Raw genomic sequence first — 243,793 nt, forward strand, 5'->3', positions numbered from 1 at the left:
TCCTCCACAGTTCCTGCCTCTCCGTATTTCCTCCATGTTTGAACAACATCGCTTTGGTTCACTCAGAGACACCTGGACACTTCCCTTGTTGAGAGCCCTTCCTGGCACAAAGTAACAATGTGGACGCGATTGAACCGCAGTATTGACCATCCATCTAGGCATGGTTGAAATACAGATGACACGAGCCATGTACCTCCTTCCTGGTGGAATGACTGTAACTGATCAGCTCTCAGACACCCCCCCCCCCCCCCCCCCCCATCTAATAGGTGCTGCTCATGGTTGTTTACATCTTTGGGCGGGTTTAGTGACATCTCTGAATGGTCAAAGGGACTGTATCTGTGATACAATACCCACAGTCAACGTCTATCTTCAGAAGTTCTGGGACCCGGGGTGATACAAAACTTTTTTTTTGATGTGTGTATATTGTCAGTCATAGTCTCAGATGTGATCCTAGTGGGAATATCAACCACTGATATAAGATTTTATAAATTCATTGGGTGTTGAAGCTCTACTTTTTTGTTGCTTTCAGTTGAAAAGTTAACATTAAAATCCCCAAGTATTATAATTTCACTCTCTCTACAAAATAAAGGAAATAAAAATAATTCAGTTTGTACCAGAAAGAAGTTAGTTTGTACCAGAAAGAAGTTAGTTTGTACCAGAAAGAAGTTAGTTTGTACCAGAAAGAAGTTAGTTTGTACCAGAAAGAAGTTAGTTTGTACCAGAAAGAAGTTAGTTTGTACCAGAAAGAAGTTAGCCCTAGGTGCCCTGTACATCGTCAGTATTGTTACTGTGGTGCAGTCTGCTCCTACTTCTACCGCATATCCTTCAAACTGTTGTTCTAAGCAATATTTCCTTACATCTATAGATTCTATTAAAAGGAGACCCACCTGTGACTATAACATCACAAACGCCAGCTGTTTTGTAAACACTCTTCAGCCTTCTACACTAGTTATCAGTTAGGATGAATGGATGTAAACAGAGGTTATACTGGGAGCCCACAGTGTCCTTTTTTGCACTCTATAATGACACTCCTGATATCAGTGACTGTTTCACCAGATGTGCCATCTAGATTCTCCCTCCTGGCACCTGTTTCTCAGAGCTCCACCAGTGGGAACTGGCTTTGCAACATATGTGTGGTTCTCATCTTTTACCTGGTCTAAATTTATATTAGTTTTTGTGGTCTTGGCATTTCTTTTCAGTAAGAAGTCCTTTTTTCACTCCCTTTTATGTTACTATTTTCTTAATAGTTGACCTGGACATTTTCCCTGCCCCCCTTGCCCAATCTATCTACCATGTATAATGCACTCACCTTTCTGCTCATATTAACTCACTCATAATCTTCTTTCAGTAATCTCTTTCTTGCTTATTACTGTATCTTCCATCTTTAAGTTCTTAGGTTTCCATGTCTTGTGTGTGCAGGCACCAACAGTCTCTCTTCTGTATTGGCAGAAGTAAAACTGTGAAGACAGGGCGTGAGTCGTGCTTGGGTAGCTCAGATGGTAGAGCACTTGCCTGTGAAAGGCAAAGGTCCCGAGTTCGAGTCTCAGTCCGGCATACAATTTTAATCTGCCAGGAAGTTTCTCAGTCTCCGTTCCGTCCTGTAAGTCTCCCTGACTTGGAGTTCTTGGTCATTTTTCTATGACTCTTCCCATTTCCTATACTTTATTCCTCTTCCTTCCCCTTCAACCCTTCTACCAGAAGAAGGAGCTTTTGGCTCTGAAAGCTCACGTATTTCCTCATCTTTTAATGTGTCTTCTCTTACCACTGTTGGAGTGTAGACTTTTGTTTATCAGTATTATATTATACATTGAACAGATTCATTAGGGCAATAAAAGCTAAACAGCTGTGATCACATTAGTTTGTTTCCACTTAGGTTCCACACCACCATAGATCAGTTTTTAAAGTAGTGTCTTCTAGTGTTTGGTACATGGATGATGTCAGTCATTTCACATTATTTATACTAGATCGCGCAGTCACGATAAGGGGCAGAGTTGGGCAATTGATTAGTAATTTTACTTAGGAAATGTAAACTTTGTAATATAAAAGCTTTTTTTAAATCTACAATAAATATATAGGCAGGTACAACGTTTATCATTTAGTAGGATTAGTTGTCTTCATTATTCATTTATGTTTAGATTGTAATTTATAGAATTAGAGATCCTAAAATCTGCTTCAGGGGGTAGTCAGACAGGGCCAAATCTTCATTTTAGCATTTATTATTTCCGTTGCGCACATTCATTTTACACACACCTGGAGTAGCATCTTGGAGGGCGTCCTGAATGGAATTGGTCTTCAATTGTTATTTCCTCATTTTTAAAGTGTGAAAACCACTTGTAGATTCTGGTTTTACTTAAGGCAGCATCCACATAAGCAGTCTTAAGTATTTAAATAGTTTCTGCAGCCAATTTTGCCAACAAGAAACAAAATTTCATAGCCGTGCATTGCTCTTGACAATCTACCATCACGTTTTCACCAAAATGGAAAACAGTTGTTTTATTAAAAAAACTGTCGTGGGCGAACCAATGCACTCAGTGACACAACTTCGCACACTGATGCAGGTTGTGTGACTTTAATGGACATCTGGTTGGACAATGGCTTCCCCCACTCTCCCTCCCCACTGCAGTCCAATTCCCATTACTCTTGGGTCCCCTCTCATACAGGTGCAGCATCTGTGTGGCCTCATTTGCCAGAAACACATGAAGATGAGCCCATCAAGACAGTCAGGTACACTGATCCACTCACCTACATCTAAACCTATACCCTGCAAAGCACTGAAAGTGCATGGTAGAGGGTACTTCGCATTGAACCATGTATTAGGTTTTCTTTTCATCCCATTCGTGTATGAACCCTGAGACAGTTAGTATATGTCAAGTAGGTAATTATGCCTAACACCACACTGCACATTGAATACATATCAATGGCATTGATGATGAACACCCAGATCATAGGGAATAGCATCATCTCATGTAGGATATACTTCCACAGAAACATTTTTTACCCCTTCCTCTTTTCATGACATTAGTCAGCAGCTGCAACTTGATTCCGTGTATGCACAGCTTCTTTCTGCATAGAACGAGCATTTCAACTCAACTGGTGACTGAACTGACCAATGCCAGCATAATACATGCATCCATGCAAATAACACTGAATGGTTGGAGGAGGGTGCACTGTCTTCAGCATACTGTAGTTCTGTCACAGCGGTATCCCTTTGAAAATGAAATCTTGCCAGATTGAAGAGATTTCCATCAAAACTTGATTCCATGCCTTGGTTGTTCGCAGATGATTTATACAGCATCGCAGCCACATACTGTGAAAAGAGTATTGAAGCAAGTGCACAGCCTTGTTTCGAACTCTTGAGTGATTGGAAATTAATCCAATGCAGAGTTACCGTGAAGAACCTGCCCAGACATGTCATTATGAAGATCTTGAACCAGTTCCACTGTGTTAGTATCTTCCACATGACAGAGCTAGGCATTGAGTCAAATGCTTTTTTCCAGGTCATAGAAAACGAAATGTAGAGGCTTCTATTGCTATTTTCTTTGTCTAGCACAAAATATCATATCTGCTTTGCTTCTGGAAGTTTGGAAAACGAATTTAGATTCAGCAAAATTTTGTTTGAAATAATTTGGAGCCAATTTAACAGAATTTTTACAAGAATCGTAATTGCAATAGACAATGGTGATATACCATGGTGGTCCCCACATGCACTATGGTTGCATTTCTTGAAGATAGTGATGATGGTAGCATTCTTCAAGTGATCAGGTACTTCTCAGGTTTCCCAAATTAAGAGGATCAATGTAAAAAGTTTAGTCTTCAAGGGTATACCTCCATTGTGTATCAATTCCAGAGGAATGTTATCAGGACCAGGAGTCTTTCTTGGTCTTCATTGATTCAGTGATTTGATAAAGTCTCTGTATGTGGGTGGAAGTTCAATCCGTGATTGTTGGGATTGTTGAGGACATTACAAGGAAAGTTGCCAGCAACATTGGAGGCACAATTTATAAGTGCAGAGAAATGTTCCTTTCAACACTCTCAAGATTTTTTTCATTCTCAGTTGAAGTGATGGAATTGTCAGCAGTCTTCACTACCCCTGGCGACAATCCAATTAGACCATATATGAGGTTCACTCCAAAAGAAATGTGCACTATTTTTGTAAAAATACAGTTTTCATTCTGCATGTGTGAAAATTTTACAGTGTGTAGATACATCCTCCCTGCTTGTTTTCGAACTTAGTTCAACCTGTTCCCGTGAGTGGCACCATCACAGTATGTCTTCAAGATGGCTGCTACACTTGATGTTCATCAGAAGCAACATTCTGTCATAGAATTCCTGTGCTGTGAAAACGAGACAGTGGAAAACATCCACAAGAGGTTGAAAAAGGTGTATGGAGATGCTGCTGTCGATCACAGTACAGTTAGTCGGTGAGCAAGGAAGTTGTGTGACGAAAGCGGGCACGGCAATATTGAGGATTGTCCTCGCAGCAGCAGGCCTCGTACTGCACACACTCCAGACAATGTGCAGAGAGTTAATGAATTGGTGACTGCTGACAGACGCATCACAGTGAATGAATTGTCATGCTACGTTGGGATAGAGGAAGCAAGTGTTTGCAGAATACTGAAAGTGTTGGCGTTAAAAAAGGTTTGTGCCAGGTGGGTTCCCAGGATATTGACAGTGGCTCACAAAGAAACAAGAAAAATGGTATGCAGCAAACTTTTGGAACAGTACAAGAATGGTGGAGATGAATTTCTTGGAAGAATTGTGACAGGTGATGAAACATGGCTCCATCATTTTTCACCAGAGATGAAGAGGCAATCAATGGAGTGGCATCATGCAAATTCACCCAAGAAAAAAAAAATTCAAAACCACAACTTCTGCTGGAAAAGTTATGGCTACTGTGTTTTTCGATTCTGAAGGACTCTTGCTTTTGGACATCATGCCAAGTGGAACCACCATAAATTCTGGTGCATATGCGACAACACTCAAGGAGCTTCAAGCTCAACTGAGTCATGTTCAACCATATCGGCAAAAGCAGGATGTTTTGCTGTTGCATGATAATGCACTGTCACATGGCAATCAAAAACCCATGGAAGTGATTACAAAACTCAGATGGACAACACTGAAACACCTGCCTTACAGTCCTGACTTGGCTCTATGTGACTATCATCTCTTTGGGAAACTGAAAGACTCTCTTCGTGGAACAAGGTTTGAAGATGATGATTACCTTGTGCATGCTGCCAAACAGTGGCTCCAACAGGTTGGTCCTGAATTTTACCATGCGGGGATACAACCGCTGGTTCCAAGATGGCGTAAGGCAGTTTAGAGGGATGGAAATTATGTGGAGAAATGAAAATAATGTTTCTTAAGGATGTATCTACACACTGTAAAACTTTCAAACATGTAGAATAAAAGATGGATTTTAAAAAAAATAGTGTGCATTTCTTTTGGAGTGACCCTTGTATCTCCTTTGTGCATGCACAGAAGTTTTGCTAGTCACAGTTATCAGATAATCTTTGCAGCTCTTCAGCTTTTTGCTGTCACTAGTTATTCTTGATTTCCTTAATTTGTGCCTGAAATTTCCCTTCAAGTCTCAAGAAATGTGTTTTTTTCACACTGGAAGATGGATCTTTAAAAAAGGATTGATGGGCTTCCCATCTGGCATTGATCAGATCCATAATTTCTTCATTATTTTCATTAAATCAGACTTATCTTTTTTTTCTTAGCAAAACCAATTGTTTCTTCAGCTGATTCATTAATGACCTTCTGAAGTGTGACCCAATCCTGATTCTCACTATTAGTGTGAATTGTGTATCAGCTGACTGAATGACGAGACAGCTTACTTGAGGCTGCATTTCTGTAATCTATAGGCATTGATTTAATTTGAAGTTTAGAAGTGCTGAATTTCTATCAGGACAGATTGTGGATGGATCTTTTTGGTTTGCAACAGATTGAGATCTTCAATCACCAGAAAAGGAGCTTGTGATCTGTCCAGAAGTCACTGACATTTCTTGTGGTCCTGGTGACAAGGACAGCCTTTTTATCATATTGCCTGATGCAGTCAGGGATGTGAGGATGCATCCATATAGTCTTGTAGTGATTAAGCAGGTGGAGTTGGGTGTTGGTAATGAAGAGTTAATGTTCAGCACATGGACCAAGGAGCAGTAGACCATTAGCACTGCAGCTGCCATGTTCTTGTTTCCCTATCACATTGCTCCATAGTTAATGATCTTCACTAATTCCAATGTTAAAATCGTTAAGTAGTAAGAGCATGTCTCGAGGTAGTACTGTGTTGATGGTTGTGCTCAGCAGGTTATAGAACTGATCTTTAGTGTCTACACCAGGATACAAGGTGTGAGCACATGCAGAGATGAGATTCATAAATTTACTTCCAGACAAGGGATTTGGAGAGACATAGTTCTTTTGCTGACAGCAGATGGAGTTAGTTGATGATCATTCACTAATGTGGTCTGCACAGTGAATACAACACCATGCCTTATCTGCTCCCATCCAGAAGCTCATGTAACCTGTACTGAACTCTATAATTTTACCCTCACTGGACGATCTGCTTTCACTTAAGGCACCAATATCAATGTTAATTCGACCAAACTTATGGGTTACAAACACTGTTCTTTTCTCAGGCCTGTTATTGTCTTTCAAACCAAATAAGGTTCAAACATTCCATGTTCCTATCATTAGAGTTTTTGTAATCTTGGTTTTTTAACTGCATAAGAGGTGACGCACTGGGCACGGTGTCCCAGCCAACTGAGAGTGAGAGTACCAATGTTTAGCCCACAATTTCTAGGACCTTCTGTATTCTGGTTGGGCCGTGGTGATCCTAAATAGGCCTTCCCAAACACAGACGCAGGACTGAACGTCTGAGTAGTCAAGGTCTCAGGGAGACAACCATCACACATCTGCTGCCAACATGCAGGTCTCAACTACAGGCTTCCAGTTTCACCAAAAAACCTCTCTCCATCATTGTTATCCCATCACCAATGGTCTTGGATTGAAGGTGTGATAGCAGGAAAAAGTGCCACAAATGGTACTAGAACTTGCACGTTGTATTCTCCTCCTCCCTTTTTTGTTGTTGACACTGCTATTGTTGATGGTAATGTCTTTTCAAAAAATATTAGAGGTATAAGGTTTACAATAAACTTGTTATTTATCTTCTTTTCTTGTAATTGGCTTCAGTTCTTGATGTATAGGGGGCTGATTCTTCAATCTGACATTTTCATATTTTAGGTTCTCATGTTCCAATTCACATAAATAAATTTGATAAATGCCTGTGCAGATTTTTTTGTTTCTTGGTGTCTATTTGCTTCACATTTTGCCATATCACACTGTCTTTTGAATGTTCACATCAACAAAGCCAAAATTACATTGTTCTTCCAAAATACAAAAACACATCCGATCACGTCAGAGGCATGCCCACAACTACTTCCTCACTCTATGGTAATAACAATATTCCAAATGGTTTACAAATTTTCTTGACAAATTAATTTCTACTAATTTATAAATGAATCCAGAAATAAACATAATAAACAATGCCAGATTGTGTAATTAATAATAAAAATTTTAAGTGTGCCAAATATTTCATAATTTCAAATGTTTCTTACAAAAATAATTTTAATGGTACATACAATGAGAATAAAGTAATTCAGTTTCATAGTTTTTAGCTTGAAATATAAGATATTGTGTATAAAATTGTATGAATTTTTTCAGATATACAATTGAGATAATATTGACCTGTCCAAAATTTGAAAATTAATTCTGGTATCGAACACTGCTGTTGAAGAAAAAGAATGCTACAGGAGGGTGTCCCTTTACAATATCCTCCCCTCACAAAATTTGTAACCAACTATAAGGTTTGCCAAATGGTGTACAAAATGATGTCAAAAAATAGACTACAGATGTATAGAAGCATCTGATACATACCATATTTCTGAAAATATAAGAAAAATATCTACTATACAAGTCATAATTTATACATATATCAGGACATGGCATTCAGATTTTCAGATCTGTGGAATATTCCGTCACAAGGCAAATGATACAAAGTCAAAACTACAACATTACAACACTAAACTATAGAAATAAGTACAGAGACAATGTAAATTACTAGAATTACAAATTGCAAGTATACATCTATAAAGTCACACCTTCAAAATTTTCAAAAGAGCCTAAGTGTACGACAAATGAGCCAACTCAAACAACCCACAATGACGAGTACAGACCAGAAGAATATACTCACTCAATCATGAGCAGGAATATAGCACAAAATCAATAAGTCATATGCAAGAATATGTTGACTCATGAAAGAACAAAATAATGAAAAAATATTAGAGCCTAAGCTTACAATGTGGAGACCGACCCATGAATCCAAAACACACCGGGTACACAACAGCAAAAAATGTTTAGAACCAACATAATTAATAAAATGCACAATCATATATCAATAAGTTTAATCATATGTAAAGAGTTATAATAGCAAGCATCTAGCCTCAATCAATAGTTGTACACTCTCCTTGAGTACAAACACACAGTCGCGATGACCAGGAGTACCCAAAACACAGTTAAGCATGAGTTTGCCCACAACTCAAGTTTCAATGAGATACAATATTGCAGGATTCAGGATAAATACAGGTAATCAGAATCATAAATAGCTTTGAATGATGACACAATCGAGTAGCTTGAGGATGAAAATCAATGTGTGAAACCATAAATGTATATATAAAAACAAAGACGAGGTGACTTACCGAACAAAAGCGCTGGCAGGTCGATAGACACACAAACATACACACAAAATTCAAGCTTTCGCAACAAACTGTTGCCTCATCAGGAAAGAGGGAAGGAGAGGGGAAGACGAAAGGAAGTGGGTTTTAAAGGAGAGGGTAAGGAGTCATTCCAATCCCGGGAGCGGAAAGACTTACCTTAGGGGGAAAAAAGGACAGGTATACACTCGCATACACGCACATATCCATCCACACATACAGACACAAGCAGACATATTTAAAGACAAAGAGTTGTCTTTAAATATGTCTGCTTGTGTCTGTATGTGTGGATGGATATGTGCGTGTATGCGAGTGTATACCTGTCCTTTTTTCCCCCTAAGGTAAGTCTTTCCGCTCCCGGGATTGGAATGACTCCTTACCCTCTCCTTTAAAACCCACTTCCTTTCGTCTTCCCCTCTCCTTCCCTCTTTCCTGATGAGGCAACAGTTTGTTGCGAAAGCTTGAATTTTGTGTGTATGTTTGTGTTTGTTTGTGTGTCTATCGACCTGCCAGCGCTTTTGTTCGGTAAGTCACCTCGTCTTTGTTTTTATATATAATTTTTCCCACGTGGAATGTTTCCTTCCATTATATTGATATCATAAATGTATATATCTTGTCATAATGTCTATACTCGTAAATCTCTTCCACACTATTTGCTAATTGTTCACACAGACTAATCTACATACATAGAGGTCTAGAAAATTAATTTACAATTGACAAAAAATACATACTGATTTAAAGTTACATAATGTATTGGGAAGTTAATCCCCCTACTTGAAAAAACATACATTTATGTGGAATAACACTGTCCATGCCAGTGAATTTTTTTTCAAACAAGTAGTTCTTCATATGGGATAATTTCTTGGCTAACAATTTACAAATCTCATTCACAACACTGATGTAGTTGACAGATGCTTGAGTACATTACCCAGCACCTATGAACTCTCGTAAGTTGTCTTGTACTCTTACTCTCTCTCACATCATTTGTTGCTTTTCACTCATTTGATAATAGATTCTTTTAATAAGCTTCAAGGGGAGTAAGATGTACAAATAACTTTTTAACTTATCTTCTTTTCTTGTAGTTTGCTGCACTTCATCATATCTAGGGGTTGATCCTTTAGGCTGAAATTTTTGATATTGTAGATTCCAAATGACGTGAGAACTACTGAAGAATTGCTTTTTTATCTTGATTTTAATTTTTTCACATTTTTCTATATCACACTGTCTTTACAATCTCCACTTTTAAAACAAAAATTACTTTGCTACTACCAAAATTAAAAACACATCTGATCACATCAGAGGCATGCCCACTACTAACTCATTCTGAGGTACTAACAATATTCCAAAGAGTTTACAAACTTACTTGACAAAAGCAGAATCTTCACCACATTATATCATTATTTTATAAATGAGTCCGCCAGCCAGAGTGGCCGTGCGGTTCTGGGCGCTACAGTCTGGAGCTGAGCGACCGCTACGGTCGCAGGTTCGAATCCTGCCTTGGGCTTCCAGGCAGGTGGCGGTGTCTTCAAACCGCGACATACTCGTCATCTTCTGGCAAAGTGCCGAGACTTTGCGGATGCCGGTCCCTTTATACCTGCAGCGTGCCCCCCACCACCTGGCCACAGGAGGCTGGATCCAGAGGAGCCAGCGGGCAGGGTGGAGGGGGAAGCGGGTGCACCATTCGTGTCTCCGTCAGAGCATTCTGGTCATGTCTTGTGAGCTGGACGGTTCTTGGTGCGTTCCTGGTGTATTGCAGCTAATGCTGGATTCCAGCCCACGCTCAGTTGATAACCTTCGTCCCTGTTCACGAGATTCTCGTGGACCCGTATTTCCATTGATTCTTTAATCAATAGAATGAATAGCTCCCATCTCGGCACAGCACCCTGGTGTTCTCGAAATCAAAGGTGTGGTTTTCTTTGATGCTATGTTCCGCTATAGCAGATTTTTCTATCTGTCCAAGTTGGACGTGCCTGGTGTGTTCCTCACACCTTTTTGAGATGCAGCGCTGCATTTTTCCAAAGTACTGTACACCACATTCACAGGCAATGCTGTATATACCAGGTGTGCTGAATTTGAGTGGGTCTTTAGCTGAGCCCAGCAGCTCTTTCATCTTTGGCGGTGGTCAGAAGACGGTATTTATGTTTGATTTTCTCAGTAGCCTCCCAATTTTGGCTGATATGGGCCCCAAATATGGAAGAAAGGTGAGTCTCTTGTTAACTTCCTCTTCCCCTTCTTCCTCTTCCTGAAATTTGTCAGCCTGTCTCCTCTTGAGGGCCCTACCAATCTGTGTTTCACTGTGCCCTTTTTTCTGAAATACCTCTCTTAGGTGGTGTAATTCATCTGAGAGGCTTTCTATGTCACACATGATGCACGCCCTATGTACCAAGGTGTTCAGTACCGACTGGCGTTGTGCCAGATGGTAGCAGCTGGTTGCATGGAGGTACAGGTCTGTGTGCATCTTCTTTCTATATACTGAATGGCCCAGCGTGCCATCCGCTTTCTTCCTGATCGGTATGACCAGGAATGGAATACAGCCATTCTCTTCTACTTCCATTGTGAAGGTGATATTCTCATGTATGCTGTTTAGGTGGTCCATAAACTCCTCCAGTGCCTGCCTGCCATGCTGCCAAATCACGAAAGTGTCGTCCACATAGCGGAAGAAGTGCCTGGGTTTACGGTGAGCAGTTTGTAGTGCCACCTCCTCAAAGTGTTCCACATAAAGATTTGTGATTCCTGGAGCGAGGGGAGATCCCATGGCCACTCCATCCACTTGTTCATAATGCTCTCCATTGCACTTGAAGTAGGTAGTCATAAGTGCATATTCAAAGAGCTTCATTGTTTCAGGCTCGAAGTGCTGATTAAGGAGTGCCAAGGCATCTTGTAGAGGTACTTTCGTGAACAAGGAGGTGACGCTGATGCTCACAAGTAGGTCATCTCTCTGTATTCGGATGTCCTTCAGTATTTTTATGAAATCTGCGGAGTTTTTCACGTGATGATTGCAGTGTCCCACCAGTGGTTTTAATAGTGTCGCCATGTATTTGGCTAGTCCATAACTGTGCAAGTTGATAGTGTCCAGAATCGGCTGTAGAGGCACCCCATCTTTGTGAATCTTGGGCAATCCATACAGGTGCGGTGTTGTTGGTGCTCTGGGATACAGCCGTTTCTGCACTGCCTCTGGTAGATCTGAGTCCTTCAGTAGTGCCACGGTTTTCCTGGTCATCATCGATGTAGGGTCCTTGTTGAGTTTCCTGTAGGCTGGGCCTTGCAGCAGAGAGCAGATTTTCTGTTGGTAGTCGACTGTGCGAATCAGCGCCGTCACATTTCCCTTGTCTGCTGGGAGGACCATGATGTCAGCATCATCCCTCAGTGCACGGATAGCCTCTCGCTCCGGGCAGTAATGTTGGCTTTCGGGAGTCGTGACTTGTCGATGATCCTGCAGGTCTCCCTTCAGATCCGCTCAGCTCCCTCCTTGGGTAGGCCCCAGATTGCTTCCTCTACGCTGCTGATGATGTCCCATTTCAGTATGGTCCTTGGTACAGGTGCAAAGTTCAACCCTTTCGTGAGGACAGAAGTTGTGGCTGCATCTAGCACCTTATCTGTCAAATTTACAATAGCTCTGGTGCTATTTGTCATCTTCTGGGTCAACTGAGCTCCAGAGAGTCTGTCAAATTTGTCGATCTGTTTTGTGGCAACATGCCGTTTCTGCACCTCACTGTCGGCGTGAGAGCTGCAGTCAACCCACTCCCAAGTGTGTGCCGGTAATGCTTCTCCCATTTTCAGGTGACATGCTATCAGGATGCATGCATTCTTGTCCAGTTCTTGCCGTGTGTAGTGAATGCGTTCCCTGACAATGGCCATTCCTGCTCGTCGTAAAATCAACTGAGCGCGGCCTAGAATCCAGCATTAGCCGCAATATGCCAGGAACGCACCAAGAACCGTCCAGCTCACAAGACGCAACTGGAATGCTCTGACAGACACACGAACGGCACACCCGCTTCCCCCTCCACCCCACCCGCCAGCTCCTCTGGATCCAGCCTCCTGCGGCCAGGTGGTGGGGGGCATGCTGCCGGTATAAAGGGACCGGCATCCGCAAAGTCTCGGCACTTCGCCAGAAGATGAGGAATATGTCACTCGCAGAAACATCGCAGTTTGAAGACACAGCCACCCGCCTGGAAGCCCGATAACTCTTCACCAGCTGTATACGCTGGGAAAGCATACATTCACATTCCTGCAACATTGTTTTGTGTACTAAGTATGCTGTCTAACACCTCCCTCACATCACACAGCATATGCTCTGCTTATATATATTGGGGGGTGGGGGGGAGAACAAGTATACAGGTTTTACGTCAGACTGGATTAAAGAATGTTCACATGAGAAACTTTAATAAACAGAGCTAAATGCAATGAAAAAATGAACTAGTAAGGTGATACACACATATATACTAAGTACTATTCCTAATTTTTACATACAAAATATGAAAATTTATTACTAGATATTTAATGGCATTGTCCCATTTCAAAATTTTAAAAGGGTCTACTCATTTAGTATCATGGCATATATGTATCAAATTCTAAATCAAAAATCTATCACAAAACATAGTTATAGTTATATGAGTCTGCAAATATAGTGTGCCATAGATTTAAACTCAATCAATAGATAAGATAGAACTTTTGAAGTTACATCATCTCACATACTAAATTCCTGCCAAACAAAACAGAATTATATAGTTGTATGAATCTGCAAATATAGTGTGTCGTAGATTTAAATTCAGTCAACTGATAATACAGAACTTTAGAAATCACATGATTTTACATACTACATTCCTGACAAACAAAACAGAATTATATAGTCCTGTGAATCTGCAAAAATAGTGTACATTTTCTTCTAGACTATGGATCATTATGCATCCATGTCCAAAGGTTTTGTCTTCTATGCTAAAATTTAAAAGTTCCTGAAATTTTACCAATTTGCTTTGCTCGCTTACCTATAGCTCCTCTTATCTTAACACCTACACTGGGCATTTCCACAAAATTTTTACTATACTTGACCTTGTCTCTAAAGTATTCAGATATATCACAAATCAGGCTACTTGTATCAATAAAAAAGTTACCTTCACGCTGATCAATCTTAATTTTAATGTAAGGACCCTAAAATCTGAATCATCTTCTCTGTAGTCAGACACTTCATGCAAAAGATCACTTTCAATTTCATCAAATGCTACATCCACACTGTCTTTACAGGGTGTTATCAACTTCACTGGTATCATAGTATTACTTCGGTTGCTCATCTTGTCAGGTAAAGATTGAACACAATGAATGGATTCTATGGCACAACCAACATGACTAATTACAGAAGGAACACAAAACACATTACTGTCAAAATTACACTTTGTGCTTAGATCTTCTTTCACTTCATTCCACCAATAGGGGTACAGATTCTGACTAACTGTAGCAAACTAACTCCAGCATGCACATTTATCTATGTTGTCATCAATTTGGCCCCTAACAAACTGCAAAAAGTTTTCATCTTTATTCTCTAGACTCACAGATAACTTACCTTTACTGTTTGGATCATAACTCTGCATGACATTAATGAAAAACTGTTTTGACTTGACTGATATTCCATGACTCTCACTTACATCATCACATACATCACTTACCTTACCTGTACTATCAACATCATTCACAAATAACTCTCAAAATTCATTATTCTTAAACTCCACAAATACCTGATATCATCATCATCATCATCATCATCATCATATTCCTCCAAAATTACTTCATCAACATCACTAACAAGACAAGTCTCATCTACATCAAAGTCACTTACCTCACCTACATCCGTTTGCAGTAAGCCACTAGTTGCAGCTTTACCACCCTCAGTTATTTCACAGCTCTCATTCACATCTACACCAAAAATGTGACCTAGTTCAGATCCAATACTGTCTTCACCTGACTTACATACATCAATAACACTGTTTTCTGATGATGAGAAGAAATCATTAGAACACACTACATCAAAATTCCAACTACTCTCACATTCTGGTTTGTGATTAGTGCCTGCATCACTGTAATTAAACATAGTAGCCCAAAACATAAATGAGAAATCTGATATTCCTTCTGTTTAATTTCAGATACATGTGCCATACCATTAACAATGATATTATTGTCAAATGGCAAGTGTAACGTGGGGGTCCTGTGCTTGTTGTGTTTCCTCGCGCCCAAAACTGTGGACCTTCACTGAGACGAACTGCCATTTCTCGAGTAGTTACTTCTATAATTGTTTCTTCTATTAAAATGCTCATGATTACGCCCATTATCCCTATCTTGCTGATGTTCAAAATTTCTCTCTCTATTGACACTTTGATCCTGACAGAAGTTACCACTACCTCTGTTTCTGTAATTACTCCCACTGTGATTTCCATCATTCCAATTATTATGATACATACTTCTTTCTACTGCATATCCAGCCTGTCAACATATCGTAAAAATTGTTCACGACAATCATCAGGTCCGTGTACTAAATCCCACTGCAACCTTTCTGGTAATATCCTTTAAAATGCACCAATCAAGGTCGTTTTGTCGAACGGTTTGTCAAGATGTGTTAATTTTTTAAGTTGGTTCTTACAAAAAAGTACCATCCCTATTCCCAAAATTAAGACCATCAAAAATTCACTTTTCATTCTCCCCTGTTCAGCTTCCTACTAAAATTTATTTAAACAACTTTTCTCGAAATTTTGATATGTTTCCCACTGACATAAATTAAATTTACCCATGATATGGCTTCACCTTCAATAGATCTTTTAACAAATTTAGTTTTTTGATTGTCATTCCTGTCTGACACAAAACTCTCTCTATAGTGGTGCAGAAAATCCACTGGATGTAAATTGTCTGATGGAAAAATTTTGATAGGAGTGTTGGGCCACACAATACCATAGTTCGCAGACAGATTTTTGTGAATGCAATTTTCCTGAACTGTTGAAATTTTTTGATCTAAAACAGTTTCATTAGTTTGCACATTGTTTTGAACATTTAAAATTTTTTGGTTTAAACTAGCAATGTTTTGTTCCATTTTTTCCGCTACAGTCTTCTGTTCAACTCTGATGTCATCAACATTCTTCAATTGTCTCACTGACTCAATGATCAACTCATTTTCCAGGATAATAAATTTATTTCCTAAAACATCAGCCTTTACATTCACACTTTTTAGCCCCCCTGACAACCATTTTTAGCTATGAAACTTCATTACTAAGTTGGTCCATTTGAGCTTGTACTTTGTCTAATTTACTATTTTTATCTGTCTCTATTTCATCTATTATTGCCAAAATTAATTGCAAAATATCAGTTTTTACAGTTTCTTAGCTGACTACAATTTCATTCAGCTCAGGCATGGCCTGACTCGATCCTACAGGTTTCACTTCTACCTCACTCCTACCCTCATCTCTATTCATTTTGTTAAAAAGTACACGAGTTCAAAACAAATTAACTTCACAAATAGTTTGTACTTATCTTTCCTTTTTAATGTCCCTAGTTGTAGTTGTAAAGTCCTCTTTCATTCGATCCTGTCTGTCATTGTTGATCATCACTGTTCATATGATTTACTTTGATGGGCAGCCCGTAGTCTTCTTTCTTTGTGTCATTGGAAATTCATTCATAGATAAATTGTAAATGCAATAAAGTAATTTCTTTCCTGCAAGAAACAAAACTTCACATCAGTCAATTGATCCCAGATGACACCGCCACACGTAACCTCCCCTTCCCTCCTTTGTTGTTGTCACTACTATTGTCGCTGGTAAAGTCTTTTCAAAAATATGAGAAGAGTAAGATTTACAATAAACTTTTTACTTACCTTCTTTTCTTGTAGTTGCCTCCAGTTCTCCATGTCTAGGGGTCTCATTCTTGAAGCTGAAATTTTCACATTTTAGGTTCTCATGTTCCAATTGACGTAAATAAATTTGATAAATGCTAAATAAATTTGATAAATGCCTATGCAGATTTTTTGATGTTTATTTACTTCACATTTTACTATAACACACTGTCTTCTGAATTTTCACATTCACAAAGCCAAAATTACATTGTTCTTCCAAAATTCAAAAACACATCCGATCTCATCAGAGGCATGCCCACTACTACTTCCTCACTCTGCAGTATTAACAATATTCCAAAGTATTTACAAACTTTCTTGACAAATGAATTTCTATTAAGGTGTAAATGAATTTAGAAATAAACAAAATAAACAGTTCTAGACTGTATATTTAATGATAGAAATTTTAAGTGTGCCAAATATTTTGTATTTTCAAATGTTTCTAAAACAAATAATTTTAACTGTACATACAGAGCTAGTGCACATCAGTTGTAACAACGAAAATAAAGTAATTCAATTCCATAGTTTATTTTGAAATATAACATACTGTGTATGAAATTATATGAAATTTTCAGATAAACAGTTGAGACAAAATTTGAAAATTAGTTCTGGTATCGACTACTTCTGTTGAGGAAAAATAATGCTAGGGGAGGCTGTCCCTTTACAATGTCTCATTTCATTTGAGCTGTAGAGTATAGTCCTTAGATCATAGTGTGTGGGTCATTTCCTTGTAGGCTATGATCCATCTGAACCAAAATTAGTAGCAAATGCTTAAAAGCATTCTGCACAGCAATTCATTACCTTATCATTCTATAGTGTCACATAAATAAAATACAAAATGAAATGTGCTTATGTCCAAGTTTGCAGGCTCTTCTCTGCTGGGTGTATGGGGTACTATTCATATAACAGTATATAAAAGCTAAAGATATTTTTTCAGTAAAATGCTTGTTAATATGAGTACGAATATTTTCAGGAAAAACTAGCATCATGATGATCAAAAACATGCAGCAAGACACACACATCATGAGGATTAGCTTCTACGTGTATATGAGAGTATTGTGTACATTTCTGGTGCCACGAAATATGGTCTCACCAGTGATAGCAAGCAACAATAAAGCGATTTAAATGTTTCATCAATGTTGCGGTTGGTTGCAGTTCTGTGGAGCGAATGCAGTAATATGGAGCAGTTGGCCTCCCAGAGCAACAACAGTCAACACAGTGTAATGTTCACGATGATTCTTGTCTTCCTCTTCAGTTGGTGGCCACTGCATCACTGATGCCTTGTGCAAAGTCATTACTACAAATGACTCATTTAGTACTCTGAATGCTAGTTGGACAGTTGAGGACTGGAAAATTGTATTATGAGTCACGGTTCATAATCCTGACAAGGATGGGAGTGCACACACTATGGTGACTACCTGGAAGTTGAGAACCCACTATTCACACTGCCAGTGGCAGCTTTTACAGGTTGGAGCATTTTTAGAGGGACAAAAACTTGGATTTCTTTCACCAGTAAAGAATCAAACTACTGGATTCCAGCATCATCATTTCATAGCATCATTGGTGCATCTGGAAATGTTACATTGTTTACCAAACAGATAAAGCACGAATAAAAATTATGATAATGCGCCTAGCCACAATACTCCTCCGGTATAGAAACTGAGTGCAGAACACGGCATAGTCTTTTTATAATTTTGGATGACCTCCAAAGTTAATTCCTACTGAGTATTTCTGAGACACTGCAGAACAGTACAATCTGCATCCAAATAACATCACCACTCCACAACCACTACATATTGTGGTTAGGGGACAAGGTGCAATCGTATTATTCTACCCCCCCCTGTTCCATTTGTGCTGCTTGGGAAAAATGACTGTTGGTATCCTTCTGTGTAAGATTTCCATGATTTGGTATTCATTATATTACATTAGATCTATTTAGTTAGATGTAATAGATTTCTTTATTTGTCTGAGAATATACACTCCTGGAAATTGAAATAAGAACACCGTGAATTCATTGTCCCAGGAAGGGGAAACTTTATTGACACATTCCTGGGGTCAGATACATCACATGATCACACTGACAGAACCACAGGCACATAGACACGGGCAACAGAGCATGCACAATGTCAGCACTAGTACAGTGTATATCCACCTTTCGCAGCAATGCAGGCTGCTATTCTCCCATGGAGACGATCGTAGAGATGCTGGATGTAGTCCTGTGGAACGGCTTGCCATGCCATTTCCACCTGGCGCCTCAGTTGGACCAGCGTTCATGCTGGACGTGCAGACCGCGTGAGACGACGCTTCATCCAGTCCCAAACATGCTCAATGGGGGACAGATCCGGAGATCTTGCTGGCCAGGGTAGTTGACTTACACCTTCTAGAGCACGTTGGGTGGCACGGGATACATGCGGACGTGCATTGTCCTGTTGGAACACCAAGTTCCCTTGCCGGTCTAGGAATGGTAGAACGATGGGTTCGATGACGGTTTGGATGTACCGTGCACTATTCAGTGTCCCCTCGACGATCACCAGTGGTGTACGGCCAGTGTAGGAGATCGCTCCCCACACCATGATGCCGGGTGTTGGCCCTGTGTGCCTCGGTCGTATGCAGTCCTGATTGTGGCGCTCACCTGCACGGCGCCAAACACGCATACGACCATCATTGGCACCAAGGCAGAAGCGACTCTCATCGCTGAAGACGACATGTCTCCATTCGTCCCTCCATTCATGCCTGTCGCGACACCACTGGAGGCGGGCTGCACGATGTTGGGGCGTGAGCGGAAGATGGCCTAACGGTGTGCGGGACCGTAGCCCAGCTTCATGGAGACGGTTGCGAATGGTCCTCGCCGACACCCCAGGAGCAACAGTGTCCCTAATTTGCTGGGAAGTGGCGGTGCGGTCCCCTACGGCACTGCGTAGGATCCTACGGTCTTGGCGTGCATCCGTGCGTCGCTGCGGTCCGGTCCCAGGTCGACGGGCACGTGCACCTTCCGCCGACCACTGGCGACAACATCGATGTACTGTGGAGACCTCACGCCCCACGTGTTGAGTAATTCGGCGGTACGTCCACCCGGCCTCCCGCATGCCCAATATACGCCCTCGCTCAAAGTCCGTCAACTGCACATACGGTTCACGTCCACGCTGTCGCGGCATGCTACCAGTGTTAAAGACTGCGATGGAGCTCCGTATGCCACAGCAAACTGGCTGACACTGACGGCGGCGGTGCACAAATGCTGCGCAGCTAGCGCCATTCGACGGCCAACACCGCGGTTCCTGGTGTGTCCGCTGTGCCGTGCATGTGATCATTGCTTGTACAGCCCTCTCGCAGTGTCCGGAGCAAGTATGGTGGGTCTGACACACCGGTGTCAATGTGTTCTTTTTTCCATTTCCAGGAGTGTATTATGCTCTCAGAATTTTCATGGCAAGTCTTTTGTTGATTCACAATATCTTTTCTGTATCATGTATCACTTGTAATGGCATTGCCCCGTTTTATCTACTGTCATTGTGACATTAGGCATTGAGTATGCATCAGTGACTGTTCCCTGATTTAGAAAACTGTAATTGCAGCAGAACCTATAAGCATATTTCCCATCTGATGACTTTTTGGGAAAGATTACTATTAGGTTAGGGTTGTTTGGGGGGAGGAGACCAGACAGCAAGGTCATCGATCTCATTGGATTAGGGTAGGATGTCGGCCGTGCCCTTTCAAAGGAACCATCCCGGGATTTGCCTGGAGCGGTTTAGGGAAATCACGGAAAACCTAAATCAGGATGGCCGGACGTGGGATTGAACCGTCGTCCTCCCGAATGCGAGTCCAGTGTGTACTATTAGGTCTGCCCAGGGGCTAGTACTTTCTTCTATGATTCTATCCCTAAGCTGTTGGACCATGAGCTCCTCCAGTAGCAGGTGCAAATAGTGGGTTTCTTGTATACTGACAGCTCGTTCCCAGTGGGGATTCTGTGTTGTACTGGAGGTGGAGATGGTAGTGGTCCAGGGGGTTAAACAATCCTGCATAGTCTTCTAACAGCTTCTTTGTATGTACTCTCCCACATCCTTTCATCAGATGCGACACTTTTCCCCTTAGTGCAGTTAAATCAACAGATTGGCCCAGCTTTTGGTTTTCTGCATTGAAATGCCTTTGTAATTCATCCTATAAAACCACTCAGTTAATCGTCAAGATTCCTTTTGATACCCTTGCCTCCTCTGAACCAAAATTATCTTTACTGACAGGTGCTACTCGGCTACTGTGTAGCTCTTGCATATATGACAAACTTTGTCATACAAAGCATTGTACCTGATCCAGTACCTCATTCTCTGGCAAGGGCTCTATCATAGTCACCTGTTAACTGGCAGATCAGCACCTATGTTCATCCAGACCAGCATTCCTGTCACTTTCAGCATCGTTTCCACGAGTTCAGTCTAAGAGACCATGTACACAGTTTAACTGGCTAACTCAATGTCTCACATGTTCCTTTTAACCTTAAAATTGAAATGGAACAATGTCCCATTCAGCTCTACGATGCGTTGCTGCAAGTGAACATTAATGTGATGTGTACTCGAGACGTCTAGATCCAGAATGAGGTCATAGCTAAGGTCCATGGGAGGCAGAACTTCCATACCCATTCAGAAGTTTCTTCCTCCCACTCAGAAAGCCAACAACATGAAATCGAGACAATTCATACTTTTACCACCCACAACTTTCGCGAAACAGTCCCTCAAATACTCCTCAATAGTACCCGACTACCATACCAAAAAACAGTGAAAGACCTTGGAATAATCTTGGATGAACACCTAAACTGGGAAGAACAAACAATCACAGCTTGCCGGAAATCGCTCTCCTCCCTACATGCAATTCAAAAATTTAGAAAAAATTTTCCAACCCATGTTAAACAAAAATTAGTCCAAACACTAGTCTTGCCTAATCTTTACTACTGTGATGTAGTTCAGCACGGCACAAATAGTGAAAATTCAAGATGCCTCGAGCTAGTGATGAATGCTTGCGTTAGATACGTATGCAATATACGGTTGTATGATCATATCAGTCCTTCATACTCCCAGCTAGGTTGGATACGCCCACATAACGCACGCGATCTCCACACGATGTGCTTACTTCATCGATTTCTTAGCCACTGGTGCCCCCAATACTTATCTTCTCACATTAAACACCTATCATCATTCCACAACCGCAATACCAGATCGGATACGTCTAGCATCTTGCTGTACCTTTACATAACACAAAATCTTTCTCCGTGTCATTCTCCATCTCAGCCATACGACTATGGAACGCGCTCCCCTGTGATCTGCGTCTTATGCAAAACCACTCAACATTCAAGAGGGAACTCAAGACTTACATATTAGGGACGGTACAGCCACCATTGTTGTGCCCCTCTCATCTTTTTCTTTCTCCTCTCCATCATAGCTTCGAATTTTACCATTCTATTTATCTTCCTCTAACCTATCTACCTCTTCTATATCTCTTTCACCCCATTCCATCGTCTTATGTCTCTGTTTGATGAGAATAACTCACAAGCTGGCGCCGAATGAAACTTTGTTCTGTAACGGTGTCTCAGTTTCCTTAAAAAGTGATAGTGGCGTGTGTAAAATCTGCGTAAAAAAGGTAAAGAGAGGTATACTATGCATTCGGTGCAGGTCGTGGTATCACGACAAATGTGTTAAAGTGAATCTAAAATATATAAAAGACGAACATGACTGGACATGCCGTCAGTGCGTTGTGAGTGTCACGAAAAACGAGGCAATGGACACGATAAAATCAAAAGAAAAAATAATAAGTGTGCTTACAGAGGATTTAATGACTATAAATACGAAATATGAAGAACTTCGGCAGAAATATCAAGAACTGGAAACGAAATACAAAGAGATAGAGCGAGATCATCGTCTAGCACAAGACAGTGTTGTTAACCGTCGTTCTGCGCAAAAAACGTGGCGTTTGCCGAAAAAAACAAACAAACAAACAGACAGTGAGTACAGTTCCGGCGATACCGCTAGCAAATAAATTCGCAACACTAGACGAAGACTGTGATAAGACAAAGAACAATGACGAACAAAAACCAGTGACGAAACTTCCAATCGAGTGCGCAGCCAAGAAAACATCTAATACGAAAAATAAACCAGTAAACATCAAACGACGAGTTGTTGTACTTGGTGATAGCCACGCCAAGAAAATTGCCGAAAAAATAAATGAGTACAGTACGTTATTCACGGCAACAGGTATGACGAAACCCAGTGCACCTTTGACTGAGATAATTAAGAGCAGCAACTCACTTAATGAGCTATCTAAGAATGATGCCGTCATAATCATGGGTGGAAGTAATGATGTATACAGAAATGAGAGTAAACATGCGACCCAGTGTTTAAAAACTACATTACTTGATCTGAAAGTTCCGAACATCATAGTTACTAGTTTGCCTCACAGATACGACCTGCAAGACAATTCCATCGTAAATCTGGAGCTTGCAAAAGTAAACAGACAATTCTACAAAATATGCAAGTCCCAACAAAATGTAACATTTCTTGATCTTCCAGATGCAAGAGATTTGTTTACGAAACATGGACTACATTACATTATAATAACGCTGGCAAGTCATACGTTGGCAAAATGCTAGCGAAATTAATACAAAAAGACGACGACGTTGCAAGAAAACCAATTGCTGTGCAACCAGTTTTGACCAAGGAAATGGATAAACGAGAAAACAATTTCAAAATCGCAGCCACAGCGCCAGCTCAAACAGGAACATCACGTCCAGAAGATGAGAAGGTGCCAGAACCAGCCTCAGAACATACAGCAAAGACTGAAATTCTCGTCAAGAAAACTGTACCTACTCATCATCCAGATGCTCACACACAGGGAAACTGATGAAGGGGGCCAGTTCTATCCGAATTTGGCCCAATACAACGAATCCAGAACAAGTAGTCAACACTCAGGTGGACGTTCCATTACTTTATAGTCAAATTAGTTTTAAAGACCCTCTACCTAATAATATATGCAGTAGTAATTTCGTTATGCACTTGAACATAAGAGGTCTGTCTGAAGGAATGATCAGGAAGCTTTATGATATAGAAATTTTGCTAGAAAGTGTGAAACAATGTGTGAAAGTAATATGCCTTAATGAACATTGGCTAAAATCTGAAAATATCAGTCTCCTAAATAAACTTACAGGTTATAAACTGGCTACCAGCTTTTGTAGGACCAATGGGTATGGAGGCTCTTGCATATTAGTTCATTCCACGGTAGACTATGATATCAGACAGAATTTTAGCCATCTGAATGAAGAAGGCACATTTGAAAGTTGTTGTATAGAACTTAAAGAGTATAACACACTAATTATCAGCATATATCGCACCCCTGGGTACCATATAAGCTCTGTATTTTTAGATAAGTTTGATACATTGCTACATAAATTAAAATGTGAGAAACTGTACAAGAAAGTGGTTATATGTGCTGACTTCAACATAGATGTAAGGACTGATGACAAATTTTCTTCACACTTAAAGAACCTGGTAGCCACAAATGGGCTAAATCTCAATTTCGATCAGTATACAAGAATTACAGCAAGCTCTGCAACATGTATTGACAATATTGTAAGTAGTTATAATTATTACGTAAAAGAAAAATTTCTTCTAGATTTAGGAGTATCAGACCATAAAGCACTATTTGTATCACTACCGAAGCAAAATTCAGTCTGCACAACAAAAAGATGTAGGAATTTCAGTCAAGAAAATGTGGAAGTATTTTGCAAAAAACTAAGCCAAACCAAGTGGACAGTCAGCAAACACACTTCCACAAGTGACAATTGCAATAACTTTTTAACTGAATTCTTGGGTGTATTCTATGAATGCTTCCCTTTTGTAACAGTGAGGACCAGGTCCCAAAAAAGTAGATCCTGGGTAACAAAAGGAATTAGAGTGTCTAGTGCTGCTAAGAGGAAACTGCATATGGAGGCAAAAGTAAATCGAAGCCCTCAATTTCTTAAGTATGTAAGCACATACAAAAAAACATTTGACAAAATAGTTAAACTAGCAAAACGTACTGCAAATAACGACTTCATTTCAAATGCAAAAAACAAATCAAAAGCTGTTTGGTCTGTTATAAGAAGTGAAGTTGGCAGTGAGGCAGAGAGAAAATGCCCTTCTAAAATAGTGATAAATGGTAGAGCTGTTACAGAACCCAGTGCCATTTGTGAATCATTCAATGACTTTTTCATAAATTGTAACAAATTTGGTGACTGTTCACCACCAAATACAAAGCCCAATATGACAGATAGCAATTGCACATGTTTTAAATTTTCTCATGTTTCCATCTCAGATGTCATCAAAATCATAATGTCCCTAAAAAATTCAAAATCTGCGAGGTGGGATGAGGTCCCCACTGAAATAATAAAAATAGTCCGTCACAGTATTGCATATCCACTCTCTTTCATAATCAACCAATCATTTGATGAGGGATGTTTCCCAGATCGATTAAAATATGCAGAAGTTCGGCCCATACACAAAAAAGGCAAACAAGATGAATTGGGCAACTATAGGCCAATCTCACTGTTACCAATTTTCTCAAAAATATTTGAAAGAGCTGCATGTGATCAGATTGAAAATCACAATTCATCTAACAGCATTATCTTAGGCAATCAATATGGTTTCAGAAAAGGCCGCAGCACAATCCATGCAATAAATGAATTAGTCACAAAAGTCAGTAGATGTCTTGATGATAGAATGTGTGTGTCAGGCATCTTTTGTGACCTGTCCAAAGCCTTCGACACAGTAAATCATGACCTGCTTCTCCAAAAATTGGCACGCTATGGTTTTCAAGGCAAATCTCTTAGCTGGATGTCATCATACTTGGCAAACAGAAAACAACGAGTACTTATTAACATCAACGGCAAGAAATTTCTCTCTGGCTGGAAAAACACTCAATTAGGTGTTCCACAAGGCTCAATATTAGGGCCACTGCTTTTTCTATATTATATTAATGATATGCCATGTCAGGTCCAGTCTGATACTATCCTCTATGCAGATGACTCAACAGCTGTAGTCTGTTGTAAAAATGAGGTAGACCTAATTCGTCATATTGAACAAACACTTGGGGAAGTGGAGGCATGGGTCAAAAACAATAACTTGACATTAAATTTTACGAAAACAGAAATTGTTCATTTTACCACAAAACAATCTGCACAGTCTATAAGTGAAATAAGGTATATGGACAAAAAATTAGAGACTACAGATTGTGTCAAATTCTTTGGCGTGTTAGTCAATAAAAACCTGTTATGGAGTCGCCATGTGGATAACATACTGGGTCGACTGAATAGCCTTGTATATATTATGAATATCTTGTATAGTATTACTGATTTAGCTGTAAGAAAAACTGTATATAATGCATATTTTGTTTCAGTCATTAGGTATAGTATAATTTTCTGGGGGTCTGAAAAAACAAATTTACTTAGAGCTTTTAGACTACAAAAAAGAATCATCCGAGCAATGGTGGGAGCAAAACCAAAGCAACACTGCAAACCTTTATTTGTAAAACTGGATCTAATGAGCATTCCAAGCATATACACCTATGAAACTCTCACTTTCAAGAAAAGAAACCCACAACTTTTTGAGAGCAACTTCTTCTTGCATCAATATGATACAAGACATAGAACGAGCTACATGTTACCTACCCACCGTTTAAAATCATATGAAAAAACCCCATACTATATGGGCATGAAATTTGTAAATAAAATATGGAAAGATATGGATGACCCAAATATAAAAGGCACCAAAAGAGACCTGGAAAAATATCTGAAAGATAAATGTTACTATAATGTAGAAGATTTCATGAATGGTAACAATGCATTAGAATTGTAATTAAAATACCTCTTTGAAGATGTTACACCATGTATATTATTAGTTTATTGCCTATTTTTAGTATTGTTATATATAGTGTAAAAATTGACAAGTCACCTATGTCACAATCTTTGATTGTATAAGGCATGTTATGTGATAATAAAAATTGAATTGAATTGAATTGAATTGAATATAACGAGAAAATTCCCAACTAGCAATAGGACTGACATTCATAAAAGAAAAATATGTTTACTTTCATATACATAGTCATTATTGTTATTATTATTATTATTATTCTTCTTGACTGTTATCATTATTTTTGATTGTTATAATTATCATTGTACTACTTTTATAATCTCTATTTTTTTTCTTTAACATTAATACTGTATAACATGTTATATGTCCTTAATGTTCTGTAGAAACTGAAATTTGTTGAATTTGAGTATGCCTGGTTAGGTGTAAGAGAGGGCCTGAAGGCCCTAATCTTGCCAGGTAAAATAAATGCATAAATAAATAAATAAACACATAACCTACAGCATGGTGGGTATAAATTCACTGCACTCAATATAATCTGGCTAGCCATGGATACCTGTGATTTAGTATCCAACAACAACTTACACAATCTTCCCATGATATAACCAAGTAAACTAATATCTGCCACTGATTTTGCACCCGGGCATCCCATAGTCAAACTTTCTGGGAACATCGCACAGCGGTCACACTGCCCCCGTTCCATTTAACGCAGGGGCATGAATGTTATATTGATTCCACCATCTATGCACCTGTGGGCATTTTCGAACAGAGTGCCCCATTTGCTTGCACCTGTGACGTGTTTTCGTACAGAGATGTGGTCTGGAGCACCAGACCTATAACACACAATCTCTGCATTAAACCCTGCCCACTTTTCCCTTGGTCTAGTTACACAATCAATTTCAGTCAAAGCTAATGCAGTTGCCACAGCCTTGTCCATGGTTCTTGGAAATTCCATGAGCACTTTCCATCATATTTTGGATTGCAGACCTGACAAAAACACATCAAGTGCCCTTTGTTTTGTCTCCTGCAAAATGGCTTTATTGGTACAATCATCATTTATTAATTCATACACATTAACATTGATTTGCCTGATGCGGTCCATAAAACCTTCTATCGAATCTCCCTGTTTCTACGTTACACCATTAAGTTGTTCACTATCAAACTGCTTTTTCTTCTTGTAACAATCCACTAGTCCATTCTGAAAGTTGTCAAAGGCCTGAGCTTTTTGCAATTTCTCATTGCACATCACATAAGTCATGGTATCTCCTACAAATTTTAAATGAGCTACATTTAACAGCTGTTCATCGCCACAGTTCCCTAATTTTGAGACGATTTCCAAACTACCCATAAATACAAAATTATCTTTCCCAGGTTTACTGGAAAATGGTGTCACAAATGAAGCCATACCACATCAAGGATAGGCAAAGACACACCCGAAGATGACCATTCCCTTCTTTCACCCTTCAAACAATTCACTTTTCTGCACAAAACTACATTGTCATCTCTAAGTTTAGCTAACTGATTCACATGATTCTGAATTGCCTCCTGGGTTGTTGTTTACTCAGGGACAGCCATTGTGCTCAGAAGTACCACCACAATCATATAGTATAGCCAAAATAGAAGGGAAAAGACAAGCACAGCGAGACAGGTCCAAACTAAGACACTTGTTGCCAGCATTTACTTGAAAACTTGTGGCAATGACCACCACTGCTGTTGCACCTCTTTCTCTTCAGGGCTTCATTGGATGGCAGCAGGTATCCTGACAGAAATACTGTTTCAAGCAACCATTCCTCAACTGTGTCTTGAGCCAAGAGGTTGGTGGGGAGGTATGTCTCATACCTATGCTAACTGGCAACTGAATAAAGCAGAAAAAACTATTCACCTATGGAAAAGGAAATTCTGGCATTAATTGGTATCACATATTTTTGTGGGAGGCATTTTAAGATCATAGCAGATCATGCTGCATTAAAATGGCTTCTATAATTGGTGTCACGAACAATGGTGGTCAAGTTTATGCTTGTTTTGTGCACCTAGGTCACATATTCTCAGACAGCCAATGAGCATTCAGTAGTGTTTTGAGCACTCTACTTTGAATGCCATAGCTAACATGAGCATTAAATGTAATCGTAGCAAGTTGTTTAGTGAATTTTGATTGCATTTGTTGCAAATTGTCATCGCTGATTGTGGGGGTAAATGATTCATTCTGCATAAGCAAGTGAGAGACGCTTTCTTCAAGCAGAAAACACACACATGCATGTCCACAACTGTCGCTTACAATCATAAACAATGCAACCCGTCCATGACTCGACATGAGCGAACTGCCTTCGTTCGTGAATTGGACTATAGTATTAAAGAATCCAACCAACAGGCTAACCTGCTGGGCCTTAAGGCTTAGCGAATTTTATTTTGAGGTAGTGCATCGTCGAGGGAAGTCCCATGGTAACACTGATGGATTAAGCCCAAAGAACATGCTGTAGAATCCACCAGAAGAGTGGTGCAGACCTCAGGCCATTGACCCTGATTGTCAGTGCTATGCAAAACAAATGCATTTCAGCCTTAATGACAGAGTACTTTACATGCAAATATGATGTGGATGCCATATTACTGTGTCAGCCTGCTTACGGGATGAAGCGTTGAAGTAAGCCTATGATTCCAGCTGGGCACAGAGGATGACAAGCCATGCACTGCTGCAGTGCAGAAAATTTCTGGTGGCTATGGAGGAAACAATATGTTGAGCACTACTTTAAGAACTACATCTCTTGCACTCAAAGAGCCAAGATGAGTCATCAGCGAATACCACTGCAAAGACTGCTTGAGGCAGAGAAACCTTTGCAATTAGCCTAATGTCCTTGACTCTTCTGCATAAACACCAGCGAGAGTGGTATGTACTAACGCACTAACAATAATTGATCATTGTTTTGTGTTACTTGGCCATGTACACAGTACCAAACCAACAAGGAGACAAAGTGGCTCATGCTTTCGTTAAGCATTGGCTATTGAAATTCGACACACCAGAAGCAATAATAACAGACCCTCTGTCATGATTCATGTCAATGATTCATGTCTGAATTGTTTAAGCAGCTATGTTGGCTATAGCATGTTATGAAGTTACGAACTAGCACCCTTCGTCTACAAGTGAATGGTAGGATACAGAGATTGCATATGACACTGAGCAAAATGCTACGTTATTATGTGAACAGTAGCCATGACAACTGGGGCACCCTATTACAATATGTCATTAATGCTCATAATTCAAAAACCCATGAAAAAAAGGGTCTTTCACCCCACAAGGTTCTTTTTGCTAGAAAAGTGCGCTCACCTTTTGAATTACATCAACCTTCCCTCAAGAGAGGATGTATCCTCTGCTCAGGACTTAACTAAAAGCTAAAAAGGATATGATGTAAGGTGAAAGAAATTAACACAAAGGCTCTAGGAAGATGGAAAAACACAAAGCAAAATTACCCAAGTATCATATCTGTCTGTAGGTTACGTTATCTAATCCTCATGTTCCAAAGGAGAACACAAGGAAGTTCATTCTGTGGTACCAAGGACTCTATCAGATAGTCGATATGACATTCCTAGTTAATGATAAACTACAACACCCCATCTGAACCATGGTTGTCCATATGAGTATAATCCACCTATTTCTAGGTGAACCAGAAGCACTCCTTCCAAAGGGAGAAAGGAATTGGGTAAAGAAAGCAGAAGAAAGAAATGTGGAAATAAGACTGTGATGTGGGACAGTACCTGAGATTGTTCCAAAATATCCACACATTAAGACCACAAGGTGGTCTCATGAGTTGAATGTTTGTAATTACTTATTAGTTATCAGACTTGCTACAAGTTTCCCTAAGTGAAAGTCCCTGAGTTCCAGACAAGTTTAGCATTTTTTCCTGACAAATTTTGAGATCTCAAGGGTAAGAAAAGATGTAAGATGGCGAAAAAAACCTAAGGACTTGCATATTTCTAATTGTGCATAGGTTTGAATGAACAGCAAGTTGTCTCCTTTACAGGATTTATGATCTGAAGGGTAAGTAAACAGGCCAGTTTTGTAAATTAAAGCCATTTTTAGATGAAGAATTTCTGTTTTCATTGATGAGTTAACTCTGACTTCAAATTAACAGCAATCTCATAATTGCTGACACTAAATAAAAAAAAATTGAGACAAAAACATTTTTATTCACGAACTTTTCTTCTGTTAGCTTACTTTTGTAGTTGCTTTACCAATTTCTGAATACGCAGATGGTGAACATTACATTGTAAAACATTCAGGTAAAATATCAGTCCTCTTCAAATACAGAACAAATATTGACACACATCTGTATGTCAATGATGTATCCTTAAAAACGCAAAATTAATCAAACCAAAGAAGTAAAGTGTGTACAGAAAATTTTACTTCGCTAAAACTGTTTTTCATCTAATAGCTATGACAGAGACATATTATGAATAGTTTTTGATGTCATCTCTGCTGCAATATTTATCCTCACCCCATCGTTTGACTTATATGGTTTGGGACAAGACTTAAAAATATGACAGCAGTAAATTTATCACTCCAAAATTTCATACATCATGTCAAATACTTTGATTTTAAGATGTTTATATTAAGACCATGTGATAACTTCCATCAGTGCTTTTAAGGATAAAATCTATTTTCCATGGACTCGAACCTTTTAAAGATATGTGATGACATCAAATCATCATACAAATTGTTTGAATCACTTGCAAGAATTTAATATGAACAGAAAAATTTTCATCAAATTAAAATTGATGAACAAATCTGAAGTCTGTCAAAACTGCTCTTATAACTAAAACACTCACAATATTACGATTAAATGATCACTAAACAGAAGTTTTGCCTTTTCATTAGGGGTTACAATATGTGAAAATTCCATAATTTTCAACAAACTGGATGACACTTTTAGCCCTTTCAAGTAAAACTCAAACAAGTTTTAAGCTGTGAGAAAATACACTACATGTATAAAATGAGCAATCAAAGGATTCAGGCATTATGTTCAGTATTAAATGATAGTGTATGTATTTTTACATTGCTGCAGTCCCAATAATTACCAGCAGTCCCAATAATTACTATCTGGGAATGGAACAACTATATGCAAGAGCTAAAGTAATATAAAAAGACCAACGTCCTTTGTAAACAAGGGTTATCACATATTTTATTAGGTGCAGGCATAAGAAATTAAAAATTTGAACCTGAGTTAACTTTCAGCAAGTACTGAATGTTTACCTGCCCAACATCTGAAAAGTTGTTAAGGAAGAAAACAAGAATTTTTAACAACTGTTCAAATCTAACTATAGTACACATCATTGTAACACATTGCTGTAAATGGCTATTCAGCTGTGCATTAACAATATTGATTTACTGCTGTCATATTTTTAAGTCTTGTCCCAAACCATATAAGTCAAACGATGGGGTGAGGATAAATATTGCAGCAGAGATGACATCAAAAACTATTCTTTAGAATACACCTTTCCATCCACAGAGGATTATCAGTTGTCACGCACCCTCCTGCCAAATTAGTAGTGTGTGTTGGGTTAGGACGCAAACCTACGCTCTTACACAGACTGCAATTGAATTTGGAAAGTTAAGATAGGTACTGACAGACTGAAGCATGATATGGGTAACAATGCATGCCTGAAAAGGCTGTGAAGTAAGAGGTTCATCCACAAAATGGTTGTGAGGCTTCTTCAAAACAGATGGAAATGGAGTAACAAATGTTTTCAGATACATGTCTTGGAATACTTTTTGGCATCTGTTTATGTCACACATGTTGTAACTAATTTCTTAATGAATTTTCTTTTCTTTGTGTGCAAATTACATCTGGCACATACGTTACCTGGTGATTATTTCCCTAAATTAGCATGGATTGTTATGGGCTGTCTGTTACGGTCAAGATTCTGGCACTAAATATTACGAGGGGTTTGGAAAAAATTGACACAAACCAGAGTGTATAAAATACGTATTCATATTCTGACAAGCCTGGCAAACTGAACATCAAAATCTAGACAGAGGTCTTTTCAGTCACCTTTTGTGTGAGGTTTCATGCTTTGGTAACACCATCATACCATATAGTATTCATGAACTTTGCAGGCAAGTTAATGCAACGGACCAGACAAACATAAAAGAAATATGTTGTATAATACAACATTAAAGTTTAAAAAACACTGGGGTATGTTTGGTGACTATTTTCTGCCAAATAATAATACTCTGTACTTCCTGATGTGAGCAAAAATAACATCAACTTCTTTTGTAACGACCTGTTTCTAGATAGAGAATACAAGCCAAATGGAATGTGTGTTAAGACCACTGATGTTATTTTATTTCAGTAAAACAAAACACATTTGGTGGCAAAAATATGGATTTCCTTGGAGTTGCAAGACAGTTTTGAAAAAAACCTTCACTGGCTTCAACAATAGCCTCAGAAAAAGTAAGCCTCTTGAAAGAAGTGTATAATGCAGAGTAGAGTTGTGTAAACCAACACTGTAGGTGACCACCAATACAATATTGGTTCTACTATGTTCATTATTGTCAGTTATTACTCTCTGTGCTACATCTTTTATTTTACAGGTACTGTGTGATTTTTCTTTTGAGAAATATATGAGTACATGGCGTACAAAAGTGCCAGTGACTGCCCCAGTTTTCTTCTTCTTCTCATCCATACTTTCTACTATACAAACTACTTTCAAAGTGCCAAAATGTACTAGAATAAATAAAATGCAAAATGCCTATAAAAACACCATAATGTACAACATACTTGCAGTGAGACAGTCATAATTCCTGGAATCTGTCGCTCATGACCTCTGGCCTGCTGAGGAGTACAGCAATCCTGGATCCATGGATATACCATGCACATCCACTGCGTTACACCACACACAAAGAGATCCGGTCTGCAGGCAGTTCAATGCGACTAGATTCAATGGGCAGGGCTTACATGTTAGTGGGAAATGATGGTCTTCTGATCAGCACGCCCAATCCATTAGAGATACCCACAGAAATGGCCTGTGGCTTTGGCCCATCACAGAAATCCACTCATATGACCAGCTATTCACTAGTAACAGCCAGCATGTCGTTGAAATGAGACCACAGTGATCAATTCATGTAACAGGTAACTTGTGCAAATACTCTGAGAATCGAGAATAATGAGGATATGCAGCAACTCACCATGAAGATGATCACAGAGCTACTGATGGACTTGTACAAAAGACAATCATACTCTCACAACTAAATTTTCGGCCATAGTCTGTCAAAAAACGAGTGCACTCGCACATTCACACAATCACTCAGACACAGCTCATGCACACATTACTGCCATCTCTGGCCAGTGTGTCTACAGTCTCTGAGAATCAGATCCAAACAAACCACTCCTCATGCTTCCCTGCCTCTCGTTGGTAGCTGCTAGGCTAGTGGCATGAAGCGGCGGCAGCACTGACTGCAAGTTAAGAGGAGTTGTAAGGAGGGGAGAAGCAGTAGAAATGAAGGAGCAAGCAGTGCACATACTCAGCTGCTCCCAGCCAGTGACAATGCATGACATCTCAGTAAACAAACCATTTCATCTACTGAGACAAAAAATGAGATTTTTCCAGTTTTTTTTTAATTCCCTAAACTTGTGGTAGCCCTGGTTATGTATTATGGTTATATGTATGTTGCGTTATTTCTATGAGAAAGGTTTATGGGGAACATCTATGTATAGGTAGTAGGATATAGAACTAAAACTAAAACATTAGCATGTCTCATTTAAATCATATGTTTTGTTTTAAATGTAGTTTGTATAGAAGTAGATAAGCAGACAGGAAGTAAGTTGGTAGTAAGTGAGAACGAGAACAGATGTATGAGACACACTTTAGCTTGTAACTTTTAGATTGAATATTCTTTATAATGAATGTCTCCTAGATCAATTCCATCATTTAAGATGAGGAGAAATTTGAGAAAGGACTACTCTCCACTGTGGAGTCAGTACAATGCTGAGCCAGACAAGTCACTGTTCGTCCCTCAAAGTGAAAACACATCATACCGGTATTAGGGGAATACACTCTGTTTCAATCCAAGAAGCTTGCAACTAAATGCCCCAGAGGTCATTACAAGTGAAACGGAATTTTTCCACAAGATAGGGTCTGTCACTCATCGCCACATCTATGACACTGCCTCTGCCAGGCAGCGAACCAATGACTGCAGCGTGAGTGTCCATTCTAGGCACAGGGACACCGCCTCCCTGCCACACTGCAGCCATCCGCCAGCACGCTGTGGTAGCCACGCCACAGCTACCACGCACAGGAAACACGTCAGAACAGCCATACTGGTGTGCTGAACCATGTCTGTTAGCGTTCATCAATAGTGTTCTGTCAACTGATTGACCACCACCTCCACCACCCACTCCATTGCCAACCTTCACCCTGAACCACTCGCCCACTCCTACTGTGCAGTAAATGCCTGTTGTATGCTGGAGACTTCCAAGCATTTTTGTGACACTCTCCCTCTGACTACACCAACCTGTGATGAAAGATGCTGCTCTTGCCTGAATTTCACAGTTTATTTCATTAATCCAACTTGGTAATAGGTCTTATCAGGTAAATAACCATAATATGGTGAACAGAAGCTACAAAATGTAGTAACTTTGAGACGTTGTAATTCTTTTGTCAGTGGTTCATACCCCTCTGAACAGTTACTCTGCATAATTCTTAGTCAGTGACATGTGTAAACTGTGCATTATACAGGATTTCTATGGTAACAAACTTCTGACTATTTAGATAGTATTTAAGATGACCTTAGTTTACAACACACTGAGTGATAATTGCTCCTCATATATTGTAACATACCAGTTATTTAACTTGTAAAAAGCTTTTGCATGCAAAACATATCCATGAAAATAGAATTTATATTTCATTTTAACTCCCCCCTGTTCCAAAGCTGGTATCAAATAACTATCTCTTATGTGCACCTTCTCTCTAAATCCTCTTCTTGTTGACTTCTATTAAGCCATTTTTCACAACCATACATGTTTCTTTCAATTTGCAACTCAAATGCCATAGAATGACTCCCTTCTTAGTACATGGCTTGTAGTGAATCATGAAAAAAAAAAAGACACACAATTCCAAATTTTTGTGAACAATGATTGGTACTTTAGCAGCCAGCAGAAAAGAAAAATGGGAAATTTGAAGAAAGTTAGAAAATGTCCAGAATGAACAGAAAGGTGGGGAACTCAATTTCACTCACTTTCACAGTAGTTTCTCAGATCTAACTGATCACTAGTGTAGACTGTATAATATTTTCAAAGTTTACATTAAATATGAAATTTTGGTATCTGAGAATTAAACTGATGTCACAGAGGTAGCTGTGTGAGAACTTTGTTGTTAACATTTTTTGCTAATTTTATGTCAATACTATCACTGCAATCTTAACTTTATATTATTTCTGTAACTTATCAAGTTTCCGTTCTGTGCGAAAATAATTGTCCAAAGACACCTGCTGGCTTAAGGCACCCCCATGAGTGACTGCTTCTGACGGAAAATGGGTGACATGTAAAAATAAAAATACAAGGAAGACATAAAACTAACATGAATTCTTTTCCTGTAGGAAGAGTGGAGGTAATAAATGTTCTCCTACTAGGTGTGTTTACCACACACAGTTCTGAATCAACTGAACAACCACTATAGATGGTGAAGTGTCCGGCTGAAGTACTTGTTTTTGTAAGTGCTACTTCTACTTCTGGAAGTCTTTGCAACTGCAGACATTACACAACAAAACACTAACATAAGTCATCTATTTCCTGTTAGCAGAACCAGTAACTCAAGCCATATGGATACAACATAAAAATGAAGCAACAACTGACCCAGAGAGTGGCTGCATTGTCACAACCTCACGATCACATACAATTTGGTGATCTGGGACAGTATTCGTAATGTGGAAAATAACAGCCTACTACATACTGCAAGTTTTTGAAAGAAACTGCCAAATACCTACAATAATTCATTTTTCTAACCATACATTTTCAACTTTTTTTATTATTCTTCCTGATTTTAAGAAACGCAGAAAAGCCACAAGTGTATGCCGGAAAAAAGGGGGAAAAAGACAACAAAAACAATCTCTAAAGATGCCAACTGAACTAAGTTTGTGTTTCTCGAACTACCACAGCATACAAATAGCTCTCTAAAGGTTAAATATCAAACATTAATACAGAGCACAGCGGATGTTTCACTAAAAACTTGAATTCCTAAATTACTCTAATAGATAATATTCTGAAAAAGGTGCTACCTTCCAGCCTCTAAACTCGATTCCCTTGCTGTTGATGGAGACCTACAGTTTAAAAAGACATCCAAACGGTGGTTGGCAATGGTTTTCTGGTTTATTCCAAATATGGAAGTCGCCTCTTTCTTTAGAGACAGGCAGACAGACTGACGGAGAGAAGGAGGGGGGGGGGGGAGGGAGGGAGGAGGGGGGAAGAGGGAAAGAAAGAGAAAGAAAGAGAGAGAGAGAGAGAGAGAGAGAGAGAGAGAGAGAGAGAGAGAGAGAGAGAGAGAGAGAGAGACTACTATATGTAACAGTTTAAATGTGACACCCTTTGTTTGTTGTTCTTACACAAAACAGTTCAACAATGATGAATTTTTCATCGCACCATTACGTAAAATAATTTATCCAGTTCAGATATTGAACTAATAAAAATAAAATTGATTACCAGCATATGTAACACCACATTCGTACCAAATAAAATGACAAAATACTAAAAATATTTATGAAAAAAAAAAAAAATAAACAACCAAATCATGAAAGTCAATACAGTTCTGTTGAATGATTCAGGTATGGTCTTTATTGAAATGGTCTTTATATGAAGCGCATCAAAGAATATGAATATAGCCAGAAACTTTTCATTAGATGTGTTCAGTCACTGATATCCAGTGGGTGTACCATAAATAGATCCACTGAAATTGGAATTTAACTTCCTCATTAGCCAAATAAACTTCGCTATGTTTGGTGTTAGAAACCAGTGGCAGTTTCCACAAAGTATATATTTGCTTCCAAGATCATAATCAATCAAATTTTAATCATTTTTAATGGAAAATGTAAGACACTCTTCACCATACTTTGCTCCTATTTACTCAAGTTCCAAAATGGCAATCTTTACGTGTAGCATGTACAAATTTATCTTGTTACAAGTTCTCATGCAAAAGTAAATCATGTGAAATGTTTACATATCTGTCTCTGCACCCAGTATTATTTAATGGTTATCCTTTATTAAGATAATAGCTATTGTAACCATGATCTTGCACGTGCCCCTTTGTGAAGCATAAAATACTGCCCTGATGAAGCTGTTAGAAACAATTCAATGTAGTTTAATGTACAAGACTGAACTGGTACAAACAGATGGAAAAAGACCCAAGAGAATTAGGGTCTCCAAATCTACATGACAGAAATGAAATCAGAAAAATCATAAAAACACGGGATTTTGAGGAAGAAGAGAAAAAAACTAACCGACATTAGTGGTTTGCACAACAAAAACTAGCCTGTTCGTTGCGTATGAAGGAATACTGAATGAAAAGGAATTCCAAAAAATGTTGATTACGCGTGGTCCTAAGTGATCCATCCATGAAGAAGAAGAAGAAGAAGAAGAACATGTGTTTGCTACAGCATACTGCATACTTCTCTGCAAAATTTCTGTGGATCAAACAAAAGTTTCAAGGCACATGAAAATTTCATTACAGTCCTGCTAACCTCCATAGGACCTATTTTTTAACCTATCAACTTGGCAAAAGAATCATCAGTGTCATCAAAACAGATTCCCTTATGCAAATTCAAATCCTGAAGACTGTGCTGTATCATATTATCTGAATGTTTCATGTTCTTTCCTGCAAAATTTGTGCTGTGTATGTTTTTCATCATTGTTGGAGATGCTCTCAATTAGGTATTATAATAGGAAAAACATTTATCATCAATTATCAGTTATTTATTACAATATTTTTATCATACAAAAATAATATAAAATTTTGACAGACTTAAAACAGCTGTATTAGTATTTACATATCTTTCAATTTATGTCATCATCAACTGGCAGGTTGCTAAGGTGACAAAAACATAACATTAGTACCCTGTTTGATGACATTAAACAGAGTAGGGTTGAGTCTGTATATTCATGCGCATACACACACACACAATAAGAAATAAATATGTCAGAAACTAAATATAAGTCATCTAAAAATCACTGATTTACTATTCAGTAAAATATTTATTTAGCTTATGAACAAAATGTGTTTCTTCAGGATAATTCAGTTACTCAACAAACAATTAAAGAGTTTTAGTGAAGTAATCTGAAATAAAATAATGTCTATGGTTTTGCTACAAGCACGTTTCTTTTTTTCCACAAATGTTATATTACATCAATGTAGATAGACCATTGAAAATTTTAACATATTCTCTGTCAAAAGTTAAGGTACGAAAAATGTGTATTTATGTCTCCTCCTATATTTCCATTGGTAACACAAAACAATGAAACAAGATGACAAGTACAATATGTTGATTTTGTAATTTGTACTATACATGTTTCTTAGAAATACAAGTAAGTTCTCTACTAACGTACAAATGGTCCATCTTACTTCTATGGTTACATGACAAGTTGTAAAAGAACATGAACAACAATGTAACACTAATTGCTTATGCTCATTTAGAATTTTAAACCAAATAGTCATGATTTATATATATGTACAAAATTTGTTAAAAATAATATCCCAAATATTTATATTGCTATAGAACTTTAAAATGTCTACTTTTGCTTTAAATATTGGGTGATGTACTTTACAATTGCATATGACACTGTTACATTCCAACACTAGTATGGATTTCTTAATGATTGTAGTTTATCTTATGAACAAGCAAAGAGCAATGGTAACGGCCCATTTTAATACAGTGAAAACTCCAAGCTTTTGGTTACTTGAAAATATAATCTCTCAAGTGAACCAAAACAAATTGGCTGCCTGAACAGCAAGTGATCATGCTTGTGCCACCTAACTGTAATCTATTGTCCAGTTCAATTCAATACTACTTAATACTTCACATTTACCATTCACGAGGATAGTCACAGGAACCGGAAAGATCCCATAGCTTCCACTGACCAATGGCATTCTGCAATGACACCACGAAGTGTAGTCACAGCAGAAAGCCATGTTCATCTCGTCAGGTGGGTGTTTTCATCTTGCTGAGTCGTAAAATGAAGTCAAGTAGATGCATTTGCACTTTCACTTCAAGTGGATTGTTTGTAACATAAAAACCTGGAACTCCAGCCTTTTCCAGAACCACTTGTTGGTCTGAAACCTGACAAATTCAACATAAATGAGGAAGCATTCAACAATGGAAAATCAAGGGTGGAATGTAACAATATTATGAAAAGGATAGTTGCTACCCACCATATAAGGGAGATGCTGAGTCCAGAAAATGAGGTTTCTGCCAACAAGACCTTTCTCGGAGATAGAAACACACACACAATGACACACACACACACACACACACACACACACACACACACACACACAGTCTCTAGCTGCTGAGGCCTGTCTGGATCCCTCCCACCAACACAAGCTTTTATGAATTGTGCATGAGGGAACTCTTACTTCAATATATCCTACATTCTCTTAATTCTCCTGGCCTCAATCTTCATTAGTTTTTGTCCTTACCCTCTAGCCCCTTACCTGTTGCCATTCCAGCACTACATAGTTCTCTATTCCACCAATGCACCCACAGTCTTTTGCCTCTCTCCTTTTCTGCTAACCCTCTCCGGCCCTCCACCTATACTCCTGACTGCACCTAGCTGTCCAAAACACTCTCCACCTCGTCCTTGTATGCTCCTGCTAAGTAGCACTTTACTGTCCTCCACCTCTATCCTGCTATCCCCACCCTCCATGCCCCAGCCTCCTCCTTGCTCCCATCATGCGCTGATGCTCGCAGTGTGGCCTCAGCAGCCAGTGACTGCAGTTGTGTGTGTGCGTGGGCGGGCTGGCACGTTTTCTATCTTCGATGAAGGCCTTGTTACCCGATAGCTTACTTTCTGAGTCTTTTTGTTGTGCCTATCTGTGACTTAGCATCTCCACAACAGGGTGAGTAGCAACTACTCTTTTCATAATATTGTAACAACATTAAGTTAAATATTCTATAACTACAATTATATAATCTCCATGTAGATTCTCATACAGATCCCCATTACCATTTATTTATTTATCTCTATTTCCTCTGCTCCATAAACTTGAAAAATAGTGAGGCTCTATTGTTTTCTTTCTTTCTTTCTTTCTTTCTTTCTTCCTTCCTTCTCTGTCTGCCACTGTTTAATGGGCCGCATATAGAACTTAATGCCGGTATGGTTATTTTATTTTTTGCTTAGTTAACAAGTAAACTTGGGTGGAAAATCATCCAATATTATAATCTCATAATTTTTATGGAATATTTTATCAGTACTTGGGAAATAACACAGTAACAACTGAAATACGCAATACTGATGTTACACAATAATACATATTTTACAGTTTCTTGTGAACCAGTTTTTCGCTTTCAAAGCCACCCTCAAACAACTTAAGAATAAACAGGTAGTCAATACATTGTCAGTGAGTGTTTATAGCTGTACAGAAATTGTTTTTCCATTGACAGTTCACCTCTCAATATTTTTCTATGCGAAAATCACAAGTATAATGAAATACACATAGAAGCTATGAACAAATTAACAAGTGAGTACTACTATGTTATATGGGCAAAATTAGTGAATGTGATGAATAGACAAACAAGGGGACAGAGGGTAGAGAGAAGTCAATGAAATGTCGGTGGGGGAATTACACTAATTAGATCAACCACATTACCTAATGGCGAGAAAAGACTGCTGCTAGTTTAGCAAGGGTAAATAACTGGATGACATGTGATCATTAAGGATTCAGACAGTATTTTGTGATTGGTGTTTACTGACAGCCACAATTTCAAGTGACGTTAGTTTTCTGGTTTTATTTGCCATAAGAATGACAATCTCTCACAACATGTACAGCAAAGGTGTACTCTTTCTTTTTCATTCTCCAACTACTATAACTAGTAGTTATAGCCTAACCTGACCGATCTGCATATAACATGCCATACAAATTTCAGGAAAAATCTAGGAATTCCACTCGGTTCTAAACATGGAATCTTGTCCTTGCTTTTGAAGTGACTGTGGACAACAGTGTTCCTAACACAGAATGATAGTGTATATTGCCTAGATTTTAGTTTCAGGAAGGTACCTGTGAAGTACTATCTACATGTAACATGGGGATCCATTTGTTGTCAGTGTTATTTAGCAGAACCAGGTGCTGTTTGGCAAGAAGCACTGATAATATACTGTAGATGAGTTAGTACAAGTTACCCGTGACGCCCCATTTTGACTGTTTGCAAATGTACTGCCTGTATTATGTGTCAATACTTATGATGAAGACGATTGTTTGATAACAGACATCGTGTCTGAAACTCATCCCTGCAAATAAAGGGTTTTTCTCATTGCTACTCTTGTAGAAGTACAAGTAACAATTTTAATAAAAGTAAATTGCTAACCCATTTTTCCTGTACCATGCTGGAGGTTCATCAGTATTTATTTGACTTCAATGGTTCCATCAAACGGGGTTATTTCGGACGGTTTTGTCGTTATTTTGATTGTAACTTTCGTATATATTGTTAGATTAAATTGCTTGATATGGAAGTGGTAGGGTATATGTGTAACGAATAAAATATCCCAGAACCAGAAAGTGTATGTGTAGGTATATTTATCTGAGGCAGTTAAATACAGTGTCCAAAGTCACCCCATGGATTGAGGTGATTTCGGACACGTCTATTTTTTTTTTTTTTTTTTTTTTTTTTTTTAAAAATCTCTGTCCGAAGTTACAGTATATAGAGGGCAAATTCGGACAGTTACTGCCTCCCCCCCCCCTTTTTTAATTCTACATTGATTTTAACAGGAGAGCTAAAACAGCTTACGTCTACCCCGCCACTGCCTGCACCGAAACTAGGTTTATTGTGCGGTAATTCTACATGGTTTTTATTTGATTTTGGTGATATTTTACACATTTTAAGGTAGCCCTTTGTTACGAATAAGTGATATGGAATGATATAATGAATTTTATATATTACAGATAAGTTTTTATTTTGCAAGAATTTAAATAAAAAATTTTTACAGTTCTTAACTGAAATATTAGAAACATACAGAAACAAACAAAGTAATTTAACTAAACGGTCAAAATAATTTTTCTCACTCATCATTCTAAATTAAGTTGCAAACACTTTAAATAAATGATTGTCTTCGAGTCTAAAGCACATATTCTCGAAAAATGAACATTCCTCTCTTCTCAACTGGTGTGGGAAGTATTCTCGAAATTTGCAATTTTTGTATTGTATTGTGTCTTCATCGGGGACATTAGGAAACACAAATACGTTTTTACTGTTCTCGTGTGGGTGCAAGAATTTCACACTTACTTCCGTAGCACCAACATTTGTGGTCACTCCAACATACTGGCTTGTTTTCTCCTTATTTCCATGTTTATATTTGTACTCTGCAACAAGAAAAGCCTCTTCTTTCAGCAGTAAAACTTCACTGGCTGATGTGTCGTTTTCACTTTCACTACTGCTAGAAGCACTGTCACTTGTTTCAGCACTGTTTTCGTTTCCTTGAAAATCTCGGCCAGTGATTCATTTTCCAGGTTGAACGTCTAGTTTGCGGCAGCAGCGGGAGCTACCAAGCTTATTTGGAGGATAACAAATTTCTTTGAGCATTTCTTCAAAAGTGGAAGACTATGCGTATGCGTTGCTTTGCTGGCTCTCCTCATTAACAGGCAATTTTAGTAAGACATGATCTGGATCAAAAGGGATCAGGCCCATGGCGCGAAATCCGCCCTTTACGTTTTTCTTGGAGTTTGCTGAAATTGTAGTCAGTGTCTGCTTCAGAAGAGATGGGAAGGCATTCTTGGAAATGGTCCCACAAGTGTGTTTCTTCCAATCAGTTAACACAGCTCACCATGCTGCTTTCATTGGCCTGAAGAAGCTTACATCGAACGGTTGGAAGAGATGCGTGCTATTGGGGGGAAGGAGAATGAATGCAATATTGTTCCGCTCACATTCTTCAATAACATGTAAAGACACGTGACTCAATAAGTTGTCTCCAAATCATGACTGTTGGCCCGTTTTGCCTCTTCAAATAGGGCAAAGTGATTGTAACGAACCAGTCTTCAAATACCAGCAGGTCAAACCATCCACTTTTGTACCTATTGAAACGTGTTCCACATGGTCCACCTTCTTGCCACGTGTCCCACAAATGCTCTGATTTGAAAAGGACATATGGAAGAAGCAGTTTACCATCAGCACTAGCTGCCATCATTATTGTGACACTAGATTTTCATGAGCCCATCACTTTTTCACCACGCTTACTTCCTCGTTTCGTAATTATCTGCTGCTTGCCTGGATCATCTGAAATGTTGGTTTTATCATAGTTGATCATGTCGTTAGATGGAAGATTTACCAGCTTTGCCTTGATATTGGAGAAAAACATCTTAACAGTCACTCTGTTCACTTCTGCACGAGCTCCTTTAATATTTTCGCTTAAGCGAACGGGAAGATCTTCTGACTGTCGTTTGAGGAATAAATGCACCCATTCTTCTCCTGGCAAATTATTACGAAATTTCTTCTCTTTTCAGCCAGATTTATCAAGGTAGGCTTTAATTAAATATCTAATATCCAATTTAGTGAAGGGAAATCCCCAATGTGCAGCCCTCAACATACCTTGCTTCAACATTTCTTCTTCTTCTTCATTTAGCACTGGCTGTCCTCCCATTTTTTTTTTTCGGATGTGCTTCCTGCACTTTAGTTTGTAGGGTTGATTTAGGTATACCATACAAATCACATGCTTCTCTGAGTATCATGAGCAGCTTTATCTAAAAGTTCCTGGTCATAATTACACCATACTGTAGCACCTCTCCTGCTCTTATACATTCTTGGCATTGTCCGAATTCACCCCACACAATACACAGTTTTACAAAAACCGTCATTATTTTATAACCTTGCACGAGAAACTCGACAAACTTGTACAGAAATTGTCCCAATGCTGTTAGCTAGTGAGTGCGTCAACAATTACAGTTACAATAACTTCCCACTCGGTGCAACAATAGAAAGGTTCCACTTTACGATAATGGATGGATTTTTAACACTGAGACTGTTCGACAATGATTCATCTAGGGAAACAATTGATGCAAAATAAAAGTTTTGGAAAGCGATAAATGCAATCTTGCGATAAAATAACTGGTGCATGGACGTTAAAATAAGTGACTGTTTCTAAGCTGTGGCAAAAATCAAATAAGCCATACTGTCCGATTTTGCCCTGGTGTCCGAAATCACCCCGTTTGACAGTACTCTTTAAAGAAAATAATCACCTACAACTTTAAATACTGAGTTTTATTTACAGTACATTACTACCTGTCATGCAGCTTTACAAGGAGCATGATTAATATGTAGCTAACTTAAATTTTCAGTTTTTCTGGACATTCAGATAATTTGTGGCTCACAAGGTACGTTCTTAATTTTCTTTTAAAATGGTCAAGATTTCCAATTGCCTGCTTTATAGAATGAAATTTTCACTTGAGTAGAGTGTGCACTGATATCAATCTACTAGAAAGTGCCAGCTTCATGTTAGATCACTGTTTCCCAACCTGTGGTTCGCGAACCCCCAGGGGGCTCTCAAAATATTTCAATGGTTTCGCCAAAACTCTTTTCATAATGGTGGGTTTTTATGTTAAGCCTTTTATTGATTCCTTAGGTTCTGCATTATTATTATTTTAAATTAACCCTATAATGCCCCTTTTTACATACATGTAAAATTGGGAATTTATCATGATTTGCAAAATTGATATATATTTACTGTGAGTGCCTGATTTACAGTTATGTAACAACGTTAGGAAAGCATTTGATTTTGCTACTAGGGAAATTTAGTTTGCAAGCAGCTTTGTGTTCAAACAATACCAACAACAGTACTGTGACCCAATTAAGGAATGGTTACATGGTGGTCAGCCTTTGATTTTCAACAACAGCCTACTTACTCTTCCCTTGTGACAAATACAGTATGTTGTTAGTTGTGTATCAGAATCCTTCCCGTTCATATTAAAACAGATAACTGGCTGGAAACTGGAGGTTTGAAAGGTAAACAGGGTTTAACAAAATTGCAAGTTAGTTTTGTGTCAATAGGTCATTCAGCTTCTAGTGATGTGTGTAAATCCGACAAAACTGAACTGTGTGTAAGGAAAAGAAAGTACAATGATAATTACATTAGGTTTGGATTTTCCTATATAAGGGACAAGAACTGTCCAAGACCATGGTGTGTTGTTTATGGTGCTATTCATGCTAGCAGTAGGTTGACACATTTTCTACTTTAACACCATTTAGAAACTAAACACCATTCCCACGTAAACAAATCTGCTGACTTTTTTTTTTTTTTTTACACAAACTGCTAATGAGTGGAAAAATGATTAAACTACTTTTGTATCCATCGCAAACACTGACAACAAGAGTGTTCTTGCTGCATCTTATTGCATTAACTACAGAATTGCTAATATAAGCCCCACAAATCTTTCACAAAAAAGGAAATATGGTACCACTGTCTAACAATATGATCAACTGCCAGATTAAAAACATGTCACATTATGCTGAAAACGAAATTTTGGGAGGAGTCCATGCCAGTTTTTCTTTTGCAATTCAAATTGATGAATTGACTGATGCCACTTTAACCATTGTGTTATTTTTCACCCATTACATTAATGGTGAATGTGTAGAAAAGGAGCTACTATTCTGCAGGCCCTCAAAAGAGAGAACTGCGGGAGGAGATATATTTAAGTGAATCCATGAATACTTTTGTGAAAATTCAATAGTCTGGACTCGCTGTGTAGGCATTTGTTCAGGTGCAAAATCTATCAAAGGGTTTTACGACGGTTTGTTGACAAAGTGAGACCGGTTGCGCCGAATGCTTCTTGGACACATTGTTGCATTCATAGACAGGCTTCTGTTTCTAAACACATGCTCGATGGATTGAAATCTGTGCTGGACAAGGCAATGAAAATGATTAATTTTATTTAGGCTTGGCCTACAAATTCCCGCATCTTTGCAGTGCTTTATGAGGAAAAGAAAAGCATTTGAAAGTGTTTATTGTGTCATAATGAAGTTAGGTAGCTATCTTGACATAGAACTATTTCCAGACCGTATGAGCTTAAAGACAAAGTTTACATTTTCTCACCATCCATACCTTTCATACTGCAGAGTGCATGTGAGATGAAATCTGGCTTCAGACTATAACTTATTTGGCACATTTTCTCAAAAATTGACAGTTTAAACTTATCTCTCCAGGGGTCATGTATAAACGCTTATTTTGTGCAAGACTGTATTGAGTTATTCATAAGAAACTTAATTTTTGGGAAACATGTTTCAATAGGAATCAGAGTGCTTTGATACCCGTCATGACTTCCTGGTGGAAAATCATATTTCTTTGGACGAAAATGTCAAGAACACAGTTAAAGACTATTTTAAGGGACTTGGAAAAACCTTCAGAGAAGATTTCCCTGCTCTGTCCAATAATAAGAACTGCATTTGCAATCCCTTTGAAGAGTCAACAATATTACAATCTGTGTTAAGTGTAAATGAAAAAGAATAGCTTCTTCAAATTTCCATTGCTTTTCAGTCACAGAAAAGTTATAAATCATTGTCATTAGTTGGTTTTTGGTCAAGCTTAAAGGAGTTCCCATTGTCAGCGAATAAAACTGTAACAGCTTTATTACCTTCTTCATCCACATATTTGTGTGAAAAGTCACTTTCCTCCTATGCCTATTTAAAAAATAAATATATAAACAGTCTTTATGCTGAAAGTGATTTGAAACTTTATTTAACTTCCGTGGTTACTGAATTCAAAGCTCTGTGCCATGGAATGCAGTGCAACCATGTCACTGAATTCCAAGGAAGAAGTGAGTAATTACAATGAAAGCTTGTATTTATTATTGCAACTAAGCCCACACACTGCGTGACTGCCATAACTAGAGTAGGTTTTAATCATTAAGGGTCAAGTTAATTTAGGGTTATTTATTACAACTTTCACTTGGAATTAAATTTTACACATGTTTACAGTATGTATATTTAAAAGTCAGTTGTTCACCCAACTCAGATCATTGTAGAAGGGATAAATTTTTAGCCAACATAGTTGTGTGGAGATGACAGCGATTAATTTACTTATTCAAAATGACAGTCACAATCACATTACTTATTTTGCCACCAACCGTTTTCAACCCGCGATGGGATCATGACCCCATCGCAGGTTGAAACCGGTTGGCGGCAAAATAAATAACGCGATTGTGACTATCGTTTTGAATAATTGATTATTAAAGAAGGGGTTCGCGGGTCGAAAAAGATTGGGAGCTGCTGTGTTAGATGGGAACTTGTTGAATATCTTTTTACCAGAGTAGAAGATAGCTGGGTAAAACAGGGTATGCTAGTCAAACTAAGTGACTATGCTGCTGACAGTGATCTAGTAATGCTCGTAACTACTAGCAGCCACTGTTTCAGGAAGTTGTAGATAACTGGCGATAGCAGATGCCTATGCCTATTCCTTTTTCCTTCTATACATCCCTAATGTTCTGACTTAAAGTTTCTCCAAAGTTAATGCTTCTTGGTGCAATGTTTTGAAAAGAAACATTACACGATAAGAAATATGTAAGTAATTAATTCATTTCAGTATGTTTTTCAGGATATTTCAATACCTGTACAATGAACATAAAGTGAATACTGACTTTCCATTGTCATCTTTGTACAATTTTGCACTGTGGGGCAAAATCGGGCACAAGAGTTAGGGAAAAATCAGGCTGAACCTATTTTGCCGCATACCGTCAAACAGGGTGATTTTGGACACAGGGGCGAATTCGGACAGTATGGCTTATTTGCTCTTTGCCACTGCATAGAAACAAAGAGTCACTTATTTTTACGTCCATGCGGCAGTTATTTTAAGCGCAAGATTGCATTTATCGCTTTCCACAACTTTTATTTTGCGTCCATTGTTTCCCTAGGTGAATAACTGACGAACAGTCTCAGTGTTAAAAATCCATGCACTATCATAAAGTGGAAACTTTCTATTGTTGCGTCAAGTGGGAAGTTATTGTAACCATAATTGTCGACGTGCTCCATAGCTAACAGCATTGAGACAATTTCTGTACAAGTTTGTCGAGTTTCTCGTGCAAGGTTATAAAATAATGACGGTTTTTGTAAAACTGTGTACTGTGTGGGGTGATTTCGGACAATGCCAAAAACGTATAAGAACAGGAGAGGTGCTACAGTATGGTGTAATTATGACCCGGAACTTATAGATAAAGCTGTTCATGATACTCAGAGTGGTAAATTATCATACAGAAAACCGTATGATTTGTATAGTATACCTAAATCAACCTTACAAAATAAAGTGCAGGAAGCACACCCGAAAAAAAAATGGGAGGACAGACAGTGCTAAATAAAGAAGAAGAAGAAGAAGAAGAAGAAGAAATGTTGAAGCAAGGTATGGCGAGGGCTGCACATTGGGGATTTCCCTTCACTAAATTGGGTATTAGATATTTAGTTAAAGGCTACCTTGATAAATCTGGCTGAAAAGAGAAGAAATTTCGTAATAATTTGCCAAGAGAAGAATGGGTGCATTTATTCCTCAAACGACAGTCAGAAGATCTTTCCATTCAATTACGCGAAAATATTAAATGAGCTCATGCAAAAGTGAACAAAGAAACTGTTAAGATGTTTTTCTCCAATATCAAGGCAAAGCTGGTAAATCTCCCACCTAGCAACATGATCAACTATGATAAAACCATCATTCCGTATCATTTACTCATAACAAAGGGCTACCTTAAAATGTGTAAAATGTCACCAAAATCAAATAAAAAAGCATGTAGAATTTAAAAAAAAATGGAGGGGGGGGGGGCAGTAACTGTCCGAATTCACCCTCTATATACTGTACCTTTGGACAGAGATTTAAAAAACACGTGTTCGAAATCACCCCAATTCATGGGGTGACTTCGGACACTTTATTTAACTGCCTCAGACAAATATACCTACACATACTCTTTCTGGTTCTGGGATATTTTATTCGTTACACATAGACCTTACCACTTCCATAACAATCACTTTAATCTAACAATACATACGAAAGTCACAATTGAAATAACGACAAAACCGTCCGAAATCACCCCGTTTGACGGTACTTTAAAATGGGGTGAGGGTGGAGGAAGAAAGGAAGGAAGAAAGAAAGAACCCCAAGGCAAAGCACCAAAGGAATATCAGTAACTGAGACATTTCAAAATGGTGTCCCTAAAGCCAATGTGCTCCAAGCTAAAGTCTCCAAATCTCCTACAACTGAAAAATTTGCAGAACCACAAGATGAAAGGGTTCCATAGGACTTCAAAAATGACAGGAACTGCAAGGCCTCTAGATGCTATGTCATCAATTATCATGCTGACAGTATAGCATGCATGTGCACTGTCATGAATGAGATCATCACTGACAATACCAAAACAGTGTGATGTCCCAAGGAAGTGAGTAAAACATGTGAATATTGATACCTGTGATGTGTGCCAGAACTAACTTTGAATTTCATTCTGCAAAGCAACAGACAAGTTCTCATCTAAGTCGAAATGATGAACTAATGTGTCAGTATTCTGGAATGTGGCTGATTTTACTTTTGCTATAGCTTGTCTCTGAATACTGTGAATATGATGGTGAGCTGTCCCCTTCGTGACCAATGCTTAACCTCTGTAACAAATGTCTCTGGCTCTGCTGTATTCTTCACCAACTCTCCTCCCTCCCACGATGCCTAGGTTATATCATTGTCAGTATCCTGAAGGTGTAAAGTTTCAACAGTCATCACTTCAGCACCAGGACACATTGCACCCTTCTACAACCAATATTTATCTTGCAGCTCTTGACATATACACAAAAGCATCAGGGCTATTTCTGTGTATGTCTTTCCTCTGACACAGCTTATGGCGAAACAAACAAGTTTCAAATTCGTGAAGTAAATACATGAGCATACTTCCAGAATGAGATTTTCACTCTGCAGCGGAGTGTGCGCTGATATGAAACTTCCTGGCAGATTAAAACTGTGTGCCCAACCGAGACTCGAACTCGGGACCTTTGCCTTTCGCGGGCAAGTGCTCCACCACTGAGCTACCGAAGCACGACTCACGCCCGGTACTCACAGCTTTACTTCTGCCAGTACCTCATCTCCTACCTTCCAAACTTTACAGAAGCTCTCCTGCGAACCTAGCAGAACTAGCACTCCTGAAAGAAAGGATATTGCGGAGACATGGCTTAGCCACAGCCTGGGGGAAGTTTCCAGAATGAGATTTTCACTCTGCAGCGGAGTGTGCGCTGACATGAAACTTCCTGGCAGATTAAAACTGTGTGCCGACCGAGACTCGAACTCGGGACCTTTGCCTTTCGCGGGCAAGTGCTCTACCACTGAGCTACCGAAGCATGACTCACGCCTGGTACTCACAGCTTTACTTCTGCCAGTACCTCGTCTCCTACCTTCCAAACTGCTAGGTTCGCAGGAGAGCTTCTGTAAAGTTTGGAAGGTAGGAGACAAGGTACTGGCAGAAGCAAAGCTGTGAGTACCGGGCGTGAGTCGTGCTTCGGTAGCTCAGTGGTAGAGCACTTGCCCGCAAAAGGCAAAGGTCCCGAGTGCGAGTCTCGGTCGGGCACACAGTTTTAATCTGCCAGGAAGTTTCATGAACATACTTCCTTCACTAGCTGGCATATTGCCCACATTTGGTCATAAGGAGTGGAATTTTGTGAGACCAGTTCTTAAATTCAGGTTCTCTTTTTTCATATGTTCCTCTTCTTGATCTTGTTGTGTATCTTTTTACATTTTTAACTTTTTCACCATTTTTACTAACAAAGATAACATCAGCCTGGTTAGGACTTTGCCTACTGCAATCTTTGTCATCACTTAGGTAATATTCCAGAGCAACCCACCTGATTGATCACCACCTCAGTATGCATATCATCTTGCAACTGGTGTCCACAGTAAGAATTTTGGCATGCCCAAATACCTCTCTCATTCTTTATTTTACGAGCTTTTGAAATCAAATAATGTGAGGAAGCGAATATGTATTTCCGTATCTGATGATCAGATTAGCTATCTGGTATCAGTGTCAGTAAGTGTAACTTCTCAGTATAGGTGGCTGCAGTGACAGCAGTATTTAGGTTCTGAAAGCACACATCATATTTCGTGCACTGTCTTCAGCTTCTGTACCAATTGCATCTACATTACACACTTCATAAAGTTTTGAAGATGTTGCTTGCGTAAAATTCTTTCAATTTCTTCCGCTTTTCTTTGTGCTTCCTACCTTTCCTGGAGGTTTGTGGGAGGATATAGTAAGGGCCACAGCAGAAATGCTAACATTTAATGCATAAACAACTTCACACCCAGGAATATAAACATTTGCACACTCTTCCTCAGTTTCACATTTGGGTGATTATGATCGTTCAGGTGGGCTGTCGCTAAATTCCTTCTTGTAGTGAGTGTAGCAATTCCTGCACTGTGGATGCGATGCTACTACCTTTACTTTAGGACCAAGCTATTTCTGAAATATCTCTAAAAGGTTTCCAACAACTGTGCATCAAACAAAAAGTTCAAACCAAATACAAGACTTGATGTAGAATGGTTTATGTACAAGTCTTCACTCATCTGTTATAAACAGAAGAGCACTGGAAACGGTGTTGCCAACATGCATATTTTGCATTAGAAATTCAGTGATGCGAAATATGCAGACTTTTGAAAATTTTTTAACACTTTACACAGAAAAATGTTGTGTGTTTGCACTGACTACTAACATATTAACCAAACAATATTTTGTGTAATTCTCAAAAGTTTTCAGATGGGGGTTTCAGAGTTAATAATTCATAAAAATTCATAAGAATGCAATTTTTTACATCTTTATTAATAAATATTTACATAATACAGATATCTGGAGCAGAGAAGATACTTTTTATAATTACATCAGTAGTATATGGTAATGTAACAGAAAAGGCAGTGTTCTGTGACACTCCTAACTTAAAAAAAAAAAACTTATATTTCATATTTTCATCTTAAATTTGTAGGTTATAGAAGGTCCACAAATGTGTGGATGTCAACTAAATTTCGACACACTAAGAGGCAGGTCTACAGTACTTTTGATTTAATAGTTTTTTTTGTTCTCTACTGTTTTAAGAGTAATTTATAAAAAATAAATTTTTCACGGAACTATACCATTTACAAAAATTAAGATAAAATGTAAATACTTTATTTTTTAACACTTATGATATGGAGGTCTAATACATATTTTTTCCACAGAAATTCTTGCCTTATGATTTGAGACGAAATCACCCAGACACATTATCGAAGGACGCTTGGATCCAGTGTTTAGCTTGTAGTGGCCTTTATCGAGCAAGGCACAATGACACAAGGGACTCACATTTGGGAGGACAATGATTCAAATCCGTGACCAACCATCCAGGTCTAGGTTTCCGTGATCTCTCTAAATCACTCCACACTGGGATGGTTCCACTGAAAGGACACAGCCGATTTCCTTCCCCATCCTTGAAGAAATCTAAGCTTGTCTGCATCTTTAACAACCTCGATGTTGACAGGAAATTAAATCTTGATCTTCCTTTTGTCACATATGGGGTCATGAACAATAGTCCAATGCTGAGGGAGAAGACAACTGCTTTGTGAAAAATTTATGTTCTCATTTACATGCATTTTTGTTTCTTATTACAATCAATTACTGATAACTTTGCTACACTGCTGTAATGTTTCACAAATTTTAAGTTCTTTCACCAAAAAACAGTTTTGGTACTTAAAATAGGTTTATCGTGTCCTTTCATTGCATTTTCTTAACAATCTGTATATGTTTTCATATATTTTTTGCAATAGACTAAAACTGTTTTCTTGTTTTCAATTTCTTCCTTCCATTTAGATATGTTCCCCGTTTTACCCCATAGGTGAGACAAAACTGGATATTTTGCACTAGTGGCATTGTTATTTTTATGCTGAAATGGTTTATTTTATACTGAAACCAAAGTAGTACCATGTTGTTGATTATAGAAGCAATCCGAATTTAAATTAAAAATTTGTAAATGTACTGATCATTTATAAGAGCTGACCCCCCCCCCCCATGAACCATGGACCTTGGTGTTGGTGGGGGGTTTGCGTGCCTCAGCGATACAGATAGTCGTAGTCGTACCTTAGGTGAAACCACAACGAAGGGGTATCTGTTGAGAGGCCAGACAAACACGTGGTTCCTGAAGAGGGGCAGCAGCCTTTTCAGTAGTTGCAGGGGCAACAGTCTGGATGATTGACTGATCTGGCCTGGTAACACTAACCAAAACGGACTAGCTGTGCTGTTACTGCAAACAGCTGAAAGCAAGGGGAAACTATGGCCGTAATTTTACCTGAGGGCATGCAGCTTTACTGTATGGATAAATAATGATGGCGTCCTCTTGGGTAAAATATTCCAGAGGTAAAATAGTCCCCCATTCAGATCTCCGGGCGGGGACTACTCAGGAGTACGTATTTATCAGGAGAAAGAAAACTGGCGTTCTACGGATCGGAGCGTGGAATGTCAGATCCCTTACTCGGGTAGGTAGGTTAGAAAATTTAAAAAGGGAAATGGACAGGTTAAAGTTAGATATAGTGGGAATTAGTGAAGTTCAGTGGCAAGAGGAACAAGACTTTTGGTCAGATGAATACAGGGTTATAAGTACAAAATCAAATAGGGGTAATGCTCCTCAAATAGGGGTAATGCAGGAGTAGGTTTATTAATGAATAGGAAAATAGGAATGCAGGTAAGCTACTACAAACAGCATAGTGAATGCATTATTGTGGCCAAGACAGATACAAAGCCCATGCCTAACACAGTAGTACAAGTTTATATGCCAACAAGCTCTGAAGATGACGAAGAGATTGATGAAATGTATGATGAGATAAAAGAAATTATTCAGATAGTGAAGGGAGATGAAAATTTAATAGTCATGGGTGACTGGAAATCAATAGTAGGAAAAGGAAGAGAAGGGAATGTAGTAGGTGAATATGGAATGAGATTAAGGAATGAAAGAGGAAGCCGCCTGGTAGAATTTTGCGCAGAGCATAACTTAATCATAGCTAACACCTGGTTCAAAAATCATAAAAGAAGGTTGCATACATGGAAGAAGCCTGGAGATACTTAAAGGTTTCAGATAGATTATCTAATGGTAAGACAGAGATTTAGGAACCAGGCTTTAAATTGTAAGACATTTCTAGGGGCAGATGTGGACTCTGACCACAATCTATTGGTTATGAACTGTAGATTAAAACTGAAGAAACTGCAAAAAGGTGGGAATTTAAGGAGATGGGGCCTGGATACAAACGTCTCAAAAATGAGATTGACAGGAAGTGCAAAATGGCTAAGCAGAGATGGCAAATGTAAGGATGTTGAGGCGCATATCACTAGGGGTAAGATAGATATTGCCTACAGGAAAATTAAAGAAACCTTGGGAGAAAAGAGAACCACTTGCGTGAATATCAAGAGCTCAGATGGAAACACAGTTCTAAGCAAAGAAGGGAAAGCAGAAAGGTGGAGGGACTATACAAGGGCGATATTCTTGAGGACAATATTATAGAAATGGAAGGGAATGTAGATGAAGACGAAATAGGAGATATGATACTGCGTGAAGAGTTTGACAGAGCACTGAAAAACCTAAGTCGAAACAAGACCCAGGGAGTAGACAACATTCCATTAGAACTACTGACAGCCTTGGGAGAGCCAGGCCTAACAAAACCCTACCATCTAGTGAGCAAGATGTATGAGACAGGTGAAATACCCTCACACTTCAAGAAGAATATAATAATTCCAATCCCAAAGAAAGCAGGTGTTGACAGATGTGAAAATTACCGAACTATGAGTTTAATAAGACACGGCAGCAAAATACTAACACGAATTCTTTACAGACGAATGGAAAAACTGGTAGAAGCCGACCTCAGGGAAGATCAGTTTGGATTCCGTTGAAATGTTGGAACACGTGAGGCAATACTTACCCTACAACTTATCTTAGAAAATAGATGAAGGACAGGCAAACCTACGTTTCTAGCATTTGTAGACTTAGAGAAAGCTTTTGACAATGTTGACTGGAATACTCTCTTTCAAATTCTTAAGGTGGCAGGGGTAAAATACAGAGAGCGAAAGGCTATTTATAATTTGTACAGAAACCAGATGGCAGTTACAAGAGTCGAGGGACATGAAAGGGAAGCAGTGGCTGGGAAGGGAGTGCGACAGGATTGTAGCCTATTCCCGATGGTATTCAATCTGTATATTGAGCAAGCAGTACAGGAAACAAAAGAAAAATTCGGAGTTGGAATTAAAAGACATGGAGAAGAAATAAAAACATTGAGGTTCGCCGATGACACTGTAATTCTGTTAGAGACAGCAAAGAATCTGGAAGAGCAGCTGAACGGAATGGACAGTGTCTTCAAAGGAGGACATAAGATGAACATCAACAAAAGCAAAACGAGGATAATGGGATGTAGTCGAATTAAATTGTGTGATGTTGCGGGAATTAGGTTAGGAAATGAGACGATAAAAGTAGTAAACGAATTTTGCTATTTGGGGAGCAAAATAACTGATGATGGTCGAAGTAGAGAGGATATAAAATATAGACTGGCAACTGGCAAGGAAAGTGTTTCTGAAGAAGAGAAGTTTTTTTAACATCGAGTATAGATTTAATTGTGAGGAAGTCGTTTCTGAAAGTATTTGTATGGAGTGTGGCCATGAATGGAAGTGAAATGTGGATGATAAATAGTTTAGACAAGAAGTGAACAGAAGCTTTCGAAATGTGGTGCTACAGAAGAGTATTGAAGATTAGGTGGGTAGATCACATAACTAATGAGGAGGTATTGAATAGAAGAGGAGAGAAGAGAAATTTGTGGCACAACTTGACTAGAAGAAGGGATCGGTTGGTAGGGCATATTCTGAGGCATCAAGGGATCACCAGTTTAGTATTGGAGGGCAGCGTGTAGGGTAAAAATCATAGAGGGAGACCAAGAGATGAATACACTAAACAGATTCAGAAAGATGTAGGTTGCAGTAGGTACTGGGAGAGGAAGAACCTTGAAAAGGATAGAGTAGCACGGAGAGCTGCATCAAACTGTCTCTGGACTGAAGACCACAACAACAACAACAACAAGAGCTGAAATTTAAGGCACCCAAGTTCTATCCTACATCACAGTTAAGCTGAGACTGAGTTTCATTGTCAGCAACAAAAACTATCAAGGAGTAATAATATTGTGAAATGTGCATAAAGCCCATCTCGAACGGAGTAAGGTTTGCCGCAAGTTTGCTAGATGGCATGCATGACTGCCAGCTAGCAGGTGGGAGTGATGGCTATCTCACATACTGAACCTCACACAAGGTGTATGATTCAGCACTAAACCTATCTGGCTGGCTTTACTCTCTCAATGGCAAGGCGAGCTAGCCGACTGAACTACAACCTTCCTCAAACAACTGTAAAGAAACTATTCAGAAAAAAATTTGATTCTCACCCAATTTACAGATTCATTCATCAGCTTCATGGTGAACTGCCCATCATTTCGTTGATGGTCATACTTATTTTAGGATTCAATAAACTACTGCTATGAATTCGCATTTGGTGCACATTAGGTCATATGTTGCTCCATATGAAATGTAGCTGACATATGGAATTTTTCTTTAAACTTTGAAGTATATTGCTGCATATTGCTATATATCTCTAGAAAATGGATCATATATAAAGCACTTCATCTCGAACCTGCGTGCCGGAAAGAAATCCAGAATGAAATATTCACACAATTCCTCGTAGCTCTTAAGCGGTTTCAGATATATAAGTAAGATTTTGACAAAAAGTAGCACGCAAAGAGGAGAGTATTTTGCCATATGATTAACATGCAAAACTCCCATATATGCTGCAATATTCAAGCGACTACAGATTTTTCTTCAATGAAAAGATGTAATATTTAAGTGCCATCAATAGCTAGTGAAACAAGAATTACTGTGGGTTTGGAACAACATATGTTAACACATTCTAATGCAACTGAAATTGCGACAGAATCATAAAACAGCAATTGATGGAAAGACAAGTCAATTGTTCATGACGATGCTGATTCTCAGTATAAAAATAAACTGTAATTTCTTCAGATACAGAGTGAAGAAAATTTCAAGCACTCGGGCTTTGCAGCGGACAAAAAAAAAAAGTCTTTCATAAAATTTCATCTGTGAATATTTTTGGCAATAAATGGATGCTAAAGATTGGGAATCGGGCAACTCGTGCAACACTGTTATCACATGTATGGTAAACTACCCCTGTCAGCATGTAGGACTAGTGCCGCACAGTTGGTGGTCCAGTGGATAACGTTTTGGGTTAGCATGCACAAGGTCAAGGGTTCAATTCTGGGTCCAGGTGTATTTGCTTTTATTCACCAATTTCATTCTATCATATACCAATGTTGACACACCGTGTTGTAAGTCACACATATCCAACATTTACAAAACACAATGTTTTGTAACACTGAACATAAAAACACAATATTTCGTAACACTGAACATAACAATAACATGGTCAGACAAGTCAGAAATAGACCACTGAAACAAATGACCTGTCATAGGGCAGAATAACTATAAAAACAGCATTAATTTCGAGTTGTTTAAGATGATTGTGCAGTTAAATAACTCATCATCTACTTGTCATTCATATTACATGTGGTATAGATGCTTAGATGTAACACATCAGCAACCGGTAACAATAATAATTTCCATATTAATGACTGCATGACGTTTACAAAAGAATATGTTGTCCTCAGAACAGGTGCTCTAAGCAACCCCCTGCATGTTCGAATAATACGCGACCCGCTGGATCATACAGATCTTGACTCTTCGCAAAGTAGATGCAGCCACAGGTACAAGAGCAGGATGAACACGCATTATCAGTTCTTCCGCATCTGTTGGCAGATTTCAATATACGTGCTCCTTTAAGTGTCCCCACAGAAAGAAATCCAGGGTACTTAGGTTAGGTAAACATGGAGGCCATACAACTAGACCTCTCCATCCAAGCTATTTTCCTGAAAATATTCTGTATAAATATCGTTGCACATTAATTCCAAAGTGTGGGTGTGGACCATCATACTGGAACCATAACCTCTGTCAAACATGAAGTGGAACATCTTCCAGTGTGTCAGGCAAATACATGATAGCTTTGTGCAGCCAACCAGTCATGCAACAAGAAGGGATCCAAACTCTTGTCTACCAATATTCAAACCGGGACGTTGATGCCAAAGCAAATTTGATATCCATGGTCACGAGTGACATGCCTGTTAACATTACAACAATGGTGGGCGTTGTTCCTATTGAAGATAGCCTCACAAATGAATGCTGTTTCATTCGACCATATTAGAGTGTTTATGAAGTCATTGTTAGTTTCCTGTCAGTCTGCAAGAAGCAGGTGTTGTGTTAAAGAATAAGGATAGGGATGCAGCCCACGTTGTGAGGCACGCAGCTACTTCGCTACGCCATGTGTACTTCACTGGGGACCTAGGCGTATGATCTCCAGAATAGCTTAATCAGTAGCTGGAGTACGGTGAGTCCGTGGATGAGCTCTGTCACATGATGGTGGAAAGAGAGAACCTGTCTCCCAAAAGTGAATCTCCATATAACAAAATATAGTTTTACCTAAATGACAAACCAGGATATTCTGTGTTCATAAGTATGTAAGTGCAAATGTTTTGTAGGAGACCTACTCTAATCACTGTATGATGATTAAGATGCCAGATATCTAACCACGCAAAGTACATTTAGCTAATAAAACCAACTATGCCTCGACCCAGAATTGAACTCCTGCATGCTAACCCAAAACGCTGTCCACTGCAGTAACTGCACAGCACTACTATATGCTGACAGAGGTAGTTAACATGCATGTGATTACAGTGATTACCAATGTTTGACATACATTTACTGCTGGAAATATGCACAGGATGAAATTTTGTGAGAGACATTTATGTATTGCTAATATATGAGGAATCGCAGTGCGAAGCCTGAGTGCACAAATTTTTCTTCACCCTTTATAATGTTCCAAACTCACAGTAACTCTTTGTTTCAGCAGCTATTGATGGTGTTTAAATATTACATTAGTTCATTGAAAAAAATCTGTAGGCACTTGAATATTGTTGTAGATATGAAAATTTTGCATTTTAATCATATAGTGAAATACCCTCCTCTTCGTGTACTACCATTAGACAAAATCTTATTTCAATATCCGAAACCATTTATAAGATATGAGGAATTTTATAAATATTTCACTCTGGCTTTTTCGTCAGCATGCGAGTTCAGGACGAAGTGCTTTACATACAATCCATTTTCTTGAAATTGGTAATAGATAACAATATCTTTCATAGTTTAAAGAAAAATTAAATATGTTAGCTACATTTCGTAAGCACCAACTTATGACCTAACGCACACTAAATGCAAATTAATAGTGATTTCTATTTTTCACTGCAAACTTTCTGAAATTTCTGCAGTGATTTGCTTAATCCTCAAACAACACAGTAAAAATATTACCATTAACAGAATGATGGCTGGACGGCGTGTTACGTTCTGTTTGGTTTTGATGGTAGGCATTGTCTGAGAGTTCTCACCCGGTATGCTGTCATTTCAGTCGCCAAGCACGACTCCCGATTGGCCACTGTACGTAGTATTCAGGAAATACTACTAGGCCTCACAAAAATAAAAACCAGCAATAGACCTGTCACAGAAAATATGCACACCTCACTGTGGGGCAGCCAGCTAGCAGACGACAGAGCCCCAAAGGGAGCTATCATGTGAGCCGGCAAGTACACTTGCAGCTAATCTTACACCACGTGAGACAGGCTTAAGGATTCCAATACCCCTAAAAGGCTTCTGAAAGAAGATTATGGCATTCTTACACCACATGAGACAGGCTTAAGGATTCCAATACTCCTAAAAGGCTTCTGAAAGAAGATTATGGCATTCGAAACTGATTCTTCTTATTGGCTGCTTTGCAGGTGGTACAGCAATGGGTAGCGGTCAGAACAAATTAGATGAAACAAAACATGAGAAGAAGCATGTATCACTAAAGGAGAAAATCATTTTTTATTAACTCAGTGCACCTGCTCACTATGCTTTGGAAAAAGGAAAAGTTAATGGATCTCATATACATTCATCCTATTCCCACATACAAAGAAAAATCATCTGCTAAACATTTTGGAGCCACATTAAAAAGCATCACATTAAGCTGGAAACAAAAAATTAAAAAAAAAAATAAAATTAAAAAACACAATCTTTCACTGTCCTACTGACTACTTTCCTGTTTCCCTAGTATTATGTACGAATGTCACTCAGCAACAAAAGGCAGGGGAAATAATGTTTGGACAAGAGAAGATAAATCAATCATCGTATGAGCAACAGACATGTTTAGAAACATGAAAATGTAAGAGTGAAAAAGACAGCAATCGATAAGTTAGAGAGATATGGGATGGGCTGACTGAAAACATATATTAGAAAAGAAAACTTAGCAGCTTCAAAACAAATTGGAAAGGAAAATGGAACTGTAGAGCAACAGCAGTCAGGGAACTGAAAGGTGAGAAATTGTAAAATATAAAGGCAGAATCACATAAAGCAGACCTGAGCAACACCATCTATGTTATGTATATAAGAAAAGATTAAATTATGAGTTTATCATTCACAAATTGCATTTGAATGTTGACTGTTTTCGAGAAGATTTTGTTGTCTTGCATAGAAAGGAGAAATGTCCAACAACACGTCTCGAGGTGTGGCAGGGGGCAAAAGACATTCCGGAGGGCTGAACGGAAGGCCTCTCCAGTTTGTCTGACGGACCAGTTTCAGGCTCTGTTTCAGGCTGATACTGATCTTCGGCCAGGCATGGCTGCTTGTCCTGTTCCAGAGGTTGCCCCTCAGTCTGCAAGATCCGGGCGGTCGCAGAGGGTGGGCTTACTGGTAGTTGGGAGCTTCAACGTCAGGCGCGTAATGGGGCCCTTAGGGATATGGCAGCAAGAGAGGGGAAGAAAACCAATGTGCACTCCGTGTGCATACCGGGGGGAGTCATTCCAGATGTGGAAAGGGTCCTTCCGGATGCCATGAAGGGTACAGGGTGCACCCATCTGCAGGTGGTCGCTCATGTCGGCACCAATGATGTGTGTCGCTATGGATCGGAGGAAATCCTCTCTGGCTTCCGGTGGCTATCTGATTTGGTGAAGACTGCCAGTCTCGCTAGCAGGATGAAAGCAGAGCTCACCATCTGCAGCATCGTCGACAGGACTGACTGTGGACCTTTGGTACAGAGCCGAGTGGAGGGTCTGAATCAGAGGCTGAGACGGTTCTGCGACCGTGTGGGCTGCAGATTCCTCGACTTGCACCATAAGGTGGTGGGGTTTCGGGTTCCGCTGGATAGGTCTGGAGTCCACTACACGCAGCAAGCGGCTACACAGGTAGCAGGGGTTGTGTGGCGTGGACTGGGCGGTTTTTTAGGTTAGATGGCCTCGGGCAAGTACAGAAAGGGCAGCAGCCTCAAAGGGTGCGGGGCAAAGTCAGGACATGCGGGGGCCAAGCAGCAATCGGTATTGTAATTGTAAACTGTCGAAGCTGCATTGGTAAAGTACCGGAACTTCAAATGCTGATAGAAAGCACCGAAGCTGAAATCGTTATCGGCACAGAAAGCTGGCTGAAGCCAGAGATAAATTCTGCTGAAATTTTTACAAAGGCACAGACGGTATTTATAAAGGATAGATTGCATACAACTGGTGGTGGCGTGTTTGTCGCTGTTAGTAGTAGTTTATCCTGTAGTGAAGTAGAAGTGGATAGTTCCTGTGAAGTATTATGGGTGGAGGTTACACTCAACAACCGAGCTAGGTTAATAGTTGGCTCCTTTTACCGACCTCCCGACTCAGCAGCATTAGTGGCAGAACAACTGAGAGAAAATTTTCTCAGCATGTTATAGTTTTAGGTGGAGATTTCAATTTACCAGATATAGACTGGGACACTCAAATGTTTAGGACGGGTGGTAGGGACAGAGCATCGAGTGACATTATACTGAGTGCACTATCCGAAAATTACCTCGAGCAATTAAACAGAGAACCGACTCATGGAGATAACATCTTGGACCTACTGATAACAAACAGACCCGAACTTTTCGACTCTGTAAGTGCAGAACAGGGAATCAGTGATCACATGGCCGTTGCAGCATCCCTGAATATGGAAGTTAATAGGAATATAAAAAAAGGGAGGAAGGTTTATCTGTTTAACAAGAGTAATAGAAGGCAGATTTCAGACTAAAATGCGTTTTAGACAGGTACGTGCCGAGTAAATCTGTGAGGGACGGGAAAAACCCACCGTGGTTCAACAACAAAGTTAGGAAACTACTGTGAAAGCAAAGAGAGCTTCACTCCAAGTGTAAACGCAGCCAAAACCTCTCAGACAAACAGAAGCTAAACGATGTCAAAGTTAGCGTAAGGAGGGCTATGCGTGAAGCGTTCAGTGAATTCGAAAGTAAAATTCTATGTACCGACTTGACAGAAAATCCTAGGAAGTTCTGGTCTTATGTTAAATCAGTAAGTAGCTCGAAACAGCATATCCAGACACTCCGGGATGATGATGGCATTGAAACAGGGGATGACACGCGTAAAGCTGAAATACTAAACACCTCTTTCCAAAGCTATTTCACAGAGGAAGACCGCACTGCAGTTCCTTCTCTAAATCCTCGCACAAACGAAAAAATGGGTGACATCGAAGTAAGTGTCCAAGGAATAGAAAAGCAAGTGGAATCACTCAACAGAGGAAAGTCCAATGGACCTGACGGGATACCAATTCGATTCTACACAGAGTACGCGAAAGAACTTGCCCCCCTTCTAACAGCCGTGTACCGCAAGTCTCTAGAGGAACGGAAGGTTCCAAATGATTGGAAAAGAGCACAGGTAGTCCCAGTCTTCAAGAAGGGTCGTTGAGCTGATGCGCAAAACTATAGACCTATATCTCTGACGTTGATCTGTTGTAGAATTTTAGAACATGTTTTTTGCTCGAGTATCATGTCGTTTTTGGAAACCCAGAATCTACTCTGTAGGAATCAACATGGATTCCGGAAACAGCGATCGTGTGAGACCCAACTCACTTTATTTGTTCATGAGACCCAGAAAATATTAGATACAGGCTCCCAGGTAGATGCTATTTTCCTTGACTTCCGGAAGGTGTTCGATACAGTTCCGCACTGTCGCCTGATAAACAAAGTAAGAGCCTACGGAATATCAGACCAGCTGTGTGGCTGGATTGAAGAGTTTTTAGCAAACAGAACACAGCATGTTGTTATCAATGGGGAGACGTCTACAGACGTTAAAGTACCCTCTGGCGTACCACAAGGGAGTGTTATGGGACCATTGCTTTTCACAAAATATATAAATGACCTAGTAGATAGTGTCGGAAGTTCCATGCGGCTTTTCGGGGATGATGCTGTAGTATACAGAGAAGTTGCAGCATTAGAAAATTGTAGCGAAATGCAGGAAGATCTGCAGCGGATAGGCACTTGGTGCAACTGTCCCTTAACATAGACAAATGTAATGTATTGCGAATACATAGAAAGAAGGATCCTTTATTGTATGATTATATGATAGCGGAACAAACACTGGTAGCAGTTACTCCTGTAAAATATCTGGGACTATGCGTGCGGAGCGATTTGAAGTGGAATGATCATATAAAATTAATTGTTGGTAAGGCGGGTGCTAGGTTGAGATTCATTGGGAGAGTCCTTAGAAAATGTAGTCCATTAACAAAGGAGGTGGCTTACAAAACACTCGTTCAACCTATACTTGAGTATTGCTCATCAGTGTGGGATCCGTACCAGATCGGGTTGACGGAGGAGATAGAGAAGATCCAAAGAAGAGCGGCGCGTTTCGTCACAGGGTTATTTGGTAACCATGATAGCGTTAAGGAGATGTTTAGCAAACTCAAGTGGCACACTCTGCAAGAGAGGCGCTCTGCATCGCGGTGTAGCTTGCTTGCCAGGTTTCAAGAGGGTGCGTTTCTGGATGAGGTATCGAATATATTGCTTCCCCCTACTTATACCTCCCGAGGAGATCACGAATGTAAAATTAGAGAGATTCGAGCACGTGCAGAGGCTTTCAGACAGTCGTTCTTCCCGCGAACCATACGCGACTGGAACAGAAAATGGAGGTAATGACCGTGGCACATAAAGTGCCCTCCGCCACACACCGTTGGGTGGCTTGCGGAGTATAAATGCAGGTGTAAGTAGATGTAGAAATTTGACACAGCAGGATCATGACCAGTCCAGAATGCAATTTATTGTTCCACAATACTAGTGCTTGCGTTGGTAGTAATTCCAATACTGGCATGCAAATGTGGACAATGAATGGGTTCAGGAATACCACAGTGAACACCATACAAGATCTCAGAAGCCCCACCCAAGTAGTCCTCATCAGACATATTGTTCACTCAGCTATGCAGTATCATACCTAGAGTCAGGAGACAGGCTTGTTTGCAGCAAGACAAGTGTCAGCACTGGCAGTGTAATGACATCTGGAGCCCTACTGACTGTCAGCATGATGACCATTGTTGTGGTTTTCCTGATGCGATAGCAAGAAGATGTGCTGACGACAGTGTGCCCAATGACAACAATGAACACAGGAGTGGCATCCCACAGCCCTCTGAGAAGAGAACGGATTCTGTGGTATCACACTGGGCATATCCATGTGTGGAGGCTCAGAAGGTGAACGAACACTGCAAGATCACATTCGTCATTGTCATCAACAGATTGTCCCAGCATCTTCCACGACAGTATGGGATGCCACTGAATACACGTGTTCATCTCTAATTCACAAGATAATAATTTGAATAGAAGCAATCACATTTCCGAAATATGGCATATTTCCCCAAATTTGGCCATGTTAACCCAGCCTATGGTCAGTCTTCTCCCCACTTTTAACCTCTACACATTACAATAAAAGGATGGCTCTAAATAACTGTAGAATTCGTTTGCTTGAAAGTAATTTGTTCAAGCACAAAAGACAACAAACATACATAAAGTAGAAAAAGTTACACAACTGAGTTAACAAAAATGTTGGCCTATAAACTACTTAAATCAACCTTCAGACAAATTTATTTTTTATGTGGGTCAATGTAACAAAGAAACTTTGTTTTTAGTGTCCGTCTTTCTTGCATCAAGACTGGATATTGCAATTTCCCTAAAATATCTTCAGCTGTTATAGACAAAACCTCATTTTGAATGTATTCAAAACAAGTTTTTGAGCACTAGAACTTCTTAGGCAATGAATTTCACATTCTGAATAGGAAAGCATTTTGAAAATAACAGACACATGCATAAAAACTGCCGCTCCAGTTGTTTTTTTTTTCCTGTTAAACTAAATTTTTATCAGAACAAAAGTCCTTTACTTTCAAATTTTTACTGGAAGATGCTTTCAAATTTTCATGCATTTCTATCTCATCATTACTAAACTGCTTCCTTTGTCTGTCCATCTTCCATCCTCAGAGTAAAGTGCTGCTTATGGCAAAAATGTTTGGATAATTTCAAGATTTTGGATGGATGAAGGATTAAGTCTGTCTGTGTTTGATGAAATTTTATCTGCTGGATTGTTAACAGGGATAAGGACTCTGTTATCTGGTAGAACTTGATGAGTGTTACCACTCACTGCATGCATTTCAACCTCATCAGTTATTTTGCTCCAGAACTTGAAAAGTAATAATGCCTCTGGATTTCCTTCCCACTCATGATTCATTTCCTTGCTTACTCTGAATTCAATAAAGGATGGCATTAATTTGATTTTCTATACACGAAAGAGACTCTTTTGCTCCTCATATGACTCAGTTGCTAGTTATGCTGTTATACTATGAACAACTATCTTCCTATGATCGATGCCGTTTGCATTAAATGGAAACAGACCAACTGCCCTGAAACCAGTACAAATATTTGACACCATTTTGGGTTCTGAAGTAATTTGTGACATAATACAAGGTACATTAGATTTTGAAATTTCATTACCATTATTGTCAGCACGCTATTTCTAAACAGTATGCTTCCACATTTTCTTCATTGATCCAAAGATTGCTACATCTTGTAGTTGCAAGATATGTGTAGAATTGGGATGGAGAGCAACAAGTGTTGAATAAGAGCAATGCCCGACTAAAAATGTTACAAGAGGCCAACACAATTTTAACTTCTTTTAAATTTGGACCAAATACATTTGTTCTGTACTCAAAAAAACTTTAACCTGTCATCCATCCATTTCTCTATTTCCAATGCCCCAGTCTGGAGCAGCTGCTTTCACTAATGTTGCTGGAATGCTTGTACAGTGTTAATGGTGGTGTAACTTTTACAGCAGCATTCTCCACAAACAAAGTAGTTCCATTACCTTTGTCAGTGTTAGATGACCCATCATAAATATGACAACCATGGGGACCTATTATTAATTCACCTTTAAAAAAATAAATAAAAAGGTAGTTTTCATCCACATTTAAAATTCTCTTAAGAGTTATTTAACACACATACTCATCCTTTAAAGTTTCAGATACTTCCCAGAACAAATTTCTTAGTTTTTCATTTGTAGCAGACCTCTAAGCCTATTAACATATTCAGCATGTATTCAAGGGAAAACTTCATGTCTTTTTCATAATACAACTTTTTCCCAGGTCGACTGGTTGCAAATGCAGCATTAGAACATCCCAAGTCTACTCTATCAATGTACAGAAAGTTTCCTTAATAATTGAAAATCCCATGTTGGAACAGTCAATAACCAAGTCCACTCACATTTTTATTTTTATTTTTGAGACAGAATGTGTGCCACATTGCCCTGTAGACTCTCATGAGTATACACCAGAAATTCTTTTATTGACTAATTTTTCCGACAAATAAAGCACAAAGACCTTGAGTTAAAAAAAAAAAGTTAGTTTTGCATAGTCCCTACTGCATATTTTACTATGTTACAAGCACAGATAAATTAATATGAAATGCCCAGGCAATACTACTAATTAGGTCCAAGTTAATACAAAAGTACCAAAAATATTCGAAATAAGCCTACTTGAATGACCAGAGGTGGAAAATAGCGATACAGCTGTAAGGTTCTTTTATTTAGAACATGACCCGTTCTGGGCTCTTCAGGTGTTATACTGAAAATAGCAAGAGAAATTCTCTCATCTCTTGCTATTTTCAGTATACCACCTGAAGGTGGGTGTATAAGAGCCCAAAACCGGTCTTTTCTAAATAAAAGAACCTTACAACTGTAGCAGTATTTTCAGACTCTGGTATAAAGCTCAGGTGCGAATGCTCCTCTAGAATGCAAAAAAACAGTACTCACATGGTCCAATATGGATGGCCACGACTGAGAAACAAGACTAAATATGGATGTTCATGTCCATACAAGTTTGATGAAATGTTTTTCGGTTGCATAATATTTAACGTATATGAAATGAAAATATAATCCTTAACCTGACCTCTTAAGAAATTCAGTTTCTTCTGATGTTTCATATAACATGTACAATATCTAAAGCAGATTTAAAAACAACCCTCAATTTTTTCAAAACATATCTTTTCACAAAATAGTGACACCAAATGAGAAGAAACAATTGCTCATATAGACAATTGAATAGCACCTTTCATGTTTATGGTAAATTGTGGTAGGATCGTCTGGTATTCCGAAGAAGCTTAAAAATTAACCCATTACATCAAAGCAGCCATTAGTGGGATAATAGCCAAAACTAGAGCGCTGACCTTACCTGTCATTAATACGATCAGTGCATCAGATCTATGACACCTATGAATCTACATTCTACAGAGAAAATTCTGAGTGTTGCAGGAATATTAAAAAAAAAACTAAATTTCATGAACAGCAAACTAAATTTCATGAACAGATAATCAAGCAAGTACTCAAAACTAATGCACTTACAAACATACTACAGAAAATATACAGACAATATCGTATACTAACAATCTGTTCACTGAGCCATCAACTGAGGCATTGTCAATAAACTCGTATGTAAAGGTGTCCTATGATTAACATATCAGAAAAACAATCAAGCATGCCAATGCCACTAAGGAGCTGATCATTAAATTTTCAGACAGGAAGTCAACAATTTAATGCACAGTATGTCAGGAGAAATTGAACTAGGACAATGTTTCACAGTGCGTAAAGATCGCATTATTTACTCTTCCACAGGCACATTGGTGCAAAAATTAACACTTGATTATAACAATGTGGCTTGTCTCTGACAGTATTTTGCCTATGTGAAAAATGATGAGAGTTTTTGGTTCCACATCAAATTTATGTGCCAAAATAATCAGCTGAATAATCTGGTTGAACAGAATGCTTTCTTGGCAGTCTACCTCTCCCTTCATTCTGTCCTTTCACACTTTCTATTCGACTATGTTCAACACAGTACTGCTCCTGCCAGCCTCTGCCCAGGGAAGCTCTCGTTTGTACTGTATTATTAGCTAGCTGTCACTCCCACTATAATGTCTCATCTTTCTCTCTTCCTTATTAACATCACCTGCTTCAGCTGACACTACCATCAACCCAGTTAGGCTACAGTGCCAAAGAGAGAGAGGGCGAGGGAGGGAGGGAGGGAGGGAGGGAGGGAGGGGGTGGGGGTGGGGGGGGGGGGGGTGGGGAGAGAGAGAGAGAGAGAGAGAGAGAGAGAGAGAGAGAGAGAGAGAGAGAGAGAGATTCTGAAAAGAACAAACATTTTAGGAAATTTAAAAATCTCTATAATATCACTCAGTATTTCTGTAATTGTCACTGTGTGTGAAAATGTTGTGAATAATCTATTCTGCTTGGTAAATTTAAGTCCTGGTGTTAGCAAAAGTACTTATACTCTGAATAGAAGTGCCTGTTTGTTGTTGAAGAACAATCTAACCAGTCATTTGATGTGCTTAATGAAAAGTCCCTTCTTCAACAATTATCCCAATAGATAACTACCACACAATAGTGGTTGTAATATTAATATAAAATATACTTAATGCCAATTTCCCACCAATAATATTTATTGTATTTGAGTATCTTTATTCAAAATGAAAAGAACTGTTCCTACTTCAGTCTCAAAATTCCGTAACATTTAGTTTCAGATAATAATTCAATTTTCTGCATACAGAACACAGCTTCTCGTGCTTACGGTAGGAAAATCAGAGAGAAGATTGCTGAGTATCTTTACTATGTAAAACATAACAATGGTTACATTGAAATTAAGAATAAAAGATGAATATCTTACCTTCTGATCTAGCTGAAGCACTAATTTCATATCTGTTTGCTTCATTTCTTCGCGATGTTTTCTGATCAACAGTAGCCGTTGAGCATTTCTGATTGTCTCATCAGTAGTCTGGGTTGTGATCTCCTGTAATTCCACTGAAAAACATAATTTGTATTTCATTAAATAATTCAAACTTATAGATTATGAAAATGCGTTTTTCTTTTTATAACTTCCGCAAAGTATGATTAATATGTCAAATGAAGGTGGCAATATCTCCTCTAAATTGAAACAAATTTCACTCACAAGATTTTTATACAATGCAGAGTCTGTGAGCCTAGGAGTGCAATAGATTTTATAACATTTTAATTCAATTTAATTTCTACTGAATTCAATGCAAAATGTTGTCAACTTTGTGTAAATTTCAGTTCAGACAACAACACAATTAGCAGGTACAATTTCTACAATCATGCAAAGAAGTAAGAGATATGCTCTGTTTCTATGTGAAATGTGTCTGCTACAAAAATAAGAAAAAAGTGGCTCAAAATCTGGGTTGATAGGAACCTACACTACTGGCCATTGAAAATCCAAAACTAGGAATGATAGCAAATAACAAAGTTTTGCTTTCCATGAGCATACAGTATAGTCAGACAAAAACAGGATTATTATTTAAAAATACCTAAGAAATGGCTGGAAAAATATCAAAAGGTAAGGACTAACATTTGTAATTGAATGGGTGTGGGTCCTCATTTTAAATTACTCATGAAACATGATTATTCTTTGACTGGCTGCACAATGTATTGTGATGTCTTCAGTTTCACAAAAGAGACAAATTGGCATGTTCATCATTAAGACTCTGCTGTTCTTTCTTTAGATCAAGAACAGATACACTATTTGACATTTAATTCACACATTAATATACACACCAATATTGCTGGCAGTTGATTATAATATGTGCACATGATAAAAATGCTTATTATATGCCTCTTAATCTATTTAATTTTCACTATTCCCCTCACCAAACAGTGGCAGAATACAAAACAAGGTTTTACGTATGTAAGCTTTCGGAGCCAGTGGCTCCTTCTTCTGACAAAAGGGTTGAAGGGGAAGGAAGAGGGATGAAGGAAAAATGGATTGGAGTAGTTTAGGAAAAGCAGTAGAGTTTGGAAAACTCACCAAGAACTCCAGATCAGAAGAGACTTACTGGACAGGATGAGAAGAAAAGAGTGATTTCATAAGGCCATCCTTCTCATCCTGTCCAGTAAGTCTCCTTTGACCCGGAGTTCTGGCACACTACCTCAATTCACCTCTGTAGGGCCTTACTTAGTATCCTGTCTTGTCAACTGCAGATATCTGATGATGATGATGATACTGGTTTGTGGGGCACTCAACATTGAGGTCATCAGCGCCCATACAAGTTCCAAATCTTTCCAGTTCCAATCTCACCACTTCCTGCATGGTGATATTATGAGGGCAACAGAAACACCCGGTCGCTGGCAGGGGAGAAAAAAAAAAAAAAAAAAAGAGAGACTGCGGATATCTCTCATATATCCATTTCTACTGTTCTAATACTCTCCCTAACTTTGTTCCTGCACCTATATGATTACTCTGCAATACACACTTAAATGCTTGGCAGAAGGTTCACTGAACTATTTTTCACACACGGACAAAATGAACTCTTCATTCACTCCATCAAGCTCCGATTTCTCGTATTTCATTACAATGATAATTTCTCCGTATGTAGCTGGACATCAACAAAATATTTTCACATTCAAAGGAGAAAACTGGAGATTGGAATTTAGTAAAAAGATCTTGCCAAAACATAAACTACCTTTGTTTTAATAATTGTTACTCCCAACTCATGTACCATATCAGTGACACTCCCTCCTCTATTTCGCAACAGTACAAAATGAGCTGCCCTCCTTGGACTTCTTCATTGTCCTCCATCAACTCTATTTGATAATGATCCCATACCGCACACCAATACTCTAACAGAGAATGGATAAGCTTATTTTAGGCAGTATCTCTAGAGAAGTTGTGGCATCTTCTTAGTGTTCTGCCAATAAAACACTGCCTTTGGTTTGGTCTCACCACAACATTACCTGTGTGATAATTCCAATTTAAATTGTCTGTAATTGTTATCCCTAGATGTTTAGTTGAAATGAGAGCCTATAGGGCCAACGGCCTTGCTGCAGTGGTAACACTGGTTCCTGTCAGATCACCAAAGTTGAGCACTGTCGGGCTGGGCTATCACTTGGATGGGCACCCATTCAGTCTGGCAAGCAATGTTGGCAAGCGGGGTGCACACAGCCCTTGTGAGGCAAACTGAGGCTTTACTTGATTGAGAAGTAGCGGCTCCGGTTTCATAAACTGACATACGGCTGGGAGAGCAGTGTGCTGACCACATGCCCCTCGATCTCCGCATCCATTGATGCTTGTGAGTTGAGGATGACACGGCGGATGGTCGGAACCATTGGGCCTTTCAAAGCCTGTTCGGATGGAGTTTAGTTTTAGAGAGCCCATAGGGATAACCTCAAATTTTTCATTGTTTAGAGTCAACTGCCACATTTTGTATATTGTCTAAATCATTTTGCCACTGGTTATGATATTCTGATGATATTACTGGATGTTAAATGACAGCATCATCCGCAAATAATCTGAGAGGGCTGCTCAGACTGTCTCCTAAGTCATTTATGTAGGTTAGGAACAGCAGAGGGACTATAACATTTTCTTAGTGAACACTGAATGCCAGATATTACTTCCATTTTACTTGATGACTTTCCATCACTTTCTAAAAGCTGTGCGCTTTCTGACAGGAAATCCCAAATCTAATCTTACTGCCGTATCTCGAGTGATCACAACAGTAACTTGTAGACTGGGAAGCGGGAGACAGACCAGGGTAACTGGGCACACTACAGAATGTCAATAGACAGTGCTATAATTGAATAATCATACACATTTATATATCTTTTGAGAACTAAACACGTAGAACATGACAAGCATTTCCAGTCTCTGAATAACGTCTTTTGTCAACTCAACAGTGAACTATCTTCCTTGGTGTGTCCGTTCTTCCAGGCCTAACTAACTATGATGGCAGCAGCCACTATTGTGCGGGGCTGAACTGTCGAACAGAGAAGGCAATCTGTGTTGTTCAGTCTTCCCGGAGAGTGAAAGTGCGGCATCTCACTTGTGTATACTGCCATCCTGGTGCCGCCCTTCAGGGTCCACAGATAGTGACATTTGCATGCTTCTGACAGCCAGCACCCGAATGGTGTCTTACAGTGACACCCCACCCCACAAGTAAGGTGATATCCAACAGCATGCAAGCTGTGTAGAAGATACTTGCAAGGAATGGCACTGAAAGCCTTCGAGAGGGCTAGGCAGTCAATGTCAGTGATATGGGTCTGTAATTCAGTGGACTAATCCTGTTTCCTTTTTTGAGTATTGGTGAGACCTGTGCAGATTTCCAGTCAATTGGCACGTATCTCTTGTCATGATAGGATCTATCTGTGATTGATAGGCATGCAGCTCTTATATTAACACATTCTAAAAGGAATCCTAATTGGTATATAATCGTCCAGACTTGTCTTCATTAAGTGGTTCGAGCTGCTTTTCTACAATGAGGATACCTATTTCTGACTTACTCATGGTTGGTTGGTTGGTTTAAAACTGGGGGAGGGGTGAGGTGCAGGCATGGGGGAGGGGGGGGGGGGAGGAAGGGACCAAGCTGCTAGGTCATTAGTCCCTTGCTCTGAATAAAACAATGCCACATGGGTGAGAATAAAACAAGTGAGACTGACAACACAAAATGGAGAGACAGGAAAAACCACAACAACTACAGAAGGGCAACAAACACTTAAATGGACAAAAGGGGAGAAGAAAACCACAGAAACACAAGAAACAGGTAGAAGAGATTAAAACAACAAAACAGATTACCATGGCTGGCTGACCATGAGAATAAAAAGGAGAAGCCAGCCACTCTTCAATACAATAAAACCTCCACCCTAAAAGCACTAGGGTGGAGGACACAGGGGGACAAAGGACATGCACTAAAACTTAGATCAAATGAAAAAACCCACCCTCATGTTGTCAGATAAAATTAGCGGCAATGAGTCCGGTAACCGAAGATTTCATCGCAGGGCAGTCAAAGTAGGAAAGTGCACCAGAATGTGGGCTACTGTCAACTGGGCGCCGCATCGACACTGAGGTGGGTCTTCACGGCACAGAAGGCAGCCATGGATCGCCCAAGCACGGTCAATGCGGAGCCGGCATAGAACCACAGAGTCCTTGTGAGAGGCCCGCACTGAGGACTGCCACACATTCATAGTCTCCTTCATGGCACACAGTTAGTTGTGCGTACTGTCTCCCAAAGCCGAAAAACCTGGCAGCGTAAAAACGAACACAGGTCAGTTCTTGGAACGCCAATCTCCATAAGTGGTTTCGGTGTAGCCTGTTTGGTCAGCCTGTCAGCAAGTTTGTTGCCTGGGATTCCATGTCGTGTGGTCCACACAAACACCAGTGAATGACCGGACCATTCCAGGGTACAAATGGACTCCTGGATGGTTGCTACCAAAGGATGACGTGGGTAGCACAGGTCAATAGCTTATAGGCCGCTCAAGGAGTCAGTACACAGAAGAAACGACTCCCCAGGGCATGAACGGATGTGCTCAAGAGCATGAGATATAGCCACCAGCTATACAGTGAAAACACTGCACCCATTGGGCAAGGAATGCTGTTCAATATGTCCTCCATGGAGATACGTGAAGCCGATGCGACCATCAGCCATCGAGCCGTCTATGTAAACCACTTTATGGCGTAGGCACATGTCAAGAATCGAGAGGAAGTGACAACGGAGAGCCGCGGGGTGAACTGAGCCCTTTGGGCCATGTGAAAGGTCCAGGTGTAGCTGCAGCTTAGGTGTAGATCATGGAGGTGTATACGAGTGGACCTCGAGTATAGGTGGTAAAGGCAAGGACTCCAGTTCAGATAGAAGGGATTGGACATGAACTGCAATTGTAAGCCCTAACCTGGGCCACCGATGTGGGAGATGAACTGCCATGGGTAGGAAAAGGAGACGATAATTTGGATGCGCAGGAGAACTATGGACGTGTGCAACGTAACTGGCGAGCAGTTGCGCACGTCTGACCTGCAATGGATGGACTCCAGCCTTCGCCAGGACGCTGCTCACTGGAATCACCCTAAAAGCTCCTGTCACTTGTCAAACACCACAGTGGTGGACTGGGACAAGTAAACCCAATGCCGAGGGCACCACCAAATCATAAACCAGACTCCCATAGTCAAGGAGGGATTGAACAAGCACTCTGTAGACTCGCAGCAGCATAGAGCGATCTACACCCAGTCAGTGTTGCTCAGGTGGTGGAGGGCACTGAGGTGCTGCCAGCACTTCCGCTTAAACTGAAGAAGGTGAGGAAGCCAAGTCAATCGAGCATCAAAAACCAGTCCTAAAAATTGATGTCTCCACTACAGTGAGGCGATCATCAATAAGGTAAAGTTCTAGTTCCAGATGAACGGTACGACACCGACAGAAGTGCATAACACACGACTTTGTGGCCGAAAACTGGAAGCCATGGGCTGGAGCCCATGACCGCGCCCTGTGGATAGCTCTCTGTAGGTGCTGCTCAGCAACACCAGTACTGGGGGAGCAGTACGAATGCAGAATTCATCTGCATGCAGAGAGGGTGAGACGGAAGGCCCTACAGCTGCTGCTAGACTGTTAATGGCCACTAGAAATAGAGATACACTCAATACAGACCCCATTCTCCTGGATATGGGGGGAACTATGGGAGGCACCAACTTGGACATGGAAAGTACGAAGTGACAGGAAATTCTGGATAAAAATCAGGAGCGGGCCTCGGAGACCCCACTCGTGTAATATGGCAACGATATGACGTCATCAGGTGGTGTCATACACTTTTTGTAATTCAAAACAGATGGCAACAAAGTGTTGGCATCTGGAAAAGGCTGTTTGGATGGCAGACTTGAGGGACACAAGTTTATCAGCGGTAGAGCGACCCAGGCGGAAACCGCCCTGCCACAAAGCCAGTAGGCCACGTGACTCCAGGACCCAAACAAAACGCCAACACACCGTAAGTTCCAGCAGCTTACAAAGAACATTGGTGAGGCTGATAGCTATCCACATCAAGTGGGTTTCTGCCGGGTTTGAGCACTGGTATGGTGGTGCTCTACCGCCAGTGCGATGGAAAGAGACCGTCACACCAGATCTGGTTGAAGATCACAAGAAGATGTCGCTTGTAGTCATGCGAGAGATGTTTCATCATCTGACTGTGGACCCACTCTGGCCCAGGAGCTGTGTCGGGGCAATGTGCAAGGGCTCTGAGGAGCTCCCCCTCTGTAAATGGGGTGTGTAGTGAATGAGAGGACTTCCCCTCCCATCCGTCATTTGAAAGTGCGAAAGGCTGAGGGACAATTCTCCGACGCAGAGGCACGAGCATAGTGCTCAGCAAAATACTCTGCAATCACATTTGCTTCAGTAGATAACATCCCATTTATGTTAACACCGGGAACACCTGATGGGGTCTGGTACCCAAAAACTCATTTGATCTTTGCCCAGACTTGGGAAGGCGACTTATGGCACCCAATGGTCGAGATGTATCTCTCCCAACACTCCTGTTTCCGTTGTTTGATAAGCTGGCGAACACGGGTACAGTGTCGATTAAAGGCTATGAGGTGCTCCAGGGAAAGGGTGCTGCTTATGCCATTGTAGAGATTGCTCCCAAAGAAGGTGCTCTGGGAGCAACGGAGGAAGATTTTCCCCTACCACCAAGGCGGCAGATGCATTCTGGTGGCCTGGAGGACCCACTGTTTGTGGCATAGAGTGAGGAACCACTGGCACTTGGGACTGCGATGGTGACGTAGCTGCTGCATATGTCAACGTCAACTGAATGTGATGTAATCTTTCATATTTGATGGGCTAAATTGGCCCGGAGCTCGTTGACAGATGTAAGAGGAGATTGTGATGGAAAATGATCCTCTGGACCATGTTGATGCTTTTATGGGGAGTGATGGAAACAGGAATATCACCCAGCCTGTCACAGGCGAGTAACACTAGTGATTGGGCTTGGGATGCCGTCTGAACCAAGACTGTGCCATTTTGCATCTTGGACAGTGTTGTCACTTCTCCACACTTATCATCAAGGCGTTCAACAAAAAATTGAGGCTTCATAGATAAAAAGGTCTGTTACAGACTAAAAACCGAGGCGAATATGGTTCTCTCCATTCTGCAACCCTATGTTCCTCCCATGGCATAGCAAGGGAGGGAAACGATTTAGGGTCATACCTGTCGGCATTGGATTTTATCTTGCCCTTCTTAGAGACTGCTGGTGTTGTATGGTCATCAGCAGGAGACTGTCTGCTTCTTTGCAGGTCATTCGCCCTGATGCCACCCACTCCGATCAGGGGCACTCAGCATGGGCGCCACCCGGCCACAGCAAAGGCCAACTGGCATCATGGCTGTTACCAGGAGTTCTGATGCCCCAGGAAGATAGGCATCTACTCCTTGGGATATGTGGGGAGTTTGCAGCTCAGGCATCAGCAGTGCGATCCCTGTGTTGTCAGGGGTGCTACCACCAAATGGGTACATGAGGGCCCCACCACAAACGGACTGGCTACCATGCTGGATATTGGGCGCAGAGAAATCCAATATTGTCATGGGGGCAAAAGAGGACAGGATACAACGAAAGAAGATGACACAGCCCAAAAAGTGTCTTCGCCCAAATAGTTGAATCGAAGGTGGAGATGAAAAGCCATGACAAGAGATTCAGGAGATCGAATCTAAGGGCACTATGACTAACTCGTGCACCATGTAAGGCATCCCTTCTCATATGGCCCGCACTTCTGTAGAATTTTGAAAGTGGCAGGTCAAACCATAGAATGGGACCTGAACTCAGGGTCTAAAAGTGTGAGACTCATTTTAGTTGCCATTTATGACAGGCAGGAATACCTCAGGCCTATTATAACCTCCAGACCCATAGGTAATATATACTACTACTTCGTTGGTGAAGGAATTTAAGGAAACAGTATTTAGTAACTGTGCTTTAGTGGCACTGTCATCAGTAACATTACCATTGCTATTGTGCAGTGAATGTAGTGATTGTGTCTTGCCACATCTCAGCTCCATGTAGAGCTATGTTCTCCAGCGCATTGCAGAATATTCTTTTCTTAGTGTCCCGCTGAGTGTTATTATTCCATACCATCACATGCAAAGCTTCAGTTGTTCTCTTCAGCATTGCTAGACTAGATCTAATCTCCTTGTCATGTGTACTGGAGTTATGTATTATTGTTCCCAAATATTTGTGGCTTCTGTTGGATGTTATTTCTCCTTCACTTGTGTCAATTTCCATCAAACCCTGCCCCATACACATACATCCCACCTTGTCCACATTTATTCCTAAGCCCCACTTGCTATACTCTTTACACTTTCTTGGGATGTATTCCGTGTCTGTATCATTAGTGATGTAAATGTTTATTCACTTGTCTGTAGTATATATGACTTGCGTTTTTCCTTTTATTAAACTGAAAAATCCTACAACATTGTAAAATGATTTTAGATGAATATAAATTACTAAAATTAATAGTAACCAGATACAGGCGCAAACAGAGATAGACCGGCCAGTGTCAAGTTATATTTTGGACCTATAATGATTTCTGCAATATAATTTATTGTGACTGATTGATCAGGTGGGTAACCTGAAATCTTAATTAGATTGGAAAATGAAAGGTTGTAAGTAGTGATGCCAATGAATATGATGTCATGAGAATAACTATAATTCTTGTCATCATATATCTTACGAATAATGGATTTAAATGAATAGTTTATGAGCACCATTTTGATGATGTTCAAGGTCAAAGCTGTAATAATAAATTCTTATTTGGATAGCAGGTTTTGATATGCAGCTCTTAAAAGTGTACTGCTTAATATAATGCTAACGATAAATAAATTAGTGACGAGCTTCCCACATGTAGTTGGGCACCTGGCCAACCACTGGATTTACTCACAGTAACCCATTCCTCTGTAGCACGAACTGAGAAATGTCCCACCAACCTCCTCACAGAAAAGAAAATGAGCCTTCAGCTTATATCTAACACTTGCTTCCAGACAAGAGTAATCTGATCAGTTTCTGAAACAATGCTGCATATTAACAGCTATCCTTAGATTTGAAGAACACTTCATAGGTGCCTACGAAGGACATTATTGATCTTCTACTTGCATTCTGATTGTTTGGCACAACATTTTTAAGAATTAGTTTGTAGCTCTTTTGCATCATTTCAACAAGAATTGATGACACACAAATATTGGACTCACAGAGACTGTACTGTACATACAAAAGCAAATATCTCTTCTTCACGAGGTTACAGTACTACATTTTTCCTCTCTTGGTATGAGAGAGGGACTTAACTGTAACTCTAGCTTTTGCAAGGCAACACTGTATTGGTCAATTAATTGTTCACACTAAGAAGAGTTACAATGTGCCTGGCTAACACGAGTAGCTGTTCTGATGAAAGTCAAATGGATTCAGCCAGTGCTGATGAGTTCCTGGTGTAGCCAACCTACAACTATAACTAGCAGGTGACTACATATTTGTGAACAAAAGTAGCAAATACATGGAGTTACATATCACAAAATGTTTTATCTAAACTTGAATTTATTTGAATTTTGTTTAATGAAGATGTCCATCACACAAAGTATTGAAAGCCATGACTGATAGCGACTGGAAACAAGTGTAGGCCTATATTGGTCTGAAATCATACACCTCTCAAAGCAGCTACTTCCAGCAGCCATTATACTGTAGCTCTTAACAGACTGCAAAATTAGTAATCATTAGTCTGGCAACATTATATTAAGAGTAATTTATCTCTGTTAGTGACGCGAAGTTTCAGTTTCATTTTAATGCCTGTAAATCATAGTTAACTTTCGAAATGTTCCGTTTTAAGAAAGTCACGATACAAAAAGAAAATACAACATTACGACTAAATATAGGATGAATTAAAGACATGTAGTTAAAGTGGACAAGAAAACTGACCCAACACGAAAGATCTTCAGTTATTAACGTTAGAGCTTGAGGGAAACACAAGTGTATCATACACAACACAATACGTATAGCCATGTCATTTTCTATGTCTACATTCATATATTCGTGTCTACATCTTCAGTTCAGTCACAACTGAACTGACGTTCTTATCTCATCAAAAGTTTGCAACTTTCGAGTTGTGTCAGCTTTCCAATCAAGGGCACGTATTCCAGCCTCACTTTTATGTCGATGGAGCACTTGCAGTCGTTGTTGGTACAAATGTTTTTCTGTAACGTGTTGGATCTCCATTAAACCTTTAACTATTTCAAAAATTGTATCATTCAAGAGACAATTTGCTAGTCCCGACAGTAGTTCGCAAGGCAAACGCTGCTGGTACTTCCTGAAATCAAATGTAGAAAGGAGTCTTTATCTTATACTTACTTGGTAATACGTACAGCACTATGCTATTTATCACACAATACACAATTCTCAAACATGACACTTGTCAAGCTTGAAACAGTCATTTACAAAAGGAAAAATAATATTGGGTACCATCGTGTAGTTTCATCTTATAGTACTTACAGTGGCAAACTGCTTGCCATTTCTTGAAGTTGTTCAAGCAAAAAATAAACTTTCTTTTGTAAGTCTACTGGCGTGAGTTCTTGTTGTTGTTCGTCTCCTTCCGCCATAATTTACAAATACACTTCGTGAGTCAAAGATAACTCTGTTGCACAAGAGCCTAATTTCTATGACACTTCAAATTTTCTTGAGAAAAAAATAGTAGAATCAGCAGAAATTAAGAACTAATAAAATATTTGTGTTTGTTTGTCTCTTTATTATCTCCAATATTAGAAGGTAGCGTTGATTGCACAGAACTCGAAAACAAAAATAGGTTTTGAGATAATCAATAACAATTACCCACTCATCAAAATATAATTTAATTTTGTATACTAAATGCAATAATAATATTTATCCTGCGGTATACAAATAGACGTGCTTACAAATACTGTGATCTCTTTCTGGGACGAGCTTTGTATGTCGTCTGCCGGGCAGCAGGTAGTCAGTTGTCAGGCGTCCTACTGAGCGCTCGAAAATCTAAACACTAGTTCAGTGCAAGCGCAAGAGCGCTGTGGATGTCCAGGGAATTTAACTCGTTTTTAAGACCTCGAATGAAAACAGTGAATTTAGACTTTATTATCGTCACCTCGTGATGTATCGCGGTGATTGAAGTGTCCCCTTTTAATATTTATTTTCATACGAGCGGAACTGCATTTTCAACAATGAACATTGAACTATTGCTGAAGGTGAGTAGAAACGTTTTTATAATCCCGTTTGCAATAAATGCGATAATTTATCCAAATACACAATTTTTCGTAGTAAAATTGTCTGTATTAATATTTATAACGGGCGTTTCATGCGTAAAAATTACGCAATGACAGAAAATTTACTAAATGTCTTAGCACTTTTGCTTCTTTCAGTGAGAATTATGTAAGGTACGACGCTGGATACTTCCAAAGCGAATAAAACAATTTGAATACTTTGAGAAATGAAATGTCGTTAAGGTTCGGTTCCGTCGCCTTCCTGTAGGTTTCGAGTTACGTACTGGAAAAACAACCAATGCGTCTGTCTCCCACTACGCGGCGGTCATAGTAAACCATTATTCTAACCAGAGTTTCCCTTTGCATAGTCCTGTGCCCTACAATGCTCAAGAAAGAAAGGAGTGTGTTATTTAAATAAAATACGAGCAATATCTGTTATCTAATTATGTAAGGATGCGCACAAAATTTATGTTAAGAAATCTTATTCATTCACTAATTATATCTCGTACGGTAGTGTTCTTTTCAGCAGTATGGTATCAGGAGTCTTCATTGCCGAAAAATCAGCGCGTTCGTGAATACTTGTTTCTGTTTTGCATTTCTTACGTTCATACAGCCTTCAACCTACAGAAGACTTTGAACCCGTGGGCATCGTAACCGTCATTGGATTTTTGTGAATAGCATATATTTTTCATAAGTTAATACATTTATTACTCTGCTCTTTCGCTGCAATCAGATAAAAAATGTAGACGGCTTGGTCTCATGTAGCACTGTGCAAGCGAAACGAAAAACATGTTGTAGTTATCTGAGGGAGGAGCTATAATATTTTTTTCAACATGACGCTGGTCACACGTACTCATGTATTTTGAACTATGTTAAATCCAGTTTCTGCTGTGCTGGGCATTGGTGATTGCCGCGAAAGAGTGCGCTGAAACGTTGAATTACTATTTCTATTGTTGCATTTTAGCTACGGTGATTTTCATTTTCTTTTTGGTAAAGTGTTTTCACTATAAAAGTACATTAGCTTCTTGGGCTGAAATGTTTGTGTCATTTCAACAACGCTACTCTTACTGCCGAAGTTGCGTCTAGCTTATTTAGAATAGCAGGATATGCTTTGCCTGTAATTATTTTCTCATTCATACTATATCACTTTAGCGACAAGATGCCTGATCTTTACTATGCAACAATTACATTGGCTATTGTTTGAGATATTCTTTTCAGGCGCTCTTTGAGCGCCTACTTCTATGAAGTATTGCTAGGTAAGGTACGCGAAGAGTATACGAGCCTCGTTTTCAGGAAATTGCAGAACCTTCAGCGTTTTTCCTTCAAATGAGTTATGTTTCCAGCTTGATATAGATGACTAGCCTACCTTATGCCATTTTGAAATCGTTTCGTACGTACTTACAAGATTGGGTAGTTAGCGTTGGCAAGAAAATACGTCTTGGACATATTCAGTCCGCAATACTGGCTGGCATCCGCACTAATGGATTTGGGGAAAATATGTAAAATCCAAATCAGGATTGGGCTTTGACCCCACATCTTCAGTTTCTTAATAATTGCCTCGTCGTTTAGCAGAAACATTTCATTTCCGAAGAATCAAGATAGTCGTTGCATTTGGAGTCTTCTTACCATCAATGTATTACGTATCACTGTCGTTGAGATACACAGTATGTTCTCCGAGGAAACAAAATGTTGAGCTGTGTTGTATAAAGAAGCCATTCTTGGCAGAATGTGCCACTTACCGATTCGCCAGTGATGCGCAGTATGTAAAAATTCTTGTCCAACTAGTGCTCTACTGGCGTAAAGCAGGATCCAAGTGTGTCACAGCATATACTCGGTAGAGTAAATCAACATAAGAGTTATTCACCTGATCTTTGTCTTACTCGACCAATCATCTTTCGTTCGTGTAGCTGCACCTGGTATAACGGTATTCGTGGTGATGATTTTCGTGTCCATAGATTCCATAGAAATGCATCTGTGATGAACTGCTTCTACAATATAAATTGTAAATTACGTTTAAGATAGGCGGGGCTACATTGTAATTACATGAAAAATCACTACTACTTTTATAATTATTCGTTAGCAATTAATCTACTACCACATAATTAACATTGAGCGTATTTGATGATGAAGTCTTCTCGGGTTATTAGCCGAGTTAGGCGTCATTCTCCGGCAACGTTTCAACAAGTTTCTTACTTGTTATCTTCAGACTTCGCCTTTAGATGACAGATAGGAAACTAGTTGACACGTTGCCGCAGAATGACGTCTTAACTCGGCCGATTATCCGAGAAAACTTCAATACGGAGATTCGCTGAGAAAGTCTACATTCGCATAATGAGCATACCGGTACTTATTAATGTTGAAGAATAAGCAAATGTCTTTATTGTATAAAGCCAATTGTCGCTAGCAGTTCTACCAACAACTGATTAACCTAGAATCACAATATTGGGGTAATTTATAGGAGATGTAGTTAATATGGTAAGATATTTCTTAATTACACAGCTAGTCTTACACGTTCCAGCCGAGTAACATCCAAAAATGTTTTAAGTCTGGTAATTTGCACGCGTAACTGTTTAATATACCTCATCTTTGTTTTCGTGGCTTAACGCCCACGGCAACAGTTTAACGAATAATATCATAGTAAGGTCTCTCGCATGTACAGTAACTCAAGGAAACACATCAATACAATCTTTTGCGCATTGCAAAGAGCTTCCTTCAGTAGCCGTGCACATATGTGATCAGTGTTGCCACGTCTCATATTTGTAATGCTACAAAGCGTATAATTATTTTTAAAGTATTTTATATGGCCTTTGTATGTTTACAGCTTAGTTAGTATCAAAAAGCTTGTTTTTCAGATTGATGTACTCATTTAACTCAAATATGCACTAAGATTCGGGAAATGTGTACTTCATTGTAGGAAGTATGTACTAAAAATACCAAGACTACGCTACATCGTGACAAACCGAAATAAGACACACTTTATTAGCAATTTCCAACATTATAGCTATTAGTTTCGCGTTACTAACAGCAGTTATTCATGTATGTGAATCACGTGCCTCCGTGACAAATTTTTACACACAGTATAACAGTGAACATGTTTCGGATTAATCAGTTTTCATCCGCCGTCATAAAATAAAGGTATGAGAGCGTACATTGGCTTGGTGCTATCGGCTCGAAAATGCAAGCATGCGACAGTCCATTAGAAAGGGGAGACATCGTGTTTGCAATACGGACAACTATAAAGATAATATGGAGTCCAAAATGTGTAAAAACAAGAAATACGTTGCATTAACAGCTTACTTGAAGTGTAGCCTTGGTGATATATTCTCATTTTCTCGATTCAGTATCTTGGTCTTGTCAGACAAAACCGGTTTCAAAATTCAAAAGTTGGTTGTTATTTCCATCTCACATGGCAGAGGAAAAACGTCTATATAACAACGTCGCTATTAGAATGGCCAATCTTCTCTAAATTTCCCTGTCGCTCAAAGGTGACATGACATCAGCAAGAAAGCTAACACCATATTCCTGGACTCATTTTAACAAAAACTGAGCCCCGTTTGTGGTAACGGAATCACATTTTCCAGGGTAGACAAAAATACTTACTGGCACAGCCGTTCAATCAACCACATTTCCTGAAGTTAGCTGACAAATAGAACAATTTTCCAAATTCGTTTGAACATACAAGAATACGTAATCTGGAATCACTTCTTGCAAGCTATTAGGTTGGTGCATAAGCTCGTAGCGTTTTTCCGTAAGTTTAATACACACATCAGAGATCTTGGTCATCAGTAATACACTACTGGCCATTAAAATTGCAATACCAAGAAGAAATGCAGATGATAAACGGGTATTCATTGGGCAAATATATTATACTAGAACTGACATGTGATTACATTTTCACGCAATTTGGGTGCATAGATACTGAGAAATCAGTACCCAGAACAACCACCTCTGGCCGTAAAAACGGCCTTGATACGCCTGGGCATTGAGTCAAATAGAGCTTGGATGGCGTGTACAGGTACAGCTGCCCATGCAGCTTCAACACGGTACTACAGTTCATCAAGAGTAGTGACTGGCGTATTGTGACGAGCCAGTTGCTCCACTGTTCAAAGTGCCGTCAATGCCAACAAGAGGTGACAGAGACGTGCAACCAATGCCACCCAATACCATCACGCCGGTTGATTCGCCAGTATGGCGATGACGAATACACGCTTCCAATGTGCGTTCACCGCGATGTCGCCAAAGACGGATGCGACCATCATGATGCCGTAAACAGAACCTGGATTCATCCGAAAAAATTACGTTTTGCCATTCGTGCACCCAGGTTCGTCGTTGAGTACACCATCGCAGGCGCTCCTGTCTGTGATGCAGCGTCAAGGGTAACCGCAGCCACGGTCTCCGAGCTGATAGTCCATGCTGCTGCAAACGTCGTGGAACTGTTCGTGCAGATGGTTGTTGTCTTGCAAACGTCCCCATCTGTTGACTCGGGGATCGAGACGTGGCTGCACGATCCGTTACATCCATGTGGATAAGATGCCTGTCATCTCGACTGCTAGTGATACGGGGCCGTTGGGATCCAGCACGGCGTTCCGTATTACCCCCTTGAACCCACCGATTCCATATTCTGCTAACAGTCATTGGATCTCGACCAACGCAAACAGCAATGTCGCGATACGATAAACCGCAATCGCGATAGGCTACAATCCGACCTTTCTCCTCCTTACACGAGGCATCACAACAACGGTTCACCAGGCAACGCCGGTCAACTGCTGTTTGTGTATGAGAAATCGGTTGGAGACTTTCGTCATGTCAGCACGTTGTGTCGCCGCCGGCGCCAACCTTGTGTGAATGCTCTGAAAAGCTAATCATTTGCACATCACAGCATCTTCTTCCTGTCGGTTAAATTTCGCGTCTGTAGCAGGTCATCTTCCTGGTGTAGTAATTTTAATGGCCAGTAGTGTATATTCTCCTTCCCTATTTACAAAAGTCTACCTACACAGGCCGGCCGAAGTGGCCGTGCGGTTAAAGGCGCTGCAGTCTGGAACCGCAAGACCGCTACGGTCGCAGGTTCGAATCCTGCCTCGGGCATGGATGTTTGTGATGTCCTTAGGTTAGTTAGGTTTAACTAGTTCTAAGTTCTAGGGGACTGATGACCATAGATGTTAAGTCCCATAGTGCTCAGAGCCATTTGAACCATTTTTTCTACCTACACAGGGGTAACTTGTCGATATTGCGACTGTAGAGATCACATGGTCTCAGGCGAAGAACTCGTGGAGGAATGTTCGGAGCGCATTTTCATATGTAAAGGAAGTTCCTCAAAGGTTGTTAGCTAGAGAGCAGAAAAGGTGAAAATCAGAGGACGTAAGACCACGTGAATAACGTAGGTGCGGAATGATTTCATAACCCAACTCCTGTATAGTGTTTTTATTTTTATTTTACTTTATTTATTTATTTTTCAATGTAGCAGAATGTAGTTTACCTGGTCCTCGTTCTTGAATTGCGTCTGTGAGACGTCTTAGTTACTGACAATACATATCAGCAGTGATGGTTACAATTCATAGTATACCACACCGTCGCGGTTCCACCCAACGGGGAGTTGCTGCATTGTTTGGGCTCAGGCATTTCTTTCTTTTCCTTGTTAGCATAAAGAGACCATTTCCCGTCACCAGTAACGATACAAGGTAGGAACGGTCGGCGCTGTCCATGAGCCAGTTTATGACGAGCAAGCAGTGATGCACATAGGATGACCCGCTGATTTTTGTGATTTTGGCTTTGAGCATGCGGTACCCATACGCCCTGTTTTTAAACCTTTCCCACTGCACGCTAATGACGCACAGTGCTGGTATGATCACAGTTCGTTACATTTTCCAGCTCTAGAGTACAATGACGAGGGTTATTGTGGATTAATCCGTTTAAACGAGCTTCCTCGAAGTCCGAAGGTGTTCCTAAACGTGGAGATTCATTAATGTTAGAACCATCCTCCTTAAAACGAGATAACCATTTTATTCCTGTGCTCTGTTCAATGGCTTTATCCTCACATACGACGCAAATTTTTCTGGCTGCCTCCACTGCTGTCATTCCTCTATTGAACTCGGACAGAAGAATATGTCGGAATTGTCCCTATTCCTCCATTTGGCACGCTCTTGTCTACGTCCATAGCTCAACTCACAATCTCCGTATGATAAAATGACAATATGTAAACGCAAACAGCAACAGTGAACTACAAATAAAAAGTGATAATCGATAAATAAACCCGTAACAACCGGAATGCCAACATGCAAAACAAAAACGCTGTGAACTTACGCACCAGCCTCATATTTGCATTTCGGGCCGAATCGTTCATTAACGCTTAGCTAGAATGAAAACTCCTTGGCTCACACATTTGTAGACTCGAGTGAATTTAATTGCTGACACATTCAACACTGTAGTGTTTATTTTCTTTGATTGCGTTCGTTAATTACAGTCGTAACATTTGTGCATTTTAATCGCAAAACGCTGAACATCAGAAACACAGATATGTCAATGTTAGGTGTCGTAGTTACTCCATCTCATTGCCGTGAAGCCACCACAGTTTTGGCTTCACACCCTTTTTAGGGTTAGACCAGCTAGAAAGTTCGTTTGTTGTGGCTCACATTACCGCTGACAACAGTAAATCGAACTACAGCGTAGCAAGTCTAAATAGCTATAAAAGCGTTGTACCGCCGGCACAGTTACTCACGCTCTTATTGCAGGCGATCGCAATCCGAGATTAAACACCTTGAGAATACTCGCATCTTTCTGCACCGAGGAACTTTTCTTATCGCCATCGCAACCATAATGAGGCGGCCTTTGTGAAGTCATCACACGCAGCGAATAGACATTCTACATCGATATGTACGATACGTCTACCACGGTCTCCGCCGGTAGTTAAAAACCAAACTTTACTGCAGTGGAATTGCAAGTAAGCGAGACTAAAGACGGACAAAACACATCACATTTGCCTGACCATGTGAAGATGTCAATACTACACACCTCTTAACTAGCAGAACAGCAGAAGTCCGGAAACGCTCTGTTGTTGACATATTATGAGCGACACGTTTGTTTTCACTCGTAAAATACTGTTGACGCTTGACTGGGGGTGGTGGCTGGGGAGCGCAGTGTGATGAGGCTGATACGAAGACAATCTAATTGTCGAATTTCATCCGTAAGAATTGAAAAATTCGCAACTCCAAGAAAGAGTTGTGCGACGTGACAACAAGTTCGTAGGCGTGTTTCTAAATCTGAAAGATGACGCCTATTCAAATTTCGCGGCAATCGCATAAGATTCGCGCTACCAGCGCCACTATGAGGATGCAGATCAGGTTTGCTTTAAGCTCATGACTTAATGGTCGTGAGCCTGAGACTGGACGTGGCGAATTGATATTAGTCAAGAATGCCTTGAAGGCACTAACAGTAAGTTTGAATGAGTTCGTATAATAGGGTTACACGAAGCTGTATGTTCCTTCTGCGATCTTCTAGAAAGACTTTGCAGGAATGTAGCCATGTAGCTCTACCGGGAAGGAAGACCATCTGAATCTTACTGCATCTGCAGCTGCAATTCGAGCAGCAGTTGTCATCACAGTAACACAACTGTTACAAATCTGTTGCTTCAAGAATAGCTCCGAGCCAGAAGCCCTGTAACATGCATTCCACTGACCCCAAACCATTGCCATTTGCGACTTCAGTGGTGTCAAGCGAGAGCTCATTGGAGGGCAGGTTGTAAGTACGAGGCATGTTTTCTAAGTAAGCACCATTTTGAAATGGAAACAAAGACGTACTAAGATATCTCAATAATTTTATTTTTTACGTGAAATCATGTACCTTAATCTACTTTTCTACATAATTTCCGTGAACACTGATGAGATCTTTGGTCTGACTTGCCACATGCAGACGGCATTGTCTTGCAGCAAAACGATGCCCTTGCTCAACTTGCCACGTCTTTTGTTCTGAATTGAACGGCGCAGTTGTGCAATGTCTTACAGTAAGCTACTGCATTGATTGTCTCATTACGAGACAGAAATTCCACAATCAATACTCCTTTTCTGTCCCAAAAAACTGTGCACATGATTTTCTGGGCAGAAATTGTTTGCGTAAACTTCACTTTTCTGGGTGAATCTGTATGCCGCCATTCCATGGACTGTTGCTTTGATTCTGGTGTAACGTACACCACTCATGTTTCATCACGTGTAACAATTTGGCTTAAGAAATCATCACCGTCGTGGTACCGCTCAAGAAAAGTCGATGCACTGTTTAAACATTTGGTTTTGTGCACATCTGTCAACATCTTCGGTACCCAACGTGTGCACAATTTTCGATAATTCAAGTGCTCGGTCACAATGCCACACAAAACACTACGAGAAACATTAGGAAAGTCACCTCACAAGGAGGAAATCGTAAAGCGTCTGTTTTCTCTCACCTTATTGTCTACTGCTTGCACCAAACTTTCATTAACGACCGAAGGACGCCTACTCCGTTGTTCACCATGCACATTTGTGCTGCCATCTTTAAATACTCTCACCTACTTTCTTACCATTCCATCACTCATAATGTTTTCTCCGCAAAATGCACAGATCTCACGATGAATATCGATCGCCTTTAGCACTAAGAAATCTCATAACAGCCCGTACTTCACAGTCGGCGGGACTCAAGATTATCGGAAGCATCTTAAACACTCAGTACACAACATAAATAAGGAAGAATCAGACTGTAATGGCGTCAGTGCGTAGACAACAGATGTAGGTACCCAGTGCGCATGTGCAGAATGCCGACCGCAGCGCTGCGGCCACCGTGCGGCAAAACGGTACTTACTTAAAAAACACGCCTCGTATGTTGCGTTTTCTGATGAATACTGGTTCTACATCGGTGCCAGTGATGGCCTTGCGTTGGTTAGGAGACCAGTTGAGGGCCTGGAACCAACCTGTCTGCGTGCTAGACACACTGGACCTACACCTGGAGTAATTGTTTGGGGGTGAGATTCGTATGACATCAGGAGCAGTCTCGTGGTTATCCCACGCATGCTGACTGCAAATTTGTTCATCAGTCCGTTGATACGACCTGTTTCTGCCATTCGCCTACAACTGCTGTTGTAACCCAACATGTTCTACAGAGTGTCGACATGTTATTTCGATCACCGGATCTGTCGCCAGTCGATTACATATGCGACATCATCGAACTTTTTCAGTGTCATCCACGAAAAGCATTAATAGTCCCTGTATCGACTGACCAAGGATAAGAGGCATGGAACTCCATCCCACTAAGTGACATCTGCCACACGTACAACACAACGCAAGGACGTCTGCATGGTTGCATTCAACATTCTTGCGGCAACTTGTTATTAATGTACCATAATTTCAAGTTTGCAATGGTTTATATCGCGCTTACATTAACCTGTGATCTTGCAATGTTAATCATTTAAATCCGAGACAAATGTATTCCCGAAATTTCAGTACTCTACAGTATTTTTAGATGTTGGAATTTTTTTCCGCCAGTGTATAATAGTGCTTTTTCTTCTTCGATTGTGAACATTAATTGTAATTTCAGCTATAAAATAATGTTTGTAAATTCAACAAACATAGCTATAAACGTTGTGTATTTCATTACCAAATGTCAAAAAAGGTTATTAAACTACTAGATGGACAATGCCTTTAAATTTGAGAATTTAATGTTGCAATGTACATTTTGAATCAGATTTATTATCAAAGCTTCATGTGGCTATCAACACGCTAGCAAATCGAAAAAATTCACAAATAACGCTATTTCGGTTTGTTCATACCAAAATAAAAGCTACACGCAACAAGCGGCTACACGGGTAGCAGGGGTTGTGTGGCGTGGGCTGGGCGGTTTTTTAGGTTAGATGGCCTTGGGCAAGTACAGAAAGGGCAACAGCCTCAACGGGTGTGGGGCAAAGTCAGGATATGCGGGGACCAAGCAGCAATCGGTATTGTAATTGTCAACTGTCGAAGCTGCGTTGGTAAAGTACCGGAACTTCAAGCGCTGATAGAAAGCACCGAAGCTGAAATCGTTATAGGTACAGAAAGCTGGCTTAAGCCAGAGATAAATTCTGCCGAAATTTTTACAAAGGTACAGACGGTGTTTAGAAAGGATAGATTGCATGCAACCGGTGGTGGAGTGTTCGTCGCTGTTAGTAGTAGTTTATCCTGTAGTGAAGTAGAAGTGGATAGTTCCTGTGAATTATTATGGGTGGAGGTAACACTAAACAACCGAACTAGGTTAATAATTGGCTCCTTTTACCGACCTCCCGACTCAGCAGCATTAGTGGCAGAACAACTGAGAGAAAATTTGGAATACATTTCACATAAATTTTCTCAGCATGTTATAGTCTTAGGTGGAGATTTCAATTTACCAGATATAGACTGGGACACTCAGATGTTTAGGACGGGTGGTAGGGACAGAGCATCGAGTGACATTATACTGAGTGCACTATCCGAAAATTACCTCGAGCAATTAAACAGAGAACCGACTCGTGGAGATAACATCTTGGACCTACTGATAACAAACAGACCCGAACTTTTCGACTCTGTGTGTACAGAACAGGGAATCAGTGATCATAAGGCCGTTGCAGCATCCCTGAATATGGAAGTTAATAGGAATATAAAAAAAGGGAGGAAGGTTTATCTGTTTAGCAAGAGTAATAGAAGGCAGATTTCAGACTACCTAACAGATCAAAACGAAAATTTCTGTTCCGACACTGACAATGTTGAGTGTTTATGGAAAAAGTTCAAGGCAATCGTAAAATGCGTTTTAGACAGGTACGTGCCGAGTAAAACTGTGAGGGACGGGAAAAACCCACCGTGGTACAACAACAAAGTTAGGAAACTACTGCGAAAGCAAAGAGAGCTCCACTCCAAGTTTAAACGCAGCCAAAACCTCTCAGACAAACAGAAGCTAAACGATGTCAAAGTTAGCGTAAGGAGGGCTATGCGTGAAGCGTTCATTGAATTCGAAAGTAAAATTCTATGTACCGACTTGACAGAAAATCCTAGGAAGTTCTGGTCTTACGTTAAATCAGTAAGTGGCTCGAAGCAGCATATCCAGACACTACGGGATGATGATGGCATTGAAACAGAGGATGACACGCGTAAAGCTGAAATACTAAACACCTTTTTCCAAAGCTGTTTCACAGAGGAAGACCGCACTGCAGTTCCTTCTCTAAATCCTCGCACAAACGAAAAAATGGCTGACATCGAAATAAGTGTCCAAGGAATAGAAAAGCAACTGGAATCACTCAATAGAGGAAAGTCCACTGGACCTGACGGGATACCAATTCGATTTTACACAGAGTACGCGAAAGAACTTGCCCCCCGTCTAACAGCCGTGTACCGCAAGTCTCTAGAGGAACGGAGGGTTCCAAATGATTGGAAAAGAGCCCAGATAGTCCCAGTCTTCAAGAAGGGTCGTCGAGCAGATGCGCAAAACTATAGACCTATATCTCTTACGTCGATCTCTTGTAGAATTTTAGAACATGTTTTTTGCTCGCGTATCATGTCATTTCTGGAAACCCAGAATCTACTAGGTAGGAATCAACATGGATTCCGGAAACAGCGATCGTGTGAGACCCAACTCGCCTTGTTTGTTCATGAGACCCAGAAAATATTAGATACAGGCTCCCAGGTAGATGCTATGTTTCTTGACTTCCGGAAGGCGTTCGATACAGTTCCGCACTGTCGCCTGATAAACAAAGTAAGAGCCTACGGAATATCAGACCAGCTGTGTGGCTGGATTGAAGAGTTTTTAGCAAACAGAACACAGCATGTTGTTATCAATGGAGAGACGTCTACAGACGTTAAAGTAACCTCTGGTGTGCCACAGGGGAGTGTTATGGGACCATTGCTTTTCACAATATATATAAATGACTTAGTAGATAGTGTCGGAAGTTCCATGCGGCTTTTCGCGGATGATGCTGTAGTATACAGAGAAGTTGCTGCATTAGAAAATTGTAGCGAAATACAGGAAGATCTGCAGCGGATAGGCACTTGGTGCAGGGAGTGGCAACTGACCCTTAACATAGACAAATGTAATGTATTGCGAATACATAGAAAGAAGGATCCTTTATTGTATGATTATATGATAGCGGAACAAACACTGGTAGCAGTTACTTCTGTAAAATATCTGGGAGTATGCGTACGGAACGATTTGAAGTGGAATGATCATATAAAATTAATTGTTGGTAAGGCGGGTACCAGGTTGAGATTCATTGGGAGAGTGCTTAGAAAATGTAGTCCATCAACAAAGGAGGTGGCTTACAAAACACTCGTTCGACCTATACTTGAGTATTGCTCATCAGTGTGGGATCCGTTCCAGGTCGGGTTGACGGAGGAGATAGAAAAGATCCAAAGAAGAGCGGCGCGTTTCGTCACCGGGTTATTTGGTAACCGTGATAGCGTTACGGAGATGTTTAATAAACTCAAGTGGCAGACTCTGCAAGAGAGGCGCTCTGCATCGCGGTGTAGCTTGCTGTCCAGGTTTCGAGAGGGTGCGTTTCTGGATGAGGTATCGAATATATTGCTTCCCCCTACTTATACCTCCCGAGGAGATCACGAATGTAAAATTAGAGAGATTAGAGCGCGCACGGAGGCTTTCAGACAGTCGTTCTTCCCGCGAACCATACGCGACTGGAACAGGAAAGGGAGGTACTGACAGTGGCACGTAAAGTGCCCTCCGCCACACACCGTTGGGTGGCTTGCGGAGTATCAATGTAGATGTAGATGTAGAAACTATCTGAAGTCCTGATGAGGCCAGGTTTGCCGTGTGTTCCTTCTTTTTACCGGAGCGTTCGGTATTTCAGCAGTGTGTTCATTGCCGAAGTACGAGTAGTTCGGCATTATTAGAATTCCACTCATATCACTAATTTACTATTGTTTTGCAAAATTATCAAAAGGATAATGGCTCAGCTGAATGTAGCAATGTCTATGTGGAAAGAGCCTTTCAGTCACATGAATCGTTAATGCTCTGATGCTAGAAATAGACAAGGTTGTAGCCTATTTCCTATGTTATTCAATCTGTATATTGAGCAAGCAGTAAAGGGAACAAAAGAAAAATTCAGAGTAGGAATTAAAATTCATGGAGAAGAAATAAAAACTTTGAGGTTCGCCGATGACATTGTAATTCTGTCAGAGACAGCAAAGGACCTGGAAGAGCAGCTGAACGGAATGGACAGTGTCTTGAAAAGAGGATATAAGATGAACATCAACCAAAGCAAAACGAGGATAATGGAAGGTAGTCGAATTAAATCGGGTGATGCTGAGTGTATTAGATTAGGAAATGAGACGCTTAAAGTAGTAAATGAGTTTTCTATTTGGAGAGCAAAATAACTGATGATGGTCGAGGTAGAGAGCATATAAAATGTAGACGGGCAATGGTAAGGAAAGCGTTTCTGAAGAAGAGAAATTTGTTAACATCCAGTATAGATTTAAGTGTCAGGAAGTCTTTTCTGAAAGTATTTGAATGAAGTGTAGCCATGTATGGAAGTGAAACGTGGATGATAAATAGTTTGGACAAGAAGAGAATAGAAGCTTTCGGAATGTGGTGCTACAGAAGAATGCTGAAGATTAGATGGGTAGATCACATAACTAATGAGAAGGTATTGAATAGAACTGGGGAGAAGAGGAGTTTGTGGCATAACTTGACTAGAAGAAGCGATCGGTTGGTAGGGCATATTCTGAGGCATCAAGGGATCACCAATTTAGTATTGGAGGGCAGCGTGAAGAGTAACAATCGTAGAGGGAGACCAAGAGAGGAATACACTAAGCAGATTCAAAAGGATGTAGGTTGCAGTAGGTACTGGGAAATGAAGAAGAGCTGCATCAAACCAGTCTCTGGACTGAAGACCACAAGAAAGCTAGAAGTAAACTATGTCGATATGTTAAGAGTACGATTATGCATTCTTTGTAATTTAAAGACTGCAGCGTGCAATGACATCTACTAAAAATTTAAAGGAACAAACATTTGTTGAAATCTGTAACTAGTAGTAACAAACGTAATTTTTAATGTTTACTGTTTTATTGTGTGCACCTTCATCTCAGCGCCGCGAGGTCCAAGGCGGCATGCTGCGGTTCGCGCGGCTCCCCTCGTCTGAGGTTCGAGACCTCCCTCGGGCGTGTGTGTGTGTGTGTGTGTGTGTGTGTGTGTGTGTGTGTGTGTGTGTGTGTGTGTGTGTGTGTGTGTGTGTGTGTTGTGCTTAGCGTAAGTCGTAAGTTAGATTAAGTAGTGTGTAAGCTTAGGGACCGATGACCTCAGCAGTTTGGTCCCATAATTCCAAAAAATCCTTTCGCCAGGCTATGTTCGGTAATTTTGTCTATTTAATCTGGCAACTATAGATGAAGCTTTGCTTGGAAATGTACGTTGGCGAAATAAAAACTATATCAAAACCGGCAGGCGCGCTTTATTTCGAAGTTTTCCTTTCACTTGCCTATCTCGATGTCAAAATAGCCACTACCATGAAAATTAATTTTATTAGCCCAGTTTTTATGCTTAGCGCTTTTTTTGCATGTCTAACAGCGACCAGTTGAAGATGTCGCTCCGTCAACTCATCGAGGAAATTTATACACATTGCCTTCCTTTAGCCATACATTGACCAGCCATCAATAAAGAGGAATGAAGCTTTAAATGCTAGTAACTGTATACACTGTAATAGTGAATAGTCTACTGAATAAGAGTATCACCGAGTGGCGATGTGGTTAGCACACTGTCCGCTGGTTTGGGAGGACGACGGTTCAGATCCACGGCCGTCCATCCAGATTTAGGTTTTCCCTGATTTTCCTAAATTGCTCCCGGAAAATACCAGGCTTTTACCTTTAAAAGGGCATGGCTGATATCCTTCCACACCCTTCAAACAATCAGAGCTCGTGTTCAGTCTCTAATGACGTCGTTATCGACGGGACGTTATACCCGAATCTTGCTTACTTTTGCTAAACACACATACACTCAAAAAGACGCACCACGAAGAAATTGTCCGAACGGAACGGAAATCGGTGGATGTGATGGGCGTGTACAGACAAATGATTACAATTTCAGAAAAATTGGATGATTTATTCAAGAGAAAGAGCCTGTCCTCCTGCTTGCTGAACCCTACCCTGGTCAGCAAGTTCGCCGGATTTCTCCCCAATCGGGAACGTTTGGGGCATTATAGGCAGGCCCCACCAACCATATCGGGATTCTGATGATCTAACGCGCCATTTGGACGAAATCTGGCACTGTATTTCTCAGGAGGACATCCAACAACTCTATCAATAAATGCCAAGTTGAATAACTGCTTGCATCAGGCTCAGAGGTGGAACAATTCATTATTGACTTGCTCAGTTTGTGAAGCTCTTTCTCTTGAATAAATCCAATTTTTTCTGAAACTGTAATCACTTGTTTGTCTGTACATGTGCATCGCACTGCCGATTTCCGCCCCGTTCGGATAATTCCTTCGTGGTGCGTCGTTTCTTTATGTTACTGTGTGTGTTTTCTAAAAGTTTTTAAAATACCCATTCTACGAGGCTCATCTAGAAAGTAAGTTTCCCGATGTTTCCTTTAAAGTAGACGCATTTCTACATCTACATAGATACTCTGCAAGCCACAGTGTTGTGCGTGGCGGAGGGTACCATTAACCACTATTAGTCATTTTCTTCCCTGTTTCACTCCCAAACAGAGCTAGGGAAAAGCGGCTATCTAAGGTCCTTACGCGCAGTGTATGTCAGCGACAGTAGAATTGTTCGGTAGTCAGCTTCAAATGCAATTTTCTCAACAGTGTTCCTCGAAAAGAACGTCGCCGTCCCTCCAGGTATTCCCATTTTAGTTCCCGAAGCATCTAAGTAGCTCTTACTTGTTCGAACCTACCGGTAACAAATCTAGCATCCCGCCTCTGAAGTTATTAGATTTCTTCCTGCACTCCGACTTGGTACAGATCCCAAACACTCGAGCAGTACTTAAGAATAGGTCGCACCAGTGTCCTGTATGCGGTCTCCTTTACAGACGAACCACACTCCCCTAAAGTTCTCACAATAAACCGAAGTCAACCAATCGCCTTCCCTACCACAGTTCTCACAGGTTCATTTCATTTCGTATCTCTTTGCAACGTTACTCCCAGATATTTAAACGATTCACTGTATCCAGCAAGACACTACTAATACTGTGTCCGAACGTTACAGGTTTGTTCTTGCTATCCATCCTCATTAACATACATTTTTTCCACATTTAGAGGTAGCTACTATTCATCACACCACCTATAAATTCTGTCTAATGCGTCTTGTATCTTCGTGCAATCACTTCGATACCTTACCGCACACCACAGCATCATCAGCCAACAGCCGCACATTGATGCTCACCCTGTGAACCAAATCATTTATGTATATATAGAGAGCAGCAGCGGTTCGATCACACTTGCCTGGCCGGCCGGGGTGGCCGAGCGTTTCGAGGCGCTACAGTCTGGAACCGCGCGACCGCTACGGTCGCAGGTTCGAATCCTGCCTCGGGCATGGGTGTGTGTGATGTCCTTAGGTTAGTTAGGTTTAAGTAGTTCTAAGTTCTAGGGGACTGATGACCTCAGGTGTTAAGTCCCATAGTGCTCAGAGCCATTTTGAACACTTGTCTGGGGCACTCCTGGCGATACCCTCCCTGTCTCTGATGAATACTCGCCGTCGAGGACAATATACTAAGTTCTATTACTTAAGAAGTCTTCGAGCCACCTTATCTGTGAACTTAGTATGTTCGTATCTTCGTTAACAGTCCGCAATGCTTTCTGGAAATCTAGAAATATGGAATCAGCTTGTTGCCCTTCATCCTTAGTTCGCAGTATATCGTGATAAAAGGGCAAGCTTTAAAACTTCGACTTTACTTTTGCTGCCTTGAGCTGCCACCGTAGACTGGTCAACAAGGGACTGAATGGAAGCCTTAGGCCCGCTTAGCGATTTCACGGCCATAACTTTCTCGGGTTCTGTGCCAGATCTTTTGCTAAGGTATGATGGTGGTAATTTTATGCTTCGCGCATATTTTCACAGATCACGAAGCTTTGTTAACCTTTGCTTTTCGTTATTTATGAGTTATCTTTTGAACCGTGAATGCAACAGCCTCTGCTTCCTCAGCATGTTACGAATTTAATTATTAAACCATAGTAGGTCTTTTCCATTCCTTATCCACTTACCAGGGACATAACTCTGCTTCAACTTTGCCCATAATTCGTTTACGTCCATCTTACTGGAGCGAAGTGATGCCAGTTTACTGTCTAAGATGCTATCTGCTCTACCTAGCACAAACACTATCATACCCTTCTTGACTTATTTATTAACTTTCGTAACCATAGTTGCTATATTGACCTCATGATCGTTAATCTCCGTTTCTATACTTACACTGTCGACAAGGTCCGAGCTATTCGTAGCTACAACGCCTGCTGAAGACACGTTTTCAGAAAACGTGTTCAAAAGTATTTCGCACGACCGTCTGTATCCCCCACAACGAAACCATAGGCATCCCAAGCGCATGCACATCAGATCCATGACGTGACAATCAAATTCTCTGGCGAACAGATCCCACCTGGTACCAGTAAGCTTAGCCCCCATCGAAATTCATCGTCAGCTCTGTCATGTCTACGGGCAGAACATGGTGAGCAAACAGAGAGTGCGTCGCCGATGTAGGCTTTTTTCGGAAGATCGTCAAAGCGACTGATGTAGAGCGCAGTGGGTGACCGTCCCTCATCAGTGATCGCCTGATCGAGCTGGTGCAGCAGCACATCCTGGAGAACGTCGCTTCACGATTACGGAGCTCAGCAACCATTTTCCGCAGACATCGCGATCATTGTTGCATGAAAATATCACTAAGCACCTGCTGTTCAAGAAATTGTATGCCAGGTGGGTGAGCCGGCCACTGTGGCCGAGCGTTTCTAAGCGCTTCAGTCCGGAACCGCGCAGCTGCTACGTCGCAGGTTCGAATCCTACCTCGGGCATGGATGTGTGTGATGTCCTTAGGTTAGTTGGGTTTAAGTAGTTCTAAGTCAAGGGGACTGATGACCTCAGGTGTTAAGTCCCATAGTGCTTAGAGCCATTTTGAACCAGGTGGGTGCCAGAAAACCTGACACTCAAGCACAAAACGATACTTTTTGAGCTGCCCTGACATTTCTGAAGCGGTGTCATGACGACGACGGCGAGTTCCTCGACAGGATCGTCACGGGAAATGAGACACGGGTTTCTCACTTGACCCCGGAAACCAAGCAGAAGTCAATGCAATGGCGTCACAGTGGATCTCCGATAAAGACGAAATTCATACAGATTGTGTCGGTGCAGAAATCGATGTGGACGGTTTTCTGGGACAGGAAGGGCGTTCTGCTCATTGACTTCCTGCCCAGTGGTGAAACAGTGAACGCTGACCGTTACTGTGAAACTGCGACGTGCCATTCAGAACGAGAGGCGTTGAATGCTTACTGCAGGTAATGCACTGCTCCGTGACAATGCTCGACCCCTTACGGCTCGGAGCACAGTAGCTGTTTTGCAGAAGTTTGGCTGCGAGCTATTTGATCATCAAGCACTCACTCGTGACTTGCTCCCAGAGATTTCCATCTTTTCTTGCACGTCAAGAAATTGCTGTCCTCCGGCCAACGTATTGACAACGACGAAGAACTGAAGATGACTGTCTCACGCTGGTTCCATTCACAGACGGCAGACTTCTATAACACGAGAGTACATACTGATCTCACGGTATGATAAGTGTCACAGTTCTTTTTTTGGTGGTTATGTCGAAAAACAGCTCACACATTGCTGTATCTGTCGCCAATAAAGTTTTTCGTGCAACTATGTTGTCTTTGTTTAAGAAATAGGGAAACTTACTTTCTGGATGCGCCTCGTGCATTTACACCTACATCCATACTTCGCAAAATACTGTGAAGTGCATGGCAGAGGGTACTTCCCGTTGTACTACATATACAGTTCGTCAGCCGTCTGAAGTGGTGAGTGTGTCGACTGCGATTGAAAATGGAGAGAAAAGAAAGTAGTTTAGTGTTTCTATTAAGCATTTTCATTTGAAGGGTTGGTCTGCAGAACTGGATGATGTTCACGTGGACTCTGCACTCACTGAAGACCATTTACTTTTGGGTTAATGAATTTACACACGGCGTACAAGCACCAAAGGCGAAGCGCGCTACGACTGTCTGCTTTAGGTCACCACAAAGGAAACACTTGACAAAATCCATGATACGGTAATGCAACACCTCCAAACAAAAATTCACGGGATTGTTGAGACTGTAGGTATCTCAAATTAGTGAGTGCTTAATATCCTGTACGGAGAATAGGCTATCAAGAGCCTGCGTGCGAAGTGGGTGCCGCCTTTTTCATAGTCTTCCAAGAGCACACCCGGCCCACCATTTCAACCCAATGTTGTAATCCGCAAGATTTTTTGCGCCGATTTGTGACTGTTGAAATCTGTATTCATTGTCTCACACCAGAGTCATAGTGCACTGAAGAGGGCAGATACCATTTTGTCAGAGGGTAAGGTAATGGCCACTTTTTTTTTTAACCAAGAAATAATCTTCGTAGATTACTTTGAAAAAGGCAGAACCATAACGCCGCTTTCACACTATACGGTTTTGACCGTACGGCAAAAAGCCGTACGGCTGTAGGTGTGAAGAAATGTATGGCGCCTTTCACATTATACGGCGACGGCAAAATGCCGCTGCCGTGCCGTGCTGCAGCCGTGTCTTGCCACTACAACAGACGGTCGCCGTACGGCAAGTTCGACAACAGTGGCCTACGTGACTAAGTGCATGCTTTCACACTGGACGGTTTTGAGCCGTACGGCGTCGACTAGTTCGTTGTAGTGTCGTTTTATTCATTTGTGTTTATTCTTGTTTACTGAAAAGTGTAGAAGAATGGATGAAATTGATACTGAACTTTTGATAACCTTGGTGGAAGTAAGACCTGTTCTGTGGGACAAAACTCTAGATGCGTATAGAGATCGTATTGCTACAAAGAATGCTTGGCGGGAAGTTTGCGTAGCACTGAAGCAAGATTTTGATGAGATGGAAGACAAAGATAAAAATGCGTTTGGTAAGTATTTATTTAATATATTAATATTACATTTAATACGTTTTAAACAGTTTTTATTTAACGTTATAAATTTTATTCTAAAAGTAAATCGTTTGTTTATAAGTAAATTACTGCTACCAGTCACGTTTTTTTTGTTTTGTTTATATTTTGCACGACGCGTTTCGGGAAATAATTCCCATCCTTAAGTGCGTTTTTCTCTAAGTTTTCATCATGTGTGGTGTCTTTTTATGTGTCAGGTCTTGCATTCTGTTTTCTTTACTGTAATTTATAAGAGAAACACGCACAAGACCTCACAAATAAAAAAACACTACACATAATGAAAACTTAGAGAAAAAAACGCACTTGAAGATCGGAATTATTTCCCGAAACGCGTCGTACAAAATATAAACAAAACGATTAAAAACGTGAGTGGTAGCAGTAATTTATTTATAAAGAAAACTATTTACTATACAGTCGCAGGCTTTCACAAACAATCTACAAAAAGGAAAAGGCTTGTTAATTTATATCTTTGACATCTGCCATGACACGCTTCCAGCATTTGTCATAAAATATTTACAAAGAGTGTTCCTTATGGCGTTGGCTGTCAGTCCTCCTCTTATGTTGGCATCTTGGGCTAAGTCTTCCAAACCAGTGAAGGATGTGGTGTCTTCAATTATAAATCCATCTCTCTGACGTACAAAATTGTGTAAAACAATGCAAGCTTTAACCATTTTTACTGCAAAATCTGGATGAACATTTAAAGGTCGGTGAAACAACCGCCACTTATTGGTGAGGATGCCAAAAGCACATTCCACATACCTCCTTGCTCTGCACAAACGGTAATTAAATACACGTTTCTCAACTGTCAAGTTTGTTCCCCCAAAAGGCCGGAGCAAATGCGTGTGTAGGCCAAATGCTGCGTCTCCCACGAAGAAGTAGGGTACTTTTGGACCTTCCGTACCAGGCAGACATTGGACGTCTGGAAATTCCAGGGAATTACTTTCTATTGACTTCCATAAACTGGACCGTCTGAACACTGAAGAGTCACAGTCTTTGCCATAACTTCCTACGTCGACATAAATGAACCTGTAGTTGGAATCCGCTACAGCCATCAGAACCACAGAAAAGTATTCTTTGTAATTGAAGTACATTGATCCGCTATTAAATGGGGCAGTAAGACGGATATGTTTTCCATCCACCGCTCCTAAGCAGTGGGGGAAATTAGCAGTACGTTCAAATCCAGCCGCTATTGATTCCCATACCTCTTTGGTCGGTCTTTGTATACATTCTTCCCGCAGTGATGACCAAATTGCTGTGCATACATCATTAACCACTTTACTTGCTGTAGAAATCCCAATTCTGTACTGGAAATGTAAGTCAGTGAAGGAACAACCGCTTGCCAGATACCTGAACAAAACGAAAAAAAATCAGTGACATTTAGTTTGCAGTGGACATTTTTTGTTACAGTTTTGCTTTTTTCTATACAAAATTAAAATGTTTTCATACAGTTTTGTTTTCTTTTGATGTAGGTATAGAAGTAATACGGAGGTGGACCAATCTACGAGACTCCTTTGTGAAGTCAAACATAAAAATTCAAGCTGCGAAAAAAAGTGGCTCAGCAGCAAAGAAAATGAAAAAGTATGTATATTCTGATCAGCTGCAGTTTCTAAAAAAGCTGTATGATGCTCGAGAGACGGAGGACAGTTTTCAATCGGAACGCACCGCCAGACTGGAAGAAGATATAGAAACGCAGGGCTCCGTCGAAAATACTGAGAATGTTTCTGGGCCATTTGATACAGCACCCACACAACAAACATCCAAAAGCGAGTGCCATACAAACAGAAAACATAGAAAACCTGATGCAATCGAAATGAAAATATTACGAGCTCTGGAAGAAGACAAACCTTGCAGCAAAATGTCATTTTTACTTAGTCTGAAGCCTCATCTGGAAAAATTTGATGAACAGGATTATCTTCAGTTTCAGATGGGAGTCCTCAAAGTTATAGAAAATATATATGAAAGGAGAAATATATTGACAGCTCAACCTCCTCCATTTACCCATTACACACCTCCCATGCCCTATAATAATAGATTTCAAGCTTATTCTTATTCACCTATGGAAAATGCTGCTCCAATATCCTCTTACCATACGCATCAGATTCGTCCTCCTCCAGCTGCACCAAACCCAACTACTTTTCTCGAACAACCATTACAGACTTCTCAAGGTCGCAGTTCTTATCAACGAATTAATAAAGTGCCACCACCATACCCTTCGCCTTCCACAAGTAGCCATGAAGGCCCACCATCAACAACGCAGTTCTACAACGTTTTTGCAGAGAGCCTGTCGCCACAAAGTGACAGTACAGTCAGTCCTGCTACAAACTCTTTGGTTTCAACTGCTGATATTGATATTGACTTTTCTACTTCATAATCTGAGCGTAATAAAAATGTAAAACACAAATAAATAAGTAAATAAACAGAACTAGTTTTTATGTATTAAATTACCTTAACGTGATAGCCAGCATTTGAACAGGTTGGATGCAATTGCGGAATTGTGTGTTTTGTCGTTGTAACACATCCTTTAGTTTTCTATGTAATTCGTCAAACGAGGTAATAGACATTCGGAAATAGTTAAAGAATTTATTTCCGTCGTTCCTCAAATCTTCAAAGAGTGTATAAAATAAACCCACTTCGTCTCTTCTCTGGTTAATGGGGTGTACCCACAAAAGACGACCTTTTCTTTTGCGGCGACGATGAAGCAACCACAAAGCAACAACTCGTTTACGGTTCATCTTGATACACACATTAAGCAAACTGAATAGACACCAACAACTGGTCACGTCAAAAAGCCGTGTAATGTGAAAGCAACACAGGCACGGCTAAAACTCGTACGGCTTTTTGCCGTACGGTCAAAACCGTATAGTGTGAAAGCGGCGTAACTGAACACTATCAAGCTTCATTGTTGGATCGTTTGAAATTTGCGTTGAAATGTGGGTTTGAAGATTAGATGGGTAGACCACGTAATTAATGCGAAGGTATTAATAGAATTGGGGAGACAAAAAATTAGAGGCACAACTTGACCGAAAGAAAGAATCGGTTGGTTGGACACATTCTGAGACATCAAGGAATCACCAATTTAATATTGGGAAGTATTGGGAGTAAAATCGTAGACGAGGAGGGGGGAGACTTTAGAACCCTCAAACAGCTTAAAGCACGTCTTCAGCAAATTCGTCCAACAAAAGCTAAAGCGGATGTTCTTATTTTGTGTGACAGTCACACCACAAAAGAGATTATGAAAATTAGATGGGAAGTCTTGCCCCATCCCCATACAGCCCTCCCCTGGCACCATCAGTTCCATCTCTCCAGGTCACTGAAAGAAGCTCATTGTGAGGTTCACTTTGAAGATGAGGAGGCCGTGAAAACGTCCTTTTGCCAATGACTTAGGAAACAGGACCGTGCATTTTAATACACTGGCATACATGTTCTTGTTAAGAGGGACCAAAACTGTGTAGAAGGACAGAGATTGCATTTAAAAGCCATATATGAATCTTTAATGTTGTGGTTTTCAAGCTATGTTGTTGAATTTGAAAAGATATAAGAAGCTTCGATTCCATACGCAGATGACATAGCCTTTGCTGCACTGAGCAACTCTGTTGAGATAAATCTGATCGCTGTCCTCGGAAATCAGTCAGGATACTATAATGGGAAGCAGCAAAGACCAAACCCTTCTGAGAGACTGGCCTATACATTACATCAACAGAAGCGAAGCTCATCGAACGCCCTATTATAGCATTGTCAGACCCCAGTATATCGGGGAGTCACACTTAGCAGAACAACAAAACGAAATCTCCACGCGAAACAATCTGTTTCGTGAATTGCCGTGTTGAAAATGGGGCTCACATTCTCCAAAGCTCTCTGCTGCTGAATATGCCTTTCAGGTCTGATACAGACCATCGTGTACCAGACAGATGACTGCAGCATTTATTTAAACATGTAGGCTGGTTATAGGTTGCTTCAAGTCTGCTCCAATAGACTAACTTTACTACCTAGCTCAAATAGTGCCGTTATATGACAAATTAAGTGGCTGATGATAAGAAAGAACGTACACCTTCTCATCAATGGCTGAGGTGCAGGAAGAACTTCCTATGCTCATCTAAGAAGTTTACCGTATCTCTCGAGAAGATGAGACTGGAATGGTGGAAGGAGACAACACCTAAACTCCACAGATGAATGACGGCAGCCGAGCAGCTACCTTGTGAACACAGTGAAAGATGGTTGGTGTGGAAGTCGCTAAACAGTTTAAGTTCTGGGATGGGAATATCCAAGGACACTATGACGAAAGGGGCTTTTATTTTGACACGTACTTTATAGTCTTTGGTGCCCAATATCCTGCACAGAGGATATCATTAACACCGTCCTGAGTGCCCCGGAAATTACTAAATTCTTCTCACAACATTTGATATGACAGCATTGTATTTCTGTGTTATAATTATTCTGTTTCCTGGTTTTGATTCTCTGTGTATTTGTAAATTTCTGAATGGAGAATAAATAGGAAAAGTTACCCTTCAGGAGCAGTTCATAGGAGTGAAAATGTGAGTGTATGTTAGAGATTGAAAAAAAAAAAAGAAAAAGCAGAAAGAAAGACTGGTCGTAGATCACTAAAGGTAGCATCCACACACGGTGAGCATTTTCGTCATCATCTTATGATACAGACCTTTGTCATTTTCTACTAAGCTTGTGACTTCAATGCAAGAGGAACCGAAGCTTTCTGTTGGCGTTTATGGTGTAAGACATGATATGTGCAGTTCATGCCCATTATCCAATTGCCCTCTATTCAGAAGTCCAGAGAGACGACTGAAAAAGTTTTGAAAATCGAACTTCTCACCAATGAACTGCTAGAAAACACTTGCTTGTTAATAAACGGGGTGTCCATAAAGTTCCACTATCATTTCAAAAAATCATTACTCCGAAACTGCTAGAGGTAGAGCATCGCGGTTTGTTGTAAAACGTTTAGCAGGTCTCAAAGATTCTTTTTTTGTTATGCTAGAACTTGAGTGTACTACTCATAGAAAACTGCTTCAGTGATTCGTACATGAAGGAAAACAAACTTACTGACTGGTGTACTGTACGTGTGATCCTTCACTTAATCACACAAAAAGAAATCTAACGGCGTGACATTGAGAAAGCATGAGGGTTATGCGATAGGATCATCACTACTCATTCACCTCTTAGGAAATGTCATTCAGCATACCCCATCCGCCCAACTTCAATGTGGAGATGCACCATCACGCTGGAAGATGATGGACGGCTGCAGCTCTTCGATCTGTGGTAGCAGAAACTATTAGAGAATGCCCAGGTAAATATTTTGTGTTATGTTTTTCTCTGCAAAAAGAAATGGACCTACCACCCAATGGTGCATCGGATCACACCAGACATTAAGCTTTATGCTATCACGGATTTGTTCACGTGTGTTATGTGGGTTTTCAGAGCCCCAAATCTTAATGTTGTGCTGATACACATGTCCAGAAATACAGAACAAACGTTGCTTCATCTGAAAACAGGCACTTTTTCTGGTAGCCATGTTCATCATCTGTGGAGGCCAGTGGAGCATGTACGTGCGTACCACAAAGGGTGACCATTTGGCTGCAATGGTTGGACCATTTGCACTTTGCACGCAAAAGGCGAAAAGGCGTAATTGCTAATGTAACACTTAATGTACGATTGATCTTACTTCCTCCGATTCGCAAGACGCGCGACGAATCTTGGGGCGGGGGGGGGGGGGGGGGGGGGGTTTGTACGTTGAAATGGAGCTCGCGCTGTCAGAACATGCTTGAGAGGGCGACGTCTACTTCGAGAAAGGTCTTTGGCACTGTTTGTCTTCTTAACGTTTTTGAATCATCTCGGTATGCTTTTTTTTCTCGTGGTGCCCTCTCATACTGATGTGAACTATGCCACAATACATTTGCCACAGATTTGGATTCTGCATACCAGATGACATATTGTACCTGATGGTGGGTGATCCGTCCATCGGACTGTTGGGCACCTAGAGGAGTAAGTTATGTGCCAGGTCCCTGCATCCATAACACAAATCCTACATCCGTTGCACTCACATACACTCTGCAGATGCCCATACGACACACAGCTCACATATCCGCAAGGAAAGGGACCAATGTGCGCTCAGGAAAAACACTGTTTGTACTAGGCAGCTGAATGAACCACGTGGGATACCCCATCTCACAAAGCCATACGAAATTAAATTAATTTTAACATGGTGTCTGCTGGGAGTGAATAACATTTTTATTCAATGAGCCTACTTCCTCCAACATAATCTCGCGTAACGATCATAGCTCCAAAATTAGAGAAATTTACGTTAAGGGTCTGACAGTTTTTCTTCCTTTGCACCATCCGTGTTTGGAAGAAGAATAGGAGAAAATGCTACTGCTATACTCTGTACCCTCCACCACACGCAGTGAATCCATTTAAGGAGCTCAGATACGCTTTTGGAAGTGTTACATTCCCCCAGCTGGTGCAGGTCCTGGGTTCGTTTAGAGATGAGTGAGGTCAAATGGTTCAATGGCTCTGAGCACTATGGGACTTAACATCTGAGGTCATCAGTCCCCTAGAACTTAGAACTACTTAAACCTAGCGACATCACACACATCCATGCCCGAGGCAGGATTCGAACCTACGACCGTAGCGGTCGCGCGGTTACAGACTGAAGCGCCTAGAACAGCTCGGCCACCCTGGCCAGCGAGTGAGGTCATATTTGATTTACTGGCTCTACCTTCACCTTTCCCAACTCCCTTATCGCAAATATAAGTTGTTGCCATGCCAAGGATTTTAATAGTAATGATAAAAATATGAAATGTTTTATTATAATAACAATAAGTAGCTTAATTGCAATATATAGCTTTAGCATAACTTACACAAATGGCATTTCAGAGAGACAGAGAATTTTTGAGACGAAAATCTGTCATTTAGTTGATTAAAGTTCTACAATAGTAAACTCTGCGAACAATGACGTCATAATATACGCAACATGAAATCGAATTGTTCGCTCACCAGTACCCAGTACTTCACTTAGGATTCAGTTCAGGGTTGTCGGCACACTTAGTACTGTCATCGGGGTGCCGCCCAACCCCCCCTCCCATATTTTTATGTAATTATAACAATTTGTTGAATAGTACAATGTTGTAGCATAACGTTCAAGAAATTCCCATTCCGGAAAATATAGCCTTTGAAAAGCATGCGTCTGAAAATCTAAGTAATAGACCACGGAATTAATTTGAGAACTATAATTGCAACGAACTCTCGCACAAACTGCTCCCTTCACACATTGTTTTATACTGTAATAAAAAAGAAACAAAAAACAGTAGATGTGACATAGCCTACACACACAGACAAACAAATGATTAAATTTCAGGAAGAAATGGGTGATTTATTCAGGAGAAAGAGGTTCACAAATTGAGCAAGTCTGAACGCCTTGGTCAACCTATGCCGCCTATGTAAACAGTTATTTGGCTTGGCATTGATTGATAGATATTGGATGTCCTCCTAAGGGATGTCGTGTGAAATTATGTCCAATTAGGCGCGTTAGGTTGTTAAAATACCGAGCTTGTTGGAGGGCTCTGCCCGTAATGCTCCAAACGTTGTCAATTGGGGTGAGATCCTGCGACCTTGCTGGCCAAGATAGGGTTTGGAAAACACCAAGACAAGCAGTAGAAACTCTCGCCGTTTACGAGCGGGAATTATCTTGCTGATACGTAAGCGGAGAATCGCTTGCTATGAAAGACAACAAAACGGGACGTAGAATATCGTTGACGTACCGCTTTGGCGGATGACAACCAAAGCGGACCTGTTGTGAATCGAAATGGCAGCCGAGACCATCAGTCATGATTGTCGGATCGTATGGCGGGTAACAGTCAGGTTGATATCCCACCACTGTCCAGGCCGTTTCTAGACACATCTTCGCTGGTCATTGGGGGTCAGTTCCAAGTAGGACAAATCACTGAAGACAATTCTGCTACAGTCAATGAGATTCCAGGTCCCAATGACCAGTGAAGATGTGTCTGGAGACGCCCCATACGGTGGTGGAAAAAAAAAAACCAGTCACCCGCAATACGGTCCGACAACCAGGAGTGGTGGTCTAGGGAGCCATTTCGTTCCATAACAGGACTGTTTTGGTTATCATCGGCAGCACTTTTACAGCACAGCGCAAGAGTCTACGCCCTGTTTTATTGCCTTTCGTGCCAAGCCATCCTGGACTTACATTTCAGCAATAGAATGCCCGCCCGCACACGGTTAGGGTTCTTGCCAAACCCTATCTTGGCCAGAAAGGTCTCTGGTCTCTTCTCAATTGAGAATGTTTGGAGCATGATTGACAGAGCCCTCCACATAGCTCGGGATTTTGACGACCTAACTCGCCACTTGGCCAGAATTAGGCACGATATCCCTAAAGAGGACATCCAAAAATTCTGTCAGTCGATGACAAAGTCGAATATTTGCTTGCGTAAGGGCCCTTGCTCAGTTTGCGAAGCTGTTTCTCTTGAACAAATCATCAAATTTTTCTGACCATAAGCATTTGCATGTCTCGCATTTTTTAAATAGTATGTTATTGTCGGATCAAACGATGGCCATTACGTTTTTAGCCTTCTCTTTCATACTGTTATGAATCTCCCGGCTAAAAGACATCTTTACTCTGTAACTGTATTCGCCCTTAATCGGGTTGGCGGAAGTTCGGCTGCAGGTGGGATTTCACTCGCCATAGATGAGCATTGGGAGCGATCCCCGTCTGTTCTTACCTACATACTGGCCCGATCCATATACTTCTCCTTCAGTTAATTCTCAGCTCTGAGCTTTGGGGAAAACCACTCGTCCCTTCTGACCTATGTACTGGCGGGACACGTATACTTTTCTGGCAGATTAAAATAGGCGGAAGTAAAGGTGTGAGGACGGGGCGTGAGTCGTGCTTGGGTAGCTTAAATTGTGGAGCACTTGCCCGCGAAAGGCAAAGGTCCTGAGTTCGAGTCTCGGTACGGTACACAGTTTTAATGTGCCAGGAAAGTTTCATATCAGCGCACACACCGCTGCAGAGTGAAAATTTCATTCTGGAGACATACTTTTACTTCTCCTTAATTAATTCTTAGCTCTGGCACCAATGTTGGGAGGTTGGGTTGTTTGGGGAAGGAGACCAGACAGCCAGGTCATCGGTCTCATCAGATTAGGGAGGGATGGGGAAGGAAGTCGGCCGTGCCCTTGCAAAGGAACCATCCCGGCATTTGCCTGGAGCGATTTAGGGAAATCACGGAAAACCTAAATCAGGATGGCCGGACGCGGGATTGAACCGTCGTCCTCCCGAATGCGAGTCCAGTGTCTAACCACTGCGCCACCTCGCTCGGTGCACCATGTTGCTTTCGATGCCTCCGATTTTACCACTTCAGCTTAGTTTCATAATCCGCAGAAATTTCTGGCGGACGTCACTATCTCTAGATGAACTACCTCTTGACATGGGGACTGATAACGTCGCTGTTTAGTCCCTTACTCCCCCCAACCCTCCCGCTCTTCTGGGGTCCGCACCTCTCCCCTATAGTGTTCAGTTTGTCGAGATGTAAAAGTTATGATGGTGCTTGGTCCAGCCGCCGTATTTGTCGAGCACGGCCGCCAGCGGAGCCGGCGAGCGGCGCGTCGGCGGTAATCCCAGGCCGGTGGTGAGGCGAGGCGGCGGGTCCCGTTAGGCGCCGGCATAGCTAGCGGGTAGCGGGCACTCGGACAGCGCGCCGGGCTCCGCTCAGCCGTCCCGTTGCCTCCGCCGGCGCGGCTGTCTACAGCCCCACCGGCAGCCTGTCGCCGGTTCTGCGAACACCGCACCGCGCGACGCCTCCGTGGCATACTTACACACAGCCGCAGCACAATTCCACGCCGGCTACTCGCTTCCGCCATACTCGTTTCGGAGGCCGACCCTCCTGGCGACAACGGATCTTCCACCGAGATCAGCGGCTTCACCCGCTGGCACTAGCAAGTCGAGTGCTGCAAGTAGCTTTCAGAAGGTACTTCGGCGTACAAACAACACGAGCAAATACGCTGAAGCGCCAAAGAAACTGGTATAGACATGCGTATTCCAATACAGATATATGTAAACAGGCAGAATATGGCGCTGCGGTCGGCAACGCCTATACAGGGTGAAGCCAAATTCGCGCACTCGGGCTTCGTGGCGATAAGAAAATGTCTTCACAAAATTTCATCCGGTGAGTACATCTGGCAGAAAAAGGACGTTAAAGAGTGGCAATCTAGCAACACTGTAACTACATGAAGGGTAACTACCTCTGACAGCACATTTTACTTGTGCTGTGCTGTTGGTGCAGGAGGTTGAGGGTTCAACCCTGGGTTGGGGCGCATTATTTTTTATTTGCTAATTTCATTCTGGCATTTCATACTGTAATATATACCGTTTCTTATGTCACATGTATCCTAAATTTACAACATTTTGTAATGCTGAACACAACAAATAGCCGGCCGGGGTGGCTGAGCGGCTCTAGGCGCTTCAGTCTGGAACTGCGCAACCGCTACGGTCGAAGGTTCGAATCCTGCCTCGGGCACGGATGTGTGTGATGTCCTTAGGTTAGTTAGGTTTAAGTAGTTCTAACAAGGGAACCTCCCCATCGCACCCCCTTGAGATTTAGTTATAAGTTGGCACAGTGGATAGGCCTTGAAAAACTGAACACAGATCAATCGAGAAAACAGGAAGAAGTTGTGTAGAACTATGAAAAAAATAAGCAAAATATACAAACTGAGTTGTCCATGTGCAAGATATGTAATGTTAAGGATATTACGAGTATAGGAGTACCGTGGTCCTGTGGTTAGCGTCAGGAACTGCGGAACGAGAGGTCCTTGGTTCTAGTCTTCCCTCGAGTATAAATTTTACTTCCTTTATTTTCGCAAAGTTATGATCTGTCTGTTCGTTCATTGACGTCTCTGTTCACTGTAATAAGTTTAGCGTCTGTGTTTTGCGACCGCACCGCAAAACCGTGCGAATAGTAGACGAAAGGTCGTGCCTCTCCAATGGGAACCGAAAACATTTGATCGCAAAGTCATAGGTCAACCGATTTCTCCACAGGAAAACACGTCTGATATATCATATACGACATTGGTGACGGCATGTGTGTCACATGACAGGAATATGTTGTCGACCCACCTAACTTGTGCACTTGGCGAATGGATAAAAAGATTCTTCTACCTTGCCCGATTTAGGTTTTCTTGTGGATGTGATAATCACTCCCAAAAAGTGATAAAAACATAACAGTTTGTCACATAAACTGCAACAAATGAATGCAACAGTTTCACAGTCGCACAGTTTTCCCTGTGCTCTGTCAAAACATATGTTTTTAACGTTTTCAAATTTTTCCGTGTGTAGACTGTCAAATCCTGCATATGTCCAAGCAAATCTGAACATATCCTGGAATTTTGGAGAGCGAAGCTGATTATGTGTGAGTGCCTGAACTTTGATAATTGACACATATCACGTAAACAATACTGCTCTGTATACCTGTGCAGCTTTGCAAAATAATTGTCTGAAAATAAAAAAAAATGGATTTTCCACTCGAGGAAGACTTGAACCAAGGACCTCTCGTTCAGTAACCGCTCACGCTAACCACGGGACCACGGCGCTCCTACGCTGACATTCTCCTTAATGTTTCATATGTGCGCATGGACAACTGTTTGTATATTTTGCTTAATTTTTTCATAGTTCCACACAACTTCTTCCTGTTTTCTCGATTGATCTGTGTTCAGTTTTTCAAGGCCTTTCCACTGTGCCAACTTATAACTAAATCTGAGGGGGGTGCGGTGGGGAGGTTCCCTTGTAAGTTCTAGGGGACTGATGACCTCAGATGTTAAGTCCCAGAGCCATTTGACCCACAACAGATACGTGGTTAGACAAATAAGAAATAGACAGTTGAAACAATTAATGGGACCATGGTGATAACACAGAAATAGTAACAGAGTTAGGACATTATTTGCCAAGCACGTTGCTAGTCCTACTGGTAACGCAAAGCCCTAACGAAATGTAATAGACCTGAACGAGGCAAGAACCTCAAGTACTAACCTATGTGAACATTAGAGGAAGGTACAAAGAAAACAGGTTTCGCAGCTAGTAGATGTTAGGCAAGTGTACCAGTTTCTTTGGCTCTTCAGTGTATGTTTACGCAAATTTCGTAAGCTTCCGCAAGTTAGTGGAAACAGTTCCTTTCATATTGCTCGAATTACTTATCAGCTGTCGGAAGAGTGAGGAAAACTTGCAGGACTTTCGTGTATTCACTTCTGGTACGAAAACGTTAGTGTCGGAAAGGAGAATGTTAAATGGTAGATGGTCGGAAATAAATGTACCATTGAAACCCCTGAACATACCTAGCTGGCCGCTGTTAGCCAAAGAAGTGCAAAATGAATTTATAGATTTTTTCTTTCACCAGAAGAAGTTTGCCTACCTCACCACACTACTTGCTGCAAGTTCCTGAAATTAAATTGCCCAAGCGACTTGCAGAAATAAAGCTGCGCAAATTTTTGTTCCAATGTAAATATCTCCGCAAGTACTTGCCGTAGTTACAGGTTATTGGGCACACGACTCCTTCAACCCCACCCATATTACTTTATTTCTTAATGCATCCAGTGGCACGCCTCTATCAACCATGCAAAACCCTTTCCTTAAACACGAATTTCCATTTTCCACCTTCGAACCATTTCACAGAAGGCTAAAACTATCAACTGACCGAGCGTAGGGACTAACTCCAGCGATCATCATTCGCACGCAAAAACCCTCATCTTCCACATCCCCCTCCATACAAATTCTGCATGCGCCTCTGTTCTTTCGTAGTTCTACCACACATTCCAGATCCCTGAACTACATACAATCTGCAAGGAAGAAGTTTAAAAATGCTATCCTACAATCACAAAGTAGGTTTCCTGTGCTCTTCCTATATTACTTTTGATGAGTGCCTGGATGGTTTTTGTAATGTCGTGGCCGATTTTCCGTTTCAACCTCATCCATTCCAAGCTTGTATTTCTCTTCCATTGACCTCGTCGTCAATGGAATATTAACCACCAATATTTTTTCTTTTTACTCATTTTTTGTTTTACTACAAATGTTACACACTTTGTAACACTCACCTCTCATGTATCAGTTCGTTCTTACACACACATTCTACATAATTTTTCGTATAACATGCTCGCAGATTGGTGCAGCGTTCTTCTGCAGATGGCGGACAGATGGATCGCCGAAATGTCGAATCATGTTGATTTTAGGATCCGGCGGCAAACCCGAGAAGACTACCAAGAATTATTATGCCGAGAAACTCTACAAAGTCACACAAATATGTATCTTGTTCTTTTCGAAACTACATCCAACCTAAACTTACATTCGTCCAATTGGCACCACAGATTACGCTTATTAATGTTGCAATACTTTGCTTTGAGGTTTCTGGAATTGATAACACCTTACCGGAATCCTCTAAACTACTGAACAGTTTTTTGATCATTTTAAAGCATTACCAGAATTCTCTAAACTTGTGAACAGTCTTTATTATCATTATTTTTTATTATGAACACGAAGCAACAGAGCGTCTTGTTGGGTGTAGACATTAACACATGCTGTAAAGAGTTTTATTGATACACTCGGGCTTTTAATATATCGTGTAATTTTTGTTTTGCTTTCCGGTTCCCCCGTTATGGAAGTGATGCTTTTTCAGTGTAGTTGCCATTCAGCTCAAGCACCTTCTAGTCTCTCTCCACGCATGTCAATCTGAAGTGCTCCTGTAGCTTTCCTAATTTTGTGAAGTAACGCCTGGGTACAATGAGAGGGCTTCGGCCCTTACTGAAGCATACAGCTTGTTTCCTTTTTTTCGCTTCCTCCTCTCTTTGTACCCCGTGGAATAGGCCAGAGAGAGGTTATCAGTTGAACAAATCACCAGATCACTTTCCTCATCACGATGAGAGTAGTGAAATTCATATAGACGTTAAGTGTTTCTAAATAGAGTATTTTGAGGTAAGGAGCTAGTGGTCGAAAGTGAATAATTTCAGGTAGCACGAGGTCTTTGTATTGCTCAGCAGCTAAGTACCAGTCTACAAATTTAGAGTATAAAATCTTCTTGGTGTTCAGGCCGCACAAAATCGTAGTTAAAACTCAAGCTTTCGAAAATCATCCTCATTTTCTTCCTCAGGAGATGACTGACTGCTATGAAAGAAGTCTACTTACTTTATAGTGGCATTCAAGGTTATTGATCGGGTGACACAAAATATACAGCTGTTGTAAAATCTAATTTTATAGAACGCTTTTGTGCTGTTCTTTGTCAGCGATATTCTGGCCTTAAATGTGGATACCTGCGGCAACTGTGAATCTGTAAATCGCGTGGAAAAGTCTATGATCCTGTGTTGCTAAGAAACCCGTCTCGCTGTTTGGCAAACCACGACGAAGCTTCATAAGGTCTTGTAACAAGACTGTAGTATATTCATATAGTCTGGCGCACCGAAATAAAACGTGATCTGCGTCCTCTTTTTCCACAAGAGCAGAAGGGCCTGCGTACAATGCGCTATAGGTGAAGATGTTTACGAAAACATCCGTAGTTGAATCTGAGTCTGCCAGTCGGAGATAGTAGGGTCTTATCTTTCGAATTTATATGAGATCGTGGAATAAAGGACCGACGGGTGAATCGTTCCGTACTCCTTGCCTTTGTGTCGTTTCCTCCCATCCCCATAGCAAGTCTTTTTGAGCCCACAAGTAGAACCAGCACACCGCTGGAAGTTGATTACCGGAAGGGAAAGACCTTTAATTAAGAAAAGCGTGATAGGGTGACTAAAAGAAGCAGCGTCCCCTCCATTTACAAGTTCGAGTTGCCGTAGTCTGCTGATGTGTGTCACAATCGTAGCGCTAAGAGAAAAACCGATAATGATGAGTGCACACTAAATGATGACATTGTCAAAGAAGTGAAAGCTCATTGTTATTACAGTTCTTCGATGGATTTCATTACATGTAAATTTCCAATTTTCCGACGAATGCTTTTCCAATTATGTATTTACTCGACTTGTAATTTCTTGGAAGTCTTGTTAAAGAAACTGAAGTAAGCAAATAATTATTATATTAAAAAGTTAATAACGATGACAATAAAATATATAAAAGTCCTAGACATCTGCGACATGTTGAAATAATGGGTGACTGGAAGTAATATGTGGTGAGAGAGAGGAGGCATGGATGGAGAGCCAGTAACACAAACATGGCTCCCTCCTCCCTCGCCCTAGTATCGATCCTGAATACGACAGACACTTAATCCACAGTTCACTTCTGTTAGTGGATCATTCGAGTTCTGTGGTCCCAAACTTACTTCATTCTATTCACTGACGAGGTTGTTATGGTGCATATATAATTTATCTTCTTGTTTCTCCTTTCTTCTTTTTCTTTTGCCTTTGTCCCACATCTACACGAGGTCGGCAACTGATTTGGCAGGGTTCATTTAAAGGGTGGCCAGATGTCCTTCCTGTCGCCAGCTGGTTACCCCTCTGGGAAGATGTGTACCACAACTATTTGCTTATAGTGTTAGCCACGTGAAAGTGTATAAACGCTTTTCTAAATGTTTGTGAATCCTGCAGCTGAGGCGAGACATAAGCACTAGCCTGGTATTCACCTAGTGTGATGTGGGAAACCGCCTAAAAATCATATCCAGGCTGGCCGACACACCAGCCCTCTTCGTGAATCCGCTGCCCAAATCCCGAAAGCGTCGCGTTAACACGTGCGGCTGCCCTGCTAGGTAAGATGTATATAGTTTATATCAATACTAAATTACGAGGTTGATTTGAAAAGGTAAAAAGCAATAAAAATGTCTATTTGCTAAACAACTCACCTTACTTGTCTGTATAGTTTTCTTCGAGGTATATACGCTTGATCCAGCGATTCTCCAGCCTTTTCATTCCATGGAAAAAAGGTTTTATCAAACTGTGCAAAATATTCATTGACTGCAACCATCTTTTCCTCACTTGATGAAAATTTCTTTCCTGCAAGCCAAAGTTTGAAGCTGGGAAACCGAAGGAAGTCACTTGGCACTAAGTCTGCTGAACAGGATGGATGATGAACCAATTCAAAGCCCAATTCATGCATTTTCGCCATTGTTATTGCTCATGTGTTGGATGGCGCATTATCCTGGTGAAAGAGAGCACTTCTTTGCGTGCCAACCTTAGTTTTTCTTCAGCCAAAATGGCTCTGAGCACTACGGGACTTAACATCTTAGGTCACCAGTCCCCTAGAACTTAGAACTACTTAAACCTAACTAACCTAAGGACACCACACACATCCATGCCCGATTTCTTCAGCCAACTCAAGTTTCAAACGATTCATCAATGAAGCATAATAGGGCCCAGTAATGGTTCTGCCTTTTTTCCCAGAAATATGTGAGTATTATTCCTTGGGAATCATCCCCTCCCCCCCCCCCCCCCAAAAAAAAAAAAAAAAAAAAAACAGGCCATTACCTTAGCAGCTGTCAAAATGGTCTTTGTCTTCTTCAGTGCAGTTTCTCACCAGCCTTTGTTTGTTGCTTTAACTGTCATTTTGACTATGATATCCAATTATAAATCCAGGTTTTACCAGCAGTTACAAATTTGCGCAAGCCGGCCGAAGTGGCCGCGCGGTTCTGGCGCTGCAGTCTGGAGCCGCGAGACCGCTACGGTCGCAGGTTCGAATCCTGCCTCGGGCATGGATGTGTGTGATGTCCTTAGGTTAGTTAGGTTTAACTAGTTCTAAGTTCTAGGGGACTAATGACCTCAGCAGTTGAGTCCCATAGTGCTCAGAGCCAACCAAATTTGCGCAAAAAGTCTTACAGGTTGCGCTGAAACATCGCCAGACATTGTGTTGAAATGTGCCTAATGCGCTGTTGACTGTTAACAGTCGCGGAACCCAACTCGGACACAGCTTCTGTATAACCATTTCTCCGCACACCATATTATGCACTCGTTCACTCGAGACACCTACAGTCTCAGCAATCTCACGAATTTTTATCTGGTAGTCTAACATTAGCGTACCATTAATTTTGTCAGAGGTTTCCTTTGTGATAACATAACTGGGGGGCAGGAGCGCGGTTCGTCTTCGGTGATTGACCGACCACGTTTTAAGTTCATCAGTCCGAAAGTAATTGGTTTTCAATGATTGTGCAGAGTGTTTGCGTGAACGTCATCCAATTCTGTTTTGATCTGTGCAGCAGTCCAATCCTTCAAAAGAAAATGTTTAATAACAGAACGAAACTTGGTTTATTGAGCCGTGAGGACCCACCTCTATGTCGCTGCAGATCCGCTTTGACGGTGGTCCACATTTTGTCGGAGTGTCCCCTTTTAGCTCTGCTCAGGCAGACGTTTGCGCTGCCTGATACGCTCTCTGCCCTTTCAACAGATGACACTGCCATGGCAGGCTTAGTTTTGCGTTTTATTCGGGCAGGGGGCTTTTATCGCTTAATCTGAGTGTTTGTTATTTTTTTGTTTTGAGTCTGGCCTTTGGCCTACGATTTTAGACTGGGTTATTTTTTTTGTGTGTTTATAGGTGGTTGGCTTTCCCTTTTTTGTCTCTCTGGTCGGCCAACCACTGTCACACTCTGTCTTTGTCTTTCTTGTCCTGTGTCGTCTGTTGTCATCCCCATTGTTCGTTTTTATTCTGTGTGGGTGTTTGAAGATTTGAAAAAGGGACCGCTGACCGTAGCAGTCTGGTCCGTTCAATCCCACAAACCAACCAACCAAACTTGGTTTCTCCAATTTTCAATCGCAGTCGAGACATTGAGGCTGCTGTCAATAATGAACGTACGCTATACATTGCTAAAATGTTTTATACGATACATGGAATAATCAAGCTTACCAGCCACGAGGGCGCAACAAAAATGTTCCATTCTTGTATGGAAATTTACCAGACTTATCACACCACTCTCGTAAAAGTTAATTCCGACCATTAGTTTGTGATCTCAAAATAGTTTATAAAACTCTACCATTTGTATGCTAAAGGTTTGGGAGCCTTTGCGTGTAGGTGTAGGAGAGGTATGTTCGTACAATGTTCTGACTCATGCCTTCGTCTCGGTGTTGTTATTGTTGTTGTCTTCAGTCCTGAGACTGGTTTGAGGCAGCTCTCCATGCTACTCTACCCTGTGCAAGCTGCTTCATTTCCCAGTACGTACTGCAGCCTACATCCTTCTGAATCTGCTTAGTGTATTCATCTCTAGGTCTCCCTCTACGATTTTTACCCTCCACGCTGCCCTCCAATACTAAGTTGGTGATCCCTTGATGCCTCAGAACATGTCCTACCAACTGATCCCTTCTTCTAGTCAAGTTGTGCCACAAATTTCTCTTCTCCCCAATTCTATTCAATACCTCCTCATTAGTTATGTGATCTACCAACCTAATCTTCAACATTCTTCTGTAGCACCACATTTCGATAGCTTCTATTCTCTTCTTGTCCAAACTATTTGTCGTCCATGTTTCACTTCCATACGTGGCTACACTCCATACAAATACTTTCAGAAACGACTTCCTGAAACTTACATCTATACTTGATGTTAACAAATTTCTCTTCTTCAGAAACGCTTTCCTTGCCATTGGCAGTCTGCATTTTATATCGTCTCTATTTCGACCATCATCAGTTATTTTGCTCCCCAAACAGCAAAACTCCTTTACTACTTTAAGTGTCTCATTTCCTAATCTAATTTCCTCAGCATCACCCGACTTAATTCGACTACATTCCATTATCCTCGTTTTGCTTTAGTTGATGTTCATATTATATCCTCCTTTCAAGACCATGTCCATTCCGTTCAGCGGCTCTTCCAAGTCCTTTGCTGTCTCTGACAGAATTACAATGTCATCGGCGAACCTCAAAGTTTTTATTTCTTCTCCATGGATTTTAATACCTACTCCGAATTTTTCTTTTGTTTCCTTTACTGCTTGCTCAATACACTGATTGAATAACATTGGGGAGAGGCTACAACCCTGTCTCACTCCCTTCCCAACCACTGTTTCCCTTTCGTGCCCCTGGACTCTTATAACTGCCATCTGGTTTCTGTACAAATTGTAAAAGATAAGTCTTAGGGTCAGTATGGTAGCTGTGTAAATAGCAGTTGGAGCTATCTCCAAATGGGCTGCAAACAGTTTTCTTCCCGTAATAAGCGGATTGAGTCTCGGATTCAGAGCCAAAAAAGCAGCAGGATGGTCGCCCGCTTATTTGCGGAAAATGAATGGCTGTGGCTGTCGACGCGGAAACTTGCAATCCGTTCCGCTAGCAGAGCTGTCGCCTCGTGCGCCCGTGTGACGTTTTCCGCTGCTCGAGCGGATGGCGGCGACCCAGAAGTGTGCCGCTGCGCCGGACTGGCAGTCGGTAGCGTCCGGGTCGGCTCGCGGCTTAGCTAGTCATGACGCATAATTGGCAGACACGACTTCCCTCTGGCAACAGACGTCGCTGGAGGCGCCAGTTCCGCCAGCCCGACCAGTGGAGCAGCCTAGATTTCGATTTGCATCGAGGTTCTGCCACAGTTGCTGTAAATGGAATGAAATGGCTGCGTCTGGCGTTCCTCTGGGGCTACGTGTTCAGCGTGACGCGTAAAAGCCCCAGAGGACCACTTCCGATGTGCTATAGACCTCAGTGCGCGAGTCATACTCGGACCTGGCCAATATTTTCTGTAGACAAAGTCATCAACCGTGTAACTCAGTTGGATTCAAGCTGTTGTTGCGGGTACCATTTAACAACTGTAGACGTGTATGTTGTAATGTTACGCACGCTGTAGCGATAAAAGTAACGTTTTGATCCCCACAATCCATCGGGAGATCGGCACTGCCTCCATGTTGTAGTTTTCGTTTGCTGCTTCCTTTTTTTATGAAGTCTTCACTACTAAGACACCTTTTTATGCTTGTAACGTTCACATACGAGAGTCACTCCACAAGAAACGCACACTATTTTTGTAAAAATACAGTTTTCATTCTGCATGTGTGAAAGTTCTACAGTGTTTAGATACAGCCTTCCCCCTTGTTTTCAAACTTAGTTCAACCTGTTCCCGTGAGTGGCGCCGTCACAGCATGTCTTCAAGATGGCTACTACACTTGACGTTCGTCAGAAGCAACGTGCTGTCATAGAATTCCTGTGCTGTGAAAACGAGACAGTGGGAAACATCCACAAGAGGTTGAAAAAGGTGTATGGAGATGCTGCTGTCGATCGCAGTACGGTTAGTCGGTGGGCAAGCAGATTACGTGATGAAAGCGAGCACGGCAATATTGAGGATTGTCCTCGCCGCGGCAGGCCTCGTACTGCACACACTCCAGACAATGTGCAGAGAGTTAACGAATTGGTGGCTGCTGACAGACGCATCACAGTGAACGAATTGTCACGCTACGTTGGGATAGGGGAAGGAAGTGTTTGCAGAATACTGAAAGTGAAAGTGTTGGCGTTAAAAAATGTTTGTGCCAGGTGGGTTCGCAGGATGTTGACAGTGGCTCACAAAGAAACAAGAAAATCGGTATGCAGCGAACTTTTGGAACAGTACGAGAATGGTGGAGATGAATTTCTTGGAAGAATTGTGAGAGGTGATGAAACATGGCTCCATCATTTTTCACCAGAGACGAAGAGGTAATCAATGGAGTGGCATCATGCAAATTCACCCAAGGAAAAAAAAAAAAAAAAAACCTTGAAAACCACACCTTTTGCTGGAAAAGTTATGACTATCCTGTTTTTCGATTCCGAAGGACTCTTTGCTTGTAGACATCGTGCCATGTGGAACCACTATAAATTCTGATGCATATTTGACGACACTGAAGAAACTTCAAGCTCGACTGAGTCGTGATCTACCACATCGGCAAAAGCAGGATGTTTTGCTGTTGCACGGCAATGCACGGCCACATGTCACCATGGAAGCGATCGCAAAACTCGGATGGACAACACTGAAACACCCGCCTTACAGTCCTGACCTGGCTCCGTGTGACTATCATCTCTTTGGGAAACCGAAAGACTCACTTCGTGGAACAAGGTTTGAAGATGATGACTCCCTTGTGCACGCTGCCAAACAGGGGCTCAAACAGGTAGGTCCAGAATTTTACCGTTCGGGTATACAGGCGCTGGTTCCAAGATGGCATAAGGCAGTTGAGAGAGATAGAAATTATGTGGAGAAATGAAAATATTGTTCCTAAAGGATGTATCTACACACTGTAAAACTTTCAAACATGTAGAATAAAAAATGGATTAAAAAAAGTAGTCTGCATTTCTTTTGTGGTGACCCTCGTACATTTGTTGATAAACTGTAGAAAACAGCCTTTATTTTCCGTTAATATGATCCACTACTGTGCAGCTACACTATTGATGACAAATTTCTGAAAACAGTATCTACAGTAAAATATCCAGGAGTAACTATCCAGAGCGACCTTAAGTGGAATGTTCACATAAAACGAATAGTAGGAACAGCTGATGCCAGACTGAGATTCATAGGGAGAATCGTAAGGAAAAGTAGTTCATCCCCGAGGGAAATGGCTTACAAGCTGCTTGTTCGGCCGATTGTTGTGTATCGTTCATCAATCAGGGATTCTTACTAGGCAGGACTGAAAGATGAGATAGAGAAGACCCACGAAAAAACAGTGAGTTTGGCCACGGGATCGTTTAGTCGGAGCGAGGCCGTTATTGAGATGCTCATCAAATTGAAGTGGCAGACGTTATAAGAGAGATGATGGGCCATGTGCATCAGGGAGAGGCTCACTACTGAAATTTTAACAGCACTTTCAGCAAGAGCTGGACAACATATTACTTGCTGCTACATACATCTCGCGAGGAAACCATGACGGGAAATGAGATAGAACACAGAGGCTCTCCGAAAATCATTCTCCCCATGCGCCATTCGCGAATAGAACAGGGAAGGGGAGATGAGTTAGTGGTACCAGAAGACCCTCCGCCACACACCATCAGGTGACTTGCGGAGATTGATTATCGCTCAGGTGGGGCTAACGTAAAAATGTTCGTTCGGTTATGCAATTCATAAAAAGCATGAGTTTTACGCAGTGGTATTGATAGTTCCAAGAAGTTTTATAAGTAAGATGGTATTACACAGAACCGTCGAAATATACAGGTTGGTCCATTGATAGTGACCGGGCCAAATATCTCATGAAATAAGCATCAAACGAAAAAACTACAAAGAACGAAACTCGTCTAGCTTGAAGGGGGAAGCCAGATGGCGCTTTGGTTGGCCCGCTAGATGGCGCTGCTATAGGTCAAACGGATATCAACTGCGTTTTTTTTAAAAAAGTATGAACCCCCATTTTTATTACATATTCGTGTAGTACGTAAAGAAATATGAATGTTTCAATTGGACCACTTTTTTCGCTTTGTGATAGATGGCGCTGTAATAGTCACAAAAGTATAAGTACATGGTATCGCGTAACATTCCTCCAGTGCGGACTGTATTTGCTTCGTGATACATTACCCGTGTTAAAATGGACCGTTTACCAATTGCAGAAAAGGTCGATATCGTGTTGATGTATGGCTATTGTGATCAAAATGCCCAACGGGCGTGTGCTATGTATGTTGCTCGGTATCCTGGACGGCATCATCCAAGTGTCCGGACCGTTCGCCGGATAGTTACGTTATTTAAGGAAACAGGAAGTGTTCAGCCACATGTGAAACGTCAACCACGATCTGTAACAAATGATGATGGACAAGTGTTTTAGCTGCTGTCGCGGCTAATCCGCACATCAGTAGTAGACAAATTGCGCGAGAAACGGGAATCTCAGAAACGTCGTTGCTGAGAATGCTACATCAACATCGATTTCACCCGTATCATATTTCTATGCACCTGGAATTGCATGGCGACGACTTTGAACGTCGTGTACAGTTCTGCCACTGGGCACAAGAGAAATTACGGGACGATGACAGATTGTTTGCACGCGTTCTATTTAGCGACGAAGCGTCATTCACCGACAGCGGTAAGCCTGCATAATATGCACTATTGGGCAACGGAAAATCCACGATGGCTGCGACAAGTGGAACATCAGCGTCCTTGGCGGGTTAATGTATGGTGCGGCATTATGGGAAGAAGGGTAATTGGCCCCCATTTTATCGATGCCAATCTAAATGGTGAAATGTATGCTGATTTCCTACGGAATGTTCCACCGATGTTACTACAAGATGTTTCACTGCATCACAAAATGGTGATGTACTTCCAATATGATGGATGTCCGGCAAATAGCTCGCGTGCGGTTGAAGCGGTATTGAATAGCATATTTCGTGACAGGTGGATTGGTCGCTGAAGCACGTTCACCGGATCTGACGTCCCCATATTTCTTTCTGTGGGGAAAGTTGAAGGATATTTGCTATCGTGATCCACCGACAAAGCCCGACAACATGCGTCAGCGCATTGTCAATGCATGTGCGAACATTACGGAAGGCGAACTACTCGCTGTTGAGAGGAATGTCGTTACATGTATTACCAAATGCATTGAGGATGACTGATATCATTTCGAGCACTTATTGCATTAATGTGGTATTTACAGGTAATCACGCTGTAACAGCATGCGTTCACAGAAATGGTAAGTTCACAAAGGTACATGTAACACATTGGAACAACCAAAATAAAATGTTCAAACGTACCTACGTTCTGTATTTTAATTTAAAAAACCTATCTGTTACCAACTGTTCGTCTAAAATTGTGAGCCATATGTTTGTGACTATTACAGCGCCATCTATGACAAAGCGAAAAAAGTGGTCCAACTAAAACATTCATATTTCTTGACTTACTACACGATTATGTAATAAAAATGGGGGTTCCTATTTTAAAAAAGCGCAGTTGATATCCGTTTGACCTATGGCAGCGCCATCTAGTGGGCCAACCATAGCGCCATCTGGTTTCCCCCTTCAAGCTAGACAAGTTTCGTTCTTTGTAGTTTTTTCGTTTGACGCTTATTTCGTGAGATAATTTGGCCCGGTCACGATCAATGGACCACCCTGTCTATGATAATACTGTACCATTTTACGTTGATGAACTTTTAAAAATTAGTAGTTAGCTTTGCTAGGTAACAGAGGATATGTAGATTTTTTGGTAAATCGTCACTTCCATGGAGTGACATATAGTCAGCGCTGGAAAGTTAAACCAGACAATTAGAATCTATGTGGTAAATGTTTTCAGTAAAAAAAAAATTAAATGTACGTAAATTTAATCGATAGACGTCCTGTTACTCTTTTGCGGGTAAACGTTTCTCTTCAAGTCAGTCACAGTACAAAACCGCAATAATTGTATTCTTTTAAAACGTGCTTTATACAAGTTTTTACCTAGTTGAACTGCAAATAGTTTCAGTGGCGGAAGTAAAGCTGTGAGGACGACTCATGAGTTGTTTGGGTAGCTCAGTCGGTAGGACACGTGCCCGCTGAAGGCAAAGCTCGAAGGTTCGAGTCGTGATCCGGCACACAGTTTTCATCTGCCAGGAAGTTTCATATCGGCGCACGCACCGCTGCAGAGTAAAAAATTCATTCTGCAAAAAGTTACTTCGAAGAAACTCAACAATGATTCAAAGGTAGCTGCCCAATTTTATTCCTCCCTATTTTTTTTACTGTCTTAACAACTTCTGCAATTTCCGCAGTCGGTCGAAGCCTATCTTCTCGTAAATGCAGACTCGTGCCACGCATTTGTCTCACGGGCAATTCTGGTGTTTGTTCTGGATGGATGTCGCTCCGCTGGAGTTTTGCGCGATGAATATGAAACAAAACACAAGAAATCGTCTGCAACGGTAAACGCTTAACATAATAAAAATAAGAACAAAGCATGTTGTTGTTGTGGTCTTCAGTCCAGAGACTGGTTTGATGCAGCTCTCCATGCTACTCTTTCCTGTGCAAGGTTCTTCATCTCCCAGTACCTACTGCAACCGATATCCTTCTGAATCTGTTTAGTGTATTCATCTCGTGGTCTACGATTTTTACCCTCCACGCTGCCCTCCAATACTAAATTGGTGATCCCTTGATGCCTCAGAATATGCCTTGCAACCGATCACTTCTTCTAGTAAAGTTGTGCCACAGCCTTCTCTTCTCCCCAATTCTATTCAATACCTCCTCATTAGTTATGTGATCTACACATCTAATCTTCAGCATTCTTCTGTAGCACCACATTTCGAAAGCTTCTGTTCTCTTCTTGTCTAAAATATTTATCGTACGCGTTTCACTTTCATACATGGCCACACTCCATACAAATACTTTCAGAAACGACTTCCTGACACTTAAATCTATACCCGATGTTAACAAATTTCTCTTCAGAAACGCTTTCCTTGTCATTGCCAGTCTACATTTTACATCGTGTCTACTTCGACGATCATCGGTTATTTTGCTCCCCAAATAGCAAAACTCATTTACTACTTTAAGCGTCTCATTTCCTAATCTAATTCCCGCAGCATCACCCGATTTAATTCGACTACATTCCATTATAAAGCATACCGTTACCGAATTTGGCGGAAGCGGCAAAGTGTATCGCACACTTTACATGTTCTGACACTGCAATACGCAAAAGGGACAGGGTGAATTTTTTGAAGGTGTGTTATAACGTAAGTGTAGATATTGTTTGAATCTGCCTTGTGTATGTATGTCGTTCTGTACATCAGTTCCGTTCCGCTTCTGACGAATGGGAATGACACTCTCGCTTTAACGATTAAATGGGGTACCAGATGTAGAAACGAAAATAGTGGCCACAGTGTGACTGGGCCAACCGCACCTTTGGTAGATGGGAAAGAGGCGAAATCAGCTTTCACTGTCACGGCCACGTAATCCGTATAAAACGTGATGGGCAGAGTGGAGTGGAGTGAAGTGCGGTGAAACAGCGGACGTGCCATGTGGCTGGCTCGGCCGCGCGACTGACCCAGTAACGGCCGGGGTTGCTGGCCTAGCGTGGCCTCGGCCGTGCGTCCAGCCAGCCACCTCGCTCCGCGTCTGCTCGCGTGTCCGCGCCGCGGAAGTTGCCACACTTCTTCCCAGAACTCAACTGCGGGGTGCGAAATTTTGAACGTTAGTCTTGTCAACTCTGTAGGGCCGGCACTTGTCCGGAACCGCTGGGTAGCTGTGGACGCATTGTCATTTTGTAATTATACAGCACTGGAGTGGTACGGGACATGTAATTGCTGTGAGAGCTGCGACATAATGTTCCCTTTCGTCGGATCGTCTCGCGGTTACTTTAGATGTGGAGAACGACGGAGTGGAGTGTAGATTGGGAGCAGTTCCGTGAGAACCTACAGCACTCACTTGACAGCATTCCTGATCCTAATGATGTCGAACCTGATGTAACGCTGCAACAGCTCAGTAAGGTAACGCCGCACGCAATCGATGCTCTCGGAGGCCACAAAGGGTGCAATATAATCACGACAACTGCCCCCGAGATTCCGGAAGCCATTTCGCTCAAGAGTATGTTCCGTGAGTCGCAGGTGACGAGGCAGCCTGCCTTAATCAATTGAGGCGCGAGATCAAGGTGTCGGTTGAAAATCACAGAAAAGGGGACTGGACAGACCAGGTGGCTACACTTCACCTCGACGACGATATTGCCTGGAAGATAGTTAAACGCTTTCTGAGCAAACACAGCGTATTCCTACTCAGAAAGTCGGCAGATTAAAACTGTGTGCCGGACCGAGACTCGAACTCGGGACCTTTGCCTTTAGCGGGCAAGTGCTCTACCAACTGAGCTACCCCACGCCCCTTCCTCACAGCTTTACTTCCGCCAGTACCTCGTCTGCTACCCTCCAAACTTTACAGAAGCTAACCCATGTCTCCGCAATATCCTTTCTTTCAGGAGTGCTAGTCCTGCAAGGTTCGCAGGGCGGGGCGTGAGTCGTGCTTGGGTAGCTCAGTTGGTAGAGCACTTGCCCGCGAAAGACAAAGGTCCCGTGTTCGAGTCTCGGTCCGGCACATAGTTTTAATCTGCCAGCGCACACTCCGCTGCGGAGTGAAAATCTCACTCTGGGAACTTCATGTCAGTTGACGATGTTATCGATGAAGCACATGTCCGGCCAGTGTAGGAACGCCTGCCTCTCTTCCTGCCGGCACTAGAACATCCAATAAAGCCATACTTTAGGAGCAGGTACAACAACAACAACAACAACAACTCGAAACCTGAAATCCCAAGAAGGTTGGAGGCTGTGATAAGTGGAGCATGCTATGCTTAGGCAGTTGTCACCTGCTGCTCTCCGACCTCTGGACAATATTTTCAATCATTTTGTAACGACTGGTGACTATCACCCTGCATGCATACATGCGGAGCTGGCTACCGTCCCTAAAATCGGGAAGGACGCATTGCTGCAGCAAAATTACAGGGCTATAAGATTTCTTCTCAAAAGTCTTTGAGTACCTATACAGGGTGGCCTATTGATCGTGACCGGGCCAAATTATCTCACGAAATAAGCGTCAAACGAAAAAAATACAAAGAACGAAACTTGTCTAGCTTGAAGGGGGAAACCAGATGGCGCTATGATTGGCCCGCTAGATGGCGCTGCCGTAGGTCAAACGGATATCAATTTCATTTTTTTTTAAATAGGAACGCCCATTTTTAATTACATATTCGTGTAGTACGTAAAGAAATATGAATGTTTTAGTTTGACCACTTTTTTCGCTTTCTGATAGATTTCGCTGTAATAGTCACAAACATATGGCTCACAATTTTAGACGAACAGTTGGTAACAGGTAGGTTTTTTAAATTAAAATACTGGACGTAGGTACGTTTGAATGTTTTATTTCGGTTGTTCCAATGTGATACATGTACCTTTGTGAACTTATCATTTCTGAGAACGCGTGCTGTTACAGCGTGATTACCTGTAAATACCACATTAATGCAATAAATGCTCAAAATGATATTCGTCAACCTCAATGCATTTGGCAATACGTGTAACGACATTCCTCCCAACAGCGAGTAGTTCGCCTTCCGTAATGTTCGCACATACATTGACAATGCGCTGACACAAGCTGTCTGGCGTTGTCAGTGGATCACGATAGCAAATATCCTTCAACTTTCCCCACAGAAAGAAATACGGGGACGTCAGATCCGGTGAACGTGCGGGCCACGGTATGGTGCTTAGACGACCAATCCACGTGTCAAGAAATATGCTATTCAATACCGCTTCAACCGCACGCGAGCTATTTGCCGGACATCCATCATATTGGAAGTTCATCGCCATTTTGTCATGCAATAAAACATCTTGTAGTAACATCGGTGGAACATTCCGTAGGAAATCAGCATATATTTCACCATTTAGATTGGCATCGATAAAATGGGGGCCAATTATCCTTCTTCCCATAATGCCGCACCATACATTAACCCGCCAAGGACGCTGATGTTCCACTTGTCGCAGCCATCGTGGTTTTCCGTTGCCCAATAGTGCATATTATGCAGGCTTACCGCTGTCGGTGAATGACGCTTCGTCGCTAAATAGAACGCGTGCAAAAAAATCTGTCATCGTCCCGTAATTTCTCTTGTGCCCAGTGGCAGAACTGTACACGACGTTCAAAGTCGTCGCCATGCAATTCCTGGTGCATAGAAATATGGTACAGGTGCAATCGATGTTGATGTAGCATTCTCAACACCGACGTTTTTGAGAGTCTCGATTCTCGCGCAATTTGTCTACTACTGATGTGCGGATTAGCCGCGACAGCAGCTAAAACACTTAATTGGGCATCATCATTTGTTGCAGGTCGTGGTTGACGTTTCACATGTGGCTGAACACTTCCTGTTTCCTTAAATAACGTAACTATCCAGCGAACGGTCCGGACACTTGGATGATGTCGTCCAGGATACCGAGCAGCATACATAGCACACGCCCATTGGGCATTTTGATCACAATAGCCATACATCAACACGATATCGACCTTTTCCACAATTGGTAAACGGTCCATTTTAACACGGGTAATGTATCACGAAGCAAATACCGTCCGCACTGGCGGAATGTTACGCGATACCATGTACTTATACGTTTGTGACTATTACAGCGCCATCTATCACAAAGCGAAAAAAGTGGTCCAACTAAAACATTCATATTTCTTTCCGTACTACACGAATATGTAATAAAAATGGGGGTTCCAATTTAAAAAAAAAACGCAGTTGATATCCGTTTGACCTATGGCAGCGCCATCTAGCGGGCCAACCATAGCGCCATCTGGTTTCCCCCTTCAAGGCAGACGAGTTTCGTTCTTTGTAGTTTCTTCGTTTGATGCTTATTTAGTGAGATATTTGGCCCGGTAACTATCAATGGACCACCCACTATATTAAGGTACTTATGGACCACGTCAACAGGGACCTGACACCAACGACTTTTCTGCGCAGGCGTCGCTCGCAACAGCAACTACTGCGGCTCTTGGAGGACACTATGGGCGCCTTGCAGCGTCGGAAGTACTCAGGGGTGGTACTTCCTGACATCTGCAAGACATTCGGCAGTGTGCGGCACAAGGGCCTCCTTTACAAACTTTTTGTACTGGGGATACCGACGCGGCAAATTCGGCTCACCGAGTGATCGCACTTTAAATGTCTGTGCCAAAGATGGCATTTCAACAGCGAGGCCTATACGAACAGGAGTACCACATGGGTCTGTCCTTGCTCTTTTGATGTATTTCCTATATACCTCTGACATACCTAAGGCGAAGAGAGTGTCGTTAGTGCTGTGTGTGGACGATGCGGCTCTATACGCGTGGTGCATAAAGGAAGTTGTACTCATCCGCCTATAGGCGGCATCCGCAACTCGTGGTCTAGTGGCTAACATTGTTGCCCCTGGTTCACGGGGTCACGGGTTCGATTCTCGGTGGGTTGGGGATTTTCTCTGCCCGGGGACTGGGTATTTGTGGTGTCCTCATCATTTCATCATCTTCACCTTCGTGACAGTGGCTACATTGGACTGTGTAAAAATTGGGACTTTGTACTGGCGCTGATGACCCCGCAGTTGAGCGCCCCAAAAACAGATCATCATCCTATAGGCGGCCTGTGACTTCCTTGGAGCCTGGGCCACGAAGTCTCAAGTTTAATGCCAACAAAAGCCAGGCCTTGACTATTACGCGGCGCTCTAGATCTTCAACCGGTGAAGTATCTCGGCGTAACATGAGACTGACACCTCACCAGGGGACCACATATCAGAGAGGTTAGGAGAAGAGCACTTAGGCGTATGCAGGCACTTTACGTACTATTAAATGCACTACACTAAGGAAGCACGCTATATCTAGCATTGATCCGACCATTGCTGCTACACGCGGTTGTAGTGTGGGGGAATGCAGCTGACATTCGGCGTCTTCAAGGTCTGAAAAATAGCTTTCTGTGCGCCGCTTTGCATGTACCACGGGAATTACCTGTACTGCACCTGCATGAGGCCACTGCTACCCCTCTGTTAAGGGATCATATCAAACTGACGGCGCAGCAGTTTTGCGACACGTCGCGGCAGTCACGCAATAGGCTCTCAAATCTGGGCAACCAAAGGCACAGCTGAGGGACCACTAGGTGGCCCGCCCTACACCGACTGTAACCGCTGCCGATTCCTAAGCAGTCCTCTCAGAGCATGGGCTATAAAAGACACACAAATCACTCTAGTGTATAGATGCCATACATTACAAGTTAGGACTCACGAATATACACGTAGGAAATGCAGGCGTAATACAGAGGGGTCCAAAAAAATGTATCCACTTTTGTCCATAACTTGCAAACTAATTGACGAAGTTGTCTCATTTTTGGTGAAAGTGTAGCTTAAAGCCCAACTTAAAGATATCACTGAAGGTGTTCGAAATGGCCACCATTAAAATCCACACACAAACGATGCCGCCGAACTGCAGCGCGAACTACTGACTGCAACGTGTTCGGTTGGATATTCGTACATGAATGTACGATGGATTCTCGAAGTTCGTCCAATGTGCGTGGCTTTTGTCGATAAACGACGTCTTTTAGTGTTCCCCACAGGTAAAAGTCCACATGAGTTAGGTCTGGGGAACGTGGTGAATACACCACAGCACTTCTACGGCCTATCCGTCTTCCTGGTAGATTTTCGTCGGGATATGCCCTAACACGATTTTGGTAGTGGGCTGGGGCACCATCTTGTTGAAAGTAAACTCTTCCGTCTCCATACAAGTCTCGGATGGCAGGTAAAATGGATGTCTGAAGCTTCTGTAGGTACACCTCACCGGTAACTGTGCCGTCAAAGAATCATGGCCCAATCAAGCCCCGGTAAGACAACCCACACCACACATTTACTCCTGGCAAGGCCGGCCGGGATGGCCGAGCGGCTCTAGGCGCTACAGTCTGGAATCGCGCGACCCTCCGGTCGCAGGTTCGAATCCTGCTTCGAGCTTGGATGTGTGTGATGTCCTTAGGTTAGTTAGGTTTAAGTAGTTCTAAGTTCTAGGAGACTGATGACCTCAGAAGTTAAGTCCCATAGTGCTCAGAGCCACTTGAACCATTTTTTACTCCTGGCAAACTTGATCGACTCACTCCAGTTTCACGGACACACTGTCTCACAGACTTCTGTGGTGAGCGAGTGAATTTTAACACACGACGGGAGTTACCTGTACTTCTTACTGTTACAGGTCGTCCACATCGTTGTTTGTGTACACCTTTAACACAGCCTTCGGCTTCAAATTTGTCTCGAATGCGACGAATCGTTAAACGTGTCGGTGGCTCTGTTTGATACTCATTTCGCCATTTCCATTGAACCGCATTAATGTTTTCGTACTTAAAATACCACTTCAAAACTGACTTCCTTCCATGGAACGTAAGCCTTGCGCCAGCCATGTTTACTCGATAAACTAGGTGCAACTAAGAACAAAATACTATCTGGCGACTGGCATCTGACAAAACAAAACAACGCAATACAACGCTTGTGAGGCGATTGCCGGAACTACAGGCTATTACACTGCCAAATATGAGACAACTCCGTCAATTAGTTTGCCAGTTATGGACTTTTAAACAGTGGAGATATTTTTTTGGACCCCTCTGTATTCTCCATTTAACCTGTAATACCGTGAGGGCAGTTTCTTTTGATGTTTCTGTCATGCCTCATTGGAGTGGTACAGAACGTGCAATTGCTGCGAGAGCTTTTACAAGCACTGTGACTATGTGATTGCTGCACAAAGAGTATTTCGACAGCAGTACCAGCTAGAAAGTCATGGACATGTGTCCCATCTGCTCATGTGATTGCAAGGTGGTGCGCGGTTCTGAAAGAGACTGGTTCAGCCTTGGAAAAGAAGCCTCCAGATGACGTTCGAACGATACGTATAGCCCAGAGAACATTGCTGCTGTTAGTTTTCATCTAGACAACATGCATCTGCGTTAGTGATCGGGCGACGCTCACAAAGAATATTGCATAAAATAAAGTTCCACCCTATAAGTTACAGATGTGCAGTTATTAAATGCAAGAGACCTTGCTTCGAGTGGGGTGTTCAGCGAACCGGTCTTGACCAAAATCAACGACGACGGCAAGTCCTTAATAAAATATGAACGTCAGACGAAGCCCACTTCCACCTTAACGGATACGTTAACTAACGGGATTTCCGTTGCTGCGCACGGAAAAATCAATGGGAGTTTCACGAACGTCCGTTACATAGCGCCAAGGTTACAGTATGGTGTGCTGTATCATGTCATGGTGTCATTGCCCCTTACTTACTGAACGTGAGGACAGTCATTGCAACAAAAGTAACATAATGTCGTCTAAATTTATGAATAGTAACATCCGCTCGGTATGCTGATGTTTTTTACACCGAGCCTGCTCGATTTCAACAGCACGGAGCTACGTAGCATACTGCTCAATGATGAAAGCCATTCGCCAGCTGTTTGGAAGGCGCGTCATTTCACGTAACGGTAACATTCCATGACCTGGGAGATTCGCTGATCTTAGTGTGCGCGATTTCTTCTTGTGGGGACATCTTAAAAGCAACGTCCGCCTCCTTAATTGAGTGATCAGCGCGGCTAACAGCGTTCCAGCAGGCCCGAGTTCAGTTCCCGGCAGGGGCGGTGATTTTTAACTACCCGAGGACAAGCTGTTGTGTTGTCCTCATCATCGACACTCAAGTCGTCGAAGTGGGTAAAATAAGAAGACTTGCACTAAGCGACCGAACAACCCCAGAGTGGCCTCCGGCCAGTGATGCCATACGACCGTTTTCGTCTTAAATGCAGTGTCTACTATCCAGAGGGTTGAACAACGAAATCACCATCATTCGCCGGGGCATGCTGTAACGAGCATTCCGGAGTTTCCATTGCCGGCTGTTAGAATGTGAACGCCAAAAGGGAGCACATCTTTCCAATTTCATCTTTAGGAAGTAGTCAGTTTATCATTTTGTAATGATATCGCAAGTGTTTTATTGTATACATGCACTTTCCCAAATATTCTTGTATATTACGTTATTTCAAAATGTCTCGTTTCCCTGCACAAATGCCAGCCGGAGTGGCCATGTGGTTCTAGGCGCTACAGTCTGGAGCCGGGCGACCGCTACGGTCGCAAGTTCGAATTCTGCCTCGGGCATGGATGTGTGTGATGTCCTTAGGTTAGTTAGCTTTAATTAGTTCTGAGTTCTAGGCGACTGATGACCTCAGAAGTTAAGTCGCATAGTGCTCAGAGCCATTTGAACCATTTGAACCCTGCACAAAGAGTGTGCCCCAGCGGTAGTACAGACATTTTGAAACCACCTATACGGTGTGCTAGGTCACGGTCTCAGGTATCACACCTTGACCGTCCTTTTTTACAGGTAATCGACAAAAGAGAATTTCTCGTTACCCTCTATCCACTACAGCCTCGAAAACAACGTATCCGTCGCTTGGGTGGTATATTAAAGATTCTGGATTCGAAGCCCAACGAGTGTCACTTTTATAATTTTTTACATCTTTATCAAAATCACTATGATCGTAATTTTTATTGAATTAATTGGTTTAAATATAATTTTGTTCGTTTATACGACTTTGCCGCGTTATTATAATTATCGTATTAACTTCATTTGGTCATTTTTTCTTCCTTTTATTCTTTTTAGTAGATTGTGTCGAATGTCGTGAACTATTGAAGCAGCGTTGCGTTTGTGAGTTGAAGAGTATCCAGGTCGTGTCAAGCACTCACAATTTTTTTTGCACGCATTATAGAAAAAATTCTAGAAGCTGGTAGTGTAAAGAATAAAACACGCTCAGGAAAAAGAAGAGCAGCTGATGAAAGAAAACAAACTTTCATTTTAGCAGCAGTAACACAATGCAAAACTCACTAACAGGCATCTCGGAAGTACGAAAGCGATCCCAAACGAGTGTTCTGCGAACACTGGATTCCATCGCATTTCATCCTCTTCATATTTCGCTGCATCTACAGCTTCATAGCAATGTCTTTCATAGGTCCAATTGGTTACAGTTCTCCGAATGTTGTCCACGAAAAGTGCGAAGTGATGCAGCGTATCTATGCTAAATTTTGTTCAGGGAAGAAGCATCGTTTACAAACCATGGGTAAGTCAATCTTAGCAGTATGCACTAACCATCAGGCGAAAATACACGCTCATTCACAGAAGTGGACGAAAACAACGCAAGAACGCTCAGCACTCGTTTTTCGAGACTGGTATTATTGGTCCCTTTTTTTATTGATGGGCACCAAAATGCACTCAAGTATATTGATCGTAAGATATGCTGCTGCTCTTATGAGGAAGAGTTCCCTCTGGACATGAGACAGTCAGTATGGTACCAAGAAGATGAATGTCGCTCCCATTCAGCACATGTAATGAAAGGCCTTTTTAACAGAAGATTTGGAGAGGACTGGAAAGGTCGTTGAGAAAAGGCAAAATGGCCTGCACACTGTCCAGACTTAAAACTTCTACACTTTTTATCTGCGGCGAAAATTAAAACAAGATGTCTATAAGGAAACACGGACAATCCCTGAAGTCGTGAAATGTCTCGTAGCACGGACCTGTGTTACCATTGACAACAGGTGAAATTCAAGGTGGAGTAATGTTCCTCGAATATCACTTTATAGCGTGCAGCAGTGCTCAAGGTCAGCATTTTGAACACTTGGTATGACAGCGGTGGTAGTAAACACACGAACCGGACCTGAGTTACATGTTTCGTTATATTTGGTGTGGGCCAGTGGCTTGTGGCGCTGTTATCTTGATACTGTTAGATCAATTGGCGTACATGTTATGTCGTTGAAGTTCTCTTACAGCTCGTTTCAAAATCCTCATAAATAATATAAGATTCCAATAGAAAAAAGGTCGGTGTCTTAATTGAGCGACTGTGAAAGGTAGGAACTGCTTGTGAACGTCAGCAAATTCGTCCTCTATAACTTGGTGAAAACCGCACCTTGATATAGACTGGCGGGAAAAAATCGCAATCCCAAAAAATAATTAATATAGAGTAATGAAATTTCGCGAATATGTTTGTCTAGGGAACATAGCAAAGTGATTAATATTGCAAGCTAATGTTATGGAAGCGCGAGATAAGCTACTGCAACTGTGTAATGCTGATACGTTAATAATCGGTTTAATCGCCGGAATGTTGAACGTAAGCAAGCGAAAGTGCTTGCATTGTGTTGTACAGGTGCCGGATGTCAGTTTGTGGATTGGAATTCCAAGTCTATTTCTCTTGGTCGGTCAGCACAGGGACGGTTAATGCTAGTTGTGGATGACTTTCGAGTTGTCGTTCGATGATGTCTCGTATGTGCTCAATTGAAGACGTTTGGTGATCGAGCAGGCCGAGGCAACACGTCGAGTTACAGCAGCGGTATGTGGGCGAGCGTTGTCCTCTTGGAAAACAATTCCTGGTACGCTGTTCACGAATGATAGCACAACAGATGGAATAACCAGACTGGCGAATGAATTTGCATTTACGGTGCGTGGGGTAACTGATGTGTTGGTAAATGTGCCAACACCTTGTAGATAGAGGCGGCCTAAATGCACGCTATCTAACGCAGACGGGCGTGAATTCTGGAACAGGATAAGTAGTGAATTCTAATAAGAAAAGTATGCAGCTCCTCAAATACTTAACTTTATTCCATGTTGTGGTACATCGCTGTTAATAATACAAATAAGACACTCTTCAGATACGGCTAATGGCGCCTTGCTAGGTCGTAACCATGGACTTAGCTGAAGGCTATTCTAACTGTCTCTCGGCAAATGAGAGAAAGGCTTCGTCAGTGTAGTCGCTAGCAACGTCGTCGTACAACTGGGGCGAGTGCTATTCCGTATCTCGAGACCTGCCTTGTGGTGGCGCTCGGTCTGCGATCACACAGTGGCGACACGCGGGTCCGACATGTACTAAATGGACCGCGGCCGATTTAAGCTACCACCTAGCAAGTGTGGTGTCTGGCGGTGACACCACAGTAACCACGACAGTACACCTGCTGTTATACGAAATTGCACCACGGGCCATAGCTCCACGTACAGGTGTAGTGTGTCTAGCAATCGGACATGTTTGTTGCAGGCCACCACTGGCACCGCAGCTGGACTAGCTTTCATCGGAAAATACAACGGATGTCCACCTTGCCCTCCAATGAGATCTCGCTTGACACCACTTCAGTTCCAAGTGGCTGGGGTCAGTGGAAAGCACCTATACAACATAACGGATGCACGTTACATGCTTGATTCAACATTATCGCAGTTACACCGGTTATTGGTGTACCAGCATTTCACATTTGCAATGGCTTATTTTGCGCGTACATTAACCTGTGATCTTGCAATGTTAATCGCGTAAATACGTTCCCGAAATTTCATTACTCTGTATTATTTTTTCGTGATGAGATTTTTTCCTTCAGTGTATTTAATATACATACTAATCCTTAAGAATTCAAATCAGATTACTTCTAAAATACTGTAAGCAATGAATGGATGGTGCTGAAACGTATTGTTATCTACAGAGAAATAATTTTTAAATAATTTGCTTTTGTAACTTATACTTACAAAAAATTTTGGCAGTCTAATTTTTGACCTTCCGCTGCCCGACAGTTGCCGACAATGGATCTAGTTTTACGATTTGATTGTTTTGTTGAAATTAATCTTCTGTCCTCCATTCTTCTTCCTCTCATCTCTTGGTTCACCGTAGAAGACCTTCTTCCACAAGCTATGTTGCGTCCAGACCCCATGTCCCGGCGACGTAAGTAGTTTTTTAGCAACATCGTCTAAACACAATGGAAGTGTGCCCTCCTCAGTATATAAGTATCTTTACTTTATGTGAAGAGTCAACCTGACTCGTGTTAGATTTTCTGGACATTATTCCTATAGTATCATGATGTTTTAAAGTGAACAGAAGTCTAGGGAGAACTGCTGTGTACACAGAGAGCTAGGTACATAACAGTGAACATGATGGGGGAAGTTTTGCAGACCAATTTTTCCAACCACAACGGCTACTGCTCTTACGCGGCCAGTGACGCCGATGTGAAAACTATAGTTTCTTGTCGTCTGAATATTTCCCAGCCGGCCGGTGTGGCCGATCGGTTCTAGGCGCTTCAGTCTGGAACCGCACGACCGCTACGGTCGCAGGTTCAAATCCTGCCTCGGGCATGGATGTGCGTGTCGTCCTTAGGTTAGTTAGGTTTAAGTAGTTCTAAGTTCTAGGGAACTGATAACCTCAGATGTTAAGTCACATAGTGCTTTGAGCCATTTGAACCATTTTTTTAATATTTCCCAGATACTTCAATATATCAACGTATTCCAGTATATTGGCATGGCCATTTTTTCGGATAGTCAGTCTTCTGATCGGTTTGATGCGACTTACTGTTACTTTGTTTCCTATTCCAATCTCTTCATCTAAGTGAAGGGACCTGTACCAAACGGCCTAGGTCATTTCTTGGATATATTCCAATCACTGTCTTTCCATACAGTTCTTACCAAGTACCTTACAAGTTATTCCCTGGCGTCTTAATACATGTAGTCTCATCCTGTTGCTTCTTCTTGTGTTCTACACATCTTTCCTCCCCGAGTTTATGGAGATCCTGCTCACTTCTTTTCTACATCTAGATTTATACTCCGCAAGCCACCCAACGGTGTGTGGCGGAGGGCACTTTACGAGCCACTGTCACTACCTCTCTTTCCTGTTCCAGTCGCGTATGGTTCGCGGGAAGAACGACTGCCGGAAAGCCTCCGTGCGCGCTCGAATCTCTCTAATTTTACATTCGTCATCTCCTCGGGAAGTATAAATAGGGGGAAGTAATATATTCGATGCCTCATTCAGAAACGCACCCTCTCGAAACCTGGACAGCAAGCTACACCGCGATGCAGAGCGCCTCTCTTGCAGAGTCTGCCACTTGAGTTTGCTAAACATGTCCGTAACGCTATCACGCTTACCAAATAATCCTGTGACGAAACGCGCCGCTCTTCTTTGGACCTTCTCTATCTCCTCCGTCAACCCGACCTGGTACAGATCCCACACTGATGAGAAGTATAGGTCGAACGAGTGTTTTGTAAGCCACCTCATTTGTTGATGGATTTTCTAAGGACTCTCCCAATGAATCTGAACCTGCCACCCGCCTTACCAACAATTAATTTTATATGATCATTCCACTTCAAATAGCTCCGCACGCATACTCCCAGATATTTTACAGAAGTAACTGCTACCATTGTTTGTTCTGCTATTATATAATCATACAATAAACGATCCTTCTTTCTATGTGTTCAAAATACATTACGTTTGTCTATGTTAAGGGTCAGTTGCCACTCCCTGCACCAAGTGCCTATCCGCTGCAGATCTTCCAGCATTTCGCTGCAATTTTCTAATGCTGCAACTTCTCTGTATACTACAGCATCATCCGCGAAAAGCCGCATGGAACTTCCGACACTATCTACTAGGTCATTTATATATATTGTGAAAAGCAGTGCTCCCATAACACTCCCCTGTGGCACGCCAGAGGTTACTTTAACGTCTGTAGACGTCTCCCCATTGATAACAACATGCTGTGTTCTGTTTGCTAAAAACTCTTCAATCCAGCCACACAGCTGGTCTGATATTCCGTAGGCTCTTACTTTATCAGGCGACAGTGCGGAACTGTATCGAACACCTTCCGGAAGTCAAGGAAAATAGCATCTACCTGGGAGCCTGTATCTAATATTTTCTGGGTCTCATGAACAAATAAAGTGAGTTGGGTCTCACACGATCGCTGTTTCCGGAATCCATGTTGATTCCTACAGAGTAGATTCTGGGTTTACAGAAATGACATGATACACGAGCAGAAAACATGTTCTAAAATTCTAAAACAGATCGATGTCAGAAATATAGGCCTACAGGTTTGCGCGTCTGCTTGACGACCCTTCTTGAAAACGGGGACTACCTGTGCTCTTTTCCAATCATTTGGGACCTTCCGTTCCTCTAGAGACTTGCGGTACACGGCTGTTAGAACGGGGTCAAGTTCTTTCGCGTACTCTGTGTACGGCTCTACAGGGTGTCCGGCTAGGAGCTGTCCTTAAAGTAAAAGATTTGTAACAGTTCGTTGTGTCAACGTGGTGCCAACTGCTGCTCAAATTGCTGCTGCAGATGCAGCGAAGCCGTACACCGTACCTCTCGGTAGTGATAGGCGGCCGTCCGGAGCCTAGTCTTCTTGCTACCGTAGATTCTCGTGACCATCGCTGCCAGCAGTCGTATAGAGCGTACTGCCTTTTTCAGTATCGCAGAAGGAACGTCTAGCTTCTAGTAGACCTGTTAGACGACCTCGTTCAAAATCCATGAGATGTTGATAACGGTGTCTTTGACGCCTTTAAAGCATCCTTGACTGGCATCAACCTATCATGTCCAGTGTCAAAGGTACGCTACTGGCCATTAAAATTGCTACACCACGAAGATGACGTGCTACAGACGCGAAATTTAACCGACAGGAAGAAGATGCTGTGATATGCAAGTGATGAGCTTTTCAGAAAATTCACACAAGGTTGGCGCCGGTGGCGACACCTACAACGTGCTGACATGAGGAAAGTTTCCAACAGATTTCTCATACACAAACAGCAGTTGACCTGCGTTGCCTGGTGGAACGTTGTTGTGATGCCTCGTGTAAGGAGGAGAAATGTGTACCACCACGTTTCCGACTTTGATAAAGGTCGGATTGTAGCCTATCGCGATTGCGGTTTATCGTATCGCGATATTGCTGCTCGCGTTGGTCGAGAGCCAATGACTGTTAGCGCAATATGGAATCGGTGGGTTCAGGAGGGTAATACGTAACGCCGTGCTGGATCCCAACGGCCTCGTATCACTAGCAGTCGAGATGACAGCCATCTTATCCGCATGGCTGTAACGGATCGTGCAGCCACGTCTCGATCCCTGAGTCAACAGATGGGGACGTTTGAAAGACAACAACCATCTGCAGGGACAGTTCGACGACGTTTGCAGCAGCATAGACTATAAGCTCGGAGACAATGGCTGCGGTTACCCTTGACGCTGCATCACAGAAAGGAGCGTCTGCGATGGTATACTCAACGACGAACCTGGGTGCACGAATGGCAAAACGTAATTTTTTCGGATGAATCCAGGTTCTGTTCACAGTATTATGATGGTCGCATCCGTGTTTGGCGACATCACGGTGGACGCACATTGGAAGTGTGTATTCGTCATCGCCATACTGGCGTATCACCCGGCGTGATGGTATGGAGTGTCATTGGTTACACGTCTCGGTCACCTCTTGTTCGCATTGACGGCACTTTGAAAGATGGACGTTACATTTCAGATGAGCTACGACCCGTGGATCTACCCTTCATTCGATCCGTGCGAAACCCTACATTTCAGCAGGATAATGCACGACTGCATGTTGCAGGACCTGTACGGACCTTTCTGGGTACAGAAAATGTTCGATTGCTGCCCTGGCCAGCACATTCTGCAGATCTCTCACCAATTGATAACGTCTGTTGAATGGTGGCCGAGCAACTGGCTCGTCACAATACGCCAGTCACTACTCTTGATGGACTGTGGTATCATGTTGCAGCTGCATGGGCAGCTGTACCTGTACACGCCATCCAAGCTCTGTTTGACTCAACGCCCAGGAATATCAGGGTCGTTATTACGGGCAGAGGTGGTTGTACTGGGTACCGATTTCTCAGGATCTATGCACCCAAATTGCGTGAAAATGTAATGACATGTCAGTTCTAGTATAATATATTTGTCCGATGAATACCCGTTTATCATTTGCATTTCTTCAAAAAAATGGTTCAAATGGCTCTGAGCAAAAAAAAAAAAAAAAAATGGTTCAAATGGCTCTGAGCACTATGGGACTCAACTGCTGTGGTCATAAGTCCCCTAGAACTTAGAACTACTTAAACCTAACTAACCTAAGGACAGCACACAACACCCAGTCATCACGAGGCAGAGAAAATCCCTGACCCCGCCGGGAATCGAACCCGGGAACCCGGGCGTGGGAAGCGAGAACGCTACCGCACGACCACGAGATGCGGGCTGCATTTCTTCCTGGTGTAGTAATTTTAATGGCCGGTAGTGTAATTAATGCTCACGCACATTGTATATTTGAAGCAAACCTCATTTGCATCCTCGTAGTGGCGTTAATAGCGTCGCTCTTATGGGACTGGCGCGCAATTTTAATTGACGACATCTTTCAGATGTAGAAACATGCCCACCAACTTCCTTTCATGACGCACAACTCTTAGTGCTGTGGTTTTTTTTCCCCTCAGTGTGTGAACTCATGCTTGAGGTGGCCTCTCTCAGCTGCGTCGCCCTGTGTAATGCGGAACGCGCGTGCAGCAGCGTGTAGTGGAAGGTGAGTGTGCACTGGTGCGGCCGTGCCGGCCCGGTGTACCCTTGACACGGGTGGCCGGGGTCACGCGGCGCACCTCGCCGGGCTGAGCTCAGCGGCGAGCCGTTGACCGTGCGGCGTCGCCAGGAACGCCGGCCCTTGGCGTGGGACCAGCCGGATGCCTCCGCGCGGTCGTCGACCCGGCCACGCCGCCGGGCCCCGCCTCGCGCCGATAGCGAAAGTGCCGGCCCGGCCGGATCCCGCCCCCAGGAATGCGCCGGGGGTGGCGGCGACCCTCGGCTCGCGGGGCTCGTCAAGGCCCGCTGCAAAAAAGCGGCTAATGACCTGACCTGCCTGCTGGGGGACTGCCCCACTACCCTTTCTCAACTCCGCCTGCTCCAGAGCGCAGGTTCGAAACGCGTCTCAGACACTGTCCGACAACAGTAACACTCAACACCCACACCCAAAGAGACACATTGGCTACCCGCACGGATTACTGGCAAAAGGGTGTGACGTCATTAGGAATATGGGAAATGAGAAGCAGGAAGCGAGAATACTACACGCCGATTGCTAATGGAAACAAGTTCTCAAACTGATTGCTGTCGCTTGTTCGCCATTCTTGTTGCTGGCCGTTTTGTGGAACTGTCGAAAAAGCAGAAACCATTGTGCTATTGCTGAATCCAAAAATGCTTCATGTGCGGATGTCGTTTATCATCGATCTCCGAAAGGGAGAAAACTACAGCGCAAATGGATGTGACGCTGTAAAAGAGCTGATTCTGTTAATGCGAATAATTCGAGTATATGAGGAAACAAATTAAAAACTGAAATATATCTGCTGAGGAAAGAAAACTACTATTTGAAATGAACAAGTTGCTGCAACCATTATTCGAAATATGTTGTGGAAGTAAATAAGATGTACTTCTTCTGAAATAAAACAACAAAAAATGGTTCAAATGGCTCTGAGCACTATCCGACTTAACATCTGACCTCATCAGTCCCCTAGAACTGAGAACTACTTAAACCTAACTAACCTAAGGACATCAAACACATCCATGAGGACATCACACACATCCATGCCCGAGGCAGCATTCGAACCTGCGACCGTAGCGGCCGCGCGGTTCCAGACTGAAGCGCCTAGAACCGCTCGCCCACTCTGGCCGACAATAAAACAACAAAGTAGAGATAATGTACACTACTGGCCATTAAAATTGCTACACCAAGAAGAAATGCAGATGATAAACGGGTATTCATTGGACAAATATATTTTACTAGAACTGACATGTGATTACATTTCCACGCAACATGGGTGCATAGATTCTGAGAAATCAGTACCCAGAACCACCACCTCTGGCCGTAATAACGGCCTTGATACGCCTGGGCATTGAGTCAAACAGAGCTTGGATGTATGTACGGGTACAGCTGCCGATGCAGCTTCAACACGATACCACAGTTCATCAAGAGTAGTGACTGGCGTATTGTGACGAGCCAGTTGCTCGGCAACCATTGACCAGACGTTTTCAATTGGTGAGAGATCTGGAGAATGTGCTGGCAAGGACAGCAGTCGAACATTTTCAGTATCCAGAAAGGCCCGTACAGGACGTACAACATGCGGTCGTGCATTATCCTGCTGAAATGTAGGGTTTCGCAGGGATCGAATGAAGGGTAGAGCCACAAGTCGTAACACATCTGAAATGTAACGTCCACTGTTGAAAGTGCCGTCAATGCAAACAAGAGGTGACCGAGACGTGTCACCAATGGCACCCCATACCATCACCCCGGCTGATACGCCAGTATGGCGATGACGAATACACGCTTCCAATGTGGGTTCACCGCGATTTCGCCAAACATGGATGCGACCATCATGATGCTGTAAACAGAACCTGGATTCATCCGAAAAATGATGTTTAGCCCTTCGTGCACCCAGGTTCGTCGTTGAGTACACCATCGCAGGCGTTCCTGTCTGTGATGCAGCGTCAAGGGTAACCGCAGCCATGGCCTCCTAGCTGACAGTTCATGCTGCTGCAAACGTCGAGGAACTGTTCGTGCAGATGGTTTTTGTCTTTCAAACGTCCCCATCTGTTGACTCAGGGATCGAGATGTGGCTGCACGATCCGTTACAGCCATGCGGGTAAGATGCCTGTCATCTCGACTGCTAGTGATACGAGACCGTTGGGATCCGGCACGGCGTTCAATATTACCCTCCTGAACTCACCGATTCCATATTCTGCTAACAGTCATTGGATCTCGACCAACGCGAGCAGCAATGTCGCGATACGATAAACCGCAATCGCGATAGGCTATAATCCGACCTTTATCAAAGTCGGAAACGTGATGGTACGCATTTGTCCTCCTTACACGAGGCATAACAACGTTTCACCAGGCAACGCCGGTGAACTGCTGTTTGTGTATGAGAAATCGGTTGGAAACTTTCCTCATGTCAGCACGTTGTAAGTTCAAATGGCTCTGAGCACTATGGGACTCAACTGCTGAGGTCATTAGTCCCCTAGAACTTAGAGCTAGTTAAACCTAACTAACCTAAGGACATCACACTCATCCATACCCGAGGCAGGATTCGAACCTGCGACCGTAGCAGTCTCGCGGTTCCAGACTGCAGCGCCAGAACCGCGCGGCCACTTCACGTTGTAGGTGTCGCCACCGGCGCCAACATCGTGTGAATGCTCAAAAAAGCTAATCATTTGCATATCACGGCATCTTCTTCCTGTCGGTTAAATTTCGCGTCTGTAGCACGTCATCTTCGTGGTGCAGCAATTTTAATGGGCAGTAGTGTAGAACTGAGTGTGCGCGCACTGCTGCTACCTAGCGGGAACCATGGAAAACTCGGGAGTTTGCATCTTTCAACAGTACGTTTTTTACGCACGTATCTCAAATAACATAATAGTGCGCCATGTCACGGATTGCGCGGCCCCTCCCGCCGGAGTTTCGAGTCCTCCTCCTGGCATGGATGCCTGTGTTCTTAGCATAAGTTAGTTCAAGTAGTGTGTAAGTCTAGGCACCGATGACCTCAGGAGTTTGGTACCTTAGGAATTCACACACACATTTCAACATAATAGTCCTGATTTTAAAAAAAATCCGACTATTCTTTTTGATACATCCTGTATAATCGAACAGAGCACTGCAGACTTGGGGAACCAGTGATTACAAGATGATGCCACGGGAGTTTTGGATTTGGAATTCTACGTTATTATAAAGCCACATACAATGTCGGTAGATCTTAAAGCAGTAGCTAGTTTATTGTAACTGCAGTTCTCATTAGGTGAAATACTTTGCGGTATTCGGGAGCTTGTCGGGACGGGTCCTTCCCAGTGGGGGACTGATGACCTTCGCTGTTTAGTCCCCCTTAAACATCACAACAACCAACCGGGTCCTTCCCAGTTCTGCGGTTACACTTCGCCTTGCCGCGAGTTTAGCTGCAAAAGCTGGATAGGCACTGCCTGCTGACCCAGCAGGCCGGCTGCGTTAACCATCAGCACTTCCAACGATGTAATTACACGCCCGCTGTTGCTGTTTTTCGCGTCACACGTGCTGTAGCTAAAAATTATCCTGTAATTAAAATCCAAATCGGATAAGAAACCAATCACGATAGTTCGTTTCCCTTGAAAATGGTATATTACATGTAGCATATAAATGGAGAACATTCGACTCTCGATCATTCGAAGTTCAAGGTACGCGTAATTAAGAGTTTGATAGCCGGAGCTTAAATGATAAAGGTTGAATTAGAAAAAAAACCTTCAAATTACAAAAAAGTGAAAAACAGTACTATAGTTTCAAAACACATTTGTTTACCAAGGGAGGCAGAAAGTAACAACTAGAAGCGAATGAAACTTCGATTTTCTCCAGTTTCCTATTTCTTTTTTTATTTTAATACTGCATCTTAAAGGCGTGCTCAAGTATCCGAGAATATATAAGAAAACTGCTATGTCAATTTTTCCCTGGTGAACAAAGTGTCATCAGTTTTCGCCTTTTCTCCACAAATTATCTTGAAAACGAAGTTGTCTTTTAAGTTAGCGCGTCTCTCCTCACTTATGACGGACCCTTAAATGCTGAGACTAACAGCATATAACCTCAGATATGTTTTATCCTCTCCGCTGACTAACCCATTTCAGTAAGTATTCAAGGGATCAAAACATCTCACCGGACTGTCTTACTCACTCCATATGGTACTTGGAGCAATCGTACTTTTCAGCCTCAGGGTTGTAGACATCATGGATGGTGGAATACTGAAACTTTTCGTTGCCTTTTTCCACTCCGCATCATCCCACAGGTTCAACAACCGCATCTTGTCTGCAAAAGCCTAACATTTTTACTTGTTTTGAAGCCTCTTCTTTCTACAGTTGATCATATATTGTGGCATTGTTGAGACAAAGGAGTACCGCGTAGACTTAAATGACGAAACAATTATAATTACCGTATGTTAGCCGCTGATTTCGAATAAGTGTGTTTGCGGTGCGGTCTTTCGTAACAGTCGCTTAGATGGGACTTGTTAATAAGTTATATTTATCGACAAATTCTATTTATCGACGTACGAATAACAAGATTCTACGTTTACGGGGCCGGACAGAATTCCGTCAGATTTTGACGTATTCCCAAAGCTCTAAAGATCTACTCATGGACGTCGTTTTCCTTCTCTTGAAGAGGCTCCTGCTTCAGTTATTACTACCAGACAAAAAACGGGTAGTTTCTTGTATGGCATAGCAACGCCGCTCAGATCTTTGCAATACGAGAGATACACAGATACTACGTTGAAGGAATACAAAGAGATATCGTAAAGTAAACATGTTGGTAAACAAAATAGCGGCTTGTACAAAAAAAAAAAAAAAAATTGACCTTCCAATTTTGAATTCTCCTGGTAAGAGTACGAGAGGCGTTTGAAAAGTCCGTGCAAAGTGCGTATCGATGTCATGTTTAGTTAGTAGCATCTTTGGAAAGAACGCACATCAAGTTTCAGCCATATTGGTCTATTTCTTTGTGTTTGGCATTCGTGTGAATCAAGGAAGTCGAGTGATTGTCAAAAAATGGACGAAAAAGAATTTCGTGTGGTGATTAAACATTACTTTATGATTGGCAAAACGCCTCAGGAGACTAAAGAGAAGTTCGCTAAACATTACGGTGACTCTGCGCCTTCGATTAGAATAATTTGTAAGTGGTTTTAAAATTTTCGGAGTGGCCATACGGGCACAACTGATGCTGAACGTTCTGGACGCCCTGTGGAGGTTAGGACTCCAGAAATCATTGATAAAATCCATGATATGGTGATGGATGACAGAGGAGTTAAGGTGCGTGAGATTGCTAGTGCTGTGGTCATCTCGAATGAACAGGTACATAATATTTTGCATAAACATTTGGACATGAGAAAGCTATCCGCAAGATGGGTTCCGCGATTGCTCACGCTTGACCAAAAACGGAATCGCGTGAAGTGTTGCAAGAATGGTTTGCAGCTATTCAGGAAGAATCCGCAGGACTTTAAGCGTCGGTTCCTCACTGTGGATGAAACAAGGATACATTACTCTACTCCTGAGACCTAACAACAATCTAAACAATGGGTTACCAAGGGAGAATCTGCACCAAAAAAGGCGAAGACCATTCCTTCCGCCGGAAAGGTTCTGGCGACTGTCTTTTGGGATGCGCAAGGGATAATCCTCATCGCCTATCCGGAAAAGGGTAAAACTATTACAGGTGCATATTATTGATCGTTATTGGACCGTTTGAAAACCGAACTGCAAGAAAAACGCCGGCGATTGGACTGCAAAAATGTCCTTTTCCATCACGACAATGCACCAGCACACTTCTCAGCAGTTGTGGCCGCAAAATTAATGGAAATAGGATTCCAATTCATTTCACATCCCCCCTATTCTCCAGACTTGGCTCCATCGGACTACTATTTGTTCACCAAATTTGAAGAAATGGCTGACAGGACTAATATTTTATTCAAACGAGGAGGTGATTGCAGCAACTAATAGCTATTTTGCAGACTTGGACAATTCCTATTATTCGGATAGGATCAACAAATTAGAACAGCGGTGGATGAAATGTATGTCTAAAAGTAGACTATGTTGAAAATAAAAAAGGTTTACCCCCAAACACGGACTTTTCAAACGGCCCTCGTACTCAAAGGTATGCGTTGTTTAGCACATGAAACATAATGAACGTTGAAAGTAGAAATCAGACCTGTAATCGCGTGGCGTGATAATTTTTAGCGAACAGTGTTGATAGGGGAGAGTGCCTCCACCTGTCTTTTTCGAGCGCTTCAGTCAATAACCTCTGTTCTTTGCACCTGCGAACCGGCCCAATTCTTGCACCTGCGTACACCACGTTTACTCTGTAACTTTTTCCACAGCAACCACACTAATGTCGACGGCAAACTTAGCATGTCTTCGGTACCACCTTATCTGCTTTATCTATCTCGCGTATAAAAGACGAAATCGTCGAAGAATAAGAAAAATATTTCTAAAATTTCGCACCTCGCCAGCTGTAACTCGTTTTACGAAATAGGAAAAAAGCCTTGATCAAAAAGTAAACCTTTTTTAGTTCTTTTATTAACAAATTTCCTTTGTGTTACATAGATGTTTATGCTGTAACAATGATCTGAGGATGAGAGTCGAATCCGCCAATGTTAACAATGACACGTTTATCGTCGTCTAGTAAGTAAAGTAGTTTGGCTTGATGATCTATTTCCAGTCGGACAAGACCAAGACACGGTACTTTCCTTTTAGGAAGGATCCACATCAAAGGAAGGAATATCAAAATTGACAGCGAGGTCGTCAGAGACCGATCTCAAGCTCGGATTACGAAAGGATGGGGAAGGATATCGGCCGCGCTCTTCTCAAAGGAAACATGCCGGCACTTGTCTGCAGGGATTCTGGGGAATCACGTAAAACGTAAACCTGAATGGCTGGACGGGGATATGAACCGTTGTCGTCATAATGCGAGTGAAGTGTGTATCCATATGCATATTGGTACATGCTTGCCTGACTTCCCTTAGTGACGAGACAGAATTTCGTTTACTACAAAGTGAATCAGGAGAGATCCTGTATTTTGCCTATTAGCAAACTTTCTTTGTTTCAAAAATAATCGCCATCACTGTTAATATATTTATTCCACTGTGGAACAAGACGGTCAAAGCCTTCATGGAAAAGGCGGTTGCCAACGGAACCATGATTGTACCCAGGCGTGCGCTTCCGAAGCTTTTCAATGGCCAAGAATGTCTTTCTTCAGGTCTCCAAAAATATGGAAATCGCGTCAAGAGAGTAGAGACTGAATGGAGGATGTTTAAGGGCTTCCCAGCGAAACGTGGCCCAGCGGTTCTAGACGCTTCAGTCTGGAACCACGCTGCTGATACTGTCGCAGGGTCGAATCCTGCTTCGGGCATGGATGTGTGTGATGTCCTTAGGTTTAAGTAGTTCTATGTTCCAGGGGACTGATGACCTCAGATGTTGTCCCATAGTGGATAGAGCCATTTGAACCCAACGAAGCTACTTCAGCGAAATTGAAACAACCTTGGCAACATGTGGACGGGAATTATCCTGCAACAGAGTCATGTCGACCGTCAACATTCCTGGCCGTTTGGATTTGGTGGCGCGCTTCAAGTTTTTCACGATGTCCATGTACTGCTGTGCGCTAATTGTGAGGCTGTGTTCCAGTAAGGCAATGAGCAACGGACCCATGCACTCAAAGAAAAAGATCACCATGACTTCCCGGAGCTGGCGTGCACGACTTTGCATCGGTACGGATGAATCTATGTGCTTCCATTGTTAGCTATGACGCTTGATATCCAGCTCAAAAGGACACCGTGTTCCATCTCCCGCGGCGATACGGGATAGGAAACGATATTATTCATTGTGGTAGCGTTCCAGATGCTGCAGCGATGTCTACATTCTGTTCAGTTTCTGCCCTCCTGTTAGATTGTGGGGAACACAGTGCCCACATGTTTCCCAGAACTTTGAAGGTCTGTCAGTATGCCTTGAGCGGTACCGTGACTGATGCCCAATTTAAGGCGATTGTCTTCCACCAACCGCCGTCGGTCTTTCCTGACCGGCAGCATCCACAACAGCAATGACAGAAGGAGTAATGTCACGATGGCCCTGTCCTGACCGACTGACATCTTACTTTCACGATATGGTTTATTTCACGGGAACACACGCGCACATGATGTACTGTGTTCGTCATACTCAGCAGAGATTCGGGTATGAATTTCTCTTCCTGACACATCTTCGGCAGTCAAAAAGCGCACTACACCTCTCCGTTCCTCTTTCCCGGCCTCCATAGTGAAGTCGGACACAAGACGACTCGCTGATCTCACGTAGAGCACGTTTAACACACAAATGGCACAGCGGTGACCGTCGGCGCTATCCCTTCCTTATTCCCAACAGATGGCAGTTCTGTACATTCGCTTACCGGCATTCCCAACGAATGCGCCGTGCTCGTTATATACTCATTTTCATTCGACTGCCCCTTATACTTGTTCAAAGCTCAAATGAGCTATTCAGAAGTACAATCGACCTTCCTGCTGAATCTCCACATGCGGAGGAAACAAAACCGTGTTGTATCCATAGCCCGATTTTTGTATATCGTATTTACAGGAGTAGATGATCAATAAGCGTGAAGAGTTCTTGCAGTGGGAGAAAGAGAATACTGAATACTAGTATTGAGGGGCAGTTTTTCTAGAGTACATTTCCTGCTTAGGTTGACCTGCTTTTTTGTCGGTTCATTCAGTTTTAAATACTACGTATTTTACATTACTAGTGCATAATGCAACATGTATCAACATAGCTAGATCAAAAATCAAGGAATTTTTAAGGAGCAAAAATAATTTTTGACAGTTCTTTAGGATCGATAAGACAGTATTCCGCCTAATTATACTTGAAAGCAGTATTATAGAAAGTGAACAGAAAGTAGGCGAATGAGTTGAGACGTATAATAACTGCGAGAATAATTTGCTAGAGCACTGAAAATCTAAGTCGAAACAAGGCCGATGGAGAAGACGACACCCCCTCAGAATTTTTGAGATACTTGAGGCAACTCGTCATGACAGAACTGTTAAAGATAGTGTTCATATACACATACAGTTCGTGGACTTGATGCGGAACACCTCTCTTTAAGTGCATCAAATGTATTCGCAGTTGCTAATATGGAGAACCACCAGCTGTATTATGGAATGACGACGATGAAAATTTGTGCAGGAGGGGGACTCGAAAACGGATTTGCCGCTGATCTCTAGTGGTCGCTTACAATTAGGCTATCCGAACACCCGGCCAATCCCGAATTTCCATATGTCGTCCACCACGTACCTAAAACCTGCAATCGTACACCAATTATGTATATTCCCGTACAGAGGAGACATTTTAATTGAAAGTCGTTTGCGCAGTGTTGACGAATAAATAAGATATTGCAGTACCTGTGTAGTTCCGAATGACGATGCAATATCGTGTGTATTTATCTTATACTGCCGACTGGAGTTTATTTTGTATCTCAGTTATGATCTCGTACTGACTAAACGATCCCATGACGAAACGCGCCCATCTTAGCTGCCCCTTCTTCTATTTTGCATCTTCCCTGTTAATCCGACCTGGTGAGATTCCCTAACTGGTCAGCAAAACTCAAGAATTGGTCAAAACGAGTGTTCTGTAAGCAACCTTTTTCGTTAGTGGATTACATTTCCTTGAGATTCCCCCAATGAATCCTAATCTGGCTTCTGATTTTTCTACAATTTCTTTCATGTGATCCCTGCTCTTTAGGTTGCTACGGATATTAGTGGTAGTTTTTTTTACTGTAGTTAGTTTTCTGCGCTTTGCCACCTTAGGGAAGAGATTTCGCCGTTATCCACTAGGTAATTTATCTATTTTGAAGTACGAACATGTGCACTCTCGTGGACAGTAATAAGAGTGCAACAGAATTTAATCAAAGTTAATGACTAACAGCAACAAGCAGGTAACAGGCTCGGCGTTGGTAAATGATGATTTAGTAGTGGTCGCAGTGTTTTATCACCTACATCTTCGAGGGCGTGTTGAAAAGTAATGCCTCCAACGTTTCTATGTGATCTGTCATGAAGTCTTATAAGGAAAGCAAACGTTATTAACATTCTGCTTCTTTATTCTTCATCTCTACATATTTATTCCTAAACGTAGTCAACCTGGCGACGGACACATTTCTCCCAACGAAAGACCAATTTGTTGAACCGTCACTGCAGAATGTTTGTTGACGGAAACACAACCACTCTTCTGCTTTTACCGCTAGCTCACTATCGAAGTGAAGTCCTCGAAAGTATTGCTTAAGTTCTTGGAACCAATAAAAATCTGTGGTGCCAAGTTGGGATTGTATGGAAGATGATGGATCACATTGAACCCAACGCGTCGGATTGTTGCAGATGTCTCAGCGCTCGTGTGTGGTCTGGGATTGTCATAGTGGAGAGGATGCTTCATGTGTGGACTAATCTTCGAATTCGTACTTTCAGTTGTCTAGTTTTCTGAGGGTCTCGCAGTACATTACAGAGTTTACGGTGGTGCCTTTAGGCATGAATTCCGAATGCACCACACCTTGACCATCCTAGAACACTGTGAACTTGACTTTGCCTGCTGGTGGCTTGGTCTTTCACTTTTTTGGCGTGGGTAATCCTTTGTCACACACGTTGAGGTTAGCACCACCGTTTCTTATTTACGAGCATGAACACACATTACTGATGGAGATACAAACACCACCGTACATAGCTTTCACTTTTCTAAGGATTTCAGTTGGAGGCACAACAAAGAAATGTAATATACCGCGCATGAGTAGGCTAAGAGATCCACTACTGTTTTATTACAATATAGGCGAAGACACATTGGGAACAGCAACTACAGTGAAATACCTGCAAGTAACTATCCGGACCAACCTAAAGTGGAATTCCACCCAAAACAAATAATAGAAAAAGCAGATGCCAGGCTGGGATTCACTGGGAGAATGTTAAGGAAAAATCATTCATTCACGATTCTTGAATATCGTTCACCAGTCTGCGAGCCGTACCAAGTAGGATTAATAGGGGATATTTACGAGGTGCGTTCAGAAAGTAAGGGGACTTTATATTTTTATGAAAAAACATTAAGTTATTCATCAACTTTCATGTTGTCCCCTTAAAAGTAATCCCCCTTATACAATACACTTGAGCCAACGCTTCCTCCAATCCTCGAAGCCCTTGTCATAAGCACTTTTTGGTACAGCCTTGAGTACTTCCAGCGATGCAGTTTTTATTTCCTCAATCGTTGAAAGTCTTCGTCCTTTCCTAGGCTCTTCAGTTTTGGCAACAGGAAGAAGTAGGAGGGGGTCAAATCCGGTGAATATGGTGGTTGAGGTATGATTGTCGTGTTGTTTTTGGCCAAAAAATCTCACACAAGTAACTATGAATGAGCAGATGCATTGTGATGCAAAAGCTATGAATTGTTTTTCCACAATTCCGGACTTTTTTGCGTATTGCTTCTCGCAAACGGCGCATAACATCAAATTAATACTCCTTATTGACCGTACGAGCTTGAAGCAAAAATTCATGATGCATTAATTGAGAAAAAAGTGAGAAAAACTTTGACATTTGCTCGAACTTGACGTGCTTTTTTCGGTCTTGACTCTCCGGGATACTTCCATTGGGGCGATTGGGCTTTGGTTCCGACGTTATAACCGTCAACCCATTTTTTGGCACGAGTTATGACCCTTTTGAGTAAATAAGGGGCATCATTGACGTTATTCAAGAACTTCTGACGATGCTCATGCGACGGTTCTTCGAGCAAAATTGAGAAGTTTTGGAACAAACTTCGCTGGCACACGTCTCACGCCCAAAACATCCGAAAAAGCTGCATGACACTAGCCGACCGATATGCCAACATCCTCAGCAACTTCTCTTACGGTAATTCGACGATTTTCGGAAAACTTTTTTTTCTCAACTTTGACGTTATCATTTGTCGTTGGTGTGCTGGGGCGTCCAGGGTGAGGTTCGTCATTGGCGTCTTCTCTGCCATCTTAGAGCTTGTATCACTTTTAAACTTTTTTTTTTCTTAGAGCAGACTCACCATATGCCACTATCTGCATTTCAAGTGTTTTAGTGCACTTGATTCCATTTTGCACACAAAATTTGATGCAAATTCTTTGCTCCAGTTTTTATAATAATCGAAAATGACAGAGTACACTAAAACACGTCTAACCCTTCTATCTGTCAAAAACAAACGAAGTATGCTCGTGCACAAAAGCTCCTGCAAGTTCTTGACGGGAAGCGCCACTTTACAGTAGTTCCGTTAGTGGGAGCAGGAAATGGCCAATGGAAATATCTTCATTCTGCTGCTGATACTGATTGACTGAAGGGGCCAAATGTGAAATAATTTCGCGGAGCGGTCCGAGAACTTGCAAATTCGGGGTGGTCGAACAGAGCCCTCCTAGGTGTTGGAGTCGTGGACTTTGTGGAACGGAGGAGCTGATTAGATAGCAATGCTGATTTCTCTGTTCGAAGCCTTAGTGGTACACTAAGTATTTCTTCCATTACAGAAAGGTGAGAGAACTGGCAAGGGCTTTTCCTGTGCGTGACTGTGCAGTACTCAACATTTTAGTAGCAGAGTGTTGCCATTTAGCTAGGGTGTGCAGTAGGTAGAGGGAGCAGACTAAGAATGTGGAACTAAGAAGGTTGTAAGACTGTTGGTGATGTAGTGAATACCAAACTTGGCGAGCTTCTCGTTGGAGTCAATAAATTATATTCGGTTCTATGGAAATAATAGCATGGTGTTTTGTGTTACCCTTTCCCTATTGACTTTGCTTTCCTGTTTTGTGGTCATGCAGATAATCGGCGTGAGTTGGGAAGTTGGAGGCGGTGTAGGAACTGTAAAGAATGTTCATATTCCAGTCCAATGGCCAGATCTCAGAGTCTTTCTGGATTGCTGCAGAGCTATGATTATTGACTTTGAAGTAGCGAGAAGTTTAACCAAGACTCATGGATCAAAGTAAGGCTGGTGACCCTCATTTAAACTGATTTTACGTATTCAGCAGTACAGAGAATGAATATGGGTCCTATAATAAACGTTTCCAATTACAACCATGGAGCACTGCGCCGCCTCATTTGTTGCGCACGTCCACATATCGCCAAGACCACGTGGACTGCGGCCGCGCAGCGCCAAGGAAGCTCAGAGGAAGGAACATTTCCGGAAGAAGAATCGTAGTGGTACTCTCCGTCGCATATCGTAAGATGGCTGAGGAGAACACATGTCGCAGCTGGGTAGATCATGTCCAGAGTTGGAGACCCGAGAAGCGATTCACTCTCCCTCCATAGGCAATCCAGCTGCTTGGTGGCCACGTGGAAAAGTTGCTTCGCTTTCAGCACTTGCGAGATTCACCTGACGGAGGTCAGCCCGTAATACTCGCGGCGGTGCGTCGGGTGCTACTTTCGCTGGCGCGGGCCGGAAGTATGTTGCGTTGTGGCGGCGGCCGAGGTAATGAGGTCGTCGTGAGCGAGGTGACTATCAGGAAGCGCTGATCCGCTAACCGCCTCAGCCCACTGGCACACTTGGCTTACGCACTAACTGTACTGTCTCGCGGCCACCAGTGTCCTCAGCATCCCGCAGAGCTTGCCAGCAAATACCGGACACTTCGCTCGGCATTTCCAGCTATTTAGGCCGCATACCTTGCTAGCCCGGTATGTCTCGAGTACTTTTACCAGCTACACGAAACGTGAGCATTCGCAGAGCTTACCGTTACTCCTCTTCACGCCCAAACAGTTCGGTGCTTGAATGACCCCCTCCAGGCCAGCTGGCATGGATTCCAAGAACTTAGAGAATGTGGAAACCTGCTTTGGCTTTTCTCGCAGGGTATCTTGAAAGCCATGGATAAAGGCAATCAGGTGGGCGCAGTATTTGTTAACTTCTGAAATGCATTTGACTTAGTACAGTACCAACGATTATTAATAACAATACGTTTGTAGGGGGTGTAAAACAGTTTTGGCTGGAATGAAATTTTCACTCTGCAGCGGAGTGTGCGCTGATATGAAACTTCCTGGCAGATTAAAACTGTGTGCAGGACCGAGATTCGAACTCGGGACCTTTGCCTTTCGCGGGCAAGTGCCGTACCAACTGAGCTACCCAAGCACGTCTCACGACCCGTCCTCACAGCTTTAATTCCGCCAGTAACTCGTCTCCTACCTTCCAAACCTCGCAGAAGCTCTCCTGCAGCTCTTATGCCCGCGAAAGGCAAAGGTCCCGCGTTCGAGTCTCGGTCCGGCACACAGTTTTAATCTGCCAGGAAGTTTCATATCAGCTCACACTCCGCTGAAGAATGAAAATTTCATTCGTGAAATATCCCCCGGGCTGTGTCTAAGCCATGTCTCCGCAGTATCCTTTCTTCCAGGAGTGCTAGTTCTGCATGGTTCGCAGGAGAGCTTCTGTGAAGTTTGGAAGGTAGGAGGCGAGATACTGGCAGAAGTAAAGCTGTGAGGACGGGTCGTGAGTCGTGCTTGGGTAGCTCAGATGGTAGAGCACTTGCCCGCGAAAGGCAAAGATCCCGAGTTCGAGTTTCGGTCCGGCACACAGTTTTACTCTGCCAGTAAGTTTCAGTTGTGGCTGGATTGAGGATTTACGGGTAGGGAGCGCGTAGAGTATCATCTTGTATGTAGATGCGTCGGATGATGTGAAAGTAACTTTAGGCGTGCCCCAGGGTGCCACACTGCTCATGTTGTGCGTTGTTGATCTGGCAGAGAATATTAACTGAAACGTTAGGTTTTTTGCAAATGATGCTGTTTTCTATGATGTACTATTTGAAAATAGCTGCACGAACTTAAGTCAGATATTAATAAAATTTCAAAGCAAACCAATTTTAATGTTCAGGAATATAATTTGTACACTTCACAATAAAAAAAAAAAGACATCGTAGTACCCCACGACTGTAAAATCAGTGCGTCACAATTGGAATCAATCAACTGCTATAAATACCTGGGTGTAACAATTTCAATATCTTTATCTCCGCGAGCCCCCATACGGTGCAATGACGGAACATAACTTGTACCACTGCTGGTCATTCACTTTCGTGTTCCGCTCGCAAACATCTTCTTAATTATCGCTTGTTGATCGAACCTGCCGGTATCAAATCTAGCAGGACGCCTCTGAACTGCTTCAACGACTTCCCTTGATCTGACCTGGTGGTGCACCCAAACATTCGAGCGGTACTCAACAATGGATCGCACTAGTGTTCTGTACGTCGTCGCCTTCATAGACTAGCTGCACTCTACTAAAATTCTCTCACAAGGGGAGGCCGCCAATTGTGAAATTCAGATTCGATTCATACGGCGCATAATAAAAGCTCATGGCCACAGGTGTAATGTGGCAAAGCACCAAGATGCACTTCTCAGCCGTTGCCCAGAAAATCGACAGTTAAAAGAAACCGTTGCGGTGAAATACTCTCTACGATTAATAATTTTCTACAGCGTCGTGGCGCAGCGGTAAGCGCTCGGAATCGCAATCCGAAGGTCGCGGGATCTAATCTCGCGCCATGTAACTTTTTTATTATTATTTGTTTTTTGTAATTCAAATGTGTGTATACACACACACACACACACACACACATATATATATATATATATATATATATATATATATATATATATAATTCCCGGCAATCGGTTGCAACAACTATGCATATAATAAGTTGTTGAAAGTCGTTTCTCATGGAAAAATAATACTTGAAATAAAACACAATATCACAAATAATATTCAAGTGGATACAATTTACTGAAAAGTTCGGTATACACTCGCACATAATTAACAATTAGTGACCAGAAGTAGCTGGAGTATCGCACGAACGAGAGTGACAGTTGTCATAGAAACATGGAAAGCAGAAAACAGCACGACATCGAGCACATCTGATAAACGATGCGTTTTTACAAGAACAATTGTTTTTTAAATTATCTCTTGGGAAACACACCTGATTGAAATTCTGAAAAATTGTTCTATCGTTCGTCAGGTTTGATGCATACCACGCGTATCGTATCACACCGGCAAAAATCGGAGAAGACGATGGATTGGATTTTTATACAATCGTCTCTGGAGCTGATGTCACGGTTTCGCTCGATTAAAAAAGCACATTTTTGAAGGCGCTTGATGAAATTTTTTACCTGCCGGTAAAAATACACGTCACACGGTTGGACGAGAGGAGTGCACTTTGGAGGAATGACTTTTATAGTGCACGTTGGTAGCTTCTTATCGTCCTGGAACATCTCATCGTATAACGCCGGGTTCGTTTGCCCACCCCAAAGAGTCGATCAGAAGGAGAAATTCTTTCTTTTGTACGTATGGTTGCAAAGCATTACGCAAGAAGTCCATGAACAAACCCATTGTTAGTTTACCGGATTTGGAGGATGTAATAACAACGTTGGTATACTTCTTGGCGTACTTGTAGACTGTCTTCTGTACTCTGGGTCCAAACGTACCTGTGGACTCTTGGAGGCATACGAAAACAAGAGGCAAGACTCGTCCAGACATCGTGATTGAATATTGTGCCGTATACGAATGCGTCACCTTGTTCATGTCGTGTCTTGTTACCAGGACAGCCTTTGACCCTTTTTCGGCGAGAGTTCTGTTGAACGTGGACTGGTACTGGCACCCTGACAAAGAAAATATAAAAATATCGTTTATATAAGAAATATACGAAATCTGTGTTGTCTATCATATATCAAATTATCATATTCTATCATCATGTCCTATGACATTTGTGAACAGCTCTTTACGTACCTGTTTGATCAGTATTAATTATGAAATCTTTGTCGAAGTTAGTTATCAACGTTCTCGTCTGGATCCGAAATGAGTCCGCTGCGGACAAAATTTCGTCTTGAGTAGCCGTCTCTTTCCGGGAAACAAATTTTGTGATTTTCCGTTGCCGAATCCCATGCTTATTTTTAAATTCGGTGACCCATGTTTTTGAAGCTTTGAAGTTGAAATCTGGGAACTGACTTGCAGCGCCCAAGGCCCACTGCTGCAGGTTTCTGGTAGTAACTTGCTGAAAGTTTTGTCGAGCTTCTAAGAAGCGATCATGCACCCATGAATCGATGGTACAATATTTATCAAATTTGCTACCGCCACCTTTGGTTTGCTCTTCCTACCTGGATAAATAGCCCATATTTGTCAAACGAGAGCACCCCTTTTTTTTGTAGAGTTTTGAGACTCCAGCCTGGATGTTCTTTGGCCAGATTGACACCTCTAATTTTGTAATCTAGAGAAATATAGTCGTACCCCCTTTTTTTTTCTCGTCCGGCTCGTATTCGTCTGATGATTCGTTGGCAATGGGACTCGTTTCAACGTCTTCGTAGGCATTATTATCGTCGATTTCATTAATGTCTATCAGTTCCTCATCATGAACGAGGGTTTTTTCGGCGAGCATTTGCAGCGTATTGTGGAACATTTCTTCCCCAATTACCACGGCTTCTTCGTTGATTGATGATGACGGTTCTCCTGCGATGCGATTACTGTTACGAAGGAGGCTTTCAAAATACACCATCGCATCTTTCAATTGTGGTTTCTCCACTTCACTGTGTATAGAATCTTCTTCGATCACATCACTTTCATGCGAAGGGCCCGGATCGCTCTCAAATTGTACCACCTCCATTTTTCCGTTTAACAGGGTGTACCAAAGCTCTCACGTACGCACTGATTTTCGACGATGTTATAAGTTGCGCTAGGGACCGCATCTACCTTCTTTCGAAGTTAGCAGGCAACTACGCTGTTATGCGGCGGCTCGTTTCGGCCCATTCAACATCTGTCCTTCAAGTGTAACGAGCGAGTAAAGGAGTTTATATTTCATACCTGCCACTGCAAATTTGTGTTCGTGGGGTCTCTATTCTAATTCGAACGTTTGGCTTACACTATACGTATTCGTTTCGGAATATCGTTTCTACGTCTTACGTTAACTATACGTGGTAAACATTATGAAGACAATTAACATCATTTGTGAAATACAACTTTGTTTGCGGAAAACATAATGATGTTCGAAGTCGCCAGTTTTTCCACGACAAACGACTTTCAACAACTTATTATATGCTTAATTGTTTCAACTGATTGATGTTTGTGTTTGTGTGTGTATGTTGATTTTCTCGACAACGGCTGAGAATTGCATCTTGGTGCTTTGCCACATTACACCTGTGGCCATGAGCTTTTATTATGCGCAGTATGAATCGAATCTGAATTTCACAATTGGCGGCCTCCCCTTGTCAGTTAACCGAAGTCTTCCATTCGCCTAACCTACCACTGTTCTTGTGTGTTAGTTAGCTGCACTCTACTAAAATTCTCTCAGTTAATCGAAGTCTTCCATTCGCCTACCCTACCACTGTTCTTGTGTGTTAGTTAGCTGCACTCTACTAAAATTCTCTCACTTAACCGAAGTCTTCCATTCACCTACCCTACCACTGTTCTTGTGTGTTAGTTCCAGTTTACATCGCTTTGTAACATTACGTCTAGATACGAAGATTGGAACTTTAATAGTGGCAACTACTTATTTACAGTTCATACAAAATAGATACGTGTTTCACAGTTTTACTGACCTTCAGAGTAGTCACCAGCATTGTGTATGATCCGTTGCCAGTGATATGGAAATCATAGGATACTCTTAGCAGTGCCAGTTGCGTTGACAGTTTGAGCGGCGCGGTCTATTTCACGATGAATTTGTGGCAGTTCTGAAGCGAATGCCGTGAAATGTTTCCTTCAGTTTAGAAATCTAGTTGAACTCATGAGGGCTTAAGTCAGGGGAGTGCAGTAGGTGGTTTAGCATTTAGCAGCCCCATCAGTCAAACAAATCAGTAACAGCTTGCACTGCATTGTACGTGCTTGAGCACTGTCCTGCAAAATGATGGCCAGGTCCCGCAGAAAGTGTCATCATTTGTGTCTCTAAGCTGGCGGTAGGTTGTGGTGGTAGGTTGTGTTCCAAAAATGAACAGCAGAAAGGCAGAAGTGATGACATTTTCTGCAGGACCTGACCATCATTTTGCAGGACAATGCTCAAGCACGTACAGTGCAAGCTGTTACTGATTTGTTTGACTGATGGGGCTGCTAAGGGCTATACGACCTACTGTACTCCCCTGACTTAAGCCCTCGTGAGTTAAACTCGATTTCTAAACTGAAGGACACACTTCACGGCATTCGCTTCAGAACTGCTACAAATTAGTCGGGCAATAGACCGCGCCGCTCAGTCAACTGGCACTGCTAAGAGTATCCTACGATTTCCATATCGCTGGCAACGGATCATACACAATGCTGGTGACTATTCTGAAGGTCAGTAAAACTTTGAAACACGTATCTATTTTGTATGAACTGTAAATAAGTAGTTGCCACTATTAAAGTTCCACCCCTCGTATTTAATCGTCGTAACTGTCAAGCGGCACACCGCCAATTTGTAGGGATATGAAATAGAACGATCAAACAGATTCAGTAGTAGGAAAACAAGTGTCACAATTCGGTTCACTGGTAGAATACTGGGAACATGCCATAAGTCGTCTAGGGAGACTGCTTCTACAACAGTCTTGCGACCCATCCTAGGATGTTGCTTAAGTGTCTCGGACCATCCCAAATAGGGCTATCAACGAGGTATTGAACGTATACAAAAAAAAGGGCAGCCCGTATGGTGACAAGTTTGTTTGGCCCACGGGAGAGCATCACGGAGGTGCTGAAAGTCCTAAACTGGCTGATGCACGACACCGAAGGTCTAAAAGTTTGAAGAACTAGACTTCAGTGCGGAATGTAGGAAAGTGAAAAAACTCCCTATGCTTCGCTCCCGCAGCGACAGTGGAGATAACACTAATTACATCGCGTTCAGAGGCATTTCAGCAATTATTCAACCCGCGTAGAAAAAGGGAAGATGCTTTGATAAGTTTGAGTAGCCACGCAGATATAGGGCCTGGTTGTCTAACAGTAAAGCGCATGCATGGAATCTGAGAGGTCGTGAGATCGAATCTCGGACGGACCACGGATTTTTCAGTGTTCGCTTTAATGTGGCTTCCAACGATGTGAGGAATCGGCATAAACAACACGTGGTTCGCATTCCACGTTAAACTGTAGGTCTCCTTTCCCCGTTTTTTTTTTCCGTGTCTCACTGCCGTGAAATAAAACCAGCAAGACATACTGATACTTGGTTTCAGACGCATCAGCAGCTTAATTCTGAAACACTGTTTAACCTACCAAAAGCACGCCAGGCCATTTTTAATTTTGTTGTTGGTCTTTTGCTGTCCATCCAGGCTATTTCCTCAGCTATACAAAATACAGAACTCATGACCTAATTCTTTGAAAACACTCTTAATTGGTACTACAGTATTTTCTTTTGATGCGTTCATTCTACATATTTTAGTCTTAATATTGATTTACAGAGCTATTTGCAAACTTCCTCTACCACTTTCTTCAGTTCCTTAGTGATCATCACTAGAGGTAAGCAGTACAATATTTTAACGCCTAAAAATGTTCCTATGAAACTTTTCCTAGCCTTTCTTTTCCATCCTGTGTGTAGAATACACCGTATTTTTTGTGTTAATAACATCCCTTGTGAATTTCATTTTGGCTCTTAATACGCTGGATGAAAAAATTACAACACCGATAAGTGGTTCTGCAACATAAACGAAAGTTGATAGGCGTCCGAAAGATGGTGTCTCTTCAAATTTCGCGCCAGTCGCATGAGAATGACGCTAGTAGCGCCACTATGAGGATGCAAATCAGGTTTGTCCTAAATGCGCCGTGCAACGGTCGTGAGCGTTCGTTACTTTGAGATTGAACACCGTGAGTCGTCAGTCAAGAATTTATTTAACGCGTCAAAGACGCCATTATCAACATCTCAGTGAGTTAGAACTAGGTCGCATAATAAGGCTACGAGAAGCTGGATGTCGCTTCTGAGATATTGCAGAAAGACTTGGGCAGAATAGCCACTGTACATGATTACTGGCAGTGTTGGTCGCGGGAATATACGCTTGCAAGAAGACCGGGTTCCGGACGGCCACGTGGCACCACTGAGAGGAAAGACCACCTTGTTCGGCGCGGCTTGGTGCATCGCCCTGCATCTGCAGCAGCAGTTTCAGGAGAAGTTAGCGTCACAGAGACACAACCAACTGTTACAAATCGGTTACTTCCAAGAACAGCACCGAGCCAGACGACCTGTAGCGTGCGTTCTACTGTCGCCAAACCACCGCCATTTGCGACTTCAGTGGTGTCAAGCGAGAGATCATTGAAGAGCAGGGTGGAGGTCTGTTGTGTTTCCTGCTGAAAGATGGTTCTACCTCGTTGCCAGTGGTAGCCATGTGTTGGGTAGGAGGAGGCCAGTTGACGGCCTGTAACCAACCTGTTTGTGTGCTAAACACACCGGATCTTCATCTGGAGTTATGATCTGGGGTGCGATTTCGTATCACAGTAGTAGTAGTACTCTCGTGTTTGTCCCACACACCTTAACTACAAATTTGTACGTCAGTCTGGTGTTTCATCTTGTTGTTGGTGAGGCGAATGCACACTAACCTTGTATACCAGTAACACAACCAGTTTGTAGTTGCAACACTTCTTTATTGATTACACATACACATGAATTCATCAGCAGTAATAATCAATTAACATCATTTGCATATCAAGGCCCTATCCACAATTAGTATTTACAATATTAACCGTCACACTTGTGACAAGAGCCCCTTTACGTGCTGGTGACAGCCAAATATTTACAATGTCGGCTATCGCCTTTCTCACTCAGTTTTACACTTACTGAAAACGTAAAATTAATTTGATGCTATCTGATCTGAAGGGTACTATTAATTGTTCTGTTTACACTTAGCATTCTACTACACTCAACGCCCGGAAGATTCTAGACTTTATGCAAAAACGTCAATTTGATGAACATGTGATGGACGCGAGCAAACGATAATCTATTACTATTTCACAAATACACGATCGAAAGAGTGAACTTAACTTTGGGCAGTAGGAAATCTTCTGCCTAAAACAAGCCTCTCGTTGAATGGAATAGAGAAGTCGCACGTTAACGGGGTCTGGACGGCCCTGAGTTCAAATCCTGAGATTTCCGTCACACTGTAAGCTCGCGGGGCGAGGTTTGCTCGCGTCGACCACTATACAAGTTTCTGAAAACAGGAAAACATGAGCGGCAGACACATTGTAGTATGTACAAGTTATATATATATATATATATATATATATATATATATATATATATATATATATATATATATATATATATATAGGAGAGAGAGAGAGAGGGGGGGGGGGAGGGAGGGAGGGAGAAAAGCAATACCTTAATATAAACATATTACAAGTTAACCAATGAACAGAATTAAGGACCTTAGTTTTTCCTTTGTTAAAAAAAAAGTTAGATACTACGTGAAAAGACGTGTCAGTCCACACCCAACGCGCTAAGGTCCACGTTACAAAATAATCTGTCTTTGCTGAATGGCTGACACCGCATAAATCAAATGTCCAGTACCTAACGTGACAATCAACCTTCAGACAGGCAATAGAAAACTAATGTCACTTCAGTAGGTCGCTAATGCAATAATCACGGCCCCTATGGCCGCAGACCAAAATGCACATGGCCTCTATCCGACCATGAAACACAATGTGACCTTTATTTATCATGGCTACTTACCTTCCGTACACACAAGAAGTTATTAAGAAACAACAACTACCACTAATTCGTAAAACCAGAAAATTCTAATTTTATAACTAAATTTAGAAATGACGTTCAAGTGAACCAGCTACCTTCAGCGTGCCACTAAGCACCAAATCCAAACTTACAAATGCGGTCGCTATTTCTAGCCTCATTAGTAACATAATTTCATGGCCGTTCCAGAATATAACTCGCTTCGCCACCACTGCAGTGAATGTTTTGCTGGGCACTAGCACGAACAACTGCAACAGTCAACAGTTCTTAAGTACACAATAACAATCACTATATATAGAAGGAGGAACCCACCACGAAAGCTTGGCGATTAATTTTTTCTTGTCCGCAGCTCGTGGTCGTGCGGTAGCGTTCTCGCTTCCCACGCCCGGGTTCCCGGGTTCGATTCCCGGCGGGGTCAGGGATTTTCTCTGCCTCGTGATGACTGGGTGTTGTGTGCTGTCCTTAGGTTAGTTAGATCTAAGTAGCTCTAAGTTCTAAGGGACTGATGACCATAGATGTTAAGTCCCATAGTGGTCCAAGCCAATCATTAATTTTTTCTTCTTGATGTGAAATTCACACGCCATCCGTCCACATAGCTCTCGAGCTATTAGCAAATCCTGGTAGCCACTGGCCAGCGGTGTCAATACAACTTTAATACTTTCCAGCAGCGGCTTATGCTTCTTCGTTGCTCCAACTCAACTGTTCCTCACGGCATACGGCCGTGCCACGTGACATGGTGTCGCCAACTCCCCACAACGACAACATCGAAAGCACGTCGCGTCACGGACAAACTCTGCTCATGCGTGAAACCTCTCTCTTCCGATCTGTTGCAAGACAGTTGGTCCTTCACCGTACTTTCAGTTCAGTAATGAGCAGTGTAGCGTAATATTGTGATGTCGTTCAATGGCAGCAGGTATAGTGTTTGAATCGACCGGAAATGTGCCCGCAAACTGCAACGAATGCGGTTTTACCCCGGTAGATATACCAGCCTCACTCGCCCTTCCACTTCTCCATTCATCGTGAGGAAGAACCGTCCCGACTACCCGAGACCGGTCCATTTCCTGTTTTGTGGTCTGGACGCGCATCCTCCCTCTCCAGCAGGTTTTTCTGTTCACTTATTGCAAAGAGCAACTCTTTTGTTGCTGCAACTCCCCCGGTATTTCCTGCACGATGCTGCAGGGCACTTTCTCACACAATTTACTTTTAAACTTAAAGATTGCGCGACATCCTTTATAGTACAGGGCGGGGCAAATAAAAGTGGCCCGGAGAACAGAGTTCCAGGGTACAAAGAAACACAGCAGAGGAAGGGAAGTAAGTACTAACCTGGCGATAGCGCATGATTAAAGTCACCACCATTTATCTCTTGACATTTCTGGGCCCTGGCCAGCAAGCTGCTGAAGGCGGATCGAAGCTGGACTGCCGAAATTACGGCAGTCTCATCGAAAATGTTCAGCTGCATCTCTTGAAGACTGACGGTTGTTTAGATACACCTTGGACCTCAGGACTCCTCACACAAAGTAATCGCTCAGTGACAGATCAGATGACCTAGGTGGCCAGCTAAGACCGCGACCAGATTGACCTCTGCTAACATCTCTGTGGGCGTGAAGATTGTGTAAATGTACCCCAGGGAACCCGTGTGGATCACGTGGCGTGCGTACACGTGGAGCTCACGTCACGGGGTGTGGTTGTATGCACACATTCATGTCCAGTCGTATCCACTCGTCCGGGCCACTTTTATATGCCGCACCCAGTACATATATACGGATATACTACATGTTGTTAACAAACCCTCCTAAGCACTTTAACCCAGATTCGTCATTTCCGGCAGGCTGAAGTGGCCGAGCGGTTCTAGGCGCTACAGTCTGGTACCGCGCGACCGCTACGGTAGCAGGTTCGAATCCTGCCTCGGGCATGGATGTGTGTAATGTCCTTAGGTTAGTTAGGTTTAAGTAGTTCTAAGTTCTAGGGGACTGATGACCTCAGATGTTAAGTCCCATAGTGCTCAGAGCCATTTTTCGTCTATTTCCCGGGCAATGCTGGCCGAAGTAGCCTTGTAAAAGTTATTTGTACTTGTGCAGAAACCAGACTGCAGCTGTTAAGAGTCTAAGCGCATGAAAGGGAGTTGGTAACTGAACAGGGAGGATGACGGTATGTAGCCTATCTAGCACGTTATTCAGCCCGTATGTAGACCAAGCCTTACAGAAAACCAAGAGATTTCGAAAATAAAATTCAATTTTTTGACTTGTAATTCTATAAAGCACGGCAACCGACTAGGAAGATCAGTGGAGAGCGGAGTGGATATTGTCTTGAAAAAGAAGTTATTATATGAATATCGACCTGGATAATGGAGTGTAGTCGCAGAAAATCAGGCGATGTTGACGAGATTAGAACAGGACATGAAGCACTAAAAAAGTAGACAATTTCGCTGTTTGGGGAGCAAAATAAAAGACGATTACATAAGTAATGAATATATAAAATGCAGACTTGCAATAGAACGGATTTCCCGAAGCAGACAAAATTATTAACGTCCAACATTTTTTAAGTGTCTTTGCTGAAGGTATTCGTCTGGAGTGTAGCCTTCTACGGAAGTGAAACGTGGACGATAAACGGTTGAGGCAAGAACAGCATAGAAACTTTTGAAACGTGGTGATACATAAGAACGATGGAGACTAACTGAGCAAATCAGGTAATGAAGGCAGAGGCATGGTCGAATTGGGCAGAAATGAGCTTTGGCACCACTTGACTAAAAAGAACGGATAAACTTTTACGGAATGTTCTATTTGGTACTTGGTGGAGGGGGAGGGGTGGTGAGTTTGAAGTGTAAAATTGGGTGTCCAAAACCTCTGAAGTCCAGCAGCATTGTCGTGGCTCAGAATGGTTGACAGATGGCTGTGACTCCCATAGTGTGTTTGGTCAGACACCTCAAACGACTGACCAGTGCCATTAATCACTACATCACGATGACTCTTAGTGTAAGTGTCTTATTTCCCTACCCCTTCTATTTTTTTAGTCTGGCCAGTGTCTAGCCACAGCAACTGTAGCATGGTTTCTATGGTTGTTAACCGTGAACACTAAGAGGGGGGGGGGGGGGGGGGAATGTTACGCTACAATTAAACAATCGTAAATTTTACTATTCCAAATTTTATTCAAAGGAAGTCATTATTTATTGGTTAAGCGTTTATTGCAATTATTAGATCTCCAATTGTATGTCTTATACCTAAATTAAGTACAAAATGCGCTGTTCTATATCCTACTGCAATTGTAAATTTTACGGGGGTTTAGTAATCTAGGGTTAATGCCATTAGCTTGAGCACGACTAGTAACAAAGTTTTTGTCTTGAAGAGGAGCTTATAAAATTGCTTTTTCTGTGCGAAAAACATGCTGTTTCCTGAGTCTGAACATTATGCTGGCCGTTTCTCGCTAAATACTTGTCATTCCTTATGGTAGACTTCCACTTGCTTGTGTAAGCCCTGGCTGTGAGGTGTGTAGGCCTTCCATTACATTGTCAGCAGTATATGGAGCAAGGGTCGGCAAGTAATTGTAGGTGGGATATGGATACTTCTGCTCATATTCCTTACCAATTTTCACTCGTAAACTACCATATGTAGGCATAGCTATATCCAAAAATCAATGGCAGAAATTACCGGTCGCTGCCGCCTCCATGTACTGCCGTCCGAAAGATAAAATTGTCATTTCACATCAAAGTTTTTAAGTTGCGTAAAATTCTCGTTCAAGTTACGAGCACAAAAACTGGATTAAAATGAATATGCCTTCTGCTGTTAACCCTAAAACACTGAAGGGGGGAAAATGTTACATTGTTACTAAATCATCGTAGAGTTTTTCACATTTTATTCAAAGGAAGTCGTGATTTATATGTTGTGCAATAGCTAATTACAATTAGCAGATCTCCAGTGGTATGTTACACACCAAATTAAGTACAAAATGTCCTGTTTTATACACTACTGCAGTCGTAAATTTTTACAAGGGTTTAGTAATCTTAGTACTAAAAGAGGTTTCACATTTCACCAGAGTCAGATTTATAAAACTTCCTACTTCATTGAACAAAATACTTGTGTTGCCTTCGGCGGTACAGAGCTTCTGTGTGGATCAACGTCAACGGGCTGTGCTGCCTGGACGGCTTGCTTCCCTCCGCCCCCATTATTCAGCTCACTCTCCTGTACTACACAGCATAGCAGCGTGTAGACTGATGGAAAAAAATGCAACACCAAGGAGGAGTTATGCGACATAAAAGAAAGTTGGTAGGTGTGTTTCTACATCGGAAAGATGATGTCTCTTCAAAGTTCTGTAGTAGTGGCACTAGCAGTCGCAAGAAGACCGCGCTCCGGACGGCTATGTGGCACTACCAAGACGGAAGAGCAACGTGTTCGGCGTATGGCTCTGGCGCATCGCACCGCATCTGCAGCAGCAATTTGAGCAGAAGTTAGCACCGCAGTGACACAACCAACTGTTAAAGGACAGCTCCGTGCCAGACGCCCTGTAGCGTGGATACCATTGATCCCAAACCAACACCATCTGCGCCTTTAATGGCTTTAATCGAGAGCTTATTCGAGAGCCGCGTGGAGGTCTTTCACGTTTTCTGATGACAGCTGGTTCGGCCTCGATGCCAGTGATTCGCGTGTGTTGGTTAGTATTGGGCCAGTTGAGGGCCTGCAGTCAACCTGTCTGCGTGCTAGACACACTGGAGCTGCTCATAGAGTTGTGGTCTTAGGGTGCGATTTCGTATGACAGCAGGAGCACTCTCGTGTTTATGCCACGCACCCTGGCGGTAAATTTGTACGTCAGTCTGGTGACCCGACCAGTAGTGCTGCCGCCCATGAACAGCATTCCAGAGCGCGTTTTCCAACAGAATAACGCTCGCCCATATACCTCAGTTATAGGCCAACGTGCTCTACAGAGTGCCAACATGTTACGTCCGCCTTCTCGATCACCAGATTTGTCTCCAATCGAGCATGTATGTTAAAAAATCGGACGGCGACTTCATCTTCATCCACAAACTTTAACCTTCCCTGTAATGACCGTCCGAATGAAACATTCGTGCAACTCCATCCCACAAAATGACGTTCGGCACCTATACAACATAACGGATGCACGTTACATGCTTGATTCAACATTATCGCAGTTACACCGGTTATTGGTGTACCAGCATTTCACATTTGCAATGGCTTATTTTGCGCGTACATTAACCTGTGATCTTGCAATGTTAATCGCGTAAATACGTTCCCGAAATTTCATTACTCTGTATTATTTTTTCGTGATGAGATTTTTTCCTTCAGTGTATTTAATATACATACTAATCCTTAAGAATTCAAATCAGATTACTTCTAAAATACTGTAAGCAATGAATGGATGGTGCTGAAACGTATTGTTATCTACAGAGAAATAATTTTTAAATAATTTGCTTTTGTAACTTATACTTACAAAAAATTTTGGCAGTCTAATTTTTGACCTTCCGCTGCCCGACAGTTGCCGACAATGGATCTAGTTTTACGATTTGATTGTTTTGTTGAAATTAATCTTCTGTCCTCCATTCTTCTTCCTCTCATCTCTTGGTTCACCGTAGAAGACCTTCTTCCACAAGCTATGTTGCGTCCAGACCCCATGTCCCGGCGACGTAAGTAGTTTTTTAGCAACATCGTCTAAACACAATGGAAGTGTGCCCTCCTCAGTATATAAGTATCTTTACTTTATGTGAAGAGTCAACCTGACTCGTGTTAGATTTTCTGGACATTATTCCTATAGTATCATGATGTTTTAAAGTGAACAGAAGTCTAGGGAGAACTGCTGTGTACACAGAGAGCTAGGTACATAACAGTGAACATGATGGGGGAAGTTTTGCAGACCAATTTTTCCAACCACAACGGCTACTGCTCTTACGCGGCCAGTGACGCCGATGTGAAAACTATAGTTTCTTGTCGTCTGAATATTTCCCAGCCGGCCGGTGTGGCCGATCGGTTCTAGGCGCTTCAGTCTGGAACCGCACGACCGCTACGGTCGCAGGTTCAAATCCTGCCTCGGGCATGGATGTGCGTGTCGTCCTTAGGTTAGTTAGGTTTAAGTAGTTCTAAGTTCTAGGGAACTGATAACCTCAGATGTTAAGTCACATAGTGCTTTGAGCCATTTGAACCATTTTTTTAATATTTCCCAGATACTTCAATATATCAACGTATTCCAGTATATTGGCATGGCCATTTTTTCGGATAGTCAGTCTTCTGATCGGTTTGATGCGACTTACTGTTACTTTGTTTCCTATTCCAATCTCTTCATCTAAGTGAAGGGACCTGTACCAAACGGCCTAGGTCATTTCTTGGATATATTCCAATCACTGTCTTTCCATACAGTTCTTACCAAGTACCTTACAAGTTATTCCCTGGCGTCTTAATACATGTAGTCTCATCCTGTTGCTTCTTCTTGTGTTCTACACATCTTTCCTCCCCGAGTTTATGGAGATCCTGCTCACTTCTTTTCTACATCTACATTTATACTCCGCAAGCCACCCAACGGTGTGTGGCGGAGGGCACTTTACGTGCCACTGTCATTACCTCCCTTTCCTGTTCCAGTCGCGTATGGTTCGCGGGAAGAACGACTGTCTGAAAGCCTCCGTGCCCGCTCTAATCTCTCTAATTTTACATTCGTGATATCCTCGGGAGGTATAAGTAGGGGGAAGCAATATATTCGATACCTCATCCAGAAACGCACCCTCTCGAAACCTGGCGAGCAAGCTACACCGCGATGCAGAGCGCCTCTCTTGCAGAGTCTGCCACTTGAGTTTGTTAAACATCTCCGTAACGCTATCACGGTTACCAAATAACCCTGTGACGAAACGCGCCGCTCTTCTTTGGATCTTCTCTATCTCCTCCGTCAACCCGATCTGGTACGAATCCCACTCTGATGAGCAATACTCAAGTATAGGTCGGACGAGTGTTTTGTAAGCCACCTCCTTTGTTGATGGACTACATTTTCTAAGGACTCTCCCAATGAATCTCAACCTGGTACCCGCCTTACCAACAATTAATTTTATATGATCATTCCACTTCAAATCGTTCCGCACGCATACTCCCAGATATTTTACAGAAGTAACTGCTACCAGTGTTTGTTCCGCTATCATATAATCATACAATAAAGGATCCTTCTTTCTATGTATTCGCAATACATTATATTTGTCTATGTTAAGGGTCAGTTGCCACTCCCTGCACCAAGTGCCTATCCGCTGCAGATCTTCCTGCATTTCGCTACAATTTTCTATTGCTGCAACTTCTCTGTATACTACAGCATCATCCGCGAAAAGCCGCATGGAACTTCCGACTTCAATATTCCGAGATCCAAAGTGTCAAGAGTGTCCCAAGAATACCAAATTTCAGGCATTCTCTCTCACCATGGACTAAGTAGTGGCCGACGGCCTTCCCTTAATGACCGAGTGCGTAGTCAGTACTAACAGACAAGCAACATTGCGTAAAATAAACACAGGAATCAACGTGAGACATACGACGAACGTATCCGTTAGGGCAGTGCGTGAATTTTGGCGTCAATGGGCCATGGCAACAGATGACCGACACTAGTGCCTTTGCTAACAGCACATCGCCTGCTGTGCCTCTCCTGGCCTCCTGACCATATCGGTTGAATCCTAGACGACTGAAAGTGAGATGAGCCCCGATTTCAGTTGGTAAGAGCTGATGGTAGGGTTCGGTGTGGCGCAGACCACACAAAGCATTGGACGCAAGTTTTCAACAAGACACTGTACAAGCTGGCGTGGCTCCGTAACGGTGTGGGCTATGTTTACATGGAATGGGCTGGGTACTCTGATCCAACTGAACTGACCATTGTCTGGAAATGATAATTTTCGGCGACGTGGAGACCATCTGCACCCATTCGTTTTGTGGATGACAATAAGCTATGTCACACGGCCATAATTGTTCGCAATTTGTTTGAAGAACATTCTGGAAAATTTGAGCGAATAATTTGGCCGCCCAGATCAACCGACTGAGTCCCATTGAACATTCACGGGACATAATCGAGAGGTCAGTTCGTGCACAAAATCCTGCACCGACAACACTGTCGCAAGCATGGACGGCTGTAGAGGCAGCATGGATCAGTACTTCTGTAGCGACTTCCAGCAACTTGCCTAGTTCCTGCGCGACGCCGTGCTAAAGGAGATCCGACACGATATTAGGAGATATCCCATGGCTTTTGTCACCTCAATGTAATTTTCAACCGCCTCTTCAGCCCCACGTCTCAAACATCTCAATACTCTTCTTTTCCGGTTTCTTAACCGTTCATGGCTCACTGCCATAACACAATGCTGTATCCTATATGTACATTCTCATATTTATTACTCAAATTGAGACCAGTATTTGAAATCTGTAGACAATCTCCTGGCCAGGAATGCCTCCTTCTTCGCGTCTTTTAGTTTGCATTTTATGTCGTCCATGGTTGGTCCGTCATGCCTAATTTGATTTCGAGGTAGAAGAATTTCCTCTCTTCGTCTACCTCGTGGTCCCTAACTTTGATTTTAAATTAATCTCTAATTTCACTTCTCCTACTCATTACTTTCGTGATAATCTACTGGTTTCATTCTCTGAGGTCTGAGTCACGGTTCGTTATGTCAGTTTTACTCATAGAGTATCGTGTACAAAATCTTACTGTATTTGAACTTAGTTGGAAAAAAGTTAAACATTAGATACTTCTTCCCTTTAAGGCATCTTCTCCTTGAGTATAGTTATCGGTTATCAGAGAAATAATTATTCCATAGAAACGTTTCAAGTGTGATGTTTCAGGAGAATGCTGAAGTTTAGATGGGTGACAGGATAACTAAGGCGGAGGCACTGAATCCATTTGGGGAAATTTATGGCATCGTCTGACTAAAAGAAGGGATCAGGTATTGGATACGTTCTGAGCAATCTAGAAATCATCAGTTTGGTAAAGGTGAGAAGTGTGGGCCGGCCGAAGTGGCCGTGCGGTTAAAGGCGCTGCAGTCTGGAACCGCAAGACCGCTACTGTCGCAGGTTCGAATCCTGCCTCGGGCGTGGATGTTTGTGATGTCCTTAGGTTATTTAGGTTTAACTAGTTCTAAGTTCTAGGGGACTAATGACCTCAGCAGTTGAGTCCCATAGTGCTCAGAGCCATTTGAACCATTTTTTTTAAGAAGTGTGGAGGCCAAAAATTGGATCCACAGCTTGAATACAGTAATCATGTTCGAATCTGGTCAAGCAAGGAAGAATAGGCTTGCACAGGATAGATAGGTGTGGAGAGCTGCATCAAACCAGTCTTCGGACTGAAGACCCCAACTACAATAACAATTACTTGATCCGGTTTTTCTTTCTGGAGAGGGATTTTACCTGCTTTGATTCTGGTGCAGCAGACCGCTGTAGCCGTTGAGAGGGGCGCAGCCGTTAGCAGGCTTTACAGAAGGCGGTTCCAACTGCAAAGGATCTGTAATACTCCATTGATTGACAGCCTGAAGGGGGCTTTCATAAAATCCAAGCACAACACGGCACTTGGGAAGGGTTTTATCCCACGAAATATATAGAACATTTTTTCTCTTACGTGACAGGGTCTTTTATAGTCGGTAGTTTGCCAAATATGATCAGGAGTGCAATTTTGTTGCAAGCTGTAGTGGAGACTCAACAAACAAGATTTCACATGGGCGAGAACCAAGCTAATCATTTTGCAGCTACAACGCTGGCTAGCTAATAAGCCTAAACGTCTAACAAATTTCGGGAGTTGTTTTGAACTCGCGAAATACGCGACTTGGTCGCGCTTGCGCATGGACTGATGAAGGCAAGTCCGTCGAGACATGGACGCAGATGTTATCGGTAATTAAGTTTTACGGGCGGGCTTTAGCATTTTAGTTGAGGCGGGCATATTTTTTACGGCAACAGCTTCTATAGTAGTAGTAGTAGTAGTAGTAGCAGCAGCAGCAGCTGATCGGCAGTTGTGATTCGCAAAGCAGAGTCCAGCGCCGTGTATGTACAGTCCATTGCTCTGATCTTACAATTTAAGTGCAATCTAATTGCTACAGAGAAGTTATCAGTTATCGATGTTATGACCTTTCAACCTTGTCTCGCGACTTAAGTCAAAACCTACTTCAATGACGTAGTAGCACAGAAAACCTATTTCTATCCGGCGGCTAATATTAACATAGCCGGCTGCAGTGTTGTTATCATTACTACCTTAGGGTACGCAGTAATACACGATTGACCGACAAACAGGAGCCGCGTGGGATTAGCCGAGCGGTCTTGGGCGCTGCAGTCGTGGACTGTGCGGCTGGTCCCGGCGGAGGTTCGAGTTCTCCCTCGGGCATGGGTGTGTGTGTGTTTGTCCTTAGGATAATTTAGGTTAAGTAGTGTGTAAGCTTAGGGACTGATGACCTTAGCAGTTAAGTCCCATAAGATTTCACACACATTTGAACATTTTTGACAAACAGGACTTGACTGTAACTTAGGAACAGTACATGCATTACTGACACAGCACGTTATTTGCGGGATGGATAAGGATGCTGGCAATACGGCTAATCGTCATCGTTGCGGAGGACCACCAAAGTACAATAAGATACTGCCAAAGTGAACTGCTATAGCTCTGCGTTCAATTTAAAGATCTCCATGCCCGGCTGACGTTGGTGGGGGAACTATCCGGCCATCTACATCTGTACTTTGCACAGCACTGTAAAGTGGGTGGCGGAGGATGCTTCTCACTGTACCAGTTATCGGCATTTTTCTCCGTTCCTCCCGTGTTTGGAGTGTGGAAGAATGATTACTTAAACATCTTTGGTTCAAATGGTTCTGAGCACTATGCGACTTAACTTCTGAGGTCATCAGTCGCCTAGAACTTAGAACTAATTAAACCTAACTAACCTAAGGACATCACACACATCCATGCCCGAGGCAGGATTCGAACCTGCGACCGTAGCGGACGCTCAGTTCCAGACTGTAGCGCCCAGAACCGCACGGCCACTGCGGCCGGCACTTAAACATCTTTGCGCACACAGTAAGTCTTCTAATGTTCTCATCGCGGTTGTAGAACATTCTTAGATTCCTCACTTAATTTATTAAGTGGACTTTCACGGAATAGAATCAAACTATCTCGAGTTTAGTTCTAACAAGGAGAGGTCCTCAGTGGTGGGATCGACTTTTTGAAACCATCTATACGTTACTGTAGATTAAGGCCCTAGCCGTCACATTCTGCAACCATTCACCTTGGTGGGCACTCACTTGCTGTTAATCGACGAATAAGAAATTTCGGAATATCATGTTATGCTTCATAGGTTGAAAAACGAAATGTCACATGAACTGGTTGTGTAGCGTAATGGTTATAGTACAAGCTTCATAGGTAAGAGTTTGTGGGTTCGACTCTCGCTAGGTGCTTCAAAATTTATTTTTAAATCTTTAACGGGATGACTTCGACCGCTGTTTTTATTCAATTAATGCCTTTAAATGTATTTTTTTTTAATTTCTGTACGTTCGCCGCACTATTTTAATCACCATACTAACTTTCTCAGCTGCTCTCATTTTTTCTTTCCAACTTTCTATTTGCTGTTGGAATCTTTGTGCATGTGAATTTAATTCTTTTATTTATCCATCATAATATTTAAACATTTGAAAAATCTGATCTATTTATTTGCGAAATGGTTTCAAACATGCGATTTTCGTTATAAGACATAGATTTTCTTGGGTTGTAATCGGTATACAAACATTTAAATCATAGATTATTATTGGAATATGGTCAAAATACGGCAGCTGAAGATTTAAACGAAATGAAGATTATAATTAAAACGAAATTGTCCGCAGCTCGTGGTCGTGCGGTAGCGTTCACGCTTCCCGCGCCCGGGTTCCCGGGTTCGATTCCCGGCGGGGTCAGGGATTTTCTCTGCCTCGTGATGACTGGGTGTTGTGTGATGTCCTTAGGTTAGTTAGGTTTAAGTAGTTCTAGGGGACTGATGACCTGAGATGTTAAGTCCCATAGAGCTCAGAGCCATTTGAACCATTTTTGAAAACGAAATTCAGGTAAAATGAGGAACAGAAATAATGACTGCAAGAACATGACCGTAGATTTAGGAAGGGAAATTGAATATAGTTTAATACATTGAAATAACTAAATTCATATGCACAAAAATTTCAACTGGAAAACGAGGTAGGAAGAAAAAATGAAAGAAAACGAGAAAGGTAGTACGGTGATTAAAATTATGTGACAAAAAATAGAAATAAAAAATTACATTTAAACTATTTAATTGGATTAAAATAATTATCAGAGTCATTTCTATAAAGATTTAAAAATAAAAAACGCCAAAGCCTTTGATGAGCCTCAAACCTACAACGTCTTGCATATGTGACTTGTGCTGTAACCATCAAGCTACGCAACTTGTTTGTATAACACGTCTTTTTTAAAAACTATACAGCGTAACTCAAAATTTCGAAATTTTTCATCGATTACGCGCAAACGAAGGCCCGCCAGGGTGAATGGCTGCAGGGTGTTAATACCTGGGACCTTAACTTACATCATCGTGTAGGTGGTTTCAGTAAGTCGAACCTGCCGCTGGGGACCTCTGCTTGTGAGTGCCGATCACTGAAAGCAACGGGAACGTTTCCAAAAACATTTCTAACGCCAGTATACCGTTAAGCGGAAACAAAGAACCTGACGACATTCGTGAGGTCGTCGCCCTTCCTGTAGACACCGTGTCAACGCCACCTGAGCAAAGAGACGAATGCTGCTGACTTGGCGTGTATATTTCGGAGAAAGGTTTTTGTGGTCGGTGGGCTGAGTCACAAGTTTGCTCCGCCACCCACGCGGCTGCAGTCCGCTTCCGCCAGCGAGCCGGAAACACTCCGGGGTCACTCGCCACGGCACGGGCCCGTGTCACTGACCATCGTGGTCAGTAAAGCACCTCCCGCCGAGAAACTAGTTGCGCCGGTCACCGCCGCCACCGGCCTCATGGTATTTCCTTTCAGACAACTACAGGCCCTGCGGGCTTGCGTGCGAGGCCAGGAGCTCTCTCGCTCAGTAATGGCATGTTACGGCCATTATCTGAGTGATATCATTGCGCTTCTCCAGTCTCCGAAGTAGTTTGTGTTATATATTCCTCGACAGCAACAACACTAAGCGATAATCATAGGAATCATAAAATGACAGATGCAAATAACTTACACTAAAACAAATCTCTGTATATAAAAGGCAATGTCCTGACTGAAATTACAATGAAATGAACACCCTTAGCTGCTTACAGGCTTTGACATACGTCAACGGGGACAGATGAAAATGTGTGCCCGGACTGGGACTCGAACCCGGGATTTCCTGCTTACATGGCAGACGCTCTATCCATCTGAGCCACCGAGGACACAGAGGATAGCGTGACTGCAGGGATTTATCTATGGCACGCCTCCCGCGAAACCCACATTCTCAACGTATTGTCCCGCACTACATTCGTAGTGCCCCGCCCATTATACTCATTACTCGTGGCGCGTTGCCGATTCCCGTAAGAGTTCGGGCACTGTTTGTGCATTCGCACAGAAGAAGAAGATGGTCAAGTGGCCGGTGAGCTGTTTTTTTGGACATGTCCGAAAGAACAGATACCATCTTAGTCTATATAATGTCCTGACTGACTGACTGAACTCATCATCGCCCAGCCCAAACCGATGAGGATAGAAACTTGAAATTTGAATAAGGTTTGGATCTTATACTGTAGGCATAGTTTAAGAAGGGATTGTCCGAAACTCTACTCCTAAGGTGACGAAATAGGGGATTAAGGGCTTTTGAAAGTGTGTCGCTATTAAGGACAATCCTTGGATATCATAGGAGATATTGAATATAATTAACGAAAGGAGAAAACGTGAAAATGCAGCTAATGAAGTAGATGACATTGAATATCGACAAAATGAGATAGTCAGGAACTGCAAATGACTAAGCAGAAATGACTAGAGTACAGACGTAAGGATATAGACGCACGTATCACTAGGATAAATGCAGAACCTTCGGAGAAAAGAGAAGCAACTCTACGAATGTCAAGAGCCCAGATGGAAAACCACTACCAAGCAAAGAAGAGAAAGCTGGAAAGCTGAAAGGAGTATTTATAGGGGCTGTAAAAGGAAAATGAGCTTGAAGGTAATGTTACAGAAAGGGATGAGGACATAGATGAATATGAGATGGGAGATACGATACTGGGGAATAAATTGACAAAGAACTGAAAGATCTTGGTCGAAACAAAGCTCCGGGAGTAGTCAGAATTATTGAGATACTTGAGAGAACCAGCCATGACAAAACTATTCCATCTGGTACGCAAGAGATGAGACGGGGGAAATACCTTCAGAGTTCTAGTAGAATGTTACAAAGAAAGCAGAGGCTGATAGGATAAATATTACTCAACTATCAGTTTAATTATTCATGGTTGAAAATGTTAACACGTATTAAGCCTTATTTATAGAGGAGTGGAAGAACTGATTGAATCCGGCCTCGAGGAAGATCATTTTGGATTCCGGAGAAAAGCAGGAACAAACAAGGCAATATTGACCCTACGACTCACCGCAGAAGATGGGCCAAAGAAAAGCAAACCTACGTTTATAGCATTTGAAGACTTTTAAAAAAAGCTTTTCACAATGTTGACTGACTCACTCACCTTTGAAATCCTGAAGGTAGCATGGGTAAAATGCAGTAAGCGAAAGCTTATTTGTAGCTTGTACAGAAACCAGACTGGAATTGTAAGACACGAAGGACATGAAAGGAAAGAAATGCTTGAGAAGAGAGTGAGACAGTGTTGTAGAGCATCCGCGATGTTATTCAATCTGTACATTGAGCAAGCAGTAAAGGAAACGAAAAAAAATTCGGAGTAGGAATTGAAGTTCAAGGAGAAAAAATAAAAACTTTGAAGTTTGCCGATGGCATCGTAATTCTGTCTGGGACAGCAAAGTACTTGGAAGAGCAGTTGAACGGCATGGACAGTGACTTGAAAAGAGGATATAAGATAAACACCAATAAAAGCACCAGTTTCGGACACCTATGTCCATTTTCAAACCATCCGTATCATAAGTGGGACAATACTGGCAAAAGCCTATGTACAAAAACTGCACCTGCAGTGATGATCAAAGCGGCACTACGGCCGACTCATCATTATTAAATAAACCATCCAGAGCATATTTTGGACAGAGCGAGGGGTCGCAGTGGTTAACACACCGGACTCGCATTCCGGAGGACTACTGTTCAAACCCGCGTCCGGTCATTCTGATTTAGGTTTTCCCTGATTTCCCTAAATGGCTTCAGACAGATGTCAGGATTGTTTGAAACTTCCTGGCAGATTAAAACTGTGTGCCGGACCGACACTCGAACTCGGGACCTTTGCCTTTCGCGGGCAAGTGCTCAACCAACTGAGCTACCCAAGCACGACCCACGACCCGTCCTCACATCTTTAATTCCGCCAGTACCTCGTACCCTACCTTCCAAACTTTACAGAAGCTCTCCTGCGAACGTTGCAGAACTAGCTCTCTTGAAAGAAAGGATATTGCGGAGACATGGCTTAGCCACAGCCTGGGGGATGTTTCCGGAATGAGATTTTCACTCTGCAGCGGTGTGTGCGCTGATATGAAACTTCCTGGCAGATTAAAACTGTGTGCCGGACTGAGACTCGAACTCGGGATCTTTGCCTTTCGCGGGCAAGTGCTGTACTAACTGAGCAAAGGTCCCGAGTTCGAGTCTCGGTCCGGCACACAGTTTTAATCTGTCAGGATGTTTCGTATCAGCGCACACTCCGCTGCAGAGTGAAAATCTCATTCTGGTCAGGATTGTTTCGGACGCCGGAATTCCTTCCCCATCCTTCCCTAACTCGATGGGACCGATGACCTCGCTGTTTGGTCCCCTCCCCCGAATCAACAGATTTTGGATTTGTCCAATGTTTGCTGGAGTATGAAGTCAGGTTGCATGGGTCCCAGTTGTCGCAAGGCAAACGCTCTGAACATGTCGAATTAAACATCACTGTTGACGGTACACTCGGTGAAAAATGGTAGGCCAATGATGTAGTTGTGCATAACACCGCGCCACACAATGGCACATTATTTCCACCACACATGTAACATGAGGCCGCTCTGATTCCCATATACAAAAATTACTATAGTTCAGAGTTGCTGAATAATGAAAAAGTGACTCCTTTTCCAAAAAGTCGTTGTCTTTGCCAGTCTTGACTAGGACAACCACTGCAAATTGTCAGCGCTGAGGTCTGCCCGTCGACTTCAGTGCCTGAAGCAGCTGCATCTTCTAGGGACAAAGATGTAACCTCGTGTGGAAGACAGCCCACTGTTGATCGTGGTATTTCCAATTCTCTGGCCGCCATACATACTGATTTTGTCGGATTCGTTGCAGACACCCGTCCACGATGGCGTCTGAAACAAATGAGTAACTTTCTCCGTGGTTAAGGGCAACGCTACTGTTCCTATAAATGGCGTATGCCAAGCCGGAATAGTCTGCTAGGACGGTGGTTACCTTCCGTACTGTGTCCCAAAGTCTCCTTGCACTTTAGTATCGGACTTCGCTTCTATGAACCAGGCTACACACTGAGCTTTTTTCCTACGACGTCCACGATTTTGCTCAGCCCTACGGCAGCTGGTAAACATAAAAATAAAGCTTTTGAATCATGTTGTCTCGTGTTTGCAAATGAGTTATTATCTAGTACACTTGTAAAGTTATTGAAGTCCAAAGGCCGGCCGCTGTGGACGAGCGATTCTAGGTGCTTCAGTCCGGAACCATGCTGCTGCTACGGTCGCAGGTTCGAATCCTGCCATGGGCATAGATGTGTGTGATGTCCTTAGGTTAGTTAGGTTTAAGTAATTCTAAGTCTAGGAGACTGCTGACCTCAGATGTTGAGTCCCATAGTGCTTAGAGCCATTTGAACCATTTTCTTAAAGTCTAAAGTCGTAAAGATAATATATGAACATGTGTATGTGGACAGGGATTTGCAGGGTCTTGTGCTTGCAGGTGTGCTGCTGGAGCGCCGTGGTGGCGCTGGTGGGCGGATCGGCCAGCCCTTGTCGAGGGCCGGCGGAGGGCACCCGCCTCAAGTACGTGTGGGGCGACGCGCTCACCGACCATCCGGACTGCAGGGGACCAACAGGGCAGGCCTACCCCATGTGAGTACTACTGCGCCGCCATTGCAATAGGAAACTCATATCACTGTGCTTTCTTCACCAGTCCTGTATTTGCAGCGATTTTAAACAGTGCGAAATCACCATCTTGAAGGTCCTTCATACATAGAGGCCTTACAGACAGGCCAACTTCCATTTCCTTCGTACTTACAGCATTTGAAGGACATAGCTTTTGAAGGTCAATGCAATGGGGTAGGGGAAGCACGAAGACAAGCATTAGAATTTCTTGCCGTGTGCGGGCGGCCATTATCTTGCTGAAATGTAAGCCGAAGATGGCTTGCAATGAAGGGCAATAAAACAGCGCATAGAATATCGTCGACGTACCACTGTGCTGCAACAGTACCGTGGATGACAATCAAAAGTATCCTGCTGCGAAAGAATTTGCACCCTAGTGTGGCGGACGACAGTCAAGTTGATATCCCACCGCCGTCCTGGGCATCTCCAGACACGTCTTCAGCCTGACATCTCATTGACCTGAGTAGAATTGTCTACAGTGATGAGGCCGCTTCTAATAGATGGAAATGCCTCAGAGAGCGGGGAATACCAGCCTGGCTGCCACCCACCATGCGGTAAGATATCCCACAGGAGGACATCCAGCAAGTCTGTCAATCGATGCCAAACTGAATAACTGCTTGCATAAAGGCCAGAGGTGGACTAACGCGTTATTGACTTCTTCAGTTTGTGAAGATCTTCCTTTTGACTAAATCATCCATCTTTTTGTAAAATTGTTAGCATTTGTTTGTTTGTTTGCACACGTAGATCACAGCTACAGATTTCCGTCCCCTTAGGCTAATTCCATCGAGGTGTGTCGGTTTTGTTTTAGAGGGTCCAAGAGCCTCTGGTAGCTGAATGAACAAATCACTTAAATTATCAACACAAATGTGACATTTTCACTTATTTCTAATGCACATAAATTTTTATGTTAAGGCTGATCAATTAAGGATGAAGTAACATTGTACTGTCCCAGGCAGTAATCCGCCCGGCGGATTAGTGTCGAGGTCCGGTGTGCCGGCCAGTCTGTGGATGGTTTTTAAGGCGGTTTTCCATCTGCCTCGGCGAATGCGGTCTGGTTCCTCTTATTCCGCCTCAGTTACGCTATGTCGCCGATTGCTGCGCAAACAGTTCTCCACGCATGCGTACAACTGCGGGCTACGGCGGGGACGAAGCCTCTCCGTCGTTTCTAGTTCCCCAGTTCCATGCAATACAATATAATACAACATAGTACTGAGAAAGTGCTCTACAAGAAAATGTCATCAATTTACGTCCTTTAATATTCGATATAACGTTTACGGCATGGTATCACATATGTCGGGAAACATCTGAGGATTAGATAGATTACCTAAGAAGCAGTAAGAGAATTAGTAAGAGAATTCATACATACGTATTATCAGTTAACATTTTAGTTGGTAAATTTTTGTTTCATTTCCCCCGTTTTGTTTTCAGATTTCCAGGTCTGTTCTACAAGTATTTTTTCATTTCAGATTTTGTCTTCTGATGGCTAAATTAAATATTCAAAATGCCTACCGTTAGTTCCAACACACGCTTGTAAACGCCACACCTTGGATTGTCGCTCCAATATTCCAGGTTTCTGCTCGACTCTTCTTTAACTCGCTGGCGAAGAATACCAACATAGGTCTCGAATAAGCTATGTCCTTTAAATGTACCCAAGAATAAAAATGATAGGTGCTGAGATCAAGAGATCGGGCAAGCCAAGATATTTCCGCCTCACAACCTGTCAAATTATTTGCGAAACGCTGATTTAAAATTGTTCTTGCTTGCAGAGCAAAATGAGGTCATACTCCTGAAGCCACAAGGCCTGTCTCGCCAGTCGACCCGATGGATCCTTCAGGCTAGTCTACCAGCGTAGAGAATGGTGGCGCCGTCAATGGTGAATGGTTTGCCAAATAAAAACGGCGGGAACTTGCTGACGGCCCAAACAACTGCAGAGCACTGTTCCTCGACTATCGAGAACTTGGAGAAGACTACAGAAACATAAGCTATCACATTTCCAGAAGTTTACAAAAATTTGCTCAAGAACTACATCGATTCCTTAGCCTCTAGCGTCTGTGTGAAGTTCTGCCTTGACCTTCTCGTCATACAATGCTAGAACTGGAAACGATATTAGCGCCTCGTTTCTTGCACCTAGTTCTACAAAAACTTGGTGCATCCGTGCAAGAGTTCTTGCAAGGGACATGCCTTGGTACAGAATCCCTTTATGAATCGTCCTTAGTACAGCATATTTCGAGAAAACTTCTCACATCATGAATGTGCCAAGGAGTCGAAAAATCTGCGACGCACATACTTTCACTGCACCGCGAAGAACTGCATCGCCATTCGATAGATGCCTCAAGATTTTTATTTCTTGGGTGACCATTTTTTCGGTTTCGAGCAGAGACCTGATGTCTGAACACAGTTGAGCATGTTCGTCAGTCTGCTTTGATCTTCAAACGTCTTCGAGAAAACGGCAATCTCATCCATATAGTACAGAAACATCGACCATTTAAGGTGTCGAAGAGGGTTGCCCATGATACGTACAAAGTTGGATGGAGCGTTACACAATACAAACGGCATAACTTTAAATTTATAAGAGGCCGGTACTACCTGCACCACAGCTCGTGACATATCATGTGTTTCTTCCTAAGAATTATCAGACGCGTTTCTGTGGTGTTTCTGTAGGTGTTCGCAATTTTGTTTTTGTAACGTGTGGATGGAGTCGACCCATACAAATACTGCTCATCACGTAGTTTTGACGACGCCCGGTCACAACGGAAAACCTCGGTTTGTTTCCCATTTTACAGAAAATTGTTTCGAAGCGGTATTTTACTAGTTCATTCGATAGAGCTGTCTCAAATTAGTCCGATACGATATCCGATTTAGCGAATTGTGTTGAAAAGGGACAATAAAACAAGAATAACCTCTAGAATGAAATTTTCACTCTACAGCGGAGTGTGCGCTGATATGAAACTTCCTGGCAGATTAAAACTGTGTGCCGGACCGAGACTCCAACTCGGGACCTTTGCCTTTCGCGGGCAAGTGCTCTACCGTTATGCCGTTATGCCGTTTGGACTGAGCACTTGCCCGCGAAAGGCAAAGGTCCCGAATTCGAGTCTCGGTCCGGCACACAGTTTTAATCTGCCAGGAAGTTTTAAGAATAACCTCGTCTCATATGCTGTTTTGCTACATGCAGTCTCCTGCCTTGCAGCTGCATTGCTCAGTCGTTGCTATACTGAGTGTCGGGTGAAATGTTAGCAGTATTTGTCTGGGCTGACTCCATCTGCAGATTGCAAAAAAGAAACTGCAAAACATCAGATTCACCTTCATGACTCTTAGGATATATATCTCCTAAAGCAGTACGATGCACTTACAAATAAAAAAAATCGCCGTTGATGCTTTGAAGATTTTGAGCTGTCGTGTCCTGACATAGGTGGGAGAGGGAGAAAAGGGGTTACTGGTCAGTCTGCGCTCCGGAGCGGTACAGAGCAGAAGGCAGAAGAACAATTCACACTGAAGACATTTGATTGTTTTCTTCTATCTGAGCCAACACTGGTACAGGCATTTACTAGAAATGCAGGTGGTGAGACTCGGTAGGGAACTCGTTGAGGTGACTCTTGGACAAACAGGATTTTGAAATAGTTGTTTATTCCAGACAGGGCTAACTAATACACTGGAGGCTAGTTCTAGGGTTAGAAAAATCATGAATAACACTGTTACAACAGAAGCCAGTGCAGAAGTTCCAGAAGTGGATGCTAACCACAGTAGCAAACACTAGCATCTTCTTAAGGCAACAACTTAGTTGCAATACAAAACATACTGAATGTGACACTGTTCACTGAGGTACTCCAAGTGAGAGAGCGGACTTACGCGGAGCTGGACCGAGGCTGGAGTCGACGGACGCGGATTCGGCGCCCAGATCGTCTGAGTGAGAACTCCGCCAAAATGCGGAATCTAGGGGTTTTAAAGAGTCGCGTGGGGGCACTGTTTTTCCCACTTAAAGCTACCCAGCCAATCCCGCAGGTCTCTTGCAGGCGCCTGCCAATCACGGTTTAGTTAGGTCCCCTCTATTGCTCCTAAGAGGGGATGTTAATGCAGTTGCACTAACTAAGTCCGAATTTGGTACCAACATTGTTCAGCTGAAAGCTTAACGTAACTGCTCTGCCAAACAAGGCTTGCAACATTATTTTTATACGTCATTTAGCCCCGCCCCTCGGGCTCCCCGGAGTAGGGAATGTTAGGTCAACAGTTTTTTTGGCGTGTTCGCTCTTTCTAACCTTTGTGAGCCTACTGACGTTGCTGTTCTCAGGGCTGGTATCAAGATGGCTTTATACACTAATACGTGCCTGTTGGTTACAAAGTTCTACGGTGGCAGCCTACCACAGCGTCTAGACGACATATGAAGTTACATGTTAATTCCTTGAAGAGTAACTAGCGCCCTGGGACCGCGTCTGGGGGCGTCTGCATTTTCACATTTACGATTTACTTCGTGTAACAATATCTCTCCTAGTTTCGTCTGCCCTCAGCGTCGTCTCTGCTTCCGCGCCTTGGAGCACCTGTCCTCCTTTCTCACTGCGTCAAGATAACACTACAGTAGCAAGGAATAATCAGTATATTACAGAGCGCTGTTGCGTAAAAGACATATCGAGCATTATAGCAGAGCAGTCGTTAGCTGAGTGCGCAGGGTATAAATTTGTAATCGCGACGTCGCTGGTTCGATTCTCGCCAGTAGTAACATTTCTTCACTTTCATTTAAGTTATACATAATCAAATGGAAACGCTAATTAACGAGTATTGCTCCATATATTTTTAGTAAAAATGTTTTTTGTAATGAGTAATTATGGCAATTTGCTTATGACCATTTGCTTTTTTATAATAAATATAAAAATCGAATAAAACAAAGTAAAAAATGAGTTGTTAACTAGCGAGAAGCCAATCAACGACATCGTGATTACAAATTTATGCCCTGCGCACTCAGTGAACGGCGGCTCTTCTAGAATGCTAGAATCGTCTTTTACTTAACAGCACTCGAAAATCTTCAAGTTATTAAAGGCGATTTTTTAATTTTTAAGTACATCGTACTGCTTTACAAGTATAGGATCCGAGACTGCCTCTCAAATGAGTATTCAGAGAATCAAAGAGGGCTAATACGTAAGGCCATTTTTGGTGCGCAAGACATCGCCAGGGCCTACAGAGATCTCCATGCTTTTAAAGACAACCGTAGGAAGAACAGCTAACAAAGTCTTTGAATTATTCTTGTGAATGTTTTCCATAGCAGAAGTGGAAGGGTTCAGACAGAAAATATGCATAATACAAAGTCCTACGACTCTAAAACCACATGCCATTAACAAATATCAACAGCTGTTCCTTTGGCTAAGCCTTAGTGGACGTGTTTTACCGTTGACATCCTTTGACCTTTCGTTGCAAGGCGTGGATTGTATAACGTAGATGGCCGACGAGTGCTGCGTTAATGTTGTCACAGCTGATTGCCGAAATACAAGGAACAGTAACGGTGAAATGCAGCACCAGTAGATACCACATCCTCTCGTAGGAGTATATTTGTTTGACCACCGTCTGTGATGCTGTGATGGGCTTATGCTTGCATACATGTAATTTTCAACGGTTTACTAGTGTGCAAGACGACCTGGTTAAAGGTCAGAGTACCTTCTCTCCAGAGAGCCTATTATGCGTCGAGACTCGAGAAACAGGTTCCAGGTCTGGGAGGCTTTATTTAAAGAGTTGAATGCGCACTGCAGTGCGGCCTGCTCCCTTATTTGTTGCAAACCCTGCAGGTTGCAAGATGTGTTTATTCTCAGACTATGGTTCTGACTTGTATCTTGTTCCCTATGCTCACACTGCAGTGCGAACCACAGCACAAATTTCAGTATAATGATGCACTTTCTTAATATTACTACATCATTATCCATTATCGCTCGTTACATCACTTTCTGTAAAATGCCCCCTCAGTTTTAATATTCGTTATGGGTACTGCGTGTAACCGAATCTCTGCTGGGGGGCCAGCTAATGGCGTGTGGCGGAGTATAGTTGTTCATGTACTAGTATCACTTCCACTTCCATTTCCTGTTCCAGTCGCGAATGGTGCATAGGAATATTTAGCAAGGTATATACCAAAGGAAGCAATATGTCGTTGGCGTCTTCCAGGAAAGGACCCTTTCGCAATTTTAACGGCGAACCACATCGTAATCCACAACGGCTCTTTTGTGCAGTCTGCCACTACTGGAGCTGGATGAATACCTCCGCGACGCATGAGCTTACTAAACGATCCCGTCACAAAACACGCTACTTTTCATCGGATGTTCTCTACTTCCGCTATCAGTTTTAGCTGAAGAGTTCCAGAGTGGGACAAATACGAGGTCTGTTCAAAACATTCCGGAACATTCATAATTTAGCGCCAATGGTGTGTTGGAACGAAATGCTGTTGGCATCCCTGCACACGCCTGTGTTTGAAATGCAACTGACCGAAGTTGCATTGTTGTCCGTCTGTTAGTTGTTCAGCGCTATATTGAGTAGAACGTTGTGTCGCACAGTTTGCGAGTTTTGAGATGACAGAGCTAGAAGAGCAACGCATTTACATTAAATTTTGTGTGAAACTCAATAAAACCTTCAGAGACACACACTAAACGATGCAGGAAGCCTACGGTGATGAGTGATTAAGCCGTAATCGGTGTTAAGAATGGTTCACACGGCTTAAAAACGACCGGGCGGAAGACACGTATGAGACTCGTTCAGGATGCCATTCGACGTCTGCCGGCGACGCTCATTCTGGAACGTCAACGAAATTGTGCATACCAATCGAAGACTGGCTATCAAAGAGATTGCAGAAGAATGTAACATTTCATTTGGCTCATGTCATCAAAGTCTGACACAACATCTTCAAATGCATCGTGTTGCCGCCAAGTTCGACCCCACGAGTCAAGACTAGAAAGACCTTCGCCGCGCAATTTGTGAAGAGCTTTTGGGCCGCACAAATGAGAACGAGATGTTCCTTAAGAGAATCATTACTGGTGATAAAACGTGGGTCTACGGTTACGATATTGAGACCCATCTTCACATGGATCGGGAAAGGGTCTCAAAGATTAAAAAAAGCTTGTGAGGTTAGTTCAAATGTCAAAGCCACGCTGACTTTTTTTGTGACTCTGAAGAGTTCATCATGAATTCGTGCCACAGGGTCAAACTGTTAATCGACAGTACTATCGGACGTGCTGCGATGCCTGGTAGCAAATGTGAGAAGGAAACGGCCTGAATTTCATGGCTCTTGCATCACTATAACCCACCCGCACATTCATCCGTGTTGGTGCGTGACTATTGCACAAGAAACGAAGTCACTGTACTGCCTCATCCTCCGTACTCTCCAGACCTTACACCTGTGACCTCTTTTTACTTCCAAATTTGAAAACCCCGTTCAAAGGACGAAGATTTGCAACCATAGACGAGATAAAAATAACCTGCAGATGGCGGTTCACGCAATTTTGAACTGGGAACGATGTCTAGAATCGTACCGTTTCCGTGTTACGCTGTTCGAAAACTTATTAGCTAGCTAGATGTGCAAATGGGTAGTCACGGTGGGGAGCAGTTACGTCAGATCGGCTCAAGTCATTTGACGTCTGTGGTACCTCTCTTACCTGGTTCGAACGTCATTCGCGCGTCTACGCTACTGGCCATTAAAATTGCTACACCACGAAGATGACGTACTACAGTTGCGAAATTTAACTGACAGGAAGAAGGTGCTGTGATATGCAAATGATTAGCTTTTCAGAGCATTCACACAAAGTTGGCGCCGGTGGCGACACCTATAACATGCTGACATGAGGAAAGTTTCCAACCGATTTCTCATACACAAACAGCAGTCGACCGGCGTTGCCTGGTGAAAAGTTGTTGTGATGCCTCGTGTAAAGAGCAGAAACGCGTACCATCACGTTTCCGACTTTGATAAAGGTCGGATTGTAGCCTGTCGCGATTGCGGTTTATCGCATCGCGGCGTTGCTGGTCGCGTTGGTCGAGATCCAATGACTGTTAGCAGAATATGGAATCGGTGGGTTAGGGAGGGTAATACGGAACGCCGTGCTGGATTCCAACGGCCTCGTATCACTAGCAGTCGAGATGACAGGCATCTTATCCAAATGGCTGTAACGGATCGTCCAGCCACGTCTCGATCTCTGAGTCAACAGATGGGGACGTTTGCAAGACAACAACCATCTGCACGAACTGTTCGACGACGTTTGCAGCAGCATGGACTATCAGCTCGGAGACCATGACTGCGGTTACCCTTGACGCTGCATCACAGACAGGAGCGCCTGCGATGGAGAACTCAACGACGAACCTGGGTGCACGAATAGCAAAACGTCATTTTTTCGGATGAATCCAGGTTTTGTTTACAGCATCATGATGGTATCATCCGTGTTTGGCGACATCGCGGTGAACGCACATTAGAAGCGTGTATTCATCATCGCCATACTGGCGTATCACCCGACGTGATGGTATGGGGTGCCATTGGTGACCGTCTCGGTCACCTCTTGTTCGCATTGACGGCACTTTGAACAGTGGACGTTACATTTCAGATGTGTTACGACCCGTGGCTCTACCCTTCATTCGATCCCTGCGAAACCCTACATTTCGGCAGGATAATGCACGACCGCATGTTGCAGGTCCTGTACGGGCCTTTCTGGATACAGAAAATGTTCGACTGCTGCCTGGCCAGCACATTCTCCAGATCTCTCACCAACTGAAAACGTCTGGTCAATGGTGGCCGAGCAACTGGCTCGTCACAATACGCCAGTCACTACTCTTGATGGACTGTGCTATCATGTTGCAGCTGCATGGGCAGCTGTACCTGTACACGCCATCCAAGCTCTGTTTGACTCAATGGCCAGGCGTATCAAGGCCGTTATTACGGCCAGAGGTGGTTGTTCTGGGTACTGATTTCTCATGATCTATGCTCCCAAATTGCGTGAAAATGTAATCAGTTTTCAGTTCTAGTATAATATACAGTGTGTGTCACCTAACGTTACCGCTGGATATATTTCGTAAACCACATCAAATACTGACGAACCGATTCCACAGACCGAACGTGAGGAGAGGGGCTAGTGTAATTGGTTAATACAAACCATAAAAAAATGCACGGAAGTATGTTTTTTAACACAAACCTACGTTTTTTTTAAAAGGCACCCCGTTAGTTTTGTTAGCACATCTGAACATATAAACAAATACGTAATAAGTGCCGTTTGTTGCATTGTAAAATGTTAATTACATCCGGAGATATTGTAGCCTAAAGTTGACGCTTGAGTACCACTCCTCCGCTGTTCGATCGTGTGTATCTGAGAGCACCGAATTACGTAGGGATCCAAAGGGAACGGTGATGGACCTTAGGTACAGGAGAGACTGGAACAGCACATTACGTCCACATACTAACACCTTTTTATTGGTCTTTTTCACTGACGCACATGTACATTACCATGAGGGGTGAGGTACACGTACACACGTGGTTTCCGTTTTCAATTACGGAATGGAATAGAGTGTGTCCCGACATGTCAGGCCATCATTTGCTGCACACAATTGCAATCTCTGGCGCAATGAATGTCGTACACGCCGCAGTACATCAGACTGATCCTGTCTGTGTCGAGGCCCATGGAAGACTGAATTCTTCTAATGGTGTTACTTACACTAGGCTGCTTGATAGTCTGACCTCTGATCAGGGTGTCACTGCAACCCATCGGGTGGTGAAAAAGGTAGCTGCATCCTTTGTGCCCACATGCGCACTTTTTCTCACATTCAAGGTCAAAGCAGGTTATGTAGTTATCACAGTCCGGCCATACATTCCGAACCCGATGTGCTGCTACCAGTGTCATCATTTCAACCACACTCGAATGTCCTGTTAACACCCAGCCAAATGTGTAAACTGTGGTACGGATGCTCATGACGGCGACTGTCTGCATCCTTCTCCCCGCTGTATCAACTGCAATGGGGATCATGCTGCTTCCTGTCGAGATTGTCCCGTTTATCTCGATGGGTGGGCTGTCCAGGGAGACCTGGGTAAAGGAAAAAGTGCCGTACCCAATTGACTTGAAATTTATTGGGTAGTCGCAAACCCTGTGTTCTACCATATGGCACTTAGAGTACTGTTTGTGCTACATCTCGCTCCATAGAGGATATGGCCATGCAGGCATACGACCTCAAATTCAGCACTGCAGTTGTGAAATCGCCCAGTTTCATGGTAACATCACCGTCTCCTCATCAAGCAATCAGCAACCAAACTTTCAGCTCATGGGGCAAAGTCACCTGTTGCACAACCGGCAGGGCAGAAGGGACAGAAGGGCTACTCTCGCCAAGACTTCCTATGTTCCTCCAACCATCCGACATCTGAGTCTTCCCCTGTCAGCCGGAAAGGCTCTAAGAAGTCAAACAAAGGCAAATGGTCTTCTCTTTCGCCAACTAGGAGATCCTCTCCAGTGATGTCGCCATGTGATACCTTCACCTTCCCCACCTCTGTGTCGCCTGTGCGCACCACCAACCGTTTTTCTGCCCTGGTCTCTGCAGACCGACAGAGGAAGAATACTGATGCCTCTTTAGATCTCGTGGAGCATGATCCTCCAGCTTCTGTGCCCTTTAGCAGTAGTCTTTGAAGGCTGGCACACAGCAGCCGCCAAGGTGACAATCCTTCATTTTCTCCTTCCTCCCCTTTCCTCGCTACGACTCTTCAGTGGAATGTATGTGGTCTTCACTCAAACAAAGAGGATTTATGGCTGCTTTTAGAATCGCAGTGTCTGGTTGTTCTCTGCCTCCAGGAAACAAAATTATGTCCTCAGGACCACTTTGAGCTCTCACATTTCTTCCCACTCCATTTTGACCTTCCCCAAGGATGGAATTCCATCTCTTGGGGAGTCATGCTGTTCATATGGTATGACGTTCATTGTCAACTCTTCTCTCTGACTACCCACCTTCAAGCTGTTGCAATTCACCTTTTCCTTCCTCACTTGACCTTTTCCCTTTGTACCATTTACCTATCTCTGGTGTCACAAGGGCAGACTTCCTCCAGCTTATTAGGCAGCCACCTCACCCCTTTTTGCTGCTTGGTGACTTTAATGGGGCTCGCCTGGGAACAGTCCAAGAGGTGACCTCTTAGTTGACCTTCTCCATCAACTTAACTTCTGCCTTAACTCAGAAGCACCCACGTTCCTCTCAGACTCCAAAGTACCTATTCTCATGTGGACCTATCCTTCTGCACTGCCCAGCTTGCCCATCGTCTTGAGTGATCCGTTCACTCTGACACATACTCGAGCGACCATTTCCCTGGTTCTATCCGTTTGCTGACACCTACTCCACCTACGTGCACGCCCAAATTGCAGCTTTCTAAGGCCGACTGGAGGCTTTACTCCTCCCTAGCGACGTTCGACGAACAAAAATTTCCCCAGTTATGATGACCAGGTAGAAATCTTACAAACGTTATCCTTAGCGCATCTGAACGTTCCATTCCTCGCACTTCATCTTTATCACACCGTGTCCTGGTCCTTTGGTGGACTGAGACGTGCTGCGACGCAATTCGCGCATGGAATCGTGCTCTGTGTTCTTAACCATAATCGTACGATGACAAACTGCGTTCATTATAAACAATTGCATGCACAGTGTCGTCGCATTCTTCAGGATAGCAAAAAAGCTAGCTGTATTTCATTCACTAGGTCTTTTAACAGTTCCACTCCCTCTTCCGTCGTGTGAACCAACCTCGACAACTCTTTGGGACCAAAATCCATTCCCCAATCTCCAGCCCGACTGTAGAAGACGATGTCATATTGGATCCTATTGCTATCTCAAACACCTGGGGCTCCCATTTGCGGAGATTTCGACCTCCTCCCACTATCACCCTGCCTTCCTCTCCACTAGGAACGAGGGGAGAAGGCCTGGGCGATACCCTTCTCTTCTCAGAATCGTGAGTGTTACAAGACCGCCTTTACTATGAGGAGCTAGATTATGTTCTCACTTCATCCTGATCCTCCACCCCAGGGCCAGACGATGTTTACATTCAGATGTTGCAGCACCTTCCTCTTGCAGGCAAGCACTTTCTGCTGCATACATACAACTACATCTGGACAGAGGGTACTTTTCCCTGACGCTGGCGTCCATGTCTAAGTCCAGTAAGAACAAACACCTACCTGCCTTCTAGCTACTGCCCCGTTTCTTTCACCAGCTGTGTTTGCAAGGTGATGGAATATATGATTCATGCCCGACTGGCATGGTGGCTCGAGTCTCGCAATTTACTAACCACTGTACAGTGTATATTTCGAGCGCGCCGTTCTGCAGTTGACGATCTCGTCACTTTGTCAATCCATGTCATGAATGGTTTTCTGTGGAAACCCCAGACTTCCGCCGTGTTTTCCGATTTGGAGAAAGCCTACGGCACCTGCTGGAGGACTGGTATTCTCTGTACTCTCTAGACATGGAACTTCATTGGCCGCATGCCCTGTTTCCTACAGGAATTTTTAAAAGACCGAGTTTTCAAGGTACATGTGGGATCTACCTTGTCAGATACATTTATCCAAGAAAACGGTGTGCCTCAGGGTTCCGTCCTGAGCGACGTCCTCTTCGCTATCACCATTAACCGTATAATGGCCTGTCTCCCGCCGGGCATCTCTGGCTTCCTTTTCGTTGACGATTTTGCCATCCTTTGCACTTCTCCAAAGACATGTCTCATTGAGTGGCGTCTTCAGCGATGTCTTGATCGTCTTTACTCGTGGAGCATCGACAATGGCTTTAGTTTCTCCCCTGAATTTCCGGCGGCACAATTGGTTTCTTCCACCGTCTTTACATCTTGGGCCTGTTGCTCTTCCGTTAGTTGAAACTACAAAATTCCTGCTCGATAGGAAACTCTTGGTCCTCCCACGTGTCTTTCTTGCCAACCTGCTGTATGCTGTCTCTCAATGTCCTACGTGTCCTCAGTGGTACTTCCTGGGAAGCAGATCGAACCACCCTCCTCTGTTTGTACTGGTTTCTTGTCCGTTCGAAGCTAGACTATGGGTGTTTCGTTTATGCATCTGCATGTCCGTCCCTGTTACCCCGTCTCAGTACTATCAGGTGATAGTCACTGGGCGCCAAGTCAGGACTATAGGCTAGGTTGGTGACTGTGTGCCACTGAAACTGTTGCAGGAGAGCAACGGTTTGCCGAGCGATGTGTGGGCTTGCGTTGTCATGGAGAATGTGTACGCCCTTGCTCAACATTCCTCTTCTCCGGTTCTGAATTGCCCGTTTCAGTTTTTTCAGAGTCTCACAGTACATGTCAGCGTTAATTGTGGTCCCAGCGATTCAGCTCCGACGATGAGGTGAAGGAGAGGTTCATAACTTTCTGAACAGCATGCGGCGAGCTGGTATGACATGGGCATACAAAAACTGCCACAGCGTCTACAAAAATGCATCGACAGAAATGGTGATTATGTCGAAAAATGGCTAAATGTTCAAGCTGAAAACTGACGTAAACCATTGTAGAAAGAAACAAGTCTATGTGCTAATAAAAAATAGTAGACCTTACTTTTGGGATTACCCTCGTATTAGGAAGGCAAATAGAATAGTTAATTCACAGAATAAAATTAAAAGCTTATGGTCAGTTGTGAAAGACGTGTCTGGTCAGCAGCATAAGGAAGATGATAAAAAGTCAGTTCGCATTAAAAATATTTCTGTTACTGATAAATCAGATATATGTTCAGTATTTAACAAACATTTTCTGAGCATCGTTGGTGGATTAAATAAGAATTTAACTTTTACAGGGAATCATAAAACAATAGGACAATGCCTTTCTGAGACTGATGTCTGAAATACTCCTCTGTGATAATGACAAGGGGAAGATTGAGTCTATAATTAAATCACTGAAGACTCGGATTCTCATGGATATGATGGCGCGCCTAGCAGAATATTAAACTACTGTGCTGCACTTGTTAGCTCTGTCTTAGCATATTTTTCCTTTAGGAATGGTCAATTTCCTGGACGATTGAAGTACTCAGTAGTAAAGTCGCTTTGTAAAAAGGGAGATAGGGATAATGTAGACAATTTTAGACCTATTTCTATGCTATCAGTGTTTGCTAAAGTTATTGAAAAGCCTGTGTATGTATGGAAAATTGATTATTTTATATCACATAATTTGCTATCAAATGTACAGTCTGGCTTTAGAAGTCGTTTAACAACTGAAAATGCTACATTCTCTTTTCACTGTGAGGCACTGGATGGATTAAACAAAAGGTTTTGAAGGCTAGGCATATTTTTTGATTTAACTAATGTGTTTGTTTGTGTTGCTCAGAAAAAAATATTGCTCCATAAGTTGGACCATTACAGAATACGGGGATTAGGTCACAGTTGGTTCACCCCTTAGGTTAACTACAGACAGCAAAAGGTCATTATTAAAGTGTTGAGAATGGCTATGATGTGGGGTCTGAGTGGGGTACAGTCAAATGGGGGGTGCCGTAGGGATCAGTGTTGGGGCCACTTACTGAATGCGTTGGCCACACAAACTGCAGTCGGTCTTTGGCCTCAACAATCAGCCTCCTCCAGCGTCCTCAGTCCATGTATTCTTCTTAAGACAGCCCCAGGGTACTCCTCTCTGACCTGATCAAACCATCGGAGTCATTGTCTTCCCCGTGGTCTTTCGCCTCTAATATCTTCCTCCACTACCTGCCTGATGATCAGGCCTTCTCGATGCATCACTGTCTATACCACTTCAGCCTTCTTTCTGTAATCACTGTCATGATGTCCATCGACTTATATAGCTCCTGCAATTCACAGTTCTTTCTTTTCCTCCGTTCATCTCAATCCTTCACTGGCCCAAAAATCTGTCTGAGGATGGCATTCTAAAATGTCAGGAGTTTTCTTTCCATCTTTTAGATGATGATTCAGGTCTTTGCTCCATATAAGACTACAGGTTGTATCACTGTCTTATAGATATTGGTCTTTGAGGATATCGATAGAAGCTGGGACTTTAATAGCTTTCCCAGAGCAAATCTTCACCTGTTTCCTGCTGGTAATCGTGCAGTGGTGTTGGGGCCACTACTGTTCGTTATTTACCCACGTGATATGCCCTCTAGCATTACAGGAAATTCTGAAATATTTGTTTGCTAATGACACTAGCTTGGTAGTAAAGGATGTTGTGTGCAACATTGGCTCAGTTTCAAATAGTGCAGTTCATGATGTAAGTTCATGGCTTGTAGAAAATAAACTAACGCTAAATCACAGTAAGACTCAGTTTTTATAGTTCCTGACACACAATTCAACAATACCCGACGTTTTAATTTCACAGAATTGGCATATGATTAGTGTCTTCACAGAATTGGCATATGATTAGTGGCACTGAACAGTTCAAATTTCTAGGTGTTCAGATAGATAATAAACTGTCGTGGAAAGCCCACATTCAGGATTTTATTCAAAGACTTAATGCTGCCATTTTCACTATTCGAATGGTATCTGAAGTTAGTGATAGTTGGACACGAAAATTAATCTACTTTGCTTATTTTCATTCGCTTCTGTCGTATGGTATTATATTTTGGGGTAACTCTTCTGATTCTAAAAGGATATTTTTGGCTCAGGAACAGTCAGTAAGTGGTGCAAGTTCGCGGACGTATTGTCGACCCCTGTTCACCAGTCTGTGTATTTTGACAGTGGCCTTTCTATGTGTATTCTTTACTGTCGTTTCTTGTTAACAATGTCAGCATATTCCCAAGAATTAGCAGCTTTCACTCAGTTAATACTCGGCAGATATCCAACCTGCATTTGGACAGCACATCCTTAACTCTTGTGCAGAAAGATGTGCAGTATACTGCTACATCCATTTTCAATAAGCTACCGCTAGAATTCAGAAATCTTAAGAGTAATCCACGCGCTCCGGAGGTGAAACGGAAGAGTTTCCTCATGTGTCACTCCTTCCATTCTGTCGAGAAGCTCCTTGAAAAATTAAACTGATTCTTATGCTGTATTGTTGATTGCGTTTACTTAAACTTACGGCGTGACTTTTTACGGATTCATAAACATTTTATTTTTGTATGTTATTACTTTTATGTTGTAATTTCATGTACTGACACGTTACATCACCTTGGAAATTTGCTCTTCAATTTGGTCTTACGTAACTAGACGTATAAATAAAATTAAATAAAAACAAAATAAAGTGATCCGTGATCACGTGGGTAGAAATGTCATAAAATCGATAAAATTACGAAAAATGATGGAAGATACGCCGAAATGCGGGGAAATTGAGGGAGTACTTGAATGTCTTCCGCTTGGTGCAGGAAGATTATTATGCATGGGGACGAGTATGCAACAGCAAGGGGAATACGAGAAAAAGTTGACATGGAAGCACGGAGAACCAGAGAAACAGCCATTTGTCGTCGACAGCGATAAGACAGTTGGAATATGGCTGACCACGAAATGTAGAGTAATAAATTTATATATGTCGTTTCACAAGCCCATGTGTGACCCTCAAAGTTATCGGCAACCGCCTTATAAATTTATATAAAATGTCCTTAGCTAAAGAGCATTGTATTACCAGCTGGAGTGACTGCAATGTACAGCTACAGAATGGATCGCGTATTTGACCCTGTGGCGATATCTTTTAGCGAAATTTCAGCGTCCCGCCTACATAGGGAGAGACAACCGTCATAATAAAATGAGACGTATTACCGAATTTGTAAAGTGACATGTAGTATAAACCTGATATTTAAAACTTCTTTGTGCTGTTCCTTAAGAGACTTCGTATGTGGCGAGGTATTTGGTTGCTTTAAGGGAGTTTGAAAGTGAGGAGGCGTCCTGTGACAGAAGTAGGTCTTTGCACTCCGTCATGAGCCAAAAATGAGTTTAATATTCTAGTCCTGTGATGCATGATGTAACAGATGATAAGCTGATTAGATCGGATTTTTTTCTACTTGATGAGAGAATACTTAGAGGAAATGTAGCCTATGCCATACTGTTACAGGATTTTCGTAAGAAGTAACGGTACTTAAGCGAAGCAAAAAAAAAAAAAAAGCGTGCGTCCCTCGATTTCTTCTGTCTTCGTGAATAACTTATATAAAAGGGAGAAATCTACATTTCAACTCGAGGTCTATGGTCAACAACATAGCTGTCCTGGATGGGGTAAAGTCTGTTTTTCTGTTTTTTAAGCCTGGAGGTCTATGTCGGGGTGGAATTGGTTAGAACTACTGTATACCTCCAAGCACTGTGGCTGGCGGCAGCGGTGGTCACAAGTAGTCGGCAGCTAGAAGTAACGGATTAGCTCAGCCTGTGATGGTGGGTGAGGTACAAAGAGTGCGCCGGTCTGTCAGATCGGTTAAGTGACCAGTGTGTTGAGTGAGCGGCGGTAGAAGCGGAAGTATGTGTCACATGGGAGAACGTTCAAAATGACGGGTGTCTGCACTGGACTTATTGATAACTTCCGAATTCCTACCACTCCAGTGCCCTGTGTGGCTGGGGTTTTGCACTTTGGCATACACACGTCGACAAGTGCGGTTGCGGCCGTGGCGGTAGATTTCATCGACCTCTAAGAGATGGTGTCGGTGGCATATGAGGAATAGCACGCTGCGTGTGGACCTCAGAACATGAGCGCACAGGATGAGCGAGTATTTCAGCGATATCCGACATCTAGCCATGACAGCTACTATTACGGATTGGATCACACTTTAAGTGTGTCGTGTTTAGTGCTTCTCAATACGTCACAAAAATGGCTCTGAGCACTATGGGACTTAACATCTGTGGTCATCAGTCCCCTAGAACTTAGAACTACTTAAACCTAACTAACCCCTAGGACATCACACACATCCATGCCCGAGGCAAGATTCGAACCTGCGACCGTAGCAGCCGCGCGGTTCCGGACTGCGCGCCTAGAACCGCTAGACCACCGCGGCCGGCAATACGTCACAGTGGACTCTTTCTTGCACAGGTATTTGTTGCTGTTTATGTTAATATCCCATCACATGGTAGACACTTTCTTCCCTCTCACTTCGTCCTGTTGTAGCAGAGAGAACCAATTTAGGAATTCTGTAGCACTTTAAAAAGAAAATACACTTAGCAGACCAGTAGCAGTCAAAATTCCACAACCGTGATTGTATAAATTCACGCCATAATTTGAAATTCCAACTGTCGTTTCACACATCACCGCCTCCAGTCGTGATGACACATAATTACAGGTTTGGATTATTTAATGAAATTTCTTGTCAAAAACATGACACTGTTGTTTATGTTTGAGTAGTTTTAAATAGTGTGCAGCAAATTGTTTGAAAGCCAATATTAACGATTTAATTAATATTTTCTGTGCCACATATTCTGAAGCAACATTTGTGACATCTTCAAGATGTGATATTCCACACCACATTTAATAACTCTGGAAACAGCGTTCTTTTTTTAAACTTTTGTGACATCGTCAGTGTGTGTGTGTGTGTGTGTGTGTGTGTGTGTGTGTGTGTGTGTGTATGTGTATGTAAAGTAGCTACTGCGTCCGCCTTATATTCCATACATCAGAATTATGTGACAACAAATTAACTTCAACAGCGTTTCAAGATCGATTCCCAGTCAGGTGTTTCCTTTCGAAGTGTGTCTGACACGCGCCGGTATACGTCAGGATGGTTCACGCATGGAGAAACAGGACATGACTACTTTGAGATGAAGGCCAACAACTGACAACGGCGAGCCCAGTGGTGCTTTCAAGTCTGTCCTGATAGTCCATACACTGCAATCGATTCCCCACCATCAGGTCGCTCTGCGGCCGAGTCTTTCAAAAGGAAAGGTACTGTTTCTAGTTCTGGTTCTCCTGCCCTTTCCCCCTTGGCCACTCCCTGGGAGGAGGGACAGGCCCGCCGGCTTGGGGCGAAGTACTTCCCCCGCTATTTGGTGTGTTCTCGAACCGATGGGGGGACGTTCGCCACCTCCAAGCCCATGTTCTTTGTTCAGCACATTGAGAGCATCTTCGGGGAAATTGAGGCTCTCCGTAAGATGCGTTCGGGGTCCGTTCTTATAAAGATCACCTCTGCCACACAGTCGGCGGCGCTCCAGGCGTGCGACCGCCTAGGGGACATCCCAGTGTCCCTTGTCCCGCATCTGGCACTAAATAGGACGCAGGTGGTTATTTTTCATCGTGACCTCCCTCTGCAATCTGATGAGGAGCTCAGGGCCAACCTGGAGCGCCGAGGCGTGCATTTCGTCCGGCGAGTCCAGCACGGCCCCAAAGACCGTCGCATCGACACCGGGGCCTTTATCCTCGCCTTCGAGGGGGACGTTCTCCCGGAGAAGGTAAAGGTGATGTGCTACCGGTGCGACGTGCGACCTTACGTCCCGCCTCCTATGTGCTGTTTACGGTGTTTGCGCTTTGGGCACATGTCATCACGGTGTGAGGCTGAGCCCCTTTGTGGCGATTGTGGACGTCCTCTTCGTGAGGAACATACATGCACTCCACCACCCCGGTGAGTTAATTGTCCTGGCATCCACTCGCCTAGATCCTCAGAATGCCCCGCATATCAGAAGGAGAAGAAGATACAAGAACTCAAAACTTTGGATCGGCTCTCTTATTCTGAGGCCAGGAAGAAGTATGACCACCTCCATCCCGTGCCGTTGACCACTTCATTTGCCTCAGTTGTGTCCACCCCTTCCGCGGTATCCTCACCCCTATCCTGTCCCCCCTCCGCCTCCTCCCCCCATCAGGGGTCTCTGCCTCAGCCTCCCAAATCCCTCCCTTCCAAATCCTCCTCCCCGTGGCCCCCGCCCCCTCTGCCCCAGGGGCCACCCTTCCTCCTCCTCTTCCCCCCCCCCCCCCCGCCGCCTGAGAAGCGATCCTCTTCTCAGGCGTCCATTGGGGAAACGTTCCGGACCCCAGCTTCCGAGGTCCGGCGTTCCAAAACGGACCCCGCACGTGAGGACCTTCTTCAGGTCCAGCCCACCATCCCTGTGCCTCCTCGGTCTTCCAAGAAGGCCTCCAAGAAGAAGTCTCTATCCCCCTCTCCACCCCGGCGCGTTTCATCTGACGCTCCATCTGTGAGTCGCTGCTCCCGGCCGTCCTCAGTTTCGCCGGGACGCTCTGCTGCCAGGTGCTCAGCTGGCCTCTTGTCGGCAAATGATGCTGCCCCTCCTACACAACCAGGGACAGCGGCCGCAGCTGGCGACGACTCGATGGAACAGGATCCGCCTCCCGCCGGTTGTAGCGTTGTTCCCTCGAAACCTGCCCCTCCGCGGCCGTCGAGGTGACCAGCTCTTCCCCCGTCTCGTTCCCCCTCTTTTTTGACTAACGATGGCCTTGTTGCATTGGAACATAAGAGGTATTCGATCTAATCGGGAGGAATTACAACTGCTCCTCCGCCTGCACTGTCCGCTCGTCCCTGGTCTCCAGGAAACCAAGTTGCACCCGACTGACTGTATTGCCTTTACCCACTATACTTCGGAGCGGTATGACCTCACCCCTGTGGACGGTATCCCAGCTCATGGTGGGGTCATGTTGCTCATTCAGGACGATGTCTATTACCATCCCATCCCATTGACCACCCCACTCCAAGCAATAGCTGTCCGTATTACTCTTTCTGCTTTTACTTTTTCAGTTTGTACCATCTACTCTCCATTGTCATCTGCTGTTAGTCTGGCTGACATGATGTTCCTGATCGTTCAGCTTCCCCGCCGTTTTTATTGTTTGGCGACTTCAATGCCCATCATCCCCTTTGGGGCTCTCCTGCATCCTGTCCAAGAGGCTCACTCTTGGCGGATGTCTTCAACCATCTCAATCTTGTCTGCCTCAATACTGGCGCCCCGACTTTCCTCTCGGACTCTACTCATACCTACTCCCACTTGGACCTCTCGATCTGTTCTGCCACTCTTGCCCGTCGGTTCGAGTGGTATGTCCTTTCTGACACCTATTCGAGCGACCACTTCCCCTGTGTCGTTCGTCTCCTGCACCACACCCCATCCCCATGTCCTTCAAGCTGGAACATACCGAAAGCTGACTGGGGACTTTACTCCTCCCTGGCGACCTTTCCGGACCACGATTTTCTCAATTGTGACAGTCAGGGCGAATACCTCATGGCTGTGTTATCATCAATGCTGCCGAACGTTCCATTCCTCGTACTACCTCTTCTTCACGTCGCGTTTCCATCCCCTGGTGTAACGAGGCTTGTAGAGACGCTATCCGTGCTCGACGACGTGCTTTACGCACCTTTCGCCGCCATCCTACGTTGGCGAATTGTATTGGATACAAACGACTCCGAGCGCAAAGCCGTAGAGTCATCAAAGACAGCAAAAAAGCTTGTTGGGCCTCTTTCACCAGCTCCTTTAACAGTTTTACTCCCTCTTCTGTCGTATGGGGTGGCCTGCGTCGGCTGTCGGGCATTAAGGCCCACTCCTCGGTACCTGGCCTGACCTCAGTTAATGAGGTCCTCGTTGATCCTGTGGCTGTCTCCAACGCCTTCGGCCTGTTTTTCGCGGAGGTTTCAAGCTCCGCCCATTACCACCCTGCCTTCCTTACCAGGAAAGAGGCAGAAGAGGCTCGGCGACCTTCCTTCCACTCGCTGAATCTGGAAACTTATAATGCCCCCTTTACTATGCGGGAACTCGAACGTGCGCTTGCACTGTCCCGGTCCTCTGCTCTGGGGCCAGATGCCATTCACGTTCAGATGCTGGCACACCTTTCTCCAGTGGGCAAAAGCTTCCTTCTTCGTACCTACAATCGCGTCTGGACCGAAGGTCAGGTCCCCATGCGTCGGCGTGACACGGTCATTGTTCCTATACCCAAACCCGGGAGGGATAGACACCTTCCTTCTAGTTACCGCCCCATTTCTCTTATAAGCTGTGTCTGTAAGGTGATGGAGCGCATGGTTCATGCTCGGTTAGTTTGGATTCTTGAATCTCGACGGCTGCTTACCAATGTCCAATGCGGCTTTCGTCGCCGCCGCTCCGCTGTTGACCACCTTGTGACCTTGTCGACATTCATCATGAACAACTTTTTGCGAAGGTGCCAAACGGTAGCTGTGTTCTTCGATTTGGAGAAGGCTTATGATACCTGTTGGAGAGGAGGTATCCTCCGCACTATGCACAGGTGGGGCCTACGCGGTCGCCTGCCCCTTTTTCTTGATTCCTTTTTAACAGATCGAAAGTTTAGGGTACGTGTGGGTTCCGTATTGTCCGACGTCTTCCTCCAGGAGAACGGAGTGCCTCAGGGCTCCGTTTTGAGCGTAGCCCTTTTTGCCATCGTGATGAATCCAATTATGGATTGCATTCCATCTAATGTCTCAGGCTCTCTCTTTGTCGATGACTTCGCGATCTACTGCAGTGCCCAGAAAACATGCCTCCTGGAGCGCTGCCTTCAGTGTTGTCTAGACAGCCTATACTCATGGAGCGTGGCAAATGGCTTCCGGTTCTCTGAAGAGAAGACGGTTTGTATCAACTTTTGGCGATATAAAGCGTTCCTTCCGCCATCCTTACATCTCGGTCCCGTTGTTCTCCCATTCGTGGAAACGACTAAGTATCTAGGGCTCACATTGGACAGGAAACTGTGTTGGTCTCCGCATGTCTCTTATTTGGCGGCCCGTTGTACACGTTCCCTTAATGTCATCAGAGTTCTTAGCGGTTCATCTTGGGGAGCGGATCGCACTGTCCTGCTTCGCTTGTATCGGTCCATAGTCCGATCGAAGCTGGATTATGGGAGCTTCGTCTACTCGTCTGCTCGGCCATCCCTCTTACGCCGTCTCAACTCCATCCACCATCGGGGGTTATGTCTTGCGACCGGAGCCTTCTACACTAGTCCTGTCGAGAGTCTTTATGCTGAAGCTGCTGAATTACCATTGACCTACCGGCGCGACGTACTGCTGTGTCGGTATGCCTGCCGGTTGTTGTCTATGCCCAACCACCCCTCTTACCAGTCCATCTTCGCCGATTCTCTCGACCGTCAGTACGGGTTGTGTGCGTCTGCCCTGCTGCCCCCCAGAGTCCGCTTCCGTCGCCTGCTTCGACAATTGGAGTTTACCCTCCCTACCACGTTCAGAGAGGGTGAGACCCCAACACCACCTTGACTCCAGGCTCCGGTTCATATTTATCTCGACCTCAGCTCACTCCCGAAGGAGGGTACTCCGGCTGCAGTGTATTGCTCACGGTTTGTCGAACTTCGTGCTCGACTTGCCGGTCACACCCTTATTTACACCGATGGCTCCAAAACTGACGATGGTGTTGACTGTGCCTTTGTCGTCGGGGCCGCCACCTTTAAATACCGGCTCCTCGACCAATGTTCGAGCTTTACGGCCGAGCTTTTTGCTCTCCATCAGGGCGTTCAGTATGCCCGCCGCCACCGCCATTCATCGTATGTACTCTGCTCTGACTCACTCAGTGCTCTTCAGAGCATTGGAGCTCCCTATCCGGTCCATCCCTTGATTCAACGGATACAGCAGTCCCTCCATTCTTTCGCTGATAATGGTTCTCCTGTCAGCTTTCTGTGGGTTCCTGGACATGTAGGAGTGCCTGGGAATGAGGCTGCGGATGCTGCAGCCAAGGCTGCAGTCCTCCTGCCTTGGCCAGCCTTCCATTGTGTCCCGTCATCTGACGTTCGTGGGGATGTTTGTAAGAGGCTTGTGTCGTTGTGGTGGGATGCTTGGTCATCCCTCCAAGGAAACAAGCTCCGGGCAGTAAAACCTCTCCCAACTGCTTGGACAACCTCCTCCCGACCATCTCAGCGAGAGGAGGTCCTTCTGACCAGGTTGCGGATTGGGCATTGCCGGTTTAGCCACCGCTACCTGCTCTCCGGTGACCCAGCACCGCAGTGCCCTTGTGGGCAGGCATTAACAGTGCGCCATGTTTTATTGTCGTGTCCCCGCTTTAGTCAATCTCGTGTTGTCCTGTCCCTGCCATCTACTTTACCGGATATTTTAGCTGATGACGCTTGAGCAGCTGCTAGTGTTCTGCGTTTTATAACTTTGACTGGCTTGTCCAAAAACATCTAACCTTTTTACTTATTTTATCTACATCTTTGTCAGGTCTTTCTGGTGTCCCCCCCTCCCCTTGAGTTTTACTAGATTCCATGTGATCTAACAACGATGGCTGGGCGCTAATGACCTCAGTAGTTGAGCGCCCTTAAACCCCACCAAAAAAAAAAAAAAAAAAAAAAAAGTTTCCCCACCAAATGGCCAATTTCCAGGTGGAGCAGGGGATGGGTAGGTCTGGGGGGTTCCCAGAGGTGGAAGGGTTAATTAATTCATCGATTCAATTAATTAGTCAATCAAATTGATATCCAAAGTGTGCTTTTGTTGGCGAGGGGCGTTTCCAGAGGAGGAGGGGGCGGGGGGGTGAAGGTTTCTCGGGAAACCACTTAACTGAACAATAGGTGAAGGACCTACCGATCAAAAGGTTGGCTTGGCTACGAAGTCTTTCGCGACGTATTCCCTGAGTAAAAATTTCTCGGTGTACATGCCGCGTCAAATCAGGATAAATCTCCGAGCTTTCGACCACCATGGAGGTAGTGGTCGAAAGCTCGGAGATTTATCCTGATTTGACGCGGCATGTACACCGAGAAAATTTTTACTCAAAAGGTTGGCTTATCTCCAGGCTGTCAGAATCCTCTTGGCGGAACAATAGATGCATCATCTGCCGATCAAAAGAGAACAATAGGCATGCCCCTGAATGTATACTTGCCTGTGAACGTAGGTAATCCGCAATGTGAGGAGATGGCCGCGTTACTCGACTACTGCCATATACCCGAATTGGAAGAGGCCATACTGCATCCCATTGTAGAGAACACGTCAACAGTACAAGAGCAATTGCGCTAGTTTCTCTGCTTATTAATGAGTGTAATTGTAAAACAAGTGATTTACTGGGGTCACACCTAATAAATTAGTTGTAAAAGTGGTCGCATTACCAACATGTTTCCAAACGGCTGTAGCAGGGTTGGTTCAAATGGCTCTGAGCACTATGGGACTCAACTGCTGAGGTCATTAGTCCCCTAGAACTTAGAACTAGTTAAACCTAACTAACGTAAGGACATCACAAACATCCATGCCCGAGGCAGGATTCGAACCTGCGACCGTAGCGGTCTTGCGGTTCCAGACTGCAGCGCCTTTAACCGCACGGCCACTTCGGCCGGCGCTGCAGCAGGGAAATGCTACGTTTCCAGGCATGGGTTTCAATTCAGAATATTATCTATTCATTTCCCTCTACAAATCATTGAAGTTTTTAACGGTAATTTCCGAACACTGTGTATAACAGCATTGTTCGCAAACTGCCTCATGCAGTTTCCATAATCTATTAGATTATTTATATATATTGTGAACGGTAACGGTCTTCTAACGCTCACCACGGTTAGGCTTAACAACCACTCTCCCCCCCCCCCCCCCCCCCCCCTCCTTTCATGAACAATAGGCCTTACCGATACCGAGATGGGGTGGCCCGCACGTGGTCAGCGATACACATAGCTGTAACGTACGTGCAACCACAACAGAGAGGTATCTGCAGAGAGACCGGACCGACCAGTCGTTTCTCAAGAGGGCAGCTGTCTTTTCAGTAGCTGCAGGGGTAACAGTCTGGAATCTGGCCTTGTAACAACGTGGACTAACTGTGCTGGTACTGCAAACGGTTGAAATCAAGGAAAAACTACAGCCGTTACTTCTCCAGATGGCATGCAGCTCTACGCTATTGCTAAATGATCGTGGCATCCCTTCAGGCAAAATATCCCAGATGAAATAGTCCCACATTTGGATCTTTGGGCGAGGACTGCTCAGAAGGATGTCATCAGGAAAAACAAAACTAGCACAGAATGTTAGATCCGTTGATCGAGTGTATAGGTTAGAGAACTCGAAAAGAGAAATGGATAATTTGAATAACGAATAGTTCAAAATTGCATGTAGTAAAGTGCTGTGGCAGGAAGAATAGGACTTCTGGTCAAGCGAGTACAAGGCTACAAATATAAAATGAAATAGGAGTAGGTCTAATAATGAATAAGAAAATAGGAATGTGGGTAATCTTCTTCCTACGGGTTAGATGCTGGCTGCTACGGATTCCTCTCTTATGCCATTTTCATCTCAGACTAGCTCTTACACCCACATCTATGATTTGTTGGATATACTCCAGTCTCTGTTTTCCCTTCCAGTTTTTACCCTCTATAGCTTTTTCTAGTACCATGGAAGCTATTCCCTAGTGTGTTAACATTTCATATCATTCTGTCCTTTGGCTCTGAGCACTATGGGACTTAAATTCTTAGGCCATCAGTCCCCGAGAACTTAGAACCACTTAAACCTAACTAACCTAAGGACATCACACACATCCATGCCCGAGGCAGGATTCGAACCAGCAACCGTAGCGTTCTGTCCTTTCTTCTTGTCTGTGTTTTCCACATGATCCTTCACTTACTGATTCTGCAAGGGACTCATTTTCGGCATCCTTATGTAGCACCTCAAACGCTTTGATTCCGGTTTTCTACGGTCTATGATTGACTTCCATACAGTATTGTGCATTGAAAGTGCATTCCAGGAATTTCTACCTCAGATTAAGGCCCTTGATTGATACCAGTAGACATCTTTTCTCTAGGGGTACACAATTTGCCTATGCATGCCTGCTTTTAATTGCTTCGTTTATATTGTATCATTGTGCTTCCAACATAGCAGAATTCCTTCACTTCGTGGTCCCTAATTTTGATAAGTTAATAGCTATTTTCATTTTTGCTACTCCTCGTTACTTTTTTCCTTCTTCGGTATACTCTTAATCACTGCTGCTCACTCATTAGACCATTCATTCTATTGAACGTGTCTTGAAATTTTCCCGCACTTCCACTGATGATAGCAATGTTATCAGCGAATCCTATCATTGATATCCTTTCACCTTTGTTTTATTTCCGTCATTGCTTCTTTGAGGTGCAACATTGAGCAATAGGAGCGAAAGACTATAGCCCTTTCCTTCAGTTTTTAATCCGAGCATTTGACTGGTGGTCTTCCATCCTTACGATTACCTCTTAGTATTCGTACATATTGTGTATTACCTATATCTTCCTATAGCTTGTACCTATTTCTCTGACAATTTCAAACATCTATTTTACGTTGTCAAACACTTGTTTTCTGTCGACAAATCCTATAAATGTGTGTTTATTTTTGTAACTATTCTTTCTATTATCCAGCGCAACTCGAGAACAGATTCATCGTCGTAGTATCTCAGTATACAATAACTCACAAACATCATTGTAAAAGTGCAGTGGAGCACCATCCTGTTGACAAATGAAATCATCACCGTCCTCTTGCAAGTGCAACATGAACTACGCAAAATGTCTTCTCCGTTGCTCAAGATCACTGGAGAAAAAACTTAGTGAGTGCATAACCATATAGTTGGTAACTTGAATACTGACATTCTTTTATCTACATCTACATGAATACTCTGCAAATCACATTTAAGTGCCTGGTAGAGGGTTCATCGAACCACCTTCACAATTCTCTATTATTCCAATCTCGTACAGCGCGCGGAAAGAACGAATACCTGTATCTTTTCGTATGAGCTCTGATTTCCGTTATTTTATAGTGGTGATCGTTTCTCCCTATGTAGGCCGGTGTCAACAAAATATTTTCGCATTCGGAGGAGAAAGTTGGTGATTGGAATTTCGTGAAAAGATTCGGTCGCAATGAAAAACGCCTTTCTTTTAATGATGTCCAGCCCAAATCCTGTATCATTTCAGTGACACTCTCTCCCATATTTGGCGATAATACAAAACGTGCTGCCCTTCTTTGAACTTTTTCGATGTATTCCGTCAGTCCTGTCTTGTAAGGATCCCACACTGCGCAGCAGTATTCTAAAAGAGGACGGACAAGCGTAGTGTAGGCAGTCTGCTTAGTAGATCTATCACATTTTCTAAGTGTCCTGCCTTCCCCACAACATTTTCTGTGTGTTCCTTCCAGTTGTGATTACTTCTAGTAACTCTGCGTATACACTCTGTAAGCCACAGTACGGTGCATTGTGCAGAGCACCTCGCACCGTCATTTCATCCGAGTCAGGAATGAGTTTTGTGCATCACTATAACACATTCAGAGCTGCAAAACTACTTTATTCTTCTTTTTTTTTAAAAAAAAAATTTCTTGACTTCTGACGAGCACGCCTTGGCAGTTTTTCTGCATTTCAGAGCTGTAAAATGCGAAATGTTGTTCAGTGACGTCGTTGAGACACATCGGTAATTGTTTAGAAGTTTGTAAACTGTATGCAGGTGGTCATTAAGAATAACCAATGGTCATAATCTTTCGTCTTCACCTTAGAAGTTCCTCTAATTCCACGGATAACTCTTCAGTTGCGGTGTATGCATAAGTCACTTTGCTGCAGAATCTTTGCTGTAGTTTCAGAGCTGGAATTATTTATTGGATTAGTTTTAACTTTGATTTGTGAGACAGACCAAGATGCCTCAGTGTGTGGGAGACTTAGAGGCGTCCGAGGAAGCGATCTAGGAGCACAAACCAGCAGAGGAAATTGGAGATCGTTTCACTGAACTTCCAGTCGCATTCAAGCTGGCTTTAAAGCTCTGGGTCGAGTCATAGAAACCCTTTTTATTGGTAGTGGTGAAATAAACTGAGAAATATGGGTGACAAGGCATCTGATTTATTGTTACAGTGTGCTCTATGTGCTGTCGTCGGACTTTGTGGATGGCCCAGCCGCTGCTAGTAGATTGTTGATGGGTTCTTTTGCGAAATGCTCCAGTCGCCAGTCCCACTCCACTGTTGCGGTCTGGATCGAGCAAATTTAATACTAACGGAACTGCGGATGTGTACTTCTAATGGGGCGGGGTTGGTGATTTGCAATCACAGTGAAATGAATACCCTTAGCTGCTTACAGGCGTTGATATATGTCAACGGGGACAGTTGAAAATGTGTGCCCCGACGGGGACTCGAACCCGGGTTCTCCTGCTTACATGGTAGACGCTCTATCCATATTTTTTTTTAAATCTTATTTTGTTCGCTTTTGTTCGTTGCATCTGCTCGGGGCGGACGTCGTAAGACATCCGTTTTAAGGTCGTTGTTGATCGATTAACTCAGTTTTTTATTACAGGGGGCAGCTAACCCTCTAACCGAACACGCTGAGTTATCGTGCCAGTTGGTCCATCTGAGCCACCGAGGAAACAGAGGATAGTGCGACTGCAGGGACTTATCTCTGGCACGCCTCCCGGCAGACCCATATTCGCAAAACTTATTGTCCCGCACTATATTCATAGTGCCCCTGCCCACCATACTCATTACTTGCGGCTTTACCGCTGATTTCCGTAAGAGTTCGGGCACTGTTTGTGCATCCGCACAGACGATGGTCAAATGGCCGGTGAGCCATATATATATATATGTATGAAGATGGTATCTGTTCTTTCGGACATCCAAGATCCATATTATAACACCATATACTATTATAGCCAATTACAAAACTACTGATACTGAAGAGGTGGATGGAAGGATGACATCGCAGTTAAATTGTCATGTTGTAATAAAACAAAAGCTAACCCAAATAACAGCATAAGCCAAAAAGGTATATTTCTGGAATGTACCAAAATACTAGTTCCATGACACTTGGGCCTATATGATCATAAGAACTATAACGCTAACCACAGAAGAAATACCGCTGTTGAACTAAAACCAAGCCAAACCAACAACACCAGGACGGGCTCTGAGCACTCCATAAAACTACCTTGCGGTAACAGGGGGTAGGGGCACAGTGTGGGAGGGAAGAGGAGGAGGTGAATTGCGCCCGGGTGTGAAAAAAAGGATCGGGATAAGTTGGACCAAGCAATCAACCAACACTAAGAAGTGATTTCCACATTTGTATAAATTATCAAATTCGCCAGCCGGTTTTAACATCTTATGTGGCTCACACAGCGTGACTTCGCTAGAATCTACCCCAATAGTAACAACCATGAGATGTGGAACAGGTTCGCAAAATACGTCGTAGTAAAATATGCAATGTCCATACCCACCAAAGGGAAGCACTAGTGGAAACAAATGCAAAAAGCATTAAAAAAGCGTACGTAACTCAGTGCCTACCCACACTAACAGATGAAACACAAACATCTTAGTCACAGCTGCCAAAATGTCTACAGAGACCTGGCAGAGAATAAAAGCACGACGAGCTGTTGGGCGAGGCGTCTGTCATCACGGCAATAAGGTCTTGCAAACCTGTCCGATCTCCTGCGTGGTGGCCGGTCGCACAGACCTGTGACTGCTGCAACGTTGGAACGTGCGAACACACTCGCTGCCCAACAAGACGTGTCTGTTGGTAGTGCTGACATACTTGTACAACAGTTTGGGTACTCAAAGGTATGTGCCCGCCGGGTTTCTCACCGCCTAACAGAAGACGACAAAGAGCGACGGAATTGATTGCGCGTTGCGACGCTGATCGTCACAAGCTATGAAACATGGGTTCACCACTTCGAACCTGAAACAAAACGGCAATCTGTGGAGTGGCTTCATGCTACACTTCCTCTGAAAAAAGTGTTCAAAGCCGCACCCTCAGCCTGTCATGGTGACAGTTTCCTAGTACTCAGAAGGGGTGATTCTGTTTGATGTACTCGCACATGGTGCATTGATTAGTTGTGAAGTGTATTGTGCTACCCTCAGGAAATTGGAGAAACGACTTCAGTATGCTGGGCGCCTGGAGAGTGCAGATGATTACAACGCAAACCCTCACACAAGTCTACGCACCCGAGAGGAGCTCACAAAACTTTTTTGGACTGTTCTTTCTCATTCACCCCACAGCCCGGATCTCGCACCTTTCGATTTCTATCTGTTTGGCCCAATGAAGGATGTACTCTGCGGGAAGCAGTACGTGAGTGATGGGGAGGTTATTGATACAGCGTCTCCGACGTCGACCATTAAATTGGTACCATGTGGCCATACAGGCCGTCCCTGTACGCATTGACGGAGATAATGTTGACAACTAGGATTTTGTAGTCAAGATTGGGGAATGATATGCTGTATTCGAATCCTGAATAAAATCAACCTGCTTTCAGAAAGAAAAAAAATGTGTGCATCTCTTATTGAACGACTCTCGTACTTTCTTCTCATGTCATGTCACGATAGTTCACCATGTGGCGATCGATCTCCCGGTGAGCAATGGTCATGAACAGTATGGATATTTTGAAAGTAGCTCTGTTCTGCCTCGGTGGCTACCTCCCGTTACATGCAATCTGCTGCCCCATGCGCTTTTGTTAACATTTAGATGAGTGGTCCCCAACCTTTCTTAGACTGTTACCCCTGAGTGCAATCAGACATTAGCTAGTATTCCCTCCCTCCCCTTCCACCACATTCTGATCAACTTCAGCACCTAACTAAACTGTACAATGAAAGACTTTTCTTGAAACACTTTTCTTTATGAACGATGAATGATATTCAGTGTGTGTGTGTGTGTGTGTGTGTGTGTGTGTGTGTGTATGTGCGCGCGCGTGCGTGCGTGCGCGCGCAACATACTTCCCCTACATTACTTCTCTCCATTGCGGCATTTGCTTGACCGACACACTGCATCCCCATTTAAAATCAAACAGGGTCAGATGTGTGCACTATGCTTACTGTTTGTGAATCACTTTATTGCTGAACTGGCTTTGAACGGGCGCAAATTGTACGACTTCAGACTGTTAAGGCTTTGTGTCTAACCAGTCTAATAATAACAACAACAATAATAATACTGTGTACACAATTACGTGGTTACTGCTGCGTTGTGCTGTCCATTAATTCATTTATCTGTTTCGAAGCGAGTAATTAAGCAATTTATGGACGACTGCAGGTACTATCTACAACTTGGAGAAGGCATTGTTGTGAAATATTTAGCATTTGTTACGTGTATGTCTCACTTTTTACCGTCAGCGATATACGAGACAGAGCTCAACATACGTGCGTAGAGGGTGGACTATGTGAAGGAACCTCTAACCTCCCCCGGATTAATGCTGCCAACTGAGAAAAAGTAATTGTCGATAACTTATATAAATAGTATTAGTCTTACAAAATTGTGATTATGGTAATAATGATATTTTGGAAATAATTTAGTTTTGAAAGAGATCGAATCGTTAAGTTTCTATCCCTCCTCAGGGGGCAATTATCCCCGGGCTGGGAACCACTGATTTGGATTGATGAATACTGGTGAGAGTGAGCCCGCGACGGTTCTGTGTTGGCAGCTCTGCGGTGACGCGCGCCTTCCGCGGCTCTTCGCGGTCTGGACGCGCCGCCTTCGGCCCACTGGACCCGCAGGTGACGAGGAGGGCGCTGTTGCAGGCGCATGAGGCAGCCAGCAACGTCTCCATGCGAGCGGGTAAGTAGCCGCGGGCAGCAGCGGAGAAACCGCCATCCCATGCGACTTTACATTTTCCGCGTTTTACCTAAACCCATTGCCAGATTACACCAGAGCGGGCCCCATGGTAAATGCTAGGAACAGCCCCTCGATTTGCTTTGGGTCTGAAAGTTTAGTATATAAAATAAAAAAAACTCTTTACTTTGGTCCCAAAACGATATGTGCATCTTCTTGGATGATTATCGTCGCTTCAAGCAGTCTTCTTGGTTGTTTTTCTTGGATTGCGTCTGCAAAAAATCTCAGTTGTTGACAAAATAAATGCCAACAATGACGGTTACACATCGGGGAAGCAATTATTAGGTCACCACACCGCCACTGTTCCACCAGTTGCATAACATTATCTTTCGTGCATGCGTGTTGGTCTTTGTACGGGGAGTTGCTGCTTTGTTTGGGCTCAAACGTTCCTTTCTTTTCCTTATATTAACATAAAGACGCCATTTTTCGTCACGAGCTTACTAATGACGAGCGAGCAGAGATACACGTACGGCCATCCGCCGATTGTTTGTGATTTTGACTTTCAGCATGCGGTACCCACACATCGATTTTTGAACCTTCCCCATTGCACACAAAATCGTAGCAACTGGAATACCAATATGCAAAACAAAAACGCTATGAATTTATGCACCAACCTAATGTAAACGCTATCTTATGCAATTACATTTTTATAAAAAAATCCACTTCATTAAATTTGTGCAAAATAATGAAGTTAATACAGTGATTGGCAGGAGGCATTCAAGGATCAGAAATGGAATTTAAGAAAAGAATTTTAACTGAAACCAAATTTAACAAATGAAGACCACAGTCTTTTTGATAACGATTTAAAAAGAAATTAGCCTTCTGAAAGTACTGAACACAGGGCCTTAGTTTCCAAGCCTACAGCGTTATAGCTGTTATAGTTATTTTTAATGGTGTCTCACGGCTGATTATTTTAATTACATTTTCACAAACGAGGGTCCAGCAGGGTGGATGGAAGCACGTTGTGAAAACTGTCATCCATTCGTGCACCATTTTATGGGTGTTATCAGGAATACAATCCCACTCCTGTTTTCTCAGGGGCAAATAAATATTTATGTATTCGTAAGTAAATTAATTATAACGATGACATATGATCAGATCAAATACCGATATTGATACCTACAGTGTTATGTACTTTGCTCATAGAACCTCCTTGGCCTTTTTCTTATAACTTGGTTGCATATATAAACAATTCAAATACGCTTACCTTGTTCTTCAGTGCTTCCCGTTTTTCTATCGGCAAATTTCGCAATCACTAGATAAAATTAATTATATTTCACTCGTTTAATATATTCTTCTGTTGTCCTGTTAGTCCACCGCGGCCGGCAAAGAAACGCCGACACAAAAGAAACGCAGGAGCCGCGAAACTACAGCGCGTTATACAATAGTCCTCCGACAAGAAAGCAACGTTTACTCTAGACGTCTCGTTTCAAAAGTACTGTAACAAAAGTAAGTACTCTAGGTGTGAACGACTGTAATGGTAGACTTACATAAATAAACAGGATATCCGATATTTACTTTCTTATTGGTAAATGAGAAGCATATTCTAACTGATCGTGTTATTACGGCTAGTTTGGAAAACGTTAGGGAATCCTCGGTAAATTTTGCAGTGTTGTCAACTTAAGACACACAATGTATGGTGTCTCCAGTGCTGACTTTTAGAAGTGGCCTACATTTGTTATTACTCATCGTAAATTTGGTCGCCACCATTTTTCCGTTGGACAGTAGACAGAATATCATCAATATCTAAGTTGTTAGTTTTTTTTTACCTAGGCGCGGGGCTCCATAATGCACGGGGCCCCGTAACATTTACTAACTTTTATTACGTGGCTAATCCGGCACTCCCAAAACGATTAGAGGCGAATGCTGGGTGGCTCCTTCGAGAGAAGAGGGAAAAAGAAAGACCACTGGCGTTTTCCTTCATCGTCGAGTTATTCAGTAGACTGAATGCTCCATAACTTTTCCAGAAGCCTAAGTGATACACAATTTATACACAAACTGGTGCAAATACACAAACGGCATCAGTCCGATATTTACCAAAATTTTTAGTGTGAGGCCTTACATTAGCCTTTCCACCAACTCATCTATCCGCTTTGTGCTCGTCCCAACAGCCTCAGATATAAGAGTGACTCATCGCTCAACATCACAGAGCCCACTTAGCACCCCAGGTGATTCTAGCTCTGAAACAGGGGTGTTAAACCTTTCAGCTTACCTGAGTCATATTTGAAGAAGATGAGTATTTTTGGGCCACACATAATATATTCGTACTTCACACTAACATAACCACTAGCGGGAGAGGGGGTGGCAAGGACGCTCATAGGTGTGTATATTTAACACATTTAAGTAACTTAGAATTTATTAATTTATGATTCATTATTCTAAAAAAAAATATGGAATTAATTTTGTCATTTTATATATGAGCTTTCGTTAATAATTTTATATATAACTAATTACAAATCATAGAGTTAATGAGGCATTTGAATTTGGAAACTGAAGTATCAGTTTTAGATTCGACCAAAGTGGCTGTTACTCTGAGTGTTCTCAAGGTGTTATTCTGAGATTATGATTCCATTTTTACTCGTTGTGTGCCTTAATCTTGAGAGTAAATGTTCACAAACGTTAAGTGCTTCCAAGAAAGAGGACATACGTAATGGATGACTGTGTGGAAGGGGATATTTATCTCTGGTCAGGTACGATTGGTAAAACACCAATAAAGATGCGTGCGTGATCAAATTTTTCTTTTAGTTGGATGGCAAACTGCAACAGTGTCGCTTATTCAAATGGAACTAAGTAGTATCTGTTGCTAGTATTGTCTATCTAAGAGATGAATTCCATAGGATTTGGCACTTAAAAATTCGGTAAGTAGTCTCTCAGAAATTATAATGTTTAGAACGTGGCGCTTACGTATTTCAACATGAAATCAGTTGCCTGTCTTACGTGGAAGATTGTGGTTTTGCAGTCAAATAAGGAAGAAACAGGGTATTGCACCATCGCGGTGCTGTTAAACACTGCAGTGACAAAAGTAATGGGATAGCGATAAACACGTATAGAGACGGCAGTAGTATCACGAACATTAGGTATAAAGGACCGGTGCATTGGCGGAGCTATTATTAGTATTCAGGTGATTTACGTGAAAAGGTTTGTGGCATGATTATGGCCACTAACAGACTTTGAATGTAGAATGTAGTTGGAGCTAGACACATTGGACGTTCCATATACGAAATCGTTATGGAATACAGTATTCCAAGATCCACAGTGCCGGTTGTGTGCCGAGAATACCAAATTTCAGGCATTACCTCCCACCACATACAATGTGTGAAATAGCGCAGAAATCAGTGTGGGACGTGTGACGAGCGTATCCGTTAGGACGTTGCGGCGATTTTGGCGTTAATGGGCTATGGCAGCAACTATTGACTCGAGTATGTCTGCTAACAGCGCGATATTGCCTGCTCTCGTGACCATCTTCTGAGATCTGTCGATCTTATGGTGAGTCAGGTTTATCTGTGCTGTAGGCCCACATTTTATATATGAAAATTCGCGAAAAGCTGTCTCGCTGGTTTGTCTGATATTCACGTAAATGTGGAATCGATGGCGGTGTGCTTTAGGCCTCTATGGATCTCAGCGCCTCTTTGTATTCTAGTCAAGTGACCATGTTGGTAGACGTTACTATTTGCGTTTAATCGTTTCCACAACGGCAGTTTGTGTTTGGAGATTGTTGTTTACTGTGCGGGAATCGGCTTTCGTGAACAGTGTAAACATGAACTACGTTGAATTTATTTTAATTGTTAACAGAAAAGAGGACGGGTTGTGATCCGTGCTTGGGTAGCTCACTCGGTAGAGCACTTGCCCGCAAAAGGCAAAGGTTCTGAGTTCGAGTCGCGGTTCGCCGCCACACAGCTTTAATCTGCCAGGAAGTTTCATATTTAGCGTACACTCCGCAGCACAGTGAAAATCTCATTCCGGGAACAGAAAAGTAAATTACCAGGAAAAGTTAGCCGCAAAGGAACTAGGGTCTCTGATAACAGATTTTTGATTAAGAGAGTGATAAAATCAAATAAGCGTGACTACAAGCGAACATTTAACAAGGAACTGTATAGTTAGCACATGCTGTTGTGCGGGTGCATAAATTCGTAAACTAATACAAAAATGATTCAAATGGCTCTAAGGACTATGGGACTTAACATCTGAGATCATCAGTCCCCTAGGCTTAGAACTACTTAAACCTAACTAATCTAAGGACATCACACACATCCATGCCCGAGGCAGAGTGCGAACCTGCGACCGTAGCAGCAGCGCGGTTCCGGACTGAAGCGCCTAGAGCCGCTCGGCCACAGCGGCCGGCGAACTAATACATTTGTAGGGAATACATTTATCTGAAAAAATAGAAAAGCAAGAAAACTCTCACTTTTACAAAAATGCGAAACAGAGAGCGAAAGATTACAAATTATTTCATTATTGCCCTAACCTGTGCTTAATTATGTACAAAACAACAAAAATTTAAGAGAACAATTTTTTCTTTGGCCATGTAAGTTATGCACATTATTATTACTGTTTTTATTATTATTATTGGCAGTGGCTGTAGTTGTATAAACTTGTTGATACACGTAACTCTTATACAGCAGATGCAATAAATTTCACATTCTCAAATTTATTTGAATCGAAAAATTTGTGAACACCCGGAATGTATACTAACGAGCCGCCACTGGTCCCAATACTTGGTTTTGGCCGCATGAGACTCACGGACTGCTGGTTGGACATCTCAACTCTAAACCATGGCAGTCTGTATTGTGTGTGATGTAGTGTTTGCGGTAACGACAGATTGCAACTGGACATCACAGCCCAGCTTGCAGTGATCCGTTCACGACAGTTGGTGGTTTCTGCCAGTAACAGGGGCCCCGATTTCTTCTGTTGCCTCTCGTATCTTCGCCAGAGTCAGTCGGACGATATTATCTTCTTCTTGTGGTGTCTTCCTTGTGAAACTCTTCTTACCACACTGCTCATCTAAGTGCATCTCGTCACTACTCGTTTAGCAGTCTGTCGGTTTGCTGTCCCCGTGTCCCTCAAACCAAGGATTCGATTGTTCTCAAGAGTCCGAAATAAGGCGTTAAGCTGCCCGTGCACGTCCTCTGGATATGCTGTGTTACGTATTCCATCTGAAGTGTCAATAACAGCCGTCATGTATTAACACCATTTTTCATCCGTAACAATAGCCTTTTTCATGTACTGAAAATGGGCTCGCATAAGGATGCAATTTTAACCAGCTAACAGTGAGTTGACAAAAGTCATGGGATATGCACATATACAGAGGGCAGTAGTATTGCGTACACAAGGTATGAAAAGGCAGTGCATTAGCGGAGCTATCATTTGTACTCAGGTGATTCACGTGAAAAGGTTTCCGACGTGATGGTGGTCGCCCGACAGAAGTTAACAGACTTTGAGTGCGTAATGGTAGTTGGTGCTAGACGCATGAGACATTCCTTTTCAGAAATGGTGAGGGAATTCTGTATTCCCACAGTGTCAAGAATACCAAATCTGAGGCATGATCTCTAACCACAGACAACGCAGTGGCCGATGGCCTTCAACGACTGAGAGCAGTGGCGTTTGCCTAGAGTTGTCGGTGCTAACAGACAAGCAACAGTGCGTGAAATAATCGCAGAAATTAATGTGTGACATACGACCAACTATCCGTTGGGATAGCGCAGCGACTTTGGCGTTAATGGGCTATGGCAGCAAACGACCGACTCGGCTGTCTGTAGCGCCTCTCCTGCGCTCGTGATCATATCGGTTGGACCCTAGACGACTGGAAAACCATGGTCTGATCAGATGAGTCCCAATTTCAATGGGTCCGATCTGATGGTAGGTTTTGAGTGTGGCGCAGATTCCACGAAGACATGAACCCTAGCTGTCAACAAGACACTGTGCAAGCTGGTGGCGGCTCCATAATGGCGTGGGCTGTGTTTACTTGGAATGGATTAGGTCCTCTAGTCCAGCTGATACGCTCATTGGCTGGAAATAGTAATATTCGGCTGCTTGGCGATCATTTGCAGCCATTCATTTTATGGATGACAATACACCATGTCACTGGACCACAATTATTCGCGATAGGTTTGAAGAACATTCTGGACAATTTGAGCGAATGCTTTGGCCGCCCAGATCGTCCGACGTGAGTCCCATAGAACATTTATGTGATATAATCGAGAGGTCAGTTCGTGCACAAAATCCGCACCGTCAGCACTTTAGCAATCACGAACGGCTACAAAGGCAGCGCAGCTCAGTATTTCTGCAGCGGACTTCCAACGATTCGTTGAGTTCATGCCACGTCGAGTTGCAAAAGAAGATCCAACGCGATGTTAGGAGGTATTCCATGACTTTTGTAACCTCACAGGCGTGGAAATACTGGATTATCAGTCTGGTAGCGTTCGGCAAACCCTTTCTCTTTCTATCAGTGTATACATTTTTTGTTTAGGAATAAAAAACATTAATATAGATGCTACAGAATGGCGTCTGTGATTTGACTGCGAAATTAAAATTTCTGTGAAAATCCAAAATATCTGATATGCCAACACTTAGGCCTTGTTCCCACTCAGTCCCATCTGTTGATTGAAGAAGTATATCAGCTCACCGTTACTTGTAAGTTTCACATTTGTAACCATCTAACTAATACATTAGGAACGCCCATTGTTAACTTACAAACGAAACGGATAGTACTCTCGTGTCGTGTTAGTCATTGGTCATCTCGTTTTCCGTATATAGGCCCAGTCCCATTATACTAAAACAACGGCGATTAGCATTGGGCTTTTTTAATCGTATCAGTCTTATTTTTATTCAGGTGGACATGGGCGTCATTCATAAAAGGTCATACAACCAGAACTTATGTAAAGTAAAATCAGAGTAATACGTTGAATAACAACATTCCAGGCAGGAAATAATAATTAAGAAGCCGTTATTTGACTAATCAGCCACATGCGCAACCTGATAAATTTCAGTCCTCATTCTGATACTTGCCCATTTATCCTCATGAGCCAGTTTTATATTAAGTTCATCTCTGAAATTCCCTAAGTCATTGTAGTTACTCTGAAGAAAGTTGACATGTGCGTCTTCTGCCCATTTATTCAAGATCGTTGACGACATTTACGCCTCAGGGACTGGTTTGTTTGGAACCAAAGATGTATATTAAGATTATTTTAGCCGGCCGAAGTGGCCGTGCGGTTAAAGGCGCTGCAGTCTGGAACCGCAAGACCGCTACGGTCGCAGGTTCGAATCCTGCCTCGGGCATGGATGTGTGTGATGTCCTTAGGTTAGTTAGGTTTAACTAGTTCTAAGTTCTAGGGGACTAATGACCTCAGCAGTCCATAGTGCTCAGAGCCATTTTAAGATTATTTTAGTCAACTGGGCGCTGCCACTCCGAGATCCGAAAACTGGACTGGAGAATGTTCACCGCCAACAGTTCAATGCATCTCCTCCAACTGGCTGGAGGCAACTCCAGCCGACAACAACAACAAAAAACAGTTCAAAGTCAATACGGAAAGAATCACACAAAAACATACTCTCAAATATCCACGAAAAAGAGTGCAACTTATTGTCTTCTACTTAACATCATCGAGTCTGCCTCGCTCTTTAAAATAATACCGTCCAGCTAGCTGCTGGCTTCGACATCTGATATGCAAGTGGTCTGTCTACGCAGTACGTGCATTCCCACTTACAGATAACACTCTCCTACGACAACGAAACGTTCAATCCGAAATCCATGCCCGCGTTCGGCAACAAACTTTGGAATCTCCCAGTGTAAGAAATAACTCGGTTAATGGCAAAGGATCCACTTCACCTCCCAATTTTTGAAATATGCTGCAAAAACACCACTTCCGCCGCTAGAGGAAACAAGACTGCCACAACCCACGAGGACGCTGTCAGCTGAGCCCCGATCTCGCTAGTTGCAAACCGCTTCACGGAATTATTTAAAACTGAGCTCTTCTACTCAGTCAGAGCAGAACGTAGGTATTTTCATTAGCCGTTTCCGCTCCCACTTAACAGCGCTTCTATTAACTTTCTCTGCAGAGAGAGTTGGGAAACACTGGCCGTAATAGGGAAATTACTCACTTTTAAAATCAGTCAAGTCGGTTCCGTAGGATTAGGGAAAGATCGCAGAGCACTGCTATTCTAGCACACAGGTACGACCTGGAAATGAAACGCTGACAGCAAGATACAAATAACCTGGTGGATAACTCGGCCAAAGAGAGAAATGTTAAGTGTAGTATCATGAAATTTGTATGGCACGATTGATAAATCAGTTAGAAGCGTTGACGATGAAACTGGAATAAGCGGTATATGAAACAGAGCTGCAGACGGCAGGTGTTAGGCACACCGCACTCTGTGACGTAGGCACATCCCGAGTCCGTGTAACGGCTCATCGCTCCAGCGTAGGACTCGCCAGACCGCCAGCTAACGGTCCGAACCGCTCCAGGGAGCGACGAACGCACCACACGCCTACACTCTCGGTTTTCTTCTGGGGTATTAGGCCGCAGTATTCTGTGCTGAGTTGTCAGACTCACGTCGACAGAAACAGTCAGTAACTGCTGTAATATGCAAAAAAATTATTTTCAAGGTAATATGAGCGACGTGATAAGATCGGGAAGATTCTTAACGTGCAAACGAATTATTTTTTATCCTGTCAATATTAGGGCCATCTGGCTCTCATACATCTTACCGGTCATTCTTCATATATCACATTATATGTTGGGTCTTACATATGAAATGGTGTCCAAGATTTTCAAACAGTTATACTTCATTATTCATCTAAGTTGTTTAAGACATCATATTTGTTTCCATCCAGACGGATTGTGAGAAAGTCCTCACCAAATGACGTGCAGTATCCTTCTGTAGTAGCTACATTATAGTGTTATCGGTATAAAAATAACTGTTTCAAATGGAGCTATTATAATTTCTGGTGCTAGCATTGTAGTTCTGAAAGTGACGATCTCAACAGCGTTTCGCTCTTCAAAATCCGGTTATTTGTTTCGGAAGGATTACAGTACTTATAACATAGGATTTATCTGTTTCGAACATGAAACAGATTGCTTTCTTTTGTAGAAATACCTCAAATCCTTGTTCCTTTTACAGTGAGATAACAAAACTCATGGGATACCTTCCAATATCATGTCAGACCTCCTTTTATGCAACATAGAGCAGCAACTTAATGTGGTATGGACTCAACAAGTCGTTGGAAGTCCTCTTCAGAAATGTTAAGCCACGCTGCCTCTATAACCGTCCATAATTGTGAAAGTTTTGGCAGTGCAGGATGCTGAGCACGAACTGACCTCTTGATTATGTCCTACAAATCTTCATTGGCATGGCCAGATGATCTGGGTGACCAAATCATTCACTTGAATTGTCCACAATGTTCTTCAAACCAGTTACAAACAGTTGTGGCCCAATGATATAGTGCATTTTCATCCATAAAATTCCATTGTTGTTTGCAAACATGAAATCCATAAATGGCTGGAAATGGTCTCCAAGTAGCTGAACATAACCATTTCCTGTCAGTCATTGGTGCTGTTGAACCAGAGGACCCAGTTCATTCCATGTACCGGGTGATCAAAAAGTCAGTATAAATTTGAAAACTGAATAAATCACGGAATAATGTAGATAGAGAGGTACAAATTGACACACATGCTTGGAATGACATGGAGTTTTATGAGAACCAAAAAAATACAAACGTTCAAAAAATGTCCGACAGATGGCGCTTCATCTGATCAGAATAGCAATAATTAGCATAACAAAGTAAGACAAAGCAAAGATGATGTTCTTTACAGGAAATGCTCAATATGTCCACCATCATTCCTCAACAATAGCTGTAGTCGAGGAATAATGTTGTAAACAGCACTGTAAAGTATGTCCGGAGTTATGGTGAGGCATTGGCGTCGGATGTTGTCTTTCAGCATCCCTAGAGATGTCGGTCTATCACAATACACTTGCGACTTCAGGTAACCCCAAAGCCAATAATCGCACGGACTGAGGTCTGGGGACCTGGGAGGCCAAGCATGACGAAAGTGGCAGCTGAGCACACGATCATCACCAAACGAAGCGCGCAAGAGATCTTTCATGCGTCTAGCACTACTTTTTTGTTCTAATAAAACCCACGTCATTCCAAGCATGTGTGTCAATTTTTACCTCTCTATCTACATTATTCCGTGGTTTATTAAGTTTTCAAATTTTTGATCACCCGGTATATTCAGCCCATACCAGTATCGAGACCACACCAGGTTGCACAGTGCCTTGTTGACAACATGCATCCATGGCTTCACAGGGTCTGCACTACACTTGAACCGTACCATCAGCTCTCACCAAATGAAATTAGGACTCACCTGACCAGGCCATGGGCTTCCGGTCTAAGGTCCAACCGTAAAGGTCACGAGAGGCTCATGTCCTGCTGTTAGCAAACATACTCGAGTCAATAGTTGCTGCCATAGCCCATTAATGCCAAAGTCGCCGCACTGTCCTAACAGATACATTCGTCATAGGCCCCACATTGATTTCTGCAGTTATTTCATACATTGACTGTAGTGAGAGGTAATGCCTCAAATTTGGTATTTTTGGCACACACCCGACACTGTGGATCTTGGAATACTGTATTCCATAATGATTTCCTACATGGAATGTCCCATGTGTCTAGCTCCAACGACCGTTCTGCATTCAAAATCTGTTAATTCCAGTCCTGTGGCCATAATCATGCGAGAAACCTTTTCACAAGAATCACCTGAGTACAAATGATAGCTCTGCCAGTGCACTGCTTTTTTTATACATTATGTTTGTGGTACTACTGCCATCTCTCTGTATGTGCACATTGCTATCCCATGACTTTTGTCATCTCAGTGCATAACAGTACTGCAGTGGTGCAATATCCTGTTTCCTCCTTATCTGATGGCAAAACCACGATCTTTCATATGAGACAGGCAGTTGATTTCATATTCAATAACATAAATCCTAAGTTCTAAACATTGCAATTCTGAGAGACTACTAATTGAATTTTGAAATATGAAATGCCATGGAATTCATCTCTTAGAGATACAACATATACCACTATAGGCCCTAGTTACATTTGAATAAGCAACATTGTTGCTGGTAGCTCAGCTTAGCTGAGTCACCCTGTATTGGGAAGAGTAACAGCAACAGTAGGGAAAAAACATGGCTTATATTTCTTTAAAATCCTTGTTGGTGTACTGCAATCTCATCTCATAAAATGCTAAAATAGGACTTACCGGTCATGATGCAGTAGCTTTCCTCAAGACATTCACTAATTTAACAAGAGTCAGTGCTTCAGTACAGTGCATTTTTAACATTGCTGTAAGACCACTAACGTCGGATTTCTTAGATATTATTGGTCCTAAAATATGATTGGTCAGTGTTAGGATTTAGAAGTGTGCAAGAGAATACAAGGCATACCATTCATGGCCTACATAGCTTTCTGGTAATTAGTAGCCCACTACAAATATGCAGCAAGCTTATGGGTGCCATGTTTTCCTACTGTTAGTTGTTTAACTAACTGTTGCAGTGTTTGGTAAGGCTGCTGCCCTGCGATAACACTTGGTTCGTTATGCTGGGATTGCCAACAACCCGGATGTAGGAAACTTTTGGCATATTCTATATTGACGCCAGGCTGCTTCAGAGTTTAATTGCCTCTCTCATTTTTCCTGTGAATGTCCATGGGTATCTTGCAAATACTCAGGCTTCCTGAAACTTTACAGACTGCCCACAATTGCAATGGTGTCTTGCTAGTGTCAATTGTTGTGCTGTCACAATTGAATGTAGCACTCATGTTCTGCTGTACAGATGTTAACAGGCCTCACTGTTTCCTGCACCAGCCACAGAAGCCTCTGTATTTATAAGTTTATACTAGTATTTGTGTGTGAAAAGCAGTCAAAATGAGTTAGAGCCAAGTAGTTTTAAACTGTGAATATTAGTAGAACTGGATTTCAGAGAAGGAACAGGACAGAAAGGGAAACACGATGAAAACAAGTAATGGAGAGGGGAGTGGGGAACAGCAGGAATAGATTTGTAACTGACTGAAAAACGAAAAGACAAAGAAGTTTGACTGGTGAAAAATATATGAGCATTCCTTTGTTGTTTGATAAAAATACATGTTAATTCTTTATGAAAATGTTATGAGATTGACAAAAGCAAGTGTCTCAACTTTTTCTTAAATACAACTGGACATTGAATTGGGCTCACAGTGCAGGGAGCTTTGCTCCAAAGGCAGAGAGCAGCACTGGAGAAAGAGTTTGCAGATATTTTTGTTTTATGGATGGGTACAGCTAGGATACTAGATAAGTCACATCTTGTGTTGAAGTCAGGTCATGATTCTGGCCACAGACATCCCAATAGGGCATATGCAACCTGGAAATACGAAGACAGATGGATGTTGTAACTGTAGGATTCATGTAGAGTTTTCACTAACATACCATATTGGCTCCATCACACTAGTAGAGGTTCAGATCTAAGTGAAATGAACATTGAAATTAACAAACTGATGCTCATTAATAATTTGAATTGAACTTGTAGAACTAAATGATGGGGTAAAGTAGTTCAGATACTGAACTCTCATTTGGGAGGACTGGTACTGCATTCCACATCCAGTCAATCAGACTTAAGCGCTTCTCACCCCCCCCCCCCCTCCTCGCCCATTGTCACCAGGCTCTCTCCTCCAACACTACTGCCATCTGTGTCATTGTACTTCCCTCGTCCAAGCCCAGCTTGTGCTGCTGTGCTCCCCCCTCCTAACAATTTGTGTGGGAGTGTTCTACTTGCAAGTTCCACTCTAATTACTGCTGATATGTAGTGCGATAGTGCTATGATAAGAGGGAAAAGTCAATAAGAAGATGCTGTCTTTTGTAATAGTCGCAAAGTCACAGTTGTTACACATAATAATGTTTTGATGCAATAGCAATTCTATTGCTGCAGATTTGGTAAATTCCACTAAATCAATAAAAATAAACAATTTTTACTGAATGGAAAGTACGCAATAAACTTTGTTTTCATGTTTGGACCACCTGGTTCCATGTAGTTAAGCAAGAGCAGGTATTGCATACAGGGGAAACAGCAATTGTTGAAATTCAGTTTTTCAGGGCAGTGACAAGCCACACCCAATATAAACTGTAAATTCCAGAGTTTCTTATGATGCCTTTTCAAATTAAAAAGTGAAACCAGTCAATAAAACATGTTCAGATTAACTTGTAGCTGTCCTGAAAAACTTAGCAGTTAAGTTATAATTGATTGCATATTATGTCTGTTTCGTTACGTGCCTAAAATGTTATCTGATTTTGTACTCGAAAGTTTGTGTACTGCACTGCCTTTCTATCCTTTTCCTTTTTTTCTGTCCATACCCAGGGTCGAAATTTGTTGTTTTTGTTTATTTGGAAGTGTGATCTGTTGGCCCTTCAGTTTTGGTACACAATTATTTACATTACTTATCTTTATTTTTAGATTACATTAACTAAGCACATGATCAGTTGCTGTTGGTTATGATTTATTTCTAATTACGTAACATCTGAGACACACAAAATCCCGCATATTAATGCTATCTTTCCTGTAAGGGAGGAAAAAAACTTAATTCTATTAGTTTGTATGTTATATTTTTTGGTATCTGAATACAAGACTTTCATGAGTTACACGTACAGATGAGCTCTACAGCATGTGTTGTTTTCGAAATTTCAAATGTCTGTTAAATCAGTCATCAACCAGAAGGATGGTTTTAATACAGCAATGTTTCACTGAGTACATTCTCATTAGAGACATAACTCTCTTTTTCTTCAAATTGGAAAAACTCATGTATGCACTTAATGGTGACTGTTTTTTTTTAAAAAAAAAAAAAAACAAAAAACAAAAAACAAAAAATATTCCATGGTAATAGAGACTCTCGCTTTGGCAATAATTCATTATCTGTATCAAAAACGCCTATAAAAGCCATGTAAGAATTTTATCGTATCCAGACAGCACGATTTTGATAAATTCTGTACTACAGCAATATAAGTATCATTTAACACTAGAACCGCCGGAACTAGTACTATACTTAGAACTGCCGATATGGTCAAAGTGACCACTTTCTTTGTAAGTACATGCTGTGCTGTTTAATGTAAATATTAATGACCTTGATAACAATGTATCACTTAACATTTAATAACACTATCATTGTATTTTACAACAACAATGGGAACATCATAATACTAATATTAAAGAACATAGTTCACAATATTTATCTACAACCATACTAATTGTATTGCAGTAGTTTTAAAATTAATAGAAATTAATCTTACTGGAGAAACTAAGTACCCATGAATATGTTAAGAGAAAGACCAATCATAAAAATGACCATGTATAGTACCTAATCATACTTACAAGCATTACAAACTACTGTCTTTATTACTTCATATGTACATGGCCCACAAACATCTCTCTTTCATTTACTGCACATTTCATTTGTCTTGCTCCTGCATTTCCTGATTTGGCATAGTTTTCTTACGTTCACAGGAATTTCCGCTTCTTCTCTTTCTTCATCACCATCGTCCTTTTCTTCGTTTTCTTTTCCATCCCTTGGCATCCTTTCCTTATTTCTGGTTTCCATATAGGTTCTACATAATTCTTTTGCTAGATTTAGGATGAAATTCCTCCTACTTATTTTGATCCCTGTCACGAGCTTGAAAACGATCCATGCGTTGATGGCTGCTAAATCAAGGATATTGTGAAATACGTGTACAGGCCATCGACGAGTACCAGAGCTGACAGAATATTTCCTCGTCATCTGGTCCAAGACATCTACAGCAAATTTTGCGCTATTGTAGACGCTCACTGTTTCGGGAAGGTGTTTCGAATTATTTTGTGTTTCAACATCCGTGTGCATGGTGCTATACAGAAGAACATTATTGTTCTTTTTCCCTTGGTAAACAGTCAGAGTACCACCTTCCCTTTTCAAGAGAACAGACGTATAAAGAGGAATTTTCATTTTTTTAATAGTGTTCGGAATTTCTTTTCTTGCATGGTTGATAGTGCCGACAAGAGTAGTTTTCTCTTTTTCCAGTGTCTCCCCAAGTGTGACTGTAGTGAAAAAATTATCAGTAGTCACATTTTGCCCCTTATTGCGATATGTACCTACCAACTTCATTACTACTTGTTCTGGAAGTTTCCCATTAGGTGCCCTCTGTTCGTTCTTTCCTACATAAGGGAACCCATTACAAAGATATTTTGTTTCTACATCGGTAGAAGCCAGAATTTGATTCTGAATTTATCAGGCTTATTCGGCATATATTGCAAATATGGACACCTGGTTCTGCTGGGGAAAAGTTGTTCGTCCACAGTGACATTCGATCCAGGTATGTAATTCGGCTGACAGTTCTCTATATAATGGTTCCAAGTAGTTGATATAAGTGCAAATTTGTCACTTTTCAAACGTTCCGACCGTGAATTTTTTTCATCAAAACGCAGATATTTCAAAATTTCTCGAAACCTATTTCTGGTCATTGTGTCAGTGAAAAATGGGGCTCCCCACTTTTTCGATCACAACTCATCTACTTCAATACATCTGGCATCTAGTGCGCCACGAACATATAATAAAGCAACAAATGAATAAAGCAACAAATGCATCTAATTCTTCTAAATGCAAACTCCAGGAATCATTTCCAAGGAGCCGTTGTGCCTCTGCTTCTGTGCATTTCTTTATGTGTTTCAACATTGACTGATCAACTAAAAGGCGCCAGGCACTCGAAACATTATCATTTGAGATGTGCCGCTTTGCGTGTGGAGTAGGTCCCCGTGTTTCTTTTAATATATTCTGTTGACCTATCCTACCTGGAGTAGTAACACCGAAGTCTGCTACAGTCCACTCCATGATCCCGTCCTTCCCCAGGAGTTTTGAGCCAGGTTCTGGAAGTGAACCCTCACTTTGTTCTCCTTTTCTACGTCGATTCTGTATTGGTCCACTTACAGGAGGTGCAGTTCTTTTTTTACCCAGGGTTAGGTCCTTCTCTAGCATTGTTTATATTACTGCTTGGTCCTGGTTCAGCAACTGCCTGAGGAAAGAGACAATTAGAAAGCTACAACTCGTTATAAAGATAACATACCACACAATAAAATAGCAGTAACAGAAGTAGCAGTAGAAGTGTCAGCTCTATTATAATAGTGATCATTATTCATATAGTAACAACAATAATAATAATAATAATAATAATAATATAAGCGAATGTAAATTAACTTCATCTTCAGTCTCGGAACTGTCGCTCTCCACATTAGCGACAGGTTGGTAATCTTCATCTGTAGGATCTTCCACAAGGTCCTCAACTTCAGGATCATTTTCAGCATCCGATTCATACAAAAGTGTGACAATTTCTTCATCTGAAAGTGGTCATGGCCATGGTTTGTATCGCTGTGACATCTGAGCCATGTCTACTGCTCTGAGACCAGTACTCAAATAATCAGTCTTGTTTATGCGAAACCCAATTGCAGACAATAAATGACATATTGCATAGTTGAGCTTTTAAATTCAAACAATGCAAATAAACTTCAGTAAGAGTGCTAAGACTAAATCTGGGGAGTGATGCACAACAATCTTTAAATAATCTCTTTTCAAATATACGTGTAATGTGGTCAAAGTGACCACTCGGCGGTTTTAAGTACAAGTGGTCATTCAAAGAAAACTAATGAAGATAAAATAAATATTGGACCATTTATATGATCTACATAAACATTTAAGAAAAGTCATTAACTCACAACAGCATAGATTAGAAATTGACTGAATAATAACTTGTTAAAATATAAGAAGTGGTCAAATAGACCACTCGGCGGTCCTAGTGTTAAATAATTGCAGGTCATTCACTGTTCCTTTTTTGAGTATTTATCTTCCAAAGTATTCAGGTTATACATTTCCTACTCATTGAACTGTACTGTAATTTCTCTGCTCTTCTGTTGATTCTTCATATGCCACATAAGTAGTTTGGTTCTTACTAGCTGGCTGCTAACATAGAGATCCCATGTTCAGTTACTTGCTACCACCTACTGGTAAGACTTTTCCACCGTGGAAATGCCTGGAATGATATTCACTTAGCCTTTTGAGGCTGAATAAATAGTAAAAATTCAAACAATCGAAAATCCAGGATGGAATGTAACAATATTATGAGAAGGCAAGTTGCTACTCACCATATAGCGGAGATGCCAAGTCTTAGATAGGCACAATAAAAAGACTCACAATTAAAGGTTTCAGCCATTGGCCTTCATCAACAATACACACATATGCATGCGCCCCCCCCCCCCCCCCAAACACACACACGCATGCACAACTCACACACACGACTGCGGTCTCAGGCAGCCATCCAGGCCCTTCCCTGTTCCCATTCCAGCACTACACAGCTGTCATTCCACCACCACACCCAGTCTTTTTATTTCTCTCCTTTTCTGCTACTTCCCCACCTCTCCTCTGCCCACCGTCTACCCTGCAGCACTTCACTGTCCACCAGCCCCACTATACTATCCCTCCCCCTCCTCGCCCCAGCCCCCTCCTTACCCCCACCCAGTCACCACTTCCGTCATGTACCGGTGCTGCTGCTCGCAGTGTGAGCTGCATTTGCACACACACACATGCACACACACGTGTGTGTGTGTGTGTGTGTGTGTGTGTGTGTGTGTGTGTGTGTGTGTGTTTGTTGTTGAAGGTTAATGGCCGAAAGCTTTAATTGTGAAAGTCTTTTTGCTGTGCCTATTTGCAACTCAACATCTCCCATAGTAGCAATTTTCTTTTTCATAATACTGAATAAACAGTTGAATTAACTCACAAGCTGTCAAAGTGGCATCAGATTCAAAGGCTGGGAGCTGCATAACATCTGTTAATTACATGCATTTGTTTAATTCCTGACACAATCGTAATAAATATTTATGCCCTATGTAATGTGCCAACAGGAAGACACACTATTTAAATATTTTTCAACTACCTTATTTTCTCTTGTCTGAAATATGTTCCATGTCTGTTATTAACAATGCTAAAATGGGTTCTTATATAAGATTTCAAAAGATTTTTGCCTTTAGTGCAATTAAAAATAGAAATATACCTTGTAACATTTGTATGTCATGTAGGGCGGGCTGACACTGGGAGCTGCAGCAGTATGGGAAGCTCAAGTTCTCGACTGTGTCGCACACGATACAACACGACAGCACCGATGTATGGTGTCAGTCTCACCTCAGGACAGCCTGTTACTATTGTGCAGAAGTTTCCAGATCTTCTCCAACAGGTTGTCTTCGAAGTGTGCGAGTAAGTTATTCCTTAAGTGGCCAGTTTTGCCTTTACTGTGTTAATGCTATTGCAGGACAATGTTTTTGGTGATACAAAAAGAAATGCAGTGTATAAATGCATGCTGAAATGTATGACAGAGCCTATGAGTTGTTTGTGTCATGCAGCTACTTGGCCAGCCTCTTATCTGGTTGAGCACACACTCTACTGCATCTATTGATCTTGAGTACCTGTTGTAGAGGGAAATAATATTTGTGGAAAAGAAATCTATAATTATTACCTACACTGCAGTATAACAAATACACGAATTGCTTACTTTATAAAGTGCGTTATTTAACTGCCGTTGCTATGTTTGTTTGAGATCTATTTCATCCTTGCCACCACTAGTTGCCCTGGCATGGCTTTTTCCTGTTTTGCGCATGAGTAGTTACCTACTCATTTTTACTCAGCTTTTTGTAAAGCTGGGAGAACTCTGGAATTCTGAGACGTGATCTTTACCACATACATAGTTATTCTTTATGTATTCATAACATCCCACCAACAGATTGTGTTGAACAGTGTGATCAGCATAGAGTGTGTCAGTCTTGGCTGAGTATCTATTTAGGGCTAGTTAAATGGTGATCTACTGCTGGTGTTAGATTAGCAGCACTATTCTAATGTCTCATGATTGTGACTGCATGCAGTGACAAATTGTTGTGTTGCAGGAGTATAAATCTTGGCATAAAAGCCCTCATAATGTCAAAGGTACAAATATTTATTACGAAAAATGTTACCGTAAGTCTGTAAAATGCATTGGGGATGATTGAGTGTTGAGGTTCAATATTTGTTAAGATGCAACACAGGCGATCTAGTAGATCTAACTTTATTTACATTACCAAAGTACTTATACCTATTCCTGGACAAACAGCTCCATCTTAATTGCTTTCAGGGGGAAAATAGACTTAAATTGAAGACTGTAATAATTCCAGCAATTCTGGTATGTACCTGGGTAAGAAAAACAGTGACTGACAACTGCTTTTTGCAGGACAGCAGCTGTGACAGCAGTAAGAAATTAGAAAATGAGCTTGGTCGCATGTCCTTTTCAATTTCATTTTGCTCTGTTACGTTGGGTAACAAGATATCAGCCCGCCCGGTTGGCCAGGCGGTCTAACGCACAGCTTTCTGGGCGGGAAAGTGTGCCTGGTCCCCGGCACGAATCCGCCCAGCGTATTTGTGTCGAGGTCTGGTGACCCAGCCAGTCTGTGGATGGTTTTTAGGTGGTTTCCATCTGCCTCAGCGAATGTGGGCTGGTTCCCCTTATTCCGCCTCAGTTACACTATGTCGGCGATTGCTGCGCAAACAAGTTCTCCACATATGCGTACACCACCATTACTCTACCACACAAACATAGGGGTTACACTCGTCTGGTGTGAGACGTTCCCTGGGGGTTCCACCGGGGGCTGAATCGCACAATAACCCTGAGTTCAGGGTGGTGCGGCGGAGGGGTGAAGTGGACCACTGCGGCTGCAGTGGGGACGGAGCCTCTCCATCATTTCTAGGTCCCCGGTTAACATACAATACAATACAACAAGATACCAAACTCAGTTCAGGAAAATGCTTCCACCTAGAGTAGATCTGTTGGTATTGGTTTTCACTGAGTGCTTTTACACAACAGAATGTCTAAAGCAAGTAGCAAAACTATGCACTAAAATAAGACTATTAAATTCCTAAGATAAATGAATATGGAACATTTATTGTAGTTACCGCTGGCTGACTCTCTCCCCCTCCCCCCCCCCCCCCCTCCCTCTCCGTGTGTGTGTCATCAGATGGATATGTGGTTCCATATGCTGTCAGACTGTGGTGTGGGGGCAGGAAAAGAGGAGGAACAACGAAACACATGATAATGGTGGCTCTGGCACATTTATTAAGATATGATCACAGATTACAATATGTGTTACATATGGTCTCATTACTGAACAACAAGCTACATCATAACACAGCATGGTCGAAAGTTGACAGTTGCTCGCAGCCTATCCAATATAATCATAGCGATAAGTTATTGTATGCTAGCCTTTATATCAGAATGAGTCTGCATACATCCCCGATAGCCACAATCCTTCAGACATCCTCACAACCAGAATTCACATGAATTTAGGTTGGGGGATCTGGGAGGCCACACATCTTGAACTTGCCTAGAGATGATGCAGTCATTACCTAAGCAACGTGTGTCGTCCCATATTGCATAAAAATAGTGGTATGGATATAGTTGGGTTTTTGCAAAGCTGGAATCATCTGTGGCACACAGAGTGCCTCGTAACCTGCATATGTTACTGTGTACCTAACAGGCTCAAGACTGCAAGGTGTTTTCTCCTTGAAGAAAAATGGACCAAGAATAAAGGAGCTTGTAAAACCACACAACACAGTCACATAAGGTGAGTGCAGTGCACATTCCTGCACAATGTGATGTGGCTAGAACTCCATATGTGACAGTTTTGTGCATTCGTGGAACTGTGCCATTAAAATGTGCCTCATCTGTCCAAAGAATATTCCCTGGCCACATATCAAACATTAGCCGCAGAATTTGTAACATTTGCTACATGACTGGCTAAAGCTACAGCAACTTCATCAGCAACGGCCATGGGAATGGGTCACCTCTCTTTCCCTGCTGTTTATTCAAATTCCTTTATCTTCTTTAGCCCATTTATGGACATGGGGCCTTGTCGCAGATCTTTTTCTCGATGATTGTCCTGCCAGGCAGCCCTGATGTTTCTGGCATTCTGATAAAACTACTTTACCAGGAGTGTGTTGTGGCTATTGATAGCCACCGTATTTCTTATTGAAAACTTCAACTTTCTTAACCCTTTATACCAACAGTCATTTCACAAAAGAAGTAAACATGCTTCGCCAAGTGACAAAAAGCATACTGACATCGAAACAAAAAAGTTTCGCATTCTGAAAGCTAACAGTGCCATATTTTCACCTGGGGGCAGGAAGTGGAATTATTATTTTTCCAGCATACTCCGTAAGTGCACAGATTAATAAACATACCTACGATGTGTGTGTCCTGTGATGTATACAGCCTGCCCTGCAGCATTTGGAACACTATCAGTTCAATAATAACCACCCAATACTTCATGCACGATGGAGCTCCTCATTTCAGTGTTAATGTTCACAGATTTCTAAATAACAGATACCATCACAGATGAATAGATAGTGGTCGACCAATTCCTTGGCCTCCACACTCTACAGACCTAAAACCAGTAGACTTATTTGTTGGAAGATGTGTACGTGCCCCTGGTACAATATGTATGGAGTCTCCATGAACAGAATGTGGAAGGCTGTGAAACAATACACTATTCTCTAGGGATGTGCAAGTGCATAAGGGGTTCAAGGTGACAGTGGGTTGATGTGTGCATCCTTGTTAATCAATAGTTTGCTATTTCTGATGAGCTTTAAGAAAGTTTCAAAAGACTGTTGTTAAGGCATTGAGGGAGAATGGACAACAGCAAGGAGGGAGAGAGAGCACACAAATAGGATAGTAATGTGGCACAAGTGAGCTCATTCTGGCTGCAGGCACGGGGAGTTGGGCATAGAGCACAGAGACTTGAAGGGGTGGATTGGAAGGAGGAGGGAGAGGAAGATTATGTAGATGTGGCATGATTGAAGTTATTGTCAGTGGGCAGGGACTAACTCTTGGCCACTCATTCAGTTGAGTAATTGATAAGAGGTAACGTAACACACAATGCTGTACAGAAATTACAGCATATCTGGTATATGACTGCTTTCATGGATGTCCCTGCCTCAGACAGGGCAGTATAAGCCTGTGACAGGAGTTTATCTCATCATTTCACCAGCTTTCTAATATGTATGGTATACAGAACAGTAGATAAATTCACAACACCACATGCAACTGTTCTTTCTTGGGTTGGCCATCCAGGTATCAGTTTTCTGCATTCACCCAGGCCACTCCATCGAAATTGCAGGACTGTCTTCAAAAGACACATAGCTGCTTCCTTCCCCTTCAGTATTAAGAAATCAAGCAAAGCTCCGTCCTCATCTTAGCTGTAGAACAGATGTGAAACACCATTTATCCTTCCTTCCTACTTGCATTGGGATATTGAATGAGAAACATTTCAAGCAAGTCATTCTTTTGAAAATTTGTCCCCGAGAAACTACCAACTCGACAAATTAAGATTGTATTGTGGCATGATTAGATTAGATTAGATTTACTTTCATTCCAATTGATCCGTAGTGAGGAGGTCCTCCAGAATGTAGAACATGTCAGAAAACAACAATACATGACAAATATTTACAACTCAAACAAATAAGCTAATGTACCATTCCACAGGTACCAAGTGGCATTGTCGTTATTTTTTAATGAATGCTATATGAAAGAATCGTTTTACAAACACTAATGCCCTGAATTTAAAATAAAAAAGTTTTTTATTTATTTATAAGGTAATAAACATGTAATACAACTGCTAAATACTTATTTACAATGAACAGTTTACTGCCCTGAACTGGTGCAGAAGTTAGATTGTACTCACACACACACACACACACACACACACACACACACACACACACACACAAAAAACTGTTGGTTCTACTGAGAAATTCATCAATGGAGTAGGAGGAGTTGGCCACCAATAAATCCTTTAGGCTTCTCTTAAGCTGAATTTAATTGGTTGTTAAGCTTTTTATGGCTGCTGGCAAGTTACTGAAAATGTGTGTACCTGAATAATGCACACCTTTTTGTACAAGACTAAGTGACTTTAAATCCTTGTGAAGATTATTCTTATTTCTAGTATTGATTCCATGAATTGAGCTGTTGGTTTGAAATAGTGATATATTTTTAATGACAAATTTCATTAAGGAATAAATATATTGGGAAGCAACAGTTAGCATCTCTAGTTCCCTAAACAGGCTTCTGCAAGATGCTCTTGAGTTCACACCACATATAACTCTTACTGCACGTTTTTGTGCCTGGAAAACTTTAGCTTGGCTTAATGAATTGCCCCAAAAAATAATCCCATATGACATTATGGAATGAAAGTAAGCATAGTATGCCAGCTTTTTCATTTTTATATCCCCTATGTCTGACACAATTCGCATTGCAAATAGAGATTTGTTAAGACGCTTCAGCAGTTCTGTGGTGTGCTCCTCCCAGTTGAGTTTATTGTCAAGCTGTAATCCCAAGAATTTAACACTGTCCACTTCTATCTGCTTGTCATCGTATCTTAGGCATATACTCGTGGGACACCCCTTACAAGTTCTGAACTGCATGTAGTGTGTTTTTTCTAAGTTTAGTGACAAAGAATTGGCTGGGAACCAGTGATTAATGTCCACAAATATTTTATTAGCTGACCTTTCTAAGACTACACTTGATTTGCTATTTATTGCAATGTTTGTATCATCGGCAAACAAAACGAACTTGGCATCTGGTAATGTTACTGATGAAAGGTCATTGATATACACAAGAAAAGGTAAGGGCCCTAAAATGGAACCTTGTGGGACCCCACATGTAATTCGTTCCCAGTTGGATGATGCCTGATAGCTTGATACATGTCTCTTTCCTAATAACACCCTTTGTTTCCTGCCAGAGATATAAGATTTGAACCATTTTCTATTACACTATAATGTTCTAATTTACTTAAAAGGATATTGTGATTTACACTGTCAAATGCCTTTGACAGATCACAAAATATACCAGTTGCCTGCAATATTTTATCTAATGAATTAAGCACATTTTCACTGTAAGTGTAGATAGCCTTCTCAATATCAGAACCCTTTAGAAATCAGAACTGTGACTTTGACAGTATGTTATTTGAGATAAGATGATTATAAACCCGATTGTACATTACTTTTTCTAAAATTTTTGAGAATGCTGGCTAAAGTGAAATTGGACGGAAATTTGATGCTATTTCTTTATCTCCCTTCTTAAACAATGGCTTAACTTCAGCATATTTCAACCATTCAGGAAATATTCCACTGATAAATGACTGGTTACACAGATAGCTTAGTATGTTACTTAACTCAGAATCACATTCTTTAATGTTGTGTGTTTATGCTATGAGCAGCCAGCCAAGGTTGCGCGCTAGCCCTGTAGCAAAGTCTGTAGGGGTGTACATTTCCAGCTGACTGTTGGCACATGAACTTGTAGTTTTCAATATTAAAAAAGAAGCTACTGGCCATTCATTTTAGAAACTTCTTTCAGTGTATTCTTTCTCTGTGTAGGGATGACATGACAATGGACCTTGTGAGTGGTATAGGATAGTGGTAGGACATTTCAACTCTTATTTCCTTCTGTAATAGGCAACCTTGATGACAGAGGAGTGAAACCCCTGAAGCTCCTGATAATATTTATCTTTTCTTTGACTCTTGAATAGCTTTCCTAGTCCAGTGCCAAGCTGTCCACGGTCCACAAGTTGGTCGTGGCCTTTGGGTTGGAAACTGCTGGACTAGTGTATTATGTAGACAGGATGGACAGCTAAATATCATTTTGTGAGGTGGAAGGATTGTGGGTTGTGTTCCTAATTTCCAAGCATGATAAATAGCTGACCCTGCAGCCAGTGGGAATGACTGAGTTGTTTCCATCTGGGATGATATTAGGTGGTGTGGGTTTTTCTTTGCAATTAGTTATTTTAGTTGGCTGGAGAATTATTATTTTGTGGGTATAATTAATGCCTGTTTGTGAAGGCCTTAGTGTGACCTTCAGCATACAGGGTAAGATATTGCTCATCACTGCAAATTGAATGTAAGTATGGCAGAATTAAAAATGTGAGGTTTGAGATAATAGATAATGGCTTCTTCTATTCACAGAGGAATAAAGATGTTGGCTGAGGCATTTAAGTCAGTCAAGTTTCAGGAAAACTGCTGTGTCAAGAAGAAGGAAACACAAAAATGCAATAATCACTTCAAATGTTGCTTTGACCACAACAATGTATCACTAAACATGCTACTTTACCGTCACCTGACTTGTGAACTACACTACCACCTATAAAAATTTCTGCAGCAGTGGTTTATAGGTCTACAGTTAAATTCATATAACATATTACATGAAATTAATAGAATTACATAATTGGATGATAAAACTTAAAAATATTCAGTGTTGTATAAATCCCTCACTTACTGCAACTAAAGTTTCTGAAGTTCAAGGCATGGAAGCTAAGAGGACCTGAATATGTGTCTGAAAGACCTTTTAGGTGGTTTCTAGCATCAGTAGTGGTTCCTGGCAGGCTGTGATGGCCAAGTTAACAAGCAAATGTACTCCTGTTCGATGGATGATTTGTTGGGGAAGGCACCTGTCAGCTATAACACTCAACAAAATAAACTACCAGACTGTGGTCACCTTGATAACATCTAACACATGTGTCTATAGTTGTAGGGTAGGTTAAAGTGAGTCTTTTCAGAGAGCACTACATTTTTTACTAAGATATCAGTGTTGGCTGTAATGTGCCTGTTGCACTAATCCATTTGTGGCTTTTGGACAATGGAGGGCAATGCAATGGCTTGCATGCCACCAGACCACCCAACAGCAGATGATGCTGAACTGTACCTGCAGACTGGCCCGCACCCATTGCTGTGTTACAAAATCTGTCCAACACTGTAGATAAAACAGAAGTGGCCATTATGATCATCTGAACAAAATAGAAGTCATTTGGTGCTGTGGTCACACATTTGGTCCAATTCCTATTTACCACTGCATACAACTTTGTGCTCTTCATTGGTCTCTCTCTTTCTAGACCACCACCACCACCACCACCACCACTGTTTTACATCATGCCATATACGAGTCAAAATGCAATGGTACATATTTGGAAGTTTCTACCACTCAAGCATTTAAGTGAAATGTTAGTTACTTTAGATATCATAGTTTCTGTGTGGGCAGAGAATTGTGCATGACTGTTTCCATGAATGAAAATTTTTTCTTGTGTTTCTTAACCCATGAATTTACAGTGAGTTCGCAATCTTTCGAAAACCTTTAGAGAGGCATGTACCATCATGTTCCTGAAGATGGAAGGAGAATATATGAACACATACACTCGAGACATTGTAGATTCACTGTGAACAGGAGCAACAAGAAACCATATATAATTTTGTTATATTGGCATGCCACAAAAATCTTTCTTTTCTTACTCATTTTTGTTACTACTGGTTTGCAGTTGCTTCGAAAAATATATAACATGTTATGGAAACATGTTCACTGTATTTATCATCAAATGCCTCAAATACAGAAACTCTGTTACCCTTTTCTTCTGTTTCTTGAAATTAAGTATGTGCTTTAAACTGGATCATTTCTTTTGTTTCAGTGCAAGTGAATGTGAAGTGGTTCGAGGAGAATGTACACAGACCTATGTGCCATACTTATTTCTTGTGATACCTCTTGGCCCTGTGACATTGACTGGGCAAGATTATGTACTAGTGGAGAGTGGGTGTGTGTGCAAACCAAAATTCAGTGCTAATTCAATAGAGCATCAGCCACCAGATATATCTGCACTACCACCTCTTCTTTAGAAGCAACAAGTGCCTTTTAAGAGGACACATGTGTCATGGAGGTACTTAATGATACAAAACTCTGTATATTGTGAGTTGAGTTAAAGGAAGTAACATGTCATGACAGACCATTTTGTACTAAGAGACAAGATTTTATCTGTGTTGTATATCTACACCTTTGCCTACTTGATGGCATGTAATATACAGTTAATGTGATTGTACCAGAGATATCAGTGACCTATTTCTGTTTGAAACTGATGAATGTCAATAAAATAAAATTTAGAAACAGTGAAGATCTGAACCTGACTTATTAACATTTCAATTGGACAGTTACTTACAAATAGTAATATTTTAAGTCTGTATCAACAAATTATGTAATAACATTTGAGTCACTTAATGTGACCAAAATGCTGAATTACAGCTGGGGAAAAATGTGTTTAAAGTATTTTAATTATGTAAATGCTAATAGATGACTTTTGTCATTCATTCTCCAATTATGTGATATTTTATTCAATGTTAACACTTTTCTTTATTCTTTAAGATGTGTATTCCTGAGAATAGTCAACATTTATGCTGTAAAGTGCTTAAGAGAATGAGTGTGCAGATAAACCCTTCTGGCTACAATCAAACATTGAACCTCTTGTCGGCAGATAGTGACAAAACCCCTTAGACTATGCTCAGTTCGTTATTCTTCACATGTATATGTAGCCATATCCTGTATTTTAGTCATCAGAAGACAGCCTCAAATTGTACTTTTAAGGATGGTAATTTATGAAATGAATATTCCAGCTTATTTTAACCAATGAAGCACAAGTACAACTTACAATTGCCAAGAGCTGATTTTGTATAAGGATAATTGCTGGTAGTATGTATATTGAAGATGTTCTTATTTGTATTTATATCAGTAATTTTAAGAACTATATTGTTTTTAAACCTGTATATTTTTTCACCACCCTTGAGTTATTTTAGGCACTATTACATGTAACTGTTCATGGCATTTTGTTTGTAATGTAATAATGATATGGAACAACTTCCAGTAACATGATTATTATGAACATACAGCAATTATTATTTATATATGTAATGACTATTAAAATGTGTATGTCTTATTGTAACTGCGATTTAAGAATATGTACATAGATTTCTTTTAAATTAAATCTTTGAGTCTAATGGTCTTAATCTCGAAAGTTATCCTACAGCATTGAAGACTACATGACAACACAGTTTCATATCTCAAACAGTTCAGAGAATTCTCACAATATATCACTCTTTTCTCACATTTTTTGTTAAAAATTACATACTTCAAATTAATTCTAATTTAAAGGTTAAGAAATAAGCACATATATGCATCACAAAGCCACTTACTATTAAAGTCATATGTAAAGATTTTCACAGATCACTGTACAATTAACTTCTTCAGTTAGAACAGTGTCCTATTCTACATTTACACTCATGATGTATCAAATGCCAGCATATTGGACCTCTCTACATTCAGGTTTATTCTGACCAAACAAGAGTGAAGGGAGTGGGAATTAAGTCAGAGGCAGCAGGCAGAGGGCTCATGTTACACCAAACGAAATGCTCTGGCACATCAGAATGTTAAGTTGCTTAGGATCAACAGCAGCACCATTTGCAGAGAAGGTGCCATACATTGAATATCTATCAAGGTGCTGTGGGGTTTGCACACTTGTCATTTCAATCTGTGTGTTGTAACAGTCTTAAATCTAGATTGTTCTTTGATGCAGCTCTCCACACCAGTCTTACCCTGTATGTGCCTCTTCACCCCTGCGTATCCATTTGAACCTGCTTACTCTGGTCAAGGCTAGGACTTCCACTACAATTTTTATCCGCTGCACTTTCCTCTATTATCAAACTGGTGATTTCTTGATGTCTTAGGATGTATCCTATCAAATGAATGTTTCTTTTAGTCACGTTATGGCATACATTTTTTCCTCCCAGTTTGATTCAGTGCCTCTTCATTAGTTACATGATCTAACCATCTAATCTTTAGCACTCTTCTCCAGCACCATATTTCAAAAGCTTCTATTCTCTTTGAGTGTGGAGTGTTTATTGTCTGTGTTTCACTTCCATACAAAACTACACTCAAGACAAATACACTACTTTCAGAAAATACAGTCTAACATTAAAGTTTGTGTCTGATG

General features: G+C 42.3%; 2 protein-coding genes across 3 annotated transcripts; one reads left to right on the forward strand and one right to left on the reverse strand.

Annotated features, from left to right (window-relative positions):
- Positions 1-38,436: 38,436 nt before the first annotated feature.
- Positions 38,437-80,574, reverse strand: LOC126419231 (gonadal protein gdl). 2 transcript variants are annotated; one of them, XM_050086370.1, is made up of 4 exons: positions 80,465-80,574; positions 80,122-80,282; positions 69,858-69,991; positions 38,437-39,819 (listed from the first exon to the last, which is right to left on the reverse strand). In XM_050086370.1, exons 1-4 carry the CDS (start codon positions 80,569-80,571, stop codon positions 39,682-39,684), a joined length of 540 nt encoding a protein of 179 aa, XP_049942327.1. In that variant the 5' UTR covers positions 80,572-80,574; the 3' UTR covers positions 38,437-39,681. The 2 variants fall into 2 exon arrangements, with proteins under 2 accessions (XP_049942327.1, XP_049942328.1); XM_050086371.1 differs by lacking the exon at positions 38,437-39,819 and adding an exon at positions 52,633-53,248.
- Positions 80,575-80,956: 382 nt separating this feature from the next.
- Positions 80,957-242,745, forward strand: LOC126419266 (uncharacterized). Its single transcript, XM_050086424.1, has 5 exons — positions 80,957-81,186; positions 182,451-182,602; positions 214,707-214,840; positions 233,003-233,177; positions 241,448-242,745. The coding sequence occupies exons 1-5, from the start codon at positions 81,163-81,165 to the stop codon at positions 241,650-241,652; spliced, it is 690 nt and encodes a 229-aa protein (XP_049942381.1). The 5' UTR covers positions 80,957-81,162; the 3' UTR covers positions 241,653-242,745.
- The last annotated feature ends 1,048 nt before the right edge of the window (positions 242,746-243,793 follow it).

This window comes from Schistocerca serialis, chromosome 9, assembly GCF_023864345.2.
Source record: "Schistocerca serialis cubense isolate TAMUIC-IGC-003099 chromosome 9, iqSchSeri2.2, whole genome shotgun sequence".
Lineage (NCBI taxonomy): Eukaryota > Metazoa > Arthropoda > Insecta > Orthoptera > Acrididae > Schistocerca > Schistocerca serialis.

Excerpts from the sequence above, each read along its gene's own strand:
- LOC126419231 (XM_050086370.1), bottom strand. The coding sequence starts at position 80,571 with ATGGCGGAAGGAGACGAACAACAACAAGAACTCACGCCAGTAGACTTA. Across the intron at positions 80,283-80,464 it reads ATGGCAAGCAGTTTGCCACT|GAAGTACCAGCAGCGTTTGC; the intron begins GTAAGTACTATA and ends ATTTGATTTCAG. Across the intron at positions 39,820-69,857 it reads TGCTTCAGCTAGATCAGAAG|GTTTCAGACCAACAAGTGGT; the intron begins GTAAGATATTCA and ends TGAATTTGTCAG.
- LOC126419266 (XM_050086424.1), top strand. The coding sequence starts at position 81,163 with ATGAACATTGAACTATTGCTGAAG. Across the intron at positions 81,187-182,450 it reads ACATTGAACTATTGCTGAAG|GTGTGCTGCTGGAGCGCCGT; the intron begins GTGAGTAGAAAC and ends TTGTGCTTGCAG. Across the intron at positions 182,603-214,706 it reads ACAGGGCAGGCCTACCCCAT|CTCTGCGGTGACGCGCGCCT; the intron begins GTGAGTACTACT and ends CTGTGTTGGCAG.